The sequence below is a fragment of the Thermobia domestica genome, chromosome 5 (genome assembly GCF_964235325.1).
Source record: "Thermobia domestica chromosome 5, izTheDome1.hap1.1, whole genome shotgun sequence".
NCBI lineage: Eukaryota > Metazoa > Arthropoda > Insecta > Zygentoma > Lepismatidae > Thermobia > Thermobia domestica.
Window position 1 is genome coordinate 199,853,474 of NC_137458.1, and position 288,358 is coordinate 200,141,831.

Consider the following 288,358-nt stretch of genomic DNA (forward strand, 5'->3'; position numbering starts at 1 on the left):
AAGCATACCTCATACAAAAAGTAATAAAATAGAACTGGTAAAAAAAAATGAAATAAAGTTTGCATAAGTTGACAGCGTGTCGAGCACACAGTGCTCCCCTACAGAGTGCCACGCGACTTATACTGCTAGCGTCTGAAGTAAAGGAAAAAGCTACGAAGAAATAACAAGCGCAACAAAAACAAGCTATAATTAAAGCAACACAAGGGTAGAATCTTCACATAAGAATACGCCAATAGGAGAAGAGTGTAGGCGTGGTCCTTAACGTTCTGGAGTCACTACACTCAAAGATAGTTCTGTGATGACAATACTTAATTTTGTGTTCATCTACCACGAGAATCAATTTGTTTCTTGCTTCAGTTGTAGTTTACGCATGTGTAATAGCAACAAGTGACCTGCCTATTATCAAAGTTCTGGAATACCTCTAATTAGGTGAGTAAACACAAATAGTCTTAAAACACTTACGTCTTCGTTAAAAAAAAATAATAATAATAATTTAATAATATCTTCAGTGCACTGCAGTGCAGTGCAATAACTTATTTATTTTGTACTAACTTATGTAGGTTATTTCAAAATAAATACAAATGTTATTTAAAAAGTAGTTAACAAGGAACAAAGACAGCATGATAAGTCATCAATTACCGTTGACTTCATTTTACTAGTCGCTACCTTAATCTAGATTTTTGGGTGATTCATATTCTGGTCACACTGTAATTTCTATGGATGGCAACACCAAACATTCTTCCGATTCATATTTTTGGGTGTAGAATAACATTGTCTACTATTGTGGTAAGTTACATTTCATTATCTCTTTTTACTTGCGCAAAATGGGCAAAAGAAAAATTGTTAGCTTTCGAAAAATATTTAGTAGTCTCCCCCCTTAAGTTCAGGTGATTACGTCACAAGCTCTCTCCAAGTAGGTGTATTCATATTCCTTACTATTAGTGATGTTATATCTTACATTGCTGTGATCCTCCCAAAAATATTTTAGATCTTTTTTTTGAAAATAAATATAAGGTTTTACATATACAGCACAATAAACACACATTTCTTTACGACGAGTTGATTATTGACCATTACAACTTCCAATGTACTTCTTGTACTCATGTGTTCTTTACTATTCAATTCAAACACTATATTTAACTTTATATCATACACTATCAAATTTAATATTTTGGAATCTAGACAGTAACTGCACAGAATATTTGATCTTATGTAATTTTCTTGGTATACTGTAGGTATAATAACATAAATGACTCATAATATGTTGAAATGAGAAAATATCATTAAATTTTGTTTTTATGGAGACGTGTCAACATCATGATGATACTTTAATGCTAATAAATTATTGGCGTTTCAATGCAGACAGCAAATTCAAATTGTGTTCGTTGAAGTCATAAACATTGCCGTTACAAATGAATCAATGTTGGAAAAAGCGCGAACTTCCTCTCCCCAGTGTAACAAGAAAAATATTAAATTTATCTGCTCCAGAAGAATATTATAGAAGATCAGTTTTCATACCAATTCTAGATTGTCATTTCAGAATCGAGGAGTTTGTAAACCAGAGACACATTATTACAAGTATTCAGGGATTCATTCCGAGTCTATAGTTAAAGATACCTCTGTCACTGAACTTAGAAAATGTACTAAGATACTTTACCTTATCTCATAACTATACTTTTTAATTTGTACTGTCGATGTTACAGTGGAATGAGACTATAGAAAGTGAATGACCTCAAACAGTATTGACGTTGATACATTGGTCCAGTACAATCAAATATTTTATTCCAATGTATGGAAATGTTACAAATACTAGCTACTTTACCTACGCCTACTGTTTTAGCTGAAACAGATTTAATTACTTAAGAAACTGAAAAGCTTCCCTCGAAATACAATGGGCCGATATCGACTTACTAGTCCATTTGCTTACTGCTGTTCTGAAAATTCCTGTAATTCCTGAAGAAGTGGTTTCACAGTTTACCAAAATTGCACGACGTCATTTATTCATTTTATACTTTAATGCAAGAGCAATATTAAATAAATAATAACCTTTGCTCCTCTTTCTTTGAAAAATGTAAACAAAAAATCTTTCAGTGTATGTTTTTAAATGCAAAGTTTAAATGTTAAGTTTCTCTAAGTGAGATTTATGTAAGACATGCACCAAAACTAAGCAGAGATTGAACGCATATATGTAGCAGTATGTTGTTTACTTAAGAATGATGGAAGTAGAGAATGTATATTGTATTTTAAATTCTCAGTCATAGCACACTCACTGCCTAAATAGTATATAACTTTTCGTAAACCCCTCCTGAATAAAATGTTGGCTTACACCACTGACCGTGATGAATCTCTCATTTTATTTTTGCCGTGGAATTTAGATCGAACATCGTGACTAAGTAGGTGGGTTAAATCAGAGATATAAATGAAGTTCTATGTTCTTCCCATTTATTCATTCTAAAATATCATTTACACATAATTCTTCACAGCAATATACTTACTGCAAGTACATTTTAGATATTCTTTTTTTTTTTTTTTTTTTTTTTACAAAAAGATTTGATTCATCTCCAAAATTGGGAAAACTTTAGAAAGTTACGCCGTCTCTCTAGGTATCTGAGGTTTGAAAGAATTATTAGATGGCAGGAGACCAAGGGCGCCGATCCTGGGGGGACCCGGGCCCCCAAAGCTCATGTGGGCCAGCCCATATATTTTTATGAATATGTATTTGTTATTGTTATATGTATTGTTATGTGTATTTCCATATATATTTTTATTGTTATATGTATTGTTGTATGTATTTTTATGAATATCCAATATTTGGCATAATTTGAGTTAGTCTTAAAATCCTGATATATGCTTTCTTAGACCCTTGTCTGCAACCATACATATCTAAATAGGCCTCCCCAAAGTTACAGAGAAATCGGCGCCCTTGCAGGAGACCCAACCTTCACAGAGATCTAGGACTTAACTTTTAGACTGGCGGTTTGTTGACCAGAGCACAGGATAGCCGAGCCGAAATACAGAACGATCAGCAATGCAAAAAACTCAACCACGTGCTAGATAAAAGCTCCTCTCTATCCGCATTCTCTCCGGTCTCCCTCTACCTCGCTTTTTTTGGCCTTCTGCTTTTTAAAATAGAATCTGTCTTCGAGTAACATTAGACAATAACATAAGCAAGCAAAAATGGAAAGTACATTTTAGAATTTAGAACGAGCAATTCAGTAGAACTATTGTTTGAATTTGCCTACCTTGAAATGTACAACTGAAAATTGGAAGAAAAAATGCAAAAGGTAGAGCTTATTATGTTGCCGATTGTCAGTTTCCAGCAAACACAGGGGAGGTTATCGTCTCCCGCTTTTTCATGGGATGTCATTTGAACAAATAGTATGAGTGTATACTATTTTTTTTTTCCCATGGAAGCAGTGTTCTAAACACCGTCTGTATTGGTTGTTCCGACCAAGCGTTCGGCCCTCTTTTAATTCTAGGTTAAAATTGCGTTTAATTAAAGCTTTAATAATTGGTTTTCAAAATAGATGCGAGTCCAAAAAATACGCCTTATATTAAATATTGCTTTTAATCTGCATCTATGAACAAAATGACAGTGAATAGCATTATATATGGCGACCGGAAATTTTGCGCCCTGCTTTAGTGAATAATCAAACTATTGAAACGAAAAGTAATCTTTCAGTTTTACTTCCAACGTTGTGCACATAGGCTAAGGGAGACGGTGAAGATGAGAATAAATGAAGTGATTAATGAAGAAAGTGGTAGGAAAGAGGAGAGTCTTAGAAAAACCCCACATACGGTGTTCCTACATCAAAAATCCTACTTGGTGCAAGCTGGGCTCGAACCAGAGACCTCACGCACAAGAGATGAACGCTACACAACTTAGCCGCCGCGGCCCAATGTAACCTAACTAAGACTAAATTTCTGGACACCATTCCCGATGTTAGTGCGACAGACAGCAGAACCGGCACAGTAAAAGTTGTCAGTCTTACCATTTCATTTCAACATGGTGCCCAAAAGAAAATAGAGGCAATATGAAAGTGACGCAGTATAATCATGATAATATTCTAAACTGATAAACCGAATAGAGTGATTCTTTGCACGATTACTGACCTTAGTCAACTACAGTTACAGGCTTATAATTTCGTGAGGGGTGGGCTCCTGCCGGTGCCCAATAAATGTTCGAAAACGGCGGTTCTTCTGCGAACTTTCTTATCGGAGGGGGGAATGTGTCCGATTACTACGATACGTGGTCATATGCATTTCAACATGACGCAAAACGGAAATTTTGTTCATAGAAAGGCGCGCTAAAAATAGAGGGGCGGTCTCAAGTCCCGATTTCTAATCGTTACGTATTACTACAGTACGTGATCATAGGCATTTCAAAATGACAGCAGAGAAGAAAATGGAGGGCAAAAAAATGGTGGTTAAAAAAAACAGAAAAGGCGAACACTGGCGGAAGGGCGGGTCTAGCTTGTTTTCCATGCAGTAAATATTTGATAGAAAGAGATCTTTAGTAATGTAATGAAATTTAGTTTTCTATTACCATTGCAGTATTCGCCTTTTTGGATTGTAGTTAAAATTTGAGTTGAGTTGATTATGAGTTGTACGTCCCGTTCAGCAGCGAGGCTATATGAGACTTGGACCTACTGATTAACGTGGAATCCGAACCATATGAGCTCCCGCCGGGAATCGAACCCGGGTCTCGCACTCAAGTTAAAATTTAATTGGGTTGTATAACTTTAAACTATTTTAAATCATATCAATAATTTGGTGTAAAATCTACCTACTTCACATAACACATGATATCATGAGTCCACTATGAAGAAAGAAAAAAGACTGAAATATACTACTGAAACGTATTAAACGTCAGATCCAAAAAAGACAGTAAAAGATTATAGTGGTAATAGTAATATTAATATTGAGAAAACCCTAATATTATCTAATAGTAGTCATAACATCACGAATACACTCAAAGTAAGAACAAATACTCGAATTCAAGGGAGTTCCCCTTCTCGTGAGGCAACCTAAAACAACAGGCGCATGACGAAATCAAAGAGGAACATTTTAAAGTAGGTTCTATCCAAATTATACAATCTGTTCGAAAGTAATCTTCGGACATCACATACAAAGAGACAGCGCGATCTAGAATGAGCTTCGCACTGAAAATTCCCAAAATTTGTTTCAATGATACTCGAAGTCCAGATATTCCACGAACTTTAGACAATCTCAAATACTCAAAGGGTTTCAAGTACCGGATAATAAATTCTCAAAACGTAAGTTCGATCACTCTTTAGCCTTATCGAACTTCCTTACCTCTACCTATATCAGAAGCTATCTCCATCCAGAACTTTAATTTAAATTCTCGAATCCAGATTTAAAAATTTACTTTTTCTGCCTACCCTGTTGTTGACAATCGGTAAAGTGGCAGTTTGTAGACTAATGGGGCCTTATGCAGAGCCGTTTTGGTGTATGATTAGCGTCATACTAAATGCCTGACTGCTGCAGGTAACATGTTAGTATGGCACTAATCATGGGTCAGAGCGACTCTGCATAAGACCCATGATATCTTGGATTCCAATCCTGTTCGGGTGATGCATGTTTTATCTTCCTTTCTCTTTCTCTGTCTGTTTGTCTGTCTGCCTTTCTCTCTCTCTCTCTATCCCCTGACAGACTACTTAATCCTTGTACATGTATAAACATTGGTCTTAAAGAGTGGGTAAAAACTCTTCTTTCACTTCATTTCAAGGGAGGCAACTTTTAAAATGAACACCCTGCGTATATGTAGTACATATATAGGCCTACATCTATGATAACATCGATTGCATTGTTTCTTCCACATCTTTCAGTATTTGCTGCTTTCAAATAATTCGAGTCTCTCAAACTCGTTGAATGTTTCTAACACTTCGAGTGTCTCAAACATTTCGAGAGTCAAACATTTCGATAGTCTCAAAAATTTCGAGTCTTAAACATTTCGAAAACCTCAAACAATTCGAGAGTCTCAAACGTTTCGAGAGTTTCAAACAATTCGAGAGTCTCAAACATTTCGAGAGTCTTAAACAATTGGAGAGTCTCGGAAGTTCGATCATTCGATAAAATTAAAATTCTTTATTGACGAAACTGTTTTGAAATTTTATCGAATTGTTATCGATTACTCGATTATCAGAGCTGCCCTACTCCCACCCCTTCCACTTCTTTCTCAGCAGACAGATCCATTTCGAACTCAGATAAACGGAGAAAGAGAGGCACATAAATGTTGTAGTCTTACTACCATGAATTAAACAGAAAAGGTTGTTATCAAACCATCTGATGGGAAATTATTACAGAAGAGCTTTTGAACTTTTCATTATTATTATTATTATTATTATTATTATTATTATTATTATTATTATTATTATTATTATTATTATTATTATTATTATTATTATTATTATTATTATTTTGTGAGGGTCCACTAAGCAAGGAGTGCAATCGTAGCCACAAGTGTGGCTGAGATTTAAAGGATGATTTTTAAATAAAATAAATACAGTATATATATTCAGTAAGTTGAAGCGCGTGAAATATGAGTATTTCGAAAGAATAGTAGAAGTATGAACCAATGTCATACATTTCTAAAACAGGCAGGAGAGTGAAATAATGATATTAAGTGACCACAACGAAAAGGCATAAGCAACTTATATTTTCTAACGTGGGAACACATGCATAATCTATCTATTAAAATGCTACAATAGCAATTAAAAGCGTTTTTTTTTTGTTCGTCGTCCCGTTTAAAGGGTTGTGCCCTTTCTTCGGGTAAGTGCTGTAATGTAGATCAATTGTCTCTATGGAAATGTAGGTGGTCTAAGGGTTGCCAGGTTTATTATTTCTTTATTCATCACATTAATATTAAACACATGGATTGAAATGATTCCAGGAGAAAAAACATATATATAACACAAACATTAATAGGTTAATGGCAAGAAGACAATATTGGCATTTATTACATAAACACTAATTAAGAGGAAAGAAAGTTGAGGGCTGCAGTAATATAATGAACAACTGTAATGAATGAATGAAATGCAGTGCTTTGGACGTCACATCACAAGGTTATGTTAGTTCAGACGAATGATGTTATCTTCTGTTCCTGGGGCGATTCAGGAACTGATGAAAATTAAAAGCGCCTAAGCTCCAACCTATAACTTTAGCTTTCAAATCTTTCATTTACGGTTATGTGTAATTTCACGTTTAACAAACATTTTAAGTATTTGTACTTTAAATAGTCTAAATTAATTAACTATAGCTTTTTCATAAAGTTTGTGATATAAAATTATTGTTCAAAGCCTTTGTATTTTAATAAGCATTCTCTAAAATCAATGCATGTGAGTTGTGCTTCCATCTTCCGAGTTCTTATAAACTATGCTTATATCTTTGTGGTCAATCGTTTTGACAATGAGATCTCAAAAACTACAGGCTCTAGAAAGATGACGTTTTCACTGATCAATTGCAAATTTTATGTAGATTGTCCAGTTTTAATTGAACATTTAAAAAAAAAAACATGGCCATTACTTCCTAATTGCATTTTTACGGGTACACTGGAAGTGTTGAGATTTAAAAAGAACTTAAGCATCATATCCTACGCATTATACATTCCAACACCATATTGTTGTATATAGGGGTTGCATACCGCTCAGGCGTTTGTTTCATTGCCAAATGATAATAAAAAACGAAAGATAACCATTTCTCCAGTCTAAGTTGAATCTTTATTGTTTGGAGTGTTTTGCCCAATGAACAACATATATCACTGATATTATAATTAATTGTGTGTGTAATGTATTTGCTTATTATATACTGCATGCAAGAAGAAAGAAAACACTAATCATACATGAATTAGAAACTCCAACCGGAAGTAGGCTTAAATCTTGCAAACGGTGCGAGATATTGACAAAAAATAATCGAAAAAATCTCCCCTTTATGATACCCCTTGCCGATTTTTTTAAATCAAGACGTCTTTCACATGTGCCTGTAAAGGGACATGTACATATGTTGTGAGGAATGAGAAGGGGATTTATGCTCATATGCGAACGATGCGCTGTGTAGAGAGCGCAGGTTCAGCTAGTCTATATATTAAAATGCTAGGTTTATATGTTTGTCCCTAATCTTTTCAACAATGAGATCTCGAAAACCACTAGAAGTGCTAGAAACGTGCTGTTTTCGCTCGCCCATTCCAAATTTTTCGTAGTTTATCCAGTTCAAATTCAATATTTTTATAAAGAAACATAGCCGTTACTTCTTTATTACAATTTTTAGGGGTACACCGGAAGTGTTGAAATTTTAGAAAAGTAAAGCATCATACCCTACGAGTTATACATTTCAACACCACATAATTGTATATAGGGGTTGTATTTCACCCAAGAGTTTGTTTCATGGCCAAATGAATGAAAAACGAAGGATAACCATTTTTCCAGTCTAAGATGAAAGAAAATACTGATCACACATAAATTAGAAACTCCAACCGGAAGTAAACTCAAATCTTGCAAACGGTGCGAGATGAAAAAATAATCGAAAAAAATCTCTCCTTTATGATATCCCTTACCGATTTTTATCAAGACGTCCTTCACTTATGTCTGTAAAGGAACATGTACAGATGTCCTGAGGAATGACAAGAAGATTCATGCTCATATGTGAATGATGCGCTGTGTAGAGAGCGCAGGTTCAGCTAGTCTATATAATAAAAAGCTAGGTTTATATGTTTGTCCCCAATCCTTTCGACAATGAGATCTCGAAAACTACGAGTGCTAGAAACGTACCATTTTCGCTGGTCGATTCCAAATTTTTGTAGATTGTCCAGTTCTAATTGCATATTTTAAAAAAAACGTAGCCGTTATTTCCTTATTACATTTTTTTAGGAGTACACTGGAAGTGTTGAAATATTAAAAGGGTAACTAGCTGAACCTGCGCTCTCTACACAGCACATCATTCACATTTTACATATGAGCATGAGCATGAATCTTCTTGTCATTTCTCACAACATCTGTACATGTCCCTTTACAGACACAAGTGAAGAACGTCTTGATAAAAATCGGTAAGGGGTATCACAAAGAAGATTTTTTTTTCTATTATTTTTTCATCTCGCACCATTGCAAGATTTGAGTTTACTTCCGTTTAAAGCTTCTAATTCATGTGTGATTAGTATTTTCTTTCTTCTTCCATGCAGTATTAATACATTACATACATAACTAATTATAACGTCAGTGATATATTGTGATCATTGAGCAAAGCACTCCAAACAATAAAGATTCATTTTAGCCCCGAGAACTGGTTATCCTTCGATTTTCATTACCGTTTGGCCATGAAACAAACGCTTGGGAGATATACAACACCAGTATACAAACATATTGTGTTGGAATGTGTAACTCATAGGATATGATGCTTTACTTTTTACTTTTTCAATACTTCCAGTATACCCGTAAAAAATGGGGTAAAAAATAACGGCCTCTTTTTTTAAATATTCAATTATTACTGGACAATCTACACAAAATTTGGAATCAACAAGCGTAAACGGTGTTGGGTTTCTAGCACTTGTGATTTTCAAAATCTCATTGTCGAAACAATTGGAGATACACATGTAAAGTTTTATTTTGAGACAAACATATAAACCTAGCATTTTAATATATAGATAAAGCAGAGTTATACATTCTAATACAATATGTTTGTATACTGGGGTTGTATATCTCTAATGTGTTTGTTTCAAGGCCAAATTATATTGAGAAAAACGAAGGATAACCATTTCTCCATGCTAAGATGAATCTTTATTGTTTGGAGTGTTTTGCCCAATGAGCACCATATATCACTGACATAACTAATTGTGTATGTAATGTATTTGCTTATTACGTACTGCATGCGAGAAGAAAGAAAACGCTGATCGTACATGAATTAGAAACTCCGACCGGAAATAGGCTCAAATTTTGCAAACGGTACGAGATATTGAAAATATAATCGAAAAAATCTCTTTATGGTACCCCTTGCCGATTTTTATCAAGACGTCTTTCACTTGTGTCTGACAAGGGACATTTACAGATGTGAGGAATGACAAGAAGAGTCATGCTCATATGTGAATGATGCGCTATGTAGAGAGCGCAGGTACAGCTAGGATTTTCATTAAATTTCTTGGATTACGGACTATCAAGTTATGTGTCGGTGGGTATTCTTTCTTTAAATATATTTTTCAAGTTTACCCGTATTCACTATATTCCTAACGAAATCGAAACGAAAAATCCCATGTACCTCTTTGTGGGAAAGACGTTAAAGCGCATGATTCCGCCTTCGATTTGCAGTGGGAGCTTATGTATTTTGATTCAGCGTTATGATTTACATATCACGTTAGTGCAAAAATAGAGTGTTAAACAAACTAAACCAAAGTATTGAAGCAAATGAAACAATGTTACGAAGATACATTATTAAAATAGTGTTTGTGTGATTGAAATGTCCGTTGACTTTGTCACTTTCAAAGGTGAAAAAAAAACTGAAAACTACATTAGTCAGGTCTCAAGGTAAAGCTACACATTTCTATCATGTCTCAATCAACGATTGGATTCCATGGCGAAAGAAGTCTGGAGACTTGCAATGCGAAGAAGTAGTTACACCATACGGCCATCAGGGAGGTTCTTCCCTTACAAAAAAATGATCGTATAATGTGGAATGTGGATTCCTATCACCACAGTATGTCACGTCCTCAGGCTGCTAATATAGAGGTTAGCTACAAATATATTGAATAAGTTATGGTAAGATGACAAGGTGTTGTCGTCCAGCTTTGGGGTTTGGCGTAAAGCTAACGACCTTATTCTGTACAAAAAATATGTTTAGAAACATTCACAGAAGCCTCGAGCGAGAACTCATAACTTGGCATGACCTCAGCAAAGTAAGATGGACATGAGTTTTGGAACATGAAATATAAGGAGTGTTTTAGAGCAGGCACATTAAAAGCCGTGATGAGTGAGTTACAGAAATACAACATGGACCTAGTAGGAGTTCAGAAAAATAGATGGGAAGGGAAGATAGCAGTAAAGTCCGGAAATTTTACGTTTCTTTTGCGTTGATGGAAATAAAAATCACCAATTAGGTTCAGAGTATTTTGTTAATAAACGAATAATATCAGCAATTAAACGTGTTAAATTTGTTAATGATACTTTCTTTTATTATTTTTAAGGGTCGGTGGTGATGTATTATTGTTTTAAATGTGCATGCCCCAACACAAGAGAGGGACGACGTTTTAAAAGTCAGTTTTACGAAAAAGTAGAACGGGTATTTGACCAACTTTCGCGATACCATGTAAAAAGTCAATTAGGGAATTTCATTACGGAAGTAGAATGAGAGAATATTTTCAAACGGATTAAAGGAAATATAATTCTGCATAAGTAATGCAGACTCATTAACTTTGTAACATCCAAAACCTTATCGTGAAGAGTACAAAATTCTCACATCATGACAGACATAAATATGCTTGGACCTCACCAAATAGAAAACACGTAATCAAAGTGATCACGTTTTAGAAGATAAAAGAAGACAGTCTAGCATAATTAATGTTCAGTCGTTCAGAGGAGCTGACTGTGACACTGATAACTGTTCAGGAAGCTGACTGTGACTGTGACCTGATAACATCAAAGGGAGTATCATTGAATAAACAAAATATTCAACATCTGAAAAGGGAGAGGTTTAATTTAAAGATATTAGAAGAGAGTCAAGCAAGAGAGGAATACCAGATTGAAGTGTCAAATGTATTGTCAGTTTTAGAAGGTTTGGAATACGCTAGTGTTGAGGATACTTGGGTTGAAATTAGGGATAGCATTAAAATTTCAGCAAAAGAAAAATTGGGGCACGGAAAAATATAGGGACAAATCATGGTTCGACCAGGAATGCACTAAACTAGCAGAGAAGAGAAAACAGAAAAAAAAACTGTTGGCTTCAAAATTCGAACAATAAAATACACAAGATTTCGCTGAGATCATGCGGGAAACTTCCAAAACTTTTAGAACAACAAACGCTATATTTTTAAAACTAAATTAAGGAACTTGAAGATAATAGTAAAAACAAAAATATTCGGGAAAGGCTATTAACGATGGAACAATTCTCACTGATACAAATAGTATACCGAATAGATGGGACGATTTATTTGACGATTTGCTTAACATGTAGCCAAAACTAATGTTAATGGACAAAGGAAAATGCACACAGCAGAATGGCATATTCTTGAGTCTAATAGAGTCTTCTAGAACAGAAATAGAAAATGCTATTTAAAAAATTAAAGAAACACAAATCTCCGGGTGTAGACGAAATTCCGGCTAAGTCAACGTTAGCTGGAAGGAAAAAGTTGTGGAACAAAATACACAAACTCATTCTTCTTATCTGGAACAAGGGGAAATTGTCACAAGAGTGGAAAGACTCAATCATTGTTCCAATTCATAAGAAAGGCGACAAAACTGATTGTAATAATTATCGAGACATTTCTCTTCTGTCAACATCCTATAAAATCCTCTCAAACATTCTATCAGCAAGATTGATTCCATATGCAGATGAACTTATTGGACATTATCAACATGAATTTAGGCGATATGGGGCTACTATCGGCCAGACACTTACTATTCGACAAATATTCGAAGAGGAATGGAAATACAATATCCTGGAACATCAATTATTTATTGATATTAGAGGGCCTACGACACAGTTAGGAGGGAAACATTGTAAAACATTCTTACAGAATTTGGAATACCATAAACGCTAGTTAGATTAATTAAGATGTGTATAAATGAATATCAAAGTAAAGTCCGAGAAGCAAAATTCTTGTCCATGAACTTTCACGTCGGAAATGGCCTAAAACAAGGAGATGCGTTGTTGCCATTTACATTCAACTTTGTTTTGGAGTACGATATAAGGAAAATCAAAGATAGCAGCCAGGGCCTAGAACTAAATGGTTCTCACCAGGTTATGGCTTTGCTGATCATGTAAATCTGATGAGAACAATAGAAAGAAATGTAGAGGTTCTATTAAATGCTTGCAAATGGCATAAGTTTAGAAGCCAATGCAGAAAAAAAAAACTAAATATATGAAGGCTCGTCGGGATCTAGTACTGTAAATTATGTACGTATCAAAATATTAAATAATACTTTCAACAAAGTAGATATCTTGGATCAATATTAACAAACTAAAACCATACTCAGGAAAAAATTAAATGTCGAGTGAAAGCAGGAAATTCGTGTTATTATTCAGTTCAAAATATTTAGTTATCGAAAATTTTGTTAAGGAATTTGAAGCTTAAAATGGGAACCGGTCAAAACCCCCACAGCCAAAACACCCACACTCAAGAAATGTCAAAACGCCCACACAAACGGTCATAACCCCCACACAAATGGACAAATTTCCCAAACACACGAACGGTCATAACCCCCACAGCCAAAACCCCCACGCTCAAGAAATGTCAAAACGCCCACACGATCGGTCATAACCCCCACACAAATGGACAAATCTCCCAAATACACGAACGGTCATAACCCCCACAGCCAAAACCCCCACACTGGTAATCGGTCATAACCTCCAACGGTCATAACTCTCACACAAATGGACAAAACAGCCACACATAGCAACGGTCAAAATCCCCACATAAATGGACAAAACCCCCACACAAATGGACAAAACCCCCACATGCAGAAATTGTCACAACTGCCACACAAATGGACAAAAACCCCACACAATCGGTCAAATCTCCCAAACTCTGAAATGATCCTGGTTGTATTTCTTGCCCTTGTACGTTTTCATAATACTTTTTATTCCACTTAAACTGATGTTGCAACTATTCTTCTTGCACTGTTTTGTAATGACAGAAACACTAAAGTAGGCGTCTTAAAGAGCCGCAACAAAGACGTGCAATCACGATAATTTCAGAGTGTGGGGGATTTGTCCGATTGTGTGGGGGTTTTGTCCATTTTTGTGGCAGTTGTGACAATTTCTGCATGCGGGGGTTTTGTCCATTTGTGTGGGGGTTTTGTCCATTTATGTGGGGATTGTGACCGTTGCTATGTGTGGCTGTTTTGTCCATTTGTGTGGGAGTTTTGACCGATTTTGTGGGCGTTTTGACATTTCTTGAGTGTGGGGGTTTTGGCTGTGGGGGTTTTGACCGTTCGTGCGTTTGGAAGATTTGTCAATTTGTGTGGGGGTTATGACCGATCGTGTGGGCGTTTTGACATTTCTTGAGTTTGGGGGTTTTGGCTGTGGGGGTTTTGACCGTTCGTGCGTTTGGGGGATTTGTCCATTTGTGTGGGAGTTATGACCGATCGTGTGGGCGTTTTGACATTTCTTGAGTGTGGGGGTTTTGGCTGTGGGGGTTTTGACCTAGACCCCTTAAAATATATAAAACGATAATCGTGCTGCATGGTTGCGAAACATGGTCGCTTACTCTCAGGGAAGAAAGAAGACTGAAAGTACTTGAGGATAAACTCCTGATACGTAATTCAAAACCAAGAGGAACGGGAACGGGGAATGAACGGGGAACTGCATAATTAATACCGTTTAACGAACATTGTTAGGGTCATAGAATCCAGGACACGCAGGTGGGCAGGTTACGTAGCCAGAATGGAAGAAAGTAGGATCGCTTTCAAAGTTTTAACTGGAAATCCAATAGGAAAACGGCCATTAGGAAGATCTAGGCGCAGATGGAGGACAATATTAGGAACTAGATTTAGTTGGCTAAGGACAAAAGTCAATTGAGAGCTTTTGTGAACGCGGCATTGAACCACTAGGTTCCATAGGCAATAAAGTTATATATATATATATATATATATATATATATATAAATATATATATATATATATATATATATATATATATATATAGATAGATAGATAGATAGATAGATAGATAGATAGATAGATAGATAGATATGAGTGTGTGGGAGATTACTAAGTTTGGTATTATTTCCACAGAAACTAGTGTCTATATAATAATTTCATTTATTTAGTCTTAGTTAGGTAACATTGGGCCGCGGTGGCTCAGTTGTATAGCATTCATCTCTTGTGCGTGAGGTTCCGGTTCGAACCCAGCTCACACCAAGTAGGATTTTTGATGTAGAAACACCGTATGTGGGGGTTCTCTTTCCTATCACTTTCTTCATCCAATCACTTCATTTATTCTCATCTTCACCGGCTCCCTTAGCCTATGTGCATATCGTGGGAAGTAAAACTGAAAGATTACTTTTCGTTTCAATAGTTCGATTATTCTCTAAAGCAGGCGCAAAATTTCTGGTTGCCACGTCGCCACTGACGACTAGAAATTTAGAGCTGGCGACCAGTGATTAGTAGCAATAATTTCTGCCTAAACTCACAGGGCTGCGCAGTATCAGTTCCACACGAAAATAATTGTTCCTGAATGAGAGAAAACATGGAATGTGAAGTCTTCAACACGGACATGGAAAATGAAGTCTTGAAAATCCTTAAATTTGGTGTGGAAGAAATAAAACTGGTTTCTAAATACTTGCAACCAGATGTATACAGTAAAGAAGTGGACCTTGTTTTAGCACATTGGGCAGAATATAAACTTCTGTTTTCTTCACTGACGCTGAATCAGACACTGAAAAAGATTTATAGTGAAAACTTCATTACGAGATTCCCAAATTTGCTTCCAATTGTCACATTTTGTGCAGTTTTACCTGTGAGTACTCACAGGTACTGCTTCACGTGAGAAAGGCTTCAGCACACTCAACAGAGTTAAGACTGCCTACAGGAATTCACTGAAGACTGACGCACTGGATGGTTTGCTGACAATTACCATCAATGGCAACAGCCAAGTAATGGTTTTGATCCGAAAACTTCAATCTACAACAGGTACTTCAGTGCAGAGAGAGAACTTTACACAAACGTGAAGTCTTAAGGTATGCTATTTTTTAACATGTATATGAATTGTCCAATTCAAAATTGATTAACCTGAATCTAATTGTCTGGCTTTGAAATGTTATGCCCTGATGTAATTTCTTTCTTTGTCAAACTAAAAGTGGGGGGAGGGGAAACCTCTCAAAATTTTTACGTGAGTGATACTGGCGACTATCATTTTTGGATTGGCGAAAGCGTCTCACTTTGAAATTTTGCGCCCTGCTCTAAAGGAAAATTATTTTGACTATACTAAACGGTGAATTGTAAATTTTCAATGTTATAAAACTGAAGTTAAGAAATTCTTAACTTTCTTTATAATTCTATAGTGTATATATATATATATATATATATATATATATATATAATTAAACCTCTTTATAATTCAGTTTGAAGTCGCTTTCTTTTTCTCTTATATACAGTGGTCGAAGTGAGGCGATATGCAGTAGTATGCCATACTGCCTCTGATTTTTCAGTGATGAAGGCGTACCGTCCATGGTTTTTCAATGATTAAAACATATCGTCACTGGAAAGCAGATGCTAAATACATTTAATAAATCCAGTTTTATACACAGTAATTGACGAATAGCTTTGCATGTAAAAGGATTTAATTTCTTATGTAGAAATAATTTCTCACTTGACAACACCGACATTTTAGTTATCTTTTTCCTACTTTTGGTTTTAAAATGAGGTGTCTTCAAACAAGTTCACATAGTTTATATTTTGATGTGCCATATTGAATTGTTTTCTTTGTTATGTATGTGTGTGTGTGTGTTCTTGCCTTAATGCATATTGTTTTAATGAGAATATAAATGCCGTGTTTTGAGCACGGGTGGATTTAGGGGTTGTTTGCTTGGGGGGTGAACCTTCCGGGGATTTGGAATACACCACAGTCGGGGAGGGACCTGGAATTTTCCCGACGGAAATTGTTATTATCCTCATTCGATTTTTGAGCATTTTCGTGTATAAAGCTCTATAATACTCGTACACATAAGATTTTTTTTTTCAGAAAGTTGTTGGCAGGGGATCAAAGTCTCTCCTTACCCTACCCCGCGTTACTAGAGAGAAGCTCTCCAATGTTTTTCAGTCATTATTTAGGCCTAAATAGAAATTCAATCTTTTAGGCAACATACCCTTACTAAATTTCAACATTTAGATAGCCGGTATGTCGAGTCAAAATCGTAATAAAACATACCGCCTCTGCTTTTTTTCCACTTCGAACACTGCTTATATAAGTATATCTGGCCAGTCTGGGAGATTTATGCTTATCTTGTTGCTGGGGTTGACGAGACGCACCATCACAAAAATTATCTCGAATAATTCTTAGATTTTTTCAATAAGTTAGACGTATGGTAGATTCGGTAGAAAGGAATGGTAGATTCGGATGAGACATAAAACATCCGCCGTAATACTTGGGGATGCTAGCTATTTGTAATAAGAATAGACTGAGAGCAAATTATTGATCTAATATATTGACAGAGATAATACTATTGCCTGACCATGTAACAGAAAAAAAAAAACACAAAATGAACTATATTTTCTCTTAAGGGGGCGCGCGTATCATTCTTATTATGCAAAATAAGGGAAGATTCGGAGCAGGCGCAAATAATATCCCCTATAACACTTGGGGATATTAGCTAGTTTGTAGTAAGAATAGACTGAGAGCTTTTTATTGGCATAATACAGTGACAGAAAAAAATACTATTGTCTCATCTTGTTGAAAAAAACACAAAATGAATTGCATTTTCTTTTTAAGGGGCGCGACCCCCCTGGAATATTTGCCGTTGTAATACTTGGGGATACTAGAAAGTTGTACTACCAATGGACTGAGACCACATTAATACTCTAACAAATTGACAAAAAAATACGTTTGTCATCTATACGGAAATAATACAGAAATATTTATATTTTTCCTTGAGAAGGAGCGTGTCTCTATATTCGCCATTTGGCCGTAAAGAGGTTATATCTCATCATTCTATAAACTATTCTATAAACTTTATGCCATACATCTAGCATAGCAGAGAGATCATACATATCGTAGAGCAAGCTGGTCAAAGACACTCGTAACCAGATGGTCAGCTCCTTTCAAGCAATTTAGTCCCCCTGAAACTTGCAGTTGTTAGTTGGTTTGTATCTAAGGTAAGATGCAAAATTGGCCCCATGAAGTATGATCTCGGCCCTTCTGTCTGAGTTCTAGCTACGGGCCTGAAAAGACCTTTTCCACATTGTGATTGTGACACAGTTTGCTCTTTGTTCAAGCAAACAACAGAGAACGCTATGCAAAACAGTAGCGCGTTGATGAAATAAGCAGAATTCAATCAGTTCTTTGAAGTAAAACAGCTAACGAGTTGAATTACGTCAACGATAAAAGTTAAGGTTACAAAAGTATCATCTAAGGGCTATCCTAAATGATAAATATATAAATAAAAGGCATTCAATTATCAGTCTTTCTATTTATGTATGTGATGAAATATAAAGAAACAAATGTGAAAGCAACAAAAGAATATTTTTCGGTATTCATTGTCACCAATCTAATAACCTATATTCTAACGTGTTTGAAAATTCCTTCGTGGCTATATGATTAACTTACATGCCTTTGAAGTGGGAGGCACGGGCTTGTTTGTCGGTGGGAATTCATGTAGTTGGGATTCTTTATCCTACATAGCGATGTTCTCAATGCTGAAAAGGAAATTAAATTCCAGATCATTTTAAAGCTAACAAAAAAATTCGTTAATCAAACTGTCAATGCAATGTAGAAAATGAAAATATGGTGAGGAGTGCTGAAACAACATTCTCGTTTATATTCGTTAAAGAACAATCCCAGTGCCTTGTTCGTGACTTTCCCGCTCCCCCAAAGACATTTGACATAATCCATCTGATATGATGAACTAAGTTTAAAAGTTGCAAAAGTATACTTGTATTTAATAAGATGCTTCGGAGGAATGTTTGCGTTTTATCTTTTTTTTTTTTTCTACGAGAAGTAAGAAAACAACTCTGCTGGAAAACAACTCCCGAGTTGACTCTCATGTATATATTGCAGATTCCGCTCTACAATGCGAGAAGTAACGTTGCGTGAAAACCAGTGTGCCGACCATGCATCATCTTGTTAAAAGTGCGCCATATGGGTGTCCATAACCTTTCATGACACGTAGCTCAAATTAGAAAATTTTGATTACTTTTTACTTTTTAATATACAGAAAAAAAAGTTAAAATGTAAGACACATGACAGTTTTAATATTTGAAAAGGCATCCAAGGAACAAACTTTGGATTCATAACACTGGACAACAAATTTTAACTTTTTTCATGCTTTGGAAAAGCAATATATTTTCTTATGTAAATGAGGATGCTGAATACGCAAATGACAATAAAAATGCTGAATTGGTTCGAGTTTAAGTGTAATCGACAGAAATATGTGTTATGTAGTGTTGACACTTTTACATTCGTGAATTTTCTATTTGACCTTTCACTTAAATATATAGTTATTGCTTCAATTTTGTTCATCCGAGTATCGTGGTTCATATATCATTCGCTTCAGAATAAACTAAGCTTGAAAAATAGTACTATGCGCATGTGTACATACTGTATAAGAGGAGGGAAATTTAAGGTAAAATTGGGAATTTCTCGTCCAAAAATCTCTTTTTTAAAATGTAGCACCCCCTGGTACGGTCTCGGCTAAAGGTACCCAAATATAATATACCTTTAAAACTACTGTCGTTTATACGTATACATGTGCCAAGTTTCATTGTAATATTTTCAATGGTTATGAGAGAAAAATATTTCTCAGTTCTGCTTGACAATACCAAATTTCACATAGGGAAAGTGAGATACAAAATAAAAAGAATTCAAACAATATTATTTATTTGAGTATCACGATTTATACGTCATTCTCTTCAGAGAAAACAGTCTTTCAAGTAGTGCCATGAGAATGTGTGTGTGTGTGTGTGTGATGTACGTGAAATTGCAACATTGGGGTAAACTTGGGAATTTTCCGTCCAAAAAATCCTTTTCTTCAAATGTAGTGCTCCCTGGTGCGGCTCGAGCTACAGATACCAAAATACAATATACTTTGAAACTACTGTGGTTCATACGCAATGCGTGTGCCAAGTTTCATTGCAATATTTGCAATAATTACGAGGGAAAAGTATTTTCAATCATGCTTGACAATAGCAAATTTTATATAGGGAAAAGTGAGATATAAAATAAAAATGTATAAAGTGGTGTTCGTACGTGAAGAGAGGAAAATGCGTTTTATTATGACGCTTGACATTCTGCATATGAGACAAAAATTACTTTACATATAGGTTATAGGGTATGATAATTGATTGTGTGTGTGCTTGGCACAGCGTTTGTTCAAAAGCATATAAAAGCGTCAATAAGAAATTAAAACTATATAAAATGAAAGTGATAAAACATAACTTACATGGATATTGCAAATGGTGCCTCTTTGCCTGTCTCTTGTTTCTGAAACATCTCTAGTGATTGTCCAAGAACAATCGGCAAGCGCAGACTTACTCCAGTGGCCGTGATATCGTTTCTCAATCATAGTTATAACTTGGTAGAAATGTTCCTCATGGTCATCAATGACTGCTCCGCAATTTTCTGGGGAGAAATCTATGTGGGAGTGTAACATATGCATTTTTAGTGACATATTACACCCCATTGCTTGGTAGAAGATATTAGGTGTTCCATTACTTTCTTATAGTTCCGAGATCGCTCGTTTTCCAAAACATTCGTCGCCACTTTTCGGAAAGAATCCTATGCAATCCTCTCCTTATTTTCTAACACCGCATTACATTCAGGATCATTGAGGAGTTAGTGAATTTGAGGGCCAGGAAGGATTCCCTACCTGATGTTAGTTTCATCAATTTGTGAAAGTTTACGCAGAATATATTTGAAGAATAGTTTTGATTCGTCTATGAATAGCCATCATTTTCGGGATTATCTTCTATGTTAAGTTTATTCATAAGACCAGTTACATTGTTACAACATACTATGTCACTTTCCAATGAATATACTGTTCTAGGGGATTCTGATATGTTCATGCAGATACGCAGAAATTTATTTCGGGAGGGGTCCTAAACTTTTCGGGTGATCCAAATACAATTTGAGGCTAAATTATACTAAAATTTGCAAAATTGCACCTGAAATTAGACTAAATTTACAAAAAAGTTGGAATTTTGGTGGCTCAAGACCCGCAGGACCCACCACCTGCATACGTCCCTGAGGATAGCAATGAAACTAACCATCAAACAATGGAAGCTTATTGAAATAAGCAGACAACTCCTGTTGCCACGAATCCTTAATTTGCCCACCGGATCACATCCGGTGATAACGCATTTCTTTGAAACCCGAACCAATCTTCACAAACTAATTTCGTATTCGTTATCAGCACCCTAAAATTAGTAAGAATTGGCTACTTTTATCTCCGAAGCATTTTCTCTGTTGACCAGTGTAATTATTACATTTTTGTTAATAAAAATGGCATTAATCATATTCAAATCCATGAAAAGATAGTCACTGAAACTAAATTATGATACAAATAGTTCAAGACCAAAAACTACTTTATTTCTTCGTAAGGTAATAAAGAATAAATTTTCTACTGCATATTTATATTGGATATCGCATAATATTTTTGCATAATATCCACTTCTAGTGTATACTATCGCTATGTAACTGTAATCATGGTTTCGGTGCTTCTTGCTCTAACTCCGCGAGCTCTAACTCCGTGAACAAGTACTGCCTACAAGCTATTCTTTCTTTATAAGAATGACGTTGGTGCACTATTCATTTGAGAGGATGGGGCCGCGGTGGCTCAGTGGTAGAGCGTTCACCTCTGGTGCCTGGGGTTCCGGGTTCGATCCCAGCCCCCGCCAAGTGAACTTTGTGGTGGACAAACACCGTGTGCGTGGGTTTTCTCGGGGTTCTCCCGTTTCCTCCCACTTTCTTCATTCCACCATTTCATTCATTTCTCATAATCACCGTCTCCTTTAGCCTAACCGGCATAACCGTGGGACGTAAAACTCAAAGATTTCATTTTTTCATTTGAGAGGATATAGTATAATGTTATTATAGCTGGTCATGAGACAAGACGAGTCAATTATTGTGGCAAAAATCGAGGATGTGTGTGATGTCTATCAGCCATCGTCCAACCCGAACTTTACCTTACTAAAACTAGGCAATTCAGACTTCAGTGCTATCTTTTGGTTTAAAATAAAATAAAACCTACAAAATACAATATTGTTCAGGCCCGTAGTCAAGGGGACAGATCTACCAAGGCCTATTACCCCTGAATGTTCCTTGGCTCCCAGACTGCAATGTGTCATTATGTGCTATAGACCCTCTTGAAAATGCAATTTAGGTTTGTGAGAGATGTTTAATTTGGAAGCAGCTAGGAGCAATGAGAGAAAGAAATAAATTAGATCTTTTCACCGAAATTTATACTCAAATTTCTAGGTAATTCCTCACAGATAAAATGTATTAAGTTGAATGACAGTTGTCGTATGTGAAATAGAGCGAAACAGATTTAGAAAAGGCTTAGGTCAGGAAAGATGCATAATAAGTGCCGTAACTCCGACGGAATCTCAACTTAATTTGGGATGTTCTTTGTGTGGCTGGGTACATATAATTGCTAGAGGATAGGAGAATGGGTATTATTCAATTCCATATTTAATCGTGCTACTGTCGATGATGCTACCAAAGAATGATCCTATTACATTGTAGTTCTGTAGGCTCATATGACTAACGTAAGGGCACATGATTTCAAGAAGATCATACAGTACTATGATCCAGGCCCGAAACCAGCCACAGAGGAGAAATATGTTAGGGGGGCCATGAATATGTTAGGGGGCCAAGTCATTAAAAATTCTCTTACAAATATCTAAACTATAATTTTTGAATTAATAGTAGCATTTTGTATTGAGGTCTGGAGGGGCCATGGAAAGTTTAGAGAGGCCTGATCCCCTAGCCCCCTCTGGTTTTGGGCCTGCTATGATCCCCTCACTTTTTGTAAAGTAAATAACAGTGTTTTTTTACATACCCTTCGTACGTCTGGTATTCTTTTGTATGCTATCTATTGCTGTGTAATTTTACCTTCCCATAGCAGAGGAGAAAGTATAGTTACCGAGAAAATAGAATTCAAGGCATAAACACGTTTGATAACCCTACATTCCGAAAAAGGAATTTTTGGATGTCTGTCTGACTGTTCACCTATCCATTTTTACGTCTTGATCTATATTTACACACTACTAGAGGCCATACCCTTCAACGTACCGAGACTAAATTTTAAAATTAAGGTTTCAATAATATTCTCTGGAGGCGTTCTCGAATTTTCTTCCTATCCCCAAAAGTAAGGATAATTTATTGGAAAGTGAGAATAAAAATGTGCGAATTTCTTCAAAAAAGGCTCTAACAACTTTGATTATATTACTATACCCTAAGTCGTTTTTCTAGGAGAAATCCAGGGGGCGCGGTGGCTCAGCGGTAAAGCGTTCATCTCCGGTGTTTGGGGTTCCTGGTTCGCGCCGCGTGGATTTTGTGGTGGACAAACACCGTGCTCGTGGGTTTTCTCGGGGTTGTCCCGCTTCCTCCCACTTTCTTCATTCCACCATTTCATTCATTTTTCATCATCACGTCTCCTTTAGCCTAACCGGCATAACTGTGGGACGTAAAACTCAAAGATTCCATTTCATTTTCATTTCTAGAGGAAATCCAAAAGGAGTAGTTTACTCTTGCTTGTAAGTTCTTTGTAAACGGTTGTCTCAAAAACGGTCAGGGGTTTTATTAATATTTCATAAAGAAATATTTCGTTAACAGACTAAAATATAGCTTAAATAATTTCTACTGAAAGAATCCACAAGGGATAGTTTACTCTTGGGGGGAATTTCTTACGGACATTTTTTCAGAAACATCTGGAACGATTTTGTTCATGTATCATACGTCGGTAAATACATATTTTATTAATCCAACTACAATGTGGCGTAAATGTTTTACATTCAAAGATCCGCAAGGGTTAGTTCACTCTTTTGGGTGAGTTTCATTCTAATGATTGTCTCGAATACATTGCAGGAGATTTGCTTCATATTTCATAGATAAATATTTCATTAATGTGAAATAAAGTATTTCTCCAGAAAATTCCAAAAGCGGTAGTTTATTCTTGGGCGTGTCATATTATCTGATGATTTTTTCAAAAGCTTCTAAAATGATTTTCATTATACGTCATAAGGATATATTTTGTTTCCATCATACTTCATAAGTATATATTTTGTTTATATCATACTTCATAAGTATATGTTTTGTTTCCATCATAATTCATAAGTATATATTTTGTTTCCATCATACTTCATAAATATATATTTTCTTTCCATCATATTTCATAAGTATATAAGTGTTTTCATCATACTTCATAAGTATTTATTTTGTATGCCTAGTGTATGGCCTAAGTTGGCCTAACGTATTTATCCTAAAAACGTCCGTTAGGGATAGTTTACTCTTAGGATAAGTTTTATTCATCCGATTTTCTCAAAAACTGCTCAATCAATTTTGTTCATATTACATCAAAAATATTAAGAGTCATTTAAAGATGCAAGGGCTCGAAAAAAAATACAGCTTCTTTGGAATACAAACAAGTTTCCTCCACGTCTTTTTTGTCTGCGAATTTTTGGGCTTTTTTGAACATTTAAGCTTTTATACACACACACACACACACACACACACACATATATATATATATATATATATATATATATATATATATATATATATATATATAGAGAGAGAGAGAGAGAGAGAGAGAGAGAGAGAGAGATAAATAGATAGATAGATAGATAGATAGATAGATAGATAGATAGATAGATAGATAGATAGATAGATAGATAGATAGATAGATATAGATATAGATATAGATATGGATGATAGTATGTTCCACAAGCTCAATACTAAAGGATAATCGATCACTCGCTACGAAAGAGAAAGGACAAACCCGTGAACTTAATGGGCCATATTCAGAGTCATTTTCGAGTGTGATTAGCGTCATACTAAGGACCTGACTGTATGAAATAGGGATGCGCACGAGACGAGTCGAGACACGGCTCTTCCAATAGAGAAATATACATTTTTCGAGTCGAGACATCACTTTTACAGCACATTTTCGAGACGAGACAGCCACAAATCTTGTCTCGTGCGCATCCCTAGTATGAAACATATGTTAGACGAACTCTTTAGTATGGCACTAATCACGCGTCAGAACGACTCTCAATACAACTGAGTGAGTTTTCTCGTTCGAACGAATTCGTGGACTTATTTTCGTGAATTTTCGAACGTTTGTGGAGTTATTAGAGTAATGTTCTATGACTAAAATGTTTTAGTGGAACTCTAACCATGTTACCAACAACTGTCCTGAAAATGTAGTAGAATTAATGGAACAAAATTATCATTTAGAATTGATGCATAAGTTAAAACTTCAGCTTTTTGATGCTAAAGACACCGTTTATGCAGGAAGTTACACGAAAGAAGCGTATCTACCTATGTACACAGAATTTGTGGCCGTTAAAATTCGAGCGCAAGAAGTTCTCCAAAGCTATACCCAAGTTTACTATTTCAAATATATTGATACGATATAAAGAATGACAGAATACATTCTGTAAGTAATGAACTTTTAATACTGTTATACCATCATCATACCTAAAATGACCGTTCATGAGTTAAATTTTGTACACACTCAACTTATAATAGGTTCTAATAGAATATCTTAAACTCACAATAAAGTGTTTCCCAAACGGAAACAGGAGGTAAGGCAGATATATATTTTTCAGTATATGATTTTTTGGTTTGTTTGCTAGTTTGAATTTAGGCAATCAATGAAACACATATCGAGTACTTTGTAAGGTGATTAGTGAACCAACATGCCATTGTGATATGTTGAGTCGCATAACCTACATTTGATGGACATCAATGAAATGCCACTTATAAAATTAATAAATATAGTTAGTCCCAGACTGAACACAGAACTCATAAGTAATGAATCTTGTAAAGTCGCTCTTTTAGTTGTAGAATCCAAAGAACATTTTCCTTTCTCCGGCTTTTTATAGGAACAAACCTCCGTCTAAAATAAATAAATAAATAAATAAAGTTAGCACTTTTGCATGTAATATTCTCCTGTACCTATTTCTTCTTATATAACCTGCAAATGGTAGTCTTATCTTCGGGAGAATCTTCTTAAGATGATTTTTATCGAAAACTGAGCAGGCTATTCTGTTCACATTTCATAAGTAAATATTTCATTAACAATCCTTTAATGTGGTGTAACCAATTTCTTCTGAAGATATCCATAATGGGTAATTTATTTTTGGGTTGAGCTTTCTTGACTGATTTTCTTTTTAAAAAATACTTAGGCTGTTTTATTTTATATTTCATTCATATGATATCATCATTATTAATACTACTCAGGTATCGAAAACTAGTCACCTGTTCTATTTTCTCGCCTCTTACTTCTATATTTGACACCGAACGCTTCGTTCCAATCACCATGGCTTTTGTTTTTCTAACATTTATTTTCATCTCATATTCTTCACAGCCATCCCTCAAGTTCTTTTTCTTTTATTAAGTTATCTCTAATATCAACCTAGCCAGTATTTACTTCCATCCATGCAAATTACTTTGTTAGGGAAGTCTTAAAGGGCTACAAGGTGACCTCGAACTCAATTAGTTTCCTTGTGAGTCAAAGTAGAAATATTAATCACTTGAGATATTTTCGGCTAAAAAAAGAGAGAGAGATTATCCTAGTGAATGGAGACATTCAATTAGTAAGTTGTATTTTCTTCTCTTTCCCGTAATATCCAGAAGTAACTATGGTATGAATACCCCCATATAGCAACCTTAATGCAACGTTGTGAATAGAAACTTCCATAAATAAAGTACTAATAAATAGAATACTTTAATCTCATCTAAAAATTACATGTGTGAGTTCTTAGCAAAGAATAGGCAACAATGTCAGAAGGTGAGAATATGCATAGTCGCGCGAGAAGGGCCTGATAATTGGTAATTCGATCCACTGTCAAGTGTGTTGTGCAAAAACAGTCGGTAAAGTGAGTAGTCGTGGTGCAGTGTGATTCAAGACGTTCTACAAGTGCTCTAAAGCATGTTCACGAAGTTTGAACAGTGTTGTTTGTTTAAAATTCAAGTGGCCTCTGGCAAAAGTGCACCTTACGGTCATAAAGAATTGCAAGAATCGTGTGACAACGATGCACTATTCTATTGGACAGTTCAACAATGGGTCAAGGCGTTTCCTTCGAGCCGGGAGGAATCAACAGATTGGACCGATAGCAGTCGTCCATCTGTCACGGAGGAGCAGGCAGAATTAGTTCTAGGTCTCCCTGGAATTGATAGGCACTGCACTGTCAGAGAGATATACACAGAACCTGGAAACAGTCATGAAATTGTCTGGCACATTCTCAAGAGAAACTACAAAACTTGCTTCCACAGGCAGGTACAGTGACACAACTCTTGGTCAGATGACATTGGAAAGTCTTGGAAAATCCACGATACTTATCAAAGATAAGCCTGTGCGATTTAGGTCTGCTTTTACGGTTGAAAGAATTCTTCTGGGCATCAAGTCTTTAGATATTCTACTTTTATAAGAGCTGCCTATCGTCGAGATGAAGAAAATCAATCTCGCCAACGGCATACAACGACTACGATGGCTTTGGAAAGAGCGCAGGACAATTTAAGAGATTACATCGAAAGTCTATAATCTGATTCTCAATGTGCGTTTAATAACGTCAATCCTATATGCTGCCAATACCATATTTCAATCCACATTCCTTCGTCTACTCATTTTTTATTTGTCTATCCTCGAAATTATGATACAAATCGAAAACATAATACCTAGTTTGTGAAGAACAAATAAGTACAAACAATGCCCTAATGTATGACATTTTTTTTTTTAAAGAAATCTGTTTGGGGAAATTATGTAGAAAATTTTAGCATTCCTTCCGCCCCAAAACGAAACTCGTCAATATCGACCAGATAATATTGATGCTAACGCAAGCTTTTGAAGCACAAATAAGAAAAGTAAAACATTAAGAACTGACCAGATTTTATTTTGAAAATATAGTTTTAGGAAATTAGGGGGGAAATCTCTGTCTCCAGGTCTCAGAAAACACAATACAAGCCTCCACATTCACACTTGCAGTTAGCTAAAATATGGAAGTAAACTGTTTGGTTGGAAGTACAAATGAAACACTAACGAAAGACACGGATTTTATTTTGAAAGTCTAATTTGGAAAGATGTATTTCTCCAGCTACTACGGGATAGAGTATGGACACACACAAATTACGCCAATTGGTAATGCAGAAATAAGCAAAAACTAATAAGTAACGTGTGTTAAAAGTTTCATTTCGAAAACTGCGAGCTAGGACACTTACAGCATCCCCTACAGAATAGCCAGAGTTTCGGCTAAAGTATGAACTCCAAACCCAGGTTGTGGTTTGTGAAGCGGAAATAACGAAGTTAAGTCTTTAACGAGAGACGTGAATTTCATTTCAAAAATCTAGTTTTGGGGAGTTGCAATTATCTGATTCTCATGAGGAACTGTTGTGACTGGCCAGAATATTGAAGCACAAAATCTAGCTTTTAAAACACCAATATACACAAAAGAATCACTAACATTTGAGTTTTTTCACTTTAAAACTAAATTGGTGGAAAAGGTACATGAAGTACGTATTTTATATGAGAATGATATTAAAATATATAATGTATTCATGAGAAACCAGTAAGGAACAATGTCGAATTTAGGTAATATGGTTGATAAGATAATAACAAAAGAAACAACTATATACTTTGGAATTCAACCTCACCTGTCCATCGCAAATTTGTAACGGCGTCATGACTTAGTTACTTCGTGTCACTTAATGCGTGTCGTGTTACTTCGTGTTATTCTAATTTCACATAACTAATTTTACTGTTCGTACAATAGCATCAAAGACTCTCCGATGGTATTTTTAAAATTAAGTTTCTACTTTTTCTGAGCTTTTTTTCAGTTAGCTGATGTTGGCTTTTTGCATCGCTATTCTCTAGCTGTTTCCATCTTACGTCATATCGTTCTTAAAATAATCTCCCCATTTATTCTTTGGTAGGCATCATCCTATATCCTATCCAATATCCTATTAACAAATCGAGTAAACCATGGCGCTCCGTCTTTACGTAAACTTTTCCATGTTTCGACAATGAAATTATCCGGGCCTGAAACCTAAGCACTTTTCATTTTTTCATGGCATTTTCTACCTCTATCATGGGCACAGGCCGAACCAGTCCCTGATTCATGGATAGATTTTCGCAAGTTTCACTCCGGTTTTCTTCATTGAGAAGTTCCTGGAAATATTCCTTCCGCTTCTTGTTTATCTTCTCCTCACTTGTCAGAACCTCGTTATTCTCATTCTTGATTCAGTGCAAATGCGAAATATCCATTTGCCTCTCCCTCTTACCTTCGAAATCTTATATATATATATATATATATATATATATATATATATATATATATATATATATATATATATATATATATATATATATATATATATATATATCTTCTTCTTTGTTTTCAGGTTGTTGTACAACTCATCATCATAAGGCTTGCCTTTTGCTACACTAACTGCCTTCTTGATGTTCTTCTTCGTTTCTTATTAAATAAAAAATACGCACGAGACGAGTCGAGACAGAATTTTCCTGAAAAAATACGAATCGAGACACACCTCTTCCAATAGAAAAATGCACATTTTTCGAGTCGAGACATCACATTTACAGTACATGTTTGAGACGAGACAGCCTCAAATCTTGTTTCATGTGCATCCCTAATTCAGATTATCGTTTGTAGCAAGATTCTAGCCTAAATTTATGTGACACAAGTACCGCTGTCTATTTGAAAATATTTTATGGTATATAATATGCGGAATTCAAGTTGGGTGCCATGATCATTTAACGCAGTTTTAACACCAATACCAACCTGTAACATTTACTTTTACTTTATCCATTTGTCTGTTTGTTACTGCCCTGTCATGATACTTTTTTTCTATTAGATACAAATGTCGAACACCCTGTCTCATAAACAAATGGTAATGTGTCAAAAATGAGTTCACATTCTCATTTGTGGAAATATAAAGCCTAAACTGAAGTGTAAGATCATAGCCTTTTCCATTAAAAAATGTGCGATCCCCAATATAGTGTAATTCAAAATGGCTTCCACGGTGAGCACATTCCAAGCCAATGCAGTTTCTGCAATAACACCAATTGCAACATTTGATTTGCCTCCGTCCACGCGTGTCGTTATTATTGTTCTGTCCCAATACTTTTGACTAACCCTGCATGGAGATTCACATGTATGTTCTTACATCAAAATTAAAGAAACGTTTTCAAGATAATATTATTCATATAATACGTATTTTTCTACTTTGATTCAGGGGCAGAAATTGAATTTTAGAACTAAGAGAACAGTCATTAATAGATAGTCTGATTGGGCTAGGTCTCGAGAATGCAAACTCAGAGATATGATATGATATGATTTTCACTTTAGCGTCCCTTTTAGCAGCGAGGCTGTATGAGATGTGGACCTACTGATTAACGTGGAATTCGAACCACATGAGATCCCGCCGGAAATCGAACCCGGGCCTTCCACGTCTACAAACTCAGAGAGACGCGGTTGAAAGCAAACTTTCATCGAGAACCGACTTAAGCGATAGGGATTGTTGCAGAACAAACAGCAACCAAACAAAATTAAGATCACCATTCAAGTTTCCTTTTTGTCTGTAATAACCACTGATATTCTTCCTTCTGTTGGACAATCACTCCTACTTACTAAGGTGGCACTATCTCCTCGTGCATCTTTGATTTCCACTTCTGTTTTGATTTCAGGCTTTCTGGCCGTGGGACCATTTCTACCCGGGCTCTTTCCACTCAAGCCCTTTTCCGCGGGAACCTTTTGACGCGGGCCCTTTTGACTCGAGGCCTTTTTGACTCAGGCCCTTTTGTTATGGGGTCCTTTTGACCTGAGCCCTTTCGACGCTGGGCCCTTTTGACTCGGGGCCTTTCGTCGCTGGGCTGTTTGACCGGGGCCCTTCTGACGCGGGGCCGTTTTGACTGGGCCTTTCTGTCCTCGCCCTTTTGTCCGGGCCCTTCTGACATGGAATCGGAAACAGCACCTCAATACGTTGCTCCGTTTACGAGTTATTCGGGTTTAAATATTTGACCTTTTACCTCGATCGTCATTTCTTTCGGGATATGTAGTACTTGGTGACTTATTACTAAGTGTAGGCACAGCTCCTCAATATGTGGATTCGTTTACGAGTTATTCGGGCTTAAATATTTGAACTTTGACCTCGATGTTCAGTTCTTTTCGGACATGTAGTAGTTGATGACATTACTAAGTGTGGAAACATCATCTCAATATGTTGCTCCGTTTACGAGTTATTCGGGTTTAAATATTTGACCTTTGATCTTGATGGTCAGTACTTTTGAGACATGTAGTACTTGGTAACATATTACTAGGTGTGGAAACAGCACCTCAATATGTGGATTCGTTTACGAGTTATTCAGGCTTAAATATCTAACCTTTGACTTCGATGTTAAGTTCTTTTGGGACATGTAGTAGTTGATGACTTATTACTAAGTTTGGAAACAGCACCTCAATACGTTGCTCCGTTTACGAGTTATTCGGGTTTAAATATTTGACCTTTGGCCTCGATGTTCAGTACTTTTGGGATATGTAGTAGTTGTTGAGTGCTTGTGTAATTTCTGCTATGTTACATAGGGGTTAAAAAAGGGAACGAATAAACTCCTGATATTGGTTCATATTCTCTGCTGTATTAAATATTGGTTGTAATCTGTGATATGTTAAATAGTGGTTAAAAAAATAGGCCATACAATTTTATACATAGATGCTTGCGAAAATAGGTGTTCGTATTCTCTGTGTAATTTCTGATTGGATTATGTGTTCATTGTCTTCAGTAATTTTTGCTGTTGTTGTTAAAATAGGGGTTCAGAAACTCGTCATGAAAGAGAATGAATACACCCCAATTATCCTCTGTTATGTTAGTAGTCTTTGCTATGTTACATAGAAATGCTGCTAAAATATGCGTTCGTAGTCCCTGTGCTCATACTCTTACGTAATTTTTGTTATGTTAAGATGGGGTGGAAAAATAGTCAATCTCTCTTATTAGCTCTGCTACGTGTTCGTAGTCTTATGTAATTTCTGCTATGTTACATAGGAGTTGGAAAATGTGTTCATACTCTTTTATTAGCTCTGCTATGTTAAAATAGGGGTTGAAATGTAGTCGTAAAACAGAACGATTACACCTCTAAAAAGTGTTTATAAAAGAGAACGAGTACACCCGTAGACGAATATTCTCTGCTATGTTACATGAGGTTGATAAAAGGCACATCCCTAAAAGCTTACTATACCTGGTCAAACCTCTGCTATGTTAAATAGGGTTGGAAAATTGTGCTCATAGTCTATATTAAATAGTGGTTGAAAACAAGCCATACTCTTCTATCAGTTCTGCTACGTGTTCGTAGTCTCTGTGTAATTTCTGCTCTGTTAAAATAGGGGTTGAAAAAGGTGGTCATAAAAGAGAACGAGTACACCCCCATTATTCTAGTAGTGTTTGCTATGTTACATAGGAATGCTGCTAAAATATGCGTTCGTAGTCTCTGTATAATATTTGCTATGTTAAAATAGGGGTTGAAAAAAGGGATCGTAAAAGGGAACGATTACAACCTCAAAAAGGGGTCATAAAAGAGAACGAGTTTTCGAGGTGTTCAATTTCTCCATAGCTGGGCGATACAAGTGGCATCACGTATCATGCGGCAGTGGAAAATTGAGTCCTTGCTATCAGGAGGCACTGGAAAAAAGGCTATTTTTTTGGTAGTGAATGTCAGGTGCCGCACATCTACTGTGGTTTTTGTTTCGTAGTCAGGAGGTTCTGTGTTTAAATCCTGTTACTGATAGCCTGACTGAGGTTTCCCGAGATTCTATTCAATTCTACCAAGCAAACTTCGGGATGATATCTTCTACGTTCTTTTTCATAACCTTTGTTCTCACTTGCTAATTATTCCAATGTTAAATTACTTCGCAGGCTCTATACGAAGTTCGTTTAACAAATTAATGTCGAATGTTACATGTCTATTTGAAGCTTTTCATCAGGATATCCTCAAGCATCGTCACTTGCATAAAGTTTGTTTATGTAGTAAAATTATAGAATATTTATTATTTTTATTTAAGGATTAATTATTTCAAATTTTGTGCTAGCTAGATACGAATTGTAAGAATATTCAAATAAGTTCATTGCTTCTTTTCTGTTCTTTTACAGGTGAGCCAAATAGTACCATCTCTAAAGAAAAGTCCAGTATGCATTTAGAAAGCCTTCAATCACCCGGATTTTGTACAAATCTGACATCCGATGCATCACGCCTTCAACACCTCGATGCACCATTTGGAGTGTCTGGTACAACAGATACACTTTTGGAATTCTCTTTTCCTCAAGTACCATACTGTTCTGATATGATAGATTTCACATCCATTCCATTGTCACCTGAGAAAACTCTTCAGAACACAACAGTTTCCACATCATCTACATCTGGGATGATATTTCTTGGAAGTATTGAGAATCAAGAAACATCAATGGAGTCTGTTCCTGTTCCAACCATACCAAATGATATCACTATCCAATCCGAGATTACAAGCACTAGCCAATCAAACCGTGGTTCTTGCAGTTCTGGTAGATCCGGGAGAAGTAAACGAGCACTTTCAATATCTCCACTTGGAGCCGAAGGTCTTGATTTGACAGCATTGATCAGAAGTTCACCTACAAGTCTGCTTGCATCTACTCCGACTTCAATAAGTGAAAGGGGTTGTTATGGCCATTTGTCTGCTCGTACATCAAGTTCCTCGAGTTCAGTTGCTCATCAACAACAGCAGCAAGATACTGATGAACAGCCTATCACTTGCAAGAACATGCGTATCTTGGAAGTTTGTCCTGTACAAACTGAGCTACCATTAAACAACCAGGTAGTGTTGCCTCAACAAAGCCTGCAATTACTTGAGGTGAGCCTTCTTAAACCTCCTCCTTCTTATTCCCAACACATGGCAATCCAGGGAATAGAAGAAGGAGAACTACCTCCTTTGGATTCTTTTGTAGGTCTTCTTGATGAAGACCCATCTTTTGAAAGCAGTACAAAAATACCTGAAGAAGAGGAGTCCTCTCAACCATTTGTGTGTCGATGGATAGATTGCAATGCTACGTTTACAGAGCAGGAAGTGTTAGTTCGACATATAGAAAAGGTGCATATCGAACAGCGAAAAGGAGATGACTTTTCCTGCTTCTGGCAAGGATGTCCTCGACGCAATCGACCTTTCAACGCTCGCTACAAACTTCTCATACACATGCGAGTGCATAGCGGAGAAAAGCCCAACAAATGCCCGGTAAGTTTCATTCCTTCAAAACAACAAAACATGTTTTCTCTTTATATTATTATACATTCTGCAGTAGGTATGAATCTCGATGATAAAGTGAGTTGAGAATTACAGTGAGTGTAAACGTTTGACCACCACTGCAGATTCATTCTTTGGGGAGTGTTTGCTAACACTGTAGGTGGGCCAAAGTTACATTCCAGTTATGATGTCATCAATATGGCCACCCGTAGAATTTCCAGTAATTTTTCAACACGTATTACTTTCCATAGAATAAAGGTAGAATCGTACAAAGTAGTTTCTGTTTCAAAGTAAAATAAATTAACTGTAAATCATAGAAAATTAGTTGTAGTATCTACATATATATATATATAGCATCAGTATGAAATACATTAAAGCAAACTTGAAAAAATACTTTTGGCAATTGTTTTAAACTTAAAATTATGAAAATATTGAAGTAACAAAAAATATAGATCCCATTTTGATCTATAAAAAGTTACTCCTATATTTTGTATATCATTTAATATAACCCGGGCTTAATGAGATTTTATGTAAGACATGATATGGTGGCTTCGTAGCTGTAATTTATAAGTATGTTCTTGCAAGTGTTAAAGTTTCTTCGCCACTGCAGGTTTAGTCTTTGGTCATGCAAATTAACAATATAAGGTGGAAGAAGTGACACTGTGATAGACCGGGACTTACGACGTCATCAATTAGGCTGGACGTAAATATTGTAGTAAAATATTTAAGGAAGTTCAACTTCCTACAGAAAGAAGATAGAATCGTAATCTTTGCACCAAAGTAAAATATGTTAATTGTAAATAATGGAAAATGAGATTTTAGTGATCTATAATCCCGTTATATACTATTATCTATAAATTTTGGATACTCTTTTCGGAGTTTAAAACATTATATGAGAAAAACGGGTATTGGCAAATTTTGATTTTCAAAGAATGGAATTATATAATATTTCAGTTAGCAATACTGTTTTGCATTCATCTAAAATCTTTGTACAATAATCATTGATATCTAGAATCTTTGGCATAATAATTCTGGAATTACTATTTTTCATTTTGGGGTAAGTTAAGTTTAGGTTATTCTTGTACTACGATGTTACTATTTTTATATATTTGTGATCTGGAAACACCATATTATGTCGGTCGTTAGAAGATATGCTGGTAGGAAGTTTGTCCGCTTGTTATACGGAAGATCATCAAACTTGAAGTTTTGAGCATCCCTTATTTTAAAGGATCATCAAGTGATCCATGAATAATTCCACACGTAACAGACTTGGTCAAGAATGCCATACACAATTTAAATCCAGGACAGGATACCCATAATAACTGGGATCAGTCAGTGCATGGGATAATGAAGAGAATTTAGTGGAGCTGTAATTCTCTGAAAAATTTTGATCATATTTGGAGGTTTTTATACCGAAAAAGAAGTACAATGGAAAGGCGAGTGCAGATATCTCGCAGGGATCAGGGTGGATTGAAGATCTTGTGCAAGCTGGTTTACGCTCCCAAGGATTCACAGATGGTATTTTGAAAACTTACGTCGTAAAGGCTAACAAGGGAACATCTTATATTGATAGTAGCATTGCCTAATCAAACAATACACAATCGAAAGAGGAGTGAAGAAAGGAAAAAATCCAAACTTTTACAGGTCGACATCCAGAAACACAAAAGATACAGAGGAAAGAAGGATCTACAATCATGTGAAGATAGCAATGGAAAAGATACACTGATACAGAAAGAACTTCAAAATGATTAAAATAATCAAAATGAAATTTACACAACAGTATAGTAAGCAAACATTGTGTCCACAGATATGCTTAATAACATTATATGTAATGCAGTGTTGCCAACTGAGCAATAATGAAGTTTTGTGAAATTGCATGGAACACAAATTATAGAGCTAACATCTAGCAAATCTAGTTATGAGTAGAATCATACCTGTGAGGTTTTGATGTACAGTGTTGCCAAAGTTTGACGATAGACTTAAATAAATTCCTATATGAATCTTGGATGTAGAAGAGTACATACAGTACACGATTCGAACTAGTTAAAACCAAAATATGAGACCACAAACAAGAATATAATCACTGAAGTACAAAATAAAGGACAAAACAGTGTCGAAGAAGTTTTGCCCAAGTGGAAAATCAGAATAGTATCAAACAACACACAAAACTGAAATTATGCATGCGCTTGTATCACCTCACACATTATTGGTAATCAGTTTTGTAGTGTTGCTGTTGATAAAGCGCTCCGCAGTTTGTTGTTCCCTATGAGAAAAAGGTCTCTTGAGAACATTTTGTGCTCAGTTGGCAACACTACATTACAGAAGATATAATTGAGCATGTCTGTGGGTACAATGTTTGCTTACTATACTGCTGGATAAATCCCATTTCGATTACTTTAATCATTTTGAAGTTCTTTCTATGTCAGCGTATCTTGTGCATTGCTATCTTAATATGATTCTAGATCCTTCTTTCCTCTGTATCTCCTGCGTTTCCGCCCTTAAAACTTTGGATTACTCACTTTTCTTCGCTCCTCTATCGATTGCGCATTGTTTGATTGGGCAATGCTACTATCAATATAAGGTGTTCCCTTATAAGTAGGCACACTAGCCAGATAATCTGTGAAGCACTGCAGACACTCCTCAGTGAAGCATACGAAGAAATATCACCGGAGACTGAATTCAATATTTGGATTAAGAACAACAATAGGTCTACATGTCGTACGTTTGCATATTGGATTGTTGTTATGAAATTGGAGGTCCTGATAGATCTTTCACATACTCACAGAAAGGGAAATTTTAAAATTTATGTAACAGCCTGGAAATTGCATGATAAACAGGTGCAACTATGACACAGGATAGTATTATATGTGCTGCGGATAATAATAGTATGAACGATGGATTTCGGTATTGTTATCATTTTAACAACTTCTTAGATATTGCAGAGATATTTCGGAACATGAAATAGAAACAATTGACGTAGAGAAGATAACAGAAATGTTCGGACCACTTAGAAGTCGTGGCCTGCCCCTATAGTATGTTCTCACTGGATGTGATTCAACTTCTTCAATAGGAGTAAAGTCTAAAAGTACGGCATTTGAAGCATGGAAAAGGAAGTTCTGAGTCACTAATCGAAGAAACGGTGAATTTGATGAATGATCCTTTTATTCTTTTTGGCTTAGACACATCCGAATTCAAAGTCTATTAAACATTTTTTCTAAAATCTATAATGAAGTCTTTTTCTTCTTCTCAGCTGCGGCAAGTGACCTGCCAATAAAGGCAGAATACCTATGATGATGATGATGATAATGAAGTCAGAAATACTACGCTATCAACCGTTTAAGAAAAACAATATTCTGGCACAAAGTCAAAAAGTCTAGAATAATTACTCCTTCACAGAGAGCTTTTCTGCCTTACTAGAGGCGTTCTATTCAAGGGCGCCGATTTCTCTGTAAATTTGGGGGAGAGGCATTTACATGAAGAAAGCATATATGAGGATTTTAAAACAAATTGCATTCAAATTATGCCAAATATTGTAATTTTACAAATACATTAAGGGGCCCCACATGAGCTTTAGGGGGCCCGGGCACCCTTCCCCCCCACCGTGATCGGCGCCCTTGGTTCTATTTACCAAGTATGTATTTGAGCTTCTACAAATATGGCCGAAATTATACTTAAAGATCCTTGCAAATACGGTGGAAGAAAAAAGCAAATAGACCCCTGCCAATATGGATCAACATTACCGCTGCTATTAAAACTAGCCAGGAGATGGCCAAGTGTGAATGCAAGAAGTTTTGGAATTCATGTAAGTGTACGAGGAAATTATTAAACTGTTACTACAATTAGCAAGTGTTCATGTAAAATTAAATGATTTGCTTATCTCCAATCATATTAATAAGTATATCGTAATTATAAGATGTATGTATCATTAATACTTACTAACATTTTCAGATAGATTTTAGAAAAAGTTAAATAATTTTCTGAAGGAATACTCTATAATCACTTTCGAACAGATTTGATTCCTCAATCTCCTGCAAATTCCAAAGCAGCTACAATGTTATGAAATTTTCGCTTGAACGCTGAAGCTTATCCATAAAAATTAAGGAGCATACTTTTCCAGAATATTATTATTCCAAAGGGTTTCAACCCTATACCGTTAACTTGCATTACCAAAAGAGTGAATCTGTATTGCTGGAGAAACTTTTACCACTTGTGAGAACTCTCACTTAATGATACATATATAACATACGTATAAATTACAACTACAAAGTCACTACACTATACCTTACGCAAAATCGCATTAGCCTCATATATTAAAGATACAAAAATAAATCATAGTAAGACCTACATTTTTGTTACTACTATATTTTTACAATCCTGCATTCGGAGCTATTCAAATTTTAAGTGTAAAACAATTGTCAGAAATATTTTTTTCAAGTTTGCTTTAAGTATCTCACGCGTGACCCTGTACATATGGTGGTAAATAAAACAATTCATTTTGCATAATTTGCAGTTAATTTACAATATAGGGGAAAAGTCACTTTGGTCCCCTATATTGTCAGCTGTATGATTCAAAGAATGAATCTGTGGGAGTGGCCAAAATTTTACACTCCTGTAACTTCCACTTAATGATTCATACCTACTGTTAGAATTATTAGTTTTGTTTCATGTTTTAGTCTAACATTTAATATGGAATTGAGCATTGATGTTGATTCTATAGTTGACAGATAGTTACTCTCTCACATTCATGGTACTCAATTGTTTCCTCTATTTCTGTGATTTCGATTAATCGAAACATACCCGAATGGCATCGTCTGGCAGTACCGTGCTGTAAGAAGGGTGAGCGAGGCGACGGCCCGGGGCGCCGAAGTAAGGTCGCGCAAAATTCGGGAGAAAAAATTTTAAAAAAGGAAAAATTGCTTGGAATATATGTATGGGGGCGCCGTCGTATACTCACGCCCCGGGCGCTGATTTTCCACGGTACTGCATTGTCGTCTCGTGACTTTGTTTCGGATCTTTTGAATTGTATTTAGGCAGGATATGCGAATTAACATCAGAACTTCATGAGGGGCGCTGTAGCGATTTGCTACTGTAGTATTACAAATACACAGGTTGACGTGTTCTGGGGTGTTCTTTATCAAAATCAAACCTTTAGTTGGTGCAAGAGCTGGAAGAAGTCGCTTGGTAAGAGCTGTTGTCAGTGGCATTCTTTTGTTGAAATGACGAAGTATTGTTTTTTATCGAAATATTGTTTGTAAAATATTAGGAAGACAGTGATACATTGTTGCATATGATGAACTCACATGATAAGTATAAGACACCAATAAATAACGCAATTTGTTCAGAAGCCATATTTTGCATATTTTGGCATGAAGCTCGGAGACGAAGGCATGTCATTTACTTGAAGCAATTAAGAAAGTGGAGTGTAGTTAAGAGTAGTATTTGAACCTCGTTATTTACATGGTTCGGCGCGAACAGAAAGAACATGTGAATGTCTTACTTCTGTATGACAAAAGTAGAAGGAGTCAAGAAAAAATCGTGTACCCAAACTTAAACTCGGTGATTAGATCTACGAGGGCCATCCGAAAAGTGGTACCCGTTTGCGCCGCATGAAGCGCTGACTCGGGGAGCCGCTGAGCAAGGTCAGACCGCGTCAGTGGCTTGTCTGCCTGCTCTGTGCTAGGTTGCGTGACGTTAGCAGTGACTGTGTTGTGTCTGTGCTCGTTTATAATGATTAAACGAATTGAGAACCCCGCCAGTTGTGAAGTGAGGGCCGTGATTAAATTTCTTAATGCACGAAACGTTCGACCTTGTGAAATTCATCCCCAATTAAAGGAGGTGTATGCAGACAATGTGATGGACGAGTCGTCTGTTCGGCGCTGGTGTCGCAACTTCAACCTGGGGAGGGGGAGTACACACGACGAGGAGCGTTCAGGGAGACCATCTGTCATTACAGACGAACTGCTGAGGTCAGTAGACGAATGCGTGAGGAACGATCGGCGCGTCACAATTGATGAACTCTGTGAACATTTTCCTAATGTGTCTCGACTTTCTGGCGGGAAAAAGATTTGACAGCGATGAAGAACTTAAACGAGGCGTGACTACGTATCTCAATACGCTGGCGGCGGAGGACTATGACGCTGGAATACAAAAACTCGTCACACGGTATGACAAACGCCTCAACTTGATTGGCGATTATGTGGAGAAGTAGTGTAAAGTATGCTCTTTCCAATAAAAATGTGTATATTTGTTGATATGTACTACTGTGTCTTTATTGCACAAACGAGTACCATTTTCCGGGTAACCCTCGTATCTCTCACGGTCCAGAGCTCCCAATTTCCTTTTCACCGACATCAATAGATACATTTGAATTCTGTGTTTCAGAGGTAAATAACGGAAATAATGATTCTGACTATTCCATGAGAATGTTGATAATAATCTCATGGAATAAATTTAGTATAATTATTTAGAAATTACATCACAGGCAGTTTGTTTCTTTACATTTTGGGGTGGCCCCAAGAGAGTGGGGCCCTAAGCTATAGCTTGTTTAGCTTGTACGTAAATCTGGCACTGTGTATGGGATATTGACAAGAATTTTTGCAGTAGAATAAATAGTTAAATAACAGAATTATAGATTGATCAATTTTGCATTACGTCCTTGTGCAGAAAAATAATGAAAGGAATGACTAACTTACAAAGGGAGAGCCATTACGCAGATTTGATATACACTCGAAGATTTTTATTGGCAGTATTTTATTATCAAATCATCTAATTATCAGTTACTGAGTACCCGATTAATTTTTACACTTCCATTTACCCGTTTCTCCTCAACATTTCTTGGACGTCAGTGCCTTTATGCAAAACTAAATAGGACTTCCAACTGGCCGGTTTTTCACCGGCCTGGCCGGTAATATTGCTGTTATTTTGATTAAAGCCGGTGACCGGTACAAACTTCTTAGCAGTCCCTTTATGACCTTTTTTTTAATGTATCTAGTTCGAAGTATAGATTAAAAAGTAACTTTCATCCAATAAATCCAAAACTGTCACCTTTTCCATCTATCAACGATTAGTATATTTTGTTCATCTGTTGAGATAATTTTAAAAAGATGACAGGGACTGTCAGGGAAAATTTGAAATTTACTTGTGAGGAATTTTATAGCTACACTAGCTGAACCTGCACTCTCTACACAGCGCATCATTCATATATGAGCATGAATCTCCTTGTTATTCATCACATCTGTACATGTTCCTTTACACACACAAGTGAAAGACGTCTTGATAAAAATTGGCAAGAGACACCACAAAGGGGAGATTTTTTCGATTACTTTTTCAATATGTCGCACCGTTTGCAAGATTTGAGCCTACTTCCGGTTGGAGTTTTAAATTCATGTATGATCAGTGTTTTCTTTCTTCTTGCATGCAGTATGCAATAAGCAAATACATTACACACACAATTAATTATAATATCAGTGATATATGGTGTTCGTTGGGCAAAACACTCCAAACAATAAAGACTCAACTTAGACTGGAGAAATGGTTATCTTTTGTTTTTTATTATCATTTGGCAATGAAACAAACGCCTGAGCGGTATGCAACCCCTATATACAACAATATGGTGTTGGAATGTATAATGCGTAGGATATGATGCTTAAGTTTTTTTTTAATCTCAACACTTCCAGTGTATCCGTAAAAATGCAATTAGGAAGCAATGGCCATGCTTTTTTTAAAATGTTCAATTAAAACTGGACAATCTACATAAAATTTGCAATTGATCAGTGAAAACGTCATCTTTCTAGAGCCTGTAGTTTCCGAGATCTCATTGTCGAAAGGATTGGCCACAAACATATAAACGTCCACAAACTTATAGTTTAAAATAACTCCCAAGATGGCAGCACAATTCATCTGTATTGATTTTGGAAAAGGCTTATTAAAATACAAAGGCTTTGAACAATAATTTAAAAAAGATATACTTTATGAAAAAGTTGTCTATTTAAATAATTTATTTAAAGTACAAATACTTTAAAATATTTGTCTTTATTAAACGTGAAATCACAAATAACCGTAAATCAAAGGTTTGAAATCCGAAGTTATAGGTTGGAGCTCAGGCGCTTTCGCAGCTTCCTCATCAGCTTGACGTGCCATACGTCAACAGCTGTATTTTAACCTATCCTAGCTGGGAAATGTTAAAGTACCTTCGAGAATATTGTGTAGCATATGCTCTCACTGGAATTGACAGTACTTTTCAGTGCTGGAGGGTGAAACCTATCATCATCGTTATGCACCGTTTGATCATATCATCTCAACTCATCTCATATTTTCGATATCAATCAGACTGATCATTGTTGTTTCTCTTCTCATATTGCATTGGCTTCGGCAACTCCGCAGTCTTCGCGATCCGTGGGTGTCTCCTCTGAACTCGATGGAGTGCAAGGGGGCCAAACCCAAAACGGGTCCCAATTCTCAAAAACGATCAGGTGATACACTACAATCGCAAAATCAGAAAAGCACCTCGATCACAAAAAGAACCTCGATCAAGATCTCCTTTCAGTCAAGCATCCGAAAGTGACCTCTATGACCAAGCTATGGACATCGCTTCAAACCAACCTCCAGCAACCTTCAATTATCTTCTTACTAATGAAGAAACCAAATACTCTAACACTAAACATATCTTAATCCAACTCATGAAATACTATCCGAGAGCCAATGTATCAGAAATAGTCTTCACTAAAAATGGAATCATCATCAAATCTGCAGACCAAAACTTCATTACTACCATCCGGAACAAAGCAGGCTTTCATATTTTTGGCGACAAAGCCAACATTCAAGCGCTCTCACAAACCAGAAAAAAGCAACCACCACCACCTAGACGTCAGCCTATGTTCTCAGTAGTGATAAAAGGCGTTCCACCAGCCTATTCAGACAAAGAAATCCTAGACGAATTACGACTTTAATGTTATGAAGTGCATAAATGCATCCGCATCAAGTGTCAATCAGGCCCCACCTATCTTGTACGAGTTCTTACACAATCCAAAGAAACAGTAGACGATCTGCTTCAAAATGGTGCCTATATTTATCGCAGACGCCACAGGGTTGAACCATCCTGCACTCCCCCCCCTACTTCCTATACGCTGCGAACAGTGCCAAACATATGCCTCACACCTAACAAAAAAACTGTCCTAACTCACCCCGCTGTGGACATTGCAATGAAGACCATACAACCAACAACTGCCCAACCTTAAAAAGCCACCTCTATGTAATACCTGCCATCAACAACATCCAACCTACAGCTACAAATGCCACCAAAAACCTACTCTACCAACTGACAAACCTGAACTATCAGTCCCAATCCCCACTACCGACTCCGTTACAACTCCTACAAACTCCATAAGAGAACCCATAACAGTAGAAGACTTGCTTCGCTTTACGACGCTCATTCTACAAAATATCCACCCCTTCTTACGCCCCACATTCTTATGCAGGTCGACCAAATCGCTCAACAATTATTTGGCCTACTACTTTCTGCCACTTATACAGGTCCACATGCTCATTTTTCCTTAACATCTACCAAAACAGATTTAGAATGGCCATCTCTGTAAATACAAAACACATCCAAACAACCTTTCTCATGTTATCAATCACCATGGCAGTCATCTCTTCTTCCTTAACATCCGATCTCTTTCACTCACAAAGCAGTTTTTGAACAACTTCTCCGAGAGGAAAAAGTACAAGCTTTTACCCTAGATGAAACATATCTCAAACCTACCGATTATATTCGCATTCCTCAGTTTCAATTACAACATCATGACTGTCTTAGATCTTATCAACGAGCAAATGGTGGCACAGCAATTGGAACATATCATACTATTCCTGTGTGCCCTCATACTTTCCCAAAACAACATGATCTCCCAGAATATTCCATAGTCACACTGTATTTTCGCACAAAAATCATTACTCTCTGTACCATATATGTCAGACCAGGCCACCCTATTCCCTACGATTTTTTCAATACATCGACAATACATTCAGACATTATATAATCATGGCAGACAAAATATTCATAGTAGCCCACAGGCAGAGAAACAACATTTTCACAACTATGTTTCTAATATTCTAGCCGTCGACTACCATCATCTACCATCGCCATCACGCCCAATAAGCAATACCTCTTCCCCTTCTCTGACTATTCACAATCTCCGAGCTCTACCACCTTTCGGCAGCGATCATGCTCGATACTCCTTGATCTTATTATCACCATACCCCCTAAAAGACAACCCGCGCCAATTCACTTCTTAGATTACACTCATGCAAAGTGGGCTAATTTTCAAACTGACCTCACAACTTCATTACAAAATCTACAGGAGCCCACTAGTGAAGAAGAACTCTATAACCTTGTGGACCAAATCACAGCATCCCTTGACACAACCACCCAAAACAACATCCCTCTTCGTACACGTCATCCGCACAAACCTCCAATAGCTCCACAATATCAGTCTATCGTTGCTGCTTCTAGACGCTCTTTCCATGTCTTCCAACGTACACGTAATCCTATATCATTAGAACATCATGGTCGCTGGAATCGCATGCTCCACAATTACCTAGATGCCTATAAACGAACACTTTGGATTTCCTCCCACCCTCTTTTCACTTCTCGCAACCATCTACAATTTCATTCTTCGCACCGGATCGCAATCATCTATAATTTCATTCTTCGCACCGGATTTTATGCTCCTCAATGGAAAATCTCAAAAACTCTCCTTTTCATCAAACCAAACAAACCTCCTACTGCACTCTCATCATACCAATCCATCCAACTAACATCAGTCCTTAGCAAAATCTTTGAACGCCTTTTAGCAGCCGTCTGCATACCCATCTTTCCGACCATAATCTCATCCCTCTACATCAAGCCGGCATATTAGTATTTCTGACCAGCTTCTGCGCCTCACCACTGCTATAACAAATCATTATAATACCTCAAAACCATCTTTTCTGTAAAAAGATGGTTTTGGACCCATCTCATTTCAGTAAAAAAAATATCTACTATTAGGGGCCCTTCGCTTTTGAGATTTGTCAATATTGTTCCCTTAATTAATTTGTCATGCATGGAACGGGCCCATGAGCGTAACGAACAGCCCCGCAGACCTTGCCATGCGGGAGGGCCCACAGGCTCCGGGGGCTCATAAAAAGTAAGAGAAAGATCGAAAGCGGGGGCCCAAGAATTAGAAATACAACTATTTCTAGGGGCCCGTATTAATGCTTGCCCCTCCAGAAAAAAAAATCTAAGTTGCGCCGCTGGGCTTATGTTTATAAGCATAGGAATAATTATATTTAATTCTTTTTTTTTTTTTATAATCTGGAATTGGTAGTAGTGGTGGGAGCTTTCCGCCCCTTGAAAATGGAATCCATGAAATTCCGAGGCGTCATGCAGTTAATGTACAACAGCTTTTCAAAGAGTGTCCTAATAAAGAAAGAATTTCTCTCACTTGAAGTAGTCCTATATAACGGTTGACCGACTTCAGGACAGAAATTTAGTAAACTAGGAAAATATTTCAATTTACAAACATAGGTATAATTTCCAATAGCTTTCTTTTTAATAACTGAAAAAATACTTCTTGCGTAACAGCTGTGAGTTCCATTTTATTACATCAAATTTCAATATTTAGGCGTTGCGGACCCCCTGGCTAGGTCCGTGGGACCCCCAGGAGTACGCGGACCCACTTTGAGAACTACTGCACTAAGGATTTGTAGAATACAGCTGCTAATGTATTTTTGTTAACAATAGTACATTTTCTTTCTATGGATGTGTCCGAACAGAGATACTTCACACTTAGACATATATCATAGGAAATTTTGAGGGGGGTGCCGGTTTTTTTATTTTCCAGAGTTGGCAATCCTAAAACCAAACAATATAATAAAATAGTCATTAACATTATTCGATTAAAGGCAGTGGAATGAATAACAGAACTTGTATTGAAAATAAGCCCTGATCATTTCATGGCAGTAATGCTAACCTGAAACGCTAAAAAGTCCCATCCCGAGAGACAAAATATCCATTTTGGATCTTAATTTCCCATGTTGTACAATTATTATTATTATTATTATTATTATTATTATTATTATTATTATTATTATTATTATTATTATTATTATTATTATTATTATTACACTAAGAAAAAGGCGTTCTCCGGACAGTGGTATATTGTACAAAAATACGGTATCTCTTACTTACTACAGAATTGAGTACGGAGCATATCTTATGCGTATGCTACGTGGGCACTGCCCTTAGATGTTGCATCATACCGTTGCAGGATGTCTGACATCTAACAGTTTTCCGTATATCACATGCATATACATATGTTACATTCCTCAGGTATATGTTATATACGTCCATTTGTATGTGAGATCCTGACCGCCTATATTGTTTCACACGGAAAGTACGAAAAGATGGAACACTTATACAGAAAGTATTATAAAACATGCGTTTTCAGTTATACGTTGAGATGTAAGGGCTCGGAAAAAAACCGGCTTTTTTTTGGGAAAAAAACTCGGTTTTTTCTGCTTCGCTTTTTTGTTTGGGAAATTTTGGGCTTTTTTCAAAATTCTGCTTTAAATTGATAAAGAAGATTTTGTTTCGCTTCTCTATAACACAAAGAGTCATTTAATTAGTGGTTGATGCCGATAATAATATAAAACCTCGAAAAAAACCATGAATTTCGAAAAGATATTTCAAACAATTTTACTTCTCAACATATTTACATTATGAATTCCAAAGGATTAACCAATGCATATAACTTCCTATATTTAACTTCTTAAAGCAATTGACTTCCTATATACAAAAGTAAGTAGGGTTGGGAAGAACCATGGTTTTTTCTTGAAAATGCAAAAAAAAAAAAAAAAAAACTTTTTTGGGGGGGAGTTTAAACTAGGCTTTTTTGGCTTAAACCAGGTTTTTTGGGTTTAGATATTTTCCTTTATGTATTTATATTACATATTGACAGAAATAAGTTTGTTTCGCCCTGGTGTTACTATGCAACAACGGGGTTATGCTGGAAGAGGTCACATAAGCTTAAAGAAGTCCGGTCAGTAAATCTCTTAAATTGGGAAACTCCCGCCCTAGCTATCGGGAAAATCCCGTCATTACTCTAAATGTAAAACAATAACGGAAAAATCCTGTTCTTGCTTTGCATGTAAAATTTAAAGGTCAAGATATCATAATCAGTACGCTAAAACTGAGGTATTAAATTACAAATTTAGTACATACATATCATTGAAAGTCCAATCCAAGCTAATGTTGGAAGCTACGTAGGCAATCGATAAATTATGCTAATTTCTATCAATATATTTAAGCAACCTTGGCTTCTTTATAAAACAACAGGCATTCAGGCATGCAGAAATACAATTTGGTTTCGTTTCGTAGTTTAGGCTTAACATCCTTACGTAATACCGAGGTTATCAAGGAGAAGACTTTCGCTTAAAGTTACATCCGAACCGCTCTTTGTTTACGCATGAAAGAAGGGTTGTGGTTCGACCGAGAATTGTACATGGGACACCTTGATTAAAAGGTGAAAAGGAAATAAAACTAATGCAGATTGTTTGGTGTGTGGAAACGTCACCATGAAGTTCACATGATTCGCATTTTTCGTTTTTTTTTTTTATTATTTTTTGGTTTAAATCAGTTGTTTATTAAAAAAAAAAAACAGCTGTTGTAAACCAGCCAACCCTAAAAGTAAATACTTCTTTTTAAAAAATACACAAATAACTAGGAAAATTCTATGTAGTATTTTTACTTCAAAATATTCCATACCCTCTTTTTGGAACAAAATAAAATTAAAATAAAACATAAGAGAAATACTTAGATTTATATGATACACTTAAAGGCTGCACATCTAGAGCTTTTGGTTCTGTATATTCTTGAAATTCTATAGTTTTATATAACCATCATCACGGTTTACTCAGTCCTCAAGTTTTCTGAATTTTTAACAAGAGGGATTCAACTTATGAAGGGGGTGAGGCAAGAACATGGTAACCCATAATTTTACTATTTTAAGAAATTAGAGATTTTCTGCTGCACAATCCATTTTGAAAGTCGGAAAGCTGATTTATCACATAAGACTACATGAAGGATTAAACGAAGTGGTATGCGTTGCTGTCTATCTGGTGCTGCATAACTCAGCATTTGAAAATTTGTTGGTTACCATGTTCTTGGCTCACACCCTTCGTATCATTACGGAACTCTCCCATCCCACCACCACACACACACACAAAAAAAAAAAAAAAGGATTACGGAATATATTCAAGTTAAGATAAATACAACTGCACAACAAACATGACTGAGTGGAGCTTTTGCGCTTCTATCGGGAAGTTCGGATTCAACCCAGCATTCGACCATTCTGACAAAGCTTTTCTTCATTCCATCTGTGAAGTAGAAATACTGCGTGTACTGTGAGTTGTCGACTTCCTTTCTTATTGTTTTTAAATCGTTACTATTACTAATCACCAGCAGTGACGGCTTTGCGAAGGTTAGAGGGGCGGTCTTTCGGGCTGAAGCCTGTTCCCCAAAATTACGGAATGTCTAAAGCAAAGGAAATATCTATTAGTTATGCCTTTACTCATAAACTTTAAGCTCCCGTCAAATAAAAAATTACGAATGTTTAGAAAAACTAAGAAAAACCCCTCCCAAAATACTCTTCTAAATCCGCCACTGATTCTCAGAATAAAATGATCTTCAAGGTTGTATTCGGAAGATTATCGCTAAATATATAAACGAAACGAAATATTATGCCTATACTCATAAACTTCAAGCTCCTCTCAAATAAAATTAGGACATTTTAGAAAATGAAACAATCAGAGAACCCCCTCCCAAAGTACTTTTCTCAATCCGCTACTGATTATTTGTATAAACTAGTATTCAAGATTGTATCCGGAAAATTATTGCTAAATCGTTGCACAGCTACAGTATAACAGAAATGTGGAAGTATGGGTTGACGGATATATTTAAAAAAACGTACGCTTTGACGGATATATAGAGAAACATAAGTTTAACTTTTGCGCTAGAAGCTAGAGTACTAAGCTCTTAGAAATGAAACACGGATGACAAACTGTAATGATCTAGAGAAGAAAAAAATGTCGATAACTCAAAAGTTAAATAACCTCTAAAATTGCCCTCAAATACTACATTCTTCATGTTAGCTTTAATTCGTAAAACATGTGCTCCATCCATCTTGATGGTGAATTTCAGAGCGAAATATGGCATTTAGGTCATGGAATTCTTATCTAACTATAGAATATACTATAAGAAAGCTATTTAGATAAAAAAAATCATGAAAATGTAAAAAGCCAAAATTTCCAAAATTCTCGTTTTTTTTACCCAAAAAGCCGGCTTTTTATGTGAAAAAACCATCGATTCAAAAAAGCCGGCTTTTTTGCATCTCTACTTATACGTCAGTTATACGTTCTGTAGTCCAAAAACTACAGAAATTACTCATGTAACCTACTTTTTAAGTACGCCACCTACATTTTTTGCTCAGTGTATTATTATTAATTATTATTATTATTATTATTATTATTATTATTATTATTATTATTATTATTATTATTATAAAATGTGAAAATAAAACTTATGTATATCGTGTGTTACCTTTTTTCAATTTCTGGGTAAATTACCAATAAATTTCGATCCTCCACGTTTATAAAGCAGTTTGTGAATAACTGTTCTCCTTAATCGAGAACGAGTATATTTTGTTATGTTGTCAGAAGTACAGTGACTCAATTACACCTTTGTATTATTACCTTATTGAGCCAAACGTTATGGAGTCTACTAGAAAAGTTGTGTTCGTCACACATTTCATGTGGAACGTTTGGAAATTGATTATTTTTCTCGTTTGTCTTTCTTTCATTCGTCCATTATTATGTTTTATTCTTTCTTCAAATATCAGAGCACAAATTCCGTTTCTTAGTACTTGATGTTTAAGAACACATATAACTAAGTCACTCTTCACTAGCATGGATTTTGTCGCTAGCAAATAAAAGACTTCAGACCAAAAGTTGACAACACGCTTAGTAATGACTCCACGAGCGGATTAAGGGCGGAGCCAATTGAGCCCAGGCTCAGGGACCCCCAAAATCCCTCACTTTAATATTAAATATAGCAATCAACTTATTATAGGCTTCAGACCCATGCTATTTTTGTCCCATTCGCTACGCTCGCAGTGTCACTAGGGTTAAGTCTTCTTCCACCAGCATCTTCACGATGCATATTTTATTAGGTTGACCATTTGGCTTGTATTTGGCATTTGTGTGTTACACTGCAGTATATGAGTATTTAACTGTTAATAATGAATGTAATTAAATTCATTATTGTAAACTTGAAGCACATTAAAATGTTACAGCATAGTTTTCGGTGTTTTGATAAGCCTATTAGGCTGTGAAGGCAGCAAAGAAAATAATGCGCTGGAATCATTCGTAACATGGGATACCCTTGAAATAGTCGGCTCCAGGATCCCAAAAGTCTTAATCCGCCTCTGAATGACTCGTTATGTCTACATCCCACTCGTAGATAATTTTGTTGATGTGGATCATACATATAATGAAAAATCCTATGTATGTTGCCAATTTTGATGAAAATTTCCTTTATCCTATTTCGAAGAATTAATGTCAATAGTCCTACAAAATTGGATTTATCCACGGGTTGACATCACTGCTTCACAATGGTTGCCAGTAGTCAAGTGGTTAATACACAGAGGCGGATGTAGCCCGGGGCTGGGGGACCTAGGTCTCTCCAGTTTTTCTGATGCCAAAAATAGTTGAAGCTATTACTTATATATTTTTGAAAGTTTATAGTAAACTCATGATATACCTATCATAGTCTGGGTTCTGGTTGCCCCCCCCCCCTCCCCAGTTTTTACCCAATGATCCGCCTCTGGAAATACGCTTGGTTTCAGTACGAAATGTTCTAAATTCAATCCCTGGGTAAGAGAAACCTTCATTACCATTCACTAACTTACATCACTCTTTATTAACATATGTGGAATAGTTATCAACTGCAAAATTAAACAAACAAACAATATTCTGCTGGTTAGCAGCCTAAGTGAGCAAGTAGCGACATATTTATCACCTACCCTTTTATTCTTGAATGTTAGAGGAATGTGTAGTTTAACCACGTTCATTGAAAAGAACCTTGAATATGAACCACGAAACCACAGATTGCTCTCTTGATATTGTACACGGGTGTATTCCACACTTGCAGCAATGCATTATGAACACATGCCCAACTCAACAGCAGCAAAAGCAGCAATGTGGTTTGTTTGTCGGAGCTATCGTAGTATCGCATGTCAGTGCATATGATGTTGACTAAGAAGCGAGGGTGGGAGCTACAACCACTTGTGAAATCCTACAGATGGTTTGGGAGAGGTGTGCGTGTTTTTACTTAATCTCTGTCTTCGCTGTCTCCCGTACAGATATATAAAGCAGAGAGTTATGTATAGGAAAATATGTTTATGTGCACAGAGGCGGACTGGGCCGCCCGGATACCCGGAGATTTTCGGGTAGGCCCTGCCCTCTGCAAAATCACTTTAAGATATATCGATTAGTAACAACTAATTAAAAACTCCGTTCTCGTTTATAGTAACCAGTGGCGTACCTAACGGGCCCGCAGTGCTAGCGAAGGGGACACTAGGGAAAGGGGAGCCCTGCCCAACCCATAGCTTTGTTTGTTGAAAAATCAATAAGACAAAAAGTCTCAAAAATTCGTGTAAATTATTAACTCGAAAATGTAATCTCGTCCATACTTTATGTATTCAATAATGTGATGTGCAATCGATATGAAGAGCATGGAGCTGATTCTACTACGGTAAGGAAATCGTGTTAGACATGGAGTTGTTGGACGCGAGTGGTGGTGATAAATAAGGCTCCTCTGAGCACAGCAGTCATATCACAAAATTGTCCCGAAGCCCCAGAAATCGGACCCCGAAGTTTCGAGCTTGAGTCTCTTCTATTCACCAATAAAATACGTATTTCTTGGACGTGGGAGGTGGCAATGGAAAGTTTGTGGTCCGCTGAGCACAGCATTGATGTCACAAATCGAGCCCGGGCCTGATGCCCCCAGATATTGGGCCCCGAAAGTATAGGATAGAGTCCCTTCTATTCACTAATGAAGCATGGAGTTTTTGGACGTGGGTGGTTGCACTGGAAGGGATCGGTTTCCCCTGAGCGCACCGGTGATGTCGTAAATCTGTCCCGCAGCCCGAAGCCCAAGAAATCGGGCCCCAAAGGATGTTCATACCACATTCTCCATGCGTTTTGCTCACAAAAGTAAGTTTCCTTATTATCCTGCCTGAATGTTATTCAACCGAACATTACAAGAAAATACTGTGATGCTGCCCCAATATCAGCGCAATATATTTGATATCGAATAGAAGGGACCGGAGGGCAAACATGTGCGGCCCGAATTCTTGGGTCTCGGGCCACGGGACCAATTTTTAACGTCACCGCTGTGCTCAGGGGACCCGTTTCATGGAATATTCTCCATGTTCTTAAGAGTAACAAAGACATTGCAAAGCTGTGGGAATTAACAGGGCATTAGATTGGGACAATTAATTTTTATCGTATATACGTATAAAGTATACGGGAAATAGTGAACCCCAATGAGAACGCATCACTCCTTTCTTCCAAATCTTTATTTCTTAAGTTACGATTCTTATTTTATTTTTTACTTGTTTGCAAAACTCGGGTAGAAGGAGGTCTCCATAGATGATGCAACCATAGATTTTTTAAAGTTCGAGTCCATAAAAAGAAAGGGGGAATAGCAAGATAGGGTTTCCAATTCGGTATACCTAACGATAGTGCACGAATATTGAAGGGGTCCCATTTGAGAATATTGCATGGAGTTGGGGACATGCGATCTTAGTTACGCTACTAATAGTAACATTAAAAATAATATAATTTAAATTGTGTTTATGCGTGCGTTACGTGGAACCATTTATCCTAGGGAAATATATGGATTAGACAGGTCATATGGGTCTTTAATACAAAGGGCCCCGCAAAGCAAACAGGTCACGGAAAGATATTACAATTAATCACTGTCATAACTTGGAACCTGATTAACGATGAGCTTTCTGATATTTTTTTGACACTTCATTTTACAGCGATTAGCAATAAAGCATAATCTCACCCTTTCCAATCCCTAGAAAATAAATTTTACAATCATAAAATATCACTGTTTATTATTATTATTATTATTATTATTATTATTATTATTATTATTATTATTATTATTATTATTATTATTATTATTATTATTATTATTATTATTATTATTATTATTATTATTAAGTTGCAACAACGATTGGTTTTACTACCATCTAAAACCTCGAGAAAATAAAACTAACTGCGCTCAGTGTTGTAACCAAACTTGTTCTTTATTTAAGGTAGAATTAAAAGAGGTTAAAAATAAACTCCATTATAGCTAAGTAAATATTATTCGGAATATTCTAGTTCAGTTTCACTACAATTTCACCAGGTTTGCGAATCATTGTTAGAGCCTTTCTATTTTAAGTATACCCTCGGAAAGTATGTGAAACATACCTCAGCACTCTCCCCCGCCGCATACGAAGGAAACCTTCCTCTTGGCTTTGGGAATAGACCTCGGCTGTGTTGCCAATTTGTCATTCAGTCATTTGGTCTTGGTGGGTGAAGATCGAACTTAGAATGGCTAACAAGACGATGGACAGCGAAGTTCGTCCATGTGGCAACCCTGTCCACATTTAACTATTGAAGAATTTCGGTCAAAGCAACTTGACCCTCGTCTTTTGAGGAAGGTACGGAGAAACACACGTGACATCAGCGTCAGCAGGGGCACACTTGAAATAGAGAGTTTCTAACGATTAGAACGTACAGTACGCAAATAGCTGCATATTTGTGACGCCAAAACTGTAAGGATTACGTTCGATATGCGATACTCTAAGCGTAGAATGTTTCATTTGGCGAATTTGGTTTTCTTTAAAATCTGCAAGTAATCGAATCGAGAAAAGGCACAAGATTAACACAAAATCGAAAGAAAGAAAAATCCGGATATCGGAAACAAAGAAGCAGAGAATAATGCACATGTCGCAGCTGGAGGTGATCCAAAGCAGCGAAAACTATTTTTTCTACGAACTTCTCAAGCAGTAAAGGTAAACTTTATATTTTTCATATCTTTCATTCATTTATTTGAATTTGTGGGATGTCAGCAACAAAGTAATTTACCTCAATAGAAATAACAGGGGGAAGACGTTTCCCACGGCCAGTGCCGGATCAATCCGCGCAGTGATTTATCTACCCCTCCCTAACACCCCCCAGCACCCCCCTAAAATTTTCGGACACCCTCCCGAAAATAACATCCTTACACCCCCAACTAGGGGGTGCAATATTAAAAACATTCGTTCTCGTTCTGCCTAAAGCCCTCCAGGATTTTGTAGAAAATATTTTAAATCTTATTTTTAGGCAGGACGGAAATTCCCTGCCTAGTCTTTGGAAACAGGGAATTGTGTGTGAGGATTAAACTTTTAGGGAAATGCAGCACCGAAAAGCTTGACTCCTAGCGTGTTTGTATGCAGATAGGAACTCATGTATAAAATAGCTGTACCGTAGTAACGAGGGTGGGAACTAAATCCAAGCTGTCAAAATGCAAGGAAAATTCTGCAAGGACAAAATCCAAGGGACAAAATCACAGTAGTATATATTGGATGTATCAGTGCACACGTTTTATGGTTACTTTTTCCCTTCAACTGTCATATATTCTAAAATGTTATCTGTATTTTATCAACTGAAATAAATTTTTCTTTCTTTTAAAACAGTGAAAACTCAATAAAACGTAAAAATGTTATAAAGGTAGATTAGCTTTAATTATTTTCACACATACCCATATGAAAAGTTCTGGGTTTTCCTATTTATTACAATTTTAATACATTTGAAATACGTTTAGCATATTACAGTAAGACCATTCATTTTAATTACGAAAAGTAACTATGATGCTATTTGATTTTAAACAAGTCGTTCTTGTGTGGTAGCATATAGTAGTCTTTTATTTTGAGTTATGTATAAATATTTATTTTAATTCTGAAATACTGATCAAGATTTCTTTCTTTCTTTCTTCTTTTTTCTTTTTCTTTCTTTCCTTTCTTTTTTCTCTTTTTTTTTCTTAGCAAAGATCAAAATGTGAAATATATACTTACATCTTTTAATGGATTGTCAGCATTAAAAAAAAAAAAAAAAAAAAAAAAGTTATTTCCGTACAGTGAAGAATTTCAGATAACATTTTAGAAGCATAACAGCTGAAGAAAAAATAATTATTCTTTTATTAACCTGCGCCTATGATTCTGTCGCTTGAATTTAGTCCGTTTTGTCTGAATTTTCTTGGGGTTTGTCCTCTTGATCCTGCATTCCTTTTGTCCTGCATTCGTAATAATCTATTTGGTAATTCTAACACAGGCTATAAGAAGAATAACTATTTCTTTAAGTTTCATCACAAATTTTGGATGTTATTCTTGTTCTTCTATAGAAAATGATGAGGATACAGTTCTTTATCAGCAGTGTTAGTTGGTAAAGATGAATGTGATTTTCTTAAAATACCTGCGGGCAAATGGAAAATTGATTGACTCAGTTGCAAGAAAGCCGTTTGGCATTGTAACTCAAACGAAGATAACATAAACTTAATTCGGCATAATATCAAATTATTTCACATCAAGATTTTATTCACTTTTACAGTAGTTCATCTCTAACATTCGAAGAGTCGCAGTACGTAAAAGGTGCCACAGTTCACATCCTCAAGACATATTTGGCCATATATTAAGTTAACAATGCAAGAGGATGCATAAGGCGACTCTTAGAGAGAATGTTAGTGTTCTACATCAAAACTATTTTTTCGGCATCACCTTATCAGCTGATTCATAACTCTATACTATATACAATAGTATCATATATATAGAGTGTCCGGTGGCAAAAGTCCTTTTTGGGGTTTGGGGGTACTCTTTGTTGGAGTTGTGCAACATTGCTTATGCTCCAAAAAGATTAAATGGCGGCGCTGTACTGTTCATGTTTGTAAAGGTGTGCGGTGAAATTTGTTAATACAATGAGGTAAGTTATATTTTGTCTTACTTTGAAGTAATATTTTGCTTTATGGGAAATAGTACTAATCTGTGGGAGAAGTTACGACTTATTTTATTGCTGTTTCATATGAAAACACTTCTTCAATAACAATATACACTACCTCCCCTTTTCCGGGTATCAGTTATGAAGTCAGCATTTCATTGTAATTAAAACACGTGCGAATGGGGCAAGTCCGATTTGTTTCTGGGGCAAGAATCCGAATGCGGACTTTTGCCCCAGCTCTCAAATTTGTAAATAACTTTATTCTTAAATTTATATTGCAGTTTCTAACAGTAGACCTATTTAAATTCGTTTGATACATAGGCTTTCTTTAGCTTAACTAAAGTTATGTAGGCCTGTATGGAGGTTGATCTTTGAATTTGGGCAAGCCACGCTCAACACTGATAGTATACCGATGGCACCAAGGGCACTACTCATATTCCAGCGGTGTAAACAGAGCCTAGGATTAATAGTCAGTAGTGCTAACACATACCCGTTTTTATTGCTGAATCCATCTCTTGAGGTGTGGAAAGTGCTCTTGATGTTATTTGGTTCATCGGAGCTGAGTGAGATTTGTCCTTTGCTATTAGAAACACTACGAAAAAATATGGTTTAAATTTAAACAGATACCACATCTTTTCCGGAAGGTCAAGAAAAGAAAAGAAAAAATGCGTTGTCGCTTTGGTTGGACGAATGTGCTATGGTTGGCTCTGAACTTACAATACACGTGTTTTATTTTTCTGGGAGTGTTGGTAGTTTATTTTCTGATTCTTGTCAACAACGAACCTTTGTATATTTTTTTTTCTACAGGGTGGTCCGTAAGTCTTAATACAGTGGATTATTTTGAAAAAAAAAATTATTAAAGCAAATCTGACTAGCGGAGGGCGGACTTGGGTAAAGGAGCTACCGATTGATGCATGCGTGGTGAATGACAGCCATCTTGGATCCAGGTTATTTTTAAAAAAAATGGGAAGGTAGGCATGTAACACATCAATTAACACTGTTTTTCTGCAGGGGAATGCAGTGCCGCAAGCAGAAATGCGTTATTATGTCCGTTCCAAAGTTATGACGCCCCAAAGTTGACGGTTTGCTGTTTCCTTGCAGGGAGAGTGACATGGCACTAATGCTGCAAGAAAGACTTGACGCCCCAAATTTGACAGTTTTTCTTTTCGTTGCAGGCAGAGCGAGATGGCACTGACGAAGCAGGGAAGAATTGAGATCATCCTAATGTCTGGGGAAAGAAGCAGTCGTGTGATTGCCCAGGAACTCAACGCGCGCCACCCCGAGAGATCTGCAATAAGCCACAACACCATTAGCTACCTCATTAAGAAATTCAGTGTAACTGGTAATGTTGCCGACATACCACGGTCAGGTCTCCCACGAACCGCGACAGATGAGGAAACATCCACAATTGTGCTTGCTGCGAGTGTAAGAAGTCCGAAGCGCAGCACAAGGCGATAACAGGCGTACCACGTGCTTCCGTGATGAGGATTCTCCATACGAAAAAGTGGCATCCCTTCAAGCTGCAGCTTGTCCACAACCTTTCAGAGGACGATCCAGACCGGCGCATGAAATTCGCGAATTGGTCTTTGTTACAATATGATCGAGATCCGCATTTCCCAACCAGCATTCTCTTCACAGACGAGGCAAACTTTTATTTGGATGGGGAAGTGAATCGCCAGAACATGTGATATTGGTCGCATGCAAACTCACATGCGATCAATTCTTGCAAGAGGGTTACCCCTGCTCATATCATGGTGTGGTGTGGCATATGGAACACGTCGATCATAGGATCCTTATTCAATTCTGGTACCCTAAATGGTGTCCGATATCTGTACATGTTACAGGAGTTGGTGTTTCCATTGCTTCTCCGCTCTGATGCTACCTTGCCGCGATATTTTCAGCAAGATGGTGACCCACCGCACTATGCGCTGTCTGTGAGGGAATGCTTGGATCTGCATTTTCCTGGACGTTGGATCAGTCGCCCAGGCCCTGTGGAGTGGCCAGCCCGGTCGCCGGACCTCACTCCCTTGGATTTTTTATGGGAACACTTAAAACACCTGCTGTAGGCTATCAGGAGAAGATTCGGGATGTTGCACACCTAGAGGGACGTATTCAGGACGCCTGTGATAGCATCACACCCCTGTGTTGTTAGGGTTCAGGAGGACTGGATTAAGAGACTCCGGTGTCTGCTGCAATGGACGAGAAACATGTGGAGCACATCCTGTAGGTGGGACTTTGGGGCGTCGTAACTTTGGAACGAGACATGATAACACATTTCTGCTTGCAGGACTGCATTCCCTGCAAGAAACAGTGTTAATTGATGTGTCACATGCCCTCCTTCCCATTAAAAAAAAACTGGATCCAAGATGACCGCCATTCACATCAATCGGTAGTTCCTTTACTCAAGTCCGCCCTCCACTAGTCAGATTTGCTTTACTCATGTTTGTTTCCAAAATAATCCACTGTACAAAGACTTATGGACCACCCTGTAGTTTATCTATACGAGGAATAACTTCATACTTTGTATATTTATTGTGTTTTTCTGAAGTGAGATGAACTTATCTTTTTGCTTAGTCTACCTTTTTTTAAAATACGAAGAATCACTTCATGCTTCGCATGCTCTTTGTTTATCTTAAGATTCTTGTAGAAAGCAAAATAATTCAATAAAAATGCCTGTATGTCGATTTCCTACTTCGTGTATTTCAGCGGACTTTTGCCCCATTACGATAGGACTTTTGCCCCTATACTGGGGTAAAAGTCCGAATTTGTCCATTCTTTTCTAAATTGCTGTATCTTATTAAGTAATAAATTGGTTGGTTTTCTAGCTCCTTCAAAATATAGAAGAATGTTCACTTCTGTGCGAAATTCATTATTTTGCCGTTATATCTTTCTGCGACAGCGCAATTCAAACACCAAACTGCGACTTTTTACCCCCGCGTACTCTACTTTTATTTTCATATTTATATTGTCAATGTAAATAGCAGCAATACAAAATATCAATATCAATATTGAAATACTTGTATCTTTTTTGTAGTTTCAATCAAATCAGAAAGTCAGATAATCGGGGATAAGGGCCAACTTACGCATCCTTTGGCATTGTTTGCTTAATATATGGCCAAACATGTCTTGAGGATGGAAACTGTGGCACCTTTTACGTACTGCGAGTAGTGGCCGTTTTAGCAGGTAGGCCGGGTAGGTACGGGCCTATCCAAAAATTTTGAATATAAACACTGAAAGATACAATAAAGAGCAAATATATTTTCCACTCATTATATTAATGGTAAATAATTATTTAATAAAGAGCATCAACCACTACTGTAAAAGTAATTTGCTACTGTCATTAATCAATCAAATGCGAGAAAGTGGGCCTACCCAAAATTAAAATCCTAAAGCCGGCCCTGACTGCGAGCCTTAGCATGTTGGAGGTGAACTACTGGAAAACTGAATAAAATTTTGTCGTGAAATGACTTGATATCAGAGCGAAGTAAGTTTGTTTTATCTTCGTTTGAACTGCAATGTCAAACGGCTTTCTTGCAACTGAGTCAATCAATTTTCCATTTTTCTGCAAGTAGTTTTTTTTAAAAGTCACATTCGTTTTTGCTGAAATAGATGTGAATAACACTGTTAGTAAGAGAAGTGTATCTAGTCATTTTTCCGAGAAGAGCAAGTAGAATAACATCTAAAATTTATGATAAAACTTAAAGAAATAGTTATTCTTCTTACAGAATCTGTTACAATTACTAAAGAAAAATTCTCTTGAAGAAATCCCTGCCTGGACAGAATTCCTCGTCTCGAAAGATTAGGCAGAACGGGAATTCCTGTTCTGTAGAAAGATAATATCATTTAAAACATTTTCTACAAAGTATTGGTGGGCCTTTAGGCAAAACGGGAAGACACCATTAAAAATCTTGCTATTTTGGTTTTTAAGAGATTTTGAATTCTTGTTTTTAAGTGCCAATAGCAGGAAATAACTTTTTCAAGCAAAGCACGCAATGCAAGATTGAATGGAAATCAACCTTTACACGGCTGTGATCGTCACAACAACGTTTGATCAATCTATTGCAAACGATTTCATCTCGACGTCACACGAAGCATGAGAAAATCGAGGCTAATTGGCTCTGGTTGAGGAAGGAAGTGCAATGCAATCGTTTGTTGCATCAATGAATTTTAGTTTGTGTAAAAAAAAAAAAAAAAAAAAAGTCTAACAAGCAAGGGGCGCGATATCGAGACTCGAATTGCGCAATAAGAGTTACATATACTAAAAGAGCATCAGGTAATTAGTAAGTTACCAAATTATTAGCTGCAGTCCGCCAGTAGGGAAAAAGTTATGGGACTGTAAAGTTCAGAGCCTGGCGTACGAAAACCACACAAAACTAAGCATTTGGCTTGTTCCTCTTTGTATTGACAAGAGATAATGAACTCTAACGTATTCCCATCACAGAACATGATGCTTGACATAAGAAAATCTGTATGAGAAGGATTGTCAGTGTTGCCATCCATAGAAATTACAGTGTTGCCAGAATAAGAATACCTCGAAAAGCTTGCAAGCAAATAGTACGTGATCTGAACTTGCGTTGCACAATACGTGTTATAAAGTATATTCTGAAAGAGCATCAATCATGAAGTGACCACGTTATTAGCTGCGGTCAGCCAGTAGGGCAAAATTATGGGGCTGCAAAGTGAACATGAGAGACTATGGCAAACAGAAGGAATAACCTGTTTGTGTGTGCAATAGCAAATGGTATTTATTTGGGAAGCGGGGATAGCTATGTACATGTCAGTGTTAAGCCACAGAATTGATATGAAGAGCAGAAAGTATCGAATGATTCAAACAAAAACAGTTAGTACAATATGCACATAGGACGATAGCCAGCGACGCGCAGTGATAACACATTTCTGTGGTAAGAGAGTCAAAACATCGCTCCGGGAGAATTGCCATTGGTGTCATCTATAGACATTACAGTGTTGCTAGAATACCCTACACTCTTCGTTAAGGCATGGACTACAAGAATGAATTTAACGGCGTTGGATGTACATCACTGACAACACGAACCAAGTTTTACGATTCGCGATGCTCGGCATTTGTGTTGTCTGTCTGTCGGTATGCCTCACGACAAATGCCCAACGAACAAACCGATTAGAACCCGAATGACATTTTTACAAGTTTATCGTGAGGTCTACTTTGCGAAGCACCTTCATACTAGTGTTCTCTTGGTAGCTTTTGCACTTCTGTTTAAATAATATTCTGTAATGTTAATACAAGTATAACTACATTCATTCTTGCAAACTAAATAACGTATTATTTAAAACGTAGTTCCGTGCGATCCACGAAAACATGACGTCACGAAACACCATTGTGTTCACTCTTTCATTCGCTGCAAACCAACTTTTCCCGGTATTCTTATTCGGGTAACATTGTAATTTCTATGGATGGCAACACTGACAATTCTTCTCATACAGATTTTCTTATGACAAACATCATGTTCTGTGATGGGAATACATTAGAGTTCATTATCTCTTGTCAATACAAAAAGGAACAAGCCAAATGCTAAGTTTTGAGTGGTTTTCGTACGCCAGACTCTGTACTTTACAGTCCCATAACTTTTTCCCTACTGGCGGACTGCAGCTAATAATTTGGTAACTTGCTAACTACCTGATGCTCTTTTAGTATATGTAACTCTTATTGCGCAATTCGAGTCTCGATATCGCGCCCCTTGCTTGTAAGACCTTAATGCAAGATTGCACCCCCCTAGATTTTTTGAACACCCTCCTAAGTTCAAAATTCTGGATAAATCACTGAATCCGCGTGGAGACCTTTAAGCTACTCGAAAAATCCCCCTTCTCCTGCAGAAAAAAATAAAAAGAAGTAGCTAAGGAAAAAGCGAAATAATACTTGGCTATAGATACGCATAACACAACTTTACATTTCGTGGGGGCGAGGTTAGCCATCCAAGTCTCCAGCTAAGGGTTCATTCCTAAAAGGGCAGTTCAGACCAACTCAGTATTCATCAAGGCCCTTAAGCATCATTCTCCGAGTGGGCCCTTGTACTTCCAGTCCGCCTCTGTATGTGCACATATAGGAAAGGTAGTAGCGGAGCGCGTGTGCTTGCTAGTCCTTCACTTCCATAATACGTTTACTATTATTATTAATTTGTATTCTAAGTTTTCATTAACACTGCGTCGGATATATGTGTGCCTTAATGAAGTTAGGAGTTCTAAATATCAGACTAGAAATAAAATAGTATGTTTTGCTAGGGGCTGCGAGGCCCCTTACCTCTGTGAGACTTGCAAGAACCTGTCAGAAGAAATATTTATGAAGTTTGTATGTTTCAAATGTATGTTTCAAAATCAGCGTCAATTCAGTTATAGGCTAGTTAGCGTTCCATGCAAAATTGGAATGCTCGAAAAGGTAATCGTGAATAGGTTTTATGACATAATTTGTTGATCACAGGAAATCTAAATTGCGATTTCCTTGCGCCTTGGAAACCAGACACAACTTATTTATGTTCAATATGGAACAGCTTTCAGCTTACTCAAATTACACAAGATCCGCTAGTATCACGGAGACAACTGAAACGCAATTAGATGTGTTTATTAATAGTAACACCAATATAATACATTTCAGTGGAGTTCCAAAAACACTGAAATTTTGTACCATTCAAGTATTGGCAGGAGGACATTGTTTGGCATACTTTGTGATATAACGCACCTCCGGTGCTTGGGGTCCTTTGTTCTTTTCCAGCTCGCGCCGTGTGGACGGTGTGGTGAGCAAACACCGTGCTCGTGGGTTTTCTCGGGGTTCTCCCGTTTCCTCCCACTTCCTTCATTCCACCATTTCGTTCATTTCTCATCATCACCGTCTCCTTTAGCCTAACCAGCATAACCAAGATTTCATTTATTTCATTACTGTGGTATAACTAAGTTAACAGTGTTGCCAACCCAACATAAAATTGTATTATTTCAAATAGTACTATGTCAGGAAATTATTATATAATATTTCAAATCTACGTGTAAAACTTAAACATACAACACTTGTTATTCAATGTTGCAAACCAAGCACGCTACAGCATCACAAATATCGAAAAATAACCACATTTTGGACGGCTTTAAACAGTAGTAGCGCAAGTGAGGCGGACAGGGTAATGCACATTCACAGTATCTTAATGCTGAATACTACAGTTGCGATATAACGTATTTCTAACTAGTAGAAACGAAGTTACAATCATCGGCGCAAATCTGGCTTCAACATTAGGGGGGCGGGTAAGACCGTTCCCATAATATTTTTAAAGCGATGTTCAATATATTTAAGAAGTTGAAAAACAATTTTGTGGGGGACCAAGCAAGCAGAGTTGTCTTCAATATTGGGAGCCGAGCAGATTTCAGGCTTATTCTGTAGGAGAAGGAAGATAAGACTCATATTACGGTAGATTAATCTGATTTCTAGGGAGAACCTGTTGTATATTATATATCAGGCGATGTACCTGTAGATCAAGTGGCAGTCAGACACCAAAAACCACATTTCAAATCGGATTATTGGGGGGACAGTCTTCCCGTTCCAAGATTGACGGGGACATGTCCCCCTCGGCCCCCGGGATTTGTGCCAGTGAGTACAAGGAATTGAAAATTTGAGCTTTTCCAAAGAACATTTTTTTTTTCGAAAAAGTATTTAGGTAAGTATCACATTCAATTACGTAAGTGGCTTTCAATAGACATAAAGATAATAATGACTTTTACAGCAATTTGATATCTCAAACTATTAGGGAGATATGAAGAAAATTTGATATAATGCCTAAAATGGCGTATATGTGTGAACTTTATAAATATTTTTTATATATGTTGATTCTATAACATTACAACAATAATTTTTGGTAGGTGTATTTACAGTAAATTCTCTGAATTACATAATTTTAAGTAGTGCTGCAAACTTCAACAATTTTTACCTTACTTCGAGGACTTTCTTTCTTTCTTTCTTTTTTCTTTTTTTTTTTTTTTTTTTTTGTACTATTTTGTATCTAGAACGGATATCAAATTGCTGTAAATGGCACTGTGAGCTATTGAAAACTATCTATGCAATTGAAGAAGGTACTTACCTAACCATTGTTTTTAAATAAAGCGTTTTGAAAGAAGCGAAAGTTTTAATTCCTGGGCACGATGGAATTAGAAGAAAGAGAATTATACTTGTTTTATAATGTATTATGATATATCACTAATGATATTATACATCTATAATAAATCATTCTATAGGCACATGCTTCTTTTCCAGATCATGAAAAGAAGCATGTATAATGCATATAGCTGAAACGAAAAATGTTTCTGCTCTAAATGACCTTAGGCCTATTAACCTGTTTATCCAAAGTAATGGAGAAACTTGTCTATAAGCATCTCAATGATTTCATCATTAATAATAATATCTTGGCATCACACTGATCAGTCCTTCATAATTCACATAATACCACAGCCCTACTTCGTATCACTGACAATATTTATCAAACATTAAGTAAGAATCAGATAGCTATCACGTATGGTATTACGGGATCTTTCAAAACGATTCTGTACATTCATCATAGTTTACTCTTAGCTAAAATGATACTGACACTTTTCCCCTAACACTACAAAAGCATTCAATGGTTCAGATAATATCCCTCAGGCAGGCAATAAAGAGGGTATTGAGATTTGATTTTAAGTTTAGCATCCCGTTCAACAGCAAAGCTATATAAGACGTGAACCTAAGTTTAATGTGGGGTCCGAACCACATGAGCTCCAACTGGAAATCGAACCCGGATCTCCCACGCCAAACGAGCGTACGCTAACCGCTTAGTTACGAGGGAGATCAGGGTAGCGAGAGATTCAAAATGTATAATATCAAAGACAATCAGTCTTCAAAGAGAAGTGACGGAGGGGTCAATACCAGGGCCCCTGCTATTTTGTCTATATATACATAGCAGACGTACCTACACACACTAAAATCTATACTATTATACGTATAAAAGAGTGCAAGTAGGTGACTCACCATCGCGCAAGCCATACTACTATAGGTATCAACGTGAAATTTGGAGAGAATACTATTTTTGTCACGAAAGTAAAGGATAAGAGATCATTTTTGAAATACCCATCCTAAGGAGCATAAAGAGGATTCAAAATTTCCCCAAGAATATTGCATCTCACGAATTCCTGGCGTTAGAGATATGAAACTCGGCATATGAACTCTTTTTCAAAAATAAGAGAATACATATTTCAATGTCTCCGAAAATTCCGCTCTAAAGATGAGAAAGGGGGACATTTATAAGATACGCAAGTTTCTTTATGTTTAAACAGAAGGTGCCGAATGTGAGGTTAAATTGGTTTCAATAATCACCTATCAGGTGTCAATCAAAACTCGGAAAATAAAATGAAATGAAAACTTTGTGTTTAACGTCTCACGATTATGCCCTTTAGGCTAAGGGAGACCGTTGATTAAGACAAGTGAATGATGATGGAAGAATTGGTGGAATAAGAATATGAGTGTGCCTCGAGAAAACCCACGGACATGATGTTGTCCACCACAAACTTACTTGTCTAAAGATCGAACCAGGGAACCCACGTACCAGAGGTAAGCGCTTTACCACTGAGCTATCGTACTTCGTATCCAATCCCCCAAAACTTGGAATTAGAGGTAGGGATCAAGCTATCAGATTTCACCAAAAATAACTTTCCATCAATGACTTTACACTGTAGCTTGTACTCATCCATATAACCATATGATATGATAGTCTCTCATCTTCGATTCCGTCAAAATCCCCAAAATTTACATTTTGGCAAAGCTTTACCCATTTAAGAGATCAACGTGAACCATCCAAATTTACAAAAGTGTAAACTCAGGTCCTAGAAAACAATTACCCATTTTTATTTTTTGATAATTTCTAAATTTTAGCGATATTCTAATGTACCCCTCCCTAAATTTAAGAATAATTTCTTAAGGTACTCATGTCTAATGAACCAAAATTCGACTGTATTCTTCCATATCACATATGTTACTATAAAACACTTCTTGTAGAATAAATTAGGCACGAAGCTCCTAAATTCGATTTTTTTGGGCATTTTTTACGTATAGAAGGAATTAACCTGGACCATCCAATTTTATAGAATTATATACCTTAGTGCTAGAGAAAATTTACTAATTTTTAGTTTTGACAATTTCCAAAAGTTAAAACTGGGCTCCTTCTAAAATTTCAAGAGCATATCATGGTACCCACGCCCTATTCAAGAGAAGAAAGAGAATTCAATGTACTTATACATATAATATATCTTGCAATAAAACCTCATAATCAAATTTGGAGCACTACATTCAAAACTTCTTCCTGTGTTAATTCAAATGTCTCGCCAAAATATAAAGTGATACTTAGGTATAACGTCTTGGCATGTATATATATATATATATATATATATATATATATATATATATATATATATATATATATATACTGTATATATATTATCATAGAAGGATACAAGGTGAACCATCCAAATTTACTGAGTTAAACAATATTTCAGTTCTACAGAATAATTATCAAATTTTATTTTAGATAATTTTTAAATTTAATGTTGGACCAATAGACCCCTTCCTAAAGCACTGCATCCATATACACATATAAACCCCTATACTCAACTATACAACCATATCTTGCAGTAAAGTTCCATCAAAGATAAATCAGGTCAGTAACCAATCACGTGGTAGGCCTAAGCACGTTACAATAGCAATATTTTGCTAATTTTTTACCTATAGAAGAGGACAAGCTGGATCACCCAAATTTACGAAACTATATATTCAAATCGTACGGAATCGTAGGGAAATTATATATTCAAATCGTAGTACCGAATTTTGTTTTCTTGACGATTTCCACATTTAAAGGGTGGTTGTATGCACTCCTAAAATTTTAGATGAAAACATCAATGTGTCCACGTTCTATGAAAGAGAATGGAACCTTATACTTAACAATATAACCAAATAAGTTAATAAAACCTCCTCAAAGGGAATAAAATAGGTCAAAAAATCCGAAATTTACAAATTTGGCAATTATTTTACCCATGAAGAGTAACGAAATTGAGCAATCAAATTTACAAAAGTCTGTTATCATGCCAAATTTTTAAATTTAGTATTTTTTTAAAAAAATTAACAGGGTAGTCCTATGAAATCCTAGGTCATTGATCTTGGGCCAGTAACCAATGGTCCTGAAACAAGGGCCAACCCATTTTTTTTTTTTTTTTTTTTTTTGCTGACAAAAACATTTGGCGTGGTTCAATGAAAACTTGACCTACCACCCATCGTGACCCACGACCCACTGACTCACAACCCACTATGACCCACGACTCACCACCCACCGTGACCCAGTGTGACCCACCACGACCCACCACCTACTGTGACCCACCACCCACCGTGACCCACCATGAACCAGTCTCATCCACTGTGACCTCAAACTCACTAAAATCCATTGTCATCAACTTTGACACATGATCCACAGCCTCTTCTTTACTGAGTAAAGAGTTTACACTTGTAATAAAACAAGACTGTGAAATTGTCACTAATCGGAGTTTGAATTTCTACGGTCAATCGCTCAAGCACCATTCTGTTACCTTTACGATATAAAATGGTTAAGTGTTTGTCAGTATAGAAACGGAAGCACTTCGAGGTGGGGGGAAATTAGTGTGTGCCTAAAATATACTTGCACGAAGAGAGTATTCTTGCAAGTGTTAATTTCTCAATGCATTCCAAAAGAAACTTCTATTCGCAGGAAAATACCCCTGTACAATATGGAAAAGGTTATGATTTTTCAGTTCACAGTATTTTTCTCACAAAAGATTTGAAAAATCAGTTGTTCATAGGGTATAAAGGTGCTCGGGTACCCTATGTGAGAGCATCTCCATAAAGTATGCTCATAATTGTAATTTGTGTAATCACTAAAACACCACGTTAAATTTAAATTACAAATATACATAATTGCAATTATTAAAAATATTTATTCAAAGTAGTTTACCTTCTAGTTTATAAAAAGCAAATAAGGGACTTATTAAAAATTAGGTACAAAGTTGAATAACACAGATAAGCCATTAGTAATACAAGTATACATTTTCCATAACTCGTAATTTGCCACCTTAAAACAAATCTAAAATCGGGTACCTTTACTGTTGGCCTCCAGAACTTTTCCGTGGTAAATCTGCAGCGGAATGATGTCCATTCTTTAACCAAGAAATAACTAGCTCGTCCACTTTGAGCTTGTCTAGCGGTGGACCATTAACATTGATACACAAGTTAGACAATGTTTGAGTACTTAGTCTATTTCTAATATCAGTCTTCTGTAAATTCATAAGGAGAAATCCCAGTTCGCACTCTGTCGTGGAAATTGGTAATACTTCTATCCGATTTTTGCAACTCCTCATCGACAATCTGCTTGTTAGACTTAAGTCTGAAAACGACTTTTCTCGGTCAGTTTTGAAATACTCAGCAGAACCTCTCTATCACCATACAACATCTTTTCCATATCGACCATGTCAGTTGACAATGTCGACTCATGGAGAACAGAAACTTCATCTACCATATCTCCGATAGGGAATCTTGTGCATAAATTATCAATTAAAGCCTGATAAACTTATGATTCCTTATTTGTTTATAAATTTAATTTTTGTAATTACACATGAAGGCTTGATGTCATTACCAAGATTTTTTCTTAACTAATATCGATCGTTTTCGATCATTTTTACAAACCAACTCACTATCAATTTTCCATATATAGAAAGTCCCCCCGCATAAAGGAGAATTTAAAAAATGCTAGGACACATTGGGCCTTATGCAGAGTCGTTCTGTCGCATGATTAGTGCAATGCTAAAGCGTTCAACTAACACGTTGCCTGCAGTAGTCAGGCCTTTAGTATGACGCTAATCATACGTCAAGACGACTCTGCATAAGGCCCCTCCTGTTTATTGTCAATAAAGAGTTAATACACTAAATTTCAGCTCCTTAAGTATAACGGCCTGTGAAATAATAAATTTGTTTTTGCAAAAATTCGGATCCTCACTACTTCCTTAGCATATGTATTATAATGAAAGCAATATAACATCCCAGTTTGGATTAAGACCTAACTATATACCAAAAGTCATTTCACTTGACTGCAATTTGCCCGTGATGATCAGGCACACATAGTGACATTCAATTTTTTATATACTAATTTATATATTACAGTGATTCAAAAATGTATTTTTTCCAGTAGTTAACTCCTCTAAAATCTCACAGGCCTCGAAAGCCAAGTAGTAGTATAAATCCTATTGCTATTATTACAATTACAAATATCAATATCCAAAAGTTCCTGGAGTTCTCTTTTCACTTAGATATACTCACCTCAGGTAAGTAGACAGAAACAAATAGAAAAGGTAGGGAAATGAAGGTCTTGAAAGTAAAACGCAGACAAATTTACCAATCTTCCAAAGATAGTGTCTACAATGCAGTGAGCAGAGTGAGTCGGTGGGTAACGGTGGGTGGTGGGTCGCAATGGGTCATGGTGGGTGGTGGGTCACAGTGGGTCACGTGCTGTTGACCCACGACCCACTGACCCACTCAAAAATTGACCCCTGACCCACTTCATCTCTAGACGGAATGTCCAAACGCATGTCCACATTACTGTAGTCCCTCCAAAAGAATGTTACTCTCCGAACAACACAGAAGGATTGCTAATACACACAATAGATGTCCTTCCTTTAAGCCAACACACAGCGTCCTCAAACTATCCATAATAGCTTCTTACACGCGCTGCTATCTGGAAAGGAAATTCGTTACCATAAGTCTGAAACGACGTACTAAATTTAATCTAGCCTATATTTTCGGTTATTTAGGGAGGAAAGCCCACTGATTCCCACTACTAATCATCCATAAAACACGTGATTCGTTGTTATATGCTTTAAGAAACTTAAATCTTCCATTAGTATTATTTAATGTTAGTTAATTGCTTACTTTGAAAATGTATAATGTGACGCTGTTTCTATACTGAGATTATATGAGAAGTCTCCAGTTTTCGTTGAATTTCGTTAAACTTATTCCTACTGGAAGCCGAATGCAGGAACGCAGACACGGAATTCATTCATTACATAGGGGTATTGATTTAATCAAAAATAAATTTTAAACATCAGCAATTTAATTAAAAATACAATTTCTATTTGACATAAAAATTGTCAGTTATTATATATATTTTTTTCCAGAAGGTTGTCCGTGTGTGTAAATAATATTGTTTTTTTTTCTTCTTTGTAGTATGAGGGTTGTCCGAAAGCTTTCTCTCGACTGGAGAATCTGAAAATTCATCAGCGCTCCCACACAGGAGAGAGACCTTACGTGTGTCAGTACGCAGGATGCACAAAAGCATTTTCCAATTCTTCTGATAGGGCGAAACATCAACGGACACACTTCGATCAGGTAAATTAATAGTAAACTTATTATACTTAATATTACAATTAAAAAATATATACAAAGTGTGAAGACAAATGACATTAGCAAATACCGCAGCATGTCGCTTGTACACGGTATTCAACATGTATATAGTGCACATCTTAATAGTACATGGAGCCACACAAGTAACTGTTCGGGCAAACAGCCTGTTGTACATATGGAGCATTGTCTGCGATGTGGTTTCCATTGCTTGTTGTAAATCTTCGCGTAGCTGGCCGATGGTTATTGCAAAGACTCAGCCCGAGGTTAAACACTGCTCCACCAAATTCCACACATGCTCGGTAGGGCTTAGGTTTAACGATCTATGAAGCCAAGGTAGAAGGCGTATAACATATAAAGCACATTGAATTGCTCTGGCGGTATGGGAATGAGCGTTATCCTACTTTAAGATAGTATTCAGCAAAGGCCTGGACATGATTGACGATATCATGAATATCCGACACACTTACCATACACCACTGAATTAAGACAAGAGGCACGTAAAATATTAGCTTATACTGCCCATATCAGAATGCTAGGTGTGAGTTCTGTATAATAAGAGAAGGTACTCACCTCTGACAGTACGTCTAAGATCGAAAAGGTTAAATCACTGAATGGAGTGTCACCTAGACAATACAATCTCTCTCAATACCACTGAAGACATTCTTCACCTGAAGTAGGTATCATGCGGAATTGTGTGAGAGAAACGAAGATCTGCACCCAACAATCGATTGTTTAGTATTCGAGTGGTTACATAGGTGCCACTGTGGCTCTAATTGCACTGGCGATCATCGTTCTGTCAGTGGTACGATCCATGTAACAATATGATCCATGCTACGTCACAAGCACAGTCGAGAGCGCGTGCTATGGGATCATTCTGCATTCCATCAATGAATTACTGAACGTCACAATCCAGGTAAGCGTTAATTCTGCGGAACAATCTCCCAGCTTCTTGCGGTTCTATAACTTAATTCCAAAAAATAGGCATTCTCAGGCGTAGTCCTAGGATTGCAAACACAGACTAAAATTTTCACAAGTATAGTGCATCCGTCGAGTTGTCAGATAATCTGCCTTTCACGCTAGTCGATGTGCTGGGATCTTCAAAGTAAGACAAAGAATTCCTTAAAATTCGCTTACACAAAAAAATGAAGGCATTATACATAAATGGTAATATGAAAAATACTCTAGGGGACTCGGCTCCGTGCTCTGTCATTTTCAACTGTTATCAAATGGGCATATGCTTGTAAAGGCGATCGTGAGGGCTTGGTAGATGGTCTGCAAAATGTCTGTCACTATACCAATGATTATTTAAAAGTCCATGATATGGAGTTCTAAGATAGCCGATTAAAAGTGAATGATATTCCAAAAACTGAGCATTTTGAATGGCCGTCTCTAGTGAGGAAGGGGGACGCGTCCCCTCAAAATAATTCGTGTAGAAGAGGAAGTGGATATAGGTTTAAAGTACCGTACTTATGTGGAAGAAGGTAAGAAATAGAAGGAACACATTAATGGTATATTTGTTTGTGGTAGTAATTTTACCTTGTTTAAATGCATATATGAAACTTGTCTTCTAAGATGGAATTGTCTTCTGAATGTCGTGGTATGATGGAAGTAAAACAAGGGAGTTAGAGAAAGACTACAATAGATAACATTAAAGCATATAATTGTTATCTCAACCCAAAGGTGTTGAACACCAAGGATAAGAAAGAAGAATAAACGGAAAAGTCAGATATGCTGAAAAGCAATCCCATTGAAAAATATGTTTAGGAAGAAAAGTAGTAGGGAACAAGCAGGGGCGGACCAAGGCAAAATTTTCACCCGGGCAAAGTGACTTTTTGGTACCCCTCCCCTAGTCGTAGCTTCTATCTCTTTTTTATTTTGTTATAGTGATTTTAATACTTTGAACTCATTTCTCAAAAGGAAAAATTAATACTCAAATGGGTCATTCCATGTCAAATCACCTAGGGCACTGTGCTTCAATGCCTCAGATTCTGTTCAAATTTTTTTCATGCATAAATACCAATGAAATTATGCTTAATCAACTTTTTCCAATTTTTTGGATGAAAAATGGGCCTGGGAGAAATTTTTGAAAAATGTGAATTTTGTTTCAATTCACTTTTTGGCACTCAGCATCATGGAACTAAAATTACCATAACTTTCTTATTATTGAACTTATTGGGCTCATCCAGGTGTCAAATGAAAGCTTAATTTTTGCTCTTTTAGCAGATCCTAAGTGACCTTGCAAACGATTACACTGTCAAACATTAATGGGCATAAGAAGCAAATTTTAGGGTTTTTACAAATTGTGCCATTGCTCAAAAGTTACAACTATGAAACTTTTGAAACCTTTTTGTGTATTCATCTTAACACGTACATGGTATGGTTAAAAAATAAAGAGGGTATGTTTTGTATTTTCGTAATTATTATTTTTTATGTACGGAAATACACAGTTTTAAGTTTTGTTACAAATTATGTCATTATTCGTAAGTTACAACTATGAAACTTTTGAAATTTTTTAATGGAATCATCTTAGCACATACATGATATGGTTAAAAAATAAAAAGGGTGCTTTTGGGATTTTTCTATTTATTTATTTATTTTTTGGTATTTTACTTGTATGGAAATATAGTTTTAAGTTTTGTTACAAATTGTATCATTGCTCGTAAGTTGCAACTATGAAACTTTTGAAACTTCTTAAATAGAATCATCTTAGTACATACATGATATGGTTAAAAATAAAAAGGATGCTTTTGGTATTTTTGTTATTATTATTATTATTATTATTATTATTATTATTATTATTATTATTATTATTATTATTATTATTATTATTATTTGTATTTGTATTTGTATTTGTATTTTACATGTATGGAAATATACAGTTTTAAGATTTGTTACAAATTGTCATTGCTCGTAAATGACAACTGTGAAACTCTTGAAACTTTTTTTAGGATCATTCTAGCATATACATATTGACACGAAGCGTCAAGAACATTTTTTTTACACAACGACTGTGGTAACCATAATATAACTCGTGATATCAATATATTTACGAAATCGGAACACTGAAAGATTTTACAACTGATTTTAATATTTCAATTGTTTTAATTCATTTTAAACATATGGTGAATTAAGATTTTACTTTTAGCTACAAATGGCTATTTCATTGGTTGAAGCAAAAAACAAAAGAAACATGAGTTGAGGGGGAATCAAACCCGGAACCCTTCGCGCCTGAGTCAAAGATGCTACTGATTCTGCCACGCCGTCACTTGATGAATTTGCGGAACGTACGACATATGCGGCCAGTCTAAAATTTTACGACGCTTTTTCTCTTCTATATTAGGCCATTGCGCTCTCCCAGTTTGTAATATGAACACTTTAAAGGTGCACTATCACTTTGCAAAAAATGGCTCCGAAGTTCATTTACCAAAGACTGCTTTCTCCTTGTAAGATACGAGCGCTATTCTCGGGAATGGGAATTCTGCACGGATTCGATGAACTACGGAATAAGATACACAAGTCATTTACTCTATAAATATATGTCAATAACCGTAAGCTTCATGCGGGTAAAGGACGTTGTTTTTTCTTCTTTTTCTTTTTATTAAGTTTTTCGATATTTCTATAGTGTCTTGTGTGAACTGCAAAGAGAGAGATCATGCATTTATCCATTTGGATAGGAATTGAGCCTTTAAAATCGTTACAACAGTTAATTAAATCGTGAGGTTCTAGAAAGGAAAGGGTACCGATTTCGTTCTCATAGTAAGGGACAAAAGATACTATCCCGTTGAAAAACATGCATTTTTTTATGTGACAGGTAGTACGAGCCTTTGGCGTGGGAGAGCCGGGGGTCATTCCCGATGTGAGCATATGTGGTTCGGATTCCACGTTAATTAGTAGGCCTACGTCTCATATAGCTTCGCTGTTGAAAGGGACGTTAAACTCAAAATCAACTCAACACTATTTTTATATCACCAATAACAGCAAGGGGCAGACGATACTATCCCGAAAAACATGCATTTATTTCTTTGACACACATTGCAAAGCATCGGACGATTTGCAACATTAATTACGAAAGCTTGAAGAGAAAGAATCTTTATGGACAATAGTTTCTTACATACAATATTCAATTATATAGGGCCTACTACTTATCATTCTTATTTAATTTATGGGGCGTGATGGTTCACTGGTAGAGCGCTTACCTTTGCTGCGTGCGGTCCCTGGTTTGATTCCGTTCAAGTAAGCTTGTGATGGACAACATTATGTCCGTGAGTTTTCTCAAAGTATTTCCTTTTCTTCCCACTTTCTCATTCCACCAATTCTTATATCATTATTCTTACTTTAAGCATCTTCTCCCTTAAAGAAAGTAAGGTTAGTGGCAGGGTTCTAGAACACTGGTCCGTATACCAATTGAGTCGTGATAAAGAAAGCAATCAACCTGGTTACTAACCTGCCTTCACTCGCTATCGCTCGCTCGGCATTACTATGTAAACTGTGTATTGAGATTTGATAAACAAAAGAATCAAACTGATTACTAATCCAAATTCACTTCTATGTGCGAACCAGCATTCTAGAACCTTCCCGCCTAAAGGGCATAATAGTGGGATGTAAAACTTAAATATTTCATTTCATTTTCTTATTTAATTCAGCTCTCCCACATAATATTTTATCTAATATAATAATAAAATAATTATTATCAAGTGCTCGCAAAGCTGGGAGCGAGCTAGGAATCTACCATAATGTGCGGTAATCTTATTAAATATATTTCACTACTAGATCAGTTGTCGAATGTTTCATAATGCTATACTAAATTCCATGAACATTGAAGCAAAATAAATAAAATGATGATATTGACAATTTAAACTGGACAGTATCGCAAAGCTGGCGGTGTAAATATTTACTCCATTACGCAAGCTCTGTTTCAAATACAACCATTATTATAACACAATCATTATTATTTCATTTTCATAAACTTGTTCTTATAGCAACTATATCAATTTCCTAATTAAATTCAATTACAGATAATTTTGTCTTACATACCAGCTGATACTCATGCTATAATCTATACAATAAGTTAACATTCGATGTAAATAAATAAGGACTGTAAGTTGTTACAGATTCTGGAATTGCAATTTAATTCAATTTTAAGCAATAGGCCTATACATTTTCTATATGATTATTCAAATTGCTTTATAAAAATCCAGATTATGATTTACACTAACTATTTTAATTAAAAATACAAGCATATAGGGGAAACCATACAGTTATTGGCACTTTAAGGATTTGTTTTCGTTCATATCTTTATAACAGATTTATTTTATAACATATACTGGTGATATTTTAATATATACTTTCTGGGAATCTCTAATTGAATAATATGTTGAGAAATTACAATACAAATGTAAAGTTTGGCAATAAAAATAAATTTTGTAATGTGACAATGATCTTACAGTTATTGGCACCCAAAAAACAGTTATTGGCACCCAATGAGGACAGTTATTGGCACCCAATGAGGACAGTTATTGGCACCATTATAAAGCATACAGTAGAAGATACGATTGACAGAAATAAGGCTTGTAGGCCTGACTGGAAGTAATATCAATTATTATATTTATTAATAAACAAGAAATAGACATTTTAGACCTTCAACATTATGAAGAACAAATTGAAACCGTGGAACGCACAACATATTTTAAAAATTAAAAAAACGGGAAATGCACAAACAAAATTGTATGTTTCAATGGTTTATTTGAATCAGTTTCATTAATCTCGTCCTCATCTATGACCACATTCACTGTCATCCTGTAGAACGTAGCACCCGTGACACACAAATCCATCTTCTATAACTTCTGGTATGTGTTCCTTATGGTATTTTGGTATGGTATGGTAAAACATCTTGTAGCAACGGGTGTTCGGTGGTTAACTTTTTTGGAGTTGAGCCGGAACCTTTTTGTAAAGCATTTGCATCTGCCATAGATAGGTGTACTAGGGTTTACTTCACAAAGTGTATGAGCATCACTAGCAGTATCTCAGTGGTTGAAATCATTGAGTTGGATACATGCAGAGGATACAGATGAACCTTGCTGATTGTTTGCTTGCACTGACTGAAGATTAACACATCTCTCTACAAAAGACTTAGACCTACTATTATCAACAAAATGTTGAAATAAGCGATAGAGTACATGGAATTGTTCGTTTTTATTTACAAGGACTTGTTCATTGTCAACTTCCTGAAGTCTTCTCATTACATCAGTTCCTACTATACTTTCAAACTAGGTTCTGGTTAATACTACATCCTTAGTTTGCTCATTACCACCGTGTATTTCTTGAACTGTTTGCCTTGGTTTTGCACCGCATTTAGTGTAATCTATGTTGTTGGGACCAAATGGGTGTGAACCGCATGCCATAAATCCATTTTGTATAATAGATGGCGAAATGTAAGTGTCAACTGTTTGTTTCAACAGAGGAGCAAATTTAGCTTTCGTCAGAGACTGCAATTGATTCTAAAGTTGCCACTCTCGTACCACTTGCTTCCACTCATCCTTCAATGGTTTAAATACGGCAACGTCAGCAGGTTGCAATATTCTTGTAGAATTGGGGTACAGAGCAATGAGTTCAATTTGAAGCCTGCAGCAAAGTTCGCTAAGTTGGTAAGTAAGATGAGTTTTATGACCGTCCACAAAATATATAATCGGGAACATGATATTTTTCGTTTTAAATACGGATACAACACATTACCTATATATCCATAAAATACTTCGGCTTTCATCCACCCGTTCTCATTTGCGGCCGATACCCTATCCTGTAGGCACAGATAGAGCCACATCATTAGGCACACGAACATAAGGGAAAACTATCATTGGGGGTGTTACGTCACCTGCAGCATTGAAAGAAAACATAACTGTTAAAGACTCCTTTGCATTTCCACGTGTCTATATCGTACACGTTACTTCTTTTACCGCTAACACCTTTCCAGTTTTCGGGCAAAACAAAAATTTAGTTTCATCACCGTTGTAAACACGTGTTGCATCCTGCAGAACATCTGTAAGGTTATTGGCTTCAAAATACTTCTGTATATTATGAAACCATGATCTTATGTCATTTTCTGTTACACAAGCACTCACAGTTGTAACAGATTCGCACGTTCTTTCCGCAACCGCACGATTTCTTTGAAAGAACGATTTATATCATCCATCTCCCGGCACGTTATTTGGAAACGGATTAGGACGAGGATATTTCACGAGAAAGTCCTGAACACTTTTAAGAATATCCTGTTTCTTTCTGGGAAAACCCTTTTCAGCGGGTTGGTCAAACGTTGCCAGTCCGCCCCTGAACTAGACTACATGAACAAAAAATTTCAATAGGCATATTTGACATATTCCATTACCAGAACCTATTCTGCTGCAAATCCCTACAGTCATTGGCATGGCCATTTATACAGTTCTTGGCACTGTGCCAATAACTGTTATTTATTAGAGTAGGAAACCAAAATTTTGACCAAGAATAGATGTAGAGATGGAAAGCATTATCGGACAGTTTTCAAGCTGTTTTATTCTTCAGCATCAGAGACAGAGATTGGCACTCTAGTGCCAATAACTGACATTTTATATTTTCATTCGTACAGTTATTGGCACCCCATGCATTCACTCGAAGGACAAACAAATCACTTGAAAATGTACCATTGGAATGATTAGTAGACCCAATTGCTCTCGTGCAAAAAATACTAAAACATTTTAAACAATAGCAAACTAATTACAATTCTCTTAAGGTGATAGATATCCTTAACAAAAAGTATAAGAATTAGCTGCAAAATTGAAAAATCCAAATAGCTTCCACTGTCGACTAGACTTTGCCTCCAACTGAAAGGTTCCCGGCAAAACAAACAACGGGAACGCGAGCAGAGAGGATCAGAGCTGCCAGCTGCAGGAAATATTTACCAACACGTATTCATTTTTCCTTAGTGAAGAGAAAAAAACTAAGGAAAGTGCCAATAATTGTCAGAGTGCCAACGACTATATGGTTTCCCCTATACAGTATTTTATCTCCCTCACACACTCTTACTCTCTCTTTACATATACACCTGTGTGTTGCAATAGGTATCAAGAACATGAATAATTTTCATTTTGGACATATGGTTTAAGATTGGTATTCAGATCACAAATCTGTTCTCATTATAACACATGTGGTATTAACGTTAATAGGGATTGTAAACGTTATTCATTTTATTGTCTTCGTATATAGCCTAAATGATGAACGTAGTTAATAAATGTGACTGATCTTTGAAAAGTGATTGTTCATCTGGTCTTGTTTTCTCAAGCACTTCAAAGTAGACATTTATATTTTTATAAAGATTTCACTATATTGAAAAAAACGTATCCGCACTCAGGCTCGAACTACCACCCTTCGATTCTAGAATTTCAACAGCATTGCTAAACCCGCCTGGCCATGGAGGTATGTTACACAACGCATTGTGATATTACACATAGAATCGCTTAAAGCCCAGGTTTACCCTTGGAGTTTTAAATAACCATTTTCTGTCTTTTTCAGTCACTTCCACTGAAGATATTGATTGATTTCACATATTGGAACTTCGCGTGAAGTGTGAATTTTATGTTCATCTCAAAAATACATTATTTTCTGTACCTTCAATTTTACGTATTTGTGAGTGCTCCTAATACCTGTGCACTGTGTGGAGTCAATTTCCCTGTAATTTCTTTCGGAATATTCTTCGCGTAATTATCTGACAGACTAAAGTTTCATAACGATCAAAGTTTTTTCCTTATAATTTTATTTTGCTTTATTTTTTGTCAAAAATCATAAATAATTATTCATTACTAAACTGCTTTGTTAAGGAAAGCACAAAGAAGCGATAATATAGTAAGAGAACGGACTTATTAATGAAAATGTGGAAGTTACAGTATATGCGAACTTTTTATTGCGAATGACGGTACGCACTAAGATGAATGCACAAAAAAAGTTTCAAAAGTTTCATAGTTGCAACTTTTGAGCAATGGTACAATTTGTAAAAACCCTAAAATTTGCTTCTTATGCCCATTAATGTTTGACAGTGTAATCTTTTGCAATGTTGCTTAGGATCTACTGAAACAGCAAAAATTAAGCTTTTATTTGACACCTGGATGAGTGAGCCCAATAACTTTAAAAATAAGGACGTTGTGGTAATTTTAGTTCCATGATGCCGAGTGTCGGAAAGTGAAATTGAAGCAAAACTCACATTTTTCAAAAAATTTCTTCCCGGCCCATTTCTCATCCAAAAAATCGGAATAAATTAATTTAGCATAATTTCATTGGTATTAATGTAGAAAAGTTTTTGAAGATAATCTGAGTCATTGAAGCACGGTCGTTTTAAAATTAGGTGATTTGACATGGAATGACCCAAATACGTGATACAGGTCCACTCTTTCTTCTACAACCATGTCTCCATTTGTCGATACAGCCCTCTCTAGTACCACGAAACTCTCTTCTTCCATGGTGGAATGAAAAAAGATGATGTAACTGACACTACTTTACAAGAATATAAACCAAAAAAAGTCAGTAGAGAACACGTTATAAAATTTACTTTTTGAGGCTCGTTTCGGCGCTTCCTTGACATTGGCACCCTGGGCAGTAGCCTGGGTTCCCCGGCCCTTAGTTCGTTCCTGGCAACAAGTTAGATGCTGAAAAGTTTAAAGATCGAAGAGTAAAACAAATTCATTTCAAATTTCATAGAAAAGTGTATAAATTGAGAGAAAATACATACAGGAACATACTTGTTGTTGGATCATTTCGAGTTTTGCGACTAAAAGCGCGATATAAAGGTAGCATAGCTAAAAAAAACATGGGTTATAGAAGAAATTTCGGGAAGGAAAAAATGTTGAAATAAAGTTACATTGAAGAATGTAAATATTCTGAAGAATGCGTAGAAAGTTAAATATTCAGACGTTGTAATCAAATGACGAAAGAGTCGACCTTTTGGGCTGAAAAATTAAATGAAAACATGATGACTGTAGAACTTGGCGCAATCGCATTTATGTATGTATATGTATATATATATATGTATCGCATGTATGTATATATATACACTACACACAGCATGTGTTATTCATACATTTCAATATATAAAATACAAAGATCATTAATGCAAAATACGACGAAAGTTGAAAAATGTTGCGGGAAAAATTGGAAACTTTAACGTCGGATTTAACTTTTCCCACCTACACCTGGCAACATCGGACGGCGGTGAAAGAACTGAGCATCAATATTGTATGTTTACTTCCTTGCTTGTTAATGTGATGAGCTGCATTTTCTGCTGACGTACTGTGCTAATAGAAGATAAACAACATTGAAACGTGTGTTCTTGTGACTCATAATTTGTGAATCTTTTGTTGTGAACTGGGTAACATTTGAAAACGTTGTTGTGTTTTGTGTTTTATAGCGGTACAATTTTGAAAATGCCTAGGAAATGCAAAAATGATCCTGACAACTTCTGTTGTGTGTGAGGACGGATAACTCCTAAACCGAAGCTTACTAAGATAACGCCTGTTGTGAAAAAAAGCGTATGAATTATATTTTTCATCGAAAGTCGACGTAGAAAAACCCTGGGCACCGAAATTCTGTTGTAAATCCTGTGCAGTAAATCTAAGGGGCTGTTTATGTGGTTCTCACAACTGTATGCCATTTGCTACACCAATATTATGGTTTGAATCATGTGATCATGTACACGACTGTTACTTTTCTATGTCAAATGTAAAGGGAATAACCTCCGAGGGTAAACGACTAGTACAATACCCAGATCTACAATCAGCTAGAAGACCCATCCCACATGGTGAAGATTTTCCTGTGCAAGTGCCGTCAGACGTATGGACAGTAGATAGCAGTGATGTTGATGAAAGTGAAGATGTTATGGATAATGAAAGTGAAGACCCTACGCACGAGAACCACAGAGAACCACATTTGATAACGCAAAAGGAACTGAACGACCTTATTAGAGACTTCTATTTATTTCGAAAAAAACAACAGGCAAATGCCTAATTACAGTTTTCCATCATTTAATGGTAATATACTTTAAAATACACATATAATAACATAATAATATGATCTCAATTGTATCGCAATACACTCTAAAATACATTATAATGAAATAATAATATGAAATCAAAATACACGTTAAATACAGAAGCACGATATACAAGATACAGCAAATTTATATAGAATGAAAATTCTGTTTATAACTAAAAATATCTATGTCTGGGTGTCCTTGTGACCTGAACCTACCCGAACAAGAAGCTGAACTCTTAGGTTCAAGACTTCAAGGTTGGAACCTTTTTCAAAAGAAAACCAAAATGACATTTTAGCGTGATAGACAACATGACTTACTCAAGTTTTATAGCAGTAGTGATGATTGCATATATTATATTGACGTGGAAGGACTGATGCAGGCATTACAAATAAAATATAAAGTCGATGAGTGGAGTTTATTCTTGGACCCGTCAAAAGAAAGTATGAAGTGTGTTCTCTTCCACAATGGTAAAATACCCTTCCATTCCAATTGGATGTTCCGTTAATTTGAAGGAGACATATCAAAGTGTGAACCTTCTTTTCGACAAAATGAGGTATGCTGAGGAGCATCAGTGGAACATATGTGGCGACTTGAAGGTGATTGGTTTGGTGTTAGGGTCACTGTTGGGCTATACAAAGTGTTGTTGTTTTCTGTGTGAGTGGGACAGTAGAGCAAGGAATCTGCACTACACACAAAGAGAATGGCCTACTCGTACATCCCTCACTCCCGGAATTAAGAATATGAAAGAGAAACCCCTTGTTGATCCCAAGAAAAAATTTCTGCCTCCCCTGCACATTAAATTAGGCTTTATGAAGGCGTTCGTGAAAGTGTTGGAAAAGGAAGGACAAGGATTTAAGTATCTCCAGGAAAAGTTCCCAAAAATATCATATGCTAAACTAAAAGAAGATGTATTCATTGGACCCCAGATACATCAATTGATAAAAGATGACATATTCGAATCAAAACTGACTGAGGTGGAACGGAAAACCTGGAATTCATTTAAGAGTATCTCAGAAAACTTTCTGAGAAATAACAAAAGTGCGAACTATGTGCAACTAGTGGAGGAGTTGTTGTCAAACCTGCACACTATGGGATACAACATGTCACTGAAAGTGCATTTTCTACACAGTCACCTGCCTTTGTTTCCCTATAACCTAGGAGCTTTGTCTGATGAGCACGGTGAGAGATTTCACCAATCCATTCAGACTCTGGAGCAGCGGTACAAAGGAAAATCTGGTGTGTCAATACTCGCAGATTTCTGCTGGAACTTGACACGTGACACGCTCCCCACATCACACAAGAGGCAAGCTTCATAAGTGTTTCTTTGCGTTTGAGTGCCAATGTATAAGTGCAGTGATTTCCTCACTGCACTTGTCCTCACTTACACGTAAAAACTTTGTAGGTTTCATTGTTAGGGGCATAGGAGTTTTTCGCAGTTTGACATACAAGATGTCGCATTTGTTTTTACAAATCTCGCATTTTGGGCTATACAATTGCGCATTTTGTCCCCAAGTATCTTTTATTTATTTAGAGAAAGAAGAAAATGTAATATATTGGAAGTATCCAGTATATTAAAGAATATACATAAAAATACGTAAATATACTAAATTATAAAAATAACAATATACAAAATATTAATGGAATAAAATAAAAGTATAAGGAAAAATTAACTGCTACAGAAATTAACAAGTCAAATTTTCTACTTGTAAGTGCTATTACTTCTCCAAAGGAAATCGGGCTTCCTATATTCTCTTTATTAATAGAGTTTAACGTACCCGGTATTCAGAGATGACAGGACTTCGGACTTCCCGAAGTCACGCCGTCTTCCGGTGTCGGGCAAATGAAATCAATGTACTTATTTCTATATTACGAAATTTTTGTATTTCTTATGCAAAGAATAAAGAAAAGATAGAAAAGGCTCACATAAGCAAATGCTTGTGTGTGAGCCTAATTCTAATGTTTTATTTATTTATTTTCTTACCGTAACATATGAGGGTTATTATTCTTACTTTTAACTAACAATAGTTTTTTAAATACCTTTTGATTCTTTTAACCACTGTAAAATTAACCTTTCATATGCTTTCAAATTACTTTCCTCTTTGATTCGGAGTGGGAGTTCGTTATAGATCTTCGGAGCTCTGTAATATGTTTGATATTGAGTTATAGATTTACTCGTTGCTTTAATTTCTAAACTTTTGTTTGTTACATTTCTGGTTATATACATATGTTTTATTACGGCCCATTTGTTACTATTCTTTCTAACACATATATAATACCTTCTGCAAATATAATTTTGAAAGTGGTAACACTGAAAATTGGTCATAGAGTCTATCCAGTCTACTTTCAAATCCCTCTTTTAAACATATTCTTACAATATTATTTTGCCGAAGAATCAAAGGTTTTAAATGAGTAGGGTAAGCAACACCCCAAATTAATATGACATATGTAAGTATACTATTTACAAGAGCATAATATACAGCACGTAATATTTTTATGCTTACAATGTTTCGTAATTGAACAAATTTATATAATAATTTTCTTAGTATTGTGGCGATATGTGTAATGTGAGAAGACCGTTTTAGATGCTTATCAATAAATATACCTAATAGGCAACGTACAGAACAAGTCAGGATCACATCCGACTCAATCTTCGCCCAGAGGGCATATAATAGAAAAGAAAAATGCCAAATTAGAGCTGCCCCCACCCAGAAACACCAGAGATATGCTCCGCAACATAACGCACCAGCAACAATATGATATAAGGTAAACGTCGCAAGATACCCACTTATGTCGAAAACGGAAAGGATGGGCAGCACCAGGATGATATTAAGATATTTGATATGCTATAACACTGACTTGGCGGCCATCTAGAAAGCCGTGACCTTGGATATAGCGTAAGGTATTGAAATGAGAAGCGGAGTGTTTGATATATCAATGTAAGGTTAAATGCAAAAGGAAAACCAATGATGTAACCGCGAAAAACATATGTGTAATGTGTGGATGGGACGAAGCGTGGAAGACTCGGGCAAAACAAACGTGTGTTCGAAGAACAGAATAATAGGACAATACCCCACAACAATGGTACGCGACAAGTAACTGCAACAGTGTCTGTGCACGGAAGTGCATCCTCCTTGACAGATTATGCCTTTCGGGGATATTGGGATTCCGTTTGTGACAGTGGAAACCAGTTGCAACACACGATACGAGCGCTCGTTTGGAGACTACATAAACTACAAAGGACTATCTCTTATGCAACAGCAATTCGACAGCTCGCTCCGGAGTGTAGGAGATATCATCTTGGGTTGAAGCCCACTCCTGGACAACGTTTGGTACGTTTCTTGTTCAATTTTCTTGCTGTTTCTTGTAAACAAAGGACATATCGGCCCACGTTTGCTTAAACAACACTATCTAAAACAAAGTGTGTACGGATGAGAAAACCCAGATGTTTCTTTACCTTTGCGCGGTTTGCTACACTGTTTTGTGACGGTCCCAAACAGTCACAATATCAGGAAAAGGCAGCGTTCCGCATTGACTCGATGAATTCTATGAGTTGTTGCAGTCTTCCACTAGAAGGCTAGTTTACCACACTATGAAACGACTCGAATTGTGTCTACTAGTTTCACTGGAACATATGGAACGAAGTAAACGTGACAAGAGAGGCCAGCAAGTGAGGAGTGATAGTGTGTTTATGGCATACGCAAGCAAAAACGCGCAATATTCTGTGTAGTGAATGTGCCCGCAGTATCGTTCATCTACAAACATGAATGTAGAGTTGCAATGGCGAACCCTCTCAATATGATGTTACTAATGCAAAGTGTACTTCCAAAATAAGTCTACATCCAATCGACAGAACCAGCAGTGGACGAACGACAAGCAACTGAACACATGCCGGAGATTTTGAACAACCACGATATAACAAAAGTCGAAAACAATAGACTCAATTCAAGTCGTTTCATTGTGTGGTAAACTAGCCTTCTAGTTTGAGACTGCAACAACTCATGGAATTCATCGAGTCAATGCAGAACGCTGCCTTTCCCTGATATTGACTGTTTAGGACCGTCGCAAAACAGGGCAGCAAACCGCGCAGAGGAAAAGAAACATTCGTAAAGAAATGTAAGCTAGAACTTGGCTGGGCTCTCTCATCTGTACACACTTGGTTTCAGATAGTGTTGTTTAAACAAACGTGGGTCGAAATGTCCCTTGTTCACACGAAACAGCAAGAAAATTAAACAAGAAACGTACAAAAAGTTGTCCAGGAGTGGGCTTCAATCCCAAGTAGGCCGTGTTTTTGATCACCATCCAAGATGAAATCTCCTACACTCCGGAGCGATCTGCCGATCTGCTGTTCCATAAGAAGTAGTCCATTGTAGTTTATGTAGTCTCCGAACGAGCGCTCGTATCGTGGGTTGCAACTGTGATTTTCACTGTCACAAGCGGAATCCCAATATCCTCGAAAGGCATAATCTGTCAAGGCGGATGCACTTCCGTGCACAGACACTGTTGCAGTTACTTGTCGCGTACCATTGTTGTGGGGTCTTGCCCTATTATTCTGTTCTTCGAACACACGTTTGTTTTGCCCGAGTCTTCCACACTTCGTCCCGTCCACACATTACACACGTTTTTCGCGGTTACATCATTGGTTTTCCTTTTGCATTTAACCTTACATTGATATATCAAACACTCCGCTTCTCATTTCAATACCTTACGCTATATCCAAGGTCACGGCTTTCTAGATGGCCGCCAAGTCAGTGTTATAGCATATCAAATATCTTAATATCATCCTGGTGCTGCCCATCCTTTCCGTTTTCGACATAAGTGGGTATCTTGCGACGTTTACCTTATATCATATTGTCGCGTGGTGCGTTATGTTGCGGAGCATATCTCTGGTGTTTCTGGGTGGAGGCAGCTCCAATTTGGCATTTTTCTTCTTTTCTATTATGTGTCCTCTGGGTGAAGTTTGAGTCAGATCTGGTTCTGTACGTTGCTTGTAATTATTTTACTTTATTTTGACTACTAAGAGGACTACAGTTACATTTATCAGTATTTTGATAATAATGCAATTCTAGTGATATGTTTTCCGGCTGTCCTGCTAAAGTTGGCAAAAACATTATATACCTGGCTTTTTCAGTATTTAATACTAACTGATGATTATCAAGCCATTGTTTTACTTTCTTCATTTCTGCTTCAGTTTTCTTGAATACATTTGTCCATGTTTTACCAGTAAATATAAGAGAGGTGTCATCAGCAAATGATTGTATATGCCCGTCCATTTTTAAATTACACAAATCATTTATATAAATTAAAAATAATATTGGACTTAATACAGTTCCTTGTGGGACTCCTTGTTTTATATATGAATAATTGATTTTAAAATTACCTATTTCGACGGCCTGTTTTCTGTCTTTCAAATAACTGCTAAACCAAGATAGCAATATACCCCTTATTCCACATCTTTCTAGTTTATTTAAGAGAATTTTGTGTGATATTGTGTCGAACGCTTTAGCTAGGTCTAGGAAAACTGCAATTACTTTTTCAGCTTTATCAACATTTTTACAAACAATCTCTGTTAATTTATATACCGCATCTTATGTACTTTTACCTTTTTGAAATCCATATTGATTTAAAGAAAAGAATTTATTTTGTTCAAGAAAATTAACTAATATTCTCCTTATACATTTTTCTAACAGTTTAGCACAGTTACTCAGGATTGGTATAGATCTATTGTTATTAGGATAAGCCTTTGAGCCTTTTTTGTATATAGGTTTTATTACAGCAGTCTTAAAATCATCAGGAAATACATCTGTTTCTAAGCTTAGGTTAAAGATATACTGCAAATGTTTTAATATAAGTGATTTCGCGTGTTTCAATACACTTGCTGATAATCCATCCATACCAGATGTTGCTTTTGGTGATAAAGTTTACAAGATTAAATATACAATACTACACAAACTCTAATACAGGCTTAATATACGTACTTCATCAACTTACGAAAAACCCATTGCCCCTATTCATTGTTTCGCGTAGAAATGTCCCTCTGAATTTATTCAAAATTGTCCAGATTGTAGTCTCATATGTGTACTAAAACACCACAAAGTTGCATTTTGGGCACTCAATGGGATCCGATTCAAAATTCAACATAAACCAAACATTCCAAGATATTGACCATGTTAATATCTTGGTTCAGATCGATAACCGTTTACCTGCATCATTCGTTTACCTGCATAACCGTTTAATTTACCTGCATCATCAAAGGAATTTATGTTCAACTTCATTTGTTTCTTGATGTATTCATTTCAATTTATACTGTTGTCCTTTCGTTTGATCTACATCCACCAGTCAGTGTTGACAGCGAGTAAGTGTTCACTGACTTGAGAATGTAGATCAAGGAAAAGGACAACAGTCTCTTGCATGAGTTGGCATTTAAAACAAGAATAAACATGATTGAATATCATCGATATAACAAGCAGCAAGAGCAAGTAGTACTTGCGGACTTTTTTTTGGCAAGTGTACATTTTGACTTTCCTCGCCTTCTGCTGATAGCGGCATTCTTCGCCAATACTGCTGTGGGTGTGATAAGACAGTGTTACAACTAGGGGAAAGAAACGAGCTGGAGAGCCTTGACTGGGCTAACCATTCATCCTACTTTATTTTACTTCACAAACAACAAACTTCCGGTAGATGTTATGAACAAAACACCACCTAGAGTATGACGTCATTACTTAATAATTTGACCCCCTTGTGCTCAAAAAAACAAACGCGCTTTGTTGTGTGTTATGGTATACTAAAGGACTAACTATTCCCAAAATTTCAAATTTTTTATCCAGGCCAATTCTAGATATTAGACAGTGAAACATGCTAAATTGGCATAATTCCCCAACTTTACGATCTTTTCTCAGTTCTTTGGGAGCAGCTACAGGTCTGTAAATTTTTGTGTATTAACTTATGATCCCGGACTACATGCACACACAAATTCAGACCTCTACGTCAGTTCTTCCCTCTTCCCAAACATGTCTTCAATGTCCAAGAATGTTGCTACTGTAGACTCTGATTTCAGCCCCTTCAAGTGGTTTTAGGCAAAAATGTTAAGAGATCAAAGTTTTAGCTCTGCACGAGTTGGAGACGTCCAGCAATTTTCAATTTGGTAGGAAAAATACATGCTGAGATATTCAAAACAACGTAAACGCCTAAAATCGAAAAAACGCAAAATGGAAGTAGCCGCTTTGTCGCCATGGGATGTTGTAAAAAAAATAATTAATTGTGGTTTTGAAGTACCCAGATATAGGATAAACATTCATGAAAAAATTAGATTTTTTGAAAAGGTCGAGCGGCAATTTTTCTTTTCCCTTGATAACTTTGCATGATTTGACTCAATATTCATTAACATTCATACATTAAAAATAAAGCCTTTTAATCTTTATTTACAAATTTCTCAATAACCAAACCTGATACAGCATATCTGACTTCAGATTCGTAATCAGAAGGTGAAAACTATAAAGAACCCAACTTTCATTTAGGAAAGAGAACAAAGTGAAAATTTGAAGTATAGTGAAATTAACATAATGTTAGAAAAAATCAAGAATCTAAAAGTAATTTGAGAAGAATCTAAAAGTAATTTGAGATTAAAATAAATATGAACGAAATACAGTATTGGTAGCTGGGATGGTTTAGCCTGTGCAATTGAAAGTCTGAGCATAGAAAGTATAATAGATGGCTAGTTTTCAGTACTCTGATAGTATTGTTAACGAAGATATAAAATCTGAACGATAAAAAAGCAACGTAAGAAATGATGACAGATCTTTACGATGATTGTAGTGATAATGATTAGAAGCATACTATGTGAGTCACTGGATGAAGTCTTACAGTATTAAACAAAGAAATGAAGTGCTGAGTATCACTTTCTAACTAGCAGAAACGTGAACATTGTGAAAATGTACCCGAGTTCTTCGAAATTCGTATGTTGAGGAGAATGAAAGAACTTAGGTGACTGAAACGATAAACCAGTGGGATGCATTAGGAAGAATAGTGAAAGAATATCATGTGAAGTAATTAAAAAGAAGATTGGTAAAGAAATTACGATGTGAGTAACGTATTAGAAGGTAGGATGAAAGGAAGATAAGAATGGTAGAGAAGTGCAAATTAATGTATAGTAATAATGGTATAATTTCTACATCAAGACGAAGTTCTCTAAGCATTATAGTATATAGAAACTTCTAAAAAATATAGCAAGTGCCCTGCCAGCGAGGAAAAATACATTATGATGAATTGTGTAGATAGAAGTAGCAACCCCATCCTGCTAGCTCGAGCAGCTCCCCTTTGGTCTCTTGATTTCGATGTAAATTTAGCTGGAGATTCCAAGACTTTTTTTGTAGTCGTTGTTCTCAAATTTCATATGCTAGAGATACCCATGACATTTTGAATCAACAAGTACAGTATTTCGTATTTTTAACGAAGACCAAGGAACTATGAACGAGAAAACTGTCTCCGAGATGTATGACCCCACTACGTACGCTTGACCGAAATCCAGTCATAATGTAAATCTCTAAGGAGAACTTAATCCACTTTTAGGAAAACCGTCAACTAATTTCAAGTGTTGATTCATAACCACTGATAGAGCATTGTATACTGATACACAACATTAACGAAACAAACAAAAAGTACAACACACCTAGCAGTATGGTTGGGATAAAATATAAAAATTATTTCTGTGATATATTTAGTCTCTTTTTATGCAATCCCAATAACAGGTGAAACTAACACTTTTTCTAAAAGCAAATTCATTATTGTCACCTAAGCAGCTCACGTGATCCCAAAACCAAGCCTTACGAAATTAAAAACATATTAAAAGATTAATATGTTAAGGATTTTCATAATTAACAAGAAAACCAAAATTTTAAATTTTCAAGCCTAGGTATATGATCTAGGGAAAGCTATACTGCACTAAATAAAAGTAAGGAATATATGTTTTATTTCCCACTTAATATTTTGTTGTTCTGAATATAATTGCTCGGGGCACAAACACTTCTCTATTTAAGAATCTTAAAAGAGACTTAGGTCTCGTCTCTGAAAACCTACTTCTCCTTATCTAAGGAAGGTAGCATCTTGAAAATAATAATCAGAATCTTATATTAATCTTCAATCATTTCTGAATTGCTCCAATATTTGGGAAATCTATAAGGCTACTCCAATTTTTCGTACATTTACAAGACGGGTGATGCACCTCCTAATATTTAAAGGTTAGGTAGATCTTTTATGACTAATCTTGCCTAATCCTAACTATGATATAACCTCTTTCAGTTAAAATTACTTTCATCATGTAACTAAATTTCTCTTTAAGGAACAAGGTTAGGTTCAGGAAAAAGAAGAGGTTTATTAGGTACTTCAAAATATATATCCTATTATGACCGAGCCGAACTCCATTCCACTCAGCCCTTCTCTAGCAAAAAGGTCGATTTCGTACCTACCTTCAATAGGGGACATAAATTCAGCATACTGACTTCAAATTAAAATGTCCTATAACTAACCTAGTTAATGAACTAGAAAGCCCAACACAAGTACGTAGTCTTTTAGCAGTTTCCATTTAGTGCTCTCGCATCTTCGTTGGGGCTGACGGTTGCGGTATGAGTACGTAAAAGAAAATATTCATAATGTTATATAAAATCAAATAATTTCTACGAAAGTAATCGTGGAACTTCGTTTTAAACATCGGGGGAGGATAAGTCCGTCTATGATTTCAGCTCCATGAGGTGGAAAATGTGGGAAGCTTCAAAAAATATATGCGCCATATTGACTAATATCTAATGTATTTTAATGAGAGTTATCATAGTACTTCCTATAAAAAATCAGGAAAGGATAAATGCAGCCTTAAAGAAAATATCCGGCACATTTTTTAAAAGTCGAATATATTTTTTGGCGAGAATGATTATGAAACAAGGTTTTCCATATAGGTAAATTCACCATTTCATTCTTGGCGGATTTTTACTCCGAGCAATGAGTAAGATCGAAAAGCACTAAAGGAACTTCACGCTGTTTTGTTGAAGTTGAATTGTTTGGATAATTTTTATGTATTTTACACTTGAAAATTGTTTTGTTATAACATTATATACATGAGGAAACGTAAAACCCAGTTATTTTTTTTATCTCAACCTGCGGTAGTAGGCTCCTTTATTTGGGAGTACTAAGGTTGGATCAAAAATACGTAGTACCGAGTTTCATTAAAATCGGAAACATTTTACGTGAGTTGTCATGGAACAGACAGACAATACCAGTAGTATCGAATGGTAGTCGTTCGCAAGCGAGCTTCTATCATTTGCTTCAACTTTCATGTATCTATGTATCAGTTTCATCTTAACTCTTTTAAATAATTATGAATGTTAGTTTTATCAAGTGATATTTTTATCCATTATTTTCACAAGTGTACTTTTACCTGATTGGAAAGAACTTAATATAAACTACAAATCCCCTCCCTTTCTCTCCCTCCCTCTCTCTCTCTCTCTCTCTCTCTCTATATATATATATATATATATATATATATATATATATATATATATATATATAATGATAAAAACATAAAGCTATTGTACTTAGCATTAAACATCTGTTAGTTGTTAAATGTAAGCATTTCTGTTTGGAAATAAAGTAAATTGGTAGAAGCTAAAGGTTCTTTCCACATCTGCCAACTTAATAATTGTCCAAAGCAAAATATTTAAACACATCAGTCCCTTGAAGGTATCTTATGTTATATCGTGTATCTTCTTGGTAAAGAAATAGTTGGGAAACTCATTCGTAGATATTTCTTTTTATTTATTTATTTTGTTTTTAGAAACCTTATGCCTGCCAAGTTCCGGGATGTAGTAAGAGATATACTGATCCTAGTTCTCTCAGAAAACATGTGAAAAATCACACAACAAAGGAACAAGTACAGGCAAGGAAGAAGGTCAGTTTAGAATGCCTGATACTAACATTTGACATTTTGTTTGAAGAAAATTTATATTTACTTCAAATCAATTTCTATAATTAATAACTATTAACATCTCATCTGCTTGTTCATTAATACTTTATTGTCTGCGATTTTAGGGTTGACCTTCCTAGTTACCAACACACATGACTCAGGTTTAATCACTCAGATGAATAAAAGTTGTTTTCGGGATTGATAAAACTGCTGCATAGTTACCTAGTTTGCCGCTCAACGGTCCTAATAGAAAACAATAGTAATATTGAGAAACAAAACGTTTTGAGCTTCTCTTTCCATTGATACCATATCTATGTCTCTGAGTGCCATTAAACTTCAGTTATATGTGTTTTGAATCGGAAGATCATTTTAACCCTGAATATTAGAAATAAGGTTTGTAGTGTAAATACTAACTGATTAATTATGTTCACAGATCAAAAAAAAAAAAAACTTTTTGGTTATCATTAAGAACATTTCGGCAACTAGTGCTTTTTGTATTTCCCGAACTGTTGATAATGTAAATATCGCAATTTTGATCATTCCAGAAAAAGAAGGTATGACTCTAGTATGAATTTATACTCACCACCATGCCGTAATTGTCTATTTCTTTTATATCTTACTGCAGATATCAAGCTGAACGTATGTTTGTATGCTATACAAATCCACACAATCTAATAGTTTCAAATGAATAATTGAATAGTGCCTATTTCGAACTGCTATTGTACTATGCCATTTTAATTAAAATAAATCTCCTAAAAGAGGACAGGGTTTCAAAAAATTCTCAGGCCTTAGAGTAAGAATGTCTCCTGCAACCAGCTACGATTAGATAGCTGTAATAATCCAAGTTAGAAATCGCTTAAAACGTGTGCAACATAACATAAGATATGTGTACATGACCAATTCCCGGCCAAATAAGTTTGTAGTAGACAACATTGTGTCTATAGGTTTTGTCGAGGTACTCCGTTTTCGTCCCATTTCCTCATTCCACCAATTCTTCAATCATCAGTCACTTGCCTTAATCATCTGTCTCCTTTGGTTAAAGGGATTAATCGTGGGACGTTAAACTGAAAGATTTCATTCCATTTGAAAGGTATTAGTACAGTGGCGACTTTAGCGGGTAGGCCGGGTAGGCACAGGCCTACCCAAAAGTTTTGAAAAATATATAAACGCTAAAAGATACAATAAAGAGTAAATATATTTTTCCACTATTTATATTAATGGTAGATAATTACTTAACAAATAGCATCAACCACTACTGTAAAAGTAATTTCCTATTGTTATTAATCAATCAAATGTGTATATGTATCTATACACGAGGCGGCGGGACTACCCAAAATTAAAATCCTAAAACTGTTCCTGTATTCGTATAGGATGAATCACTGGAGAGTGCTGGAAACTGACTGTTGAATTCGTGAGCCATGAAGGGAGTATCATAATCTTCATTATTGTTGCTACGGAAATTTAAAGGATTCTTCTTAGTACGAGTACGAAAGCGATCAAGCTCGTCTGAATAGTGTGTAGAGTCAGGTATAGAAGAAAAGTGTCGGTCCAATATGTTGTGGTGTTAGTCTCCAGAACCCTGTGTCCTGAAAGAGCGGCCAAACTAGTAGAAGAAGGTGGCTATTTTTGGAGAGAACATGATCCTAAGTAGTAGTCATAAGGGTTAGAGACGTTGTAATTTTATCAGTTATCTATAATAGGGACAAAGAATGCGAAGTTGTAAGATTCTCGGCCCTTCGATGCCGATTAAAAGTCGCACGAGAACACCGACGAACCAGGATAGCTTTACGGATTTCTGCAGACCACCATGGAACTCCCTGTCGTAGACCATCGCCTCCGCACTCTAGTATGAGACCGTGAACAGCTCAAGCAGGTCTACAGGAAAATTATCACTGGCACTAAGACCTGGGTGTACCCTCCATGTCAAGGAACCCTCAAGGGAAACACTACACAGGGAGAGGCCAATGCAGGATTAGGGACTGGATCCAATAGAAAAGTAAGTAGAACTGCCATTATTAAGGGCGAAAACCTCACTCTCATATAAGAATTCTGTTACCTGGTTGTAAATTTTAATGAAGCCCATAGGCAATTATATACATTTAGATCTCCGTCAACACGGTTGTGGTTGATTGTAAAATTGAATCAAATCGACTGCCAAAGAGACTTCACTACAAGAAGCATACAGCAAATATATTGTAATTAGGCAAGGGAAGAAAACTCGCAACACAACCCTTTGCAACTGGAAGTTTATGTTAAAGCACCGAAACTGAATGTGATTTAGAGTATAGCGATGGCTATGCCACGAAAAGATATGTGCTTATTACAACTGTAAATTGTGTAACAAGACAAAACATACAACTATGTAGATTCGAAATGAGTTTTATGCATACATATAACCAGTGGCGTATTTAAGGAGGGGACTTCCGGGCTTAAGCCCCTCCCGAAAATTTATTTACTATATTAAAGTAAATGAAATATCTTGCAGAATTTTCACATTCCAGGATTAAAGTTAGCAAAGCCCTCCCCGAAAGAAAATCGTAAATACGCCAGTGCATATAACTGTCAGTGAGTAATTAGAGATAAGTTGTTTCAATTTCTCAGAGACTAACAAAGCTATTAATGTTCCATTGCAACAATGCCACACCTGGTTCAAACCTTTTCTCATGAGTTAATTATCGTCCACTCACTATTCATCAGTTAATTCTCCATCAAATCCGATTTCAGGGAAATCGAAGGTGATTTTCGAACTTATGAAGATTTTGGCTTCCTCTGAGAGAGGAGAGGGTCGTTTAGACGACGACATATGTGCTGGCTTCACTTGATGCCAACAATATACTGTAAAGTACCCTAAATTTAAATAATTTCGTACTTTTATTTTGAGAATAGAATAAAATGGAAGTAGTAAATAACTTAGTTGTTTAAGGAAATAAAAGAGATAATGTAGGCATTATGTCATAGATAAAGGAAGTATTCATACATGTAAATACATCGTAAAGAGTTTCATAAGAAGGTCTTAGTTGCTCTACGCTACAAATAGAAAGTTCGAGGAAGTTCAGAGATCCAGGAGAACGAGGGATCTTGGAGGGTACCGAGAATTAGCTCGGGGTTTCGAAGCTACAATGAAGAGTGTGAAGTTGGTGCAGCAAGAGATTCATTGTAGCAGACTCATCTAGTGAGTATTACATTACATTTGCAATATTGGGATAGATGTAATGGTTAAGACCCTGCGCCGTTACTATCAAATAGGTTTTGTAGGACAAAGTAATTCGAGTCCTATAAGGCTGTGGTGTGATGTCAGACCTTCTCAAATAATTCGAAACAATTACTTCATTTCTAATCCTAGAAATTGTCTAATGACAACACTTAAGTATATATCTTTAACTATGTTAAAGATTTATGACGAGCTGCACTTTGCACGCAATGTTCAGAAATGCTTAGCTTCAATGTAAATTAGGTAGAAATTATTTAGCACATGCTGATATGGTGATTGACGATGAATTAGCATTAGTTTCAGAAAGCAATTAACGCAAGAGAGCTTGATCGCTATACAGGGCTCCGCATCATAACTTTCTGGCCACAGTTGCACAAGTAGCATCATCCACATTACATGAGGTGATGGTGTGCTCAAAATATTGTCATTTAAAGAAGCGATTAAAAGAAGGAACTTTTAATCGATAATATCTAGCTTTCAGAAATTTCGAAAGAGTAGGGAAACTGAAATTAAGAATCAGTGATTCAGCAGCAACCAATTCGCATGACTTCTTACTTTCAGAATGAGCTCAGTTGGTCATCTAACTCGGATTTTATTTTCTCATCACAGGCGTTTATGATCTGAACATGAAATTACTCCCCAATTCACATTCAGAAGTTAGGTTCTACTGATACGCAGGGGAAAAAGTAGATATGAAAAGGTAGGGGGACGGTAGGTAGCGGCATGACGTCACGCCGTCCCCCTGCCTATCTTTGCCGATTGTAATTTTTTTAGGAACTGGGGGGACACCGTACATACTTTTTGGAGGTAGGGAAACGGCGTCCTCCCGCGTTGCCCCGCACTTTTACCCATGCTGGTACGGGAACGGTCCAATGCTATTCAATTTAATTAGCTTCACAATTTGTTTCTCATCTACAATTTCTACTATCAAAGTGTCTTTTGTAGTTGTCGAATATATTTAACTTGCCCGGCTGTATAGGTGATAACTTTGTTTATAACAAAAGAGAACAAACCTTTAATACTACTCTGATGGTTAGACTCAGCACTAGCTTCATGAGCGTTCGTTTCTTTAATTACAACCAGCACATGATTAAGGGGGCTTAGGGGGCTATAACCTCGTGCCTCCACTCTGATCAAAATCTCGACTGGATAGCTGAAAAGAATCATAGAGATAAAATCATCATCATAAAATAAAATATGGCAAAAATATGAAACATATTCCTTAACTGTCTGTTCTGTACTTTCACAGAAATATATTAGTTGGTCAGTAGGGGCCATATATTTTTTTTAGCCCCGGGCCTGCAGATAGGTTAATCCAGCCCTGATTGCAACATATTGGATTACATGAATCCTGATACCTTCTTTCGCGCATTCTCTTCAGTGGATTGAACTTCGTTCTTGCTCACATCAAATTTGGACTTCTTCGTAGATGGTAAGCACGAGCTAGAAGTTAATGATTTTTGCCCATATAACGTACTTATTTCTAAATCAATAAATTAAGCAGTGTGTAGTTTCCACAAAACCACACCGTAGCGTTCATGAGGAAAAATAAAGGTAAGGCACTCCCTCGCACAAACTACCATACCCGTCCTCCTCAAACAGAGAAAAATGTCTTTTTACTTGCATCCTCTTGCAAGACTCCCGCCAACCACCAGTGATATTTGCAACTGAGAGGGCAGGCAAAGAGCAATGTCTTGCCTGATGATGAACGGATGATAAATGAGTGATAAATGAAGCTGCCCTCTGTCCACCCCATTGCATGCAGGGGGATGTATCTTTACTACACATTAAATATTTCTAATACACATATTATTTTCATGAGAAGAACATACATTAAAGATAGTTTATTCACAAATAAAAGAGAGAAAATTTCACGAATTCAGTGGAGGATACAAAAATATAATGGAAGATGTCAAATATGATGAACGTAGTGTACCTGCATCGCTTGAAATAACTTGTAACTATCGAAGCTTTCTCTTATGTAGATAGCAGCTATGTTCTGCATATAGATCGATTAGGGTGGCTATATAAGTTGTTCAGTATTATATGTTTTCTGAATACCCTGTACTTATTGGTATGTTGCACAGGCACTGTATCGGAATCACTGCCACCTACTTTTATATTGTTGTCTATCAATTTTGGTTCAGATCCTTGGAATTCTATTACGTGTCCTTAATGTTTCAGTAGTTCATTTTGCTTCAGTAATATTCGCTGATGTAACCAGACTTTGAGGCCCTTGGTAAAGTTTCATGGCAAGTTCCATGTATTTTGGTCCTATAAACGCACCCCTTACCAATGTTACAGTATTTCTTGACCTAGATTGATTTTAACGCAAACTGTCATACTTTTTTAGGTCTTATTTTGGATAATAAGGGTCAAAATATCAAAATGTTAAAACATATCAAAAACTAAACCCTAGTTTTTCAAGGTAATGCATTTTTAAAGAATGAAATCCATTAGACAAAATATTTGATACTCTGCATACTTCAAATTGGGGGAATTATTAAGGAAATAGTGTTCTTAGTGTTATATTTTAGCTTCAGTTTTCATTAGGGTTACACTTTAGTAGAATATCACATAGAACTCAGATACTCGTATCTTATTCAGCCCATTAATAATTTAACTGTATCATATAACACTCAGGAACGGAAATAACTTTCAAAACGATGCAACAAGAGTACTCGATTCATCATGTGGGCCCCTAAACATATTCCGGTCCAGCCATCTTCTAATGTTAAGTTTCTCTTTTCCAGATAAGAAATGAAGACACAAGCACATCTGTTAGTGAAGTAAGTGAGCCTCAGAGTGATGTACGGACAACGACAATGACTACAACCATCAGTGAGATATCCCCGTTCCACGGTATCCCAAATTCCGGATTGGGACAGTCGATTCGAACTTGTAATCAAAGAGGATCTATAGACACTTACGGTAAGAGGAGTTGATATTATGACACATTGAACTTTTATAGTAAAATGCAGTTTTATCCCAGTTTTGTTCGCAAGTATAGACAGCCTTCTATAATACTCCAATTTTCATACAGATTTATACTAATAGGACAAATAAAATCATTTTTAAAATATTACTATTTTCACGTAAATACGATAAATGTTTTACTTCATGTTTCATAGAAAGAAAAAACGATAATTGAGAGACGAGTTTAGATTCTATACAATAGGTTGGGTTGCTACTAACACAAAGTGAATTAAAATACATTTTAAGACATACCTGTTTGTGAGGTCACGAGAAAAATAATCTCAAATTTGGGATATAAATAAACAATAAATATCCCAAATTTTAGGTAATTTTGTCAGTCGTATGTTCAATCCTGGTTTGACTATCGCGATTGATTTTAAAAATTGGCATTGCATTATTTGAATGCAGAAGTAAATTATGCAATCCATCATATTAATGCTGTCGATTTAATTTCCTAACCAATCATCCTATTAATGCCTCAAAGTTATACATTTTGTTATGTATGTTTTTTGCGTGGTCTAATAGGAAGGCAAGAAGATATTGTTATTAGTCCAGTCATTATAGGCTCAAAAATGGATGTTCAAAAAAATCACACAAGCAAAGGAACTTGCAGGAACATTCTATAGTTTTCTGATTTAAAACTATATAAATTTCCTTAAATAAAAGTTATGCTCAAGCCATCATCTTGGAAAATGGCTAAACTCCAAACTGTTTCGAAGGAAGTCGCAAGTTTGGGTACAAACATCGTATAATAACAGGCATACTAAATAGTCGATTGGTACGAATTATATCTAATTGGAAAGACAATAAAATAGGCTTTCATACAATGTATAGCAGTTGTCTGTAGTAATTAGTAAAAGGAAGTAGGAGCAGGGATTTTTAAAGATTTAACGTCCAAGGTTCCCTTCCTTCGAATTTTTCGGCTGTAACGTGGTAACACTGCATGGAAGCCAAATAGAGAAAATTATAAGAGTGCACTATTATATATTAAAGATATTCTGTAAGTTAACGTTATTCCAACGAACACAAAGAGAATAACAATTTGTAGTTCTTATATTTGTGCTTATCTGAGCTGCAATACTATGATAGAGATCCCATTTTTCATCCTCTTGAGCAGAGAACTACAGATGTCCATTCAGTGTTGCTTCTGTTAAGGTAGGCCTATTAACAGAGATTCGAGATTTGATACGAATTCAAGGTCCTGCGGATGACGATGAACGGTTCCCAGACATTGAAACCTCTGTAACCACTTCTGACACTTCTACATATCCACAGCACTCTGGCCATATACGGTATTGATGTTTCATGCCGCTGCACTGGCTAAATGTCCCTAGTTAACTTCATACATGCCGTATGTGGTCTTAACGACACTGCCATTGTCAAATCCAAGCTACAATTACAAAACATACCCGGTGTTTGATACACCATTAACGGAAGTATTCAAACATGATTGCGTCATTGTAAGTCAATGTCCAAATCCTATTTCCGCCAAAAGGTACAGGGTTCCCAAAATAAAGTATTACAATAATGGGTACCTTTTGAAACGTCTTTTCGTCTTTGTTTATAAGAGTATCCATGCCACTTTATTTAGTGCAATGTAAGTTCTAAAAATCCAACACGTTGGGCTACATAAAATAGCCTAGCTCCCTCAGTTTCTGGGAATAATACGAGTATAAGTACTGTTTGAAAGGTGTGATTCTACTTAATAACATTTAGTTCTAGGTGTTTCTCTGTATCTCTGTCAGTTTCGTAGTTATCCGCTAAGAAATGAATTTAAAAAAAACTGGAAAGTTTCTTTTATTACGATAATAGCCACCATATTTAAAAATGTCGGCAACGTAAAGGAAAGGTATTAACTCATATCACTTGAAACATGTATTATCTTTAATCTGGCATTAGAATGAAGTTTGTATCCCAATTTTGTGATGAGATAATCCATACAAACAAAAATATATATGTAGTTGCGTGGTCGCTATATTGAAATTCACCCTTACCGACCACACCCAAATCATGTGACCAATTTTTTTAAAGAAGTGGACCACGCCAAACATGAATCTGAAATCAAACAGAGGGGAGCTTTCAGTGCACGCGGAACCGTAGCAGGCGCCGACACTAATTGGAAGCATTTTAATGGAATTTTAAAAAAATCACTGCTAGTAATCAGTGAAAAAAAAAGACGAAATTCGTTGGGTTAACTTCTGACTCCTTAAGTCTCTTTTCTATAATGCTTCAAATTCGAAATTGGTATTATTCTTCCTGTTTACCTTTATTTTTAATATTCCTGCACAAACAACAGCTTGCGTGTGTCTCTTCGCCCCTCTCATTTTCATACCCTCAATCACACCGCTGTGATTAATCCGATTGGGTAGAAAAGCGGGATTAACTAACCAAACTCATCACTATCGAAACGCCAAACACATATTTCAGACTTTGACCGTTTCTATATTATAATTTTGAGAACGATCCTGCGGACACTATGTCATTACTCGACACCTTGTATATCACATCGTCATTAAGAAATCATATATAACAACTTTTTTAAAGTAATAAGTAAATATTTGTTGTAACTCTTATTGAAACGTTTGGGATGCGGCAGGCAGGTAGCCAGAATTTCGTAAAGAGGGGTCCGTGACATGACATAGTATGGTCATCACATCAGGGGTTCGATTATTCTAAACTATTTTCTGGCAACATATATTGGTTCGTTTAGCCAAGATTTCGTAATAGAGCGGACGGATGAGGCGTGACATGAAGTGGTTATTACACCAGGAGCTTGATCAATCTAAACCATTTTACTGGCAACATATATTAGTTTGTTAGGAGAATAAAATGAGGATACGTTAGTAGGTGTTTTAATAACAAATTATGAAGAAATCTCGAGTAAAAGAATATAATAAAGTATTAAAAAAGGTTTTACAATATTTACGTTCCGTCCTTTTTTTCATTCAAATATAACAATTTTCCTTTCATTATGACCTCAGCTATTATAAAAAGGACATATCCACTAATATCAAAAGTACATATTCAATAATGTCTTGTAAAATATTTTTACAATAGCTGAGTTAAAGGTGCAGTAGAATACTGTTTCTGAAACAACATGTTTGATACTGCAGAGAAGCGATGACGAAAAATTATGATTAAAAATGTCCACATTGTTACAGAAAGGTACTATGCTTTTGAAAGCTTTAAATTTCCCTGACTAGTAGCAAAAATTCTGAGAATTCAGTAACTTTTCTAGAAATTTCAAATTCGTTGACTTTTCCAGGGTATCCTGCTCATTCGCTACCATGTATTGCAAGTAATATAAACTTTCTCATAAGAAAGAATAACCAAAAGCTTGCTATACATTTTTATTTTTAACCTGATTGTTTTTCTCGTTTCCTTATGTTTGATCCTTCCTTAAATTTTTCAATTCTGGTTTCGAAGGAGGAGCCGGACCCCCTGGACCCCCCTTTCTAGGTTACGTGCCTGGTTGCGGGCTGAGCGATCAAGAACATTTTTACCAAATGTATTTTTTTTTGGAAACCGCCAATAAGAGGGCGCCGCGTCGTTTACCCTTTTCCAGCAGTTTTTTTTTTTATGCTTGCTCGTTCGGCGCCCTCTTGCTATCAACGTCCGAGACAACAGCCCCGCTCGTCGGCCCCATAGCTATGGCTCTGCTTATGAATTCTGTTATAAAATGTAAATTTCTTCCTACTTATTTCGCAATATCACTTAAGAAAAAATAATTGTCACCAAGACTGACTCGAACCTTCGACCTTTGTTTTTAACAATTTTATTTTAAGCTTTAACTGACTTTACGCTGGACTATTTTTTTAACTTGCTGTTAAAGTTAGTCTTACAGAAGCATATACAGGGGAAGTGTACACTGATTGCGTTAGAACATTTAAAATGTTTACTTCATATATATGTAAAATAATATTTAGATACAAATAGTAGAATCTACAGATAATATTATAATAACATGATGACAGTAAAAGATTGGATAAGATTTAATTAAATATTTCGCATATAGTTCTAAAACCACGAAAGCCTAGGTTTGTGGAGTGAAGTTTAAATGTTCAACCTTGAACAAAGTAAATGAAAACCAGTAATGACATAACAATTATTTTGAGGATATATGCGAATTTTCTGAAAAATAATCGAACCTGACACTTAAGGAGGATGAGATTGCTTAAAACGCTCTGGTACCATACAACGCAGATGCTGGAAAAACTCTTTCTTTTAACTTAGTGAAGGGCGCCCATGTTGTGGTTTCCAAGGGGGGGCAAGTATAAGCGACGTTTCAAATATAGTTTCAAATTTTGCTGTAACTAATGTAAAAATTCTATTGGGTTTTCAATATTCCGAAGTACAATTTCCTCTTAAGGGGGGCGAGCGCCCCCCTTGTCCCCCTGATGGGCGCCCTTGGTCGTCTCCACCAGTAAGATTTGGTATATAGGCTGCAGAATATCAAGTTGGATGTGCTTGACCCATTACTCCACTGGTTAGCTTTAGAGTGAGATCATACAGGTAGACTCCTATTGAACTAGGCAGAGAGGTAATCGGGGTCGCTTCAACTGGTGCTGACCGGTAGGAATGGTACATAATCTTCCCATAATAATTCATTCTAGGTTGTCCTTTGGAAATCTTTCAGATATCACTGTGAGAAAATTTAGCCTTGATAGGGGAAGACCTCTGCCCACGTGTCGGATGTGACAACAACAAAAATTGAAGGAGTATGGTAATGATCAAATGGAATAAGTAGGTTTCTGGCCCAGTGCTGAGATAGACTAGAAATGAATGCAAGTAACATGGGTAATGACAGGGACAAATCGCGGGCCACGATTTGGACAACGCATGTGGAGAACACTGACATAGATTCGCTGCAGTCACACAAGAGATGACAAGGAATTCCCGTGTATCTGACTATCTTGATTGAATGCCCGGAAACTCGGGAATGTAGTGGTTATTATATCCCGTCAAACAGCTGCCGCTGACGCACGATAATCTCTACCAAATACCGAACTATATCCCTCGACCATCCTGCCAGGAAAGATGAGGTGAGGCTATCGTTTCGAAGAGGCAACTAATCTGAAAACTGGATACGGTGGAGTACGTGGTACTTCATCTCGTAAATTCGAGGTAGTTTGGGTCACCCACTTAAATACCCGGTGTTTCGAACGCTTCTACCGGGGGAGGTCTCTATGTCTATACTCCAAATGACCATAGGCAGTCAGTCTACATCAGGTAATGGGGCCGATAGTGTACGGTGTATATCTGTCCGAACTAGAGGGAGGCGGAGGATGATATCGTGTTGCTCCTACCGGGGTAGAAGATTTCAGTCTTTTACCAAATTTAGATTTACATGTACCATTGAGGTCGGAATAGGTTCTTAGAACCTGTTGTATACGTGGTACATAAACAGCAGGTTTGCATTTATGATTACATGTATGATAGCTACTTTTTGTATATAGAAAGTAAAAGTTTTATATTATTTCAACTATATTACAATAAAACATGTTTTGGGAAGCAGTTAGGAAAGCAAACGATGCCACTATAGAGCGCCCTTCACTATTTAGCGTCATCTCTCTGTATCCCAATTGTGTATTGTATGAATGAGACATTCTCACTATCAGTGTACATTTTGAGATACATTAACATTTTTCAAATCGCAATAAACAATACAAACCAGTCATTTGGAAATACATTCAATTTCATCAAAGCATCATTCATAATGTGCATTATATACCACAAGAAAATCTCTTCATTGTGGGGTGTTAAAGCAAATTATGCAACGTAGATTGATTTAAAAAGCGGAGCTAAACTTGGCAAATAGAGGGAATCAACACAGCATTATTTGAAATTATACGTTATAAAGCAGTCTGCTATAGGTCAACTCAAACGAATTATAAAATTCCTGTGCGCAAGATTACAACATATAAAAATGTCTATGGCTCATCCCATAAACGAAAATCCAATTGTACCTTTCAAGATGCACTGTATGCTTAGATGTTTAGAAAAAATTGAGCAATTTTATTCTTCTCCCGCAAATTGATCTGTTTAACTACCATAAACAGTTAGGATAATAGATGTGATTATTTTCTGTTCTCTTGCAGATTGTGTAGATTGGAAATCAGAACAGGAAATGACCAACACGGATAGCCTTTGTTCATCATGTCACGACGATCCTATGTTTGATTATATGCCTTTCGAATCCATGCGAAGAATACTTGGGGAGACGACAGGTAGGTCATCCACACCATACGAAGAATTGTTGAATTCATTTTAGAGAGGCATTTATTGAGTAAATGAGCAGTCATCTCTTCAGTCATTGTATTAAAATCAATTTCATATTGCGACATTTTGTTTAATGGAAAGCATGTATTCTCACATAGTTGCCTGTCTCTGCTACCAGTATTGTCATCTTCTAATCAATTGATCTTCTTTTGTACAACCTACAAGCTAGGTATCATCTTTGTGACTATACCTGTTTCTAATGCTACATGTGGAAGGTCATTCTCATGTTTGAAAAGATTAAGGACATATACGCAATTCAATGACTGATAATGAGCTAAAAAAAAAAAACTTAGGATTACTTTACATTGAGAAGAAAATTGCTAAATCGTTAGATCTTGAAGAAGTTGTTGATAAGTTTGCTGCTGCCTACAAGAATAGAAAGATCCTCTTAAATAGAGGCATGAATCTACGTATAAGTTATTTTCTTTACCTGTAAAATTGTATTTTTCTGTTTCCACTTAAATGCACCAGACACACACATGCTGTGATTAAATAACTACTTTCTTATATTAGAAATCAATAGTATTAATGTGTCCTAGTTGTTTGAGCTAGTAAATTCCCTAGCACAGATAGTTTCGGAGCTACATGATGTCGAAAACGGGGCAAAATACACTTTAGAGCGCTATATCTTCTCTATTTCGAATGATAGAGGCAAGGTGGCATGGTCACCTCAAAGGAACGAAGCCTGCTGTATTCAAAGATGGGTATATCGCAATCGTGAAATCAGTGCACAAGGGATTCCTTAAAGGAGCGTAGGGACTCCCGGATAAACTGTCAGGTAAAGATACGTCAAAATAGGCGTGAATTGATAGGTTTCCCACCTGGTAACCATAATTAGTTGTAACCATATCGAGATCTCAAACAGAGACGAATTGATGGACGCATCATATTAGGTATGTGTGGTTGCATAACCACCAGACACTGATGGTGACCAACAATGAAGTTGTGGATATGAAGTGTGGGTGAATACACTTCGGGAGGTGACTCCACAACTGGAAGCAAGGCATGAACAGAAGTCGAAAGAGACGGCGTGTTCCAGCAGAAACCGAGCAAAAGATCGCCCACACACCGGGAGTAAAGTAGAATATCTCCCGAACGAATTGAGATAGTGACGTCGGTCCACAAAATGAGAAAGAAAATCATACTCAAGGGAACTGATGGTGCAAACTGAATGGAGCAGATGGAACTGCGCAATGGGAATCCGTACAGGAAGAAAGGTATTCCGCAAAGCAGACATGGTAGAGGCAGTGAAAAGTGAAACAGACGTATGTACTATGACGTGTTACGTATGGCTTACGTACGAACTGTGGGATGAGAGTTGGAAAAGTGGGGATTCCTCATTGCAGCGTCGGGGACCAATTCAAGGGAACACCGCCGGATATGTGTGTGGTGCAGCGGTTCCGCAACTAGTAGAGTACGCAGACATTGCAGGGCCGAAAATCGCTGTAGGCCCTACCGAGTAGGCAACTGAGGCATGGAAGACATGGACAAAACTAAGCATGCGTACAGGCAAACATGGACGGTATTTTCAAGGATGATACACTACAGCTCGTACTGGTGTCCTTGATGAATAAGTATCATAAAGAATGACACTAAAGGTTTCAGAAGTTTTACAACAGTCTTACCTGTGGCAACATTAAAGAAGATCCTCAAAATAACGTCCACCACTCTGAACACAGGCATTCAGACGTCGTCGCACAGATCGGCGCACACGTCGAAACGCGTCTGGTTCTTCCCGCAAAGCGTCACAAGCGGCTCGGACGCGTTGTTCCAACGTTTGGATATCAGGTACCGGAGTACCATAAACAACAGTTTTGAGATGCCCTATAAATAGAAGTCCAGAGGGTTTAAATCCGTTGACCAGGCAGGCCACGACATTGGACCGCTACGGCCGATCCACTTGCCCGGGAAAACAGTGTTCAAATAATCACGCACGGGGCGACAGAAATGCGCCGGGGCACAATTGTGCATATACCACATACGTTGTCGTAAGACCAGCAGCACATCCTCCAGAAGTGTAGGAAGTATCTGGCGCAAGAATTTCAAATAAATAGGCCCAGTGAGTCGTTGTGGAAGAACAACTGGTCCAATGAGATGGTCACCCAGAATCCCTGCCCAAACGTTGATATGAAACTGGTGCTGGTGGCGGGCCTGTACCATTCCATGTGGATTATCCACAGACCACAGATGACTATTATGAAAATTCTGGATACCATCCCTTCCAAATTGGGCTTCATCTGTGAACAAAATGGAGGAGATAAAATCGACACTTGTTGCCACCAAATGGAGAACCTGATTACAAAAGTCCAGCCTGTGAGGAAAATCCCCTGGCGGTAGACCCTGTACCCGTTGCAAATGATAGGGGTAAAAATTGTTGGCATGAAGGATCGATAACACCTTCTCATGGCTGACATTATGCTGACGGGCAAGCTCTCTGGAACTTACACTCGGGTCATGGAGCACATATCGTAAAATACGTTCTTCTGCATGCACAGTGCGTTCCTCACGTGATCTTACCGAGTCATACATGGCAGGGTGAAACGTTCCGGCCTCACACAAACGACGAAACAGCGTTGTAAATATTGTATGATGTGGTTGGCGTCTATTGGGATATCGATCGGTGTATAATCGGACTGCCTGCCTACCATTTCCATGTGCTTCTCCATACACAAAAATCATCTCGGCCTGTTCCTGATTGGTGTAATGGGCCATTGTCACAACACACTACACTATGAACGTGATTCACAATACACAACGTAGTAGTTGCCCACTTCAACTTCACGGATGACTTTGACAGACAAGTTAGGTCTGCTCAGTGGTGATGTCTTGTTTGTTGGTTGTGCACTTAGTGTGTCTACAGTGCTAACTCCTTGTGCATCGGAATAACCTGGACTGGCAACTTTGGGGTCTTCTCGAGGCAAATCAACGAAGTACGTATGTAGTGTGGTTTAGCCGTATCGTAGCTATGGCCCTCTGTTTGTGACCGTGCAATGTTCCGGAAAATAGTCAATGTTTTGCTGTCAGCAGTGTTCGAATAAACAAGGGGGTGCAGGGGAAATCACCCTCACGTAAAAGCTTATCCCCGGCTTATATCATGAAAATAACATAGTATCTTTGGCAGGAATAATTAATACCACTGCATTGTTGGTTACCATCAGTACCTGGTGGTTATGGATCTTCACCACAGCGAAATGAAACTACCGCTAATTTTAAAGTTTTTTTTATAATATGTTGAAAACAAATAACATTATTGGAAAAACAAAAACATAGTGCACCAGATAATATTCTGCATGTGATACCGATATCACAACTCACCTGTCTTCTTTGGGTGTGCAACTATTTACAAACCCACAAAAAATGCTAAACCTTTCGGCAGTTGCAAATGGAAAGCAGACAAGTGAGTTGTGATGACGGTATCACATGCAGGATCGTAATATCTAGCGCACTATGTTTTTGCTTTCCCAATATGTGTATTTATTTTAAACATATTACAGAAAAACTATAAAATTAGCGGTAGTTCAATTTTCGCTGTGGTGAAGACCCTTATGCAACCACACATAGCGAATATAACGTGTCCACCATTTCGTCTCTGTTTGAGATCTCGGCATGGTACAATTAATTATGGTTACCAGGTGGGAACCTATCAATTCACGCCTATTTTGACGTATCTTTACCTGACAGTTTATCCGGGAGCCCCTACGTTCCTTTGGGGAATCCCTTGTGCACTGATTTCACAATTGCGACATACCCATCTTTGAATAGAGCAGGTTTCGTTCCTTTGAGGTGACCATGCCGCCTTGCCTCTATCTTTCGAAATAGAGGAGATATAGCGCTCTAAAGTGTATTTTGCCCCGTTTTCGGCATCATGTAGCTCCGAAACTATGTGTCCTAGAGAAAAGTACAACAGGACGTTTCTTCATGTTTCGGTGTCGGGAATCACCTCCCGAATTTTGTCGGTGGAGTTTCCTACCACCCTATATATATATATATATATATATATATATATATATATATATATATATATATATATATATATATATATATATATATATATATATAACGTGTGGTAAAAAAACAGAGACAAAGGTTTCAGCAAGTAAATCTTTATTATACACTTACAATAATGTGTCAGTGAAAGCATGTAAGTGCTGGACATGTACTGCAGACATAGACATAAATGGATTGCACTATCTGGTCCATGTTTAGCAGCTGAGCGCACCTTTCTATGTATGCCTGAGAAAGAGTTTTGCCAATACTGGGAAGGAAGTTCGGAGAAGGTTTTCTTCCACCTCTTGATCAGGGTTTCCTTGGAGTTTGCTTCCCATCCATTGGCGTAGACCAGAGCCTTGTGAGTTGCCCAGAAATCCTCAATAAGGCGCAGTTGCGGGACATTTGGGGGGTTGTCTTCTTTGCGAACGTACCGAATTCCCAACTCGTCAAGTTTTGTGACAGTTGCCCTCGCACAATGAGCTGATGCCAAATCAGGCCAAAATACGTATCCCTCATTATTTGGGTAATGTTCCTGTAAGTGTGGTACCAGTCGGGCCTCGATACACTCTGTTATGTACAGATGGTGATCAGAAAAATGGAAACACCTGTAGTTGGCAACACGTCAGATGTATGGGTTGGCAGTGGTGTCGTGGCGCCCGCAGCGCCGGACCGCTGGTGGTGGTGTGTTAGGTCGGTCTCCATACTACGTCAGGCGCAGTGGAACAGCAGTGTCCAGTGGCTGCAGCAGACGGAGGTAGTGTAAAATGGGAAACCTCTCAGGTTTTCAAAGAGGGCAAATTGTTGGTGCGCGGTTATGTGGAGTGAGTACGACGGCAGTGGCTACTGTGTTAGGTGTGTCGCGTGGGACAGTGTCGAAGATGATGACGGCCTACACAACACACGGGAAAACCACATCGGGGAAGCGGAACAGTGGGCGGAAGAAAATCATGAGTGACAGGTCACGCCGGGTATTAAAGCGCATTGTCACGCTGAACCATCGTGCCACTGCGGAGCAAGTGACGGAGGAACTCAATCAGCACCTCCCCCACCCTGTTTCGACAATCACAGTCCGCCGCGAATTACATGACATGAACTTACGGGGTCGTGTTGCACGGGCCAAACCGCTCATCAGAGACCATAACGTTTTCGCACGCCGCAAATGGTGCCGCGACCATGCAACTTGGACCGTTGAGGGCTGGAAACGTGTGATATGGTCGGATGAGTCATCCTTCACCCTATTCCCAACCACGGGCCGTGTTTATGTGTAAAGAACGCCCAAAGAAGCTTATGATCTGCAGTGTCTCCGCCCAACTGTGAAACATGGCGGCGGCTCGGTGATGCTGTGGGCCGCAATATCATTGTTTTCATTGGGTCCTGTGGTCACACTTAGCGGACGAATCACTGCCAACGATTATGTCGCAATTTTAGGAGACCACTTGCATCCTATGGTCCGGATGTTTTTCCCGGACAATGACGCCATCTTCCAGGATGATAATGTACTCATTCACACAGCTGGCGTTGTTGCAGCGTGGTTTGAGGAACATCGGGAAGAAGTTCAACACTTCCCCTGGCCCGCCCAATCTCCAGATCTAAACATAATTGAACATCTGTGGTCCACCTTGGAAACACGACTCCGGCGACGATTTCCACCTCCATCCTCTCTCACAGAACTGGCCGATGCCCTGCACGAGGAATGGTGTAAAATTCCACTTGCTACCATTCACGACCTCTATGCCTCCATTCCACGTCGCAACAAGGCTGTTCTGAAAGCGAAAGGTGGCCCGACACCATATTAATCTGGTAAGTTGCAATTTCGTTCAGGCGTTTCCATTTTTCTGATCACCATCTGTATGTATTCGTGTTGATGGCACCCCCAGAGGTCATGAAAAATGGCTCCGAAGCCCCTTTGGGTCCAGCAGCGAGCCATGCCATCAGGTTTGGGCCAAATTTTGCCTTCCTGTTATATTTGATGCCCGGATTTGTATCCTTTTCCTTCTTCGTGAAGTACTTCAACGGCCAGTTGCATTTGAACGGATAGTAACTCTCATCATCGACGATGACATCAAGTGCAAATGGACGTTCTCTGGTTCCTTTGAAAAGAGTGGCGAGCCTTTGTCGTTGTCTCTGTGCTTGGCCTCGTTGACTTTGGGGGCATTTCGCTGCTTCCTTTGTATGTACCCTATGCTCTGCACTACTTTTTTCATCGTTGCATGGTGATGACCATACTTCCGTCCCATCCATCTGTACAATACACCAGGCCTTGATGACATTCTGCGTGCAAGGGACCGCCTTCGGTTTTTATCCAAAGTAATCCTTGGGCGTCCACTTTCCGCATTCCTTTTTGACCCTTGTCCACTCTTGACCCTTCCTATTATTTTATAAACCCACGACCTGGCATATCCAAGCCCTACGAACTTCTTCACCATTTCCGCAACTCGAACATAGGGTGCAGTTCAAGGAACAATTCTGAACAATTCAACTTTTTTTCGCCTTTCCTCTTATTCCGACGCAGCCATGACTCTGCACGTGTCTGTTTCCTTCTGAGTCTGCCCTATTTACCTGTCAAGATATCACTGTACACGTAGGCGTGGCTACGCCCACCACCCTGTTCCATATACCAGTGTTGCCACCCATTAAACTTTGTCTCTGTTTTTTTGACCACACGTTATGTATATGGATCCGAACTTTTTCATTTTGAAATATTATATCCCAGGCAGGGTTGGCAAGGTAATTTACTTACTATAATTTGTACGTAGATTACATGTAATTTAATTTTTCTTTTTACAAACATGACAGTCAAAATCAATTCAATTCAAAAGCAAAACCAAGAATTAATTTTTTCGAACCTCCTAGTTGCATCAACTGAAGCGAAGCCTAAATTTTCAGAATTTATATTATAATAGAGACTGTGGGAAAGAACACGTGTAGCATGTTACTAACATTTGTTATTGTTTGTGCGAAGCTGGCAAAACGTTGAAAACTAAAACCGCCAAAACAGCCGACAGCAAGTATGAAACGAAATTGCTTTTTGTAAATTCACATGAACATTAAAACAAGCATTGTTGTTACACTGTACAATTGTCCGTCATTTCTACATGGCTTCTCTGGATTAAAGCTTGTCGATCACAGAAAATTTAAAACGTAAAACATTATGAATGATTTTTAAACATAATTATGCACGCAAATCGTGATATTTGTTGTTTATTTACACAGTCAAGGTAACTGTAAGTTAATATTACAGTTAAAATAATTACGAAATTCAGCAGGAGCCTATGCAAATTTAGAGGGAACCTTTTAAAGCATTTTTCTTTGTTCTAAACTAAACAGTCACCAGAGAGTTTACTTTTATTTGTAGATTTGTCGCTAGTTTCTTAGGTACTTTCTGTATTTTACGTGTTTGTATGCGTCACATAGAAAACTGTTTTTAGGTGTAATTATCCAACCCTGATTCCAGGTGGGAACACTGCTTTCTGATCCATATGAAATATAACAAAGATGAAACGCTAAATATTTTAAAGTAAAACCATCGTAGAGAACATATTTGTTTTCCCTTTCTTTTGCTAATAAAATACATGTAGACGTGAGGATATGCATTAGCCTGTACCTTAAGAAGCTATTTCGACGAAAGCAATATAGTGAAGTTTTTGCTCTATGTTATAGCATGTGATTCAATAGGAAAGTAAGGTGTTCATATAATGTGCAGCTAGAGTAGGGTGACCAAATCGTCAACTAGAAAAAACGGGACACCTTTTATTTTTGGATGGGTTACTTCCATAAATATATTTTTTAGCCTCTCTGTTCTCTCTTTCTCTTTGTATCTGTCAGAAAAAGGGGCAAATTTACACTTTTTCGTTTTAAAACCTATTGAAAAGTTTGTGAAATTAATTAATAACAAGTAACTATCAGCAGTTAACAAAAAATGAAAATATAAAATAATGAAATATTTGAAAACATTACTAAAAATATTTGAAACATTTACCAATTATTAAAATGAGAAAGATGAGGTATGTTCATGAGAATAATGTAATGCAAAATATGAGTTCATTTCATGAGCTACATTCATGAGAATACCTAGCTGTTGTCCTAGTCATCTTTAAAACTTCCTTCTTTTCTATAAGTTTACAGTGTTATAAAAGTTACAACAGTCCATTTTGAAATTGTACTTGAAGAATTGCAGAAAGGGTCTCCACTACCATCCTGTTTCTTTCGTCTGTCCATTGGATGTTCATGAGCGAAAATATTCTTTCAGTATTGCCATTATGAGCAGGGATCGCAAACACATATTGGCATATCTTTAAAAATTCAGAGTGCTGTTCACACCTAAACAAACCCACTTCTCGTGGTACTGGAGGGATTTTTTTAATCTTCCTTTTTTCCACTCCTTTATATTATTACTAACAAAATCCTTCAACGAAGCCACTTGATCGAAAAGCAAAGAATCATTTATTTCAATACTCTTCTCTTTGAAATAAGCAACACTATCTTCAACCTGTCCCCCACTGAGGATGTTCAATAGCATCCATTTGATATTGAAAAAGTAGAGAACAATACACTCCATTTCCTTAGATATCCAATGCAAGTTACATAAAATTCATTAACTTCATTTTTGAAGTTGATTTTGTCTTGCTGTGTATTTTCATTCCTTTTAAGAACAGGTTCTACACTAAATGATAAAAACTGTTCCTCTTTTCTTTTAGACATAGCTATGCCTTCCAATACATCATTGGCATCCATAACACTTGTTTTTGCATTTCCTTTCAATTTTCTTAATTCCGTGGTGGAAGGTGCTAAGCTGGTTATGGATAAACTATAGGTATGCTTCACTTAAAGGATTATTGTTAATTATTGTGTAATCAAATCACATCATTAGACATTGTACTGTACTGATAACAGCGCCTCAATCTTCCACCGCCCAAAACAGAGAGCAAAATCAGTTGAGTTGAGTTGATTTTGAGTTTAACGTCCCTTTCAGCAGCGAGGCTATATGAGACGTGGACCTACTGACTAACGTGGAATCCGAACCACATGAGCTCCCGCCGGGAATAGAATCCGGGTCTCCCACGCCAAAGGCGGGTACGCTAACAGTTTAACCACGAAAAAGCTCAAGAGCAAAAACAGGTTACATTTGTTCATAAGGCTTTCAGTCCCGAAGCAGAGGCTTGAGCCGAAGCAGAAGCCCAACCCAGGTAGTGATGTTAACTGGCTCAGTTCGGTTCAACTGAGGAGCAACTCGAGCCGGCTCGGTTAAGATGAGGCACCGACTAGGATCAGGTGAGCCATGTCCTCGAGCCGGTTCGGTTGGGTGAGCTGTTAGCTCGGTTCGATAGTGAATGAGCTGTGAGCCGAGCCGCTAGAGCCGTTGAGAACCCGAGCCGAGCAGGTTTGAACATGTTTGGCCGACGCAGTTTAACTTTTAGCGATTTTTGGTTCGAGCCTGGATACTTCTCAGACAGCACAATGCACGTACAGTACCCGTATAGTACATGTACAATTGCACGGATGCAGCATGTGCATCATCTGTATAAATGCACGCCTGTACATGTCATGCACATATACGTCACAAGTCCTATTCAACATCTTCACGTGCACAGGACATGTGCAATGCATACGTACACGTCCTGCACAAGTGATTTATATCTACTGCGGAGGTAATTTACAAGTAGCACGTATTCGATTCACATGTAGTGCACAGGTGCTTTACATGTAGGACAGCGGTGATTTACATGTAGGACAGAGATGATTTACACGCAGTACCCAGATGACTTACATGTAGGACACAGGTGATTTCCTCGTAGTGCAGAAGTGATGTAAAAACATATTCGAGATGCAACGAAGTAAAGAGTTTATATATTTCGTGCTTTACGCAATAACACCATCTATAACACCAAAGACATCACCTTCAAAGTATATCACAAGTAACTAATAATTGTCAGTGAGAATTTTACTTTTGCAGTTTATTATTTGCAACGAGCAAAGCTTAAAGTAGAATCTTTGACATATTTGCCAAGTAACAAATAACGCAACATATTCTGCTGTAACTGGTCACGAAAATAATTTTGTAAACCTATGAACTATCTGACAGTAGTTACAACAGTACAGTGCTGCTACCTGTTGATCTTGTATCCTAGCTCAATGGATGTTATGGAGTTTTTACAATAATTCAGCTGTCATTCGTCGAGAAGTCTCTATAACACCGCCTGGAGGAAAAACGACACCTACCAAAAATGGAGGTTACTTTATATTGTTGATGAGAATGAGAGTAAAAGAATGAAAGTAAAAGTATACACCTGCACGGTATTATGGACGTCTCATACACACGTGCAGTAGCCGTGCGAATGTACGTGTGCACACAACGGCTTTAAATGTGCTTCATCTACGCAAATGCACATGTGCCCATGCATGGCTCAAGCATGGATTATGTACGTGCGCTGCATCCACGCAAATGCACATGTGTACATAACGGCTACAGCACGGGTTATATAAATGTGTGCTTCATCCATGCAAATGCGCATGTGCACATAACGGCTTAAGCACGAGTTACGTACATGCCCTGCATCCATGCAAATGCACATCTGTGCATAACGGCTTAAGCACGTTTCATATAAATGTGTGCTTCATCCATGCAAATGCACATGTGCACATAACGGCTTAGGCACAAGTTATATAAATGTGTGCTTTATCCGTGCAAATTCACATGTGCACATGCACGACTTAGTCACTGGTTATATACGTGTGCATAACCCACGCAAATGCACATGTGCACATACACGAGTTATGTATGTGTGCTTCATCCACGCAAATTCACGTGTACGGCTTATGCACGGGTTATGTATGTGTTCATCATCCACACAAATGCACATGTGCGCATGTACGGCTTATGCATGGATAGGGCACATGTGTCATACACGTACGTGTTGTCTCGGTTGCTCCTCCGGAATGAAACCCAGAACCTCGTGAACGATGTCCTTACCTCCTTGACTTCACCTTTTCCGAGGTCAGCAGTCAACTAGTTTTTAGTATTCAGATACAAACCGCCTATCATTCATGTTTATACACGGCGGTGTTGTTATAATAATAATAATAATAATAATAATAATAATAATAATAATAATAATAATAATAATAATAATAATAATAATAATAATAATAATAATAAGTTGTAGCAATAGTAAGTATCATTGATAATAATTATATTGTCTATGTAGGATACTTGAAGAAAGTACTTGAATCTACACACAGCATTTGGCGTCGAGTTGGAGGAAATTTTCCGAGCCGAGTTCTCGAGTCAAGCTCAATGATGTCGGTTTCGAGTCGAGTCGAGTTTCAATGAAAACTCGCTCAAATTCGCTCGTGCCCATCCCTACATTTTATGTATGTAGGGGGTATTTATGTACGGCTGAGAGAGAGAGGATGAAGTTCGTTTTTTAAATTTTTCATCAGATTTTGGAGGCCAATCCTCCCCCTTTGTGGTACATCCACAAACATTAGTATGTGAAGCAATGAAGTAGTCCCCTGCATGATAGTAACCTGTATATGTACTTGTGTTTATAGAGGAAGAGAGGGTCAAATTTGGCTAATTTACATTTAGTTTCAGAACGGTTCCATATAAGGCAAGATATGTTTTACTAAAGTGGTCTAGAAGCATAATTCTTGTTCGTATACATGATGTGTGCAGCAAAAATGATTTGCACATGGACGTGGTACTGTCGTGGGGGAGGGGAGAGAATGTCTAATTCAATGAATGTTTTTCTGTGCATTTTTTAAATACTTCCTACACAAAACAAATTCATTACGCAATGGCAGCAATGGCTACCATTTCTTATATTATTGTCACAAGTATGTGGCCTACACATTAGCATCATTTTGTCAGCGCAGGTGACTGCAAGAGTTGCCTGGGTCCCGCAAAGTCAATATTTTCATATTTTTTAATAATTTGTATGTCTGTTCGTTTCTACAACTACTGCGGGAATTTCACGAATGTTATCTCATTGGAATCTGTGGTCTATAAGCTTTCCAACTGTGTATAAATCATGACTCTGTGATAATTAGAAGGGTCACCAGAGCTCCGAACATGAGAGTCTACGATTTTGTTAAAATCCCTGGCGGGCGTCTAAAGGTTAATTGTGTTGTTATGCCGTGGACACTAATCATCAGGGCCCGGATCTTGGTGACAAGTCAACTATTTTCTGTTACGCTTAGGACAAGGCAACTTCAAATAAAAATGTTATCTATCAACTCTAGGTTTTAAAAATATATTTTTTTAGGGTCTACTTTTGGTAACTTTTTGCCGTTTTGAAGTTTCAGGTCATTTTTTAATATTTTAAGATAACTTTTATGTCACTTATAGTCTTTTTATTCTTTTTCTTCTGCATAAGGAAATTTCAAAATGAATAGTTTATGAATGTAAAAAACACGAAGTCAAATGATCTCATTTCTTGTTTCCTGACTATTGGATGGAAAAACTGCATTCATAACAAGCTAAGGAAAACTAAGCTGGTTAACGAAAGGTGGGAGTTGGTAGGTGGCCAAACAGATAGTTTTGGGTTGTTGATCACAAAAGATGTGATCACGTGAATAACTAAAAATAGATTGAAAGGCGTACACAGATTTTAAACAGGGTTTTTTCTATTATTCTCATGTATACAGTCTACACTTGCAAACATCTATTCTTCAAGTGTGCTTCCTAGTTTCAATTCAGGAGTGAATTAACGTTTTCAGTACGTACAATGTCTTACAATAGACTGTTAAACGGTCTGCCACTAACTGAAACAAAACTTGAATATGAGTGAGAAACGTTAATAAAAATCCAATTATATATATCGTTTTAAAAAAAAGCACAAGTTTTAAGGTCAATTTTTGAGAATTTTAGGGTCATTTTACAGGAATTTTAGTGTCATTTTATAGGTCACATTATAGAAAGTTTTAGGTCAACAAGATCCGGGCCCTGCTAATCATTGTTAGCTATCCATGTTGCAGATAGAGACGTATCTTGAAAACTGTTTAGTTAAAAAAAAATGTCATTTGCTCCTTGTAGGCTAGTCACTGCTCTTTTCTATGAGGTGTATTGTATTTGTCAGGGTATTTCTTCTAGGTTATGATGTGGGAACTGTTCATTATTATGGAAATGATAGTGACCAAAAAATATTCAAGTTTTGAATTTGTGAATTTGGATCTTAGAATAGTGTATAGTGTGTTTAACCTCAAGTATTCTTGAAAATCAAGAAATGTTCAAATACTTCACTTGAATTTCTGTCGGTTTAGTTCTACGCACATTGATGTACAGAATTCGTTCAGTAATTGCTGTTATAATAAGCATATAACTCTGCTTGTAATTTACTTCATGCACAAATCTTGCGGAGGATGGGTTGTTTGGTAGAAAATTAAATTAGCTTCTTCAATCTGATATTTTAGTTGTTTTAAACAAGTCTAACCACCGTCGAAAAAAAAACACGTTTAAAACAATTTGTTTAAAACGTTTAAAACAAACTGAATAAAACAACAGCCCTCGTTTAAAACATGTTTTAAACACTTGTTTTAAACATTTTGTTTTAAACATATCAACCCTGCTGGAAATATACAATAACCCTATCAGAGCTTTGATTTCTTTTTCACTTGTGTACTGAACATACGACGTATTTGATGCATAGCTTGTTCTCTGTCGAAATTTCTTCAGTGGACAACAATCAATTTTATTATATCTTGAGTAAGAAGGACGCTTCAGGCTTCTGTTCCTGTCTTCACATTCTGTCCTGCACCTTTGCCTTTTGGGATCCGAATAATATTCCGCGCAACAGAGCGTCGAGTTTGAACACTTGGCTCTAGCTACCAACGAAAACCATTTTTCCTTTTATTACGTTTGCCCTACCAACAGTGCCACTATCTGACTATATGTTTCAGCTGTTTCACTCTCACTTTCTGATGCAAATTGCTTATCAGACACCCCATGATCAACTTCTAAATTATCAATGAACGTATCATTATTGTCAGCATCGCTATCAAAATTATAGTCATTATCTAAAATTGAGTTCACAATAATGGGTAACTCATTTGAGTTAATGGACAGTGAATCTTGACGAACTCGTCTTCTCAACATGATAAAAATCTACAAAAAAACAGTTCACGAAATAAACAAGTAATACTAAAATTTTACATACGTAAACGCATAGCGGGGTCCAGGCCGACCCCAAACCCTTGATTGTCAAGTACTGTGAAGGAGCAAAGAAATATTGTGACTGTCACTCACGATACCTGACACTCAACTGGAATTACAGAGACAGAATGTTCTTAAGATTTTCGTGAGATTCTACAGGCAGGTTTATCAACTTTTAGTTTAACTTCCCAAAATAAACATATTTTTACTCGATGGTGAAAACCAAACATTCATTTTTTTCCTTAATAGTTTTATTTACAATTCAGAAATCAATTTCTTATTAAAACTTTACACTATCGCATCATTCTTTCTCTTGAAAAATTCCAAATCCAATACTTCGAATGGTTTCTTTTCGGAAAATGTTTTCAAGAAAACAGTTCCGAAAATTTTGCATATGTAGGAGAATTTCACAAATATCTCATTCACCCTGCCATGTGGAATAATGGATTTTTCTTACAAAATGTTAGAAAGGTAGCTTTTGGCATTAATGTATTACTATAAAATACAAGAATCTGCTTTTGTAAGAAAAATCAAAAACAATATTTTATTATAAGGTAAGTTTCGTTTAGACATTTCTTTTCGGATTTTGTCCACACTATATACATTAATATTCTGTTAGCAACCCTGCACTATTACATAATATAGTGTGTCCCAAAAGAAATGCAACCCGAACTTATATTTATCAGATGGGAGAAAAACCACACGCTATTTTGCAGCGTTGACAGTTGTAGAGACTATTTTTTAAGTATTGAAAAAAAACACATTTTTAAACAAAATAACGCATTCTGGCAACAGTATTCCAGCAGGTACTATATGCCTTGAAGCACTACTAATGACTCTAATGAATACCAGCAGTACCGGACTGGCCACGTTGGCTATTTGGCGATCACCAAGGGCCCGAGGCCCTGCAGGGATCACGAGGCGCAGGACCTGAAGGCCTTGGTCCAATTTTTGCGATCGCAAATGCTTTCTTGAGTCTTCCTATCAAAAAGATTGCGGTAGCTAAATTCGTCTTTCCGAAAGAAGTTTCCTCAACCCCACCCCCCTTGCTCATATCAGGACGGACCCGTGAGACAGTAAAACTTCTCTCTAACTCTATGGCCTATGGAACCTGGAGGTTCAATGCCGCGTTCACTAAAGCTCTCCACTGACTTCTATCCTTAGCCAACTGGATCTAGTTTTTACTCTGTATTCCTATTTCTGCGAGATCAATCTTATTATTGACCTCTCATCTACGCCTAGATCTTCGTAATGGTTGTTTTCCGATTGGTCTTCTAGTTAAGACTTTGAAAGCATTCCTACTTTCTTCCCTCCTGGCCACATGACCTGCCACCTGAGCCTCCTAGACTTGATGACTAACAATGTTTGGTAAACCGTATAAATTATGTAGTTCCTCGCTATGAAGTTTCCGCCATTCCAATTCCCGTTAATCATGGATTCGAATATTCGTGTCAGAATCTTGTTCTCAAATACTTACAGTCTACGCTCGTCCCTCAGAGTAAGCGACCATGTTTCGCAACCATATAGAAAACTTCCATGTATTTAGTTTTCTCTTCATTTACTTCTAACCCCATGTCCCTGCAAGCGTTTAATAATACCTCTACATTTCTTTCTATTGTTTTCCTATCATCCCCTATTAAATTTACATCATCAGCATACGTCATAACCTGGTAAATACCATTCAACTCTAGGCCCTGGTTGCCGTCTTTGATTTTTCTTATAGCGTATTCCAGGACAAAGTTGAATAGTAATGACAGCAATAGACATCCTTGTTTCAGGCCATTCTCGACGTGAAAGGTCGAGGATAAAAATTTTCCTACCCGGACTTTACTTTGGGATTCATTTAAACATATGTTAATTAATCTAATTAGCTTTTTCGATATTCCAAATTCTGTATGAATGTTGTACAATGTTTCTCTCCTAACCGAGTCGTAAGCCTTTCTAAAATCAATAAATAATTGATGTACCGGGTATTGTATTTCCACTTCTTTTCGAGTATTTGTCGAGTGGTAAATATTTGGTCGATAGTTGATCGATTTAGTCTAAATCCGCATTGATAATCTCCAATAATTTCATCTGCGTATTGAGTCAATTTTGTTAATAGAATGTTTGAAAGGATTTTATAGAATGTTGACAGAAGAGAAATGCCTCGATTACAGTCAGTTTTGTCGCTTTTCTTGTGATTGGGACAATTCTTTCCACTCTTGTAGAAATTCTTCCTTGTTCCAGATAAGGAGAATTGAATTTGTGTATCTTGTTCCACAATTTTTTGCCTAAAGCTAAAATTAATTCAGCCGGAATTTCGTCTACACCCGGAGATTGTTGTTCCTTTAATTTCGTTATAGCGATTTCTACTTCTATTCGGTTAGGTTCTACCTAGGTACAATATACGGTTCTGCGGGTGTATTTCCCTTTCTCCACTCATATTAGTTTTTGACTCCGTGTTAAACAAGTCGTCAGAGAAATCCAGTAAAAAATCATACTTAGCAAAGTACCCCTCTAGTCCGTAATGGGCCCTTGCGCTTATTCACTTTCACCTGTTGTCTCATGCGTACACCGATAAGTCAAAACCATTTGTCTTCTTTACTTTTTACGTTTACATAAAAAGGTTTATTCCAGAATGTATACAAAGAAAAAGTAATTGATTTTATTGTCTCATCAAATGAAGATCTGTGTAAAAACTGTCAAAGTAACTGAAGCAACTTCACGATTACGTCTGATTGTCTCAGTATTATTGTAACCTTTTTTGCGATCTGTTTTATACTACATATTTATTTAATACAGAAAATATGATATTGTCACTTATCATGTTTTGCAACTGTCGTCTTAAATATATATAAGGGGCCATTAAGGACCTGCACCAAGGGCCCTCAACTTGGCCAGTCTGGCACTGAATGCCAGGTAAGATTAAGCACAGCGTATATGGCGTATACGTCCATATAGCTTCGGCTACAGCGCTGCATAAACCTATTCTTCCGTATGAACAACGGCCATTTCAGCTAGTATAAATAAAAATGAAATATAAGAATGTTTGACGGCCAACTCCTCCTAGATCACTGCATCCAATTTGATGATTTTGGTACATGAGTGGATTATGGTATAACTTAGATTTATTTATCATATTAACGGTATGGGAGGTGAAGATGACTGAGGGGTGAGGCGGAAAAGGGTGATATGTAATAATAATAATAATAAAACTACCTATATTAGTGTGCGATCCATAGTTTTCTTGGCTGCTGAGATGAATAGTAACACTTACAATTCCGATTACGTCCAAACTCATACCTTATCGGGTTGGGGCTGAGGTGGAAAGAAATTGACATGTAAAAATAATCGAAAACGACCAATTTTATTGTCTATTCTATAATTTTTGGGGTAGTAGTGACTCGCGATGCTGTTTAAGTCTAAATTCATCCCCCATTGATAGGGTGAGGATCAGTGACGACGCCAGAGGGGGGCAAAGGGGGCGAGCGCCCCCCTAGTAGCTACTTCTGCCCCTCTGACTGCCACCTAGACTGCCCCCCCCCCGACTCCTACAATCTTTAAACATTCTAATTATATGTAATATTTTATATCAGTATCATAACCAATCTCATTGTCAAATTTTAGTCTACTTTCCATGCATTTACTATTCCATGATTAGCCCTCAAGCTTTCTTCTTTGAGCATCTGGGTATTCACGCAAATTTCTGTTTTCTAATTTAGCGCCTTTTGAGGTAAATTTTAGTTATACTTCTTTCTTATGGTTTTTAATTATTGTGCCTAGCGAACAATAGTAGATTTGGTCGACTTTTTTCTTCTCATTGGATCAACTTCGATTGGAAACAACAGAAAGGTAAAACCAGTTAAGTAGCTTGTTTGTATTTATCCAGGTTTGAAGTTTTCAGTTTCATATTTTGTTTTATTTAAAGGTTCTATATTTCTTTTTTCTGAAACATTATTCTCGACTTTCAATATTCAGAGGATGTGCTTATAACAGCTTAGTTTACAACTACCAGAGCTTAATATTTTGAAGGGGATAAAAAGAGTTGTGTTTTCCCTTCCTGCAAATGATAATAATAAATTTATGGAATTTAATTGATTCCCAATAAAACGTATTGTCAAGAGTGCTGATCTTTAGTTAGTAATTGGTTTATACTAGTGCTCTCTTACTTATTTTGTTTCAAAGTACTGACATGATGTCTACCATATTGACTAGGAACTGCTGAAAAATTCGTAGCCCAACCCAGAAGGAGTGCACGTGGAATGGTGAAGTTTTACTTCTTTTACACTTCCCCCGCGAGTCAATATACTACCTTGTACAGTGCTCCAGTTTTTGCAGAAAAGTTAAAAAATCTGAAGATTTCCTCGCACCACTATTCGTAGCACTACCCCTATCAGATCTAAAATGGCGTCCTTTCAAGTGTTATTTAACTTTGGGAAATAAGTACACGTAATAGACGGAGCTAAATCTGCGGAATAAGAATGATGATCTAGACATTGAAATCCTAGATTATGCAATGTCAGTTGTGTTCACAGGGGCTTGATGGAAAGGTTGATTCTCCTGAAGGAACAGAATTCCTTTCTTTTCATTTTCCGCGGCGTTGAACTTTGAATTTTTCTTTCAGTTTTGTAAATAATGTAGAGACTCTGGATTCAATATCTGACCGTTGCGGAGATATTCTATGAGTACGACTCCATACTTATCCCAGAAGAATGTTGCAAACAGTTTCTCAACCTACATCTGTGTCTTGAACTTCTTGGGGCGATGGAGAAATGAGTGCTACTACTCCATTGACTGTTGTTTCGATTCCGGATCATAGTGGTACAACCATATTTCATCTATGGTTACTATTCGTCAGCGAAATTGATCAGAATTACGGTCAAATTGGAAGAAGACTTCTCTTAATGCCGTTACTCTTTTATTCTCCTGATAGATATTTTGGGAACCCATTATGTCGAGAACTTGAGCATACCCAAGCCATTCTGAATTATACAATCGACGAGTTCCAAAGAAATGCCCAGAATCTCTGACAAAGTTTTGCTGAGAATGCGGGGTGTAGCCAGACCTCAGACTATAATATGTATATCGTGAGTTTACTATACACTTTAAAAACTATATAAATAATAGCTTAAATTATTTTTGTTACTCAAACACTGGGGTGGCCTAGGCCCTCCGGTCCCGGGCTATATCCACCACTGGCTGAAATGCTGCAATTTTCAACAATAATGTCACAAATTGCATCCGTGATTTCGGGAAGAGTCATTGCTTTTAATCATCCTGGATGTATAGCATAATTTGTTGAGAAATCGCCACGATTATACTAAGCCATTTACTTCTTCACCGCTGTATATAACGGAGGGGAGCCCCGTGGTGTTTCACTGATTTCCTAATTAATATACTTCGGTGACTTTCCTTGGTGGAACAAAAATGTTATAACAGTTAGGATCTGGATGTTCGTGAAATTATCTGTTTGGGCACACATAATCACTTCAGAGGCCTGGGAAACAATAAGAATTTCATTATTAATATGAAAATTTGTATTTGTACATACAGAGATATGTTTTTCTAAACTACCGATTCATTTTTCTACCTAGTACCTACATTCCTTCCGGATTGGACTACGACATTTTCAGCAGCTCCTCGTAAATTCTCTCTGTCTCTCTCTCTCTCTCTCTCTCTCTATATATATATATATATATATATATATATATATATATATAGAGAGAGAGAGAGAGAGAGAGAGAGAGGGATACGTAGCATATACAGTATTACTAGACGAATGTGTTAATTGTAGCATACGCGAAAATAATTCAATTTATGTTTAGGCTTCAAAAGTTTCATTGAAAAATATTTCATGTGCAGACGTTGCTTATTTATTAGTTACAAATTTTACTTGAAATAACTTTAATTTATAATCATATAGGTCTAATATAAAAACAGCAACGAAATTACACAATGTAATGTAAAATAAGTCAAACGTAATAAATATGTCATTTTTGGTATGGCAAATAAGTTTGGTATGGCCGCCCCCCCGAAAATGTATCTGCCCCTCCTTTCCCCCCCTAAGAACTTAAATCTGGCGTCGTCACTGGTGAGGATGGGAGTGGGAAAGGTTGACATTATAGATTTGCCTCATTACACTTTCATTGAGATGTGTATTCGATGGGGAAAGAGGATTCAAATCCTTTCCACAAATTTGTTCTCCCAGTGCGAAGAACGGACATTTCAGCTAGTATTCTAATTACAGTGGAGTCTCTTTAATTCGAAGTCCAAGGGGACAAGAAAAATTCGAATTAACCAAAATTCGAATTAACAAAAAACTCTCACTTTAAAGTAAAATCAAGGAAACAAAATAACTGTACTGTATATGAAAAACTAATTAACATGCAATGCACCTTACCTATAAAGCACCACATTTTCGTAAGGAATTAGAATAGGCGCCGAGATTCGACATTGTGCATAATGCACGCCAATAAATCACAAACGAATCTGCTTACCTTTTTATCACTGTTTTAGTTCAGTTAGTGGATGACAGAGTTCAAGGTCATTGACATTTCTACAGAAGGGATCAGGGCTGTCAACCATACCATAATTATGGTACACATACCATAATTTCAAGTCCTGTACCATGTACCATAGTACTTTCATTATGGTACACAAAAGTACCATAATCCGGATGCGACTGTCTTTTTGCTTCATTTAAATATTGGAAAATTAGACGAATATGGATTTTTTTTTTTTTTTTTGTAGTTTTCTTTTCCACATTGAATATAAAGCTATAGCTAAATATGATACTGGTTTCACTTCCCTTGTATTGTCTGTCTTCACCTTCCGAAGTACGGTACCATAAACATCTACTATCCCTGAATCTTTTTATTGCACTGTTTTCGAAAAAGACAACTTTGTTGCACTTTACAAGGATGTGACTGGGGAGGTTTTCTTTTCGGAAAACAGTTATTGGCAGATGAAGATTCTCTGTGTTCTTTAATACTTGTCTCTGCGCCACATCAAAAACTGAGAAGGAAGAAATATTAGCTAATTACAAAGATATTTTTTCGCGCATTTGAACCTCGAATAAAGTCATTTGAACTATATCTTGAGTTCTATCAGTGAGTATTTTAGTTATTCTAATTTTACTGCATAATATAATCTAGTGCATCATAAGCATGAGGTAATTTATTTCGTTCAGACGTTATTATACCAATACGTAAAAGAAATGACGTTCATGCTATTGTAACACAATAATAATAATAATAATAATAATAATAATAATAATAATAATAATAATAATAATAATAATAATAATAATAATAATAATAATAATAATAATAATAGAGGTCCAGAATAAATAGCTTTCCAATTGACAAATAAACAAAAGGGGCAAATAATAAGTACTGCACACGCTTGATTTTTGAAGTGTACCATAATATCCTACAAAATACCATAATTTTGATCATCATGCACAATAATTGCCAGCTACTTAGTTGGCAGTCCTGGAAGGGATTGATACTTCCAGGTTATTGAGGAAGTGGAGAGATGCGTACCAACCATCTTCTGCCGGATTCTCTATCCTGCCAGAGAGTCCAGTTGAGGTGGTATCAACAAAATTTCTCTTTCCCATGGTCGCTTCTGAATAAGATAACAGATAAATAAAAACCAGTTGAAATTACATTGTTCTATTTGCAATTTGTCGAACACTGCAAATTTTTCCACTGTAAATACTTCGAATTATCGAAACAGGACGTTGAAATGTTCGATTTACCCACGATTTTTTACCATTGTTTTTAATACAGTTTTCAAGGGGAATAAGCTTTTGTTCGAATTATCCAATAATTCGAATTATCCAAGTTCGAATTAAAAAGAGTCCGCTGTAGTTACCTTTGGCATTGAAGAAGTTATCTTCATAACAATGCTGAGTAAAATCCAATAGGATATGAATCGAAAGCATTATGAATTATCATCAGTATAATTTATTTAAGTAATATACACTAAACAGAAGATATGTAATTTTTTTTATATATTTGGTCTAGGAATTAATTCGTGCGGGTGGACAAGAGATGGCGCAACGAACGGAGCGTCCCACAGTTCCGTGTATCCACACATGTGTTGCAATCCCCTGTCATCGCGTATCGTTCGTAGTATAGGGCAGTGGATTAAAGCGTCAACAACACCAGTTTGTAGTTAAGTGAACATGGCGCAATTTGTGCCTGATAAAGTGTTTTTGCGGGGTGTCCTGCTGCATTACTTTAACATGCAGAAAAGTGCGACTGAAAGTCATCGTATTTTGGTGGAAGTGTATGGTGACCTTGCTCTAGCTGAGCGAACGTGTCAGAAGTGGTTTGCACGGTTTAGAAGTGGTGATTTTGGCTTGGCAGACCAAGAGCGAGCTGGACAGCCAAAAAAAATTTCAAGACGAAGAATTGACAGCATTGCTCGAGCAGGATTCGTGTCAAACGCAGGAACAACTTGCAGCAGCATTAGGCGTTGATCAAACAACAGTCTCCAAACGCTTGAAAGCCATGGGAATGATTCAAAAGATGTCACATTGGGTTCCACATGAATTGAAAGACAGAGACGTTGAAAGACGAAAAACCATTTGCGAATTGCTGCTTCAACGACAGAGCAGAAAGGGTTTCTGCATCGAATTATTACGGGTGATGAGAAGTGGATCCATTACGAGAACCCTAAACGAAAAAAGGCCTGGGTGAAACCAGGTGAACCAGGTCCATCACAACCAAAACGATATATTCACTGTGCAAAGGTTATGCTGTGCATATGGTGGGATATGAAAGGTGTGGTGTACTATGAGCTGCTGCAACCGGGTGAAACTATGAATGGAGAACGTTATCGACGACAATTAATGCGTTTGAAGCAAGCTCTGGCCAGAACACGACCAGAATGGGAGAACAGACATGATAAACTTATTGTTCAACATGATAACGCTCGCCCACATGTCGCAAAACCGGTCAAAACCTATTTAGAAAATGTCGGATGGGAAGTTTTACCCCACCCGCCGTATTCACCAGACGTTGCTCCTTCGGACTACTACTTGTTCGATTGCATGAACAACGATTTGATTGGACAGCGGTTTACTTCTTCAGAAGATATCGAAACATGGGTCTCTGACTGGATCGCTTCCAAGGATGAGGACTGCTTTCGCCACGGAATCCGTACATTGCCTGACAGATGGGCGAAAGTGGTGGCTAGCGATGGACAATATTTTTCTTAAGATATTTATGTATTTTGTGTTTGTACTACAGCTTCAATGTGTGCATACCAACCGCACGAATTAATTCCTAGACCAAATATAATAGTGTACTTTGGGTTATATATTACTAGTTTTAGGTTACGTGCACGAGCGAATAAATAATATATTCTTACAAGATTAATTTCATTACTTTTTATGTTTGTATTTACAGAATTTTTGGATGCAGCGTTACAGCAACACCTTGATTTGGACACTGACACAATTGAGCGACAATTTATGGAACTAGCAAACTTAAATCGCTCACCAAGCAACATTTCTCCTTTCGAGAGTGTGTTCAGAGGGATTTCTTTAGACACTGATATGTCAATCTCATCAAAGAAATGGGAACACAAGAAACATCGTGTCCCTAAAAGTTTTCCATTTTTATGTGCACAGAAGTACGTCTTACGCTGCTTTAGTTTGATGCATATCATTCGCATGTAAGAACATGAGTTTCTGCGTTGGAGACAAAGAGAAAATTATATGGAGTATTTATAAAAGTGCATTTGAAGCATTAAAATAAGATATTTCAATTATGAAAATCAAACGCGTGGAGAAAACTAACTGAAAATGCAATTTTAAGTACATTTTTGCAATACATGCTCAACAAAGTTATTTTACCAAATCTTGACAAATCATGCAATGTTAGAAAGAAAATGAAGCCTTAGGTTACTTTGTTTATTTGTATTAATTCAGAAATTACCATGTTTAACGTTTTCTGAAATATGTACTTTACTCAATTGATATACTGAAAGATGAAATGTTACTCCAGATACACTAATATTACAGATGAAATAAAATTTGTTTAGGTTTGAATTCAAAACTTAACATGTTGCAAGTAAAATTAGAAAACTGTTACAATTTTAAAAAGTCTTGCTGGTTGGAGTATTTCATATTACTTATGAACATTTTGCCTACTGAAGTATCTACTTCATTTAGATCACTTTAGAAAGAACATTATTATTTTTCTTTGAAAGAAAGGGTTAATTTGACTAATTTTTACAGGTGTTTTATGATTTGTTCAAATGTTTTCAGTAGAGGTGAAGTTCTAATTAAGATTAATTCATATGTAGCATCGCGTAATGAAAAGCAACTTATTAAGTTTATAATTTCCATTTCTTTAAACACACAGCTACTTGGTATCACATCAGATTTCAACTTTAACGTTTTAAAGCCAGAGATATTAGAACAATAGCCTCATCTATGATTCATGCATATAACTAATTGTTCGCTATGGTTTTAGTGATCCTGTCAATTCTTATTGATACTCATTAACAACTTACCTCATGTTTATAGCATAGAAAGAACATAATGGAAGTACACATAGTATTAGTATTACCAAGATAGAATCAACGCATTGCATTTGCTAAGAGTTGCTACCGAAGCAACAAGGCTGTTAATAGTTTAATTTTGTCATATACTAAATATTTGTAAAAAGGTTTTATTGAAGTCTTTATTTCACTAAAAATCCATTTGATTAATAATGTTAAGTAGCATGAAATAATTCTAAAGAACTTGTAAAACAAAATTATTTCAAAATGACAATTATGCATAAGAAAGAAACATATATAGGCTACGTAACAACGTACGCTGAAAGTTGGAAAGTTACTACTCAGAAAGTTGCGCTCTTTTGAAAACTTCCATCATTTTCACTTCGCATGGAATATGCTAACGTCAATTTTAAAGGCCTGTAATTTCATTTTATTTAAATATGTATTGTTTCACATCTGAACAACGAGGAGAACGATCTACCAACTGACAGGAAGGAGTTCTACAATTTGTTTTCGAAAGGACCAAACATTCAATGCTATAGCCTATTAAAAGCATTCAGTGTCTAAAACGGAACGTCGTTCAGAACCTTCATAAGGTCGGTGACCACTATTTCAGAACTTAAAACGTCTTAAATTGCCATTTATAATTATTTTAGGTTATTTAAAATGTTTTAGAAAAGGTATGTATTTATGATGTATGGATGATATACGTATATATATATATATATATATATATATATATATATATATATATATATATATATATATATATATATATATATATATATATATAACGCACAAAATATTAATCGTTTTTGACAATCGAAAAGTTTTCAACAATACAATAACAAGGCTCCATTTACTCAGTATATTTCTTCGTAATTTGTAGTGGCCGAGGATGAATAACGACCCTATTTCGAGTAGATAGACCTAGAGGATCATGTTCTTCGTACAGACAATGTTCAGGAAAATTTTCTTTGGAACCCTTAGGAAATACCAGTATGGATACACCCAGTGGCGTATTTACGATTTTGTTTCGGGAGGGGCTTTGCTAACTTTCGGGGGGGGGCTTTGCCTGGAAATGTGAAAATTCTGCAAGATATTTAATTTACTTTACTATACTAAGATTTCGGGGGGGCTTAAGCCCGGAAGCCACCCCCCTAAATACGCCACTGGATACACCTCTTGCATGATGTGTTGTAGAGCGATTTTTCGGTATTCATGAGAATTTTGACAGGCGATAGAAAGAGGTTCACATCACAGAATCTCTCTAAATATTTTGTTTAATGCCGCTCCAGAAAATGAAGAATTCTCTGTGCTATTTAGTAACGTGAAAGTTACCAGAAACACAATAACTCAAAATGTTTTCTTCTTCAGTGTTATTTAGGAAGGTGAAGTGATGATTGTGCTGCACATTATTTCAAATATAAGAATTTTAAGAAAAAGAATAAGTAAAAATTTTGTTTCTTGTTCTAAACAGGCTAGGTCAAGGATGTTATAAAATAGAGGATCTGCCCATATGTTTCTTAATCCTATTACATCAATGAAGCTAAAAAAAAACAACCGAGCATCGCCAACTCTGATTGGATACTCTCGTTTCTTGCATCGTCTGATTGGCTACTTTCGTTTCCGCCATGATTGTTGGCTCAATACATTGCGATCTTATTGGGCAGAGTGGGCAGAGTAGGGGTGACGTATGGCTTCAAGATTTTGCTGTAAGGGCAGATCCTATATTTTATAAGATCCTTGAGCTAGGTTTATAGAATCTTTCAAAACATCACGTTGTTCAGTGCCGCTCCAGAAAGTGAAATGATTCCTTTGTGTTATTCAGTAACATGAAAAGTCGGAAACAAAACAACTCAAAATATTTTTTTCTTAGTGTGATTCTAGGAAGTAAAGTTTGTGATGAATAAGAATTCAAATGTATATAAATTAATACATATTTGTGTGTGTGTGAATCAGGTTCATTGTAATCCTAGAGAGGCTATGCTTATGCTGTACCAAATTTGAACTATCAGTAACAACTCCAAGTGAAAAAAGTTTTATTAATATTTTTAATCGTACAAAATTGATTAGATTAAAGTGTGATAAACTAGTGTTCAAGGACAAATTTCGAAGAGTACAAGAACTTAAAAAAAGTTTTAAATATAATCAAATATACTAAAATATAAATTTCTGTAATCTAAAACATATAATCCTAAACAATATTTTTGAAAACCTATAAAATCCTATAGTAAGACTACTCATGGCTTTGGATTGATTGTTTTAACAAAATAATTTAAAATAAAGTGGGTTTTAAGCTTTGGTCAGTGTCTCTTCTGTTAAAATAAAATCCTAATTTGAATTTTGGAATCTAAAAATCCGAAGCTTAATAATAATAATAATATAAGGTCACGTAAACGTCTAACATATAAAGATGAATTTAATATTGATAACATAGCAATAACGTTACTCCATAAGTTCCAAGTTAAACAAGTAGCCAACTTATTCAGTAACAAGTAACACAAGTCTTGTGGGAAAACATAGGTCTCGTAAGAATCGGACCAAGTTACGCAGGTAACCAACCAGGATAGGTAGCCAAGTAACGGGTTTTAACGTAACATGAAATGTATCCTGAATGATGACGGAAATTTCTAGCGGGTCTTTCTGTAGTCTTCATGTATTTATCGCAGTGCAGAAACCAAACATAAAATCTGAAAACATTTAATTTTATTTTCATGTGAATGAACATTTTAAATTAGTAAAAGTGAATGGCAGGCATTCATTTTCTGGAGCAAAAATCGTGTTTTTATGTCCAGCGGCTCAAAATAACGTTTGATAATAACAAAAATAATGTCTGGGTAATGTTATGGAAAAAAACAATGATAACTGTTGTTGATACTGAACATATACGATTTACAAAGCAATTTGATGCATGATCATGTTGTTTACAAAAGCAGCTATAATATTTTCTTCTTTCCCTGCGTCCTTCATATCATATTTTTGCAAGTAAACGAAACTCTCATATTCTATATAGCAAACAAAAAAATCCCATGTACAAAGTTCTGCACCTAAGTATTTATCAGTTAAGAACAACAATTTCAAAAACTTCCATATGATGGAACCTTACCTTAAATGGCGATCTGTCTTTATACTGAAAACCAATGCGTTCAACAAAAAGATTTTTGTGTGATGTGTTTAACAAACTTAATCTTTCCTTTCTAAGCAATATGATTTTTCAGACCTTTATTCCAATTTTCTGGGATGTTTTCACAAATCCGATATGATATAAATCTTTCTAAATTTACAGTTTCACAATTCAAAAGGTCATAGGGATCCATAAAGAACATTTGTATAAAACATCATTCTTAGAAGATACAGAAAATGTCTTCCCTAAGTTTTAGTTCACTATATTGGATTCTTGTAAATGAATCGTACTCTCTACATTAAAAATTGTAGATAAATATATCGTAGTATAATTTGGATGGAATACATAAGATACAAATATATAGTTAATGAAATATTTCAAATAAATGAGCAGGTATATTTGAAATATTGACAACAATTCTTGTTAGAACGAAAAAATATTTTTCCAAGATTTTGTTTCCCAGGTGAATTTGAATTTATTGTAATTTAAAAAAATAATGCTATATATTTAAATACCACTCATTCTAGCTTTGGAACTTCTTCTGTACAATAAAAGACCACACCATATATTATTTAATAAATAATCTTGTTTACTATTATACACTACTATACTAATAAATACACTATTATTTATTAGATAGTATATGCTTTGGTCAGATTTTGTCTTTGAATCTATATATTTATTTAACATATTGTGGTAAAATATCAATAACTCAAAGTGGTGAATAAAAATGTTTTTAATTACACTTGCATAATTATGGAGTTAAATTTGCAAGCTTTAGACGATTTCATCCTTTATGTCGTGTTCATTTAGTTATTAGAAATCGCGAAGATTATTATTATGTATAGTGACAATACTTAAATAATGTGATATATTGTTATAATAAATAATTCCAGTGGGCTTTTTGTATAATTTTAGCTGAACTCTTTATTTTATTTGAAAGTTTTGAAATTATGAAGAAATAAAATTATATAGTAGGATTTGTGAAAACATACGTATTATATTTTATTTGAGAATTACACTGAATTAAATTTATTGAAATACATATTCACTTTTACAAGTAGACATTTTTAAACATTTGTGTCTCTTTCCTTTAATTTATATCTGCTTTCGTCCATTATTCTGGTAGCTAGCTTTCACAGGAATATATTAACCATGGTTTGGAAGAAACGTGTTCCTTTAATTCGTCCATTTCACAGAAACGAAATTACATAAAGTATTTCTTATTATTGTGATGAATTAAGTAGGCATTATACTTTTACTTTTTATTGTATTGATGCATTTAATATAATTATCAAATAATATACATTATTGTGATAACCTTTACAATAGCACTTTCAAACTTTCGCCGAGATGATTACAGAAAAAAGATCTCCTCCAGTTCCTTACCAGAGGGTAGCGTTCCCAAAACTGATGCAACGTTCCCTCTTTGTACTGCCATAATGATGCGTTGTAGTAAAAAAAAGAGGTTGCTTTGGGGTCTCCTGACGATAAATAAATGCGGTGACCGACTTCTTTTATAAAGTTAAGGCCTTCAGGACCCCATGAACCACCTGATTCGATAGCTATAGCGACAAAATTATATTTGTCGAGTAAATCGCTGTACTTCTTGCGTTTTTCTGTTTCACGGCGAGCAGCCACGTTGCCAGCTTGTGCTGAGGAAGAATGTAGATTTGCAGCGGCGAATGTGTCGGAACAAGTAAAATCCCACAGAAATGCTTTTCCTTTCTTCCACGGTATTAGGGTCATACCATCTGGCTTCTTGCCGTCTGCACGACTGCATCCCAACGGTTCACATATGGAAGGAACGCCTGCTGAAATTAGTGCCCTCATGATAATGTCATTGACGCTGGAGTGGCGTGAATATCTGCCCGCACTATTGGCACAGGAGAGTCCGTGTAGGCCCTTCTTGTTTACGACACTTCTACAGGCAGAACATCTGTGTTGCTCGCAAACATCTGCTGCCAAACGCAGTGCACTGGCAATTCGGAAGCTGTCATTGGGAATATGTAATGCTAAAGAAGATGGCGGGATAGCATGGAGCCAAGCGCCTGCTTCTGGAGATGATGTAGCTAGGAGTCTGGCTTTATCTTCTGGGTTATCGGATGACTGAAGTAGAGCTGGGAAGTGATTATTTATAAGAGGATTGTCCCAAGAGGATTGTAGTTCTCTCTTATCAAGATCAGGGGGATCTGATCCTACTATAGACGAGCACTTAGCAATGCTATCGCTGACATCCGAATCCGATACTAGGCTAGGATCTTGTTGGAGAATGGTCTCGATCAATGGCTTAGCGCCATAGAAGGAAGACAGAAAGTATGAAATAGCCAGGTCCATGGCGCGGCAAATGCCGAGACCTCCGTGGTTAACAGGGAGGGACGCCTGCAACCAAGAGTTATTGTTGAGTGAACAATTCAGGATAGATTCTAGACAGGTCTTCAAGGTGTTGTCATATCATATCGCTGTGCTCCTTTTTAGACGGAAACTGTCCATTCCAGAAGATCAGCATCACGCCGAAAAGGAGCACAGCGAAGAAAGTATAGCAGCCTTGTCATGGACAATGAAGCACGTAGTAGGTAAAAGACAGAGTGAGCTGAAATCAAGGAAAGACGTGTAAAGAAGAAGTCTAATTTAGAAATTTTGTCTTTTAATATTGTTCGTCTTGCCTTATTAGATAATGCTGCTCCTAATAAGTTGGCGTCATCTGTCAAAATTCTTTCAATCCCAGGCGCGGCTTCGTCAAACAGCTTGAAACGGTTATTAGACTGCTCATTGGAGACTCCGAAAAAGCTGATCTCACATTTGGAGAAATTCATTTGCAATCCGATCTGCTTAGCCCGTCTAATGTCTCTAGTACTGTATCTTTGTCTCCAGCTATAGTCCCGTCATCCAAATACCATATGTTCAGTTCCATATTGATACTGTTAACGATGGATTGTAAAGTTAGTGCGAACAAACCAGAGCCAAGAGGGTCGCCTTGTTGTACGCCACGCTGAGAGAGGATTATTTCATCTCCTAAGTATAAGTTGCTCGGTTGCGAGTAGCACTGATGGACGTATCGATAAATTGATGGAAAACTTTTTTTTTACCTGTATGAGCATAGAGTCACGATTCAACTCGTTAAATGCGTTTCTGAAGTCTATTTTCGGAAACACTTTCTCCTGCTGGTGTGGAAAAGACTAGTACATACGAGCAGCGTGGACTGCTGCTTCTGCTCCATGTGGGACGCAAACTCCCAGTTGGTGTGGAGATAGAAAATGTGTTAGAGGTTCTCTAATTTTATGGCAAATGATTTTGGCTGCTAATCTCCTCCGCACATTGCCTTTTGCGATTGGACGAACGCCGCCACTTTTCTTCCTGAAAGCTATTAGTGATGTTCCAAAGAAAATAGGTCTAATTTCCGTGGGCACATCACCGGAAATAATCAGATGGAGAAAATCGCAGATGACGTCAAATGGTCTTTAGTTTTGCAGTCTTGGGAGAGTAGGAGTTCCTTTAATATTGAAGGACGAAAACTGTCCATACCTCCTGATGACCCGGAAGGAAGGGATTTAAGTGCCTTTGTAAACTCGTCAGCTGATACTCTAGGCGCCACAATACTGGGCTCAATGAGATCGGGAGGTTTAAAAGGATAGCTGTTAGCCGGATGTTTCTCTTTTAATGCTTCTAATACACATCCATTCGGAGAAGCTATAGTATCTTCTGAGATGAGAAGCCGTACTGCGTTGCGCACATCACCATCTACTAATTTGTTCTCGACATTCTTAATGTTAAAAGTGGAATTTACTGGTCGTCGAGCTTTGAAGGATTTTTTACTGTGGTTAGGAAGAGCTTCGAAACGAGAATCAGACCAACATCGCACTCTTTGTTTAACCCATGATGTTAAATTATTCACTTTGTCAGCTTTTGATGCAACGCACAGTGTAACGTAAGGAAAAAAGAAGATATCCATCCAAGCTTCTGAGTCGTTTACATGAGTAGGCATTATGTTCATTTCTAAAGGAACTTATACGAGTTAATTGCGTTTCTTTTCGTTTCCTTTGTAATTATTTATTGTCTAAGTATAATTTCGCATTTAAAATTTTGTTGAATTGCAGTGGTTGCAATGGAAATTGTGGTTGACAAATTGTGTTTGTGTTTTTGAAGGATGAAACTGTGAAGTTTGAAAGAAATATAAACCATTCTTATACGTTTACCTGACAACATTATTGCTGCAGTTAAGAAACGTTAACTGAAAAACTAATCAACCTGACAGTAGTACCGCTTAATATGATAATGCTAACACATGAAGTCTAGTGAGATAGAGAATTGAACATGAAAGAAGAAGCTTCTAAATTACCGTGGCAAGGTTTCGGATTTTGTTTATTGAATTTGTGGAATGAAAAGACAAGGAATTGTAGTCAGATGTAAACCATGGACTTTACACTTTTTGTCATAATATTTTCGCATATGAAAAAGTCTGCTATCTACTAAGCACCATCCCAATTTGATGCGTTTACTTCTGAATTGACTCAGTTTTAATGCTCAAGACTCAATAGAGCACAACTACAATATAAAATATTTTGTAAGGCTGAGAATCTGCACATATCTCTTTCTATGAATAAATTAGTATATTACTGTTATATGTAGTTATTGTTAAACATACTACACCAAATACGTAATGTTTAATTGAAAATATTATAACGGTTCTTGTTATAAAGTACAAATTTGTTCCGTAGTAGAAATAATGAACGGAACTCGTTTTTACGAGTAAAAAACGTGAGGACTGTAAACCATTGCAATTGTACTTTCTTTGGAATTGCTTAATATATCTTGATGAAACTTTGCGCGACGACCAACGTCATTGATAGCAATATTCATTTAATAAACTCTGTAAAAAAGTAGCTAAAACTCCATCTCTACCATACAAGTCAAAGAGCGAAGCAACACTCAAATATATGCAACTATTTATGTGTACGTTTATTAAGAGTTGTACCCTTGTAAGCAGCTTCCCTAATTCGCTGTTTTCTCGAAATATCTAATAACTTAGCAGATCAATGTATACATAATAGCAAAGTCATCTGCTTGGAAAGAATACTTTTCATGGCGAAAACAAGGGAACTCTGTAAAAAAGTTTACGCGCTTCGCTCCGACTTTGGCTTTAAAAACATAGCTAGCTATCCTTTTACTTCACTGGTACATTTCTAATAGGGTTAGAAGTATCGTCAAATGTTATTGATTATTGAAGTGAAGTTTTCATTGAATTCTAATGTTCAAAAGATGAGCCAATGCAAAGCTGGAGACAATAAAAATTTCTCTTAGGGGTGAGAATTTCCTCTTGCATCCCTTGCACCAATATTGGAAAATCCATCCCAAAGGGTTATAGGAGTGGAATACTTAATGACTGTTGCATATGTATCTTCAATTGTTGTGAATAAATGCACCAAATGTAGTATATGGAGACTGTTTGCTTCGGAGAGTATGAATAAATTATTCATTTGCACAGATTGTATGTAAAAGATTCAGATGGATTGGGCGCAGAAAGAAAAGACGAAAAATTAATTCGTAGTCATTTGCTGATGTATCATTTTTTATATCATGGTGGTGAGGTCCCTGGTTCGATCTCAGCTCGCGCAAAGTGGGTTTTCTGGTGAACCAACAAGTGTACGTTGGTTTTGTCGTTGTTTTCTCGTTTCCTCACGCTTTTTCCTTCCCGCTATTTGGTCCATTATCATAATCGGCATTTTCCTTAGCCTAAACGTGGGATGTTAAACTAGATATTAAAAAACATATTCCAATAAATAAATAAATAACGAATTACATACTTTAAAATATGGATGATTTATACATTTACGTATTGGTTACCTGACTTCTCTAACATATTTTCATTTACAATATTAATCATCAGTTGCCGTATAAGCTTCAATAATATCACCTTCAGCCTGAGATCCAAACTGCACGACATATTTACAACAAAAAGAAAATTAGGCTATTTAAAACGCGTTTTCGCTTGAACGTTTGAATGTTAACATTAGTTTTCGTTTCCTGCATTCCTATGTATATGTATACGAGCGCCTCATTACTCACGCGTATTCGAGGCAAGAGTAAACTCCAATTTTTCGGACAAATGCAAATATTGGGACAAAAAAGTGTGCATATAAAACCGGTAACCACTTTTGAAATAAGAAAAGTTTTAAATTTTCAACATGATGTTTTAAAAGTGACAGAAAGTTAATGACATTATATTTCTTATAGCTAATACAACTGATTCCTTGATTCTAGTTCATTTCTGAAAAGTGGCTTATAAATATCAGGGCTTATTCCTATGTTTACAATACCGAGACTTAGCCTATTTTTGCTTGCAATATTTAAATTTTCACAAGAAATTGATGCTTTCAGAAAGAGAGAATTATGAGGAAAGTTTTGTAAAGATTTCTATTTGAATACTCGTAAATTGTTTGCTTTCTAGTTGTGCTACTTTTGTTTCATTGCAGTTACACATGTTAATTAAGTGTAAAATATTATGTATGTAATGATACTCTTATAATCGTAAAGATCTCTATAATTTTTGAAAGTGTGATGAGTTTTCTTAACCCTGACGGCCAATCACGAAATAAAATTTTTTCATCTAATGTACTGGTGATGTTAATTTTAAACTTGTAAATAAAAATTAAGGAATTTTTTACTTGTTGGTTTTATTTTGCTCTCCTTTAAAATATTAGTAAATACACTATTTGTTATGTATTGCATCTTACTTAGTTCTCATAATCCATTATTCACATACACATGAATGAAAAACACTTTGATAACTATCATTGACTGAGAGGAGTTCACCCAGAGCAGATCGATTCTGAAATGGAACTAACTTTAAGAGATCTTACAGGCTTGAGAATATTGTAGCTGCCGTAAATTTTATTAGCAGCTGACGTTCTATAATGTCAATATATTGGCCCACTATTAAACACAAATATTTAAATGAGCATGCTCATTCAGAATAAAACACTTGACAAAACAGATTTTTCAGAATGCATAAATAACCTTAAATAATGAAATATGTAATGTTTTTTAAATGAAATTAACAGTTTACTTTTAGCCATATAAATTATTCTAGTTTTAGTGGGTATTTATACATATTTTTGTAAAATATGCTTTATATAATCGTTACTGTGAAAGTCGGAATATACTGTACAAGAAATCAATCACGATTGCTAGTAATCACCGTGGTGAAAATTGAATATCTGTTACCAGTTTTCACGGGTGAGTACCGGTAATCACAAAATCGCTGTTGCTGATTGAAAAAAAAAACTACGTTATGTCTGTGCTTATTAAAAATGTAAGAGTGTTAGTTCTGTGCGAACTAAATGTTTGCTTTGACATCTGGTGGTAAACTCACCGAAGCAACATAATACAGGTAAGGAGTAAAGTTCCGTGTATAACGTTACAAAGTGACGAATCCGAATGTTTTTAATATCCGACTAGGCAAGACAATTCCGAATGTTTTTAATATGCGGATGATAAAATTAGAGAATTCCAGATTTCGGATAAAATCAGGATTTCAGAATAATTCGATCTTGAATAAAATCTGAATTTCAGAAAACACCTGGAATTTTAAAATTTTCCGGAGTTTGCAAAGGATTCATAAAAATTCTGGATCAGATTAAAATACCGACAACATAGTAATGAAGGATGAGCTTTATGGGTTGAGATACCTGTACGAGGAAACAATACCTATAGTATTCATTAGGAGAGAAATCATAGCGGTAAAGTGTGAAACGAGTCCACTTTTTTCTGTAGGAGTCAAATCAGTCTGTAATTTACGAAAGTCATCCAGAAAATAAAAACTGTAGTTTAGTTCTGTCGTAAGTATGTCGATTTCTATAACAGAAGATCCAGCTCTGATATCAAAAACAAAGCTGGAAATGAAACTGTGGCTACTCCTCTCTCTCTTTTATAGAACTGGCGGCGAGAGAAACTTTTCATCCAAACATTAATAATGTTAAGTAGTTTAAAATTAGTAATTCGTACAGACTAGTTACCCTAGATACATGTAGAGATGTACTATGAAATGGATCGGAAGTTTTCGTTATACTTTTTTTACACGACTATGTAGGTAGGAAGAAATTATATCTGATACGTTAACAGGATGCTATCTCAAAAATATTAATTCTTTTTAAATAAATAATACACAAATTAATATGCGTTTGAGGTAAGATTCGAGTATGGTATTATTATACATACAAATCGTTGAATGTTGTTAGGATAATCAGTAGTGTAGCCAGAGAAATATCACGGGTGGCAGTAATTGCTGTATCGTAAAGCACTCACACATACACAAATATAAATACATTGTAATTTTAAGGTTTGTGTAGCATTTTGCGAAGCACGTTCAAATTTGTACAGCAAGTTACAGTATTTTCCACACCCATAAGATGGAAAATATTTAATTTATTTTATTATTTTACGTGGGCATGAAGAATGAAAATAAAGTTTTGATTATAACGAACAGGTGTGATATCGTAAAGTAAAGTAGAGAAAAAGTTATGTCATTTTATTTTAAAGTACACTGCTCCACAAAACATAAGCAACCAGAGAGAACGTGGGATGAGAAACGTGTGGAGCCCATTGAAAACTGGTAGAAGGCATGTATTATCTGTCAGGAAAGTAAATGTACGAATCAAAATAGTACACCTATATTTCGAGTCTGGCATTCCTGCGCTTCATCCGTGGAGAGTATGATAATTAAATCAATCAAATGTTTACTGAGGGACAAGAAGAAAAGTCTAATCTCAATAAGACATTGCAGAGGGGCACAAGCTGTGAATACGAATAGTGCATAGTGTAAATAAAGGACGACACCGAAAGAGAAAGCCAGAAACAACTGGTAAACGTAGAAAAAAGAGTAAATATTGTCGAAGTGGGAACATAAAACACAAATACAACAAATACGCCGACAACTAAGCGTTCACCACGCCATGATCATGGTGTAGTGGTTAAGGTGCTGGCTTACAAATGCAAAGGACGCCAGTTCGAATCCCCGGCAATGACATTTTTAAAAACTTTTGTTAATAATACATACAGCTCATGAGAGATGGTAAAAGAGGTCTTATTTAGTCTTTCGTAGCAATTATTATTGGTAAAGTTTAGTACAGATTATACTTTTTGTCTTTGCGTATTGCTTTTATTCTTGTCTTCATTTCGAAAGAGAAAAATATCCGAACAAATGCCACCAAAATTCCTCTTATTTTGAATGTAAACGCCATTTGCAATTAGTAAAGAATAAAAATTGAACGTTCTGAAGTAGCTGCAAAAAGTAAAATAAAACATGGAAGTGGAGGGGTTCGAACCCATACTAATGGTTATTAAAAATACAATCTCTACATGCCTTACACCTCTCGACCACGTTTCTACGTTAACAAGTAAGAGGCTTGTGTTTAGGTTACGCTGGTCAATACGTTTTGCAAAGAGGCCTGGTTTAGCTCTGACGCAGCACAGGTGCGAGAAGGGAAAAGGGAGCAAAACACTTTTTCTCTCTCCCTCTGTGTGTCTATTTATCTATCTATCTGTGTATATATATAACGCTATTTGTGAATGCCATAACCACCCTAATTTTAAGCGGATTGAGACGAAACTTGGCACAAACATTAATTGTTGAAATTTCTTGAATGAGTTCGTTAACCAGAATAATCAGATGAAAATGTTCAAAATGGCGGCCCTTCAAACTCTTAAAAAGTTCCAAGGGAACCAATTTTCGCTCATAAATAGGTATTCAGAAAGTTTGAGTAACTTTTCCTCTTTTATTGAAATATTTGTGTGCAGGGACTGGCTGGTGTGCAGGGACTCTTTTATTGAAATATTGGACCTGATTAATCGACTAAAGAAGGTTCACGCCCTTTCGCTACGGTCAGGCTTTTTTTTTTGCAAAAGGGGGGATATCTTCCTATTGGAACAAGATGATTGTTAGTGATGATATAAAATTACACATTGAAAGTAAAGTAACTTGTGAAACATGTTACTTGAAAGAATAATATAATAAATGTGCTTTCCCCTAACATAGAGAACTGAAAATCATGCATTTCGAGTTCGGGAGCGTGAATGGCGAGGAGTGTTATTTGGTTTGCTTTTTAGTAACATATTGCATTGCAAATAAAGGTAGGCAACATTAGTGGTAAGTAAAATAATAATAATAATAATAATAATAATAATAATAATAATAATAATAATAATAATAATAATAATAATAATAGACTAATAATGATAATAATAATAATAATAGGTGTAGTTTGTGGCAAGGCAACATCTTCCTCGATTCTTCTTCAAACGTAATGATTGTAACGCCATACCTCCCTTACAAACAAAATATTAGCAATTTATATCGAGAGAACGGGAAATTGTAGAGTGATGGGAGCAACGTTGGACAGTATGCACTCATAGTACTCAGAAAAATAAGCGATTTCAATGCAAAATGAACGAAGAATCATTGTCATGGGGAGTCATGGGGCCACGGCAGAGCCCTCTTTAGGCAAATGTCGATAACTTATATCGAGAGAACAGGAGGTGATAGTGGGATGGGACCAACGTTGGACACCGTGGACCCATAAGGAGCATCGAAAAAGTTAGGGGGGCGCCAGCCAGCCTTACTTATTTCCACATAATAATATAAAATTATATTGTCGAAATACACACACGAGTTAGCTAGTAATATTTCATATTATTATTATTATTATTATTATTATTATTATTATTATTATTATTATTATTATTATTATCAACAGCGTCTTTTCATTACGTGTGCATGTTTGACATGAAACCAAAGAGAAGATTCATCATTCGTAGAAAAAATAAGAATAGCCAGTTACTTTAACTGTGAAGGACGGCGAAAAATACGAAAGGAGTGACTACCTGTAGCGAAAAGAAACAATACTTTCTCTCAAATGGATAAAAAGTCAAGCCGAGATAGATTCGTACTCACATGGACGGCGCGAAAAGGCAGTGCTTTTCCACTTTTTTATATAACTGACTCACCGAACGTGTTATAGTAACTTACTTACTGTTAATTTTACTTGCTTCACTCGTTTAACTTGCTTTTTCTAATAACTTATAACGGCAGGGACACGAACACAGAAATATCGAGGACAGTTAAAAATCATAAATGCTCTCACGCCGGGAATTGAGCCCGGGACACCATACACCAAAGGCGCACGTGCTAGCCTCTAGACCAGCGGGGAGGGCACCGCTCACTCCCTGTGTCGTTAGGGATTACGACCACTGTATTGCCAGCTATCACTTCTGTGGGTTGTATACTATGACCACATGTTCCTTCTTTGCTGGAAGAGTTAAACCTACATTCTATGTAATGCATGAGGTATTTAGACCAACATGCTCTTCATATAATGTAATAAAAGGGTCATGCTGGGAATAAGAAAAAGAACATTCCTTGCACAAAACGGAAACTATTGGCATCAGAAATATTTATCTATGAGGCATGCGCAGTAGTATATTTCAGAATAGTTACTGTTTAGTTCAGTAAACGAAGAAAGGGGTATAAAAAAGGGGTATAAAGGGATGTAACTGTGAGTACTGCAACTTGGATTTAACGAAAGCCGTGTAGATATTCAGTGGTTTGCAGGGTTGTATAAGACACAAAAAGATAAGATAAGAATACAATTCTTCATACCTCAGCTTTAGTGGTTTGCAGCTTCCATACATGCAATTTCTGGTTAGATACTGAAACTCCTGTCGGATTTTAATACATGACATATTGGGGGATACAAAATGCTTTGCATTACTTGTTTGTTTGTAGACAGCTACTAGCTTAGTGTTCTGAAAGGTTGTGTATAAACTAGGGATGGCCAATTCCGGAATTTTTACTTTCTGGACTCCCAAAAGTAAAACCGGACAAATTCCGGAATTCGGAAAATTCCCATTTTGGAATAATTCCGGAATTCGGGAAAATCCGGAATTTAGAAATTTCTGATTTCGTTAACATTCCGGAATTCGGAAAATCCGGATTTTTTCAAACTCCGGAGTTTTTCTCAATTCCGGAATTTTATAAATTCCGGATTCTTTCCGAGTTGCGGAATTCTTCTGAATTCCGGAGTTTAACTGAATTCCATAATTTTCCGAAATCCAGAAAGTGAAAGTTCCGCTTCCGAAAAATGAATTTATTTTGGTTAATATGAATCGTGGCGGAAATAAGTCTTTGACCAGGTAATGGCGACTGCTTTGAAAGAAATGGAGAGTATGAGAATTCAATCTGTCATATCTGTAGTTTCATGTGGAGAAAAACAAACTTGTGAACCAACGGTTTAAGAACAACTCAAGTTATTAATATAAACTTTGCCGACATCATAAAAGAAATAAGAAAGACATTTTGAATCGAAGAAATATAACACACAAGTTTGCAAGCGGAGACAAAGAAACCTAACGTAACCAGACTCTAGAAAAATCGTTTACCTCGTAGCGATCGCGGTTCAGTGGTCGAGGTGCTTGTGCGAATCCACGTCGCGATTTTTTTTACTTTAGGATTTTTGATGGCGATTGATCGGCGATAACATACGTTTTATTATATTCAGATATTTGAATACTCGGATGTTTCAATACTTGAACTATCAAATATTCAGGAATAATAATAGTAATAATAATAAACTAATAATTATTATTATTATCTCGTAGAAGATTAAAAGCTAGGAACTAATTGTCGCTCAGGTCATACAATTACAAGCAGAAACGTGACATTTGGAAAGAATATTTCGGTTTGGTTTAATGTTACCCACGAGAAGAGGAATTTCTCATCTCGTTTCTACAACAAACAAAATAATATGAGAATTAACATTTTACATTCGAGACGGGACAAGGCTAACACAAAATTTTTGTCTCGCTTTGGAGATGAGAATCGAAACGAGACGAAAAGTATCGTAAACATTTCCCGTCTTGTCTCGATTCTCGAAATAGTGTATGTCCATTCTTTAAGTAACAATTGCTCTGTAGACTAAATCTCATAGGCGATTTCGTTACATTGTATTTCAGAGCTCATTGAATTATGGTCTGCGTAGGTATTTTTGTAGCAAAGCTTTTATATTTACCTCTGCATATCCTAAAAATTAGTTTATTATATACCTGACTGTTGCGTGATATTCAGTTATTTTTATTACAGGTATTTTCCTTAAAACATACAGTAGAATACTTTCTACATGACACTTCAGTGGAACGCTCTAGTTTAAAAGTTTGGTAGTTGCAGAGGTGTGTCTTGAAGGTACGGAACCTTTTCCCCGAAATCTCTACTTTTAGATAAGTTTTGCCAAATTTTAGGGCAAGTTTAAAATGCTAATGCTATTATTATTATTATTATTATTATTATTATTATTATTATTATTACTACTATATCAACACCGTGTATAATCTTTAAAAGATATGCGGTTTGTATCTGAATAGGAAAAGGTAATTGACTGTCGATCTCGGTCGTCGAGAAGTCTTCAGGAGCAAGGACATCGGTCACGTTCTGGGTTTGAGTTCCGAACGGGCAAGTATTCGGGCTCGAGCCAAAAATTGTTAAAAGTTATATGCTTGAGCCAAACATGTTCAAAACAGCTGGGACCGGGTTTAGGCTTCTCAACGGCTTCAGCGGCTCGGCTTACAGCTTTCACTACCGAACCGAACCGAGAAGTGAGCCGAGTCAACAGCTCACCCAACCGAGCCGATTTGAGCTATCGGTTTAGTTGAGCTGACGATGAGTCTAACCGTGCCGATGGACTAGTTTCATCTTGGCTGGCTCGAACCGGTTCACATGAGCTGAGTAGGTGATCCATCCCAACCGAGAAAGCTCGAGCCATCGGCTCGATTGAGCCGAGTCGATGGCTCGTTTCAACTGAGCCGGCTAAGGTCATCGGCTCAATTGGGCCGAGCCGACGGCTCATCCCAACCGAGCCGACTCGAGCTGTTTGCCGATTGATATCACTACCCGGGTTGGTCTTCTGCTTGGGCTCAAGAATTCGACCTTACAAGTCTCAGCCTTGATTTTAAGAACTACAGTATATACTTATATTGGTGATTACATTTTAGGCTGTTTCGTAATAATAAAAAAACTCTTATCCTCTCGTTATCTAGACGAGACGAGATACACTAAAATCGCCCCACGAGATGCACTAAAATTACGAGACGAGATGCACCCCTGTCGTGAGCAACACTAAAAGTATTCCACATTACTGCTTCCATTTCTCATGGCTTTCGCTTTCCAGTTTAATCAGGCCATTACTTCAAAACGAGTTAAAACGAGCTGAACGAGCGAGCGAGCCATTATCAAACTCGACTCAACTCGAAACTCGACCTCGAAAACAGCGACTTGGCTCGGAACTCAACTCAAGAAAATTACCTTTGACTCGACTCGAATTGAACTCGAGTCGAGTCGAATTTTGGCTCGACTCGTGTTTATCCCTATTCGTATTTGTATTTTATGTTTCCACATCAACAATTTCTACTCTTTTTTCTCCGTTTACCTGCTGTTTCTGGATTTCTCTTTCGGTGTCGTCCTTTATTTACACCATGCACTATTCTTATTCCCAGCTTGTGACCCGCTTCAATGTCTTATTCAGTTTAGGCTTTTCTCCTTACCTTGACTACACATGTTATTGATTTAAATCTTACTTTCGATCGATGAAAAATTATTATTATTATTATTATTATTATTATTATTATTATTATTATTATTATACTGTTGAACTTGCTTGGCGAAATTACTGTGTAATACGATATCATTTCTGTGATTTTACTCCATTGTATGTTATTTAGTTTATTAATGGGCACTAAATTGTCTCCAGATCATCGAATAAATTAACTTCGGCGTGCACTTTGGTGGAAATATTATTACAGGAACATTACCGGTTCGTTCCAAACATCGGGGCTGAACTTAGCAATATTTAGCTTATGATGTTGCATGAGAAGACAATGTAGGGGTGAAGTGCTGGACTTGTGAGTAATACAGCTAATCAATATAGCTTCAAATCCTTTTCAAGTTATTTTATTTTCAAAGCAATCGTGAAGAACCAAAGAGTGACTTCTCATACCAAATGAGCAATCCTTAAGAAAGTGGACGCAAACACTTGTATCATGATAGAGACGATTTACGCATGTTAATTGGGAAAGGGCAAGGAAATTACTAGGACATTCGAAACACTTCGTTCATCTGCAGTATGCACTTTTTCATTTAGCGTTCTAAGGAAAAAACACTACACCATTTGTTATTGTTAAACTAACTTTGGCTAGCGCAATCGGTGGAATATGATGGTCTCTGTAATAGGCACATTTCTGAAGAAGTTTGCCTATTGTAGAGACTAACATGTGTGAAATTCGGAAAAATTTCGTTTTATCCATCACCGCCCTCTGATTCATACCCCTGATTAGATATACTTGGTTCCTCATTTTCATTGTATCACTTCTCTAATAAATGTCAGTGGATTTTTTACCAAGTTTTCACTTAACATCTCAAACGGGTAAATACGCTCTCTTTTACCACCTCTCACGTGCTGTATGCATTATTAAAAATCATTCTACTTGTAGTGGATTCGAACTTACGTCCTTTGTATTTTCAATCTAGCGTCTTAACCACTACATTCCTGCGCTCTAACCATCTAGAATATGAGAATTAAATCAAAACAGCGGAGAAAAAGCGGAGAAAAAGAAAGTAGAAATTTTCGAAGTGGGAACATAAAATAAAAATGTGAACATATATTCAAACAACTAAACGTTTACCAAACAACGATCTTCGTGTAGAAGGTAAAAACTGGGAGGCTCCCTGAATTTAGACTATGATAAAATATATCATGACCTTACTATAAATTGTCAAAACTATATAAATAATAGCTTAAATTATTTTGGCCACAGGCTTTTTCTCGCCTCTCTAAAACGAGACGAAACAGACAACCCCGTTGTGTCTAGCGCATCATAACCATTCCTTTTATAAAATTCTGTTTTCATCTCATTATCAAGTTATTTCTCGAAATCCGTCCTCGGATCACCTTCTTTTCATTGACCGTTATTGTTTCGTTCACTAACTTGTGTTCACAATTGTAATTAAAAAAAACAACATTCTATTTTCTACGGTTTTCATTCCACGGTCAGTCTACGGTTTTCGTTCTACTACTTGTAAAGTGGAATTAACATATGATAGGTTATAATGGTGTTGTGAATGTTTGTTATGTGTCTAATTGTTTGAAACCAGTGTATATTTAGACAATAGATATTATTTGGGGTTAATTGCATTCATCTATTACTACTTAACTGTCTATGTATGGTATATCTATAAGTGTAGTGTTCTACGTTTCCCTTCGTAGAACAAAGTTGTTTGAAGGCTCTGGGTTATTAAGTGTAATGGAATTGTATATTAGTCTAGGCATGTAACTTTGATGGGGAAATGGAAGTTAGAACTACAGCATGTAGCGTGGAAAGACGGATCTTTCTTTTTTTCTCTTCAAATGTCTGTAATGCATTCCTTGTTCCGTTCATTGTATCGCTATCTGTCCTCGCTGCTTCCTTCAGGCGTTATTCAGCGTACTTCGGTGGCTAGCCTCTGCATAGCAAAACTCACGAGTGTAATATGTATGATTCACTGTGTAACGCAGTGTTGCAATAACTTCGCTTTGTCGTTAACAAATATAGTGGTTTTGCTGTCTTTAATATCAATAAAACTGGTTGTGGGAAAAAATAACTGAATACGATTCTGCTAAAAGTCTACTTATATAGTTTAATATTCTAGTCTCAATATGGTCCCTCATCCCAAAACTTATGATTGTTTTAACAGGACACATTTGGGGAGAGGGGGAGTTGTGTAAGTCACAATATTTTGGCATTCGTTGGATCTTGGAACCTTAGGTGATAACGCTTGCAATTATTACTTTGCTGTTTTATGCTGTTTGTATTCGGCATTCTTATTATGTAAGCGTCTATTTGTCGTTTCCTTGATTTTAATGGAAGCACCACACTCTCAGTTCCGGAAGCAACTCTCCCTCTCTTTGCAATACGCACATTTCTGAAGAAATTTGCCTATCGTAGAGACTCAAATGGGCGAAATTTGGGAAAATTTCCAGTTTTTTCCGGTCACCACCCTCTGATACAACCCCTGATTAAATATATTTGCTTCTTCATTTTCATTGTCTCACTTCTCTAATAAATTTTACCGAAATTTTTAACTCGTTTTCACTTAACATTAAACGGGCAATACTTTCTCTTTTACCACATTTCATGTGCTGTATGTATTATTTAATATATATATATATATATATATATATATATATATATATATATATATAGGCCTATGTTAAGAAATTACAACACAAATGTAAAGTTTGGCAATAAAAATAAATTTTGTAATGTGACAATGATCTTACAGTTATTGACACTCAAAAAACAGTTATTGGCACCCAATGAGGACAGTTATTGGCACCATTATAAAGCATACAGTAGAAGATACGATTGACAGAAATAAGGCTTGTAGGCCTGACTGGAAGTAATATCAATTATTATATTTATTAATAAACAAGAAATAGACATTTTAGACCTTCAACATTATGAAGCAAGAACAAATTGAAACCTTGGAATGCACAACATATTTAAAATTAAAAAAAAAAAAAAAACGGGAAATGCACAAACAAAATTGCATGTTTCAATGGTTTATTTGAATCAGTTTCATTAATCTCGTCCTCATCTATGACCACATTCACTGTCATCCTGTAGAACATAGCACCCGTGACACAAATCCATCTTCTATATCTTCTGGTATGTGTTCCTTATGGTACTTTGGAACGCAACGACTGTGATATTTGCAGTAACACAACTCGCATTCAAGATCCATCCTTCCGGAAAAGAATGGCTGAAAACAGTGTTTGCAGGATATTACCTTGCTTCGCGCAGCTGATGACGAATCGAAGTTCAGCCTTCTTGTGAGCGTTCCATTTTGTAATGATTCAGTCAGTCCTTTGGCTTGTTCAGGTTAGAAGTTGATAGACCGCTTATCTCCGTTGAACAATCGAGATAGACCTCATGCTTTGATTTCTTTGCAGGTGCTTTTCCTCTGCGTTTTAACTCTTGTTCCTTTCTCTCAGACATTTTAATTGTTTGCTTTCTGATCTATTCTTGTTCAGCTAATTGCTTTCTTCATTTTTTTTCGAGCAAAATAGCTTGATATTTATGAGACGTTATTACAAACGGCAGTCTTTCTACATTTCGCTCCCCCTTTCTCTTAGGAGTTTCTGGCCATACTAAAACATCTTGCAGCAACGGGTGCTCGGTGGTTAACTTTTTTGGAGTTGAGCCGGAACCTTTTTGTAAAGCATTTGCATCTGCCATTGGTAGGTGTACTAGGATTTACTTCACAAAGAGTATGAGCATCACTAGCAGTATCTCAGTGGTTGAAATTATTGAGTTGGATACATGCAGACGATACAGATGAACCTTGCTGATTGTTTGCTTGCACCGACTGAAGATTAACACATCTCTCTACCGAAGACTTAGACCTACTATTATCAACAAAATGTTGAAATAAGCGATAGAGTACATGGAATTGTTCGTTTTTATTTACAAGGACTTGTTCATTGTCAACTTCCTGAAGTCTTCTCATTACATCAGTTCCTACTATACTTTCAAACTAGGTTCTGGTTAATACTACATCCTTAGTTTGCTCATTACCACCGTGTATTTCTTGAACTGTTTGCCTTAGTTTTGCAACGCATTTAGTGTAATCTATGTTGTTGGGATCAAATGGGTGTGAACCGCATGCCATAAATCCATTTTGTATAATAGATGGCGAGATGTAAGTGTCAACTGCTTGTTTCAACAGAGGAGCAAATTTAGCTTTCGTCAGAGACTGCAATTGATTCTAAAGTTGCCACTCTCGTACCACTTGCTTCTACTCATCCTTCAATGGTTCAAATACGGCAACGTCAGCAGGTTGCAATATTCTTGTAGAATTGGGGTACAGAGCAATGAGTTCAATTTGAAGCTTGCAGCAAAGTTCGCTAAGTTGGTAAGTAAGATGAGTTTTATGACCGTCCACAAAATATATAATCGGGAACTTGACATTTTTCGATTTTAAATACGGATACAACACATTACCTATATATCTATAAAATACTTCGGCTTTCATTCACCCGTTCTCACTTGCGACCGATACCCTATCCTGTAGGCACAGATAGAGCCACATCATTAGGCACACGAACATAAGGGAAAACTATCATTGGGGGTGTTACGTCACCTGCAGCATTGAAAGTAAACATAACTGTTAAAGACTCCTTTGCATTTCCACGTGTCTACATCGTACACGTTACTTCTTTTTCCGCTAACACCTTTCCAGTTTTCGGGCAAAGCAAAAACTTAGTTTCATCACCGTTGTAAACACGTGTTGCATCCTGCAGAACATCTGTAAGGTTATTGGCTTCAAAATACTTCTGTATATTATGAAACCATGATCTTATGTCGTTTTCTGTTACACAAGCACTCGCAGTTGTAACAGATTCGCACGTTCTTTCCGCAACCGCACGATTTCTTTGAAATAACGATTTATACCATCCATCTCCCGGCACGTTATTTGGAAACGGATTAGGACGAGGATGTTTCACGAGAAAGTCCTGAACACTTTTAAGAATATCCTGTTTCTTTCTGGGAAAACCCTTTTCAGCACATTTTATTAACAATTCCACCAACAATGGTTATTCCTCTTCTAAAATGGGTCGTGGTCCGGATGAAGATTTCACATCTTGATTTCTCAGATGGAACTGTAAGGTAAACCGAGGAACGCCATACTGTTTCGATGCAGTCTCTATTCCTACACCTTTTGATATTGCTTCCAATCTTTGGCATTGTGTGCCGATATCTGCAACAATAAGAAAACGTTTTGTAATTCATTTTATATGAAATAATTTAAGTTTGACATTGATCTAGGCCCTACCATAAAAAAAACTAGAAACTAAATGCCCATGTTGCTAACACCAGGAATGTCCATAACCGTCCAGACGTTTGGGACTAACGTTTTGAGTCTCACAGCAGACTTTTCTTTACCGGAGTTTCTTTACTCCGTTATTCACATTGACTTAGGATAGCTCGCCATTGTTAATAACTATGCTTGTGTCTGACAACTCGCACTTCATTGCTGACTAGCTGAGCTTTGAAAAATACTTTCTTGCTGTAACTCAAAGTTCAAACTATTATAATAAATTTTGATGGTGGGGTAGCTCAGCCGGGTGGGCCAAACGTTGCCAGTCCGCCCCTGAACTAGACTACATGAACAAATAATTTCAATAGGCATATTAGACATATTTCATTACCAGAACCTATTCTGCTGCAAATCCCTACAGTCATTGGCATGGCCATTTATACAGTTCTTGGCACTGTGCCAATAACTGTTATTTATTAGAGTAGGAAACCAAAATTTTGACCAAGAATAGATGTAGAGATGGAAAGCATTATCGGACAGTTTTCAAGCTATTTTATTCTTCAGCATCAGAGACAGAGATTGGCACTCTAGTGCCAATAACTGACATTTTATATTTTCATTCGTACAGTTATTGGCACCCCATGCATTCACTCGAAGGACAAACAAATCGGTTGAAAATGTACCATTGGAATGATTAGTAGACCCAATTGCTCTCGTGCAAAAAATACTAAAACATTTTAAACAATAGCAAACTAATTACATTTCTCTTAAGCTGATAGATATCCTTAACAAAAAGTATAAGAATTAGCTGCAAAATTGAAAAATCCAAATAGCTTCCACTGTCGACTAGACTTTGCCTCCAACTGAAAGGTTCCCGGCAAAACAAGCAACGGGAACGCGAGCAGAGAGGATCAGAGCTGCCAGCTGCAGGAAATATTTACCAACACGTATTCATTTTTTCTTAGTGAAGAGAAAAAACTAAGGAAAGTGCCAATAATTGTCAGAGTGCCAACGACTATATGGTTTCCCCTATTATTCAATTAGAGATTCCCAGAAAGTATATATTAAAATATCACCAGTATATGTTATAAAATAAGTCTGTTATAAAGATATGAACGAAAACAAATCCTTAAAGTGCCAATAACTGTATGGTTTCCCCTATATATATATATACCACTTGGAGCAGATTCGAACCGCCGTTCTTCGGATTTGTAATCAAGCTCCTTAACCACTACACCAAGATCGTTGCTTGGTAAACGTTTAGTGGTTGGCATATTTGTTGTATTTTATTTTATGTTCCCACTTCGACAATTTTTAGTCTTTTTTCTCCGTTTAGCAGTTGTTTCTGGCTTTCTCTTTCGGTGTCGCCCTTTATTTACACTATGCACTATTCATATTCACAGCTTGTGCCCCTCTGCAATGTCTTATTCAGATTAGACTTTTCTTCTTGTCCCTCAGTAAACATTTGATTGATTTAATTCTCATACTCTCCATGAATGGAGCGCAGAAATGCCAGACTCAAAAAACAGGTGTACATTTACTTTCCTGACAGATAATACATACAAAGAGATGCACAGGCAATGGGAGAGTCCGCTATAACGCCTGCGTAGCACCGACGCAACCGCGATAAACAGATTTTGACACGAAACGTACATAACAGCCTAGTTGTGTTCGAGGATGCAAGCAGTGAGTTGGTGGTTAATGTGTGGGAAATCAAGCAGTGGCTGGCAGACGGCATTTGAGTGACATTGACCGCGGGCGAATAATTGAGTGATTGATACTAGGTCGATCCCATGTAGACAGAGCGCAGGAATTCAATGTGAAGGAAAGTGTTGTGTCAAAGTTGTGAAATCGCTTCCAAAATGGACATAGTCAGTAGACGTCATGGAGGAAGTCCTCCGACAAAGTCGATAACCGGTTTCTCACAATTAGTGCTCTCAACGGGTCGGGTTGAAGACCGACTCGTGACACGAATTGACTGACCCGACCCGACCCGTGATCCGATCCGATTGACCTGATCCGACAACACGACCCGTTTGAGAGCACTATGGTCACGACGCTGGGTGAACGCCAAAATGCACTCCCATTGGGAATTAATCCCGGACCACGTGTACCGAAGTATTACACGTTAACCACTAGCTACATCAAGCGGGGGATTTGTATATGCATCTTAATGAATATTTGGCACTTTTGAGGTTTGTTTATTTATTTCTATAACTGATACGAATGTCCGACGTGGGAGAAATTTATTTTTTTCTTGCTTTAGTTCTATGAGACGAAATTTTTATTCAAGTTCAGTGTTCTCACCTGCTCGGACGGCAGGGGGTCTTCTCGGAAGGCAGTAGCAAGAGTCTCTTGGCGGAGACAAGAGGAAATCGTTTAATTACAATGATAAGGGTTGAGGAAACGGGAGAACACCTGTGGTTTTTTCCAACTCTTCAACTTTCATTCCAAAATAGGTTCTTATGATTCCGGGACCCGCGCCACTTTGATTTTTCTTTCTCGGTAATTAAAACATATTTTACAGTATATATAGTTTCAAGAAAGAAGATACAAATTATATGAATTTTGTAACTTAAAATTTAAGAATACAGTATGATAATCTATATATATAAAAGAGAACGTACAAATCCTTTGTTAGCTCATCACGCTAATACGGCTGAACCAATTTCTTGAATTTGTAGCTACAACTCCTCAGGTCAGTGAGGAAGTAGTGTACGAGTGTCCATTATGCAATATCATCTACACTGATCCACCAATAGAAGACTGAATCAAGTGCACAAGATGCCATGAATGGTGGCATGAACAATGCACATCATGTAAGGGAGTAAGCACCTTCATCTGTGAAAGTCATTGGCATGGCCATTTATACAGTTCTTGGCACTGTGCCAATAACTGTTATTTATTAGAGTAGGAAACCAAAATTTTGACCAAGAATAGATGTAGAGATGGAAAGCATTATCGGACAGTTTTCAAGCTATTTTATTCTTCAGCATCAGAGACAGAGATTGGCACTCTAGTGCCAATAACTGACATTTTATATTTTCATTCGTACAGTTATTGGCACCCCATGCATTCACTCGAAGGACAAACAAATCGGTTGAAAATGTACCATTGGAATGATTAGTAGACCCAATTGCTCTCGTGCAAAAAATACTAAAACATTTTAAACAATAGCAAACTAATTACATTTCTCTTAAGCTGATAGATATCCTTAACAAAAAGTATAAGAATTAGCTGCAAAATTGAAAAATCCAAATAGCTTCCACTGTCGACTAGACTTTGCCTCCAACTGAAAGGTTCCCGGCAAAACAAGCAACGGGAACGCGAGCAGAGAGGATCAGAGCTGCCAGCTGCAGGAAATATTTACCAACACGTATTCATTTTTTCTTAGTGAAGAGAAAAAACTAAGGAAAGTGCCAATAATTGTCAGAGTGCCAACGACTATATGGTTTCCCCTATTATTCAATTAGAGATTCCCAGAAAGTATATATTAAAATATCACCAGTATATGTTATAAAATAAGTCTGTTATAAAGATATGAACGAAAACAAATCCTTAAAGTGCCAATAACTGTATGGTTTCCCCTATATATATATATACCACTTGGAGCAGATTCGAACCGCCGTTCTTCGGATTTGTAATCAAGCTCCTTAACCACTACACCAAGATCGTTGCTTGGTAAACGTTTAGTGGTTGGCATATTTGTTGTATTTTATTTTATGTTCCCACTTCGACAATTTTTAGTCTTTTTTCTCCGTTTAGCAGTTGTTTCTGGCTTTCTCTTTCGGTGTCGCCCTTTATTTACACTATGCACTATTCATATTCACAGCTTGTGCTCCTCTGCAATGTCTTATTCAGATTAGACTTTTCTTCTTGTCCCTCAGTAAACATTTGATTGATTTAATTCTCATACTCTCCATGGATGGAGCGCAGAAATGCCAGACTCAAAAAACAGGTGTACATTTACTTTCCTGACAGATAATACATACAAAGAGATGCACAGGCAATGGGAGAGTCCGCTATAACGCCTGCGTAGCACCGACGCAACCGCGATAAACAGATTTTGACACGAAACGTACATAACAGCCTAGTTGTGTTCGAGGATGCAAGCAGTGAGTTGGTGGTTAATGTGTGGGAAATCAAGCAGTGGCTGGCAGACGGCATTTGAGTGACATTGACCGCGGGCGAATAATTGAGTGATTGATACTAGGTCGATCCCATGTAGACAGAGCGCAGGAATTCAATGTGAAGGAAAGTGTTGTGTCAAAGTTGTGAAATCGCTTCCAAAATGGACATAGTCAGTAGACGTCATGGAGGAAGTCCTCCGACAAAGTCGATAACCGGTTTCTCACAATTAGTGCTCTCAACGGGTCGGGTTGAAGACCGACTCGTGACACGAATTGACTGACCCGACCCGACCCGTGATCCGATCCGATTGACCTGATCCGACAACACGACCCGTTTGAGAGCACTTTGGTCACGACGCTGGGTGAACGCCAAAATGCACTCCCATTGGGAATTAATCCCGGACCACGTGTACCGAAGTATTACACGTTAACCACTAGCTACATCAAGCGGGGGATTTGTATATGCATCTTAATGAATATTTGGCACTTTTGAGGTTTGTTTATTTATTTCTATAACTGATACGAATGTCCGACGTGGGAGAAATTTATTTTTTTCTTGCTTTAGTTCTATGAGACGAAATTTTTATTCAAGTTCAGTGTTCTCACCTGCTCGGACGGCAGGGGGTCTTCTCGGAAGGCAGTAGCAAGAGTCTCTTGGCGGAGACAAGAGGAAATCGTTTAATTACAATGATAAGGGTTGAGGAAACGGGAGAACACCTGTGGTTTTTTCCAACTCTTCAACTTTCATTCCAAAATAGGTTCTTATGATTCCGGGACCCGCGCCACTTTGATTTTTCTTTCTCGGTAATTAAAACGTATTTTACAGTATATATAGTTTCAAGAAAGAAGATACATAATATGAATTTTGTAACTTAAAATTTAAAAATACAGTATGATAATTAATTATAAAGTACTAATTTTATTTCATCACTTTCAGCCCAACAAATGAAATTCACACAATTCCCACCCTGGGTCTTGATCATCAATACTGCGTCTTATTCTTTGTCTTGCACAGTCAAGTCTTGGTCCTGCATTTCGTAGTCTTGGTGGACTTTCAGGCTATACAAGAGCCAAGAATGCTCGCCTCATCAGTACAAATGAAGACCAAGTGTGATTTTGATTATGGTCTTTCATACTATACGAAAAGCAAGAAAATATGCTCATCCCTACTTGGTGATCATCAAAACAAGGCCAAGAGCAAGATTACTATGCACTTCGTCTTGCATATCCAATCTTTATCTTATTCTTGTATCGATGTTGTTGGGCTTGGTGAAATAAAATGAAATATTCAGTTTAAGGTCCCTCGATTCTGCACCGAGGCTAAGGGATATGGTGATCATGAGAAATGAAAGCAATGGTGGAATGAAGAAAGTGTTAGGAAACAGGAGAACCTCCAGAAAACCCCCTACACGGCGTTTCTCCACCACAAAGCCACTTAGCACAAGCTGGGATAGAACCATGGACACCATGCACCAGAGATGAATTCTCTACCACTGAGCTACCGCGGCCCTGCTTAGGCTTGGTCGTCCATATCCAATCTTTCTTTTGGCCTTGCTTAAACAACTTCTAGTTTTGTTCTAAATCCAGACTCCATATTGGCGTAGATATTAATATTACAGTCGATTGGAAAAATCAATCTTCCACATTTCAAAATTAAAGTACACACAAATACAAAAATAAGCATTTACCATAAAAAACACTAGCTGCAAGTGTTCAAAATAGATTTATGGTTCTATAAAATCAACTGAAAATTGCTATTTTTAATTAGGCAGCTAGTGAAAAACAGCAGCTTTCGACTTTAGCCGAGTTTAAGCTCAACCTAAACTCAGTTGACCAAAGTGAACTGACCCGACTGACCCGACCCGACAACCCGACCCGAGCTGATCCGATTGACCCAACCCGACCCGAGCTGACCTGATTGACCCTACTTGACAACCCGACCCGACAACCTGAACCGAGCTGACCCGACCTGACAACCCGACCCAAGTAGCCTGACCCGACAACCCGACCCGAGCTGACCCGACTCACCCGACCCGTTTGAGAGCACTACTCACAATTGCTGTCAGACGTGACAGTCAATCGTCATGCTCTCAACTGGCAAATGATTTGTTCCAGACGAGGGGTCAACGTATTAGTCTTGAAACTGTTCGCCGTGGGCTCAATACATCAGGACTGTATTACAGGAGGCCTGTGCTATGTGCCATTGAAACGAAGCACAAACGCGTGCGTTACACATGGTATCAGGAACACGTCGCCAACATGGGAACACCAGTGGGCGCGCGTTATGTTCTCCGATGAGTCCCGATACAGTCCATCGTCTGATTCTGGTCGGAAATTACGCCATAAGCATTCCGCCAGCAGGCCGCCGTAGGCCCATCGACGTGCGAACGGCGGGCCGCTGGCGGACGCCGCCGCCGGGCCACCTGCTCCATTACACTAATTACGCCTTCGTCCCGCCGGCGGGGTATCCGCCATAATCCCGCTACTCCCCCGCCTTTAGCCGATACCGAACCGCTGAAATACCCCCACGTATTTCCCCCATGTGCAAGACGTAATCGGATCTACCGCAAACCATGCCGCCTATAATATCATCGACTCTCAATTTTGGCAACAACGTATTGACACTTAAGCGCTGAAACCTTTATACCAATACATGGTTAAAATACAAAGATTTAACATCATTTTTTGTTTTCAAGAATTCCATTCCCATCCAGGGATGGGTGGACTGTAGAAAGCATTTTTTTTACCATGCAAAACCCGTAGAAGGGAATACCTTCTCTTGGGAGTGAAGTTAATGGTATAGGGAAACTAAGGATAAAGTGGAAGGGCAAAGAGGTTTTATTTTATTTATTTAATATCTTTATTTATTCCTTATATGGGGATCTTTATTCATCAATTGATTAATAATAATCGTCATTCAACGTATGTTCATTATTTGTCATTGTCTATGTATGATGGGATGAAAGGTGCAGTGCAAATCAGACGCCACAACACAGTGATATTGGTTAGTTAAACAGATGAAGGGTTATCTTCTTCTGCCGGGGCGACTCGGCACATAATGAGAGACAGTATGATGCCCTTGTTATTGCGAATTAAGGTGCAAAAGATGGATAGATGTTGGGTGATAAATCTGGTGTTTGATATGCTAATAGATAGTCGTCTATGTGTTCGTCAGGATGGGAAAGAACATACATTGTAATTAAATGCTGAAGGGGTGTAGTTTGTAGACGGGGTGGAACGTCTTGTTCAGCATCTATATGTATACTATTGCAAAGGATGGGATGGCCTTGCCTCCAACGAGTAGTGATGTATCTGGTACGCTGTTTTTCCAAATGAAGAAGAAGATGTGGAAACGGAATACGATCATATAGTAGCCGGGTAGGACTAGGCAGTTTGATGCGATATGCCAGGCGTAATGCATGTCTTTCAATGATCTGGAGGCGGGTGTAGAATTTGTTACTGGCATTAAGCCATGCGATATGTCCATGAAGTATAGATGGTCGTATGAAGACTTTATAAGTATGTAACACAGTCTCTTGATCAAGGCCCCATGAAGTACCGACTAATCTCTTCAGAAGATTTAGTTTATTTTGCGCTAGAGATATGAGATGCTGAAGATGTCCACGCCATGAAAGATGGTCATCAAAGATTACACCCAAATACCTCGCTGTACGTGTGACAGAAATGCGTGTGCCTGCTATGGTAAGATGTGAAAGAGATCTATTGCGTCGGACCCGACTGGTACGTCCTGATGGTAGAATGACAAGTGCCTGTGTTTTAGTGGAGTTGATTCGGAGTCGCCAAGTATTACACCGGTCACAGAACTTATTTATTGCCTCTTGAAGTATGCTATTGATATGCTGAATAGATTTCCCACAGGCAAGGTAAGCAGTATCATCTGCAAAAGTAAAGGTGTGGATAGGGTCAGGAGGAAAAGGCAAATCTCGAACATATAATATATATAGGAGTGGCGATAGCGCTGACCCTTGGGGTACACCAGTAAGTGGGAAAATAGGAAAAGATAAAGATGAATTAATGCAGACATATGCCATGCGATTGGTAAGATAGTGATAAATCAGTCTGATATATGCGAGTGGTAGTCGTAGAAGATGAAGTTTGTAAATTAATCCATCGTGCCAAACTAAATCGAAAGCCTTTTCCAAATCAAATAACAATAAACAGGAAGGTTGGATGCTATTGAAGTGGTTGGTAAGAATAGTGGTAAGTTTGAGTAGATTATCATTGACTGTAGTTGGGGCGAAAACCAGTTTGGTGTAGAGGAATGTGATTGTGGAAGAAGTGAGTATGTAGGCGACGAACTAATATGCGTTCAAGTATCTTTCCCAGTGTAGACGTAAGTTGTATTGGGCGGTAAGACTCTGCCTTTGTGTTATCCTTATGTGGTTTCAAAAACATTAAAACCTTTGAGGCTTTCCAAGAAGCCGGATAATCACCAGTTCGAAGTATAAGATTATATATAGCAGAAAGTAGAAGCAGAGCCGCCAGTGGGACCTCTTTAATATGTCGGTAAGTTATACCATCAAATCCAGGAGCTGTATTCTTCTTATTAGCTAAGACTTTGGTGATTTCCAAAAGTGTAATCGGATGAGTAAGAGGATGATCCGAATCCAAGTCATGACTAGCACTAATACGAAGATGTGTTTGATATGGATCTGTTACGTTGCTGATTCTAGTGAGTAAACGTTCAGGGGTATAGGAAATGACTGGTGGCGTAAAAATGCTTTGAAGCGATTGAGCAAATACATTAGCCTTCTCTGTGTCAGTTTGTAGCGAGGTCTGATTGACGATGAGCGGGTAAGAGAGAGACGAGCATGTCCCACAGAGCCTGTGAAAGGCATTCCAGAATTTGGTAGGATTATGTTCCTGGTCAAGATGGTTAACTGTTTGGATCCACTTACGTCTTTTATAGGCAATGATATAGTGGTGAACTTGGCGTAGATATTGGCGCTGTAGTTGTAAAAGCCCAGGATCACGTGTGCGAAGATATTCACGGTATGCCTGCCGTACAAGAGCAACTAGTGTGCGATATTGAGGAGGAAGTGCGGGTCGAGCATAATTAGATCTAATCGTGGGCATATGCTGATGGCTACTATGTTTTATAGCAGTAGTGAGCGTATCGAGCGTGGTATGTAAGTCAGAGTGATGTACTGGAGTATTCACAATAGAGAGTGTAGTAGTCAAATCTTCTCGATATTTTTCCCAGTTAGCACGGTCATAACAGAGAACGTTACGTGGTGGTGTGTCAGGAGCTTGACGGTGGTTTGGAAAATGTAAAGTCACTTTAACTGGGTCGTGGTCACTGCCGATGGAAGATAGAACATGACAGTTGATGAATGGTTGTAATGTAGATAAGACAATGACTGCGTCTGGAGTTGTATCCGAGGAAGGTCGGGTATGTCTTGGTAATGCACATAGTTCAGCATTTGTGTGGAGCATTAGAAATTGATGGAAGTTCCGTTGTTGCGTAAGAGTGCGACTAGATAAATTGAGATCAGTCATAATAATATAATGACGGAACGTGGTGTCCATGTATTGGAAGAATGTCAAGGGAATTTGAACATTAGGTCTAACATACATAGTAGCAAAGGCAATAGTACGTGAAGGAAAATAGATCAGGGTGATGTTGTGCTCCGGAAGAGGGGCCTGAAAGTGATGCATGATCATGAGTTGAGGTAGTCTGCTTCGTACTCCTATAAGGGTTCCGCCATTTGCTCGATCTCCAGGTGGACCATCGCAACGAGAGATAGTATATGGCTGATAATGCACATGTTGGTGTGGCAAAAGATATGTTTCGTTCAACGCAAAGGCGTGAATATTTTCTTCCAGTAGTAAAGTGTGAAAGTAGTACCCTTCGAGTGTTGAAGGAGCGGATGTTTAAAAACAGAAATGATAAATCCATGATTATACGTATCATTTTAGTCAGGTATTGAAACAGTATGAAGCTGAAAGTGAACATGTTGACCAGAATATGTAGCATAAAGTTGAATGTTATATAGATGCTTAACTGTAAACATGACTTGATTAAGAATATGAGAACGCAGAAATGGATGAATGTTTTGGGTAGTAACTGTAAAGAAACGTAGAAAGCAATACCTTCCAAGCATATCTTAACTACTATCTCGTAATTGTCAGTGAGAATTGTAATTTTGGAGTTGATTATTTACAATGAGCTAAACTTTAGGCAGTATATTTGCCATCTTGCCAAGTAACAAATAATGTAACATGTTCTGCTGTAACCGGTCACTAAAATAGTTTTGTAAGCCAAGGAACTGTCTGACAATGGTTACATGAGTACAGTGCTGCCACCTGTTGCTTTTATATCCTAGGTCAGCAGACGTTACCGAGTTCTCTTCTGTTCATATGAAAACCATAACAAATGACGTTCACCACGCGAAGAGTGAAGAATTGTGGGTAATGCAAAGCCGATCCGTTCAAGTCAGCGTATGGTCCGAAGGCTACATCCGTTGCAGTACCGCGTTCGCGGGTACCCCGACAAAACCGTCATCGGTCCGCCAGTGGTTGCAGTTACTCAACCGACTCGATGTCCCGCTTCGTTCCCGCTCGAAATCCGCTTATATACCGCCATAGTAGCGATCGGCCCTACGATGTGTGGCGGACAATTGCTCATGTGGTAGTGTGGAGAGAGCCAGAAACACCCTATCACCAAAACTTCATTGCTGAACGGCCGTCCGTGGACGGTGGTTCCATCCAGGTGTAGGGTGAAATCATGCCGGATGGGCTAAACGGACTTCCATATTGTGGAACATGGCACTTTGACGGCACAACGTTATCCGGATGAAATTCTTCATACACATGTGTGCTATTTCTGCGGGGCATTTTGTCCGAACTTCCTGTTTATGGATGACAATGCCCGCCCACCCGATGCACATCTGGTGTTCGAGTGTCTGAAGAGCGAAAACATTACGCGTATTGCATGGTTTGCATACTTGCCGGACTTGAATACAATCGAGCTTGTGTGGGATGCTCTTGGGCGGGGAATAGTGCAGCGCAATCCACCACCACGAACCCTTCCTGAATTGCGAACAGCTCTCCCAGAGGGGTGGCGCCATCTGCCGCAAGACTTTTAAATACAATGATTTGCAGCATGGAGGCCACATATCGTGCACGTATATCTGTTCGTGATAGTCACACGCCATATTGACTGCCTATGCTCTCACACAGTACAGTTCTACATGTTGAAGTATTGTGATTCTGAACTTTCTTGCCACCCTGTCCACCCTAAATGTATTGTTATCCTTCATTTGTGTTCCATTGTGCATCTGTAACGTCTTTCTGTTTATCATACTTGGTGCACTGATCTTGTCGTTTTATTTTCTGGTACATTGTTTGAGTTGCTTAAGTTTTGTGGAGCAGTGTACTAACTTTATTATTTTACAAATTGCTTGCGATAACAATTGACTTCGAATGTATCTACGTGGAGTTTTCTATTAACGCTAAATTCGTAATACCGTCAAAAAATGTAAAATTGGCATTATGTAACTCAGGAAGTGAACTTTTATTTTTATGACAAGAAGATATTAACTTATTTTCACACATGTGTTAATTTCCTAACACATATTGTAGTCAAATACTGCTTTAATTCAGTTCACTCTTTATTTAATTTTTAGATGTAAACCGAACATTATTTTTCTTCCATCATTTGAATGAAAAACCCAGGACGTTCCAAAATGATTATTTCTGTGCCAAAGCTGAAATATCATAGCTACACTATGTGATCAAAAGTATCCGGACACCTGGCTGAAAATGACTTACAAGTTCGTGGCGCCTTCCATCGATACTGCTGGAATTCAATATCGTGTTGGCCCACCCTTAGCCCTGATGATAGCTTCCACTCTCGCAGGCACACTTTCAATCAGGTTCTGGAAGGTTTCTTGGGAAACGGCAGCACATTCTTCACGGAGTGCTGAACTGAGGAGAGGTATCAATGTAGGTCGGTGAGGCCTGGCACGAAGTCGGCGTTCCAAAACATCCCAAAGGTGTTGAATAGGTGCAGGCCAGTCAATTACAGGAATGTTATGGTCATGTAACCACCCCTAACCACTTCGCCACAGGCCATGCAGTATGAACAGGTGTGATCGTGTTGAAAAATGCAATCGCCATCCCCGAATCGCTCTACAACAGTGGGAAGCAAGAAGGTGCTTAAAACATCAATGTAGGCCTGCGCTGTGAGAGTGCCACGAAAAACAACAAGAGGTGCAAGCCCCCTCCAAGAAAAACACGACCACACCATAACACCACCACCTCCGAATTTTACCGTTGGCACTACACACGCTGACAGATTACGTTCACCGGGCATTCGGCATATCCACACCCTGCCATCGGATCGCCACATTGTGTACCATGATTCGTCACTCCATATAATGTTTTTCCACTGTTCAATCGTCCAATGTTTACGCTCCTTACAACAAGCGAGGCGTCGTTTGGCATTTACATGCGTGATGTGTGGCTTATGAGCAGCCGCTCGACCATGAAATCCGAGTTTTCTCAAATCACGCCTAACTGTCATAGTACTTGGAGTGGATCCTGATGCAGTTTGGAATTCCTGTGTGATGGTCTGGATAGATGTCTCCCTATTACACTTTACGACCCTCTTCAACGGCGGTCTCTGTCACTCAACAGACGAGGTCAGAATGTACGCTTTTCTGTTGTATGTGTCCCTTCACGTTTCCACTTCACTACCACATTATACACAGTGGACCTAGTAATGTTTAGGAGTGTGGAAATCTACCGTACAGACTTCTGACACAAGTGACACCCAATCACCTGACCACGATCGAAGTCAATGAGTTCCGCGGAGCGCCCATTCTGCTATCTCACGATGTCCAATGACTACTGAGATCGCTGATGAGTACCTGGCAGTAGGTGGCAGCACAATGCATCTAATATGAAAAACATGTTTTGGGGGTGCCCAGATACTTTTGACCACATAGTGTATGTATATATTGAAACGGTGATGTTCAAAAAATAATAATTATAGTATACAACAGACGACAATTAGGGACATTGGACTTTAGATGATTTGCGATACATGTCAGTTTAGCTAGTAGTGTCAGCGAACGTTGTATTGTGCTACCATCTATTGGAATTACCGTAAATGATTGCAACTGTTTGCTCGTTGTATTGTAGCAACGGTAAGCTACCCGTTAACATCTCTAAATTCTTGTTGTTACCGTCGTAGTGGAGTACTTTATTATGTGATATTTAGTGAAATATTCAGTGAAAGTATTATACAAGGGCTTGTATATTTGTAAGGAGATATGGAGAATAAAGACATGACCGTATGTAGAAACATTAGATTTAAGTAGTATCTTTATTTTGCATTTTTGTTTCTTTGTTAATTAGTTCTATATGATATTCAAGTTATTTTCAACATAGGGTCGAAAATGAATCGTTAGTAAACTTTATTATTAAAAAGAATGCATTATTACGTATATTTGGTAAAGGAATGGAAGATATAGAATTCTGTAGACTTGTAATGAATTTGGTTAGGCCTGAAATTAGAAATAGATGTTGTTAAGTTACCCCTCACGTGGTCTGAATTAATGGAATTCGCGGAATGCTATGATCTTAATTGTAATTACGATAAAGAATATTATCAAATTTTGAGTAAACAAAATGTAAATAATAAGATATTAATTGGGAGAGGAAAACATCACGGTATACCGAGAGTTTGCACATCTTGTGGTTTAAAATCACACACACATGGCGTTTTTGTCCGTAGAAAAATAAAACTAAAGGAAACTCTGAAATCACGTATTACGTGCCACAAGAAGAGGATAATAACTGTTTACTTCAAATGCCACTTTCGATCTGTCGTGAATTGTACTCCGCTATAATAGATACTGGCTCGAGCTTGAATCTCGTTGATATTAATGTGTTAAGTAAGTTGCGTATGAAGTGTAAACCCCTTTCGAAAACTGTAAACTATAAAATAACTGTAATGAACGAAGAACCATCCTAGAGACTGAAATGGTTCAGTTCATATTTTTTTTATGGAATCCGATTTGTTGCATGGTTCGGAGTGATACAACATCCTATACTTAAGATATGTTTGGTTTAAATTTCTTGAGAGAAAATTATGCACACTTGGATATTCCAAATAAAACGTTATTTTTACATCTAAATAAAACAATTAAACTAAGAGACTGGAATTATCGTTCCCATGTTCCCAGTGATCTGTCGTCTTTTAACTCTCGTTACAGGTCTTCCTGTTTTGACTCTGCACCACCAAGCGCTATCGGTGTGGGCAGAGACAGGAGCGAAGCCTGTAGTAAGAGGAAATATGGATTGTGAGGATCAATCTGCACTTCAGCTGTACTTCACAATGATTTTGGAGAGGAATCATCACCGGAACATGGAGGTTCGTCGTTATTTCAGCGACATCGTTCTCGTCATAGGCGGCTCCGGACGGAAGTAATCAAATCCCAATTTGAGCGACTCAGGGTGGCAGTGGATGTCAAAAACAGATGTCAACAGTCATCTCGGTCAACTAGACGTACCAGATCGTTACCTCAGCGGAATAGCAGTGAATCCCAGACTGGATCCTTAGGGGCGACGCATACGAGCCGGACTTCCGGGAACTGGTAAGGTCAACTTGCAGAGTCGCACGATTACTAGCGAATTCAAGCAAATACTTCGGACCAAGTCTTAGGTGTCAACTATGCCAATCAACTTCGGGATGGTCCAGCGGTTTCCTTAGGGGCGAGTAACACCACCCGGTCCAGCGCCTCCGGAACCAACATTGGAGTTGGAGAAAATGAGATGAGCAGCGGTTCAGCATCCAGGTGAGCCGTTTTGGATGGATCTCAGGATTGTTCCCAGACTTCTATTAGGGTTAGGAATTCCTTACGGGCATACCCCACCAGCCATCCAGTGGAGGACGATAGTCAAGTGGAGAGTTATGGGGCTGTTCCCGCCGGTGTTCCAGTGGCGAATCCTCTTCGTCATGAGTTTTTGCAGTCAGTTCCAGTGGAAACAAAAGAGGTTCCAGGTACGGTGCATCGTAGTGATAAAGTTTCTCCTGAATTAATATCTTGAGCCCACCCAACACAAGTACATACTGATCATGTGTAAAGAATGTTCCTCGAGGTACATTGGAATGTACATGATAGGTACGTGAATAGAGCAATCATGTGAAATACACATGTAAGGAATAAGGTTACTTCCGCCCAAAAGTACGTGCATGACACATACCGAGGAATGTATCTATTATGTGTATATCACGTACCGTGTATGTACTTGACACATTTACTTGGCATTGGCATGTGCCAGGAATGTACTAGGCATGTCAGTAATGTTCCTTAGGGCAGTGCTATGCAACTGGGGGTGCGAGTACTTAAATACTAAAACCTTAACGCTTCATTTTTACGTTCGAATTTAGAAGCTTGTACTTTTAAAAAGAGCCAAGCAACTAACTCTGAAAATATATGCCCTACTCCGGCATCTGTGTGGCAATTTAACTATCTATTAAAATACTACAGTAACATTTACGAGCGACCGAGCTCTAACCTATAATCTTAGCATTCAAACCTTTGATTTACGGTTATTTGTGATTTCACGTTTATAACAAAGACAAATATTTGTAAAAGAGTGTAGTTTAAATAAATTACTGAAATAAATATTTTTCACAAAGTTTATCCTTTTAAATTATTGTTCAAAGGCCTTTGTCTTTAGTAAGCCTTCTCCGAAATACATGCAAATGAATTGTGCTGCCATCTTTGGAGCTCTTTTAAAATACACACATATATGTTTCTCGACAATGAGATCTCAGAAACTACAGGCTCTAGAAAGATGACGTTTTCACTGATCGATTGCAAATTTCATGTAGATTGTCCAGTTCTAATTGAATATTTAAAAAAACATGGGCACTATTTCTTTAGTACATTTTTACGGGTACATTGGAAGTGTTGAACTTTCAAAAAAATAAAATAAAACATCACATCCTAATCATTACACATTCCAACACCACACTGTTGTATATAGCGGTTGTATATGTCTCCGGCATTTGTTTCATAGCCAAATAATAATGGAAAAGGAAGGATAACCATTTCTCCAGTCTAAGATGAACTTTTTTGGGGAGTGTTTTTCCCAATAAGCACCATATATAACTGACAATATATTAATTTTGTATGTAATGTATTTGCTTATTACATACTGCATGCAAGAAGAAAGAAAACACTGCAGAATATTGCAAAATGACACACACAATATATTACAATGTGGCTAAACTCAGAAAGTGGCTATAGAAGTGAAAAGCATATGGCTAAAAAGCCACTATTGGCTCTTTGGAAATTATGTGACTAACGACGTTCTCAAAATGGCCAGATCTCGTCACAAAGTGGCTAAATTGGCAACCCTAGTCGCAATACGAAGCAACTTACGCACAACCATGCCATGGTACATGGGGTATGTGCCATTCACATTCTTCACATTCCAGTGAAGCATGTAAAAGTACCTTTCAAGTGTCAGAAATTCCTCGAAAGGCACGTACCTAGCGACACGTGCTATGCATATGAAATGTACATTTTTCAAGTACCAGGTACGTAAACGGTACATATGGGACTTAAATGGCACGTTCCTAGAATGTACCTGGTTGGGTGGGAGATGATATTTTTAGAGATTACAGTGATGTGATTAATGAGGAATTAGGTGAAATACGTAGTTATCAACATAAAATACAATTAAATGATAATAGTCCGAACATCACCCAGCCATACGAAATACCGAAGCATAAGATTCGCGAATTGCATTCGTTTATTGATTCCTTGATAGAACGGGGTGTGGTTCACGAAGTTCAAAGTTCACCATTCATTCCACCTTGTTTCCTCGTCACTAACAACGATGGGTCGAAAAGACTCGTAGTTCATTACGACGAAAATAATAAGAGGGTTATGGTAATCGGCTTTCCGGTCCCCCACGTAGATTCTATGGTAGCTAACATAGGAAAACACCGAAATAATTCATTTTATGCACTACAAGATGTAGGTTTCTAAGAATTTAAATATCAGAAAAATTACGTTGTCAACATATGGCTCTGACTCGCTATACGATATGAATGAAACCTTGTGATATTGATTTCGACAGAAATATGTAGTGTTCAATATGTAGTTATCATTTTTTGCAATTCTAGATTTGCAACTGCAATCTACCGTAAAGCAATAAAGGAAATTAAGCAAATATCATACACATGCATACACAGTGGCGGATTAAGCTTCGTCGGCGCCCTAGGCACAAACTTAATGTGCGCCCTTCTCAAAAGAAAAATAGTATTTGCAGTATTTTAAGGCTAATATAATTAGTGAACATATTGAAATAAGAAGCAAAGTATAAAAATCGTTAATAAAAGTAATAGGCCTAGTACAAACAATTCATTTTATGTGTTATACTATTGCTATACCTAAAACTATGTGCTATACCTAAAATTATGTAATGTATTGAGAAATCAAAATCACGAGTCATAAATGAAGGTGCTTCCGCCTCACTTTAATTGCTGCAAACTTTATATAAGTTATTCAAAGTTGATGTGTCCATCATCAAGATGTCTGCTTCGATGTGGAGAATAGATAACTCGTTCAGTCTTTTATTACACATCGTTGAACGGAGATAAGTCTTCAGTCTTTTCAGAGCCGAAAACGAACGTTCAGCTGGACAGTTTGTTACAGCAGTATACAAAAATATTCTTAATGCAATCTCCACATTTGGAAACAGACTGCAACTTTTCTTTCCGTATAAATGCTAACATTTCTGCTGGTGAGTCACAGATTCCTCTAGTTTTCAAAAGTCCCGCAAAATGCACACATTAATTTGAAATGTTGTTTCGAGATCAGTTTCATATGCAGCCTGAAGGTTGGCTGCGCGCTCCAAAATGACACAAGAACTTTGGAGAAACGTACTAAAAATATGAATTTGTCAGACATTATTTTAAAGTTTTCCTTTCTTCTAATTAATTCAACGTGCAATTTGTCAAAAATAGAAAGAAACACCTCAACTTTAAATTTTTCTCTTCCTGTTAGAACAACCTCATTGTCTCTTCATCGGCTTGAATGTTCCGTTTTCTAAACCTTTTATAACTACACTCGTAATCCATATCAGTTTTCTCCATGGATTTTTGCTCATAAGAGTCGAACATGTCACGAAGAGAAGTTATGAAGTTCACAAGTGATTCAACATGTACTATTGTTAAATCTATGTTGACACTTTGTAATTTCACGGTGACACTCTGGAATCTCTGCAGTATATCATTCCAAAAAGTGATCCTGTAAGCTGTTTCCAGCCTGCTTAATTGACTCAAGAGGGATAAGGTCTCATTTCGAACTAGAGGTTTCTCAAAAGGATCATCGCTTACATGAATGAGGGTCTGAATTACAATATCCCAGTTTTCATATATACATGTACAAGCCTCCTCTCGTGCTGACCAAGATGTCTGTGATAAAGAATTTAATGTTTTCGTTCCTGGATACACGAAAGAAGCAAGTAAGTTTCCAGTTTTGTAGGAACTGGAAAAAAATGTAAATATTTTGAAGCATATTGAAAAAAGCACATGCTTCCCTACAACTGCTTGCTGCACTACTTCCGACCAAATTTAAAGAATGAGCTGCGCAGGGCACATAATACGCTTTACAATTTATTCCTTTAATTCGAGCCTGTAAACTTGTATATGCCTCCGACATGTTGCTGGCATTGTCGTACGAATGACCTCTGCAATTAGTAAGGTCAATAGAATGTCTGGTCAATATATCTATTACAGCTTCGGCTAGATTTTCAGACTTGTGACCTGGATTTGACAGAAACGAAAGAAACCGTTTAACAGGTTTACCCTCTTCATTCACATATCTTAACACAACAGATAACTGATCAGTATGCGAAATATCTGGAGTTAAATCAACTGTTATGGGGAAATATTTGCTTTGTTTTATGTCATTAATAATTTCTTTTCTCACTCTATTAATAAGTAGTTCAATAATTTCATCACGGTATAAGACAAGTAGCTTGTATCATCTTTCCCCCGGATTTACATATGTGTTCCGCAAGAAATGCATCAAAATCGGCAATAAGCTCTAAAGACATCAAAATCGGCATAATATTGCCCGTTGTGGAGAGAATTGAATTTTTCTTCATGACCACGCAAAGGAAGCCCGCGACTTGTCAACTTCTTTACGACAGAAGAAACTCTTCATAAGACACTAACCCAGTACGTCTGTCTGAATATGTGATTCCAAATGGTTCTCCAAAGTCCCAACAAATTTCTGCATTGTTAAGAGTGCCAACTCGCAGTTTTTGTGTTCAGAATTTTCGTGTGATGCATGAATATTTGAAATGTTTTTCCAGTCTGAAATGCCGTGCGTTTCGATCTTTGTCTTGATTTGACAATATAACAACCTACATAATACACAATAAACGGTGCCAGTGCTACGAATATACCAAATAATTCCGCAAAATCGATTCGCCATTTACAAGTTTACGAAAAAGAAAAAAGGACTCTTATTTAAAAATCTTGTCTTGCCTACTATGAATCTTTGCAATTTAGAAATTTCGTTTTCAATATTCTGATTAATTCCACGTCTTAGAAGAATATCAATTGTAGACTCATTCAGACACCACTCGGCAGGATCTTCACTAACGAAATTTGCACTCTCACTGTCACAATCACAAACTCCTATGAACTGAGGAGACACTACTTTAAGTGCACTTTCTTCCTACACTAAACCCACAATATTGTCAACATTTTTCGTTTCACAGAGTTCACCCAATGTAACCGCTTCCACTTCAGTCACTGAACTGCTTTTGGAAATCACTTGGCCTTTCGCCTAAAAAAATGTATCCACTGTATTCTACGGTTGGTTCTCTTTCACGCTTTTCGTTTGCAAGTTTACGATAAGACGCCCCACTTAATTTTGTTCATTCACGCTGCTGGATTAAAAAAATAATAAAAAACACCAAATCGCAAACGCACTAGTAACCAACGGAATGCACCAGAAAATACAGTAAGGCAAAAACTAGTTGCATCGAATTAGATATCTGCGTAATTATTTATTGCAAAGCACCAATACTTGTCTGCATGTAACAGAAGTATCTCCGAATAGATTAAAACAGTGTTGCCACAGTCCTACCTCTAGAGTGGGCTGAAAAATAGTACCAAATTGAAACAAAAAGGGCTGATTTTTATACCAGTGTAATACATGGCTCTAGAACACGAAAATAAAAGAGGTGAAGTTCTAGAACCCCCCCCCCCCTTCTTCTTACAAGAGTCCAAGTCAAGAAAGGGCTCTTTTTAAAAATTATTTTTTAAACACATCCTTTAAAATTACTTTTAAAAACGTTTTAGTGTAGAATCTTTGCAACGACACATAAATTATAGACTTACTTGAGCACACGCTGGTCTTCTTCAGAATATTCAACACTTGATTCAAGGTGTGTGTGCTTCTTTTCTTTAGTTCCAAGCGTCACTTGTTTCCCGGTATAGTTCGAATTACGAATTTTTCTCAAAGTTTGTAGCGTTATGCGGTGCAACGTCACAGAATCAATGCTCAACAGCATTTTTGAGAGTCCAACACACAGTATGAGTAACATGAGATGTAGGAAAAGTCTTACTGACACTTTTGAAAATGTCACAAGTATTTGTTGAATGGTGCTGAATTGGGTAGAATTGTACCAACTTTTTCAGAAAAGGGGCTGAAAATGCCAGCGTGATACCAACGGGCCGATGAACGACAAAAAGGGCTGAATTTGGTACAATTGTACCAGGTGTGGCAACACTGGATTAATAACAAGGTTATAAAACAACCACTTTTGAGGCCCATGCGAAAGATGCACTAACTCACTTAACAGTAGTCTCAAAAATGACCGACTGTATTTTCTTTCGCTGTCTTATATATATATATATATATATATATATAGTGGCTATTTAGGGGGGGCTTCCGGGCTTAAGCCCCCCCCGAAATCTTACTAAAGTATATGAAATATCTTGCAGAATTTTCACATTTTCAGGCAAAGCCTTCCCCCCCCCCCCGAAAGTTAGTAAAGCCCTCCCCGAAACAAAATTGTAAATACGCCACTGTATATATATATTTTTTTAAAAAGACTGACATTAAACAGGCGATGCGACTATGCGAGTTTCAAAGAATCAGTCTTCTTTGTTGCCTGGTCATTGGTTTCGCAAGGGTGGTGAGAAATCGACAGTTTATTTACAAAAACAAACCAGCAAGATTGAGTGGGTGGCTTACATTATTGTCATTGCAAGCGATAAAAGTCACAGCTCGGGTTAAAAACAAAGGGATTGACGCCTGAATCCGAATCTGAAGGAGGCAAAGCAGACAAAACATTTCTCGATAACACATGTATACGATACACCAAGGTTTCTTTCGTATGAAGCGAAAGTGTTGCAAACCATTGATTTGAAACATTGGTTTCAAAGGTCTAAATTGTTACTGCGTACGTAAGACATTTTTTTATTATCTGGAGAAAAGATTGGCCGCCCCCAAGAGTTGCCGCCCCTCGGCACATGCCTAGTGGGCCTATTTGGTAACCCGCCACTGTGCATACATACATTCACTCCTTAAATATACTAAGCGAGTATGAATAGACAATGAAACCGTAAATGACGTAATTACTTATATACTGAAGGTACTTGTACAAAATATTATTTACGAGGCATATAGAATAGTATTTATATGAATAAACATTACACACACATATATCTACATACAGTATGCATATATAAGCCTACTTACACTGACAAAATACATAAATGTCTCAAGTCATATGTTGTATTCTAAAGTATATATACTATTTTAAACTATTTTTCTATAAGCTTGTTTATTTATTACTCTTACATATAATACTTTATATGATGATATACGCAAACAACCCAAAACATTTTTATGTGAAAAAAATTAATTAACGGTATTGAAATCATCTTTAAAGTACACGAAAAAACTTTCTGTATAACTTACTGTGCGTCATAAGTAGATGCATATTTGCATGTTTTTTTTTTTTTTCCAATGAGGTTTCAAGTGTTTAGGGATAAAATAGCAGAGTTTTATCGTGCATATATTTGCATATTTCGGAGATTAGTGTATGTTTATGTCGTTACTGCATATAAATGCATATTTAAAGGAACGATCAAATTGATAATTTTTAACGTCCACCAACTTTCCTCATAAATGGAATTTCAAGTTTCTACTATAAATACTGTTTAAATGGTTCATTGTTGTTGGTTTAGAATATCGTCCAAGGTATGTGAAAGGATAATAAGAAAAGGGGGAGTGATTCATCTTCCCGGCAATGATGCATGACTGTCACATTTTTGGAAGAAGATACAAATAACGGTGTCAAATCACCTAAACAAAATTTCCACGTCACCCATCTCGGAAGTTGCTACTATTGTGTGTGTGGAATTGAAATTGTGTGGTCCTGTGGCACTATAAGAGTATCAAAACAAACATCTGGGTCCATTTAGTTGTAGTGCGACATCTTCAAATTTCAATTTTAACTAGGTCAGAATTTTGTCCATTTTTGTCATTTTTGTCCACCCAAGCAAAACTTTTGTACTATTCAAATTAATGAAGGAGGACCATTTCAAAATTTAGGCGACTTTGATCATCTGAAGGGCGTTATCTTCAAATTCGAATTTAACTTGCTCAGAATTTTGTCCATTTTTGTCCACCCAAGAAAAAACCGTATACCATTCAAATTAACAAAGGAGGGCCATTTCAAAATTTCGGACACTTCAATCACTTGTAGTGCGACATCTTCAAATTTAATTTTAACTAGCTCAGATTTTTTGTCCACCCAAGAAAATTTTTTGTACCATTCAAATGAACGAGGGAGGACCATTTCATAATTTGGCCACTTCGATCACCTGTAGTGCGACACCTTCAAATTTGAATTTTAACTAGCTCAGAATTTTGTCCATTTTTGTCCACCCAAGGAAAAAACATTCAAATAAAAGAGGTAGGGCTATTGCAAAATTTGTCCACATCGATCACCTGTAGTGCGACATCTTCAAATTTGAATTTTAACTAGCTCAGAATGTTGTCCAATTTTTGTCCATTTTGTCCACCCACGAAAAATTTTTGTACCATTCAGATAAACGAGAGAGAGTCATTTAAAATTTCGGCCATTTCGATTATCTGTTGCCTACATCTTCAAATTCGAATTTTAATTAGCTCAGAACTGTGTCGAATTTTTGAATATTTTTGTACCATCAAGAATAAATTATGTAAAATTGAAATAAACCAAGGACGGTCATTTAAAAATGTTACCACTTGGATCACCTGTAGTGAGATTTTCATATTCAAATTTCAACAATCTTAGTGGTACAAAAGTCTACAAAAAGTAGGGAAAATTCTAAGTTAGTTAGGATTCGAATTTAAAGATGTCACACTACTGGTGATCGAAGTGGTAAAAATTTTGAAATGGCTCTCCTTTGTTAATTTGAATGATGCAATTTTTTTTTTTTTTTTTTTTTTGTTGGTAAAAATATGTACGGAAATTGGACACAATTCTGAGCTAATTACAATTCGAATATGAAGATGTCGCATTACTGGTAATCGAAATGGCCAATTTTTGAAATGACCCTTCCTCAATTATTTTAATGTTACAAAATGGTTTGTTCGCGGTACATAAATGAACAAAAATGGAACAAAATTTTAAGCTTGTTAAAATTCGAATTTGAAGATGTCTCTCTACAGGTGATCGAGGGCCAAATTTTGAAATGGCCCTCCTTTGTTAATTTGAATGGTATGTTTTTTTCTTGAGTGGACAAAAATGGACAAAATTCTGAGCTAGTTAAAATTTAAATTTGAAAATGTCGCACTACAGGTGATCGAAGTGGCCAAAACTTTGAAATGGCTCTTCTTTGTTAATTTGAATAGTATACGTTTTTTTCTTGGGTGGACAAAAATGGCCAAAATTGGACAAAGATGTCACACTAGTACAACTAAATGAGCCCGAAAAATCTTCTAGAAGTTATCTTTTGAAACAACGGATTGAAGTTGAGAGACGTTAACAACTCAAGAAAAATTATATTTTACAAAATGTATGATAAACTAGTGTTATTTTCAAAATAAGTTTGTTTTCAGAAGAAGACATTTCTATTTTGTTCGACAGCAAAAGTTCAAACATCTGCAGCGCTCAATTTTTTTGACCTTATATTTTCATAGCAGTTTCAAGTCTGGTAAGGAATTTATACAACTATAAAAGAACCCAAATGTAGCATTTTTGCATACTCGACAGAGTTCATCCCAAAGAAACCGTTGAAAAATGTATTTCGGGAAGAAATGAACAACTCTTTTGAAAATGAGCTGTACAATTAATTAAAATATTTTCTTTACAAAATCTAAAACTTGTCACAGTAGTTACTTTCTGAGATAAGAAGATACGTTCCCAAGTTTCCCTTTAGGCAGTTTATGAGAGTATTTAAATATAAGCTTGTGTTGCTTTAACACGGTCAACACCACGGTCTCTCGAAACGTAACTTTCCTACTAATTCTTCTGTTTTGTTTTCGATAACTTTACCTTCTTCCCATTCATGCTCCATGTCTCGCTGAAATCGCTTTATTCCATTTAAGGTATCAATATTATACATTGTAAATTTTTGCTGTTTGAAACGGACAATGTTACGCTAGCAGAAAATATTCTAGAATTTACAAATAATTGGATACAAAAAGTAATTTCAAGTGGATATATTTTATTTGAAACAAGAACATAAAGGTTTTTGAATACAGGCTTTTAATACAGTAAAAACTTAATTCAACAGGCCCCTTACAAAGCGGAAATTTATTTTAAATGGGAATATTTCACGGTCCTATGAATTTAAAGGTAAAAAAAAATGTGTTATATTCTCTTGATTAGTTGGAACCTGTGTTGCGAACAACGGATGTTAAAATGTACTTTTTATCGTAAATTTTGAAATTCCGGAATCCAGCGTTTAGAAAAAGTTTAGACATTCTGTGAGAGGTTAAGCTTATGAACTACGTTGTCTGTAAAGATCTTCGTTTACTTGTTACCCGACATATTTAATCTTTAGTCCACCGCCATATAAGATACCATGCGACTTTTTGAACGAAGTGCAATTTACATAGTAATTTCCAAATACCAATAACTCGACCTCCAGCTAGTTTAGAGACATGAAACAAGGAGCATAATATACACAATAGTTCAAAAAAGAGCCAACAGTAGAGGGAGGAGCGCTGAAAAGGGCATAGCATCTACTTTTTGTCTCGGCCTTTGAAACCGTAGGTACGCTTTTTTTGTTCACTGTAAGTTTTATGTGTATTAATTCGTAGCATAAATAAATACTGTAATTGAATACGGTAGGCCTATGTACAACATTTTATCTCACTTTGTCCATTATATGTATATATCTTATTTATTTTTCAAGCATAGCTCTATCTTCGTTAACTTTAAAATCTTTAACGGAAATTTTTGCGAGTCCTGTTCAATTTCGCTAGGCAGGTTTTATTATATGCTTATGCCAGAAATGTATATTTATTTCTCTGAGTATATTTATTCTTTATTTACAGATACTTGGTGTATTCTTATATATATATTATATAAGTCGATATATTTTAATTTCACATGCTGACTGTGTGTTTGTTTGAACCTGGAGGATTTAGGATCTAGATTTCTGGGCTTTCGGCATCTAAGGCCATTTAGCCCGTCACGATTTGAGGGATGACGTCCCTCGACGAGCACACAATCCGGGGAAAGGGAAGGAAGAAAGGATTGGGGAAGAAAGTGGCCTGGGACCTATAAGTTAGGTACCACCCCGGCATTTGCCTGGTGTGAAACCCGGCATTTGAGGAAAACCCAGGGAAACCTCATTCAGGGTTGCTGGCCTGAAAAAGCGTGTTACACTTTTTCGACCGAGATACCCCACCGGGAATCGAACCCGGTAGCCCTACCGCTCGCACCGAAGGCGAGAGTGTTAGCGACTCCCTACGCGGGGTCACTGTTTAAACCTGAAGAAACCAAATGTATCCAAGAAGCCTTGTACGCTTGCGGAGCTGAAAACATTAAAAGTGACCTTGCGTATATCAATACTTATTTCAGTTCAATTTGAAAGATCATAACGAGATTAGAAGAGCGATGATTAGGACTTTGTAGTGCATTTGAGTGGTTTGATTCAATAACGAAACAGACGCTACCAAGACCAATCAGACAACCATTTCTTCGAAACACACAGTCAATAGACGCGAAAAATCCTAGCATAAAATTGTCTAATGTAAATAAAGTGTTCCTGGGAACAACAACGCACGATTTTCATATTTGTCGGCAAGTAACATTGCTTCTTTGAAATAGTGTAGCTTAAACGACCTGTGACACGGAAGGAAAATTTTTCATGTACAGTCATGTTTTGACGGATAAATGCGTTTTCTTTTTTTGCCAGAAAACACCGAAAACTACATAGTTGTGTATTATAGCATGAACGCATCATAGTTATACACCAAGTAGGATATAGTTCAAGTAATACAACTTTTTTCTCTAAGATAATAAAATTCCTCATTTAAGTTTAGGTTTTGATTGGTGCATATTTACAATTTTTAGTGCATATTTGCATATTTTCAGTGCATATTTTCGTGATTTTTAGTGCATATTTTGCCGTTTATAGTGCATATCGATCCTACTACTCATAAATCAAGTCTACTCATAAGTATTATATGAACGTTACTATACCTGTTCTCTCACCCTATTTTACAGGTTATTCTATCGATACAGATGTTACTATACGAAATTTTATCTACACACTTTTTCATTTGGTATTGCTTCTAAGTGAACCATGTATACACCTTAATGCACCACTCTATCATGTTACATGTCTTCTCAACTGTCCTAATCTGTGTTCTCCTAAATGTAAAGATTAACTCCTTCTAACATGTTACTACATGTCAAATTTACAGGCATGTGTGCATTTCATGTTGTTGCTAATATACTGACAACTAGGAGACCTGCACTCTTTGGCATATTTGCAGGCCAGGAACTCCAAAATTACATCTGGAACTGAAGGACCTTTCATCCACTCAATTTGTAGCTGGTCATCTTTGAATAGCCATCCACGGCCATCTGGGCTAGGAAGGTTGGGATGCTTTCCGAGGCTTCTCTTCTAGATACCTACCTGATAATTAGCTCTTTTAGCGTGAAGTTACAGTGCATCCGCACATGGTGGCAACTGCCCAGACTTGATGTCACCTTTCTTCAGCCTGAACAATTGGTACCGGACATGGGCGGATTAAAGGGGGGGCGATGCCCCCCCCAAGAGCCCTCCAAAATATTAAAATTACACACACTGTTGCTTGTAGCTTACCGCCACCCGAACGAAAGTTTGGAATCGTTCTTGTGTTATTTCAAAAGAGGGTTAATTCTTTAAATTCTGTTTAAAAATTGTGTCTGTCCAGCATGCTGCGTTTACGCTAACGATAACTCGAGTCATAATATCAGATAAATTTCAGGAAGAAGGACGATTTTACTTGAGGCCATAACATCAGGAAAACTATCCATGGCTAGTTCTTTCCCATGAGAGGGGTCTTTCTTTCTTTCTTTTTTTTTTTTTTTTTTTTGTAAATATTGCTCTTTTTTTTTTTTTTTTTTTTTTTGCAACGGGTTTGGTTGGGGACTATCGAATAAACATGCCTCTCCAAACTCTTTTGACTAAACCTTTGAAGAAATTCGCTACTTTCTACGATATTTTAGAAACTCACAACAAGGCATAATAGTACATTAACGCTGTTGAGGTCGGAAAAACGTTTCTGAAAAACTACTGGGAACCAGTGAAACTAGTCGAGAATCAAATCAACTCGTCAAGAAGACAAGTAATCCTAAATCGCGACAAACTGAAATTAATGTTGTAGAATGTGATATAACTTGGAAGGCAAGGCATTGCTTTTCAAGGCCACAGGGAAGATGCTTGTGCGGATAATTGGGCCTCAGATGGTGACGGTGTAGAAACTAAGTTCAAAGAGGGCAATTTTCGAGAATTGGGCAAATTTAGAATGACTTTTAACGATATCTTAAAGAATCACTGGAAGAAAGCATCGAAAAGGACAATTTTTGCCAATAAAACCACACAAAATGCCCTCATTGTGGGTTGTGGATAAGAAATCACGTCTATAATATTGTCAATCGAGTGCGGGAGGGTCAGTTTTATTCTATTATGTTTGATGAAACTACGGACGTTTCGCATACATCTCAGCTGTATTTGATTCTAAGGTACGAACACATGGGTGAAATAAGAGAAGACTGCTTCAGTTTCATTGATCCTCGATCAGAGAGCTGAAACGTGAGGACATTGGTTCGAGCTCGGAATCCGAAGACGCAGAACCGCCCGAACTCTCACTGACTGGAGGGAAAATTGGAAAAATTGCTCTATCTTTGCTACGAGACTTCTCACTCGACCCGAAAAACTGCGTTGGTATTGGTACAGATGTTTGCGCCGTCATGACCTCTCCAAGTCGCGGGGCAGTGCAGGAGATCCAGAAGGAGGCTTCAAACGCGCTGTACTGTTCATATTGCAATCACAGCCTCAACTTGTCCATCTTCAGGTCATCGTCAGTATAGTGCGTGAGGAAATGTCTGGGAACAATGAAAGAGATCATTGTGTTTTCCACCGCATCGTCAAAACGTAATACTGCCCTTAAGCTTACGCTTGGTGGCTAATTGGAGACATTTTATGCAACGAGATGGGTTGAACGGAACTACATGGTGTTACAATTTCACTTGAAATTTCAAGAAAATTAGTGAGGCTCCACAGTGTGTTCCAAGTGATCCAAGTTAGATACAGCCAAAGCACGGGCACTTTCTTCTGCCATGCAAGACAGCGAGTTTATCGTAACTATTACTTGTCTTCAGGATGTTCTCGCGATAACTCTCTCCTTCATCGACTTTTGCAGAAGACAGATTTAGACATGAATGCAGCGTCAGATGTCATTCAGGACACTATTGCAACATTAAACAAGAAGCGTTCAAACAGCAAAGAAGAATTCAAGGCAATTTTCGAAGCAATATCCAGAATGGCTGCCAGTGTCGACGTGCAGATTCGAACTCCTCATCTCACCCAAAGACAAACACATCGTACTCACTTCAGGGCAGATGACACGACATCTTACTACTGAAGAACTGTCTACATTCCGTTGATAGAGTTGGTCGTAGAAGACCTCAAAATGCGTCTTGCGCCGGAAGTTTTAAACGTATACGGACTCAACATTCTATTGCCAACACGTGCAACTGACAAAACTCTGAGCAACACCTCCGCGTTCTAAAACTATCGGACTTTACAAAACTATCGGAACTGAAGAAAAAATGCTGTTTTCCCTCCTTAGTTCTGAATTTGCAATCTGTACTTCTAAATGGAAGACAATGAAAGAGGAAGGTAAAACTCTATCACGGACTGCGTTGGAAGCCTTGGTTACCAGTGACGAAGATCTTCGCGTGACTACTCGAAAACTGTTGTGCATACGATACGGCTAGTGCATAACAATCTTAATCCATATTGCACCGACTGAAAACGTGGTTGCGATCTCGTTTTGGCGAAAAGCGGCTGAATGGAAAAAATGAAAATGAAATTTTTGAGTTTTACGTGCCATGGTTATGCGGGCTAGGCTAAAGAAGACGGTGCTGATGAGCAATGAATGAAATGATGGAATGGAGAAAGTAGGACGACTAGCACTTTTGAATGTCACAGGAACATTGTCGTAGATCGCGACAATATTATATCCACAGACACGCCTTGGGTGGTATTCACCAAAAAGCACGTTTTGCGTTGTAACTTGTCGTAAGTTCTTTTGTCCTTTTGTCTAATTCATTTTACTAAAATACAGAAACAATTATGAGCGTTCTAAGAAATGTTTAACCTGATATTTTTCTAGCGAAATATTTAGTAAAGCATAGCCACGACCAGGCCTGTAGACAGAATATCGTTTTGAGGGAGGGGGCATTATGGTGAAAATTCCGTAGCAATTATATCTTTTACCCTCTTTTCCTGAATCCACTTTACCTTTCTTTTTTTTGGGGGGGGGGGTAATTTATGGGAACATATTCCACTTCACAACAAAGAGCTCCCCCCCAAGACGTTTGGTTTAATCCGCCAGTGGTACCGAAGCTCTTTGACGTTGATGATAGGTGAATTCGGTGTGCAGATCCTACATGTAAATTCCTGTAGGTTCTGCAAGCGTTCTACTGCCACTTTCCCCTAAGAGCTACCATTGCTTTGTGAAGTTCATTATCAGTATTTATAAATTTAAGGGTTCCAATCTTCCCACAGCCACTAAATGCACTGACTGAATCACAACAAATGAATGAATGGAAACCAATAAGACTTTTGCATGCATCTTTTCCTAATGAGGAAGCAACCCGTTTCACCTCAATGTACTTTTCTCTGTTTTTAGTGCCACACTTTATGAATACATTACCAATATGTTCACTGAAGGAAAAGGTGAGAACAAGAACATCGGGTCATCAGAGACAATGATCACAGACTGATTATCAACACTTGCATGTTTGAATGCAGTAGTATTCGAGTGTCGGCTTTTTCCTGAGAGTCTGAAGATTTTCACAAGTCGTAGTTTGTTTAGAAGTTGGTCTTATGCATTCGTAAGGAACTCAATGAGTACTGTTTTACTTGCAGAACAAGGAAGTAATCTTTTTCACTGTTTGATTACTTGATTGGACATTGTTTTTGTACAGGAAACCAGAGGTGAACCCTCGATTAATCCTCTCTGCATTCTTTATGGATTTATCGTCGTATACATTGAATACAACGTCAATCCTGTCGCTGTCTGATCCAACTAGCAAGGTTGCTGCAAATATGCTCTTTGATACCTCTTCAGAAGTGTTTGCTCTCCGTTAATCATGTGAACAAGACACATTTCATCAATTATATAGGCTGACGGTTTCGGCATGTTTTCTGCAACAGACACTTTATTCTCAAGATATCTGTGAAGAGTGGCCTTGTGTTTCTTCTTCATGGTTCCATCACAATTAGTCGAAGCCCATGGAAATGGTCCTAATGGATGTCTTAGAACTAATCTCATGTCCAGTTTTCTCTTTCCAGCTACTAACAAGTAAGGGACCATATGGTTGTCGCGCAAATCAGATGCAGACATACGCCATCTGATTGAGCATAAAAAGATATGGAGAACACAGAAATTTAAGGTGCTAAGGGTCATAGGGAGCGGAGTAAGGGAAGAGGAAACATTGAATGTCGGCAAAATTGAAGAAAGTCAGGAATGACGGGAAAAGTTAATTTCTCGCAAACAGGGAAAGAAAGTCAACCAAAAGAAAGAAACTAAACATAACAAGGGCATCAAGGACGAAGAAAGATCATAATCAGGGTTGCCATCCGGACCACAGTGTTGCCAGCGCTGCATAACATTGATATGGAAAATATAGCACAGTATAGCAATTCATGCACTAGGAAAAATATTAGTAACACAAAAGCCAATTGAAAAGACTGTACACGTGCGTAAAAAGGTTTAACGCAGTCGTGAGTGAATATTACACCCGCGTGAATACAAATGGAGGAAAATAGAGAACAGTACGCACCATTTGTAGTTTAATTGCAGTTGACGTGAAGATCACGAATGAATGCGTGGTCAATACACAAACATTTCTCGCAGTAAGCACAGCGGATGAAAGCAAGCTGGTCACACGCGTCTCTGCAGCATTCCTCTCAGGCCCGTATCCAAGGGGGGTCTAGGGGGGGCCGGGCCCCCCTAAATTTTTGCTGGCCCCCTAAAAGTTTTACAGTAGGCTTGCAAAAGATCTATAATATGGTGATGAACTATCATATGGTTGGATCGGGCCCCCCTAACTTCAGCCGCCCCCCCCTAAAGTTTTGGGCTGGCTACGGGCCTGATCCTCTGTGAGTTCTTTTTCAAAGCAATATGCGGAAGGTGTTTCAAACTGTCCATGATGTTCATTGGATTAGCCACATTTGAAAAACGCAAATGTCAAAACCTGCCTTCGGGCAGAACACCGATCATCATCATCATCATGGAACGATGCTCCCAAACACTTTCGTTTCTGTGTTATCATATGTACCCCCTTCACTTTCATATCTATATTTGTTCTCCCTCATGTACATTATTCACTCATGACTATCGTTGAACCATTTTACGCACGTGTACAGTCTTTTCAATTGTCTTTTGTGTTACTAATATTTTTCCTACTGCATGAATTGCTATACTGTGCTATATTTTCCATATCAATGTTATGCAACGCTGGCAACACTGTGGTCCGGATGGCAACCCTGATTATGATCTTTCTTCGTCCTTGATGCCCTTGTTATGTTTAGTTTCTTTCTTTTAGTTGACTTTCTTTCCCTGTTTGCAAGAAATTAACTTTTCACGTCATTCCTGACTTTCTTCAATTTTGCCGACATTCAATGTTTCCTCTTCCCTCACTCCGCTCCCTATGGCTCTTAGCACCTTAAATTTCTGTGTTCTCCATATCTTTTCATGCTCAATCAGATGGCGTATGTCTGCATCTGATTTGCGCGACAACCATATGGTCCCTTACTTGTAAGATCATATGGCCAAATAGCTTGTTATCAGCTATCAAAACAATTCCTTATTCGCAATTCTCAGCTTCTTAGACGTTTTCATATCTCTGAAAGTCTTAAGTCTTAATTGCTGAAGGCGGTTATGGAATTTGGTGGATACCACATTGGGTTTCAATCTGTCTTGTTTAAAATTGATAAAAACAATTGTCCTCTTCTCTTTGGCATTTAGATCTCCAATTTCGGTAATAGTAACTATGCCAGTCGATAATGACAAGTCTTCTGGACCATCGAAGGGATTTCTCCAACTGTTGTCCATTGTATAAAGAAGTGACTGTACATTCTTTTCCTTCTTCTGTATCCTAGAAGGTTTGAGATCAGCATGTGGCAAACTACCTCTTCTTATATCAGTCATCGTTCTTAGACTCTTAAGGCATACACACCTGTACTCTGCTGTTATGTAATACCTGGCCATAGCACCTATACGAAGACTATATCCTTTTACTATACCGGCAATTTGAGTGTGTCTGTTAACTGTCTCCTCTATTGCCTGGTCAACTAGAATTCTTGCGAAAGGATTGCTTCTACCAAACTGTGCAGAGAATTATCCTCTAGTGAAGAGATCATACAACTGCGGGTGGTCAATTTGCAGCCTAGTCATTTCAAGGTAGTAAACCGTATATGTCTAGAGTATTCTTGCCTATCATGTGCGAAATACCATGAAATCATCTCTTGAATCATAGCAAGATGAAGAAACCAGTTTACTTCTCTGGAAGCTCTAACTAGGCCAACAACAATATATGTCATATCAATATAGCTCACCCAAAATGAGGATAAATCACCACTTTCATTTCGATGGAATTCTTGGTAGTCCTTGAAGAGATTCAGAATACGAATACAAGATACATTCTCTAATACATCTTGTAACTTCTTGTGACACATATTGTCATAAAGTAATTCAATCTGTGTGATAGCATTGTTAAGATCTTGGATGGCGTTTTGGTTTTTTATCAATGTATGCTTTACGATAGTATGAACATTGTAATTCTAATCTAGAACCACAATAAATGTTCAATTCATATTAACGGCCGTGTGTTTCTGCCGAAATCAATATCAACATGTCTCATTCACATTGTAAATTAAAAGTCAGATCCACATATTGACGACGTAAAATTTCGGTGGATTCTAGTTTGGTGTAGTGGCTAGAACGTTTGCCCTCGGTGCGCGTGGTCCTGGGTTCGATTCCCGGAGGGGGTACAGTTCAACAAAAAGTGGTTGGGATTCCACTATAATCAGTATATCTATGTCTCCTTTAGATGCCATGACATAAGCGTGGGAAGCTAAACTCTAGCCAAATCTGAGTGAAATTCAAATTTATAATATTTCAATTATTAGAAACTTACACCTACCAGTGCATAAAATGAATTATTTCAGCTATTTGTAAAGATACAGTTATGATTCAGGTGTCGTTCGAAAGCTCTTGAAGTGCACAACTTTGTTTATTTCATGGTCCTTTTGTGTAAATATAGCTGTTTCATAGTTATTCGCCATTAAAAGTTGCGATTGAATGTGTGACCATGACATTTCTCCACTATATTTCAGGCACTATATGTCAAAATGGCATCAACTATTAGGAAAGATTTAGTGTTAAAATGTCAGCCTGGAATATATTCTCGACAATAAAGCAAGAATTAAGTTTCTATCTTGAACGATAGTGCAGTTCTAATCGTTTGAAATTGCTATGGTGAAATCAATGGGCTGCCATATTGATGACGTCATATTTTGCATAAAGCTGTGCAGGACGAAAGCCCACCAAGCAGTTTTGACATACTGGACCACGTCCCTATCTGTTCAAAAATACTGGGGATTTCCTTCTCCCCCCCCCCCCTGAATGGTACCAAGATGTCTGGCTCATGGACTAATATAGTTAGGTAGATTTCGAACCACCTACTGAAGAGATCCAAGAAATTGAGAAACTCGATGGTCAAAATGTTCATTTATTATTTGTGAACTTTTGGAAATTACCTTTATTTAATCAACCTCTAGGTGAACTTCAAAGGCAAGATCCAAAATTAAAACAAATTATAGATGACTTGGAACAGAATAAAAGGGTAGAATCCTACTTTAAAAGATAATGTATTACTGAAGCGTACGTATGGGAAGGTATATGGTGACCTTAGACCGGTAATACCTGAATCCTTGCAGTATTGTCATTAAATTCTTCCACAACGAATTAGTCGGGGGCGGCCATGCGGGCAGATCGCGTACATTCAGCAAGTTGGCATCCCGTTTTACGTGGAATAAAATGTACCAAATGGTAAGCGATTATGTACGTCGCTGTGATATCTGCCAACGCATAAAGGATCGTAATCATTCTATGTATGGCAAGTACTATGCTGAGAAGGATTCATATACAAACATTATGAGACCATGGGTACCGAGTAATGGGTATCAGTATGTTGGTAGTGACAGATGCTTATAGTCGGTTTGTCATAATTAAGACATTGCGAACTGTGACGTCAAAGAGCATGTCACAAACTTGAAAAAATATTTTATATGTACGGGTATTCTCATCGGGTTCTCCATGACAATGCTTCTTATTTTTCGTCTGATTATTTCAAGCACTATTTGTTTAGTTTGGGAATTCAGAACCTTTGTACGGCTCCTTACTCACCGTCGAGGAATAAGACGGAGCGACAAAATCGTAACATAAAATTGGTCCTCAAAGCGTATATAAGTAAAAACCGAACTAAATGGATGGATCATATTTACAAGGTTCAGTATACGCTGAATTCTAGTGAAAATGCTGAGACGATGAAAACTCCAGTCGAGCTTTTCTTAGGCAGACATCTGTTGAACCCGTTAGATGTCCGCTGGATTGTGGATTTAGGCATCCTAGACAGTTCTCAAAATAACGAACAATTGATTTCCACCATTGTAAATAATATAGAGAAGGCGTGGAAACGAAAGGAAGCAGTCTATAATAAAAAGCATATTCCGATTAACCTACCTGTAGGTGAAGAGGTATTGGTCAAGAAGATATTAAAAGCTTCTTTGGAAAAGAAAGTGATGCCACATTTATCTGAGATATATGATGGCCCGTACCAAATACTTTCTTAACCGACGCCTAACAGTTTGGTTGATGTCAATTAAGGACAATAATGTGAAAATCAAGAGACATATGTCCTTTACCAAAAAATATTATCCTAGAAGAGATGTAACGTAAGGTTCTGAAAAGAAAAAATATAGTCTTGTGTGATATGAAGGTAAAATTAAATATCATAGCTTATATGATGTCGAAAAGATAACGTGTAACTAAAATATATGTGGTAATACTTACGTGTATACTGTGTGTGTGTTTTATATTCCTGCAGGATGTGTTGTTGTTATCGTACGGTACCATGTCTACGAAAGTGGTTATGTCGTTGCCATGTGGGATTTTATCGACAGCCGATTTCCCTGAACTATCTTTTTTGGACGAGTCTACTTCTTGCTACCAGTCAGCTACTTGGTAGCTCCAGCATTTGTCCTTATACGAGTGATCAGCAAAATTCACTGGGACTTTCCTGCCTGTGTTGTGTTCCGAAAATGTGGACCCAATGTAAGAACAAGTAAGAAATTGCAACTGCGCTGGTGGTGAGTGCAAATGTTTTTCCTACCGCATGTCTGATTATCTAAAGACTCGATCAAAATTTGTAGTGATCATTTCTAAATATCATGTTTCTGGTTTAAAATCCTCCCGGACATGGGGAGTATGAAACGGTGATGTTAAAAAAATAATTATAGTATACAACAGATGACAAGTAGGGACATTGGACTTTAGATGATTTGCGATACATGTCAGTTTAGCTAGTAGTGTCAGCGAACGTTGTATTGTGCTACCATCTATTGGAATTACCGTAAATGATTGCAACTGTTTGCTCGTTGTATTGTAGCAACGGTAAGCTACCCGTTAACATCTCTAAGGCTCGCTATACACCACGAGATCAATCCTAGGAAATATCTTAGGATTTATCTTCGGAAAAATGTTATGACATATCTTGTAGGAAATCCTACCCTTTTTGTGCCATACACGTGAAGAATTTTCCTGTCTGACCGAATGACGTTTATCAACATTGTGAAATAGTTCTGTTTAATAAAAGTACAAATTTGAAGAATTACTATGCTAACCATACTGCACATCCCACTGATATTAATAACAGGCGTTATATTGTTAAATTGGATACCTCTAAAAAAAGAACAATAACAGAAGGGTGCTGGAATACTTTTGGTGTATTTACAAATAAAAATTATTACTTTGCATGGAAAGATATATTTATAAGGATCTAATTTCTGCGAACAACAGAATTAAATACAAAGTAATATAGCTGTATTTTGTGTTTACAATTGTAGGGTTATTAGTGTAAAATTATTATAAATGTTTTAACGACGGATAAAATAGGTGAGAGACAATGTTTAGCAGAAAGGGTCCAGCTAATTTTTCTAAGAAATGTTGCAATTTCGGTAGTTTCTATTTACATTAGTTTAGTTTAGGCTGGTTCAGGTTAGTTACGGTTATGTTACGTTAGATTATATTAGTATATGGTTCCAGCTAATTTTCAAAAAGTGGCAGAATTTCGCATACTTCTCTTAATATTAGGTTAGTTTAAGTTAGTTAATTTCATTAGGTTAGATATGGTTAGGTCTAAGTACTTGCATCTTCCATTTCTCCTGTAAATTTTCTTTTGCCTACTTTTGGACCCCTTCTGCGAAACATTTACCTAAGTGAATGCATATGAAAGATGACCGGTGATACTATTTTCCATCGCCGGTTTATTTCTCTATAGTTTACAGAAGCTATAGTTTATGTTTACAAGTGGAGCGCTACCACCACGATACCATGACAATTGCTATTCAAACTCGTATCATTGCCGAAACCCACTCGTTTTCACTACATTAACTGACGCGCCTGCTCCCTTCGCTCGCACCCCCTGACTGGCGCTCGGGCCCCGGCTTCGCCCTGCTCTGACTGTTAGATAGCATTCGTAGTTTCCAGAGGCCACCTAGCACAACTTGGTTTGCGTTTTTTGCACTATAGTTTTTATGCTATATATCCGGACCCCGTATTTGTACGCAAATCGTTAAAGAATTGTAGTTTATCATCAACTGCTTGTGATGGTTGTCTTGAGAGATTTTATTTATGCTATGTGAATAATTTTCATGTCGGTTAACATAAATCATTTAGGAAACAGTGATAAATTATAATTTTTCAACAATTATTTCGAGTGGTACACCTAAAGTTAACCTGTACGATCAGACGATACCTCATCAGTTGTGTTTTCACTTGTTTTGTTTTCACTTTTTCTCACCTGATGTGGCTTAAATCGAAATCTTACGAATTTTCTTTCCGAAATAGAGCGTGCTCTAAACAAGAGAAATCTCATAGGATCGTTCAGAACACAGGAAATGACATGAGATCTGATGCCATACACGTTGAGATTTTGACTCTAGGACAAATCGTAAGAGATTTCCTAGGATCTATCCTATAGTGTATAGCCCGCCTAAATTCTTGTTGTTACCGTCGTAGTGGAGTACTTTATTATGTGATATTTAGTGAAATATTCAGTGAAAGTATTATACAAGGGCTTGTATATTTGTAAGGAGATATGGAGAATAAAGACATGACCGTATGTAGAAACATTAGATTTAAGTAGTATCTTTATTTTGCATTTTTGTTTCTTAGTTAATTAGTTCTATATGATATTCAAGTTATTTTCAACATAGGGTCGTTTTCTTATTGCCCATATGTTGCATGTGTCCTTTAGAAGGGAGTAAATTTGTGTTTTGAACAAACCTATTCAAAATTAAAACCAATTCGCAATATTTAAGCATAATCTTTCCACTATATGCGACGTCGAACGTCGAACGGGAATTGCAGAACGGTTAGGATTTCCATAACAAAACTTTTCTATTGTTAAGTTTAGTGTTAAAATATATGTATTTGTTGAATAATTTTTCTTAAATTGTTACAATAAATTGTTATTCAATCAATCCATCCATTTCCTGGTTCGTACAATACGATTCTATTCATATCGCAGTCTAACCACTCTTCTCTCGTGCTGTACGCACACATGAGAGAGCGTTTCAATGTGTCACTTAGGAATTCCTTACCACAGCTTAAATCAACAGAAGGACAGAAAATTATCCTTTCTGTTGGTTCCGTTTTCTTGCTGATAATAAAATTCCCCTAGTTATCTAATTTATCTAGTGCTAAATTTCCCATGAAGGGCTAAAGCCAGCCAGATGGTATACGATCAAAGGAACGATGTATAGTGAGTGCATTGACTCGTCCTCATTTCTGGTTTTCTGGACAGGAGTTAGTTCTTTTAATCCATGTAGTTCTCCAAATACCTCATAATTATGAGTTAATTTGGAAAAATTTTAGTACTCCCACTGGGAATACACTCCGAGACCAAGGAAACAGAAATCACGCACATCTAGAATTCGGCTAACCAGGAGGAGGTTAATATTGCGACAACTCTTGAACACTCATTTATTTTTCAATGTGCCAAATTAAAGATTTGCTTAAGTTGGAGACGTGGAATTTGGCATATAAGATCTTAATTAAAGGTATCGGAATACACGTCTCGGAGTTTTCGGAAATTTCGCTCCTAGGGAAGGGAACAATTTCTAAATACTTAAATTTATCTTTCTTTATCTAGAAAATATTCCATACTGGGATTTGCTAACCTCGAGGTGTGCTCGCAGTACACAATTTGTTCATTAAAAAATACATAATTCAGCATTTTTGAAAATCCCAAATCTGAAGGAGAAAAAGGAAGTCAGTTTCTACAATATTCAAATTTCTGGTTTTATATTTATTATACCTTATTATTACTGCACGCAGAACGAACTCTTCTGTTAGTACTGCTATAAATTAGCGACCATTTATTTTCTTACATCATGATTTCCCTTGCGCCAATTACTAAATTGGTTTCTAGGATGAACAACTGTCCATATTGTTTTCTGTTTAAGAGTACACAATGGAATTTAGCGCCCATACAGCGTATACGATCTACTGTACCATATTACAGTTACGATATACAGGTTGATCCAAATGTCTGGAAACACCCTAGTAAGTGGTAAACATTGGAAAATATAACCAAAGTAAAAATACAGATGGGGAATATGGGTGAGGCAAAATGTTTGAGGACAAGTAATAATGTCGTTTGCAATCTTGAATTATACGCAATTGTCTTAAATGGAAACCACAGCAAATTTTCATAGAAATTGAATGGCTCTGTTACTTTTGATATAGCGTTAACCATTACGAAGTTATGACTTCCTTTGTTCTGTCCCCAGCAAAAGAGGTTAGTCATATGGCAAGAACAACGTACTCTTATAGGGAAACCTTGCGCAAAGTTTCGACTGTAATGTTGGAACATGCGTCCACAATTCGTTCCTTGTGGACCCTAACTTTCACTGCATACACAACACACAACAAACTTTTTGTAGCCCCACAGGAAGTAGTCCAGTGACCTTAGGTCGGGGGAACGGGTAAGCCGATCTACAGCACTTCGCAGACTATTCCAAAAATGAGGACTGTTGATCGAGTAACCCACAGACACAGGTACCGTAATGCAGGTGAGGTGCCATCGTGCTAGAAAAACTTACGAAATGACCCATCCTCCAACAGCAGTGATGGCCTAATGTTGCCTTCTAACTTGGGCCAATAGCCCACCGCTGATGAAGAATGGACTCACAACGGGAGTACACACGCCACACTATACCACCACGTTGTTGAGAACACTTGCAGATGCGTTAAACAAATCTGGATTACTTTGTGACTAATACCGTACGCTCTGTTTGTTAACCTCGTCCGACACGTAGAAGTTTCAATAAACGATATGACAGAAGCGAATATGGGGTTTTGTCGTGTGTGCTCTGTGGCCCACGGAGTTAATTCAGACGACGATCTGGATCATTCTTGTTAAGGTGTCACTTGTTGAAGTTCAGCTTATAAGGGTATCACTTATGCGATGACATAATGCGTACTTCTCTTGGAACTTTTACTGAATGATGCCAACACTGTCACGGTTGCTGCCTCGTTTATCGCCGAGTGTGATCTACCAGTCTTGAGTCGATTTGAAACAGATCCGGTTTCTTGGAATTCCTTCGGCACTTAGAATTTTGCTGATGGGAATCCTTTCCGGATGACGGTGATTAAAGGCGTCTGCAATCACCATGGTGCGTCATTCTCCTACGATCAGCACGACGTCAATGTGCTGTGCATATGTCAAGGCTATCTTTTGCTAGTAAATCACCTGAAACGTTACAAAGAAATGGTCATAATTTCGTAATGGTTAGTAATGGCGCAAAAATAACAGTGCCACTCAATTTCTACGAAAACTTAACATTAAAATGACATATCACATGTTATGGTTTGTATTTAAGACAATTCCGTAGACTCAAGATGGTAGATGTCACTGTGATACGTTCTCAAATATTTCCGCCCACCCTTATTCCCTACCTACATTGTTATTTTGGTTATATTTTGAGGTGTTCACCACTTATTAGGGTGTTTCTCTTGAATCATCCTGTATTTATATTCAAACATAAATGCTCTTCTTCAGTAAAATTCAGACTTTTTATTTTATAAAGAAAAAAGTTTGTGTAGATACTATTCGAACCCATGTTGAAATGAACATTGGTACGCAAATTCGTCTGCATGGCTATTAGCTCCTCCGTTCTTTTCTGTTACTGTTCTGCTGACGGTGTACTTTCCATAGACTTGAATCTGGGATCACGTAGTATGACAGTTTTTGTCTTTCATCTTATTTCTTTGTCATATTTATTATGATTATTTTCTACATGCCACTTGAATACCTTAATTACTTAGAAGCAATGTCCGGATGATCTATTTCTACTAAAAGAATACCCGTGTTGCTCTAACAGAATGAAGGAAAATACATTTCCCTTATTAGTAAATCCGAGGGTCTAAGGATCTAGGTTCAACTTTTTGAACCTACAGTCTATAAAGGCAGTCTCAGTTTTCATCACGGGAAGTGTACGAGAATAATGGCTCCGTATCTAAGCATCCATTTAGACCTAGCATTTTTAACTATTCCAAATGTGCAGTCACGGTGAGAATATGTTTAATAACTACATATACTATACCCTACGTTAAAATTGTCCCATGCGAACTTTGTAATTCTCATCAATGAATTACATATTAACCGTTCACAGCAAGACATTATGTCATATTGCTCGTAAAGGCTAGAAATCTGAGTAAAATATTGGTATCATTTAAGAAATTCACACAAATAAGAAGCATCCTACAGAAACAACCTTGTATTTCAAAATTTTAATCTGCATCAATAGGAATACACATTTCTACATTTGCATGTTTTAATATGTACAATATCCTAGAAGAAGTACTTTGTCACTTACAGAGACCTCCAAAATATCTTACAGGACTACAACCTTTGAAAGACTAATATTTTCAGACCAAACAGTAATTTGTTATAGGGATGCGGAGGTACCGGTACTTGATTTGAATACTCCTTACAAGCGAAAAGTGTATTAACTATACGTAAGAAACAAATTATTCATTTAAACCGTATCTAGAAGGCTTTTCATGTAGTTTACTATAGAATTCTTGAATAGAGCATACAAAGAGACGAATATACAGATGCAAGAATACCTATAATCCTTGCTTATGCCTTCACTGATGTTTAAACTGGAAATATTCATTTTACTTTTCAATGATAAAACTACACATTACGACACTACAAATTAATATCAAGAAATATAATTATGCATTTAAAATACTTATAAAGAATGTTTCCTTTCTACCATATACATTTTTAGTGTACTAAGTTTTGTTTATTTTCTACAACGAAGAAAAAAGACGTACTAACATTGAATAGATTCAAAAGGATTATTAACTTGGCTTGTACAAGCTCTCATGTAACTTTATAATAAGATAAGTATTAATAATGAGTATACATGAAATCACATTTAATATCAAGCATCATATAACCAAACTATAAAAAGACAGATCATTAAGGTCATTTACCTGTAACTAATTAACGGAACCACACAATAAAATTACCGTCAACGTCAAGTAAACGTGGACAATTTAATATTAAACTCACAACTGAAATCCACTCGTATGAAAGTAATTATACTATAATAATAATTTTTTTACATCTTTGAGTTCTACCTGCTATTTTTAATTTCATTAGATTTGGTTCGATAGTTTTGTCCACGCTACTAGTTAAGTGATACGCACTTTATACAGCTTACTGAAATTCTTTCTCAAGTGTCATAAGTAAGTGGTTATTGTTCACTATAAGGTCTACTGAAACTTGGTTAACTTACAAGGAAAGAAAAATATAAAAATAATGTATTTAAAAAACTTAATATTAACTGACTAAATCTATTTCTGCAACATGTCTCTTGTACAGTAAACAGAAATTTAACTTATTTTCTATACTGTACTTGTGATTTGTGAAATTAAGTAAGTTGTACCAATTCCTTAAGGTCGTTATTTATACTACTAAACAGCATTAAACAAAAGAATATTTAATATAGGAAACACAAAATAAAATATATTCTCCTATAGAAAAATAAATTTAATTTTCTGGAACAAAACAAATAATAAATAAATACACAAAAACTTGGTCTGTACAATACACAGACACAAATCTTTCTTCTTTTCCGTGTCAGTCACAAAATCCGCAACAAAGTTTTACACCTCTTTGGAGATATAAACATGAACAGTACTTTTAATATCACAGCTGGAAATGAACCAGATCCTTGCTAACAAGGGACATGCTTCATTATATTTAAATGATAAACTCTTCGGGTCAACCTATAATGACAATGATATTGGAACAGAAATTGCAAACTATATAGAGCACTGATTTTCCAATTACTTCAAGAATAATACAATATTAGTTTCAAAATAACATTAATATAAAGAATTGCTAAAATGTGCAAATATTGTGTATTGAAACATTACAAGGAATAAAAGCTTTGTTAATTTAAGTCATCAAATGCGTCCAATATTATGGTAATTCGACAATTCGGATCTAAACATCTTCGGCCTTAGAATGTTACGTTCTCCTACAACATCTTAAAGTATTTCCATCCATTTCCAATCCGCTTAATTCTATTATAAATAATCACACTGACAGTGAAGTACCACTTTTATTGTGAATCATGATCTTGAAGAGTGAAGTTATACACACATTCCTTTCACAAACAACAATTGTTGTTGTTACAGCTAACTACGAAGCCACATATTCATGATAATACTTTCCTAAAAGGCAGGGCTGCCCGATCATATGCTTCAGTGATAATTTAGTGGTAAAGTCCTACGTGCATTTTGGTGAAAAGCATAAAAAAAAAACCTTTAATAACTGTAAATTTTTAATTTTATTCATAAAATTGTTAATTTTGATTTCAATGTATATATCCAAATTTGCAAACATCCACTCACAAAACAGAATTTTAACATAATTATGGTGCCAGCGTCTATTAAAATATATTACATTTCCCGAAGTTACTACTGACAGACACATCTTTGGTGCTAACAAATTTTAGAAGTTTCGTGGTAAATTTCTATACGTTTCGGTTAAAATTGTAACTTCAAACTTTTGTCTCCTGTAAACTGCCATTTTTATTGATAAAGTTGTTGATTATACAACCCTACTACTTGCATTTTGTTCAAATTTAATATGGAATTCTTTGTTCTAAAAAAATACGATTTGAAATGAAATGAAATATTTAAGTTTTACGTTCCACGGTTATGCCGGTTAGGCTAAAGGAGACGGTGACGATGAGTAATGAATGAAATGGTGGAATGAAGAAAGTGGGAGGAAACGGAAGAACCCCTAGGAAACCCACGCACACGATGTTTGTCCATTACAAAGTTCACTTGGCGGGGGCTGAGATCGAACCCGGAACCCCTGAGCCACCGCGGCCCCATAATACGATTTATACACATTCCTTTACATAATTGGACAGGCTTTACGTAAAATGTTTTAAAGATTTCGAGAGAACTGTAAAACATTTTGTATTCTTAATGTATTCCTCGGCCTTGACTTTTACATTTCTTTTAGTTGTAATAATGTACAAAATTTTACATAAGGTAATTTTGAATGATAGTAAATTCTTAATATTTTATCTCACAGCTTCCGTGGATTCTACACCCCTGCTGAACAGGTATCTATTAATTCGCGTTGAAATAAAATCTTAGTTTTACATTTATTGCTAACAATGTTTACCATTTTGTTTCTGAATTTTTAAAACTATATTAGATGTAGACCTACACTAGTGTTACCATGCGTCAGCATTTATGCAGACATTTCCGTATTTTTTGAAAGTAAAAATTTTCGTTAGCTTACATTTTCCGAAATTCTCTGATTTGTCCACATTTTCTAAGCTCGCATTTGTGACAGCGCTCAATGAGGAATTTAAGGATTGGCTATCTCGGTAAAGCAATCACTCTCGTAATGCGCATCGGCTTCTTTTTCTGTTCCTTTCGTGTCACTATGATTCTGATACTTTTGCTAGTGTTTTGTGGACATATTTAAATGGTTAAATCTAGGTACACTGTAATATTAATTCTTAGTACTGTAATTCCTTCCCAATAAACACCACCTTTACGAAGACACTTATGTGTCGGGTGGGGAGGATTGCGGGCTACAATGAAGTTTAGAGCTATGTCAGAGGTAGTTCACTATCAGAAGGGGTACTCCTACCGAACTAGTCTACATAGAGAAGCCAGATAAGGAGTGTTCCGGGAGAAGGCAGCAGTTCTCCAGCAGCCAAGTTAGTGAAAATCATAGTGATTGGTACGCAACTTGAACATTAGTCCCAGGCATGATAAGACTGACTTCAACGGCTGGGATACTATGGGGTGGAAGGCAACGGGTAACCACCACTATTTTTCCCTAGTTTGCTGACAACAGAAGGAGAATGAATGTACAGTGGTCTTTCGCAGTTCAAAATATAGTTTCGGAGGTAAAATATCCTCCCATTTGGAGGGAAATGTATTGGAAAAGACTGTTAACGAAAAAGTTACAATGTGAGGAAGATAGATACAGAAAGACAAGCAAGGCCAAAGGTTTACGATAGGGACATGCTACGTATGTACCATGTTACAGGGAGGGAAATTAGAAAATATTAAAGAAAAAAAATGAAACAATCCAGATTTGGTAAGAGTTTGTGAAGTTAGATGGGAACGAAATGGGAGGTTGAACAGCGAAGGGAATAGAATGAAAGGGGCGGGCACAATGGCGTAAGAATAACTCTTGGTAAGCGCGTAAAAGAGAACGTAGTGGAAGTAGAATTTGTTGATGATAGAATTATGTTAAGACTTAAAAGGAAAAAAAAAATCTAGTGGTGATACAGACATGCGCACCGATGACTGCATACGACTGAAGTAGAGAAAAATTAAGAGAAAATAGAAGAAATTATAGACAGGAAGAGGAGTGTATCCGTAATTGTAATGAAAGATTTCGATACAGTTGTAGCAGAAAAACAGGGCGGTATAGTGTTGCACGCAAAGAAATGAAAGGGGGAAGAGACTGGTCAATTTCTTTACACAGAATTTCCTAGTAACTGGGAATACTTGGTTTAATCACTACAAGAGAAGAAGATATATATATATATATATATATATATATATATATATATATATATATATATATATATATATATATATATACAGAAATCCTCTACAGATGACAGAAGACATCAGATAGACTACGTTATGATTCAGGAAAGGTATCGGAATAACTTGAAGAACGCGAAAACCCTTCCCAAAGCCAACATTATCTCTGATCATAACCTTGTGCTGGCTGAAGAAGATATTTAATTGGAAACTGTAGGTAGAAAAAAAGTAGGCAACAAGATGTTGAATACTGAAAATTTGAAAAACGAGGAAGTAAGAAATCTTTTCGTTGAAAAAATCTGAAGAGAAATACTCAAATGAAGACGGGATAGGTGCAATTAGTAACAGACGGTAGAAACATATTAAAATTTGCATACAACAATCTGCAGAAGTAGTAGCAGGGGTTACCACGAACGCAAAACGGCTAAGAAACCATGGCTTACAGAACAGAAGTTGCAGAAAATAAGGGAAAGAAAGATGTGGAAACTGGTTGATATAGAAGAGGACAGAAAGATATACAAGCAATTAAACAATAAGATACGAACGGAGACAGACAGAGCAAGGGAAGATTTTTACAAAAGAAAATGCGAGGACATAGGAGAATTAGGAAGAAAATCTTTCAGTTTAACGTCCATGATTATGCCTGTGAGGCTAAGAGAGACGGATGATTAAGACAAGTGAATGATGATGGAAGATCTGGTGGAATGAGAAAGTGGGAGGAAATGACAGTACCTCGAGAAAACTCATGGACACGACGTTGTCCACCACAAAATTAATTTGAAGTTAATTTTCATTTCAAATGTTTGTAAAATTTCATTCTTAGAAAATCGAAATTCCCTGAGTCTTTCTTAGCAGAATTCCTGACTTTTCCCGGTTTTCCAGGTTTGTAGCCACCCTGCTTTAAGTTTATTGGAAACCATCCATTTAACTGACTGGAATACCTTTTCAAAATAACACTGTTTGAAGAAAGTAAAATGTTCAATCCCATGAACCTTTGTTCCTACTTTTTAAGTACTTCTGATGTGCATTAACAGATCCATCTCATTTACGGTATTACCAGAAGCCTCCAAAATTTGGATGTTTACGGGTTTTGTGATACTGCAGCGCTCTAAATTTGTAACCCTATATAATAAGTTTGATATTGTAATCTTTTGCTGAACATGTAGATTTGAAATATACAACCTGACTTAGTACGTATTAAAAATATAATTTTATATTGGGTTGGTAACACTGTTAATCGGATAGTGTTGAAGAGTATAATATAGATTTTACTCCCATCAACAATGTCTGAGCTTGAACAAATTGCAACAGAAATCAGACTTGCGCCAAGATGATGCTGGGCATATTTTAAGGAAGCCTGAATAAGTTCTAACGAATATTCGGTCTGGAAGGTCGTTAAATCCAATATACGTGCTATTAGTAGTCTAGTCATTTACGGCACATATAGTAACAAATGGGGAATTATGTGGCTTTGAATCAAACTTACAATCTCATTACCTCTTATAAAATACTTCATCACTACATTACGAAATAAATCCCTCGGACTCCCAAGGCCCAGACCATACTTCAACTCAAGCAATTTCAAATTCTATTCTGAATATTCTTACTCGATTCGTTCTACTGAAGTTTACCGTCCCTTTTCAATGCCGGGGCTATACAAGACGTAGACCTTAAGTTTAAAGTGGAATTCGAACAACCCTAATGCGCTCAATTCACTTCCACCCGGAATCACGTGCACCGAAGGCGCGCCCTAGCCACTGCGGAAGGGGCTGTTCTTACTCGAGTATGACTTGAAATTATTATACCTATATATATATATATATATATATATATGAAAATAAAATATTTCAAAGTATATTTCGTAATTTTTATTATATGATATAAAACATAATAAATATACTCCATGGTTCTGGATAATCACAATAACATTTTAAAACACACTTTTCTGACCAGAACAAAATGAATTATTTAAAATGATAGATCTGAGATTATTCCGAATTTACTCCATTTCGTGCAACATGACTATAACATGACATGACATGTTACGCATAACATGATTATAATACGTTATCAGCAACGGTGCAGTAAAGTTTTACATAAGCTTCCTTGTGGCTAGCTTACGTACCTTTGGTGTGGGAAACCCGGGCTAGATTCAAGTCTTATATAGCCTGAAAAGGACACTAAACTCTGATCCACCCAAACTAAATTTTACAGACTGCTCTCTCGTCTATATACGAGTAGCATCTGTGTTTTAGGATCGCTTGGCCCGGGTTCAGTCTCATATAGCCTCGGTGTTGAAAACAGACATTAAAATTTCAATCCCAAACCTGACAATCAAATTTCACAAGACTACCGGTACTTTATCACTTTTGTCACTGCTTTACTTGCTTTTTTCAATTCAATCCAATTAAGATACTTTTTTTTCGCAATATGGTATGAAGAAAACAATTTCGTAGTGTAAAACTATTAACATTCACCTTAATGATAACGTGTTTAAGAGTTTTCTTAAACAATTAAATATTTAATGCCTCAAAGAAAATTAGCATTAAGCTTACGGGACGTATGCGAACCGTGACAGTTAGATATTTGTGAAAATTGGTAGCCTGACTATTTGTAGATCGCTAATTATTATGATAATAGTCACTCGGTGCGGAAATGACTTGTTTACCCGCTATGTATAAGTATACCAAGCAGTGACCGGGTGAGGCTGTGCCGAGTTATACCCCAAAAACGCCTGGAAAAAGACAAAAAATGAAAAATGCATGCAGGTAATCTGATACCTAGGGCCTCACATGACCTTGAACACGGCAGTACTGTCACACAACCAGTATTGCCATCCCAACAGAAACTTATAGTTTTTCGAATAGAACGTATACCATTTTATGGCATTAAAAGAATTGGCATAAAACGTGAAAGGAAATAAGTAAAAAGTGGGTTATCAGAGTTGCCAAATAAGGGAGATATGAGACTTTGAAGTTAGAAATTATGAGGTCGATGAAATGAAACGAACAAATGTGCAACAACAAAACTGCAGGAGGAACAAATCTAAAGTAGGAAGTAAACCACAGCATGCATAGCATCCAGTGACTAACGGGCTTGATGCTTCATATTGAGTGTGCGCCTAGGGCGCGAGAAACATACTATATTGCCATACTATCTATGGCTTTTCTGTTGTATGTATTGGAATATTATGTTAAAATATTTTGCGCCTGTATATTACTGGTAACCTGAATGCAATGTGTTTTATCTTCATCGTTGTCTCACATCCTAACGTTTCCCATACTCTCAACTGACACCTATCATACGTCATTAATCTTTGTGAATCGATTCTGATGTACTTTGTAGTCACAGATTTCTTACTTTTCGTGCCACAGCTTTTCTGCACTTTTTCAGGCGCTATCCTATCGTTTCTCTGGTTTGGAGGACATACAGGATTTTATGAGTGTTGCATCCCCAAGACAGTTCGTTTTATAGATCTCGGGAACGGTTCGAGATATCGATTCCACACCAACGCCACTGGAATTACTGCGCTACAGAAATACTAGCTGTTCACATTTCGGCATTATGTCACATGGGACTTCTTTTTCTACGGCTACTCTAACATGTGCCCTTTTTGGATGAATCCTGTATCAAGCCCGTGAGTCACTGGATGCTATGCATGTTGTAATTTACTTCCTACTGCACATTTGTTCCTTCTGCAGTCTTATTGTTATTGCACATTTATTCATTTCTCTGTACGGACCCCATAATTTTTCAACTTTACAGCCTCATATATCTCTTATTTGGCAACACTAATAACCCACCTTTTGCTTATTTTCTTTCACGTTTTATGTCAATTCTTTTAATCCCAGAAAATGATATACGTTCTGTTTGAAAAACTATAAGTTTGTGTTGGGATGGCAACACTGCTTGTAGGACAGTACTGCCGTATTGTTGGTCACATATCTCCTTTCCGTAGGTACCATGTTACCTGCATACATTTTTCATTTTCTACCTTTTCCCGGCATTTTTGGGGTATTATTCGGCACAGCCTCACCAGGTTTCTTCTTGGTACATGTATTATACGTAGCGGGTAAACACGGCATTTCCGCATCAAGTGACTATCACCACGATGACTAGCGATTTACAATTAGTCAGGCTACCAATTTTCATAAATATCTAGCTGTCACGGTTCGCATACGTCCCTTGTTAGTTATTCAAATATTGAACAGTGTATTAAAGCAGTTTCCAATACCAGGCTTTCCAATGCTAATGAAAAAAATCACAACGGAAAAATATAGGAGGTTCGTGAAGCTGTCAAAACGGAACATTTCAATTATCCAATAGGTAGAAATAAAACAAAAATATCATGGAAATTAACACCAATTGTTATATGAGCATACATTCTACTCTAAATGGGTAATTATCTCGTTCCAAAATTGTTAAGAGTTTCTTAGTGTTTTCGTATGTAGCTCACCAGTACTAAGCAACCCCCATAAGGAAAGTGTAAAAAAGATCTCCACCAAAAAAATCAGTGTTTGTAAGTATACATCTCCAATGTGAATAATTTCATCACTTGCAAGATACTATCATTTCTACACGTATGTTAATTCCTTTTTTTCCAATAATATACATAATATTCTAAACACACAAATGCACACAGAACTTAGTGCATCTAAGGAAATATATAAAACAGTAAAAGTATCAGTTACACTTTCATTTTCTTCAGTGCCTGAATATGCTTATTTGCCATCTTCCGATTCTCTTTGTTCTGCTCGCCTTGAATTCTGTGTAGTTCATTCATCTTCAAGGATGCGGTCTGGATCATTACCTGAACAACACTGACGTCAGCCATGTCCTTTTTTCAATAGCGTAGAAGATACTCTTCTTATCTGAGCATCTTTCATCAGTCTAGTTCTACTTCCATTTCCGTTTCGTCCATTTCATTTAATTTCTTCAGAGATAATTCACTTTTTGAAACTTCCTTTGATATAGCTTCTTATTTCGCATTTCTTAACACACTTTCTTTTCTGAAAATCTTTGCCACTGTGGCCTCTTTGGATCTGCACTCTAATCTTTATACTTCCCCCAGACGTTCTGCACAGCATCTATTAATGCTGTTATGTTATTTTCACAAGTGGAAGTAGCAATGCCACAAAAATATAGGCGGATTCGTTAAAATATAGGAAATATACGAGTTTATAGGAAGAGACGCAAATATATATGAAACATAGGAAATATAGGAGCATTGGAAAGCCTGCAATACTATTTCGTCTACCAGTAACCTCGGAATGAATTGACTAAGTTGAATTCGATAACATGTAGCTGCTTTTCTTTCTATATCCAAGAAATACTATTTGAATACATCTAATGGTTCTAAAGTTGTTAACAACTGAACGTGCAGGATGTGATACGCACTTTCGTTGTCGACTGCGTCAATTGAAGGATGAAAACCACTCGTCATATACATAAGTGCTCGCTCATTGCAGCATGGCATTATAAGACGACCCAGAGTCAACTTTTATGGTACTCAATACATACAAAGTTATAAAATAATAATAATAATAATAATAATAATAATAGTTAAAAATATATAATCTTATAGACCAAAGAAGTAACATAACTTATATTTAGTGTACATGTACATTTTCATCGTAACAAAATAAAATTCAATATAAATTTGTCGAGACATTTTTTCCTCCCATCTTGGAATGAAAATTTAAGTATGTAGAATGTGATTACCACAACTCTTAACAATAATACTCTTAGTTTTGTAATAACATTTTAAAATTATCCAACTTCTCAACCAGATACAACATTATCACAAACCTGTCACGTATCAGGTACACCCGTTAAAGCTGCAAACTTCTAAAAATATTTGAAATACTAATATAGAAAACAGAAGAGCTACTACTTTAATTTGCGCATTCCTTTTCTTTCTCCACTGAAGGTAATTCTGATGCTTCCTCATCTGATAAGCACATGTGTAAGAAACTACATACAGTATTAATATATTTCTCTCGGTGAGCAAGATAATGCTGGACATGGGGGGAGTCATCAAAGCAAACTGCTTCGACAGTGACACCACGTTGACGTCGCTTCTCTGCAAACTTTTCCACGTCCTGAAATATATAGCATATGCATGCATTAATAGTTACATCTACTGCAACTGAAATATTTCTCTAAGAATTACTGAATAGTAATCTTCTTTAAATTATTTTGATCTAAGTAGACTAGATGATGATGTAATGTGATCAAAAGCCTTGGTTTCGGATTAATAGGCATTTCTACTGAATTTATTTATTGCGCAATAAAATACTTTTGCACTGGCTGATTACGGAAAATGCTCCTTTCGTTCATGCAATGAATTTAATTAGTCGAAATTTGTGACTGAATTTCGGTCTGTTACTCGTGCGTTCAAAAATTCGTTTCCAATAACTATTTGTTCTTTCTTCACTGTTATGTTCCAACCAATTTCTCGTCCTCTTTTCAATTATTCTCTTTATTATTGTACCTTCAAATAGTTGGTCAAGTAAAGAAAGCGCTGAAGAGGAGAAATTCCTGTTTTTCTTTCTTCTAATTAACAAATTAAACAAGTTTTGGTTATGACCAGTTGCACGTCACCTGTCGGTTCAGGGAAAATTGTCTGCGTCGTTCAGTGTGGAAACGGCTTAGAAAAAAATACGATGCATGTTTTTCAAGTGTGTATGACACGGGCGTCTCTGGCGGGGCCCCAATATTTTGAAGTACAAAATATTCTATATTTTATTCTAATTTAATTTATTTACTAACTTCATTTCAATAAATAATAATAATTATATTTATTTGAAATATAATATTCAGGCTGTGAAACAATTATAACAGAATTCTTGATATACCTTAGGGGGCCCATGAAGGTAAGCAGAAAGGTAACAAAAAGAATTGAAGGTAAACAAGTTGGGCTAGGTAGCACCATTAAAATCACTTTCTTTGATGTCCCACCCAAATTTTACACGCCAGAGACGCCAGTGGTGTATGACGTTACTAATAGAACAAAGAATAAAAAAAAAGAGGAATAACAAAGTTTAAGACTTCTTTAAGAAGTAAACTATTTTTTTCTTTATTTATTTATAACCAATTATTTGAATATACTTCAATATCTAAGGACAAAGTTGTAATGTACTACTTTGAAATATTCTACAACCAAGTATCTAACATATGATACTACCCAGTAATAAAGTCTATATATAAATATACTAAAGGGCTTAAATATGTAACTAGTGCTATTTTGCTTAGCAGCACAATACAATCAGTGCTTATGAACATACGTACTCATGTAGTTCTTCTAAAAGCCGTCATGTAAGCTACACGTTGAAGCGCACGAAGGCTGTTGTGATAGTAACTTTACTTAGTGCCTTTACGTAAGTCAGCATTGTTTGAAGCCTGAGCTAATCCACTAATGAATGTCCTCATGTGTGGGTCACCAACCGGCCTCACGAAATAAAGCCTTAAGTATATTTAAGAAACAAAATAACTATATCAAATCATAATGATTTGATAGTAGAATGATTTCTTCTTGTACGCAAGTTCATCGCAGATTTGAAAAGGAATGTGTTCAGGAAAACGCCAGAGGAAATTTGCGTAAGTAAAACATTTTTCTAGGTAATATTCTCTACTGAATTAAATATTAGCACGCACAAACTTAACATGATAACCATGTCTATGAACTTCCTAGGAATTCTCCAGTACTATTATCGAACTACTTTACACAAACATTATAATAACACAGTTTCCTTTAAACAATGGAACATACTCGTAAATTGATCCAATTAGTCCATGAAATGTATATAACTTATATTAATTTATAGAATTTGGTAAGTAGTGTCCACGTTAAAACTTACAGATCGACTAAAGTGTTTTGAACACAACATTTAAATCAACAAATTAACAGATATGATAGCATAGCAATGATAAACTAATTCCAACTGGTTAATTACTAACTGTAACTAAATGGAATTTCTAGTTTCACGTTCCACGTTTGCACATTGCAGGATAAGAGACAGATCATTAATGAAAGTGAATGATTACAAAATAATTGGTGGAATGGCCATGTGAGAGAAATGTCAGAACCGCGAGAAAACTCACGGACACGGATGTTGTCCATTATGAACTTCTATGGCCTGGGATAAAACTACAGACCTCACGCACCAGAGTTGAGCACTCCATCATTTATCCACCGTGCCCCCTGAATACTGAAGTACGAACGTTTCAAGACGTCATGACAAGTAATATACACAATATTCTGTTCCACAGAGTGAGGAAATATAAGGGAAACCAATCCACACTAACGAAACTTTTACTCTTCAAGTGTCTGTTTTCCTTGTGCGCCGCAGAAAATGTACAAAACACAATGCTTTGACTATCTAACCTTTACATGTATTCCAAACATTACTCACAAACAGAGCTAAGAGAAAAATAATAAATATGTTCGTATGCTTAGAATATTATTTCGTGTGAGGTCGTTGAAAAGAAAACTTGAAGTTTCAAAGTAATAACACATGCTGTATAATAAATTATTGTTCATATTTCTCCCGTTTAGGCTCGAAAATTCCCGGGTGCCAGGTACATATGGCAACTGGAAATAGTCTGGTGCCTACATGATTTTAATACAAAACATGTAGGCCCATGTACGAGGAGTGATCAGAAATAACACTATAGCCTCCAGCCAGGCACGTAGCCAAGGGGGGGAGTCCGGCCCCCCCTTCGAGACCAGAAATGAAAAAAAAAAATAAGGAAGGATGAAACAAAATGAAATGAGAAAAAGAAGGACCAGCGTTAAAAAAAAAAAAAAAAAAAACTACAGAAAGCTTTTGGTTACTCTTTCTTATGAGGAGATTTGTATTACTTGCAATACATGGTGGCGAGGTGAGCGATATATCCTGAAAGAGTCAGGGAATTTGAAGTTTCTAGAAAAGTTACAGAATTCTCAGAATTTCTGCTAATAATCGGGGAGATTTCAAGCTTCCGAAAGCACAGTGCCGTTGAGTAACAGCGTGGATATTTTTTATCGTAATTTTTCGTCATCGCATCCTTGCACAATCAAACATGTTATTTCAAAAACAATTTTCTACTGCTCCTTTAACCTGTCATTTGGAACCGACAGTAGTTGAAGGAATAATAAAAAACAAAAATTTATATGGAAAAGGAGTTCTATTAGCATTTGATTCAACAGAAAAAGGAACACATATATTGTAAAATATTTTACAAGACATTATTGAGTATGTACTTTTTATAATAGTGAATATGTATTTTTCATAATAGTTGAGTTCATAATGAAAGGAAAATTGTTATATTTGAATGAACAAAGAAAGGAACGTAAATATTGTAAAATCTTTTTTAATACTTTTTTTTATTCTTTTATTACTCGAGATTTCTTCATACTTTATTATTAAAATACTTACCAACATATCCTCATTTTATTGTCCTAACAAACCAATATATGTAGATAGTAAAGTAGTTTACATTGATCAAGCTCCTGAGCCTTCAGAATTTCATATCACCCCCCACCCCGTTACGGAATCCTGGCTAAACGAACCATTATATGTTCAAGTAAAATAGTTTAGAATGATCGAGCCCCTAGTGTGATGATCACAGTATTTCATGTCACGGGACCCCGCCCCCTTCACGAAACTCTGACTACGTGCCTGCCTCCAGCTAATAGTTGTATCCTGATCCTCTCGTGTCTCATCAATTTTTTTTCTCTTAGACCCACAAATAGAGAAAAACAATCAATAGTAAGCTGTATGAGCATTAACATCAATTACACATGTTTCATTAATCGAACTCTAGAACTGATTCGCAAAACTGATTTATCAATTGTTTTCTCGGTATGAGTATGCATAATTTTTCTTTAATCTTATCTGTAATTTCTATCTTACAATCACCTACTGTTTTCCAACTGAAATAGTTAATCGGATCAGTTTTCCAACAGCTTATACATTTCTTTATTTTAGTTCACCAATTCTAAATTATTTGATTCAGCGGGCCCATTATTTCCTAATTCATTTTAGCAGGATATTTCTTAATCCTCCAGTATAGATATGTGCATTTTATTTAGAAATTTATTAAATACATCTTGCACTAAATGTCGTTAATTTAGAATTTACAAATTGTAGTAGTACACTTTTCTGATACGTTTATTTGTATTCATGGATATTGAGTTATAAACGTGTCGCGTGGTAGTGTAGGTTGAAGAATATTTTCTGTTATGGGGTGTTTCTCTTCTGTAGTTTCAAGAATGACTTTACTCTTAGTTAAGAAGCCCAAATGCAGTCAATGGACAAATATGTGGCAACTGTTAAGAACAGGTTTTAGTCTGTGGCGAGGATTGTCGTTTTGTATGGAAAATCAAGAACTGTATCATGCAAAGTGCATCTGATTGTGTACAAAATGCAGTACTTGTTGCGATGTAACTAGCAACACCGAAACAACGAGACATCTAACATCCTCGATCGTACAGTTTCCGTGACCTGTGTCTATTTTTAAGTGCCAAACGCAAGCTTGAACTTCATATAAACGTCTTGCAACATAGAACTTGATTTCTTATCTATTACCGAACGTCACGTAAAAATATAAAGCAACAAGTATTTCATTATTCTCTTTTAATAATAAAGTCGCGATTGAATTCGCGTGTTTTTGCTACCTTAGTTTGTAAGTTTCATCGTATGAGCGATTCTGTGTTTCTTCAAGTATTTCAAACTTAACTATACAGATACAGTTATTGTATACGTACTACAATAACGAATTGTGTCCAATGCTTTTATAATCTGCTTTCGATTCTTAAGCAAATTCTTGTTTAATGAATTCTTCTTACAATATTAGTATTCTAAGAGTGGCCAGAGCGGAATCAAAACCAGGACACATTCCATTTCATTATGCTTTTAGGAATTCAAAATGTGGTATAGCGATTAGTGTGAAGAATCCCGGTGAAAAATCCCCCCCCCCCTTAAAAGAAAAAAGTAAACTTTTTTTTTTTTTCAATACTGAAATATCTATCCGAAAATGAATCTGAATCTGAAACTATGCATTTACACTACAACTCATTCTGTTGTTCACGGTATCTACTAGCCGAGTACTAAGCAAGTATGCTTTCTACCCGGAGTCGCTGGAAGTTGGGATTTTGAATCTCACACTAAACTCTAGTTGCAAGTCTTACACAACGTCCTGCTAAAACAAAATGTTGAACGTTGAACTCCAAATAATAATATATAAAAAGCTTCCATACCTTATTTAGTCTATTGTTTTTCTTTTTTTCAAGGAAAGAATGGAAAAACGTAAGTTTCTTTTGACTTTCATACTCATAAAATATTTCCAAATGTTTCTTCGTTAGGAGAAACTCCTATTATTCGTTTCATTTGTTCATTCTGGCTTAACTGAAACTCAATTATCCAATCTTTTGTACTACTACTGTTAACCAAGAATTTAAGACATTTAAAATGGAATGAATTCTTTAGTTTAATATTATGTCCTTTAGACTAAAGGAGATATACAGGCATATAACTGATGACTGCAAATGAATTACGCTCAAGGCATTGGTGAAATGAAGATTGTTTAAGAAACGAGAGCCCGATGATTACGATGTTATCCGTACCAAGGCCACATGGCCTGAGGTTGAACCAGGGATCCTTCTGCATTAGAATGAAGAGTTTAAGGGAAGAAAAGCCTTTGGCACTAACTTTAAAAATACATAGCAGTCAAAATACAATTGCAAAATACTATATTCGTATATTACCCAATATTACAATATTCGTAATTGGAGTTTGAAAAATGTCTATGTTGCACTACAATTTAATGAACATTTTCTTTCATAGTTAAACTGTAAAATACAATACATATTACACGAAATATCTAGGTATACTAGCAACTCTCACCTGCGCTGGAATCAATTTGTCAGCTCTCGAATACAGGAACAATTGTGGCCAATCAAATGGTTCGTTTACTAAAAGAATAGGGTCAGTAATAAGTTTCTTCTCAAGTAAAGCTTTCCGAATTATCTCCCACAGCCAGTGAAGCATCACAATGACAGTTATAAAAAAGGCAGCAAAGCTGGAATACCAAGCATTTCCACTGATAGCACACCATGCACGATACATAGATAAAAAACGCCTTTCCCCAGGCGCACTATCAAATATGGCACCTTTGATGTTTAATTTTGGCTTCTGTGCTTTCTGCAAAACTTCACTTATATGTTGATACAAGTAAGCTCCTCCATTGCTAAATATGTGGAAGAAAATAGGATGACCTTCCAAGTTCATGTCAGATATAAGATCTAGTAACCTTCCAGCCAAATGACCCATTTTATTATGGTGCCAGAAAATATACTCAACTGGTGCTGTATAACGTACTGTAATACACCTGAAAGTAAATGAAATATTAAAGATTGATATATATATGGGTGAAGCATTTACCTTGATACGCCCTTTTAACTTTTAAATCAATAGCTACAAATAGCTGAAATTCCATACCATGCAAATATCGAAAGGGGAGAATTATTTGGCATACAGTACAATACAACCAGGTTAATGTTCCCAATCCAACTTGAAGTTGTATTTTTTCAAAGAAGTTATTACATATCTTGAGTTACTGCCATTTGAAAAGATACAACTTCATGTTGGATTGGGAACATTTAACCTGGTTGTATTGTAGTGTATGCCAAATAATTCTCCCCTTTCGATATTTGCATGGTATGAAATTTCAGCTATTACATATTCCAAATCTACATATTAGCAAAAACTTACAATAGCACACTTGTTACGGGTGTTGCCAATTAACGATGCTACACTACCACAAATATAAAAACAAATTTTGTAGGTTTCTGCCAAAGTAATAATGCAAGTAAGGCGAATGAAGTAATGCACATATATTTTGCCAAAGCTTTAAAAGCCTTAGAGAGTGGTACAGAAAACTGACCTATTAGCTTTCTCCTCTCACTACGTGGTAGTGCAAACAGATACTTTCTCCGAAATCCGATGTTGCCAACAAATTCGAACTGTCTGACAGCTCTCGGCCAGAATAAGAGTGAGTAAAAGCTGATCTCCGTCATTTGAGTAAGAAATGGAATGTCTTAAATGTTTTGGCGAAGAAAAATGTAGCCTGGAAACTCAGAGTGCTTGTTGTTGCTTTATTATTTGACACTTTGAGCAGAATATCTTTCTCTTCCGTTCAGAAGGAACGAACGATATGTGCAGGCAAGTTGGTCAATGTTTGTTCATTCCCCCTTCTCTACATAGAAAGAAAGAAAAATTCATTTTGGACTATGCACTTTTTTTTTTAAAGATAAACATGAATGCATCTATTGAAAAAAAGCACGAGAGTGATTTCAATCTACATATATAAAAGTTTCTTCAATTCTAGTTGAATATAATATCTGAAATGCATGATGAAGAAGTAACTAACTTTCTCATTTACATAATAGATAAGGCAACAAGAGATCAAAAATGTATGAATAGTGCATTTTAATTATACTTTACATTTTATTAAATTATTACATTTTTCTCAATTATTTTATTAAATAATTACACTATATTTTACATCGATTATTTTTATAAAATTCTACACCAGAGCATAGGGAGTCTTAATTTTTTTCACTGATTTTTCCTCATGACACCGAAAAAACATAGGTATAAATTTCCTTTCTCTTCGTTATACGATAAAGATAGGAAAGACGCTTAGAGCTATGTATAGGCTACGAGGTATCTATCTAGTGTACTCAGGATCGAATATGACTACTTATTGGCAGAACAATGTTCTCTTCTATTATTACTATTATTATTATTATTATTATTATTATTATTATTATTATTATTATTATTATTATTGCTGAGAAGTGCTTTTTAATAAAGATCTAGGTATAGTTCGAATGCATTTTAACATTCTACCATTTTAACAATGAGAAATGGAGAAAAATTTAGAAAGGATTCTGACAATTAATAAGTAAAAGGTACTATCTCACCATTCGTTTGATGGAAAATGAAAATCGTAGAAAATTCTGGCAAGATTTTCCGCCATATAATTTTGAAAACTTTCCAATTATGATGTGAATTTTAGCACCAGAAAATGTATATACTTTAATATGCTTTGTTATAGTTATTTTTAATGTTTTTTGTTTTGAATCGATTTCCGCAGAACTTTCATAGTTTTTAAATTACATCTTTAGACAATTTAACAATTGCTTGAATTGAGGAACAGGGAACGTTGGCCCAGAACAACAACAAAGAAAGCAATGTGATGACCAAACTTGCCTTCGTTAATCCTTGGTGATCTGTAACATTGGTAAATTATTATTTTTATTACTGCTAATTATAAAATTATTAACTGGCTGAAGTACTGCCGTTCACGGGAAGAGTAGATTTATGGAGAATATTTGAAATGTGTATCAAATTTGAACCCTCTCTTTGCATTTAGAACTGATATTTGAATCGAAATTAAATAATAAAAGCTTAGGCGACACAAATGCTATTTTCATAAAAATGATTTTAAACTGTTAAGCAGATTTTGAGATATTCTACTTCTGAACCATTTTTCCCCTAGGATACGCCTTTAATGAAAGTAACATGAAAGAAACCCGACTCGAGTCAACTGCTACCTACATTGCAAAGTTCATTTGAAACTGTCTATCCGTTTCTCTAATGATGATGAGATAAATAACATCACTTTGAGTGTGGAGGAAAAATACCTTTTAGGATACTCATTGTATTGAAAGTGACTTGAAAAATCCAGCTCGAGCCAAGTGCTAATGTTCCAAAATTCTTTTCAAATGGTTCAGCAGTTTTCCCGTGATGATGAGACAAGATAATCTCGATTGTCTTCTTTCGAAAACTTTCTTTTTTCTTCCGAGCGACGACAGGAGAGAAGAAAGTATGCCAATCATGAAAAAATCGGGATTTCAACGAATTTGTGTGTTGGATGATCCCTACCTGTCTCAAAAAAAAAAGTTCTGGTTGTCTATTCGTCTCAATGAAAATATGTTCGGTCTCCTAGAGAGCATACGGTTCAAAGTATATAAACGTAATTTTAAACTTGCGGTTTTTGTAAGATTTTCTAGCAGCTTTTTTCGAATTTTCTTCCTACCGCCAAAATTACGAGTAGTTTACTGGAAGATGAAAATCAAAATTTGTGATTTCTCGAAAACGCCTCCAACGATTTTTTCTTTGTGTGTGTGTGTTTCATAAATACGTGATTCATAACAATCTGATAGTACGAAATAACTCATTTGTCCAGAAAATGTCCACAAGGAGTACAGAGTTGAGTTTTTAGGACTTTTTTTTTTTTTTTTTTTTTTTTTTTTTTTACATTTCGTAAATAGACGTTTGATTATTGACCTAACAAAACAGCATAACTCATTTATTATGAAAAAATTCACAAGGTAGTTTACTCTTGGAGTGAGTTTTTTTTTTTTTTTTTTTTTTTTGACATTTTTCAAAAACGAAACAGGCGATACATAATAATTTGATTAATAACCCTGTAATACGGGTTAAATAATTTCTCACGAATAAATCTGCAAGGGGTAGTTTAAACTGTTTATTATTGGATGATTTCTCCAAAACAACTCAAGCGATTTTGTTTATATAGCATTAATAACTCTTTAATGTTGCGTAAATCATTTAGCAAGAAAATATTTACAAGAGATGGTAGTTTTTCTTTCGTTTTTATGATTTCCTTAAATACAACTCTCGTGATTTTGTTGACACCTTATAAACAAATATTTAATTAATAACCCTGATATACGAGGGTGCCATTGGTTACTTCTTATGAAAAAGTTCATGTGCGTGATTTTCTTTGAACGAAATTTATCCAAAACATAATGTTTGTATTTCATGTTAAGCAATAGCTGCAGCATAATATGATACAATTTAAGAAATTGGAGCGAGAAAGTTTAGTGAAGTGGCCTGTATCTTTTATAACATATTGAGAAAATAATTATAGAAATTTCTCTCTTAAAAGCGGAATTTCAGAAAATGCTGGAGCAAGTGCTCACTTACTTTTAATAATGAGTTTATATACTAAGTTTCATCTCCCTAACACGTCGTGAAATATTCTATTTTTGGCATACTAAATTAAACTTCATTCCTCCATTTTAGCATATGCATTTTGATGACATAGGACGTGAGTACTGTTTCACTGTAACTAAGACTTCCAAACTACGGGAATTCAAGGAGGAGACAGAACTTATTCTTGGGACACTAAATCGATTGCAAAAAGCAGTTTCTTGATTTTACTCATTTAAAAACAAATATTTTACTTATTATTGGTGTTTTAAAATAAAAGTCGTGCACGAGTAAATGCTTATTTCTTTTAGCGATTCTGTTAACCCGGAGATACGGTTAAACGGAACGGTAGTGCAGTTTATTTAATTAATATTCTTACTTTTATGAATTGTTGGAAAGAAGCTGAAATAAGCAAAATAAATAAAAGAATTCATTCTCCTTAATAGTTAATAGTTTATATATTTTGTATTTTAAAACATATCTTTAAGAAGAAATTATAATTTATAACATTTCCATTAAATTAAAGTGAATATAACACATTTCTTGCTGTGCATAGAACAAACAATAAAAATATAATGTACTCTGAAATATTAAAATGTGGCAGTGTACGTTAAAATATCTTATTTCTATTTATTTACTTGAATTAACATGAAAGAAGCATCTGTCTTTCATTGGCAAGGGGGGGGGGGTGAGAAGAAGGAAGTAGAGTGATTTCTTAAACCCACATTAATCACAGTTAACGGTGAAAAAAACTATGGCAACGTCGTTGGACGCACATTAAGTTAGAATGTCACTAGTAAGAGAATACGATTGTTCGGACAGTTCCAATTACCACCCACTGAGGCCGTCTTGGTGTTACCGCCACTTTATCAAAGTACCTTAGTGCCAAATACTACGATCATCATATTATACATTACGAAGAAATAAATACACGGTAACAAGGAGTTAAAAATTTAACTTTCTTCAAAGGACTTTACTGCGAAAAAGTGCTTAGATTAAGTGCCATATCCAACTGCGTACGTGGTTTTGAATAGGCATAAGGATCATAAGGTAGTTTACAGTAATTTCATATCTCAAACCGATTAAAGATATGAAAAAATAATTATAAAAATTGCTATATTGCTTAAAATGGCATATTCGTGGGAAAAAAAAAAAAAAAAAAACTTGAAACTTGTTGCTTCAATAACATTCCAACAACAGTTTTTGGCAAATGTAATTGCAACAAGTTCTTGCAATTACATTATTTTGAGCTGTGTTGCAAACTTTACCAGTGTTTATCACGTCTCACAATGGTTTGAGACATTAAATTGCTGTAAACGGCATTATGGTCTTCACATCTATTGAAAACTATCTCTGCCATTGGATGTAGTATTTATCTAAGCAGTTTTTCGAAATCAAGACTTTTGAAAAAAGTCAAATTTTCAATCCCCTGTAACTTTTTTCCTATTCACTCGAAATCCATCATATTACGACCATAAAATTAAACAATAAAGTAGCTACTTTAGATAAGCACTAACCTGTTTATCTTACTTGCGTTATTACAGCTGTAGACGTCACCAAAATTTGGATATTTTTGATATTGTAGCTTTCTTAGTTTGCAACAATGAATAATAAATTCGATATTGTATGATTTCATTTGGAACATTTGTAACGTGTAATAACCCGAATTAGGGCAACATTTCTTGTCGATTAGTTTTAAAGTTGCATGGGTGTATCAAGATGATTTTAATGTCAATAATATTTTAGTTGTATTGAAAAGATATTATTTCTGAAACACTTCTAGAATATAAAATTAATCTTTTCAAACACTAATACGTAATACGTAATTTTTTTAAAAAATCTCATGGCGTAGTGTACGTACCACTGTCTGTCTCAGAACAACATACTTGGTCTTACCATTTTTACATACACACACTTTATACATATTGAAATACACACTTTTCAATATCTTATTATGTCACAGTAGCATTTCAACTTTAGCCATTTCAAAGAAATAATTATTGGTAAACAAAACTATTAACTATCAATCGTCGGAAATTATACATTAATATACAATTCAGTGGAGACCATTACAGTGGAACAATACAGTACAGTAATGTAGTTACAAAACATACACTGAAAGAAAAACGAACAAAAAAGAAAAAAGAAAGAAAGAAAGAAAAAGAAACATTGTTGAAGGGTAGTGTTTATTGTACTGGTTTCTGTTCCACTCATCGTGATGCATTCATCTTAATAGGGAGTTTTTAGTGTCAACTTTTGGTAATTTGGTACAAATATTATATTTATCAGTAAACACTAAGCCATCTATATCTGTCAGCAAACAATAAATTATTTTATATTAATGATGATGCCACCATAGTAAAATAATCTGGAAACAAATGTTTACTGCAGTATCGCTAATTACATATCCATCACATGCGCATCAGTGGTTGAATGAACACAATGGTATGTCCATCAAAGGTGAATATCACGTAAGTGCATGCGTTTTTCATGACCTAAACACACTCGAACTGTCAACAGTGGAACTGTCATGTTGATAGTAATAGCAATTTGCTCTTCACCTGAGTCTTACAATCTCATTCATGTTTTAACAGAAATGATGTTATGTACACGGGCATACAGTTCCTTTGCTCACTTTAGTGCGACTAGCTGTGGCAAGTAAGTAGTCTAGATCAGGATCATTATCATCCTAAAGCTTAAATGACTTTTTACCTAATCATTAAATTGGAACGCACACAGGACAAAAATGTTTGCATGCTGGTGGCAATTTTCTTAGCAGATGTCATTGTCTTCTGCTGCAATGAAATTTGCCACATCCAAGCAAGCTTATCCTGCCATTTGCAGCTACACTTCTGGTCACAAAAAACTAGACTGCCTTCCAGAGAATAAGTTCGAAAAAATGACCCTAGCATAGGACCCTAAATTTTCACATGCATAGGAATTCCCTTTAGGTCTCATTTATTTTCCATGTATTTTTTCCACACTCAAGCGTAAAAAGTAAACGATAATATAACAGTATGCATGTGAAAATTCATTATAGATAAACAAATTAGCTACAATACAGGAAATTACAGAAATTTTAAGTCGCAAATTTGATAAATTATTTACGAGAGTCATTTCAAAAGTCTTACACAGCGCATGTGCGAGTGCTTGAGTGGTGTGATCAAGTACAATTTCATGTCAGTTGTGAGAATTTGAGCTTGACGGTTGTGTCTATGTTTGCTGTCGTTTGGCTGTGTTGTGAGAAATTCAGTATTAAAATGGAAGGTGAACCCGATTCAGGTTGGATTGCACATAGTGATCAGCGGTCCTATATCGAAATCGAAACTATACGTGGAAAGAATCCAACTGAAATTTACAATGCTTTGCAAGAAATTTGTAGAAACAATGTAGTGGATCGTAGCACTGTATCATGGTGGTCAGCTCGCTTCCGTGAAGGTCGTGTAAGCACTGCGGACAACCCAAGACGTGGATAACCATCAACTGCAAGAGACTACACCTCTGACATTATTGTGAATGGTATTTTGAGAGAGGATTGATGAGAGACATGTGAGGAAACTGCATATGAGGCCAGAATGTCTGTTACTTCAGTTTACAAAATCATTACTGAAAAGTTAATGAGAAAAACCGCTGACAGATGGGTTCCGCATGACCTAACAGGCGCATACTCCAAGCTGTTTCTGTTAAATATTTTGCGTTCGAAAATTCGTCAAAGAAGCTTGACATGCTTGTGTCTTCATTTTGCATGACTATGCAAGACCGCATACTGCCCTACAAGTGAGGGAAACACTCGACAAGTATGGAAGGAAAATACTTCCCTACCCACCATATAGTCCTAATTTGAGTCCACCAGACTGATTTGTTTCCCAAATTGAAGGAACCACTCCGTGGAAAATGTTTCGATACAACTGAAGCTTCTATTGAGGTGATCCAAATGATCAGACAGCTCAACAATGAAGGTGCCCTATTCGGAATACAGAATTTACCAAAACGTTGAGAATCTCTCATAAGCGAGAATGGAGATCATATTGAAGGCCTGTAAAATTATTTTGTACAATAAATTATTTACTTCCATATCTTTCAGTTTGCAGAACTTTTGAAATGACCCTCGTATATTTTTAATCTTGAACGATAAAAAAGCGACGGAAGCAGGGGAAATATCGTACTACAAATAGACTGCAATGATTAACCATTTGATTCACGCGGTTTGCTAATTGTTTCATGGCCAATTCAAATGTCCCCATAACATACCTTTGTCTGGCTACCTTCCTTCGAGCGAAAACGAAAATTTATGAGAAACCCATCGAAATAAGCAAGAACATTTCAAAGCATTCTGCTTTTTCTGGTATAACAGGTGATTCACGCCACCTGTTTTTTGCATTGGGGTCTGAGGGGACACTGGTCTTTGTTTCTACAATGGTTCAAGATTTCAAGAATTAAAGTAAAATCATATTTTCTTGTAATGTCTGTAATACAAACGAGCAACAAAGAAATCAAAATCTGAATAAATTCTGCTGTGCATAAAACGAGTTGCATTTTTGAAGCTTTTTTTTTTTCTTCAGGAAAAACGACAAAGGCTTACAGAATTTATTTTCTGTAAAGTGCTTTGCAAGTAGCTTTGTAATTAGTATTCAAAATAAACATACAAACACGATAAGAAGAATCTTTAAAATTATGAATCTTTACAAAACATATAATGATTTGTTTGTTACTCCTATCTCTAATGCGTGAGGTCCCTGGACTTTGTGGTGGACAAACACCAGGAGTGTGAGTGTTCTCGGAGTTGTTTCCCCCGGTGTATAATCACAGGACGATAAACTTTAAAAAAAAAATGTTTTTCTATAAGTAAATGAGACTTAAAAAAGGTTATTTTAAGGTAACTTCCATGGCAATTTTACCTTTTGTTAGGAAGAGGTATTTGAGTATTTGAAGTGCAAGAATAATGCTGCTGCTTCATTATGTTAAAATAACCCTTACCCATTTTAAATTAGTAGTATCCAACAACTGAAAGAAAGATAGGGTTCTTCTAAAGGCATTTATTACAGAAGATTGTTCGCTTTATATCCGACCATTTTTTACGAGTACTCACCTTAAGAGATACCGCACCGCCACCATCGATCATGTTCTATTGGACTCCCAGCATTGTGGATTATCACACGGCACCTCAATTTCCATTGCAGCAAGCTCCAGTGCAGGACAAGCATGGGAATTCTGTCCCTCTCCTCCCTGCAAGCTTTCCATAGCCCAGGTGCGCGGGTGGCGATGTTGGAGACGTCGTTTCAACAGTTTAAATGCGCAGAATTCCATTAGACTGGAATCCGGGCTTTTCATAGGAATGTCTTCCAACGGAATGACACGAATTCCTAATATCTCTGCCATTTCCTGATAAAAACGTAATGATGTTCTGACGGTATGACTCGAGCCTTGTCTATATGGATCATCACCGGGTTTGCGTAAATTCTATACAACTGTAGGAAGTCTCGCCGATAGAAAGGAGTGAGAATGGATTCTTGGAAGTATTCTGCTTTACCTTCACGTTTTTGTCCACTTTGCATATCATCTATTACTCTCATATCCAAATTCCATAACAACCATAAAGACACAAGGAAACTTTCCGCGAATAAAGTTGCTGCGAACAAGACGAACAAATTGCTGCGTCCCTTGCCGTCAATGTCACGGTATATGATCGCCCGAATGTGATCACCAGCAGTGAGATGGATATATAATTCATACATTGTGACTACTTTCTTCCATTTGGAGCCCGCCAGGTACTCTTCATACAGTTTCCTGCAGTTCGTCTTACGTTCGGCAATGTGATGCAGTAGCAGATGGTGTACACGGGCCTTCCACAGACTTCAATCTGAGGCGCTTCACGGTGTGAAGTGGAATTTTGTGGCCCATATGTTGCTTTGGGGGATTTCTTGGCACGCCAATTGACGGATCTCCCTTGCACTAAGGGTGTCATTTTGCTTGCAGACCTTCTTCTGGTGGTTTTTATGGGTGAATGTTTTGCAAGAGGAGCCTGTTGTGTGTAACATGCTACAATGTGGCTTTCGCAGTAGTCACCTCGAGTCTAAACTCATTCTCCCGACACTGATTCATAACGCGTATGTACGAAAACCCACCACTGAAAGGGCCATTCCGTAACCCTTCCAATACCGGTTGATTTTCGACGCCATTTGATAACACAATCAACACTCACGCACGTACAAGGTTATACATAACACTGCTTCCGCCCGCAAACATAGTTCAAGCGCGATATGCCAGGTTACAGTACCAAATGGAAAATGCTCGGATATACAGTGAGCAACCTTCTGTATTAGCTTACATTTATGTATATTTACATCAATTCGCGCTTAATAACGATCCTACTTCCGCCGATGAAAAGCTGTAAGAAATTTTGCTCGTCTGGTTTTCTGAGGTAACCAATATAACATTAAAATCAACAACTACATTTCTGTTTAACTTAACAGTTACCATTAACTGTTTAATTGTCTCAGAGTGATCTTTAAGTTTTACGTCCCACGGTTATGCCGGTTAGGCTAAAGGAGACGGTGATTATGAGAGATGAGTGAAATGGTGGAATGAAGAAAGTGGGAGGAAACGGGAGAACCCCGAGAAAACCCACGAGCACGGTGTTTGTCCACCACAAAGTTCACTTGGCGGGGGCTGGGATCGAACCCGGGACCCCAAGCACCAGAGGTGAACGCTCTACCACTGAGCCACCGCGCCCCCTGTCTCAGAGTGATGTATCTACATCATATTTTCTTTATATTGCGCAGCTTATTACAATGCACAACCCTGTAAGAATTCAAAATAGGATTTACAACCCTGAAATCATCCGAACTTAATATTTCACCATCTTTCATACATTCTGTAACACTGTTCTTCTGTCATGAAATTATCTTGGACACGATAGTGCAGTATAGTAATAACATAATGCGCATTTGCATATATATGTAGTGAATCTTTCAAAATAGCTCTATAAAACGCAAACTGCACACTTGTTTCTGGTTCTTCTGCAAGAAATAAGGAAAGAAAAACGCTCAACGATAAAACAGTCGAATGGTAAACTCCGTGGAAAATACGAAAATGATAAAACTCAAGATTGTGGTTCGAAAAACCGATTTTTAAAAAGAAAAAGTACGCTTAAAAATGAATATTAAGGGTTGCTGGTGTATAAAAACGATATAATGGCGTAATCTACAGCAAAAAAACTTCTGTTTCACAAAGTTTCCACAGAGTTTTGTAAACTGTTTTCCCTGACAATTTTTTTTATTTTATTTTTTTGCTTAACCTCATTAGCTTAGTTAGATACGTAAACTTGAAATACGTCACTAATTTTCTATACAGCACGCTGGCCTAGAAAACATGAATGACAATATATATATATATATATATATATATATACAGAGAAAGAGAAAGATAGATAGATAGATGCATGAGGTTTATTCAGGCCAAAAAGGTCCCGTTCAGACCGGTTTTTCCAAGCACCCAAATACCTATGAGGTCTATACCGAACTTCACTATCCATTTCGGTCCTCGTGAGGTCTAAATAGGTCCTTTGAGGTCTAAATGTGACTTCAGGGCTGCCAACATACTTTAAAACAACTTCAAGAATCGAAATGAAATATTACGTATTAAATTGATTTTGCATTTTACACAAACAAAAATCGCTGAAATTTCGTACCATGGAAACATTAACAGGGAGATATTGTTTGATGTATTATTTAGTGCAACAAAATTAACTTATAACCACCATCACAGTTTATCCAGTCCTGAAGGTTTCTGAATTTTTAAGGACAGGAATTCTACTTTTTTGTTCAAAAAAAAAAAAAAAAAAAAACTATGGAGTACATTTAAGAAGAGTGGAAAGAATCAATCACTATTTCAATTCATAAGAAAGGCGACAAAACTTACTGTAATAATTAGCGAGGAATTTCTCTTAACATTATATTAACAAGACTGATTCTATACGCAGATGAAATTATTGGAGATTATCAGTGTGGATTAAGGAAAATCGATCAACTATCGACCAGATATTTACTATTCGATAAATACTTGAAAAGAAATGGGAATATATTACCCAGTACATCAACTGTTTATTGATTTTAAAAAGGTTTACGACTCGGATAGGAGGGGAGTATTGTACAATTCTTACAGAATTCGGAATACCGAAAAAGGTAGTTAGGTTAATTAAAATGTTTTTAAATGAATCCCAGAGTAAAGTCCGAGTAGAAAAATTCTTGTCCATGAGCTTCAACGTCGAGAATGGTTTGAAACAAGGAGATTCGCTATCGCCATTATTATTCAGCATTGTTCCGGAGCACGCTATAAGGAAAATTATAGATAGCAACCAGGCCCTAGAGCTGAATGGTATTCACCAGGTTATGGCGTATGATGATGATGTAAATTTAATAGGCGATGATGGGAGAACAATAGAAAGAAATGCATAGGCGTTATTAAACGCTTACAGCGACATTGGTTTAGAAGTAAATGCAGAGAAACCTAAATACCGGGATCATAATACGGGAAATTGTAGATGCGCTAAAATATCAAATAATACTTTCGACAAAGCGGATACTTTCAAATATCTAGGATCAATATTAACAGACCAAAATCATATCCAGAAAGAAATTAAATGTCGACTGAAATCAGAAAATTCGTGTTATTATTCAGTTCAAAATTTTTGTAGTCGCGAATTCTGTCGAGGAATTTAAAGCTTAAAATATGTAAAACGATGCCTGTTGTTCTGTATGGTTGTGAAACATGGTCGTTTGCGATGAGGGAAGAACGCAGACTGAAAGTATTTGAAAATAATATCCTGAAACGAATACTCGGACACAAGAGGAACGGGAATGGAGGAAACTTCATAACGAAGAACTGCATAATTTATACGGTTTACTAAACATCGTTACGGTCATCAAGTCTAGGAGGCTCAGGTGGGTAGGTCATGTAACCAGAATGAAAGAAGGTAGGAACGCTTTCAAAGTTTTAACTGGAAATCCAATCGGAAAACGTGCATTAGGAAGACCTAGGCGCAGATGGGAGGGCAGTAAGATGGACCTCGCAGAAATAGGAATAGAAAGTAAAAACTTGATCCAGTTGGCTAAGGATAGATGTCAGTGGAGAGCTTTTGTGAACGCGGCATTGATCCTTCGGATTCCATGAGTCATAGAGAGAGAGAATATATTTAAGTTAAGCACAACTGCACAACAACCATGAGTGAGTGGTTAGTTTTTGCACTTCTATCGGGAAGTCCGGGATTCAACCCCGAATTCGAGCATTTTGACGAGTTTTTTTTTTTTTTTTTTTTTTAATTTTCCATCTGTGAATGTAGAGATAGTGCGTGTACTGTGAATCCTGGCCGACTTCCTTTATCGTTTTTAAATCGTTGTTATTACTAATTACCAGCAGTGACGGATTTGCGAAGGGGATTAGGGCGGGGATGTCTTACAGATTGAAGCCTGTATCCCGAAATTACGGAATTTCTAAAACAATCGAAATATTTGTTATGCCTTTACTCATAAGATTCAAGCTCTCCTCAAATAAAAATTAGGTATTTTTAGAAAAACTAAACATTAATATGGAAAAACCCTCCCAAAATACTTTTCTAAATCCGCCACTGATTATCAGTATAAAATGGTCTTCAAGGTTGTATCCGGAAGATTATTGCTGGATACAAATAAAATGAAATATTAGTTATGCCTATATCGTACTCAAACATTAAGCAGAGAAACCCCTCCCAAAATACTTTTCTGAATCTGCTACTGATTATTTCTATAAAACTGTATTCATGGTTGTATCCGGAAGATTATTGCTAAATCATTGCACAGCTACAGTATAACAAAAATGTGGAAGTGCACTCTGACAAATATACTGAGAAACGTACGCTCTGACGGATATATTGAAAAATATAAGTTTAACTTATGTGCTAGGAGCTAGAGTAGGCCTGCTAATCTTTAAGAAATGAAACACGGTGACTGAAAAAGAAATGACATAGAGAAGAAAAAAATGTCGAAAACTCAGAACTTAAAATAAAGTTAAATATCCTCTGCAATTGCCCTCAAATACTACGTACTGTATGTTTACTTTAATTCATAAAACATGTGCTCCATCCATCATGATGGTGAATTCCAGAGCGAAATATGGTATTTAGGTCATGAAATCTTACTTAACTTTAGAGTATACTATAAGAAAGCTATTCAAATAGAAAAATCATGAAAATGAAAAAAGCCAAAATTTCCAAAATTCTCGTTTTTTTCCCAAAAAAGCCGGCTTTTTATGTGCAAAAAACCATCGATTCAAAAAAGCCGGCTTTTTTGCATCTCTAATTTCCACACTTGCAAATGTTGTAGATTTTTTGTCCAACCCCTGTATGTAGGTAGATAAATCTATCTGGATAAAAGGTTTTACGCCCAAACAGCACGTCCAAATGTCGACCATGACATCTGAACGTGACCGTTTGGGCGGAGACGTTTAGGGGCGGCCGTTTGGGCGTAAAACCTTTTATCCAAATAGGTTATATACGTGATAGTGTATTTCATAACTAGAGCCCGGATGTTTGGACACTGGGAAATTCGAAACACTTCCACAAATAATTTTGCTAAAACTAAAAAATAACATCTTGAACACAGCAAAGTTTCTGCACATCATGCACAACTTGTCTTTACCAGTTGAAAAGAAACAGGAAGGAACTACAGCAGACTCTAGACTATCCGGGACGCGATATCCGTACTCCGTATTATGTGGCTTAGTTTTATTAATAAGCTAGGACATATGTAGTAAAGAAATATAATTTGTGTGTGTGTAAAAAAAAAAAAAAAAAAAAGCACTCTTTCGTCAATATTTACTTATTTTAAAGATGTAACTATATATTCACACTGCATTGTATACTTGATTTTTTGAGTTCGACCTTATAGAATTTATCTTAAAATGTATACAATACTATACATATTTTCATTTTTGCACTTTCCTTTTCTATAATAAATTATTAAAATGTATGGCTCAAGAAGAACAGCATTATTTCCAATAAGGATGTGGAATTTGTATGACAGTTCTGAATGACCATAGTCAATAAAGAACACCACACCGAAGCTGTTCACCGTGGACTGCAGTCGGAGCTTCAAAATGGACCATCCGTCGATTTGGGGCGCTTTATTAATGCACTTCGGGGAGGGAGGGGGGGGAGGGAGAGAGACAAAAGTGCCGAACTTAGTGTACGAGGTAATGCTTTGAGGAGAAGAGTCGCATAAGAAAGGAAAAAAAAATATTCAGGCAGAGAGAATTCGCTGTATTGTACAGAATTTTGAAACTGTTGACATTGTAGAATACTTGCGGGGTTTGGCCCATAATTCTGTCATAGAATGATAATGTCTGAGAAATGTAAGATAAGACAAAAATAAATTATTCAATATCTATATTAGATTTCACTGTCATTTCCTTTCCAATTAATTCTGTTGCAAATACATAGTAATAAGCAGTAATACAATGTTATGAATAGCTGTGAAGTTATGAAAATCAAAAATGCCTATTCCTTTACGTTAGAGATGATATAAAGGTAACTTCACAGAAATTTATTTTGGGGTGTCATAGGATGCCTACAGTAAATTTTATGTTGTCCAATACAGATTCATGCTGAAAAAAAAATTCTGCATGTCATGGTCTCCGATCTTCCTGAAATTAGGTGTTGAGTTGATTTTAACGTTCCGAGATTATATGAGATGCGACTACTACTGAATAACGTGGAATTCGAACCACATAAAATCCCCGGGAATCGAACCCGGGTCTCCCACGCCAAAGGCGAGTACGCTAACCGCTTAGCAACGAAGCTCTTCCTGAAATTAGGGTATATCATTCTACAAACAAAATAATTAGAGCCGTATATTTTTCTTTCTGCGTTATACAAAAATTTATTAGAACTAAACCAAGCATTAAATGCAACTGAGACTTTCAGTGACTGTTTATCATAGGACATTATATAACGTAACAAAAATTTAGAGTTTGATGATAGGCCCTTTAAAAAAAAAATAAAATAAAATAAATTTCACCTTTCTGAATTTTTTTAGTTTTAAGTTGTGCAGTTATTTGTTTATATTTGTGCCTACTTTTAAGGTTTTTAGTGCGTAGACATCTGGGTCCTAGTTATTGAATACATTATAACCCATTTAAGTAGATTAATCTATTGAGATATCGGTTCTGAGCCCAAACGTTTCGTTCCCAAACGGCCACTAAACTTCCTGCTCCGCCGATATAATATTAAGGCTACAAAGACAGACGGTATGTACTTCTTGGTTGGATTTGGGTTCAACGTCCTTTTCAGCATGGAGGCTAAATGAGACTAGGAATCAGAGCTTAACGTGGGATTCGAACCACATAAGCTCCCACCGGGCATCGTAATATACTTTTTTGTGTGTGTTGTGTTGTAATTATGTTTCATGCAACTGGTCCAGTTTCCAATACAAATTGCATTACGTTATAATGTGAAGCCATAAATGAGTTAGTCATATGTAAATTCTGAATATCACGTATCTTAAAATATTAATTACCTTGCATCAAGAATTTTATTCCTAAGGATTCCATTTTCACAATATTTTACTTTTCTCTACATTGTCAAGACGGAATCCTAAATAAGAATAACGTTCGTAGTGCAAGACAAGATTTTGTTTTCGAAAAATGCACCCTAGAAGATATGTCACATATCTCCCTTTGTTTTCACCTAAAATCGTATAATCTTTACGGTAAGGTAAAATTAAAATGAAATGTTTCGGTTAAACGACCCATGGTTATGCTCTTTAGGTTAAAGGACACAAACGATTAAGGCAAGCGAATGAGGGAAGAATTGGTGGAATGAGATTGGAGGAAACAAGGGTACTCGGTAAGGAAACCCACGGACACAATGTTGTGTAGCACAAGCTTACTTGATCGGGAATTGAATCAGAGACCCCATGCACAAGAGATAAGCGCTCTACCATTGAGCCCCCTACGAGAAGGTAAGTTTGGGCCTCTTCTGTGTAATTTAATCAATTCATTTCACACTAAATTGCTGACTTTTCTGTGCCGGGATTTATTTTCTGGTAACCACTGGCACAAGTATGAGCAGTCACTACAAACTACTTCTGCATCTAATCTAGACATGATGAACCTGAGTGACCTACGAGCCTTCAGAGGGGTGGGTCCGTAGAAGGCAGGCGCGATTGCGACGTTGTGTATGCGCCTTAACAAAGATTCGTTTCTCACGTAAATATCACAATTTTTGCATGCATGGAAATTCCACATTCGTTTTTTTTTCTTTCTTTATTTGATTCAGAGACTTGGAATTTTTTGGTCCAGTTTTGATAACGTATTTGATCTTCTAGGTTTGTTACCAGCAGGGTTGGCTGGTTTAAACCAGCTGTTTTTTTTTTTTTTTTTTTTTTTTTTTTCAAAAAACCAACTGGTTTAAACCAAAAAACAAAAAATGTTCGTAAAAGTGTAAGTGTTTGTAAAATCTTGATGAACACACATTTGTGGGTTATCACGTTTCACTCCCGTATATTATTCGTATTATATTCAGACCTAAATTCCCCATTCATTACTCAAAAAGATTATACTACAAAAGCAAATGTTTATTTTGTGATTTTTTTGTAGTTGTTATTATTGTTATGTAATTGCAATGGAAGAAAAATTCTAAATATTGTTTCGTTTCAATGTTTACTATTGATAAAATACATCGAAAATGCCGTACTTTGTGTGTGTGTGTGGGGGGGGGGTCATACAGACCCCACGAGAGGCATTTAGTGAAATAAGTATCTTTGGTATCTATTTATGTATAAATGAGTTTGAGCCAAAGTGGACTCAAATAATTCGTATCTTTATTCACTTTTCTTATTGATATGCAGATTAAGTCGGTGTATTTCTTTAATTTGGACCAATAAAAATCGTTGTTAACTAACTTGAACTAAATTAGTTCTTCTGTACTCCGTAGTACTTTGAAATTGTTCATATGTAATTCTGTGTAATGGTTTCACTTGTGCAACTGTTTATCTTTATGTCCTTCTGAAATGACTCTTGACAGTTATATTAAGAAGTATGTAAAGATCAGTATAACGGTTTTTTTTTTTTTTTTTTTTTTTTTTAAATCAGGATTCTTTGGTGAGTCGGCAGACGTATCACATTTGTGGCCAATTAGTCCTGGTTCTGAGTTCAAATGGAGGACAATTTCTCTCGGCTGTAACTCGAGAAGCGGTTTTTATTCCGCTTTAAGCTTATGTGACCCCTTCCAGCATAACCCGGTTGTTGCATAATAACATCACGGCGAAACAAACTTATTTCTGTCCATATATGATATGAATATATAGAGCAAATCATTTAAACCATAAAAGCCTGGTTTAAACCAAAAAAAAATTTTTTTTTTTTGTTTTTTTAATAAAAACCATGGTTTTTGCCAAGCCTAGTTACCAGTATCGAGTCACGTAATGACTTACTGTTGCTTCTCTGTTTGAGTGCAGAAAGGAGGATATGACGACGTCATGATGTGATAGTGTTCTTCTTCATGTGGTCTTGTTTATGATTTGACTTCGTGCTGTGCTTCGTTGTTGCAGGTACATTTCGCGCATGTTATTGTGTTGCTTTGTACCGTTTAAAGCTCTTTTCCTCGCGGCATATTTTTAACGTGCTGGATGTTCCTTTATATCGGTTGTCTACATTAGTACGTATCAATGAAATTAACAACCTTTTTCAGTAGTTATTCGTCCTTAATGGTCAGTGCTGACATTTAATTGTGAGCCACACTTCTAATTTCGTCAACAACATTACTGGACCACATACAAAATATTGATAACGTTTAGTATGGCAAGGTTCTAGAACACAGGTTCCCCTTCCCATTCAGCTGTAATAAAGACAGAAAACAAAGTGCCCTGCAGGGCTCTAACCCGCCTTCACTCGCTAACGCTCGCTCGGAGATACTATGTGAATTAAATATTAAACTTTGGTACAGAAAGGAACCAACCTAGCTACTAACCTATATGTGGGGACTTGTGTTCTAGAACCTTCCCGTTTAGTGTCATTTGAAAAGGAGTTTGAGCTGTACAAATGGTTAAAAAGGAATGGTAAAGCAGTTCGACTATTATTTATGAAAATTTTGTTCTCGTTATAATATTCGGGAGAAATAGTTATTCATGAATCAAGCTGCTCAACTATATTTATCACAATAAAATTTCTTCAATTATTTTAAGATAGGCCTACATAGTTGGTTTCGGTCCAGGGCTTGTTCCCTTTCAAGTATTTTAAATGCTGTTCACAGGGTTTTGGCTTGGCGTAGTTTTATATATATATATATATAAATACATATATATATATATATATATATATATATATATATATAGAATATTTCAAGTTTTGATAAATTTAAAACTGTGTCACTATCAGGGTTTGCCCAAATCGGCCCAGCTTTGTTAATGTGGCCCAACTAAGGTGATCACATTGAAAGTGATTTTTATCAGGTTTTGGACTTTCCTTGGATGAATTAGATGATTTCGCGTTAAGGTATATAACAACATTCAACATAAGACCTGAATGAACTGAATAATAATAATAATAAAAACCTACCTTAGCTTGAGATAATTATATAACAAATTAATGTATGGATTATGCTTATAGCTTATTTGAAAAAAAAAATGCAATTTTATACTTTAGAAAATACTTTCCTCAATAGTGTGCTCGCCGACTTTGCGAAGCCAAGGGAACGTTATTCCTCATACGTTTGATGGGTTTAAGGCCCTAAGTGCTCTGCCGTGTCGTGACAAAACGCTGTAACTTTGGCGGAGAAGTTTTGCGAAAATAAGCCGTAAAGTTTTCATCAGAAAATGTGATCTGTATCGTGTAGAACCAGTGTATGTTGACTTTTGAAACACGTGGTTACATGTAATGTTACGTAAATGCATGTTGTGTGATTAAATTTGGTGAAAATTGATTGGTTGACCATTATTGCCTAGTTACACTGGTTCTACACGATACAGATCACATTTTCGGATGAAAACTTTACGGCTCATTTTCGCAAAACTTCTCCGCCAAAGTTACAGCGTTTTGTCACGACACGGCAGTGCTGGTACTACCAGTGAATATGCAGTGTAGTAGTAAAACTATTAGTATTATTTTTTATTACCTTTGATGGTAACATAAATATTCTTTAGTAAAATTTGGTTTTCCCAAACAACAGTTTAGTTCAGTTATTTGTTGCTATTCTTCAAATAAGCATTCTGTAGAATCAACACCAGCAATAGCGTAAAAAATCTTGTCAAATTTAAGAAGCTTAATGCTCAGAGTTCCGAAAACTACGTAACGCTTACTTAATGGTTGAATTCAAACTTCCGTACTACTGGAAGTTTCGATGTACAGTAAAGAAAGCTACATTTTCGGGAGAAGTTCACGGGAAATTAACGCAACTGAACGCACAAAGCATCGGAACTGAATACTTTAATAGTAAAACTATTTATTTTACGCTGAAGACATCTAATTTCATTTAAAGGATTTTGAAACATCCTAACTATATGTGATGCGGAAAACTAAAAGGGACCATTTGTCGGGAATTTGCAAAATGGAGTTATTACCATCATTGAATAGACCTTAAAATTCTGAACAAAAAGGTACCTCTATAGAAAAAAAATCTTAAAAATTGGATTTTTTAAAATAAAATGACTAATCATAACTAACGTAAAAAAGTTGTTGTGGGAAAAACAAGGTTAAAGTTTTCCAAACTACAAAATCACTTTATTGACTTAAAACTACTTAAGAGATGTAACTTGTTCTAAAATATTGTTTAAAATGTCCTTTAAAAAATCCATTAACTTTGAAAAAAAATAAACGCATTGATGTCAAAAATTTACTTTCTTCATTTATTTGGCTCTCCTGTAAAATTAATTTTTCGAAAACTGGTCCCTTTTAGTTTTCCGCATCACATATATACAACTACATGAACTGACAGAAAATAAAGGGGTACTTCCGGTTGATGTGGAAAGTTGAAATTTGACATGATTGTAACTTTCTGGGATTAACTCAAAGGAAAGCTGCCAAAAATAAATATTTTAAAATTTAAGGGGGTCTAAAGGGGAGGATGAAAAAATTCCCCATGTTATTTAAATGGGCCGTTTTTTCTATTTATAATCTCATATTTTAGGTACTTGGAATTGGTACAGAAACTCGAAATTCAGAATGTTTGTACGTTTTCTATAGGATTATTCAACAAAAATCACTAAAAATAATAATATCGAACTTTAGAGTGGTTTTATGGAGAACTGAAAAATCTTCCCCATGTTATTTATATGGGACACCTTATACAACCCAAAATTATTGGGCACTACCTGTAGGGCTACAATGATTAAATCTTACATGATTGTATGTTTTAGGGACTAACCGACAGAAAAATTGCCAAAAGAGAATATTTTTAACTCTTAGGGAGTTTAAAGGGGCGATGAAGAAATTCTCCATGGGTTATTTTTCTTTCTTGACTTATAATCTCGTATTTTAGGTACTTGGAATTGGAAGAAAAACTTGAAATTCGGCATGCCTGTACGTTTTCATTAGCGTTATCTAAGTAAATCATCAAAAATAAAAATTTCCAACTGTAGAATGGTTTTATGGGGAACTGAAAAATCTTTTCTATGTTATTTATATGGGACATCTTCACCCCAAAATGTTTAGGCACATCTGGCTGGATTAGAATGATGGAATTTGGCATGATTGTAGCCTTCCGGGACTAACCCACAGGATAATTGCCAAAAGTAAATATTGTTAGTTTTTAAGCTGTCCAAAGGGGCGATGAAGAAATTCTTATGTTATTTAAGTGGGCGTTTTCTCCATACAGAATCTTATCTTTTAAATAGTTTGAAATATGAAAAGAAACCTGAAATTTCGTACAATTGTGGATTTAACAGGCGCGAGGCCGTAGGTCGAGCAAATATGGGGGCTGGGGGGCGGAGCTCTCAGCTATCCAAAGACTAGTTTCCTTTATAAAATATTAATTACATCTTTGTTAATTGATATAAATTAATTTTCTGGAAAGAACAGTTTTGCAACAAGTGCTTGGGAAATTCCCGTAAACTTCACCTATAAACCATTTATTTTACGTAGGAAAATATTTATGTCGTATAAGACATTTTGAAACATTTATTTTATAGAACATGAATTAGGCCTATATCTTTGTTTTAAATTAATACATTTGGTGTTCATATTTGGCGAACGTCAATGAGGTTCCTGGGATGATTTGATCTACATTTGTTCGTTCGTCTGCCTGTACCACACATACTACAGGGTCCACTTTCGGTCTATTAAGTTTAAATTTTCAGGGTACAACCAAACTTGCTGTTTAGATTTTAGCGACATACCAACGTAAAATTTCAAAATGGTGGCCATTTTTTTTTTTTTTTTTTTTTTCAAAATAGCGGTATCCACGCTAGAACGCGCAACTTTCGGTCTTTTAAGTTGATATTTTGACAGTGGAGGCACGAGAAACTCTAAGCTGTATATATTTTGGCGGCAATCCAACATAAAATTTCAAAATGGTGGCCATTTTTTCAAAACAGCAGTGAATAGAAAATTGTTGCAAGTTGTGACAATGATAATCTTGAAATACGAATCACATTTTAACACTTTTATCCCAAAGACATTGAAATATTTCGAAAAACCCATATGGGATCAGGTGGGTTGGGATTTTTTTTATAAAAAAAAAAACGTTTTTTTCTTTCCAACCCGTCACTATGGAAAGTAACTATGGTTGTAAACCTATCAGTATTTGAATCTGAATTAGTTTAAAATAATTGTAGAAACATTAATCTTAAGCACCATGATTTCTATCCGATTCCATTCGTAACTAATTCAGTGATATTTAATTAACTGTTTTCAAGAACCAGTTCCCTATGAATCCACTCATTGAATGACGGTTAATTTTAATTGCAAGGGGCCGAAAGTAGATTATATATATATATAAAGAGAGAGAAGAAATGAGTTGTTGGTAGTGAAGCGTAATAATACAACACACAGTATTTGGATGAATTAGTTTTCAGATCAACAGTGAAACAAGACAATACAGTGAACGGGTTAAGTTTAGAGTTACCCCTCCGCTTTTTATAAAAATCAGGAAAATTTACAGGAGAGATGAGGTAAGAAATGATCATTTGAAGTTTTTATTTGATGTTTAGGAAGTAAGTTCGGCAGGAGAGTTAGTACTATTTGCCGCATGCGGAAGGTTTCAGCAGCATGGTAGTTGTAAAATATGGCGAACAGGTGTAACGGATGCATAAAAATAATGAAGAAAACCTTTTAAATTTTTGTGAAGCACACGGAGTACTGAAGTGAAATGTAACAATTTTTAATACTTTAAGCACTGCTTTTTATATGTTGCAAAGTTCAAGGACACCTTCAGACTGGAGGAGCAACTCTAAACTTAAGCCCAGTGAACACTTCTTTGAAAGTCATTGCCGATCTACCCAATGAAGGTAAGTGGAATGTACTGTATCCTAACTGAAATAAGGCTATTATCAAGAAAGTACGAATTTTTAGGAAAAAAAAATGGTCAATGTTTCGTTAAGGGGGTCCACTGTCTTTGGCACCACTTCTTTCTATTGATTTTCCTTTTATTATATAACATAACGTTATATTAGGTTAGGTTAGTTTAAGGGGGTCCAGTGTAGCTTTGGACCCCCTTAACGGAACATGGACCAAAAAAATTCTGGTCCCCTGTAATTAAATTTATCCTTGAATGAAATTACCACAGTAAAAACTCGCTTCGTATTATATAGTGGTAGATGGTAACGTTATATTACTGTTCTTACATAAAGTACCAAAATAAGATATAAAGATATGGGATCTCCATGATTGAAAATTATTACCGTTTCTATTTCCTGTACTAAAATAAGCATTTATGTACGGTACTATACTTCTCCACAAGAATTAAAATTGTTTACCATTCGTATAATCAAACGGATAACATACCCTCGTTCCTCATATATGGCACTATATTTCGAAAGATACTTGTCTTGACAGCCTGCCCAACCTAATAGCATGACCACAGGTAATTTGTCTTCATCATACAAAAATACAAAGTCTTCTGTTTCACTCGGCGTCGAATCCTTCGGTGTTGGTGAAGGAAATTTTATATAATACTCCAAATCGTCTTCTGCCATATTGCTTAATGGTAGTGTTGCCAGGTTCTTGTCTTATGAGTATTATCAGTCAAATAGGTAGGTGCACCAGCTCACTAGTCATATTTGCTACAAATGCTAAATGGTCAAATGTGTACCTCAAAAAGAGGATTTATGATTAAAAAACAAAAGAGAATAAAATACAGGACACAATTGGGAAGAATGGACACAAGTCAGGAAAATAGTCAAAGTCAGGGAAAGGTCAAAATCGAAAAAGAAGTTCAGAAAGGGAAAGAGGGCGAAAAGCTAAGATGAAAAGGGCAAAAAAGTAAGGGTAAGTGGCAGAGGCGGATCCAGGACCGACTTCTGGGGGCGCGATGGGTTGTCATATTGCTACTTTTAAGGGCTCCAAACTTTGGGATGGGTTTTATTTATATATATAAAATAAGAAAGATTCCTCTTCTGGGGGGGCGATCGCCCCGATCGCCCCCCTCTGGATCCGCCCCTGGTAAGTGGGAAGTATAAAATGAAAAAGAAAGAGTATAAAAAGAAGGAGATGTATGTACGTGTAAATGTAACAGAAAGTGTAAGTGTAGTGTAGTTGTATAGCAAGGCCCACTTAACCCTCTTCCTCACGGAGCACTACCAGATACAAGGCACCCACTACAACAGCCACTGCCGAACTCCGTTGCCAGGTTCACTTCACTTCCTCTGGGGAAAAGGACACTCTCCCCCCTTATGTTCCTGGCTATAGAGCCTCAGAACAAGGTTAGTGTTATAAGAGAGTAAGGTATGACTTGCCGATTAAGTTAGCTTAGATTTGGGCTTTATTTGGCTCAGGTAAAGGCAAGATTGGTGTAGATGACTAAAGATCGGGATTGTTGAGGAGAAGAAGATGCTGAAATAGATTATAAATTACAGTGGGATTGTTATTGGAGAGAATGGTGCACACTGGCATTGGACCATAGGCAAAAGGAGTGCAAGGAAGTAAGAAATACCGGTTGATAATACTATGTGGATGGACAATAATAAATTAGGTGTTTCAAGGTACCTATATCCGTTGACAGTAGCATATTGGAGTATCCCGAAGGCCCTGATGATATTTATGCACGGGTGTCAGTGCGGTGTTGAGTCGAAGACCACTATACAACATATGGTGAGCATGAGACCAGGAGCAATGGTAAATCCAGGAAAGTATCATGCTGTTGGGTTTTAGTTGCAGTAGTATTTATCTGGTCCACCTCTAGCCTGGTGTTGATAGTTTCCCATTCACTTTACTGCTGAGCTCCAAGAGTTGGGATGAATGATGTGGCCGATAACTTCACGGCGATAGGCGATAATAACACTCCTTATTTAAAAAATTGTTCGGCCTCCTCATTACGAGGAATCTATTTGTGAGAAGAGCTGTATATTGAAGTTTCCTGAAGTTCTTTTACGTTGTATTTATCATACCTGTTGTTGTATATTGACCAGAATCCGGTTGGAATAAGCACGTTGTGCTGTAGGAAAAAGACGAAGAAGAACACTCTGACTGGGACGCAGACAAGGTTGGACGACGACAAGAATGGACACTTAATTTTGGTCGCTCCCGACAAGGTTGGACGACGACAAGGTTGGACACTTCTAAATTTATCCTCTTGCGCCAGACTCGAACGAATTCCTGAGGTGTCCAAGCATGTTGTGGTCGATCCCGACAAACCTGGTCACATCTAATTTTGGGTCGCTGACGACAAGGTTGGCCAATGACAAGCCTGGACACATTCCTGAGGTGTCCAGGCTTGCCGGGATAGATCCCGACAAACCTGGTCACATCTAATTTTGGGTCGCTGACGACAAGGTTGGCCAACGACAAGCCTGGAGACATTCCTGAGGTGTCCAGGCTTGTCGGGATCGATTTTGGATCGCTGACGACAAGGTTGGCCAACGTCAAGTCTGGACACATTCTAATGGGCCGATTTGGTGCATTCAAAGCACGTAGATCTGACAAATACAACTGTTTATTCACTTGTACGGGTGTACAAGGGCAGTTAGTGTTATCATTGTACAAGGGCGACTGTTCTCTCTGATTATACTGCAGTGTTATTTTTATACCACCGTGATATTCATAAAAATCATAAGAAGTACCACAGATATGAGGGTTCAAACTTATTCAAGTCATCAGGCTTTGGGGTCGCTACGTTTCGACGACACCGTATCGGCGCCAGCTCAGTTCGGTGAAAATTTTATGTACAAGGGCACACATCCCATTTAATAATTATTTAAGTAAAACGAAAATTTTGTAATTAATAATAATCTCTTTTAATAAAAGATAAATAAATTTAAAATAATTCGAAAATCCTCTAGTAGAGGGCAGTAGCTGACTGGCGATAATCAGCCAATAGCGATATAGATGCGAGCCATGCAACTCTATATTGAAGGGCATGTATGTATGAACTGGAAACGTCTTAACTGGTAGAGTTTGTTGGAACAGACATTTCAAATTGGGTCGTTGACGACAACCCTGGACACATCTCATTTTGGGTCGTTGACGACAAGGTTGGACAACTACAAGCCTGGACAGATTCCTGGGGTGTCCAAGTTTGTCGTGGTCGATCCCGACAAGCCTGGACACATCTCATTTTGGGTCGCTGACGACAAGGTTCGCCAACGACAAGCCTGGACACATTCCGGAAGGTGTTCAGGCTTGTCGGGATCGACCCCGAGATGCTTTGACATATCTCATTTTGGGTCCCTGACGACAAGGTCGGCCAACGACAAGCCTGGACACAAAAAGTGTCCAGGCTTGTCGTCGTCCAACCTTGGCGCGGTCCCCTCTGAGTATTACTACAAATAAAGCTAATTGGTTGTTTGAATGCGGCTCTAATTGCTAGTAAAGCACAGATTGTAATAAGATATATAAACTTCAATGCCAATCTTCGATCGTACCGACTTTACCTGTTTAGAGACACCGTGTACATGAGTACAGCTTCTGAATGATGTTGATTAATATAATCCTCCCATATATGCGCTATCATGCAGGGAACGTTGCGTAGCCAGTAGGACGAAATAGTTGGAAATTCCACTTGCGCTAAGAGTAAGCATGTAGAGTAAAATGATTGATAACAGGGAAGTTTAGGTAAGCGATAAATAAAATTCATCCATTGAATAACACAAAGATATGCAAAGAAACTCCAACGTAGGTGTTGACGGTAGAGTTTTGCGATGATTAGTAGAATAAAGTTGATGGACGATGTTGTTGTTGCCATTCGTTTCAAAGTGAAGAGTTTAGCCACATGAAATGCTCGGACGTAATAAAGAGCGATAATAAATGATTATCGCTAATAAAGAATAATTCCCGCGTCTTCAAGAAGTGTCTTGTTCGGAGAGTTTCGAGATTGTCGAAGTATTGAGCGAAGTCCTCGTAATTGCAGCCGGACACAGATTACTGAGTCGTCTGGATAGAGGTGAGAGAGCTGGGCAGGCATAGAGAAGCCGGGATTCCAAGCACGTGCGGAATATGCACAACTGTGCTCCTTACATCCATTCCCCATCGTTTAGTACTGAGTCCAGTGATAAGATTCAGAACATGTTGCACTTTCGCGGTAAGAGAATCGAGGTGTGCATTCCAAAGTAGTCGAGAGTCTAGGGTCATACCAAGGTAAATAATGAGAGACATGGTGAGAGTAGGTGCATTCTCTACTACTAGTGGTGGAGTGACGGTGCGCCGTTTTCGGGTAAAGATGATGTATTGACTTTTATGCCAGTTAACGGTAAGCCCGTGTTCTCTGCACCATTGTTGTAAGGTGCCAAGAGCATGGTGAAGGTTAGTGGCACCATGAGTCACTGTACGAACATACAGCAAAAATTGTTATCTAATTGATTAACTCTTACTAGTGTTCTGAGCTGCCAATGAAGCGTAAAGGTGAAAAGATTGAAGAGGAGTGGGCAAAGTGCCGAGCCCTGTAGTAATCCTTCCTGGGTTCGGTATAACGGTAACCAACTCGCACTAAGATTTGCCGGTAAATAAGCCAATTGTGAATGAAACGTAGGTATTTTGATGGGATCTTGAGTGTAGATAGCTCGTGAACAAGGATATCCAAGGGAACACTGTTGTACGCTCTTGCAATGTCGATGTGGATGGCCAGAAATATTTCCTGCGTTGAAAATTGCTCCAGACGTCCGTGAAAAGACTGGTAAGTGCGTCGCAAGTGCTGCGAACTCTGCAGAAGCTGTCAAGAGTTGGGGAAAGATGCCATAATACTCCGCTTACCGCGTAAGACATTGAAGGAGAATTTTCCCAATAGTTTTTGATACGCAGGGTAAGAGTGAGATAGGTCTATTAGCTGGTAGGGTCTCCGGAGGGCACATTGGGTTTTGGGACTCGAACAATAAGGTAATATTTCCAAGAGGATGACATATGGGGAGTATTAAGAATTCAGTTATACAATTGCAGAAGATACGTAAAGCCGCATGCAGAAAGCATTTAAAGGTGACGATAAGTGATACCATACACACCAGGAGAGGTAAAGAGGGAACTCTGAAGTGCTCGCTAAATCTCTGTGCCTGTAATAGGAAGTAGAGAATGGCCCACTTCAGGTGGGACAAAGCAGTGCTGAAGATTGTGACTAGTCGGTAAAGAAGTGGCGGGAGAAACAATCTCACGGAACGAGGTAATCCAGTCTTCAGTGATAATTGATGGTGGAGGCCTCTGAATGTACCCTTAGATTTTAGTTCGTATATAGTGCCATAAGCGCTGAAGTGTGGTGCATAGAGTTAGAGTTTGTCAAAACTGTAACTAGTGAGTTTCTTCTTGGAACTTGTGTACGTCGAAATTTTGCTTGGGCTTCCTGATAGCGAAGATAAGTTTTTCGTGATTGGCTTCAGAGGTACTCAAGTTGACAAGGCCTGCAATAGTTGCAACCCTGCGCTGGCATTCAATGTCCCAGCAGGGTAGAGTGCGTATAGTTGAACGACAGTTCCGAGACGCAGATATAGTAGGCTTAGTAAATTAAACAGCTTCAATGGCCACTAGCACAATCGTATCCTGGAAATGCTGCACAACTTGTTCATCCGCTTCTGTAGTACACTCACGGAAGAGATCTTAAAAGTTTTGTTGAAATGTAATTGGACGGAATCGTAAAGGGACTTTTGGTAAACAATGAGGGAACAACTGTTCTAAGCCAGATATCTGACAGGCGTCTTGTGATGATTGGAAAGTCAAGAGAGTGGGAAAATGGTTACCTTCCTATGCGTAGTCTTGAACCCTTCAGACATTCTGGATGTACAACTTCGGACTGAGAAGGGTGATAACAGGAGCACTGGGTCCGATGTGAAGTGAATGCAGTCTAGTCGGAGTACCATCGTTTCGTAGTAGGTAGGTGCAGTGGCGTAGAGTCGTAATCAGGTCCTGCCGGCCGCGTTCATTGATACATTGCCCACAAAGGACTCTTCGTGTTAGAGTTCCCTTCGAAAACAGTGGAGCATGGGAAGTGGTGAAACAAATAGGTCTAGTAGACGGTAGGAAAAGATTCTGGGGGTGAATAAGCAGTGCTAAAATTGACATATCCAAAATGTACTCCTTGTAATTGAGTGTGAGGAGACATCGCAGGTGGTATCACAGTGAGGTGGGTGTAGGAAAGTCCTCGTCAAATCTCCAGAGCGATGCCTCCGTAATGATCCGATCGGTCTTCCTGTAGAAGAGGATAACCTGTGATGTGTAGTTGGAAATGACTAAATGACGAAACTTCTTGAAGTAAGATTATGATTGGTTGAAAAATAGCACATAATCGTCGTAATGCCATTTGCTTACCCTGTGCTTGTTGAATATTCCATTGTAAGATTGTAATTAGATTTGTTCCCGCCATCCGAAGATATGAGAGACAGTGGTGAGCTGTCGTTGAGAAAGTTTGTGCTGGCTAGTTGCTGAAACAGTACTGTACGAATAGCTTTATACTGATTTTTAGAACATTCAGAGGGGTCCTTGAATGTACAGTCTTGAAGTATTGGAGCATGTGCTGTAGATTGAAGTTGGCGCACTGCATCTCTCGCGGTTTCCGGTGGGCACAAAGAGTAGGACCTGGTTGAGAAGAGGAAGACGCAGAAAAGGAAGGATTCCCTGAAGAGGATAAACCTTTTGGGAGTAGAAGTTACTTGCAAAGTGCCAGGCTGCGTGTAACGGCCTGCTGGTATGGTTGAGATTGGCGTGGGTTGAGCATGGTCTCGGCAAGAGAAGTGACGGGCGCTGCGCACTGGGAAACGGACCATAAGAGCGAGCAGCTAAACTAAATGAAGTATCTTGACGTGGTCAGGCCTGTGCCGTTCGGAATTGGGTGGCTTGCCTAGGATATAACTTACGGGCTTGTAGAATATCTTAGATTTGACCATGATTGCCTGTAATCTTTGCTGACGTTGACGTTCAGGGCAAGCAGGGTCGTCAGCCACATGGGATGCATCACAATGTATTCAGTTCATATTATTAAAACAGGGATCGGAGGCATATCCCCGACCAAATTGCGACATCTAGTGGTGGATTTGTATGTTTTGGCGATGTGCCCATAACGGTAACATTTCCGGCAAATTTTTTGCTAAGGGTACGTATAGAGCGACTTTAAAACGTCAATAATATAGGTAGCATTCGATGGAAAGCAATTGACAGCCAAAAGTTTGTACCACTATGATTGTAGGAATACAAGTTAATTGTGCCGACTGAGCAGCAGCTGTCTTAAAAGTATATGATCTTTGTACAGCTTCAGTTGACGGGTTCCGGACCAGACGTTCTATTCTCCGGACACATATGTAAATATGTACATTTTGTGGTTTTGCGTATCCTCTTCTATAGGTAAACAATTACAAAAATTTAAAATTTGGCGGTTACTGACCTAAGTCATCTACGATGAAGATTTACTACAACATTCAGTATGATTATATGGTTAAGTATAGGGTCAATTTTCTTTTTTCATATGACATATGTACATTGACGCACTCCTCTTAAATTTTGGAATGATACATTGGCACACACCTTAAATTTGGGAGTTGTCATAAAAAATAGTAAATGTTCCCTAGGACTTCTTTAAATTTGGTTGGTGCTGCATATACCCTAATTTATTTATACAAATATGTCAAAACCATATGGTTAAAAGTAGCATTTGATATTTGACGAAAATTCAAATTTTGGGCGCAGAAAAATAATTAGTAGATATGAGGCGCAAAGTTTGAATGTTCATTAAGGTAGATTGTTACATTAGAGAAACAAAATTCCAATGTCTTTCATTGAACACGAGTACCAAAAGAAGTAGATTAGACTCATCCTTAAAATTTGGAAATGTCTAAAACAAATAAAAATTCGTAATTTTTCTGTACGACTAACTTGTGTTCTTTCATGGGTAAAAAAGTTGCCAAAATTGAAACTTGACAACGCTGAAACTTGTGGACAACTCATAGAGTAAGGTTATTGGTGCATATTTAACTTAAGTGAAATTTAATTGGTTAATCTTTTCAAATCTCACATTTTAAACATGAAACCTGATAAGTAGTTATTGTGACCTACATAACAATTTCACACGTTGAGCCCTAGGATTGTAACAGCGACTGAGGTCATTGTTGTAGTATAGACTAGGGTTACTGATGTGCAAATTTTAGAAACATAGTACCTGATATGTAATTATTAAAACCGATTGATATCCAACAACACTTTGAACTCTAATCACGACACACAGTTTAAGGTCATTGGTGAAAAAGTAATTTTGGTGCAACCTAATTGATTGATCAGTGGAAAATTATTCTTGATACAATCTGACTGACTGATTATTTTCAAATCTTTTAATTTTTTTTAAATATTTGAAGCTTAGGATTGAAGTTACAACACATACTCTAAGTTCATTATTTGTAGGAAATTTGATTGTCTGATCAGTATAAAATTATTCTTGATGCAAATTGATTGGCTGATCACTATCAAATCTTTGCTTCACATATTTTTAAAACTTTCAAAATTTTGCTATTTTTTGATCCCGTTTAATTTTACTTTTTTAAATTGAAATTTTAATTTGAAAATGTGTAATTTAAAAACCCTGTAATGCGGGTTCCTGTCACCAAGGCATGACGCGTCCTCAGGTCGCGGATGAAGAAAAAGGCCTCTTAGATATAGAGGTTAGCTGCGAATACACTGAATAAGCAGTCGCGGACAGACAGCAAGAAGTGGTCCGCGAGGTTTGGAGTTTAGAGGGAGGCTAACAACTTCATCCTAATTATAAGAAACGCACTTGTTCTGAAACATTCACTGAAGCCTCGGATCGGACTGATAACTTGGCACGATCTCAGCAAAAGAAAATGGACATGAAATTTGGAACATGGAATATTAGAAGTCTTTATAGGGCAGGCGCCTTAAAATCCGTATCGAGTGAATTAAAAAATACAGCATGGATCCAATAGGAGTTCAGGAAGATACGTGGGAAGGAAATGGAAAAATGGAGTCCGGAAATTTTACGTTCTTTTACGGGAAAGAAAATAAATAATGCCAACTAGGAACAGGGTTTTTATTGTATATACAAGTGTGTCTGAACTAGTGTTGTAAAATTTCCGGAAATTTTGAACGTGTTTGTAAAAACCGTTTTTTTCGATTTCTTTCCGGAAAAATTGGAAACATTGAAAAAATAAAAAATGTTTGTATTAGGTTAATTTTACTAGTAACTTTTTTTAAACGCGTGAAAAATATAAGTTCAAAAATTTCAGTATTGTGAATATTAAAATATGGCACTCGAAAATAAAACTCTTCCAATTATTATCTTATTAAAGTGCTAGATTTAAGCGTATATGTTTGTCCCCACAGAAAAGTTTATATGTCTGTCTCCAGTCCTTTCGTCAATAAGATATTGAACCCACAAGTGCTAGAAGCGTGTCGTTTTCATTGGTCAATTCCAAATTTTGTGTAAATTGTCCAGTTCTAATGAATATTTAGGAAAACATGGCCATTAGTTCTTTATTAAATTTTTAGGGATAGGGTGGAAGTACTGATTTTTAAAAAAAGTAAAGCTTCATACCCTACGAGTTATATATTCCAATATCACATAGTTGTATATAGGGGTTGTATATCTCTCAGGTGTTTGTTTCATGGCCAAATGATAAGAAAACGAAGGATAACCATTTCTGTAGTCTAAGATGAATCTTCATTGTTAGGAGAGCTTTTTTTTTTTTTTTTAAAAAAATGAACTCCGTATATAACTGGCATAATTGATTGTGTGTGTAATTTATTTACTTATTACATAATGCATGCAAAACACTGGTCATATATGAATTAGAAATTCCAACCACAAGTCGGCTCAAATCTTGCAAACGGTACGAGATATTGAAAAAAAATAGTCGAAAAAATTTCCCCTTTATGATACCCCTTGCCGATTTTTATGAAGGCGTCCTTCACTTGTATCTGTAAAGGGACATATACAGGTATGAGGAATGACAAGGAGATTCATGCTCATACGTGAATGATGCGCTGTGTAGACAGCGCAAATTCAGCTAGCTGAAAATTAATAGTCTGAACTCATTTCTGTTATGTCCTTTATTCGTGGATGTGCATTAATTACAGAAGTTATAGTTACAGTTACCTACAGTTACATGCATTAATTAGAGTTACATACAAGCCTATCAACATGAAGTGTTCTGTTGCAACAAATAGGTCTCCTGAATAAAACTGTTCTCAATATGCTCTTTAGTCTGGTGAAGTTTTGTTAATTTTAACCAAATTACTTCTTAAGAGAAAGAGCAGTAGGCAAATTTCACTAATACTCATGCACTAAAACATAATTACTATTATTTAAGATTTTAATATAAGACACTTATGTAAACTTTATGTACAAATTCCTGTATGTAAACAAAAACATGTTTTCTAGTGCGACAGATTATCTATTACAATCAAAATGAAAGTGACTATGTTTGTAACTTAATAACTCTTGAATCATCAGACCGACCTCGATAAAATTTTCAACATAGATGAGGTTCGGGATGGTTTTTATCATTTTACTTTGAAGGTGCAACTTGAGGGAAGGGGAGAGGGGAAAATGACATATTACTGTAGTGTCGAATCCACAATTTTCGGGGACACTGAAATGAACAATGACACTTCTGATGCCATTTAAATCAAAATTCAGCCCCACAACTTGGAGGAGAAAGGATATATATATATATATATATATATATATATATATATATATATATATATATATATATATATATATAAATTATTGAAAATGACCGATATTAGTGTCGAATCGATAGTTTTCCGGGTCGCTAAGATGAACAGTGACACTTCCGGCAGTTTAAATCCAAATTCAGCCCCGCAACTTGGTGGAAGGTAGAATATATATACCGTAAATACGCGCGTAATTTTCGCCCTCGCATAATTTTCGCATCCCAATTTTAAAGGGCATTTTCTGTGTATTTTATTTTCCTCGCGTAATTTGCGCACGCGGAAACTTTTTGTGAAACAGCATTTTTCCAGGAATCAATTACGGTAGCTAATGAACAAGTGGCAACGCAGCAAAGCCATCGTTGTAAGATAAGAAACCACACGACTTCTTAATCATTTTTTAATGTTATTTTTCTACAAATTTAGAATTAGTTGTTTGTTTTTAATTCTTGCTACAAAGAAAATGTGTACTGGTATTTTCGTGTTATTTTGACTGGGGAAAAAATTAGATGATGTTCACTGATGTGGCTAATTTCCCCCGCCCCCCATAATTTACGCACCCTTGTTTCAAAACAACTTTTTTTGTCTAAAAAAGTGCGAAAATTACGCGAGTAAATACGGTATATATATATATATATATATATATATATATATATATATATATATATATATATATATATATATATATATATATATATATATATATATATATTGTTATACGTTGTTTTCTTAGGTTGGCATTTATATTTGTGTACACTTTCTTTTGTGAAATCGTATTTGAGATCACTCCTCTACTCTCCACCCAGTATTACAAAGTTGGTTCTGAGTCCAACTCCCTTTAAGCCTCGGTCTTGAAAACGTTTTTGGCCTACTGGTTCGAAGATGATGAAAAAGTGCACTAAAAGTCTCAATATTGGGGAGAGACTCGTATTTCAGTGGTAGAGCTTGTACTGGAAATCGAAACCCAGGTAACATATGAAGACTGTGAGCTGAATCTAGATAGGGAGGGATAGCTTGACTAAATTAAAGAGACCAATCCATTTTACATTTTATTTATAAGAATAGAAAAAAAATAAAAATGAGAATACAGATGAATTTTACAAATCGGTTACTTGGAATTACAACTTGAAATTCTTACTACATCACGTTTAGGGGCACAACCCTTTCATTACCCAATGGGTGCTAGAAGGTTTTTATGCTAAACCGCGATTTCTTGAAAATAGTGAAATTGAAACTTCGTACATCGCAACTTGCATTGGCCCAAAGGGAAAAGTGTTAATTCTCGAAGAGGGAATTCGGTCTCGAGTTGAAAATAACTTCATATTTGTATCTAAACATTCTCAAGGTGCTCATCCCGAGTTGAGGGGGAACTTAGAAAAAATAATCACATACCTGATTTGACGACGAGCGGCCGTAACAAGGGGAGACACACTCTCGTAGTCGGCAGGCTGAAGAATCACTCGAGCCGGCGAACAGGCCTCGCTTATATAGGCGCTTCGTCCCACGCATTTCTGCCAGTCTGACGTCGCTCGAAAGCTACGTCACGAGCCTCGACGAGCTTGGAGAAACTTCTTCACGCGCATGCTCAATAGTGGCTAAGACGTCTAGTTTTTTCTATGATTTTTCCCTATCACGCCGGGGTTGAAATTTCTATTTTACATTTATTTTTACATTTTTTATTTCACGCATAGCTCCAAATACATAATGTTTTCATGTATTTATCGCTTGCGTGGTATTAACTACATTTGCATTCCCGGACCCGGCGCTGTGATCTGAGTAAATCAAAGCCAGGGTCATACCACTATTACATGCGTGTGGGTTGGTTTCAATGAGGCATCAGGTTGCTAGTACAATCAGAGCCTCACCTGACTCCGTTCTCCCCTTCTCTCTTTTCCTTGCTGCACACTCAATTTGAAAAGCGCGGGCGTCTCACCCCATAATTTGAGTCCGGCTTAGACTTCGAGGCATAACTGTGTAACAGTTATCCGCCGACCTCGGTAAAAAAAAAATAAAAAAAAATGTTGAAAGTTATCTTCCTGATATTTATATCCAAATACAGAAACGGTTGTCCAAGGCAAGTTGCTGGGAGTTAAAGGGTTAATATAGAACGGGCCTTACGTAAGGCGCTAAGAAACTTTCTTGAGAAATTTGGAGATCATGAACGGATAAATTGCAAGAGAGCGGGATTGTAAGATTTCATGCATTTTGACTATACTACATTTAATTGCTACAACAGTTCTACTAACAAAGTAGTAGATAAAAGAACCATGTTTAGTACGAAGCTTTATGATTTGGAATTTGTAGAATGAAACCTTACAATCATGGTATCCTTCTAGCTTAAAATTGTCAAGAGGTTTCGTGTGAACTCACAATAGTAGATTTTTTTTAAACCAATTCCTAACCATAGTATTTAAGCATGCCTTTGAACCATTTACGAATACGACTTTTAGTATCATAAAGAAAATTAAGATTTTGTGAGTTTACTGATTTGCTAAGTACCATTATATTTACTGTACTGAGTACAATTATAGTCATACGTGTTAAATGTAATTGTCTCAGGCTACTAATATGATTCAGCTAAGACTTAAAGAAAACCAACATTAAATACACTCAAAAAAATTAGCGTGAAGCGCTTTAAAGTTTGATTGAGATGAACGATAAAATTACAGTAGCAGTTTTCCTTGTTTATAGTATAAACTAAAAGGGAAACACATAATGATATAGAACAGTACACTCGTTGGTGTTTGCCTTAATTCTTAAAACATTGCGAGGTTGTGCCTTACAGTTTGTGAACAAATTCCTTAGGTTGTTTCAATATACCATTTATAATTAATAAAGCATGGGCAATATTCTACTTTCCTATAGAACAAGAATTAAGTGAATATTGAATATTTATGGCATATAATAAACTATAACTTGGAAAGTATTTGAGTACAACATTACATACCCTGTAATATATTTCCTGTAATATAAAAACGATTTCATCCTGAATGCTTAAATCGCGTATGTAAAAAAAATAACTTGAATAATGAGCGACTAACGATTAATACACAATGCTTAATAAGTATTTTAAGTGCGTCTATACACATTTTATATTAAACTTCATCCTAATGTTATCGAAGAATAAATCTCACATTATTAGCTATTGCTCTCTACATTGGGTGCAATAAGTGTAATATATTACAAACTTACTGTATAGCTCTGTTCTATAAAAATGATCACAGTATGTACATGTGTTTTTTTAAAACTTCTACTCAGTCTGTTTGCTATCTCGACCTCGATTTGGTTTCTCTCATCCTGTGTGGTATGCATTACTCTAGACACATTGACATTTACGTATACTGACAATATACAGAAATTACAAACAAGTGAGCGCACTTTAGCGCACCTAAGAGTTAAATACAAACAACTCTAGATTTCTTTTCCATGAATGGTTCCGTCAGTAAGAGGGAGACTGAATAGCAGAAGAATTGACCCTATGGTTAGTATGTTAGTTTATGCCCTAATGGCCTATGGTAATAACAGATACGAATTCTAATAATCAGGGATGCAGTTACATTTACTATACCAGAATACATGTTTTTGCAGGGGACTGTATAACGTTTGTTTTATAATTAGGGGGGATGTTTGGGGGGGTCTATAGGTTAGTATTGTTAGTATTCCTATTCTTATTATTAGTAAAAGTAGTATTGGTATTAGCATTCGTATTTTATGTCTCTTTTTTTAAATACAAAACGAAATCGAGAGGGATTTCTTTGTGGTTACAAAGGAAATTTACGAAGTAAAGTTACATCATGTTTCATCATGTTGGTGGTTCTTGTTGTTTTATAAGATAGATTTTAAACACAAAAGTTAACCACAACATAAGCTATGGTTGATATGTTTTTAAACACACCGGAAGTACGTTCCGTTCTTTCTTTTAATTCAACTAACCTTGACTGATAACAGCCATAGGTTTCCGTTTGTGGTGAATTTTTCTGTTTTTAAATCTTAACCACACAGTGTAAGGGATTTAGCTATTCGAAGAATAATTCTACATAGAGACGACATAGATGGTGACATGTATGTATCCTGTTGTTGAGCAACAGTCGAACGCAGATATGATTAAATTCAATGTGCAATGGATGATTTAATAAAATACTTCCTCGTTCTTTTTCGCTTCGGTTTTTGCCAAAAGATAAATATACAGAGGTTCCCAAAAATTACGGTCTTTAACATAGTGGAATGAGAATGTGGGAAGTCGATTACCATACTCACATATAGGCTTCTTCAATTGTCTGAAAACAAATCTTGTGCTTTTACTTGACCAAACAATAGGAATCTAATTTCTATATTCTGACAATAACTTTCCATGGCTTTTGGTACATTAGATCGTGGTTATTACAATGAAATTGAGTTATTTCATATATTGAAAAAGTTTTAAAGTCTCTTAACGTTTGCTTGTTTGGTTGTTGTTACAATCTTCTTATGATTTGTCACAACGCTGATTTGAAAAAAAGGTTTTATTACAATCTTCTTATGATTTGTCACAACGCTGATTTGAAAGAGTTTTTATTACTTTTACATTGAGTATTATCACTTGTCCGAATTTTCGTGTTTGTCCTGGTACGAGAAGAGTTTTTTTCACCTGTAGCAATGAACTGATGTAGGTAAATAGGAGTCTGTCTGTAGATAAACGAGATTTCCTTGTCACTGCAGAAGTTTATAAATTTTGTGGCACAGAGACAGTTCTGTATCCGGATGGAAGTTCAGATTTTAGATAACTGTTGTCCACTGATAAACAGTGATGGATCGAACAATAATAATAATCAATTTCCATATCGTCCCTCTGGATCAGCCCTGGATGGGGCCGACAGGCTGTGATCTGGATCCTTGGGTACCTCCAGATACCAGGACTGGGGGGGGGCTTACTCTAGACATCACACTGGAAAGGCAATGGATAGAGATCTGCAATCAAAGAGATTATTAGCTTACATTATCATTAATGCGTTTCATAATAACCTTGGCTTATGCAGAGTACTTGTTTATATAGGAAGTCCACTGAATCCTTCTTGTAATTATTCATTATATATATTTTAGCGGGGCTGACCACACATCAATTTTAGGAAAGGTATAGTGATTGACGGAACCTGCGAAGGTTACCAATAATGAGCTATCTGAAAGTGAGAATCGAATAAGACAAATGTTTTTCATTTAGCTATTCTGAGTGTGCTGACCACACATCGTCAGAGTCTAGACATAGATACCTGTTTAAATAAGGTATGTGATTGTATTAATATCACTATGAGATTAAGAATCAATTTTGTACCATGAACAAATTAGATCAGAAGTCTGGAAATAAGGGTATGTGCGCTGACCACACATTACTATTAGGATGCCTCTTGTGTTTGAGCGGTGATGATACGAAGATAAAGATAACATCATGGTAGAACAAGTTCTTCACAAGATGATTGATTTACCAACTTGGTTTGTTTCTTCGTGAGTGGAATAATAATGATGGAGGAAAGGGGATCATTAAAATATACTTTTCATTTACTGCAATGATTAATGGATGATGAGTCATCTGGTGAGTAAATCCAATGTGCTTTACAAGAGGGGCAATACCTTGTTTGTTATTAAAACTTCGGAATATACATTGCTTTATTGACATACATTTGCCGTATATTTTGTTTTCAGATGTAGTCATGTTGAGGAATAGAGTGTTAAAAGGAAGTTTGAATTTAGCCAGCGTGGCGGAAATGAGCTAATTATACAGCTTGGTATAATGATATGTGGCTTGTAAATTATCAGCTCAGCTGACGACTGTTCGGAGAGAGAGAGAAAAAAAGGGGGTTTTTGCATCGCCACTGAGAGAACACATCTAGTATACTGTCGCAGTTGCCGGCTTTAGACCAGGGACATCTTAGCATTGTCAGATAAGTATATTTGCATTCCTTTTTTTAAAAAATTAAAGGATAGGAGTGGTCAATTGTTTGGATTGCTATGCATGTGTACAAAAAGTGTGTTGAATACGGTATTTTATACCTTGAAATGTTACCATTAATTTACACTTTTTTTAAATTGAAGTTTAACAAAGATAAAACTTAACAAGTTGATGCAATGCTTTTAAATAACTCAGTTAAATAATCATAGAACTATTAAGCAGAGTTTAGATTCAACAAGATTTAATTAACTTTCTTTATACCTTTGCAAGTATGCTAGTTAGGAGAATTAGTTCCAAAGTATCTTCAAAATTTATGTCAATTAATTGAACTAAAAATTTTAAATTATCTCAAGCAGACTGATATAAATTTGAAACATGTAATATTTCATAATTGAAAGTCATTTCTATTTTTACACTTTATTACACCTTGTGTACCCATAGTGTTCAAGATAAGACGTATCTCACAATAGGGAAATCCAGCACTTGAGAAATTCTCAGTTAACGTGCATGTTTTTTTTCAATTGTATGCTGATTTTCCTTGTTTTTTTATTTTACAAATAGTGTCTCACTAAATCCTTGATAATATGTTGTCTCAATTGTTATAGATTTCTTGAATTAATATTGTAAGGTTTTTGAGCTTTGGTGCAGCCCTATAAAGTTAATTATTGACAAATGAGGCCCTCAGAGGAGGCAGTCTTATCTTGGGCACATTGTGATTTGTTCATTATATTGCATCCTTTTGTAGGTAGCTTAGTAAGAATAACAAAGGAAAATGTCAAATTCCTTTTTTGAAGTAAATTGATATTCAAGTGATTAAAAAAAATTAACTTTAACCTATAACAAAACATAAGAAAGGAAAATGAAGAGTCAGTTATCTCCAAGTAAATTGAAATCAAATGATTAAAAATTAATAAATTTTAACAAAAATATAAAAAGGAAAATGAATACTCAGTTATTTCCAATGCGCAGGTCCTTTCACTTCTCTCACCTGGGCAGGTTCTGCTGTTAGGCTTCTGAAAGGAAAGCTCTGAAACGAAAATTTCTCACACACAAAAATAGTATTATAGATTGAATCCGGGGACTTGAATATGTTCGTAGCGTCCCGTCTACTTATTAGTGGAAATTCAAAGAACTTGGTAGTTAAAACTTTACTGGATTTAAATAATAGCTACATTGTATCTGATTATTAGGTATAGTAACAAAGGAGTTTAAATAAGTTCTCAACTTTGTGGTTCATATTTTTCAGCTTGTTGGAGTATACGTATCATCTTTTGCTCGAAGAACGCAAAGGAAGGAGAAGGGAAGACTTACGTCTCCAAAGACAATAAGGGGAGGACTCCTGTTACGGGGTAAGTACTATCTCCTTGAATTGTTAGTGTATTATTCTTGAAGCATGCGTTTTCCAATTTCTTCACATCAAGTTACCAATTCGTTCTACAAGTGAGTGTTAACATAGTTTAGTGCTGAACTCGAGTGCAACAAAATCGCAGTTCGTATCCTGGGAGTATCCCATACCGATTTTCATTATCACTGAATTAAGTGAGAGCCACAATGAAAGATAGTGACCAAAGTCGTAGTTAAACAGTGATTATAAGAAGTGCGTTTTGCATTACCTGTGAATTTAGTAAGTGGTTCCCTAAGGAAAACAAAAGATGTTACTATAGTTTGGGGTGTGTTACGCATACAGAGAGTGCGTGAGTCGGGTTTCGATCTCAGACTTATCTGTTTCCGTTCAAGGTCGGATACAATTGCGTAACTGCCAAAAACCACCGATAATTGAGAGTATTTTTACAACGATATTAATTTTGACAGAACCATTGCGGGTCTCGAACTCGGGACCCCTAATGCAGATAGTGATGATATGTGGTAAACTAGATGTCTATTGCAAGTATTTGATTCTAGCCTACTTTCACATAACCAATTCAAATATAAACTTGCGCTCGTGAGGAGCGATAATTAAGATATAGAGTAAAAGAAGTGATCCATCGGGGGTTCGAACTAGAGGTCGTTAAGAACCAATTGCTTAACAGAGACTACGGTGTATCCCAATCATGATGATCTGTTTGGCAACATTATTATTATTAGTTATTTCGTTGTAATTTCATTCCCCTATTTTTAATTGTTTCTATGTTTTCTTTCATTGTAAATGTTTGTGTATTCTTCGATGTTGACGCTACGCGCCACATCCTGAGTTCTTATTAGCAGCTGGATTCATTTCCGTCACCTGATAAGAGGTGATTTGCTTTTAGTTTTAATGCAGAATGAAAGGCGGGTGTTGAGGAAGTATCCGCGAACATTGTAAGGATTTGCATCAAACCAAATGATATTCGATTAACTTTTAAGTTTGAAAGAGTACTACTTTTGTTTGTTTATTTTGACAATTTATTTCACTTAAAATGATAATTACCGTCACGTTCTTATATTTATATCCTAAAGTTCGTGTGCGCCGTGCGCTGTTGTGATGCGGTATTTTTCACCTATTAACCAGGGCCGCTTATGGAGGGGGCCAACAAATTTTGAAAATCTCATGACTTGTAGTTTTAAATCTTGTGACGGGTATAATCATAAGTTTTATTCTGAATAGAATTAAGTTAGTTTATACCAGATTTATTTAAAACAAGTTGACAGAGCTCGAGTATCCTTAATATGTGTTATTTAATTTATGAAAAGACTCTATTATTCGAGTATTGAACCTCATTGCGACATGTTATACACGTAACGATTCTCTTCCAATGTTTTTTTATTATTATTATTATTATTATTATTATTATTATTATTATTATTATTTTAACGTACCAGTGAGGGCATGGTTTAATACCATTCTGCGGTATAGTAATAGCGGTGTGTGCCTTTTAATCAAGCCAAGCCAAGATTTTAACTTGAATGAAGGCAGTTACACAAGGATGATTGAAAAACACGAGTATAGTGGTGTAGTGGTAGGACAACATCTGGGAAGTTACTATAGCCCACAATGATGTCATTTTTGTAACCGTTACTTTACATAACATGGCGATAGTAATATAATCAAGTTAGTTACAATGAGCAGGTTCTAGCCCATTACCCAATGATGGGAGGACAGAAAAAAAGGGGGCTCGATCTACCCCCAATATTCTTACGAAATACATATGGTAGCCTTAACCTAACCTAAGTTTATCTTGCCACAATGAAATAATGATACAATATGATACTATCTAGTATTTTGATAAATATTATTAATGCTCTTATAATTGAAAACAATATTCTAGAATGAGCATTACTGTTAATACTTGATCATAATTCAACATGAATTGAACATAACTAAAGGTAATGCAAAGGTAGCAAAGTATAGTACACAGGTAGCTATTTACATTCTTTTAAGAAAATGAATGGCCGATACATATATAATTGTAAATGCATTATGTACAATATGCGCAGTATGCTAGTACATTGCCGTAGTTTGCCAATAGATTGGTCCTTGCTAAGAGATTGGCCATTTTTACTGCAGCATAAGGTCACTTGTGTTCACCCAGGAGGGGTCGCAGGAAAATTTCACATATATATATATATATGGATATGGAGTCCACAGCAGCAGCAGAAAACAACATGTCAGAGACTAAGGCGTATTTCTCCTTATTTCGTTTTTATTTTATTTTATTTTTTTTATGTAACTTATATGCTTCCCGCCCGAACTACGGGAAAAAAATAAAATAAAAAATAATAATCGCTCCAAGAAAAACGGGGCAGGCATTGTGTGGAGTAACCTATGTACATATCTGGTGAGGGGAATCAAGCTTCCGTTTTGTGTTACCCGGGTAGACAACCCAGGTTAAATGAAAGCGACATCTAAACAACGCGTTTATCATAAGTAGGCATAAGTTTGTAACGGAGCAACCCATAACAGGCAATATTGACTTTGCTTTATTTTTTAGGTTAATGCTTTCCTAGACACGAAGAGGGAGAGCGGCGAGTTGCTTGAGAGAAAGAAAGCAAAATAATCAGGCGGCGGCAACGGATGGATTCCTATAATGTGACTGAGGAGTTTGCAGCTGCAACGACGTATATTTAAAATCGGACTTGAGTATACTTTAAACAGGGATTTATGCATGTATGTATAAATGTACGGATTCACTACTAACAATTTCTTTTCTTTTTTTCAGCTATGTCAACACTTGTTTTCCTTATATGTTCTCTGTATTTGTCACCATATTGGGAGTCTTATAGGAGAAGAAGAAGGGTAACTCATTCGTGCCCGGGCACATTCACACAAAGAACAAAAAAAAATATTCATCCCAATATGTTGGCAAAACATTCATTTTGGTATCAATTCGACATAACTTTCCCTGTGACGCGTCTAACGTCCTTGGTATGGTAGTTATGGTATGTATGGTAGGTTTGGTAGATATGGTAGGGCCCTAATTCTAAAAATGACTTATTTGCTCCTCAGATCAATTGTAGCGCCGCCGACTAAGATGAGTGCCTATTATCCATAGTAGGCCATGGGTATCTAATGCCTTTTACAGCATCGAAGGGAGAGGGGGAATGGATCCCAGGAAGTAACTTTTTGTTTCTGACTGTTGAAGAGTATACGAAATAGTCTTTGTTTTTTCACAATTTCACAATGTATACTTTTAAGCTCTATCTATAGTCATGCATGTACTTGTTCCGGTATGCCAGAGGTCATGTTTGACTACGTGTATTCCACTTTTTTTAGATCTATACGATATATGAAACATTCGACACACTCACTAATTAATATACGCCAAGTTTTCCTCTTTTTTTAAGTTCGTCTAAATTTAGGCGACGAGGCCTCATGATCAACTTGTACGTTACGCTTAACATTCACCGTCCTCACTATCGCTAGAATCTTCCAGCTCGCGTGAGTTGTCTCGGGGGAAATACTTCTTTAACCTTTCAATTGTTACAATCTGAGTGTGGTTAGGGTTTGCTACTAATTCAATTTTACAAGCATTTGTGGGAGAAATACTCCTTAAGTAATACGGTCCCATAAACTTGGGTGTCAACTTAGGAGAAATATCCTTCTTTGGTAGATAATCTCTACACAATACCAAGTCACCAACTTTTAGCTTAATAGGTTGTCTAGTGCGATCAACGCGTAATTTAGTCTGCTGCTGTGCATGTGTCATAGCCTGCTGGGCTAACTTACGGATTAACTTGAGTTGTTTCTGATGTTCCTGTATTTTCGTGAATTGATACTGGGTGTCCAACTGAGTGGGGAATCTTGCCTTTTGACCAAAGACAATCTCGTATGGGGAGTATTTTCTAATTGGCGAGGTTGATATATTGTAAGAATATGCACACAATCGGACATATCCTGCCCACTTAGTAGGCTGTTTAGCCGTGTACTTTGTTAGAAAATTTGCAATTACAGAGTTAAATTGCTCACACAGCCCGTTTGTTGACGGTTTGAATGCTGCAGTTCGAACATGTTTAATGTCAAATAAGTCATTTAGTTCGGCCATTATCGCTGAGAAAATTCGTTCCTCTATCCGTCAATACCTCTTTTGGGGGGCCAAAACGCGTGATTAACTCGTCCAACATGGCTCTAGCCACTGTCGGAGCTTTCATATTTCGCAGCGGTACCAATATCGCGAAATGGCTAAGATATTCTATCATAACCAGGATATAACTGTAGCCTGCGCTACTATGTAGCGGGCCAAAAATATCTAAACTCCAGCGGGAAAACAATTCCTCTTTTACAGGTAGAGGGTGAAGAAACCCTTGTTTCTTTTCTCTAGGGATGTTCACCCTCTGACATTCGTCACACGAGCGAACGTACTCCTTAACTATTTTCCCCATGTTAGGAAAGTAGTAACGTTCGTTCACTTTAGAGTAAGTGCGAGAAAATCCCGTATGGCCTCCACACAGCGGAGACGAATGGGCCTCTTGTAAAATGTCGGGGATAGCCTTTTCCGGTATCACTAGTTTCTTATCTTTTTCATGACTCGATATAAAACATCGTCAACTACAACATAGGGTTTTAGGGCACGATCAGTGGGGTTATCTTTCTTCTTTTGTATTAGTTCCCTAATTCTATCGTCCTCTTTTTGCATTTTTCTTATATCTATTTTGGGACATAACACTAGGTTGCACACGTCTGCACAATCTTCTTCTTGACCAAATTTTGAGGGTAACTCATCCTTTAACGGACACCTGGACAAAAAATCTGCGGTCACATTATTGCGGCCTTTGACGTGTTCAATCGTAAATTGATAGGGTTGCAAACGGATGGCCCAGCGCATGAAACTAGAATTTAGCATCTTATTATTTCTGAAGTAACATATGCCGTGAGCATCGGTCCGCACAATAAAGGGACGGTCTGCCAATAGAAAGTGGAAATGCAAAATCGTCTTAGTAACTCCTAGCGCTTCAAGCTCAACCGTGGAGTAGTTGAGCTCCGCTGGAGACAAAGATTTCGAAAAATAGGCTATTGGGTGTTCTTTGTTATCTTCTTTAATCTGTGCAACGTATCCACCTATTCCGTCTCGACAGGCATCCGAATAGACTATGGCGTCCTGATTTGGGTCAAAGTGGGCAAGGACCGGAGCAGATATAAGACAAGATTTCAAGGTATCCCATGCTTGTTTCTCGGTTTCTCCAAATTCGAATTTGTCATTCTTTTTAGTCAATGAAATGAGTGGTTTTGCAATAGTAGAAAAACCTTGGACAAAAGCTCTGTAAAATGAACAAAGTCCAATAAAACTACGTATTTCTTTGACTGTAGTGGGGTATGGTACCTTTGATATAGCTTCCGTTTTTGCGGGATCTACACAAATTCCTCGTCTACCGACGATGTGACCAAGCACCGAGGCTTCTACGTAACCAAAGTAACATTTCTTAGGGTTGAGTTTTAAGTTGGCCTCCCGGAGTCGAGATAAAATAATTCTCGTTCTTTCTAGTAGGGCTGGGAAGGAAGGACTAGGGCAAACCAAATCGTCTAAATAACAGATTACATACTTCCACATAATGTCACCAAAGATAACATTCATCATATTTTGAAAAAGGGCCGGGGCCGTGCTTAGGCCGAATGGTAGTCTCAAAAATTCGAATTTTCCCCGGCTGCAGATGAATGCAGTCTTCTCTATATCGCACGGACGGATAAGCAATTGATGGTATCCATTTTGCATGTCCAAAGTATTTATGTATTTGGTACCATTTAAAAACGCTAGTACCTCATCTATGCGCGGCACTGGCGTATAATTAGGCCTTAATATCGAATTCAGCCTTCTGAAGTCGATACATATACGCGGGGAGCCATCTTTTTTAGGTACTATCACAATTGGTGCCGAATATGGGCTCTGACTTTCACGGATAATATTGCTGTCTAACAGTTTCTGGATCTCTTTTGCGACTATCTCTCTTTGTTTTGGTGTTTCTCTATATGGAGGGTGAGAAACAGGAATATCGGTGATGACCTCTAAGGGGCACATAAATTTATCGGTGGCCGCAGTCAGACGAGACTTGTCCCAGGCCACAACATCCCTAAATTCCATCAATAAGTCCAGTCATTGGTCTCTTTCTTCTGGTTTTAAGTTTGGACCAATATTTAGTACCTGAGCTAATTCTTCCTTTGTTTGGGGGACTTTCTGGGGTTGTCCAGGGACTTCCACGTCGTCTGCTTCATCTTTGTTAGTAAGGCGTATGATCTGATTAACGGCCTGTACGTCATTGTCCGTCTCGCCATTTAAGGACTCGACCTGGGGAACAAGTTTCCCTAAATAAAGGTTTTTAGACAAAGATCTGATTCGATCTGAACTATTAAAAATAGTCAGAGTGATATTTCCATTGTCAGTAAAAACTGGACCTCTGGGGATCAAACAGGAGTGCCAATATCGAATTCCTTTGGACGGTAAGAATCCCCAAATATGCACGTTCCCGGTTGGTGCGGTAATTTCTATGTCATACGAAGCCTTTGACGGCGCTCGGACATTTGCTGGAAGGTGTACTTTATAGGTAGTGTCCGGATAGATATCAAAAAGTTCGTCGCCTAACCCCAAGGGGTTTGGCACGACCTCTTTCTGACCATGATCCTGAGCAGAACTCTCTAGGTCAGGGAGAGTTGCTGGATCATTTACACTTCCTTGCGTTATCAAGTGTTTTTCTAATGTTTCTAACGGTCCTCTATTTGATTGGTCCTCTACAGGCTCATATGGCGCCTGTGAGGCCAAGGGTGGCTTTACAGAGTGTTGGTTCTTTTTGCTATATTTTGTTGCATAGAACACTTTCTTTTTCTTTCTGGGAAAATCTCTGTACCCGAACTTTCTGTAGAACTAGCTACCAAAGTTCCACTAGGGCCTGGTTGAAGGTCAAGACTGCATAGATTCTTTTCCTCTTTTTCTAAGTCAGGCGAATTGGTAGGTTCCAGCTCAGGAGCACTGGAAGATACCTTACTTGTCTTAGTTCGTTTACGTCTTGCCTTTTTACGTCTATTGACTTTTCCACTCGTTTTATTCGTAGGCGCCGAGGGAAATTCTGTAGTTTCCCTGGAACACACGAATACTCGAGATGTAATTTCCTTAGCAGGGAGCTTTTGTCTCTTCTCAAGTACACTAACAACGGGATTTATGGGATTTCCGGTGACCAATTTTGGAGACGGATCCTTACTCCTAAATGGGAGGTTCCGTTTCCTATAAGTTGGTTTGATTCTATGAGGGGGGATAGAGAAAACCGTTTGTCTAGTATTATCATTCTGTATTGATTGGGAATCGCTAAACGATCTTTTTCCTACTGATGGTGGGTATCGTTTAACATGTTTTAAGTCTAAGGTATGAATCACACCTTGACGATACCCATATGTACTTTTTGGGATTGTAAACCATAGGTCTTCAACATGATTCCCGTCTTTATCTGCTAGCTCCAAGTATTTGGAATGAAATGTTGACATACTTGTGCAAAAACTCTATCCCTAAAATGACATCATAAGCGCAAAACTGTGGGTCAACTATAGCTACGTCTAGAAATCTTCGTTTGGTTGTTTTCAAGTGGTCCTTGAAACAACAAGCTATTCTCACCACAGGAATGTAATCTGTGGGCTGGGCACCTACGCCACGAAGCTTTACATAACCCTTCAGTCTTTCAGTTAGTGGAAATCTTGGAGGTAAGAGGGTTTTCGAAGCCAGCGAAATTTCCGAGCCTGTGTCTATAAGACCTTGCGTCCAGCGGTCTCCTATTTTTATCTTGACTGTACAAAGCTGCGCCTGCCCATTGCCAAGGCCATAGGTATTTTGCTGATTGTTCCTATACATTTTGTAACCCGGTTCTGCTACTACTTCGTCTGAGTAACAAGAACTAATCTGTACAAATCCAGGTTGGTGTTGTTCTTTAATGCTTGACCAGTCCAGGCGGTCATTTTCCCATATTACGTCATGGCTAATTCTCTAACTAATCTTTGTGCTGTGTGAAATTTTCTAACATATTGTAGGCACTGTTCGAGATTATCGCAATCATCCACTTCAAGCATCAGCTTATTTAGGATGTCTGGCAACAAACTCATTCTAAGTTTACTCATCAATTCACTTTCATTAACCCAACCTCGTAAGAATTTCAAGTCCTTTATTAACTTATAAATGAACGCTAAAGTACTTTCATTGGGTTGTTGTTTTCTGGTATCAACGTCGTATTCTAATTTTGCAGTATACTCAATACTAGGAAAAGCCTTTTTAAGTTTTTCCTTCATCTCGCTATAGTTTAAAGGTAAAAGGTTTGCTAGGTCCACTAAATAGAAGGAGAAAGCTTCCCCTTTCAGACAGTAAGAAAGGTAATTTACTATTTCTAGGGTTGACCATTCGTATATGCTAGCCACTAATTCATATTCTTGCAGGAAAAGTTCCACACATTCATGTCTATTGCCAGAGAAGGAGGGGATTTCAACATTTGGATAGATCTTGAGTGTTTGTGGTTTAGCACCAATAGTAGAATTTTGATTGTCTCCCTCGGGAGGAGGCTTGCTAACTTTGCCTGTTACTACTGTATCTGTAAATTTAGGTTTCTCAAAACTATATGGCATAGATGGCTCGGTAGCCGGACTAGTTTTAATTTTTTGCTCAGATTTTAAATTTATATGAGGTTTATCCTCAGGATCTAATTTTAAAAAGGACGAAAAATTTGATTTTTGCTTGTCAGAAGTCTTATCTTCACTTGATGAATGTGAAATGGGCTGTGAAACGGGCTCATCTTTAAGATCTAAGGACCTGTCTAAAGAAGCCGAGGTGTTGAAATTTTCAGAAACGGACCTATAGTCGGTATCAGTTACGCTTCTATTTTCTAACTCGGAGGTTTGTTCTGGACTAAATTCTGATGTATAAGATCTATCTTGTTCGCTAAGTACTGATTTTTCTGTCTTTTCCCCTTCGCTAAACTCTAATTTCTCCACTGCGGTCGTGGGTGTAACTACGCTACTAGGTGGCGAAACAAACACTATCTGTAAGGGATCTAACTTTTCCTCTTGTTGGTACTTTTTCATTTCTTTGGTCGCAGGTGATTCACCAGTTTCATTATAGGAACTAAATTTAGAACTAGCGCTAGCTGAAGGTTGTAAACCAATATTCTTAACACTATCAGTTTGTTAGATTCACTTTGGGTTGGAGAGGTTGAGGGATCGTCTCTATTTTCTACTTCATCTAAACAAATTACTGACGCACCAAATTCCGCGTAATCAAAGATTTTACCAATGTTTTCGTTTATTCTACTCTCAGACCAGGAATCGTTGTCTTCTTCTTCTTCTTTCTCAATTTGCTTCTGGTGGTCGGAGCAAACTGAGGGAAAAGCATCATCACTTTTCTTCTCTTCGTCTAACCTCCTCTCAACTGGAGCAGGGGCGACGAGGTCAGTTCTCTGGTCAGCATCCTCTGTGGGAGGGTCTTGGTTCGCTGCTCGGGGAGTAGAAACCGTGGGAGGATCCTAATGGTCATATCGGAGTTCTTCTTCGGAGTTCCATGAAGGTTTTGACTCATCCTCCAGGGATGACGCAGGAGGAGACTCCGGGTTGTCGTTTTGTATTTGCGCTATTTCTTCGTTTTGTAATTTCTGTAGTTCATATCCCAACCAATCGTCTTTCAACGATTCACCCCCATCTGAATCTGCACTACTAATATCTCCGTTTGACCACCTAACTTTACTAACTACACTGAGTGTTATCTATACTGTCCAAATATTGCAGTTTCTCTTGGAGGGTAAGGCTATCTTCGAACATGACAGGGTTGGTTTGAGTCGCGGTTGTCCGAATAACCTTAAGTTCGCGATCTGTGTCAATCCGAATCATTTTAGGAAACTTATATTCGGTCTGAACGCTAACATCTTTCTTTTGAAAAACGTCGGTTTGTATTTCCATGTCAAAATTTCCAACTACATTTTCCTCAGGTAATAAATCTTCAAAGGGGGCTGAGGGGTCAGCTTGAAATAAAATACCTAATTTCTCTTCGTCGTCACCTTGGCGACGAACAACTTTGACCTGTACTTTCTTGTTCCGTAGTTGCTTAGTTAAAGGTCGAATTAAGTTTCCTACTGCCGGGGACAGTTCTGTTTGTAATAAATGCTTAATCTGGTCTATTAACGCTTCATCGTTAGGTTGTGTCAGAGAGCGCAATTTATTTTCATTACTCTCGTCAGGGCTCTCAATTTTCGTTTCCCTTGGTTCGGTTCCTATGTTTGCATAAATTGGCTCTTTATTCGTTGAAGTCTGGGGTTCGAGACCAATATTTTCGTAAATTGGCTCTTTACTCATTGATATTCGTGATTCAGTATTTAAGTTAGCATACATAGTTCTAGGACCGATCTCAGCATAAACTGTTTCATCACTACTACCAGCATAAAAAGATTGAAAGGTCGGTCTTTGCATTTCTAACGGCGTTGTAGGATCTGACAGTTCGTATTTAATAGGAAAATATAGTGCTACTGGGCTATCTGGTTCTTTTGAGACACCAATATCTTTATTTCCTGAACTTAACACTAAGTTACTTAATCTATTTTCCTTATCAGCTAACTTATTATTATCTAAGGGTCTTTGGTTCGAGGGGACATCAGGTATTACACCTGCTGTTGTTTCTATTTCAATTGTTGCTTGAGGGCATTCCTGACCTGCAGTTATTAGCTCTGTGATTTCTAGTTCATCTTTTAAATTTACTTCATTCACTAGAGTTTTTGGATCTACCCCCGGTGGGGTCTCGTCAGTATCTGAATTTACATATATCGTCCTCGGAGCTGGCGTTGGTTTTTCACTTGAACCAGCACTTTGTATTTCTGTATCATTTCTAGTCGGGATAGGGCTAGACGCGGCAAGCGGCGTTAGATCGTAGCCACTCGCCGGAGCGTCTGGAGTTTGCGGACTAGCGGTCGTTGGTTCAAGATATCTGGGCTGACTCCACGTATCCAAGTATCTCGGTAATGGATTCTTTTTCCAACGGCCAAATTGCGGAGGAGAATGCCCATGAACTTTTATTTTATTGCATTCAATACAATAATAATTATTCCACCGATCCAAAATATAACGGTGTTTGCCCGTGGGCGTCTTAGGACAATGGGATTGCCCTAAATCTAATAGCTTTTCTTTTATTTTCTGCGCGAAACTCATTTTCGATGAATAAATCTGTTTTTTCAAGTCAGTGGCCTCTTAAACCAGGGCAGTGGGTAATCAACCTATTTCCTCTGATATAATAGGAATTTAATCACTGATAGCTACTTCCCTCGGAAATGCTACGTCAAATTTTTACGTATTATGAGACTTATTATTATTTTGATATCTTCATTTAACTTCCTTTGAACTTGAATACTCAACTTCCCTTTCTTTATAAATTTTGCTTTACTTTTTAGAACGGGAAACGGAAAGTGACTAGACAGCTGTTTATAACAGAAAATGTTTATTTGTTCACTTATGATGAGTTTACTTTTTACTTCTATTCTTTAACTTGTTTCTCTTTCTTTTTTTAAACTTCATTTCTTTTTTTTAAACTATTTTTTTTTAAATTTACACAGGGGGATTTCGAACATCCAACCATTGGATCATGTACCTGCATTTTGATTTTTGGTGTTGCATTTGCATAAAGGAGAGTTTTAGGCAGTTATTCCCAGGCAACCGTCGGGCGTGCACCCCTAGTGCAGAGGGGCCCTGCTGGACCAAAAGAATAAGATACCTGTGACCCCCAAGCTTTGCATGGGAAAGGATTTTAGACACTTATCGCCGGACAGACCGTCGAACTTTCATCCCGTAAAACGGGCGGTTCTTCTGTCTAGAGATAAACTGCCTGTGATCCTTCCCAAATAAGTGGTAAGGGTATTAGCCACCTATCGCCGGACAAACGAGTCGAACTTTCATCCCGTAAAACGGGAGGTTCTGTTGCCCAGAGATAAAACTGACTGTGACCCCTACCAAAGCTAGCAGAAGCATAAGCAGATATAGGGTTTTGCAAGTACATGAGACAAAAGCTGAATTCTGTCTTAACACTCGCGTCCCGGTTTTTCATTTCCATCACTACACAAGAAAACGTCGTGAGGTAAACTGAGTCTTGTTCTGCGGAACCTAGCAACTATTCCGCTGACTTATAGCAACTTAAAGCGAGAGAAGTTGAGAATAGAAAATTTTCGTCGCTACTTTACTTCCTTGTAAAACGCACTACTTAGAGCAGAAAAATTATACTTGTATATCAGAGTCATAAGCTGAACACCGCCTAGGCCAAGTACGCCACTGAACTGTACTGACTTTACATATTACAGATACACCACTTGACTAGTCAAAAGAAAAACTTCGCGTACACTTTACACTTTTATATATTGAAAACTCTTCGATAAAAAAAATCACTCGCGATTTGCCCTAAAACGCAACTGAGATTTTTGGTTCCCCTATACAGTGAGTGAGCACCAGAGATTTGTTTAGAGATTCAAGAACACACAGTTGGTTACCCGGCGAACACCGAACACCATAAAACTGTTATACGTTGTTTTCTTAGGTTGGCATTTATATTTGTGTACACTTTCTTTTGTGAAATCGTATTTGAGATCACTCCTCTACTCTCCACCCAGTATTACAAAGTTGGTTCTGAGTCCAACTCCCTTTAAGCCTCGGTCTTGAAAACGTCTTTGGCCTACTGGTTCGAAGATGATGAAAAAGTGCACTAAAAGTCTCAATATTGGGGGGAGACTCGTATTTCAGTGGTAGAGCTTGTACTGGAAATCGAAACCCAGGTAACATATGAAGACTGTGAGCTGAATCTAGATAGGGAGGGATAGCTTGACTAAATTAAAGAGACCAATCCATTTTACATTTTATTTATAAGAATAGAAAAAAATAAAAATGAGAATACAGATGAATTTTACAAATCGGTTACTTGGAATTACAACTTGAAATTCTTACTACATCACGTTTAGGGGCACAACCCTTTCATTACCCAATGGGTGCTAGAAGGTTTTTATGCTAAACCGCGATTTCTTGAAAATAGTGAAATTGAAACTTCGTACATCGCAACTTGCATTGGCCCAAAGGGAAAAGTGTTAATTCTCGAAGAGGGAATTCGGTCTCGAGTTGAAAATAACTTCATATTTGTAACTAAACATTCTCAAGGTGCTCATCCCGAGTTGAGGGGGAACTTAGAAAAAATAATCACATACCTGATTTGACGACGAGCGGCCGTAACAAGGGGAGACACACTCTCGTAGTCGGCAGGCTGAAGAATCACTCGAGCCGGCGAACAGGCCTCGCTTATATAGGCGCTTCGTCCCACGCATTTCTGCCAGTCTGACGTCGCTCGAAAGCTACGTCACGAGCCTCGACGAGCTTGGAGAAACTTCTTCACGCGCATGCTCAATAGTGGCTAAGACGTCTAGTTTTTTCTATGATTTTTCCCTATCACGCCGGGGTTGAAATTTCTATTTTACATTTATTTTTACATTTTTTATTTCACGCATAGCTCCAAATACATAATGTTTTCATGTATTTATCGCTTGCGTGGTATTAACTACATTTGCATTCCCGGACCCGGCGCTGTGATCTGAGTAAATCAAAGCCAGGGTCATACCACTATTACATGCGTGTGGGTTAGTGTCAATGAGGCATCAGGTTGCTAGTACAATCAGAGCCTCACCTGACTCCGTTCTCCCCTTATCTCTTTTCCTTGCTGCACACTCAATTTGAAAAGCGCGGGCGTCTCGCCCCATAATTTAAGTCCGGCTTAGGACTTCGAGGCATAACTGTGTAACAATATATATATATATATATATATATATATGTGTGTGTGTGTGTGTGTGTGTGTGTGTGTGTGTGTCGATTTTTCTGTTGGTACGCAACGGTACGGCATACTGGCACCTTTTACTGGTAGCGGTATATTTCCTTTTCTGTCTTAAAAATGGGTTGACAAGAAACTTTTAAAAAATACCAAATAGTAAATGTATAGGTTTATTGAAAATCAGAGTTTTTGCTCGTTTGTTTGTTTGTTTTCGTTTTCCTTTTTTCTTTCAGGAGAAAGAGCTGCGAATCTTTGTTTCTTCTTGAAGCCAGTTAATAATATTCAGGGATCTTTCCTCGCGCTTCCCTTTGTTCATTCCTTTTTCTCACAGTAATATAAACCATAAAGACTCTGAACCAACCAGATTTTTTTCTGAAAAGACTGATGTCTCCCAACAAATTTGTCTGTCGCTATTTCAATGGCCATTAGAGATGGAAAGTTGAGGGTTGAGTTCCTGAGATAAATAAAGCAATAAGGCAAAAGTGGACGGTGAGCAAAAGTCAGACTTTCTCTCTCTTTCACAAATGGGCATTTAGTAAATAGAAATGTAGTTTCAAGATGCAGCATTCAATTTAGTGTTGTAAAAAAACGGTTTTTTTCTGTGAAGTTTTTTTTTAATAAAAAACATAGTTCTTTTTCATGTTGTTTTAAATGTTTGTTTTTTTTCTGGCAACTACTATTTATTGATTTACGTTGCAGATTATTGAAATAATCAACAGAACATGAGTCGAAGCCCTCGTAACTTACAAATCTTTTGTTTCTTTGAATCTATATACTAGCAAAATTGTGTGATTATTCCTTTCGGCCCCACGTCATTTTTGGCGTTTTCCTACATTTCCAGTTAGTGACCTATTGCTCAAAAACCATTCATTCTCTTTATATGGTTAAGGCCTTATTTTTTTTAGAAAATAGATGTGGCTATTTTTTGGTTTAAGTTGCATTGCAGTGTTGCCAATGGGTGGGAAATTATTGAGGGAAATGTAAGGGTGAAAGTTTACAAAAAATTCCCTAACCGAATTTCAAAATTTTTTGGATTTAGTACCACTGCTGCTATATGGGTTCAAGTCACCTAAAAAAATCTTTGGTGTGTTGACAATGTACAGTGAAATCCTTAAGTCGCTGGCTTCCATTCAAAGGGGGAAAGAAAAAATTCTGTCATACACATAAAATTTTGACACTTTTTACGCCTCATAAGCAAAAATCAAATATGCCGGGGCTACAGCTTCTCTAATTATCCTATCGAAACTTTTTATGGTGCATTCTGTAGGGCAAAGAGAAAGCTTTCAGGTAGTGGTACGTTTGTTTCAGTGTAGCCAGTAAGAGGGTATAATAGAGGGGAAAAGGGAAATTTTCCGAATTTTTCATCTAAAAGAGGGAATTAATTGTTTTGGCTGGAAACACTGCCATCAGACAGACGAAAACTATCTGAAAATAAACTTTAGTACTCCAAGAATTCATCCTACAAGTATCATAGCGATATATAACAAAGTAAGCATGAAATTAAAAAGAAATCTCATTCTACCTCAGAAATTCACCATTTTCTTACCATTTCCAGAACATGGTTTATTATAAACCTCAACTGTACTTTTCCTAATTATCCTAGTGAAGCTTTTTATGGTGCAAGTGTAGGCTAAGGATGAGACTGTTAGACACTGGTACGTTTGTTCGCATGTAGCCAACAAGAAGGAAATACTAAAAATAAAAATGTGATTTTTTTTTTCAAAATTTGCCCCTAAGATCTGGAATTAAAATTTTCTGTAGCTGGCAACACTACTATCAGACATACACAAACTATCTTAAAATAAGCTTTGGTATCCCTCTAATATATCCTACAAGTATTGTAACGATATCTAATAAAGTAAGCATGACAATAAAAAATATATCATTCTACCTTTAAAAAAATCACAGTTATTTTCCCAATTAGAGAACAAGGTCTACTGTAAACCTCAACTGTACTTCCCCTAATTATCCTATTGAAACTTTCTATAGTGCGTTGTGTAGAGCAAAGACGAGACTTCCAGATATTGGTACGTTTGGTCCGATATAACCAACAAGAGGGAAATAATAGAGACAAAACAGATAATTTTTCGAAAATTTCCCCCTAAAGTCTGGAATTAAAATTTTCTGTAGCTGGTAACACTGCTACCAGACAGACGCAAACTATCTTAAATTAAACATTGGTATACCACTAACATATCCTACAAGTATTATGGTGATATTTAAGGAATAAAACTTCTAATTATCAAAAATATATTACAGTAAACAGAAAAGTAGGGAAAAACTAGAATAATCAAGGGTTAGAACCTAAATACGAATTTTTCGTGCTTTTCCTAATTACCCCATTGTAACGATCTGTACTTCCGTTTGTTAAGTAAGGACAAATGTTCGATTGGCGTAAGTTGACTTGCACTCGGACGTATAGGTACGGATTTATAAACAAAAATTTCAAATTTTTTGCCCAAATTTAGGAAAATTTTAATTTCCCTAATTGACAACACTGCGCGCAAGCCCGTCCAATTGATGTCAACAGTTAGGTATCCATCCGAGGTATCCACCAGGCAAGTCTTAAGGAGGTCTTTCTACAACGAAGGAAGCTACAAGGAAAAAAGAAGTAAAGGAAATTCGAAATTAGAAAATTCTCGGATTTTTGACTGGGGTGAAATTTGAGAAGGAAATTCGACACCAGAAGAAAAAAATAATATGATAAACTATAGTCCAACCATATTTTGCAAGAATAATATCCCGATATCTTAATTAGTGTCCACACAGGAGCGGATTAAACAAATGACACACCCATGTGTGCCACTTTGGCCACCTGGGCCACCGAGTATACATTTTTTTGACTACTAACTCGTGTTGTTGTTGTAGTTATAGTCTCGACTAATAATTATATCGTTGTTGTAAACAATAACTTTATATGGAAAATTTTCTCTCCTTTTTACATCTTAGTTCCAACACTGTTGGTGAGAAATGCAGAGTGTTTCAAAATGAATGTTGGGGTTTTAAGTCTTCGTAGTACTTATTACATTTTACGTACAATTATAAGCAATGCATCAAGTAAAAGAGCACCTCAAACAGTCTTTGCTACAAGTGTTCAACGTGAGATTCATTCGTCACACGGCACAAATCTAGTCGATAGGCGAGAAAGGCCCATAAACTTTCCGCCACACGGCGCAAAACACATTCAATTTAGGGGAGTCTCGTTTCAAGTGTACCATCTCCTGAGGATTTGCTGACAAACATCATGAGTTCACATTAGCTCTTAGGTGAAATGTCGATTTATCACTGAAGACGACACGATCCAGAAAATCTTCATCGTTATGCAGCAATATTTGACTTGCGAAATTGGCACATAAACCATAATATTAATTTTAAAACACCCTGCATTACTTCAAATTGTGTCATCCTATATTCATGTCTTTTATATACATATCATCAGGGCCCTTCCTACTCAATTCGTCGCCCCATGCAATGGCATAATTTGCCGCCTCCCCCTTTCTCCAGAAAGAACAAATCTTAAAAGTCATGATTTTAAGTATGCTACTTCAGCATGAACAACAAAGGTGAGGGTAAGTGCAGTTGCACTCAGAAAGGCTTAAATACTTACTAAAAATGCAATCCCGTTGTGTCTGTTTTCTTTTTTTTTTTTTAATATTAATCTATTATGTTAGTGAAAGATAAAGCAAACACACCTGCAGAAGAAAGATGGTAATCCTTTTTATAGAATTCACTATCGAGCTTCAATCTCAATGTACAGTAGAGCGTCGATTATCCGAACGTCGGTCAACCGAACGACCGCTTAACCGAACTGTGTACTCGCTCGCACCTGTTACTCTCCCAAACTACCGTCCATCATCCCCCTCACTCCCAAACCAAGTTTCCCACAGTAGTCGCCGCACTGAGCCACCGCTGGCGGAACATTGCTTCTAATGGGGCCTTCATAAGGCGCTGCTGACCGGCCAAGCCGCCAGTCGCTGTGTTTCAACAATCAGCACACTTTTATCGGTTTGGCACTGGCTGTAGAAGTAGCGGCAGTATCAAAGCTGTTCACAGCAACAGCTGTGCCAGCTTACAGTTGAGGCGTGCCGGTCCGCGTAGTTTGAAGGATTGCGCGCCCCCAAGAAGAGCTTAGCTGCTCGTAAGCGTGAAGGCTTGCTTAGACAGACCAAAATAAAGGATTTTTTAAACATTAATTTTGTGTACTGTGTGTATTGTTCATGCAAAATGCGTATGTAATATGTACATATTTTTTTTAATAAACTGTACCACATACTATATATTCCTACTAAAGTTACCTTTGTACGTTACTTTGTAATACTTAAAGAGATGCCTGTTTTTATGAATAAATTTACTGTACAGTACTTCTTTTTGGCAAATAAACATGTACAGTTCGATTATCCGAACAAACCAGTTTTCCGAACACCCATGTCCTCCAATTACTTCGGATAATCGACGCTCTACTGTATCAGTTTGCAATTCCAGTGCAACAGCTCTTTTATCTTTATTTCTTGATTTCTCTTCTATATCTGTTAACATTTTTTTAAAAAAACTTGTTTCTATCTTCAATGATAAGGAACTTGTTTCTGACAAAAACAAGACTAGTTGTCATATCAAAACTGTGATAACTTACTAAATGCAACAGATATTCACTACTATTCGAGAATTGAATTCTTGCATTTGGCAACAATCAAACAATTTGTGCTCGGATTTATTCGACCATTTGCTTTAGCATTGTCCATGTGGCCTTAAATTAATGCAACCTAAACATAATTTATGAATGTAGTATTCAAATAGAAGGTCAGCTTAGTAAATGTAACTACCATCATCATAAAGTCTGTTTCCAACAAGAAATACCGGTATTTGATTTAAATAATATACTTATGACAGATTTTGCCGGACCATCCAAACTTGCCGCTCCACACAAATGCACGTGTTGCATATATGGTAGAGCCGGCTCTGCATATCATATATATCTAGTCGACAAATTATTTATATATTGGAGCTCATGTGGTTCGGATTCCACGTTAATCAGTAGATCCACGTCTCATATAGCCTCGTTGCTGAACGGGACGTAAAATTCAAAATCAATCAATCAATCAATCAATCAATTATTTATATATGACATTTAGAAAAATACTATTAGGCAAATTAGTATTAGTTTTTACCTTTAGACATGTTATTTGAATTTTATACTGTTCGTGACATTATTTTCGTACTCATTAAAGGCCTGCTTTCACGAAAAAACAAAATTTCATTTCTACTTTTATTTCTTAGTTGATATTGATGAAAACTGATGAAACCCGAATTGTTAATAGGTATGGTATTCATGTAAATTGTAAAATATTTGTAGCGTATCAGTATCTAGCGTTTAATTTATGTTGCATTTTACGGTGATTATACCTACATAAAAATATTTAATACTTAAATAGACGTAAGATGCATTACAAATGACTGTTTGAAAAAAAAACGAAATTTAGAAAAAAAACGAGAGGCATTTTTTTTTCTAAAAAAACGTACATTTCTGAAAAAATACGAACGGTTTTTTTCTATTTACAACACTAATTCAATTATCTATACAAGCCGGCTACGAATCTTTTGTTTTGGCCACACGGGTGCAGTCCAAACTACCCTTTCATCCTCCGTACAATTTGGGTGTGTAGCCTACCAAAGGACCACACAGATGTTATCGAAACTATTGTGCTATTGTTTCTTTATATCCTTTGGCAGAACTTGCGGACACGTTGAGAAAAGCAATTTAGTAAACCAAGCTTTCTATCTAAAATCTTAGTTTTTTTCCGCATTGAGAGGCAACTTCAACTCGTCGCGCTCTCGAGTTTGTGCTCAATTACAGGTGGAAAAGATTGAAGTTCCGACCACAGCGGCTCAAGAGGTCCTGTGAATCCGAACATTTTGCAAGCGGCTTCGGTTTCGGGGACACTAAAACGTAGTGGAATGAATTTTCAGCAATGAAGTATCTTTCATTTAGTTGGTCGTGTGATTTGTTGCGTGGTGTGGCAGACAAGAAAGCTGTAAATATTTTCGAATTATGAAAATTTTAATTGAATCTTAAACGTACATAGTGTGTAGAGAAACATTGAGTAGTTATCTTCAGATATGACAGATATAGTAGCTTTTTTAAAATTGCCGAGGACCATGTGAGTACATTTCTTATCCTATGAACCATGTTTTTAAATATTATGCTGTCTTTTCGTAATTTACGTTGCTGTCTCGAATAGGCTGTCCGGAACCCCCAAAATCCTGATTTTTGTGCAAATTTAGTCTAATTCTAGGAACAAGATTACAAATTTTAATATAATTTATCCTCAAATTGAATTTGAACGCCCCCGAATACATTTGACCCTTCCGAAATAAATAGGAGGCGCAATGTCTCAGTGGTAGAGCGTTCACCTCCGGTGTTTGGAGTCTCTGGTTCGATCCCAGCTAGCGCCGTCTGGAAATTGTGGTGGACAAACACCGCGCTCGTGGGTTTTCTCGGGATTGTCCCGTTTCCTTCCACTTTCTTCATTCCACCATTTCATTTATTTCTCATTATCACTGACTCCTTTAGCCTAACCAGCATAACCGTGGGACGTAAAACTTAAAGATTTCATTTCATTTTACTTCCGAAAAAATTGCTGCGTACGTGCTTATATTTCAATTATCTTTTATGAAAATGCTGTTCCACTCAAAAGTGTAGGGTTTGAAGTCTGAACATTGGGAGCTAATTGAGCTATATATTATTATTATTATTATTATTATTACCCTGAAAGGTATGCAACCTACTTTCCAACTTTTTAACTATTGTGAACGTGAGGTCCAGCGTACCGGCACCTTTATTATTAAAAAACACTATATATATATATATATATATATATATATATATATATATATATATATATATATATATATATATATTGGTCTAGGAATTAATTCGTGCGGTTGGTACGCACACATTGAAGCTGTAGTACAAACACAAAATACATAAATACCTTAAGAAAAACATTGTCCATCGCTAGCCACCACTTTCGCCCATCTGTCAGGCAATGTACGGATTCCGTGGCGAAAGAAGTCCTCATCCTTGGAAGCGATCCAGTCAGAGACCCATGTTTCGATATCTTCTGAAGAAGTAAACCGCTGTCCAATCAAATCGTTGTTCATGCAATCAAACAAGTAGTAGTCCGAAGGAGCAACGTCTGGTGAATACGGCGGGTGGGGTAAAACTTCCCATCCGACATTTTCTAAATAGGTTTTGACCGGTTTTGCGACATGTGGGCGAGCGTTATCATGTTGAACAATAAGTTTATCATGTCTGTTCTCCCATTCTGGTCGTGTTCTGGCCAGAGCTTGCTTCAAACGCATTAATTGTCGTCGATAACGTTCTCCATTCATAGTTTCACCCGGTTGCAGCAGCTCATAGTACACCACACCTTTCATATCCCACCATATGCACAGCATAACCTTTGCACAGTGAATATCTCGTTTTGGTTGTGATGGACCTGGTTCACCTGGTTTCACCCAGGCCTTTTTTCGTTTAGGGTTCTCGTAATGGATCCACTTTTCATCACCCGTAATAATTCGATGCAGAAACCCCTTTCTGCTCTGTCGTTGAAGCAGCAATTCGCAAATGGTTTTTCGTCTTTCAACGTCTCTGTCTTTCAATTCATGTGGAACCCAATGGGACATCTTTTGAATCATTCCCATGGCTTTCAAGCGTTTGGAGACTGTTGTTTGATCAACGCCTAATGCTGCTGCAAGTTGTTCCTGCGTTTGACACGAATCCTGCTCCAGCAATGCTGTCAATTCTTCGTCTTGAAATTTTTTTGGCTGTCCAGCTCGCTCTTGGTCTGCCAAGCCGAAATCACCACTTCTAAACCGTGCAAACCACTTCTGACACGTTCGCTCAGCTAGAGCATGGTCACCATACACTTCCACCAAAATACGATGACTTTCAGTCGCACTTTCCTGCATGTTAAAGTAATGCAGCAGGACACCCCGCAAAAACACTTTATCAGGCACAAATTGCGCCATGTTCACTTAACTACAAACTGGTGTTGTTGACGCTTTAATCCACTGCCCTATACTACGAACGATACGCGATGACAGGGGTTTGCAACACATGTGTGGATACACGGAACTGTGGGACGCTCCGTTCGTTGCGCCATCTCTTGTCCACCCGCACGAATTAATTCCTAGACCAAATATATATATATATATATATATATATATATATATATATATATATATATATATATATATATATATATATATATATATATATATATATATATATAGAGAGAGAGAGAGAGAGAGAGAGAGAGAGAGAGAGAGAGAGAAGGAAGATAGATATAGATATATACATGATCGGAAAATGGCGGTCGATTCTATACTTTTCGGGGTCCCTGAGATGAACAGAAGATGCCGTTTAAATCCACAAATTCAGTCCCAGTCCCACAAATTCATGAAAATTACCGACAATAATGCCGAATTAATAGTTTTGGAGCTAGATAAGTTCATTGATGACAGTTTTGGTGTCCTTTATGTCAAAAATAAAACGTATTCTAACTTGTGCGGTATATGTGTGAATGTGTAAATAAGATCATATCTCTTTTTGAGTCATTCGAAAAACATACAAATAATAGATAAAGAGGGAGGATTTTCCCAGAAATCCGAAAACTAAAAAAGTAACATTAAAACCTGTTGCTTTAAGTATTTTTCCTGTTAGCAAAATACATTGTATAATGCTGCAAACATGTTACAGCAAGAAAGAATACTAGCATCAGACGAAAAAATAGTTTTTAAATTATATTTTCCGGTTTTTGCTAATATTTCCGAACAAATTATTCTTTATTAATGGCTTCAAATTTTTTGGAAATTCTATTGATCTCGATAAAATTTTCAACATAGATGAGATTCGAGATGGATTTTATTATTTCACTTTGAAGGTGCAACTTAAGGGAAGGGGAGAGCGGAAAATGACAGATATTACTGTCGAATCGATAATTTTCGGGGTGGCTGAGATGAACAGTGACACTTCCGGCCGTTTAAATCAAAATTCAGTCCCATTAGTACTCTAAGGGAGAATGGTGACATGTAAAGATAATTCAAAATTACGGATATTAATGTCGAATTCATAGTTTTGGGGCTCTATAGGTTCATTGGTGACAGTTTTAGTGCCCTTTGTGTCGAAAATGAAACGTATTCTTCCCGTGCGAAAAACGGGTATACTGCTAGCCTGTAATAATAACGAACGGAAGTTTCACATACTCAACCCTTTAATATATTTCTCGCTGCTCAAATTTACTCACTTGTACGATATATGTGTGTATATGTAAATAAAATCATTTCTCTTTTTAGTTATTCGAAAAATATACAAAGAATAAAGAGGGATTTTACCAGAAATTAGAACACTAAAAAGTAGAAATAAATCTTGTTGCTTTAAGTATTTTTCCGTTAGCGAAATACATTGTATATATAGTAAGACGTTAAAAATCCGAACGCGGTCCCTAGAAGCTTTTTACATTTTGTCTTAATATAACGCTAGCGATAAACAAACAATAGTGTGTCCGTCGACGTTGTGTGAAGTCAATGTTTTTACAAAAGTTCATTCATACGTAATTGTTTGTTATACATATTTTTATTTTCTCTTAGGCCTATAAGTAGGGGTGGACGGTTCCTGAAAACGTAAACTGCGGTTTCGGTTTGCCACTTAAACCGGTTTGGAACGGTTAACCAAAACCGAACCGAACCGTTTCCAAATTGAACCGAACCGATCCCGAACCGAATCGTACCGTTCAGAACTGTCGGTAGAACTTTGACAAACGGAACTGTCCAAAGGGTTTGAAACCAGAGTTGGGGTGTTCAATGAAAACTTGACCCATGACCCATGACCCACTGACCCACGACCCACTGACCCACCACCCACCGTGACCCACCGTGACCCACCACCCACCATGAACCACTCTCATCCACTGTGACTTACTCTGACTCACCAAAATCCATTGTCATCAACTCTGAAAACGATCCACGGCCCCTTCTGTACTGACTAAAGTGTTTACACTTGTAATAAAACAAGACTGTAATATTGTCACTAATCGGAGTTTGAATTTCTAGTCAATCGCTCAAGCACCACTCTGTTACAATAACGGTGGATCTAACCTTTAGGATATAAAATGGTAAAGTGTTTGTTAGTGAGGTAATTGAAATAGTTCGAGGTGGGGGGAAATTAGTGTGTACCTAAAATATACTTGTACTAAAAGAGTATTCTTGCAAGTGTTAATTTCTGAACGCATTCCAGAAGAAACTTCTATTTACAGGAAAATGTACAATATGGAAAAGGTTATGGTTTCTCAGTTTACAGTATTTTTCTCACAAAAGACTTGAAAAAATCAGTTTTTCATAGTGTATAAAGGTGCTCGGGTATCCTATGTGAGAGCATCTCAGTAGTAGAAAATGGATCGATCTGGAACATATGAGAACAGCATAGAACAACTCACGAGCCCCTGGGAAATTGAGCACCTTACACCGTGAACCCACGGTCTTTTACGACCACCATTTTAGGGGTGAATTTATTCCCTTTTATGACCACTTTTTAGGGGGTGTACTCGTTCTCTTTTACGAGCACTTTTTAAGGGGTGAACTCGTTCCATTTTATGAGCATATTTTCAACCCCTATGTTAATTACGAACACATAGAAGAGCAGATAACACATAAGACTATGTAACACACAGCAGAGCAGATAACATATAACATAACAAGGGTGTACTCGTTCTCTTTTATGAACACATTTTAAGGGTGAACTCGTTCCCTTTTATGAGCACTTTTTCAACACCTATTTTAACATAACAGATAACACATAAGATTACGAACACATAGAAGAGCAGATAACACATAAGACTACGTAACACACAACAGAGCAGATAACACATAAGAGTACGTAACATAACAAGGGTGTATTCATTCTCTTTTATGAGCATATTTTCCAACCCCTATTTTAACATAACAGAATTTACACTGAGACTACGAACACATAGAAGAGCACATAAGACTACGAACACATAGAAGAGCAGAAGACTACGTAACATAGCAAGGGTGAACATAACGAACATAGCAGAGAATAGGGGTGGACTCGATTACGAACACACAGCAGATACATAAGACTCGTTCCACCCTTATTTGAACATAGCACAGCTAATAAAAGAGTATGGCTCATTTTTCAACCCTAATTTTATCATAACAGAAATCACACAGAGACTACAAAACATAGCGAAGATTAAACATAGTCCATTTTAAGGAGTGTACTCGTTCTCTTTTGTCAGTACATTTTAGAGGGTGAACTCGTTCCCTTTTATGAGCACTTTTTCAACCCCTATTTTAACATAGCAGATAACACATAGCACTATTTTAACATAGTAGGTAACATAAGATTACGTACTTTTCGATCCCTATTTTTACCATGACAAATAATACATAAAGCAAGGGTGTACTCGTTCCAACCCCTATTTTAACACAGACAATGAGCACATTATAGCAAAGATTACTGAACCGTCCACCCACGGTCTACAGATAGTCATTTTAAGGGGTGTATTCATTTTCCCACCCTTATTTGAACATAGCAAATTCATTCTACCCCTAATTGAACATAGTCCATTTTTAAGGGTGTATTCATTCTCTTTTATGAGCATCGTTTCCAACCCCTAATCGAACACAGCAACAAACTAGAGAATAATGGGGATGTACTTGTTCCCTTTTTTTAACCTCTATTTCCCACAGAGGCTACGGACATAGGAGATTACACAGCAAAGAATTCTTTTTACCTGGGTCTTATAGTTTATGTGGGATACGCCCTTTGTATGACACTTAAAAACACAATAACTCGTAAACGAAGCAACATATTAAGGTTCTGTTTCCTCATTTAGCAATTGGTCATCAACAACTACAAGTTCCAAAAATAATGACCATCGAGGTCAAAGGTCAACATACTTAAAACCTAATAACTCAAAACCAGAGCCACATATTGAGGTGCTGTTTCCACATTTAGTAATCGGCCACCAACTACTACAAGTTCCAAAATAATGATCATCAAGGTCAAAGGTCAACATACTTAAAACCTAATAATTTGACAACTGAGACACATATTGAAGTGCTGTTTCCAAATCTAGTAACTGGTCATCAACTACTACAAGTTCCAAAAATAATGACCATCGAGGTCAAAGGATTATGTTCATTTTATTTTGAACGTCTTCGCTTGGCTTCCCTTTTGTAGGTTACATCTGGAGCATCCCTTGCAATAGTCCAACAGTAGTCGGCCAATATGTTAGAACTCCACTTTCCCTCATATCTCTTCTCCATGGCTGCAATATCTTGATGGAAACGCTCACCATGTTCGTCACTTACTGCTCCACAATCTTCGGAAAAGAAGTCTAGATGTGAATGAAGAAAGTGGAGTTTCAGAGACATATTGCAACCAAGATTTTCGTAGCACAATAACAACTTTGCTACCAGTTGTTTGTAATTTGTTGCTCGGTGTCTTCCCAAGAATTGTGAACAAACACTCTTCAAGCTTTCCCACGCAGCTTTCTCTTCTCCTCACCTTGGAGAATTTCGTCGAACTTGTGATCTTTGAATAGTTGCCTAATCTGTGGCCCTATGAAAACACCCTCTTTAACTTTGGCATCACTTAATCGAGGGAATTGTCCTCTTAGGTACTTATAGGCCTCATCCTCTTGGTTCATGCTCTTAACAAAACTTTTCATAAGACCTAATTTAATATGTAGAGGGGGAAGCAAAATTTGGTTACGATCTACCAGTGGTTCATGTTGCACATTTTTCACTCCCGGCTGAAGAGTTTCTCTGGTACTCCAATCACTTTTGCGGTAATGAGATCCACTATCTCTACTGTTCCATTCACATATAAAGCAACAATACCTTAAACTATACCTTAACTGCATACCAAGCAACAGTGCTATTACTTTAAGTTCACCACAAATGAGCCACTGAAAATCGTAATATTTAATGGCTTTTCTTCATATGAACTGCGTAACCTACAGGAATTGAAGGAAGTTTATTTCCAATATGTAAAAGCACTGCCTTTAAACTCACCTTGGACGAATCTATAAAGAGCCTCCACTCCGTAGGTTCGTAATTAATTTTAAGTGCCCTCATGAGACCATTTACATCTGTACATGCCACAAGTGTGTCTTCCATAGTAAAAAATGAAGTGAACATCTTCTCCCTATTCCGATACACTGAAATATTTACTTTTTCCCGCAATAAATTCCATTGCTTTAAGCGTGACGCTTAAATTTCGGCTTTGCTTTTCGAGAGGTCCAAGTCTCTGATTAGATCACTTAGTTTCTTTTGAGTAAGTCTATGTGGTTCACATGGAGGTTCTTCTACAACAAACGTAGGGTCCTTCGAAGGACTTGATTCAGAAGCTTCAACTTCTTGATCATCATCAGAAAAAATATCGTATTCTTTAGGTGGGTCAGGAACAGGTAGTCCTTCTCCATGTGGAACAGGGCGCATTGCAGAAGGAATGTTAGGATAGATCAAGGCCCGCTTCTTCTTCGTGGAAATTCCCTTCTTGACGGAAGGAACCATACAAAAATAACAGTCTCTGATGTGCTCGCTTGGCTCCCTCCAAATCATGGGCACTGCAAAAGGCATTGAGCGCCCCTTCCCATTAATCCAATTTCTTAGATTGCTGGCACAAGTGTTACACACAATGTGGGGTGCCCAAGATTTATCTTGGTCTCCAATTTTACGACCAAAGTAATATTGATAGGCTTTTCTTATTAGTGGTGTTATAGTCTGCTTTTGTGAGGAAAATGTCACTTCCCCACACACGTAGCAGAAGCTATCCGCACTGTTTACACAATTTCGCAGCATTTTTGTTTATTGAAATCCTCAAAATGTCACTTGAAATAGTTCCGACAACTATTTAAAAATATACATTCAAAATACCAGTATTTTTGCGTACTTGTAGTTGTATTTTTTATGTCCTGCACTACACAAACGTCACACCCAAAACGCTGATAACTGCACTAAACCTGTCTTTTCTAACAATAGCAGAACACTACTGACATAAGGAACACAATGAAACCAAGCGTTCATATAGTTTCTCCAGTGTTGCCGGATCAGTGTAACATTTTACCCCAAACGAAGTAGAGATGCAAAAAAGCCGGCTTTTTTGAATCGATGGTTTTTTTTACATAAAAAGCCGGCTTTTTTGGGAAAAAAACGAGAATTTTGGAAATTTTGGCTTTTTTCAACTTCATGATTTTTCTATCTAAATAGCTTTCTTATAGTATATTCTATAGTTAGATAAGAATTCCATGACCTGAATGTGATATTTCGCTCTGAAATTCACCATCAAGATGGATGGAGCACGTGTTTTACGAATTAAAGCTAACATGAAGAATGTAGTATTTGAGGGTAATTTTAGAGGCTATTTAACTTTATTTTAACTTTTGAGTTATCGACATCTCTTTTCTTCTCTAGTTTGTCATCCGTGTTTCATTTCTAAGAGCTTTTAGTACTCTAGCTTCTAGCGCAAAAGTTAAACTTGCCCGTTTTTCTATTTATCCGTCAAAGCGTACGTTTTTCAATATATCCGTCAAGCCGTACTTCCATATTTCTGTTATACTGTAGCTGTGAAGTGATTTAGCAATAATTTTCCGGACACAACCTTGAATACCAATTTATACAAATAATCAGTAGCGGATTTAGAAAAGTACTTTAGGAGGGTTTTTTCTGATTGTTTCGTTTCCTAAAAAGTCCTAATTTTATTTGGGAAGTGCTTGAAGTTTATGAGTACAGGCATAATATTTCGTTTCGTTTATATGTTTAGCAATATTCTTCCGGATACAACTTTAAAAATCATTTTATACTGAGAATCAGTGGCGGATTTAGAAAAGTATTTTGGGAAGGGTTTCTTACTAATGTTTAGTTTTTTTAAACATTCGTAATTTTTATTTGACGGGAGCTTAAAGTTTATGAGTAAAGGCATAAATAATAGATATTTCGTTTGTTGCAGACATTCCGTAACTTTGGGGAACGGGCTTCAGTCCGAAAGACCGCCCCCCTAACCTTCGCAAAACCGTCTCTGCTGGTAATTAGTAATAATAACGATTTAAAAACAATAAAAAAGGAAGTCGCCCTACTCACAGTACACGCACTATTTCTACATTCACAGATGGAATGAAGAAAAGCTTTGTCAGAATGGTCGAATGCTGGTTGAATCCCGGACTTCCCGATAGAAGCGCAAAAGCTAATCACTCAGTCATGTTTGTTGTGGAGTTGTATTTAGCTTAACTTAAATATATTCCGTAGTTTTTTTTTTTTGGGGGGGGGGAAGTTCCGTAATGATATGTTGAATCCCTCTTGTTAAAAATTCAGAAAACTTGAGGATTGGGTAAACTGTGATGGTGGTTCTATAAAACTTAACTGTAGAATTTCAAGAATATACAGAACCAAAAGCTCTAGATGTGCAGCCTTTAAGTGTATCATATAAATCTAAGTATTTCTCTTATGTTTTATTTTAATTTTATTTTGTTTCAAAAAGAGGGTATGGAATATTTTGAAGTAAAAATACTACATACTATTTTGCTAGTTATTTGTGTATTCTTTAAAAAGAAGTGTTTACTTTTAGGGTTGGTTGGTTTACACCAACTTTTTTTTAATAACTGGTTTAAACAACAAAAATAAAAAGAATAAAAAATGCGAATCGTGTGAACTTCATGGTAACGTTTCCACATATCAAACCACCTGCAATAGTTTTATTTCCCTTTCACCTTTTAATCAAGGTGTCCCATGTTCAATTCTCGGTCGAACCACAAACCTTCTTTCATGCGTAACCCAAGTAGCGGTTCGGATGTCAGTTTAAGCGAAAGTCTTCTCCTTGATAACCTCGGTATTTCGTAAGGATGTTAAGCCTAAATATACGAAACAAACCAAATTGTATATTTCTGCATGCCTAAATGCGTGTTGTTTTATAAAGAAGCCAATATTGCTTAAATATATTGATAGAAATTGGCAAAATTTATCGATTGCCTACGTAGCTTCCAACATTAGCTTGGATTAGACTTTCAATGATATCTACGTACCGGTACTAAATTTGTAATTTAATACCTCAGTTTTAGCGTACTGATTATGGTACGTTGACCTTTAAATTTTACATGCAAAGCAATAACAGGATTTTCCCGTTATTGTCTTACATTTCAAGTAATGACGGGATTTTCCCAATGGCTAGGGCGGGAGATTCTCAACTTAAGAAATTTACTGACCGCACTTCTTTAAGCTTATGGGAGTTCTTCCGGCATAACCCCGCTGTTGCATAATAACATCAAGGCGAAACAAACTTATTTCTGTGAATATGTAATATAAATACATAAAGCAAAAAATCTAAGTCAAAAAAGCCTGGTTTAAACCAAAAAAGCCTGGTTTAAACATCCCCCAAAAAACGGGTTTTTGGCATTTTCAAAAACAACCACGGTTCTTGCCAACTCTGCTTACTTTTTTATATAGGAGGTTAAACAATTCTTATTATATACATTGGTTAATCCTGTGGAATTCATAATGTAAATATGTTGAAGAAAAATTGTTTGAAATATTTTTTTCGAAATACATAGTTTATTTTCGATGTTTTATATTATAATCAGCATTAACCACTAATTAAATGATTTTTTGTGTTATAGAGAAGCGATACAAAGTCTGTTTTATCAATTTAAAGCAGTATTTTGAAAAAAGCCCAAAATTTCCCAAGCAAAAAAGCAAAGCAGAAAAAACCGAGTTTTTTTCCAAAAAAGCCGGTTTTTTCCGAGCCCTTGCATCTCTAAAACGAAGCAAATATATTTATTTTTAAAGCGTTATTATTAGACATGCCTGTAAAACGAAAAGTAGAGCTAATATTCGAAAATAACTTTCAAATTCGTGATCATCACCACAAAATCAATAAGAATTAGCTGATTTTGTTCAATTTACATGTTCGTTGTTGAACAGTGTAATCTTTGACCACTTAGTCTATTTCTAATATCAGTCATCTGTAAATTCATAAGGGGATATCCCCGTTCGCACTCTGTCGTGGAAATTGATAATACTTCTACCCGATTTCTGCAACTCCTCATCGACAATCTGCTTGTTAGACTTAAGTCTGATAACGATTTTTATTGGTCAGTTTTGAAATACTCAGCAAGAAGTATCATCTTTCTATCACCATACAACATCTTTTCCATATTGACCATGTCAGTTGGTAATGTCGACTCATGGAGAACAGACACTTCATCTACCACGCTTTCGATAGGGAATCTTGTGAATAAATTATCAATTAAAGCCTGATAAACTGATGATTTCTTATTTGTTTATAAATTTAATTTTTGTAATTACACATAAAGCTTTGATGCCATTACCAAGTTCCCTCCCCCGTCTAGAAAGCGAAAGGGAACGAGGTTCCAGGAAAGTGTTCAGAGGGGAATGGAATTTCCCTCCTTCTTCCCCTTCAATTACCACATTGCTGTTTGCCACGTGCCAAATTACGATGAATTTCAATTAAATTATCATAGTATAATTATTTCCTTCTTGAATTATCGACACTTTTCAGTGGAAAAAAGGATGAAATTTGAAAATTCCAAATCAAGGTAAGTAGACCAACGTAAAAGGGTGGAAAAAGTGTAAAATTTTCCATATAATTATGCGTACAATCCAAACTTCAAATTTCCGTGCAATTAAGCTTACAGTACAAATTTTGTGCCTATTTTTCTTACAACTTTATGGGTTGATTTTCCTGTGCTGTAAGCGCTCTATATAATAAATATAAGCTTCAGCAATTATTATAGTAGAAAGCAATGGATATATGAAGCCAAGCACTGTATTTTTTGTTTCTTATTTTTTTATATAACATCTATCGTTTTCGATCCTTCTTACAAACCAACTCACTACAAATTCTCCACATATAGAATGTGCCACCCCCCCCCTCCCCATAAAGAAGAATTTAAAAAAAGCTAGGATGTTTATTTTCAATAAAGAGTTAATACACTGATTTTCAGCTCCGTAAGTTTAACGGCATGCGAGATACTCATTTTTTTCCGCAAAAATTCGGATTCTCACTACCTCCTTAGGATATTATGCATTATAATGAAAGCAATGTAACATCCCAGTTTGGATTAAGGCCAAACTATATACCAAAAGTAATTTAATTTGACTTTGCAATTTGACCGTGATGATCAGGCACACATAGTTATATTCATTTTTTTAAAATAATTTATATATTACAGTGATTCAAAAATGTATTTTTTCCAGTAGTTAGCTCCTCTAAAAACTCACAGGTCTCGAAAGCCAAGTAGTAGTTTAAGTCCTATTTCTATTATTACAATTAAAAATGTCAATATCCAAAAGTGCCTGAAGTTCTTTTTTCATTTGGTTGGATTTACTCACCTCAGGTAAGTAGACAGAAACAAATGGAAAAGGAAGGGAAATGAAGGTCTTGAAAGTAAAACGAAGACAAATTTACCAGTCTTCAGAAGATACTGTCTACAATGCAGTGAGCAAAGTGGGTCGGTAGATCATACTGAGTCGGTGGGTCGCAGTGGGTCACGGTGGGTGGTGGGTCACAGTGGGTCATGGTGTGTGGTGGGTCGCAGTGAGTCACGGTGGGTGGTGGGTCACAGTGGGTCACGGTGGGTGGTGGGTCACATGCTGTTAACCCACGACTCACTGACCCACTCAGAAAACTTGACCCACTTGACCCACCGACCCACTGACTTACTCCATCTCTGTTTGAAACGTGGTTTCGTTTACTATTGGCTAACCAAAACTTAAGCGAACTCCGTCAAAGCGAATTCAACTGTGTCCAAATGGAGCTGAATTTAATCTTTAACTCACTCGTAACATACGACCAGTTAGCAGATTTGTGTATAATAAAAGAATAAAATAGCAATCAGCCTGAAAGTACTCATTGGAGTATATATATATATATATATATATATATAATGTTTGTATACCTTTTGTGTGTATGTAGATAGATAAAAAAATATCACACAACTATTTACCACGTATGCAAAAAAAAAAAAAAAATCCTGGCAATACACGTATTTGATGGAGAAATGATTCCAATAAATTCCTTCAAATTAGAAGCATTTCATATGTCAACGAATTAAAAAAAAATCACTGGTAGTGATCAGTCTTTGAAAAAGATTAAATTCGTTGGGTTAAGTTCTGACCTGTTAAGCCCAATTCCACAACTGCTTCAAATTTGAAAATGTTATTATTCCCCTTGTTTACCTTCACTTTTAATATTCCTGCTCAAATAGCAGCTTGCATGTGTGTCTTCATTTCTTTCATTTTTCATACATTCATTCTCACCGTCGTGATTCATATTATAAGAAAAGCGTGATTAACTAACCACACTATCATCATCAAAACGCCGAATACATATTTTAGACTTTGAAAACGCTCTTACGTACAATGTAAGTCAATACTCGGCCCCTTGTATATCACATCGTTATTAACAAATCATTATATAATAACTTTCTGTAAATAATAAGTAAAAACTTCTTGTTTTACTGAAATGTTTGGATTGCGAGCATAGTGGGCAAGAAAGTTTTTAACAAATCTATTTCTTTGCAAACCGGCAACAATATTGATTAAATAACGCGCCAATACTTTTACGGGGCACCACATCGTTTACTCATTTTCCACACTTCTTTTTTCTTATTGCTTGTTCGGCGCCCTCTTGCTACAAGCTTCCCCCCCCCCCCTCCGTAGTCACGGCTCTGGGTGTGGTATCTTCTCCTCAGGATGTAGGTTTTGTACATTTGCTAATCGTACGCATAAATATCATTCTCTGACAGAACAGTTGCACTAAGTTGCAATCTCGTTATCTTCGATTCTGGACAGTGAACACAATGGCGAGGAAACATCTACCATTTCCCACTTTAATTTCGCTTTATTTCATAACCATACAGCTAACGAGTGTGATTACAGAGGTAATGGAGGAGTACCCACGTGAGGAATTGGCAGACATTGATCTGGTATGCGGGAAAGCGGACGGTAATGGCCTTGTGGCACAACGGCTGCACAGACAACAGTTTCCTAATCTTAGAATTTCACACCACGCAACGTTTTCCAGTGTAGATCAAAGATTACAAGAAATTCTTTCCATGTCCAAAAGCTGCAAGCATTACACGCCATCCACGTAGGCGGGAGTTTGTCAAGTGGCTACGCGAACCACGCTAATATATCCCGCTTCATGCCTCGTATTTTCTTCAAAGATAAAGCTATGTTTTCCCATGCTGGAGTGATTAACACTCACACTCAACATTTGTGGTCTGGGGCAAACCCATATGGAATGTCAACTCGTGCCCATCAGGAACAGTGTTCTGTGAATGTGTGGGCATGAATCGTTGATAATTCTCATCAGACCGTACCTACTACCACAATGCCTGACCGGATGGGACAATTGAACATTTTTGAAAGAGATTCTGCCTGAACTACTAGAGACTGTGCCACTGGCTCTTCATCGAAACATGTGGTTTATACACAACGGTGCTCCAGCATATTTGCTGTGGAGGTGCGAAATTGTCCTTTCCGAAGAAATGGACGGCAGAGAAGGACCGGTATCTTGGCCACCTCGCTCATCCGACCTTAACCACTTAGATTTCTTTTTCTGGGGCCATATGAAACAACTAATCTACGCGACGCCTGTGCAATCAGAGGATGATTTGGTTGCTCGAATTGTTGCTGCAGCGTGGAGCATTCAGGAAACGCCAGGAGTGTTTCAACGCGTTTGCAGCGTCTTTCCCTTCGACGCCGCTGTAACCTTTGCATTGAAGTGGTGGGTCGAAACTTTGAACACCTTTTGCAGTATCCGTTCTGACAACCATCCTCTTTCCATGTAAACAAAGACTCCCTTCTGTACCTTGCTCCCTACATCTACTTTCTGTATACAGTCCCGTTATACGATTTGGAACCAGAAATATCGACCCCTGTTACAGTACGTACAAATATCGTGAATGGAAGGAATATTTTGTTTCACATCCGTCAGGTTAGAATATTGATTGAGGAAAAACGTGCTGTAGTCGCATTTGTGTGATGTTCTGATCGAAATGAATGTGCTAAAACAGTTATGATGATGATGATGATGATGATGATATTGATTATTATTATTATTATTATTATTATTATTATTATTATTATTATTATTATTATTATTATTATTATTATTATTATTATTATTACGAGTTCTTTATTTGTCTGTAGTTCTAGTTCAATTACTGTAGTTGTGAAGATAGATGCGTTTTCAAAAGCGTTGCGATATCATTAATATGAGCAGATCAGCAATCGGAATTTCTTTCGTTTCTGTTACTTATTGGCTTGTGCCGTACGTACATATTTTTACATTCTAGCGACGTAACGTTTCCAGTGAATTCTTGTACAACGACTTTACTAGTACTTTTTGAGGAGGTATGCAACCACACACAGGAATTTTTATTCTACTTCATCCGCCATCTTTTATCTTCGTGTATGAGTACTGACCTGCCACGTAGTATTATTTCCAGGCAGTGAA

At 36.8% G+C, this 288,358-nt stretch overlaps 2 protein-coding genes across 2 annotated transcripts; one reads left to right on the plus strand and one right to left on the minus strand.

The window, feature by feature from the left end:
• Positions 1–241: 241 nt before the first annotated feature.
• LOC145685360 (uncharacterized) lies at positions 242–135,783 on the plus strand. The gene is made up of 8 exons (XM_081757747.1): positions 242–429; positions 33,247–34,358; positions 70,759–70,920; positions 92,805–92,918; positions 98,898–99,075; positions 105,219–105,347; positions 128,941–129,166; positions 135,645–135,783. Exons 2-8 carry the CDS (start codon positions 33,285–33,287, stop codon positions 135,781–135,783), a joined length of 2,022 nt encoding a protein of 673 aa, XP_081613873.1. The 5' UTR covers positions 242–429; positions 33,247–33,284.
• Positions 135,784–195,042: 59,259 nt separating this feature from the next.
• Positions 195,043–235,578, minus strand: LOC145686341 (transmembrane protein 53). The gene is made up of 3 exons (XM_081759569.1): positions 235,363–235,578; positions 211,279–211,762; positions 195,043–205,491 (listed from the first exon to the last, which is right to left on the minus strand). The coding sequence occupies exons 1-3, from the start codon at positions 235,551–235,553 to the stop codon at positions 205,285–205,287; spliced, it is 882 nt and encodes a 293-aa protein (XP_081615695.1). The 5' UTR covers positions 235,554–235,578; the 3' UTR covers positions 195,043–205,284.
• Positions 235,579–288,358: the final 52,780 nt, after the last annotated feature.

Coding starts and splice junctions, on each gene's coding strand:
- LOC145685360 (XM_081757747.1), top strand. CDS start 33,285: ATGCATTTAGAAAGCCTTCAATCACCCGGATTTTGTACAAATCTGACA. Junction 99,076..105,218: donor AGGATCTATAGACACTTACG/GTAAGAGGAGTT, acceptor GTTCTCTTGCAG/ATTGTGTAGATTGGAAATCA. Junction 129,167..135,644: donor CCATTTTTATGTGCACAGAA/GTACGTCTTACG, acceptor GCTCCTTTTTAG/ACGGAAACTGTCCATTCCAG.
- LOC145686341 (XM_081759569.1), bottom strand. CDS start 235,553: ATGGCAGAAGACGATTTGGAGTATTATATAAAATTTCCTTCACCAACA. Junction 211,763..235,362: donor GCCATATATGAGGAACGAGG/GTATGTTATCCG, acceptor ATTTACTTTCAG/GTGTATTACAGTACGTTATA. Junction 205,492..211,278: donor ACAAATTGATTCCAGCGCAG/GTGAGAGTTGCT, acceptor TATATATTTCAG/GACGTGGAAAAGTTTGCAGA.